The sequence below is a fragment of the Betta splendens genome, chromosome 9 (assembly GCF_900634795.4).
Source record: "Betta splendens chromosome 9, fBetSpl5.4, whole genome shotgun sequence".
In the NCBI taxonomy this organism is placed as follows: Eukaryota; Metazoa; Chordata; class Actinopteri; order Anabantiformes; family Osphronemidae; genus Betta; species Betta splendens.
The window spans coordinates 16,251,757-16,518,294 of NC_040889.2; the positions used below are offsets into that span (position 1 = coordinate 16,251,757).

At 46.2% G+C, this 266,538-nt stretch overlaps 9 protein-coding genes and 1 long non-coding RNA gene across 53 annotated transcripts; 4 read left to right on the plus strand and 6 right to left on the minus strand.

The window, feature by feature from the left end:
* The first annotated feature begins 25,594 nt into the window (after nt 1–25,594).
* On the plus strand, nt 25,595–30,710 carry rflna (refilin A). The gene is made up of 4 exons (XM_029160889.3): nt 25,595–25,820; nt 25,921–26,277; nt 28,560–28,669; nt 28,760–30,710. The coding sequence occupies exons 2-4, from the start codon at nt 26,059–26,061 to the stop codon at nt 29,091–29,093; spliced, it is 663 nt and encodes a 220-aa protein (XP_029016722.1). The 5' UTR covers nt 25,595–25,820; nt 25,921–26,058; the 3' UTR covers nt 29,094–30,710.
* Nucleotides 30,711–31,302: 592 nt separating this feature from the next.
* Nucleotides 31,303–93,128, minus strand: ncor2 (nuclear receptor corepressor 2). Of its 4 annotated transcripts, none has more exons than XM_055511326.1 (46): nt 92,870–93,128; nt 80,800–80,998; nt 80,014–80,126; nt 75,203–75,380; nt 71,550–71,732; nt 68,376–68,489; nt 65,443–65,499; nt 64,776–64,828; nt 63,073–63,139; nt 61,861–62,033; nt 61,628–61,721; nt 59,994–60,172; nt 59,508–59,562; nt 59,325–59,423; nt 57,231–57,361; nt 55,722–55,882; nt 54,619–54,681; nt 49,661–49,803; nt 49,408–49,546; nt 48,587–49,016; nt 47,476–47,596; nt 46,754–47,015; nt 45,427–45,591; nt 45,204–45,340; nt 45,002–45,101; nt 44,757–44,867; nt 44,233–44,333; nt 42,708–42,855; nt 42,220–42,369; nt 42,045–42,137; nt 41,271–41,488; nt 40,821–41,166; nt 40,551–40,736; nt 40,102–40,350; nt 39,573–39,668; nt 39,228–39,476; nt 38,962–39,139; nt 38,359–38,855; nt 36,611–36,741; nt 36,324–36,493; nt 36,043–36,177; nt 35,547–35,689; nt 35,405–35,458; nt 34,578–34,757; nt 34,226–34,405; nt 31,303–34,143 (listed from the first exon to the last, which is right to left on the minus strand). In XM_055511326.1, the coding sequence occupies exons 2-46, from the start codon at nt 80,905–80,907 to the stop codon at nt 33,947–33,949; spliced, it is 7,137 nt and encodes a 2,378-aa protein (XP_055367301.1). In that variant the 5' UTR covers nt 80,908–80,998; nt 92,870–93,128; the 3' UTR covers nt 31,303–33,946. The 4 variants fall into 4 exon arrangements, with proteins under 4 accessions (XP_055367301.1, XP_029016714.1, XP_055367300.1 ...); XM_029160881.3 differs by having other exon boundaries at nt 39,573–39,725; nt 40,102–40,353; nt 92,870–93,127; XM_055511325.1 differs by having other exon boundaries at nt 38,473–38,855; nt 39,573–39,725; nt 92,870–93,126.
* Nucleotides 92,133–94,958, plus strand: LOC114861539 (uncharacterized). The gene is made up of 3 exons (XR_003786817.3): nt 92,133–92,244; nt 93,768–93,846; nt 94,235–94,958. It is a non-coding gene; the product is annotated as an uncharacterized LOC114861539 (long non-coding RNA).
* Nucleotides 94,959–106,482: 11,524 nt separating this feature from the next.
* On the minus strand, nt 106,483–135,630 carry ep400 (E1A binding protein p400). 5 transcript variants are annotated; one of them, XM_029162114.3, is made up of 54 exons: nt 135,449–135,630; nt 133,249–134,603; nt 133,013–133,120; nt 132,825–132,909; nt 132,453–132,572; nt 130,470–130,855; nt 130,096–130,383; nt 129,557–129,742; nt 129,008–129,148; nt 128,834–128,912; nt 128,693–128,730; nt 128,550–128,604; nt 128,378–128,467; nt 128,128–128,241; nt 127,843–128,030; nt 127,574–127,751; nt 127,324–127,460; nt 127,068–127,237; nt 120,096–120,270; nt 119,871–120,007; nt 119,493–119,679; nt 119,222–119,391; nt 118,916–119,103; nt 118,160–118,447; nt 116,838–117,002; nt 116,403–116,552; nt 116,169–116,239; nt 115,770–116,059; nt 115,380–115,582; nt 114,792–114,961; nt 114,454–114,650; nt 114,227–114,338; nt 113,744–114,046; nt 113,554–113,628; nt 113,284–113,418; nt 113,147–113,191; nt 112,861–113,014; nt 112,472–112,704; nt 112,211–112,384; nt 112,074–112,121; nt 111,640–111,776; nt 111,450–111,506; nt 111,272–111,350; nt 110,876–111,055; nt 110,733–110,778; nt 110,560–110,657; nt 110,211–110,391; nt 109,950–110,122; nt 109,537–109,773; nt 109,292–109,451; nt 108,090–108,235; nt 107,765–107,926; nt 107,605–107,682; nt 106,483–107,475 (listed from the first exon to the last, which is right to left on the minus strand). In XM_029162114.3, the coding sequence occupies exons 2-54, from the start codon at nt 134,566–134,568 to the stop codon at nt 107,164–107,166; spliced, it is 9,399 nt and encodes a 3,132-aa protein (XP_029017947.1). In that variant the 5' UTR covers nt 134,569–134,603; nt 135,449–135,630; the 3' UTR covers nt 106,483–107,163. The 5 variants fall into 5 exon arrangements, with proteins under 5 accessions (XP_029017947.1, XP_029017946.1, XP_029017945.1 ...); XM_029162113.3 differs by having other exon boundaries at nt 116,169–116,233; nt 116,829–117,002; XM_029162112.3 differs by having other exon boundaries at nt 116,829–117,002.
* A 334-nt stretch (nt 135,631–135,964) lies between these two features.
* On the minus strand, nt 135,965–145,638 carry ulk1a (unc-51 like autophagy activating kinase 1a). 3 transcript variants are annotated; one of them, XM_029163719.3, is made up of 26 exons: nt 145,126–145,638; nt 144,948–145,040; nt 144,829–144,870; nt 144,416–144,448; nt 144,299–144,335; nt 142,878–143,125; nt 142,701–142,802; nt 141,882–141,940; nt 140,872–140,954; nt 140,734–140,784; nt 140,556–140,641; nt 140,374–140,470; nt 140,155–140,215; nt 139,963–140,028; nt 139,732–139,857; nt 139,506–139,645; nt 139,301–139,401; nt 138,948–139,072; nt 138,648–138,763; nt 138,295–138,411; nt 137,904–138,058; nt 137,630–137,805; nt 137,419–137,537; nt 137,172–137,329; nt 136,949–137,084; nt 135,965–136,837 (listed from the first exon to the last, which is right to left on the minus strand). In XM_029163719.3, the coding sequence occupies exons 1-26, from the start codon at nt 145,213–145,215 to the stop codon at nt 136,794–136,796; spliced, it is 2,661 nt and encodes an 886-aa protein (XP_029019552.1). In that variant the 5' UTR covers nt 145,216–145,638; the 3' UTR covers nt 135,965–136,793. The 3 variants fall into 3 exon arrangements, with proteins under 3 accessions (XP_029019552.1, XP_029019551.1, XP_029019550.1); XM_029163718.3 differs by having other exon boundaries at nt 138,948–139,069; nt 140,317–140,470; XM_029163717.3 differs by having other exon boundaries at nt 140,317–140,470; nt 145,126–145,637.
* Nucleotides 145,639–145,883: 245 nt separating this feature from the next.
* On the minus strand, nt 145,884–165,840 carry adgrd1 (adhesion G protein-coupled receptor D1). 2 transcript variants are annotated; one of them, XM_055511261.1, is made up of 26 exons: nt 165,483–165,840; nt 165,360–165,396; nt 164,882–164,998; nt 164,395–164,493; nt 163,945–164,067; nt 163,684–163,860; nt 162,151–162,408; nt 161,085–161,152; nt 160,506–160,655; nt 160,375–160,425; nt 159,225–159,348; nt 158,806–158,913; nt 157,627–157,702; nt 156,933–157,074; nt 151,375–151,448; nt 150,835–150,958; nt 149,867–149,970; nt 149,647–149,758; nt 149,340–149,493; nt 148,546–148,612; nt 148,256–148,322; nt 148,079–148,170; nt 147,871–147,997; nt 147,750–147,791; nt 147,549–147,641; nt 145,884–147,462 (listed from the first exon to the last, which is right to left on the minus strand). In XM_055511261.1, the coding sequence occupies exons 1-26, from the start codon at nt 165,534–165,536 to the stop codon at nt 147,367–147,369; spliced, it is 2,736 nt and encodes a 911-aa protein (XP_055367236.1). In that variant the 5' UTR covers nt 165,537–165,840; the 3' UTR covers nt 145,884–147,366. The 2 variants fall into 2 exon arrangements, with proteins under 2 accessions (XP_055367236.1, XP_029018515.1); XM_029162682.3 differs by lacking the exon at nt 164,395–164,493 and having other exon boundaries at nt 165,483–165,838.
* On the plus strand, nt 165,805–170,903 carry stx2b (syntaxin 2b). Of its 3 annotated transcripts, none has more exons than XM_029162686.2 (11): nt 165,805–165,944; nt 166,853–167,133; nt 167,218–167,292; nt 167,367–167,466; nt 167,712–167,786; nt 167,897–167,970; nt 168,114–168,222; nt 169,364–169,437; nt 169,551–169,688; nt 169,781–169,891; nt 170,009–170,903. In XM_029162686.2, exons 2-11 carry the CDS (start codon nt 167,101–167,103, stop codon nt 170,102–170,104), a joined length of 885 nt encoding a protein of 294 aa, XP_029018519.1. In that variant the 5' UTR covers nt 165,805–165,944; nt 166,853–167,100; the 3' UTR covers nt 170,105–170,903. The 3 variants fall into 3 exon arrangements, with proteins under 3 accessions (XP_029018519.1, XP_029018522.1, XP_029018524.1); XM_029162689.1 differs by lacking the exon at nt 165,805–165,944 and having other exon boundaries at nt 166,740–167,133; nt 170,009–170,125; nt 170,242–170,903; XM_029162691.1 differs by lacking the exon at nt 165,805–165,944 and having other exon boundaries at nt 166,740–167,133; nt 170,242–170,903.
* A 1,479-nt stretch (nt 170,904–172,382) lies between these two features.
* On the plus strand, nt 172,383–228,966 carry rimbp2b (RIMS binding protein 2b). 31 transcript variants are annotated; one of them, XM_029160683.3, is made up of 30 exons: nt 172,449–172,463; nt 172,563–172,679; nt 180,717–180,857; nt 199,345–199,428; nt 203,550–203,639; nt 204,935–205,057; nt 206,373–206,477; nt 207,914–207,964; nt 208,336–208,356; nt 210,023–210,227; nt 210,927–211,075; nt 211,370–211,449; nt 211,810–211,919; nt 211,998–212,906; nt 215,091–215,242; nt 215,600–216,253; nt 216,526–216,678; nt 216,811–216,972; nt 218,016–218,783; nt 219,862–219,970; nt 220,414–220,539; nt 221,738–221,919; nt 222,079–222,247; nt 222,393–222,455; nt 222,969–223,072; nt 223,520–223,546; nt 224,044–224,115; nt 224,218–224,352; nt 225,218–225,262; nt 226,887–227,027. In XM_029160683.3, exons 1-29 carry the CDS (start codon nt 172,461–172,463, stop codon nt 225,242–225,244), a joined length of 5,091 nt encoding a protein of 1,696 aa, XP_029016516.2. In that variant the 5' UTR covers nt 172,449–172,460; the 3' UTR covers nt 225,245–225,262; nt 226,887–227,027. The 31 variants fall into 31 exon arrangements, with proteins under 31 accessions (XP_055367444.1, XP_029016510.2, XP_040928008.2 ...); XM_029160673.3 differs by lacking the exon at nt 225,218–225,262 and having other exon boundaries at nt 226,887–228,966; XM_029160692.3 differs by lacking the exon at nt 225,218–225,262 and having other exon boundaries at nt 211,998–212,870; nt 226,887–228,966.
* Nucleotides 228,967–229,007: 41 nt separating this feature from the next.
* piwil1 (piwi-like RNA-mediated gene silencing 1) lies at nt 229,008–235,968 on the minus strand. Of its 2 annotated transcripts, none has more exons than XM_029160698.3 (21): nt 235,817–235,968; nt 235,238–235,329; nt 234,784–234,871; nt 234,535–234,663; nt 234,232–234,446; nt 233,953–234,074; nt 233,576–233,656; nt 233,189–233,386; nt 232,937–233,045; nt 232,710–232,836; nt 232,334–232,451; nt 231,520–231,634; nt 231,261–231,448; nt 231,108–231,180; nt 230,814–231,014; nt 230,403–230,506; nt 230,248–230,318; nt 229,999–230,152; nt 229,756–229,881; nt 229,524–229,671; nt 229,008–229,446 (listed from the first exon to the last, which is right to left on the minus strand). In XM_029160698.3, the coding sequence occupies exons 2-21, from the start codon at nt 235,304–235,306 to the stop codon at nt 229,330–229,332; spliced, it is 2,553 nt and encodes an 850-aa protein (XP_029016531.1). In that variant the 5' UTR covers nt 235,307–235,329; nt 235,817–235,968; the 3' UTR covers nt 229,008–229,329. The 2 variants fall into 2 exon arrangements, with proteins under 2 accessions (XP_029016531.1, XP_029016532.1); XM_029160699.2 differs by lacking the exon at nt 235,817–235,968 and adding an exon at nt 235,509–235,643.
* A 13,044-nt stretch (nt 235,969–249,012) lies between these two features.
* fzd10 (frizzled class receptor 10) lies at nt 249,013–252,314 on the minus strand. Its single transcript, XM_029163578.3, has one exon. It carries the CDS (start codon nt 251,513–251,515, stop codon nt 249,713–249,715), a length of 1,803 nt encoding a protein of 600 aa, XP_029019411.1. The 5' UTR covers nt 251,516–252,314; the 3' UTR covers nt 249,013–249,712.
* Between the last annotated feature and the right edge of the window lie 14,224 nt (nt 252,315–266,538).

Consider the following 266,538-nt stretch of genomic DNA (forward strand, 5'->3'; position numbering starts at 1 on the left):
TCAGCTCGACACTCCCCTGTCAAAGAGGAGTGAAGAGGACTCCAGCACACCCCGGCCCAGCTGCCTGGATGGAAACCCAACACCAGCTGGGTTCTCTGAGATCAGTAACAGGAAAGCCACAGATTACAGCCTGCCTCCTCACTAACACCTCTAGCCTGAGGCACCAAAGTCAGGACATTTCACCGTCATACATGTAAAAAACGCTGGATTGTTGTGGCTGAATATGCTGCAGCACTGGAATGCTGGGACAGAATTATCCAGGTTTTAACAAGCAACCCAAACCCCTGCGTCTGCCGATGGCTCCTCTACTGCATATTCTACTCCTTTGTGGCAAATGTGATCGGGTTTTATTGCAGGAAATTCTTTTCATGCTGTGTTTTCACTGAAGCGGGAGCAAAACTCTGGGTTGAAACTCTAGAGCGAGCTTTCTCTAGTGCCCACTAGCTCCAATGAAAAGCCTCTTTATCTGCCACTGACTTAAACGCCTTACCATGAACACACCGTGCCAGAAGGAAAATGTATCCACCTGCTGGACTGGAACAATGTGCATGTTTTCTTGTATAACACATAAATTAGCATTTGAAATAGAAAATGGAAAAAACAAATCATTTTAAACCTTTATTTCACTTAAAACAATACAACCTGTTCATTCCCACTAAGGAAGACACCTTGATATGAATCAGTCAGAACACGAGGTGACACAGTGTTCCAATTGCTCCTCTAAATACCCTAATAATGCAATAAAAGCAATTCGAGGATCCACCTGAGTGACACCGGTGCCGAGTCATGTAGAAAAAGGTCAACAGAGGCCGCGTCGGCGCACTACGACGGCTGGATGCACCTCCAGGGGCCACGCAGCAGTCAAGCTGTCGGCCCCACACTTCAAATCACTTCACCGAGGTCCCAAACCCTTTGACTCGCGGTCCGCTACTACGGGAGCGGCGCGTGATGACGAAAATTATGCTGACAAGGGTGACGCGCGTGAAATAAATTAAACAAACCTGATGGAGGGAATAACTGGAAGCGGGGGCCGCGTAAACGGAGGCGCTGTCGGGGCTGTCGGCCCGCAGCAGAGAGAGCGGCTGCAGAGCCATCAGGGTGAAGGGGCAGCACACTGCCGTCACCCGTAATTACCTAATAAGAGGGACTAGCGTGTGGCTACTCGGACACATGACTAGTAAAGGTTCATTTTTCCTCCAGGTGACTGAGGATTTATCATTTTCACCGTTAAACGGCAAGAAGGCCCATGTCGTTGTAGCTGTTTCTGCAGGTTTTCATCGTCGTCATTGAAGGATGCTCCGCTGAACGCCCCGCGTCCAGTGAGCAGGGCTTCGTTGTCTGTGAGGAGGATGCCTTCGGCCTGGCTGATAGATGACCCACAGACATTAACGTGACACAGACCCTCCGCGACACAAGTGTAACTTTGTACAGTAGCACGGAGGGCTGACAGGGTTTATTTCCATAACCCAGCCAGAAATATTTACTCCTGGATTATGTTGAATGACTTCCTTGTCGGGGCTAAAAGTAGAGCGGTGGCGTAACGGTCTCTGTGGCCCGGCTGGATTTTTTCTTGCCGGTGGGCTTCGAGTGGGTCTGCAGGCCCCCGCTCTCTAACTCAACCCATATATATTCCTGTGTTTCCATGCATATATACACAGAAACCACACAGCTTGGCCACATCGTGACAGGGAAGATGTAAACTACTCAATGCCACTCAAGTTAGATGAAGACGCAGCTACAGCCAATAATGTAACACAAACATTGAAGTAATAGTTGTTGGATTTGTGCCGTTCTCTAACATTTACAGTGGTTCTGCTCATTTACTTGATGTTATAGATATTTTAAAGACCTAAGTGGATTTAATTCATAGAAGTGACAGCCATTATTGGTTAAGGACATTTATTGCAGATGATAAATATTTCTCTGAATGTATGACAAATTTTGCATTGCAGTGAAGGGCACCAGTTCTGGACTCTTTCAGGTACAGCCGGCTGCAGTAGTCGTAGTACAGTAGTAGTAAAATATAGCTTTCATTCCGAAACTGAGGGGAGGGGAAAATAAAAACCCAACCATCTTTCCATCAACAAGTGGTGTGCTTATCTTGACCTTACTGTACGTCTGTGGTGATGAGACAATAACCTGTTTTTACAACTTTCAAGTTCATTAATCGACGAGCAGCTGTGAGTCGTGTCAGTGAAATGGAACACAAGCTTGTTTTTACGAATTTCCCCCAATTAGAAGAAACGTCGAGACGGCTTCGTAAATCACAGCACTTGAGAAAAAAAAAAAGAAATCTGAAGAGATGTTTTATGGGAAGGAGTAGATCTGTAACAGGCCAGCTGCCAGGAACATTTTCCACTCTAAACATTAGCCATGCAGAAAAGTGCAAACGAGCAACCAAACAGCTGTTAAAGTTTAAAGCCCTGCTAAATTATTCATACAGTAAATGAGCAGAAGTTTGGAGGGGTTGTTTACTTGAGGTCATGCATGAGCTCGTGCTTTTCATACTCAGAAACTCAGACAGTGGGCAAACTTGTAAAAACATTTACACACGAAGGTAAAGTTGTAAATTCACCAACAAACCGATGCCAATCAGGACACTGGCACACAGTCTGAGAGCGAAAATGTAACACAGACAGACGTTTGGCTCTAATATATTGATGCTTACACTATTTGCCAAAGTAAAATAATCACATTTATTAATCTGAGCTCAAACCCACTTGGATGGATGGAAGAAGCCGTGTTGCCTCCGGGCAGAGCCTCAGTGTGACTGTGGCCTCTCTATGGTTTGAGATTCACTAAACTTGCAGTGTTGATGGTGACTTCTTACCTGGTGTAGGTCTGTAATTCAACAAACATTATCCTTAAGTGTTCATTATATGTATATATTTGTTTTTTTCTTGTTACCTACTGTACCAAGCGTATGCTCTCCCCATCTTTTATTGGCTGCCATAGAAACCTGTTCTGCTTCCATGTATGCAGACATTTGACATAAAATAATAGCCTGCTTCTTCCAGACATGCCTTAACATACACTCACAAAACCACACAAGCCCTGGCACCAGGCCGCCTTCATTCATCCGCACGACTGCTGAGTCACAGAAAGCTATAGGCCATAGGAGCACATAAAGTGCTGGTCGTAAAACGCCGTGCTCCTGCGGTCTTGGCTTTGTTGCAGAAGAAAACATGTCAGCAGCAGCTGGAGTCTGCACCGAGTTGGGCATCAGATTACGAAGCGTGCATTTTCAGCGCTGCTTGATTGTGTAGTATGCAGCATGCAAGCGCGCAGTGGACGGCATCGGCCTCGTTTTCTGCTGCGGCACCGACGACACGTGGCCGTTTTTGCCCAGAAAAGGAGGTTTGACTGTAAGTTCGGCTCCCCTCGCGCTGCCTCTCTCCCTCCGTACGTTTGTACAGGTGCACGCGTGACGCATGTGCCACAGCCGCCGTGAGACTGACCCACTTCCGCCATTTTGCACAGTGGCACTCTGTCCACAGCAGGAGGACCGTGAGCGTGTTGAATCACTGCTTGAGGAGGTGCAGGTTTATACAGTCATTAAAGCAGGTTTGTCAAATGAAGTGCAATGTGCAGCCATCAGGGTGGCTCTGGTGCAGCGACCATTCAAATGCATGAGGCATCAACAGACAACAGGACGACAAGACACTGAATGAAACTGAAACTGAATTGAAAAAATGTATCATCTTCAAACTTTGTGCTTTTCCCGTTTTCACTTAAACTTTAATGTTTGCTCTAAAATGAGCTTCTCTGTATCACAGTCGGAACAGACCACTAGGTGTCTCCTGTCACTGCTGCTACACACACTCAGCTTCAGCCTCTACTCGCAGCTCTAAGTACAGTCGATAGGTTCCGTTGCAGAGAGGAGCTTGGTCACGCATGCACCACGCATTAATCCAGAACGAACACATCAGAAAAGCAATATTCGTAGTGCAATCTATTTATGACAAATAAAAGTCAGCTGTCATCACAATGGCTGAATTGGACTGAGGCAAAGTATATAAATAATAGAAGCGCTGCTGTGACCCAGTTCCACCTCCTCTGCTGCACTTGGCTGGCGAATGCAGGGAGGGGTGTGTGAACGCGTTCCCCTGCCAGCCTCCTCAGACCTCTGCACCGCATCCTAATGCTCTGAATCTGAGAGGGGGGGGGGAGTTCCCACACCTGAAACGCCGACAGAGCAGCGAGGTTCATTGCTTCTGACAGGGGTCAGACTGCTGCCGCTGCCGGACGGGGAGCGCTCGCTGGGCGTGCGCGGCTGCAAGGCAATATTCTGACATGCCTGTCCAGAAACAAGTGGCATTTGAGCGTCGGGAGGGGGTGGAGAGGGTAGTTCTGCACTTTGAGGCTCATGTTTGGCCCCAAAGTGCAGGCGCAGGCAGACGCCGGCCCACATCAGGGCCGACAGACAGCTCCGCTGCTGCGACACAGGGCGGTGGCAGACACTGAGGCTGCAGTATATCAAATTTAGCAGTAAAATCTAAATACACGTCAGCCTTAAAATAAGTCTCCTTGAAATAAGCCTTGAAACAACTGGCTCTTCTTTTTTTTTTTTTTTTAACTCACAGCAGACACGGAGTGAGTCAACAGTGTGAGTGACACATTTCCCATATTTAACAGCCGCTGCGGAGGTGCAGCAGTGTTTTCCTGCCCGGCAGCTGGGTCGGAGCAGCATCACCCAACGTTAGCGCGTTTCGACAGCCAGACTGCGACAGAGCCTGACTCTGCATTTGTATGAGTTGAATGCAGCCTCCAGAACGCTGTTAAAGCGAAGTTCCTGAGCCGCGTGCGGTTTTATCAGCGCAGCAACCAAAGCCGCTGCTGGCGCTGCCGTCAGATGGCGGTCTGGACTGTGTTCACATGAAGCACAGGCCAGCGCATCCAAGGCTCAAACAAATTGCTGTCAGCTGCTAAGCTCCTCAAATACAGCGGAGATGCACCGGAGACGGGCTCCGAGTGACTTTTTGCATGGACATCTCCAGAGAATTGTTTTCTTTTTCGATTTTCTGGAGAAAACACTCTTGCTTGTATTTACGCGGCGCTAATGTTTGTGCTGTTGGAGGTCTGTGGGCAGAGAGGAGGAGGCCGCTGGAGGCTGGAAACAGGGCTCCTTCCTGTGTTTGACAGGATGTGGGGTGTCCTGTCTGGCAGCAGCAGAGAGGGGTGCACGGCTTCAAAGGCAGGAGGAAGTGGTCCGGGGATGGAGAGAGGTAGGAGGCGGAGACGGAGGCGGAGACGGAGGCCTGCGGTGGCGAATGGCCGCATACGTTCTCTGTATTGAATTCAGCACACTTTCAAATGGAAAGCAATAAACCAAACATCAAGCTGCTGCAAATAAGAGAGTGATTTTTAATCTTTTGTTTATTGATTTATTTAGTTAGTTATTTCAAGGACCAATTGGACTCAATTCAGTAGTTAGGACAATTCTCCATCCAGTCTTATTAATAAGTGGAGGACGCTTTACTTCCTGTTCTATTTACAAGCGCGGGGGTTCTGTGAAGGACCCGTGCAAATTTTGACTTCAGAAATATGTCCAGTTGGCAACGAGAGACGCACCCTGTTCCAGTGGCATCTGAGTCATGCAACAGTCAGTGGCAAATGTGTCAAATGGCATTTATGCAGCGCACACACACACACACACACACACACACACACACACACAGGTAGGAAATACATAGAGACAAGAAAAATATCAGAAGACGGAGATGAGGGTGGGAGAAATGAAACAACGAAGGCCCAAAGAAGTAAAGTATGAGTCCTTTAAAGTCACTAAACTCTCCTGTAATTTTGTGCTGGTTTGTTCTTAGAGGCCGACTTGCAGGAGATCAAAGGCTGCTGCCAAGAGAAGCAGAGGAGGAATCAAGTAATTATCACGTAAAAGATGAAACATCTTTGCTTGCCTTCGCTGTAAATCCTTTTCCTCCGCACACGTGTTTGACATTAGCCGTCCTGTGGCCCACATCGGCAAAGACATTCTGAGACCTCTAAAAGATCCCGACTAACGGGAGGCACGTCGAGGCCTATTTTTAGACGTGGGTCACAACAGGCTGCCGCTAATTAGTCAGGTTCATCAGAGCGCAGACACGAGAAACTAGTGAAAATTAATAGAGTTGGAAAAATTGGCCTAACAAAACGTTACACACAAATAACAGTGGTTATTAAAAAGTAACCTGCTCATCTACCAATCGTTATTTTTTAAAAGGAAGTTAATCATTAGTATCTATATAGATTAACTGAATAGTTAATCATTTGTGATCTAATAGTTCCACTTATTAACTTAGTTTCTACATTTATTTCCCAGCAGCATATAAAGAAGAAAGCATTCATACCTATACACAGTATCATTTAAAATAGGCCTGGCTGCAAAAATGCCAAGACACTTGATGTGGTAAGTGCATTAAAGTGTGGCTGTGTTCGAATAGGAGAATAAATATGCCATAATGTGTGTTGGGGGAGCGTCAATGGTGTCTTACCTCCCGCCCCCACATGGGAATCTTCCATAGTCTGCCTGCTGCAGAGATTAGCACCGCAGTCAAAGCTTTAGGCGTAAATATATAAAAATACATCTGACGGTAAACTCAGCCGAGCCAGAAAAGAAATAATATACGTCCATTCATTTACAGTTCCAAAATCCACTAATGTTGCATGTGGTGCGGCTAAAATACTTGGCGGAATTCTTATTTGGTCTGTGGCTCGGAGATGAGGGAGTCAGTATTCACAAGAGCAGAACCGTTGGAATAACAAGATGCTCCTGATGCCATAACCTCCTCATAGATCCTGCCAGGGTGTCAACATGCCCCGCAGGAATGTGCTGAGCTCCGCTCCGGAGGAGGGTCGGACGGGTGTACGGCGCGAGTGGGCGTGTGCGGCGAGTGGGTTCGCATGAGTGTGCGTGGGAGCGTGTGAGGGGGTTTCAGCATTAGTCGGCCGGGGCATGTTTACAGAACTCAGTGAGAAATATCATTCCTAATGTTGGAACAGCATTTTGAGCCTCCCGGCTGCTGTTGTGCTTTGTTGGAGCATGCACGGTGGATTAGTTGTAGTTAAAGTATTCTACAAGTTTCCGCACACACACACACACACACACACACGTTTAACACAACCGCTTCTATAGTGTCCCGCGACGTTTGAATCGCACTTCGGTGCTTATGGAGTGGAGGTTGTGGGATCCGGCGTCTTCGGCGGCTGTGACCCGCAGCGACAGGCGCCCGGGCCTGCGTGTGGTGCCACTGTGGGCCCACACACTGTGGAGATAAGCAGGCTCGCTTGGCCGTCCTCTAATCCCCTCGGTCACTGGGATTAGTCTCAGTAGAGCTGGGAGGGAGCGAAGACCCTGTCTCTGCATGTATATTCATCATACAGTATATGCATGCGGGAATCCCCCCACAGTTTATTTAATAGGCCCCCATGCGTGTGCCCACCCCACACTTGGTCCAGTCTAATGAGGTGAAGGTGCTTCCACTCAGGTGGAAACGCAGACAGGGTCAGTGTTTGTAACGAGGGGAAATACAGTAACTGCTGTGTAGGATGCTGCTCTGCACAAAGGCTGATTCACAGGGCTGATGGCAACATGTGCGCAGCACATGGCGGAGCCTGAGCAGAGTCAGAGCCACGGGCTGGAGAGAGGCCCATAGAGACTTGGCTACACACAGCCTCCACACATACACACACATCACCTACACAACGCGCACACACGGTTCACTTTATTACCAGGGGTCGAACTTTCACACTGTTACTGTAGTTTCCAGGTAGTGTGTGTGTGTGTGTGTGTGTGTGTGTGTGTGTGTGTGTGTGTGTGTGTGTGTGTGTGTGTGTGTGTGTGTGTGTGTGTGTGTGTGATGAGGCATATCCGGTGTAGTGCCAGTGTGTGAAAGTGTCCTAGAACACCCAGAGAGCTGATTACAGCTAATTGCCCAGATGAGGAGCACAGCAGCTGCAACGCCCTCGCTGTCGTTCAAAGGCACCGAATCCCCCGCGCGCCGCACACTCACGGTCCCCACTGCACGACCCGCCGGCGCTTCTACTGGGACAGGAATCGGCTCCCTCATTCCTCTGGCTCCCCGGCCCTCGTCGGGGCCAGATCTATAGCTCGGAGAACTCTGCGAAACGGCTGTTGGCGTCGATAAGCGCCGGCCTGCGCTCAGACTGCTGAGGTTGCTCTTTTTTCCTGCCGTGGGGTCTCCCCCCCTCCTCCCCCCCTCCCCCTCCGTGCTGCGGTATTAATGGAATCTTAAAGATGCCTGCAGACAGATGTCTGAAACACAGACAGACAGAACGAGGGAGAGAGGTGACGCGGACCCTGCAACATGCATGAAGTCTCGTCAGGCTGGCGTAGCGGAGGGAAAACACGCTGTCCATCATCGTCTGCCGCAGAACACGGCAGGGCCTAAAAGTCAAGAGACGCAGCAGAGGCTTCCAGCGGGCTGCGAAATAATCCGCTAACAATTCCACCAGCAGCCAAAGGAATAAACGCAGCAAATGATTTGGACTCTGTTCATAGCAAAAGGATGAAGGCAGTTGTTTCTCGTGTTGACTAACCAATAAAACACAAGCGTTTAAGGGTCTGTGTGTCACCAGACTGTCAGCTGCTGCTGGGCTTCTCAGGCTCCCACCTCTCACCTCTGAGTCCAGCCCACAGGTCGGTCCACCCTCCTGCCACTGTCTCGTCCGCATCTTGTGCTTTTCCGCTCCCATCGCTCCATCACATCGCTGGTTCGCTCCATTCAGGCTTCCTCCCTGTCTCCGTGACCTCGTCTGCTGCCAGTCCTCTGGTCTTTCTCTCACAGAACAGCTCCCGCTGGCAGGAAGTTCAGCCTCCACCACGTCAGCGTGGTGTTTATTGTCCTAACCTGGGGGAATTACTATTGAAGACGCCAGGTACAGAGTCAAGGGCATCGGCTCTGGTGGTGGCGGTGGTGGTGGTGTGTGTGTGTGAGTGTGGGGGGAGCAAAACACAACTAGATTAGGATGTATATTTGTTCAGTGTGGGGTGTGTGGCTGCCAAAATTAGATGAGGAGAGGAGAGGGTGGGTCAGTGTGAGGTGAATGCTGCAGAGCTGCACCCATTCCTCCAATTGTGCCCTGTGCACCTCGTCACCCTTTTCCTAACAGCCACTTCCTAATCCACAAAGGTTCTGATGAGGCTGGACTTGAGCATGCATTCCTCCATCTCCCCGAGTTCAACTGTGAGAGCTCTGGGCCGTTTCCCCACACGGGTTTTATAATCAGTGGACGATGAAAGGGCCTTCAGGCGACTCTGAGACAATAAAGGGGGGACGTTAACAAATCAAAGTGTGTGTTCCTGTCGGTAAAATGCCACGCGGAGCTGCAAAGGTCCCTCTGCTCTGCAGCAGCGGGGAACAAGAGGCTGCAGGAATGTGCTCTGTCCACAGCGAGGGAAGCAAGACATACTTTCTCCTCACTGTTATGGAAAAGAGCAGTGCGACGGTGCCAGCTCCTACCGGGTAGGAGGGTAAAGTAAACACACTGGAGCTCAGCTCGCGGCTCTGGATGTGTACATAGCGTAACTGTAGCAGAGCGGAAATCACAAACAAGGTGTCCTGTTTATGGTTTGATGTGTTAAAATGTGATCCATGCAAAAAGTGGCTGCACAAAATATATTTTCATGCCTTTGTTATACAGTACTCTATATAAACAGCGCCAATGTCAACAGTAGCATTAAAATAATCTCACATTTAGTGATATGCATCAAACTTTACTGCAGTAGCACGAGTCATTTATCATGTAAAACAATATTTTACTACACATTAGAATAAACTGTATTACTAATCTACTATTATTATTTTTAGTAGTAATAGTAATAAGAGTATGTTATATATAATTATATATAATTATTATGAGCCTTGAATGACTGCTTTTGCTTTGAACACTGTCAATAAGCTGTGGAGGCTCCTTTGTCTGCAGTGATTGTGTCTGTTTATGCAGTGTGGTGAGTAAAGAAACAGACACTTCACCACTGCTTTGTAAACCAAGTCACATGTCAATATCTTGACAGTTGAAGCTAATTCCCATGGTTTGTGCCATGATTAAATGTCAGAAAGCACGAAGCCATAGTGGCCGCGCTCTATCGGTCTCGTTCAGAGAATCAAGGGGCTTCGGCCGGCGTCGTCGGTGAGCACGCGCTCAGAGGACAGAGCTGCTTCTCTGCTCCGGACTAAACGTCCGTGTCCCCGAAAGAAGCCCGGAAAGAGTGAAAGAGTGCAGGAGCAGAACAGCAGGCAGATTAGTTACGCTGAGCCAGAGACGGAGCTGAACATTAACACGGCGGGTCTACCTGCTGAACTGAGTGGATTACACATCCAATAAATAGGCTGATGACTCAGCTGCTGCAATGATAGATTTGTCATCAAGTCCAGGAGAAGGTGGGACGGGACGGCGAACGCACGGGCTGCGCTGAGAACACAGCGGTTTGGAGGCAATCTGTGTTTCTTGCCTTTGTTTGGTTTCGGACGGGAACCTGCGGACGAACGCGCATAAATCCTCCTGTAGTCACTGGGCCGCCGTCCAACTCAGATGTTGCACAGTGTTTCACGCTTGTGCTTCCGAAGTTGCCAAAAGAAAAAGGAAGAAAAAAAAAAAGCTCTGTGACACTAATCAGGAAAATCTCCCCGGAGAAAAGAACTTGAATGAAACCGCAAACTGCGTGGAAGGAGCGGACGGGTGAGGCGGGTCGGGGCGAGCGGGTCGGGTTTAATCTGGAACGGGCCCTGGATGGAGGCTCCAGTATTTGACGAATTGGCTCGTCTGGCTGTCAAAACAACACCGTGGGCCCGTGAGGAAGACAATGATGGCACGCTGCTGAAAGCCAGAGGATAACCCGGTCCCACCACAGCTGTCCTGCCACTCTCAGACCCCCACGGAGTTTGGACGTGGAGTCGAACTGGGGCCAGGAATGCTTTCATGTCGCTGCTCAGAGACTGGAATGGAAGTATTAAACCAATTCAAAACACGGCCCTAATTTATTAAAAAGTCATCTGTTTCCTATAAGCGGGTGCTAATTAATGGCTGTGGCCCGGGGGGAAATGAGAGGCAGCACAGATGAGAGGCGGAGGGAAGTTGGGAAAGAGTAAAAATGGTGCGGGTTGGGGAATTAGAGGACAGCGAGCAGCTATACATTACTTAGTGTCACATGCTTCAAATGGGATTACTGGGGAAAGTTGGACAGGGAGGCGGCGTTCAAAAACCATTTGCATGTTCACGATGATCTGATTAAAACCAATCCGCTGCATTTGTTTGGCGACGGGGAACGCCGAGTAAACAAATCGGAGGGCGAGTTCCCGCGGTGTTTACTTTAAACGTGGAGGGGAGCGGCGCATGTCTGCTCACCACTTATGACAGCAATTTTCTCAATCCATGCGAGACGCATGGAAATGATTAGGGGTGGGGGGGGGGTAGTGGCTGCGGTTATTCCAGCGATTCCCAGGAACAAAAGGATGTCAAGGCCGGAGAAAGACTCCAGTTTTCATTCCTGACATTTTTTCCTGCACCTTAACTCATCCCATATAACATAGAAACATTAAATATTATTTCATGAAGACCTTTTTTTCTTTTTTTTCTCCATACCTGTTCTACATATTTCAATAATTAAATCCAAATGGGATCTGATTATCCTACAGAGGAGGCTGTGGCAGATCGGGGAGATTTCCCACATACAGTAGAAATCCAGTTTTCAGACTGTGGCGCACGGTCTCACATATCCATATGTGGGTCTAGATTAAATCAGAATTCGCTGTCTGGAGAAGCGAGGGACCAGCAGACGGAGGAGCATCAGGTAGCAAAGCCAAAGCCCACAGGCCTTTAAACACTCGCTCTCATCCAGCGCAGGCCCGGTTCTGTACAATCCATGTTTGCACAGCTGCTGCCTTCTCGGGGTTTCTTCATATTGTGCACCATTTCTTACACGCCCACTACATGAGAGTAACATTGTAAAAGGCCCCCAGGAACCCACGGCTTCTTCTCGTTCGTAGCTGGGCGACCACAGTCTGACCGGACCGCCGAGCATCCGCTCTCACATTTGGATCAGACGAGTCGGTGTTGAGACAGAAACATGAGGACGTCTTTGCCGGACATGTTTTTTTTTTTCTAAATCTAATAAAGGGCTCGGATTCTGAGAAAAGCCCTGAGCCCGGGTTGACTCGTCCACCTGGGTCAGTCCAAGTGCAAGCGTGCTGACAGATGGTTTCCCAGTTCTAACAGAGTGGTGCGCCTGTATTTACTGTAGCGTGGGATACGGCGAATGACCTGACACGCGCCGCATTACAAGACACATAGCACTGCTGTAAAATATTGACCAGAGGAGGACAGCGGATGATAAACTAATGCTTGTTTAGGTTCTGCCCACGTCTCTGTGGCTACTATTTATGCAACACACACACACACACACACACACACACACACACACACACACACACACACACACACACACACATGTACAGTACATGTGTGTGTGTGCAGGGTGCGGTCGGAGGGGCCCCGTGCAGGTTCAAGGTCAGAGTCAGATTAGGTTTCCCTCTCTGTCGACACCGCTGATAAGAACTCTGGGATTTGTAAACACACTCTGGACCCAGTCGTTCCCACGCAGACGCAGCGCTTCCCAGTGTACCGTGGGCTTCCTTGTCCTCCACATTCTGGTAGCGGTGTAGGTCATTGATTAGAAGGGCCCTCCACACTTGCAGCCACCCAAACACAGCAGTCTGCCTCACCCCATAACAATAGCCTATGTATTTTTGGCTGGTGCCACAGCTCCAGGGTTATTTTTAGCTGGATTCCCTCTCGGCGTTATGTTTGCCCTTTATATCCACCGGCCACTTGCTCCGTGCACATGTTCCATTCCTACTTTCCGCGCTCACGTTCTCACGGCGAGTCTCGGCCTGGAGAGAAAGAGAGAGAGAGAGAGAGAGAAACGCGTGTCGGTCGCTGGCACTGAAAAGCAAGGGTGTGGTAATAAATGTCCAAAATTCATACTCGGGAGGGAGTTAATTTTAGCCCGCTTGCGCTGGCAACTACTGGGGCGGCAGCGCGCATATAGAGGGCGACGGAGGGAGGAGCGTGATTGGGCGAGCCAGAAAATAATATGTGTGTGACAGACAGAGACTTCAGTCATCGTCCATCCCAGCGGTGCTGGATCGTGCACTCACGTCTCCCTGCTGCACATAAACACACCGTGTGATTAATGCTCGCAGTCTAGACACATTAAAGGTTAAGCAGCACGAACGACGGACTGTGTGATTCACGCAGATGTGCACATCCAGGATTTATTAGAACGGGTTCTACGTGTTGACCGTCCCCAGAAGTTGGACTCGCCCGACTTTTCACTTCTAATTATTATGGGATACGGGCCGTGCGGGCGGTGCCACAGATCCAAAACTCGCAGGGGAACTCGTGTGCAGTCACTTTTAAATCTTGCAAATTGTTCCTTGAGGACAATGGAGGATGAGGGCGAGGGCTGCATTCCCGGCATTCCTCGGCGAGGGCTGGGAGTGCATTTACCTCCAGTGTTTGAATCGACCTGCTAGATCTGTTATCTTCCACGCAGATCTGGCAAGTTTGCACTGGAGCGCTCAATAAATCCCGCAGAACAGGAAGTCTGTCTTCCAATGGCTGTGACTCTCAAGCTTCTGTGAGTGTTTTATCTGAGGTTCCGAATATTTCTTCTGCTTTTCTACAGCTTCCACAGTGTTATAGCGTGGTGACGAAGGGGCCGGTCGTACCAACAAGTGCAGATCATTAGGAGCCGTATGTGGTTGAAACGTTTGCTCTGGGCCAATATTTAATAACTACTTATGCCCTGAATTGAAATAAATAAAATCCCAGATTTTAGAGCCAGAAACCATCGTGGTCCCAAAACTGAAGCTTCCCCTCACTTGGGTTTTGTGGGCTGTCAGTAGTGGTGAAGAGTCGAGCTCACTGGTCAAACCCACTGGTGCCCAGTATGCACAGCGGCGACCGGGGTGTTTACGGAGCTGCCGCGTCTCTCCCCCGCGTCTCTGTCACTGTCATTCAGTCTTCCCCCGTCTCGCTTTCTTCTTTTCTTTCTCCATAACCTACTAGTTGCCCCGACGGGGCGGGTTGAAACCCAACACTGGCACCAGGAGTCAGCTTCCAGGCATGACTGAAATGCCCACAACCATCTCCATGCCTTTCAGTCACAAGACATACAGTAGGTGTGAGTGGAGGCGGGCGGGCGACCGGCGGCGTGGATGCCCCCTCCTGTGAGGCTTACATAACTTCATAACTTGTTTTAGCGCACTAAGCGAGGCAGCACCTCGAGGCACATGATCAAAGCCCGTCTGCTTGTGTGTGATCAGTGTTGGCATCAGCGTGTTCATTAGGCTCCACCGACCTTCCATCAACCCGAGTTCATGGGCGAGTGACTCTGAGGAGCGGCGCGTCGGCGTAAACGGGCGGCGCCGCGGCCTGAGAAGACCAGGCTGACGTTTCGCCGGGCGTGCGTGTTTGGCCGCGGGGCATTTGCTGACTTTGTGAAAGGTCATGAGCGGAACAGAACCCGAGCCCGGTTCAGCCCACCCACACGGCCCTTAACTGAGTCACGCTGCAGTAAAGATCACAGGAAGAGCGACCTGCTCCTCTCTCCTTATCGCTCCTCAGCTGAACGCTTCACTGGTGCTCGGATTGTGCTGGCTGTTGTTAATAACGTTACATAATAAAACAAATATTTCAAAATAACACAGGATAAAATTCAAATGTTTATCACAAGCTTTCTGTACATTCACCCATTCCCTTGTTTTAGGCTGAAGTAAATAGGCTGAAAACGACTGCCATTGTAAATTAGATGGTAATAAATTCATCTAAATCTAAAATAAATGTTATCCATTTTGATAATAGAGAATACAAATACTGTAGCACACATTCACTGACTCCTGCAAAAGAGAGAGTCAGACGATTTTTTGTCTAATAACTCTTATTAGTTTGTTAAGACTTCTATAAATCTTCTATAACTGCAGGTCTGCATATTAGTCATCATTAATAATGTTCATCCAGAAGACTTCCATTAAGCGCTGCTGCCAGTAAAGGTGGCACACGCTGTTACCGCAGCGTGCGCCCGCTGATATATTTGCAGCCAGTGGCCCCTGATGTAAGCTCGCACACATAAAATCCCTCTCGGTAACCGAACACTGCGGGCAGCCGCGCTAGAAGCCAGCCTCTGTGAACCCAGGGGGAGTTATTAAAAGAGCGGAGTGCAAGCGAAAGGGCAGTGGCTCCCAGTCGCCTCCGGCGGTTCTGGCCTCACCGAGGGTCGGATCTGAGAACAGCCCCATGAACAGAACCATGAACGATGCAGACGCCCAAATCGTCAAATGACACATTTTCAGTATAAAAAGCTACTGTACATGATACCTGATTATACTGTGTATACTACTTTGTGCGTCTAGACAGAGAAAGAGGCGGTAGAGAGAGACGGCGTAGCAAAGATGGAGAGAGCTGCGCGGCTCCGTCTGTGCTCCGCTGTGGATAGAGTGTCGAGGTGCTGAAAAGGCCCATTGAGCCAGAATGTGCGGAGCACCCATCTGTCCGCAGCTCGCAGCCGCCTCCCGCCTCCCGCCCACCGGCTCCTCGGGGCCGGTGGAAACATTCCCACCACAGCACACGCAACGCTGCAAGAGGAGAGGAACAGCAAAGTCCACACGCAAAAACACGCAAACAATCAACACACACACACACACACACACACACACGCACACACACACACGCACGCACACACACACGCACACACACACACACACACACACACACACACAAGCGTGTTTTTCTTTGCAACTTCAATGCTGTAACAAAGGTCTGAGCCCACGCTCTGATAACAAGCAACAAGCCGCTGCCATTGTGAGGCGTTGGGAGGAATCTGTTTCTCTAAAATGCCACGTCCTTCACAGAACGCGCATGGAAAGGCTTCACAAGGCCAACATTGTTCCTCGGGCCTGTTAAAATGCACATGGAAACATTGTTGAAAGGGGGGGGGGGGGGGCGCTGTAGCACCGTGGGTGAGAATTCAAGCTGCTGGCAGATCTTTAGAAGTGGGTGAGCAGAAATGGCCCCTGTTATTTGTGAGGTACGACGGTGGAGTAAAAAAAAAAAAAAAGAAAACCCACCCGTGGTGCAGCAGCGTTTGGTGAACTAGTAGGTGGCCACTCAACAGGAAATAGAAGAACTGCTACCAAACACACCACACATCACGTCACCTTATCAGACAGCCATCAGAGACTGGTACGTCACGTTCCCATAGAACGTCCAGGCGATGCTCCACCGTCCGGTGCTGAGTCGCTCTAATGAGCAGAGAGGGAGCAGCGCGTCTGACACGCTCTGAGGATAATTAAAAGCCTGCGGCCGCCGCAGGGCCGGTGTGGCCCACAGATCCACTGCTTAGAAGTGGCAGACATGGCGGCTGCTCTCAGGTAATCACCAGTGTGAGGAAGGCACTATGAATGGGACACTGAGGGACTGTGGACGGCAGCTGAGTCTAAAAGAGGCTTCGCCGGCACATCGACCAATCAGTGGACGTTATGGATGTATCGCGAGGGACGCGCTGTTCGAATTAGTGCAGACACAATAATTGTGAAGGCCTGATCGGGTGCCAGCAGCAGTCGGGCCTTGTTTTCCAACCATCCCAACAGCTTCTGAACGGCCATTATACTTGATCTGTAGGTAACCAAGGGGTTAAACAGAAAGTGGCCACACTGATAGTAAGTCGTTAAGAGCGTAACAAACGTGGTTCATTTGAGGCCACGGGGGGTCTCACACACATACAAGGCCTGATGTGTGTGTGTATATATAAACGGAGCCGGTGTGTGGGAGAGGTGATAACAGTTCCTTCCATGCCGGTGGAGGTGTGACAGTCAGCGGACGCAGCAGCCGCATCAAGGCGGTGCGGCCGGGCCGGGCCGGGCCGGGCCGGGCCGGGCCGGGCCCAGCTTTGTTATTCCCCTCTGAAGGTTAATTACAGTGGGCGTTCAAAGGGCCGGCCATCTGCAACGCTGGAGTCTCCAACTCCCGTCAAGCCAGAAGAGAAAATAAACACACCGATCCATCAGCACACCGCTATGTTACACCCCCCCCCCTCCCCGTGTGGTTTGCAGGGGGTAATGGCAAGTTAATGTCTTTTAGACCATCGGGGGGGAGACTTGACACCTTTATAATCCAATCTGCGGCACAGTTCACATGCCAAAGGTTACTTGAGGGCACCACAGGCACAATGCAGCCAACCCGACATCCAGACTCTTAGACACAGGACAGGAGGACCCCATCCTGCAAGGTAAGGGGGATTTTGGGACAAGGGGAAGCTGTTGAGTGGAATACCTGACCGACCCCGAACCATGTCGCAACTCCGCGAGTGGCGACAGTGCGTTTCAGAGCCGGCCGTCGCCTCTGGCAGCGCTCATTAGTGCTATGAATAGTCAGCTATTTGTGTTTGTGCAACCGAATCCTGGCTTTTTATGACTGTTTACCATGGAGGGAGTCTCGCTAAGAGCTCCCTGCACTAATGAGGCTCACAAATGAAAGAAACCCGCTGCCAGAGCCGGGTCAGACAGAAGTGACCCCCCCCCACCACCACCACCACCACCACCACCTTCAGAGCTCCACGCAACAGCAACAGTGGAGATTTCACTCACAACGAATGTAACGCACATCAACTGTGAACCGCAGCTGTGTGGACCTACAGTCAGCGCGCATGAGCATCGCTCACAATTAGAGCTCGTTCTCCACTCGTCAACTCTCCCAAACCTGACAACCACGGCTACTTATTCTAACAGGGCACACGAGGCCGAAAGAGAAATATTAGGTGGGCGAAGTACTGCAGGAGCGCTCAGCCTCTATTTATTATTCCAACACCACGTACAGGCGTGTCTAATTGTGTGTGTGTGTGTGTGTGTGTGTGTGTGTGTGTGTGTGTGTGTGTGTGTGTGTGTGTGTGTGTGTGTGTGTGTGTGTGTGTGTGTGTGTGAGAACACAGGTTGAATTGAGGAGCAGGTCCGTTGCAGGGCAGCGTGGTGGTTTTGGTGGTTCCTGCTTGCGTCTACATTAAACGGAGTCACACGTCGTCGATGGACTGTGAGGGAAACATTCAGCTTCTAAACCCGGGGTCCATTTAACGCGACTCACACTGTAACTGGGAAATCAATGAACAAAATCGGTGGAAACGCAGGCATCACTGCTTCGCAGGAAGAGGCGGGTTCCGCTCAGCCTCGGTGACATGTGACAGTCCAGACGGCGCAGGTGCGGCGTTAGCGGCGTTAGCAGCGTTAGCGACATTAGCGACATTAGCGCCATGAGTCACTGTCTGAGGCCCTATTCAGTCACCAATTAGAGCTGCCGGGCCGCTGCCTGTGCGAGCACGTCTACGCACTTCATCACGCTGCATAGCAGGGTGACACAGACTGCAGCAACTGCTGGAAGGCGACGTGCCAGCGCGAAAGAGACGGCAATTGAATTCATTTATTTATTTGAGTTAATAAATCCATAGTTTATACTAACACCTTTTTTTGGAAAACAGGTATTAATTTTTTTTATATTTTTTTAGACTTTTTGGCAAAACAGCAGATCACACAACACTCCTCTCTCTCTCTCTCTCTCTCTCTCTCTCTCCTTGGACACACCGTTAGGTCCAGATGCTAATCTTGCATTCAGCTGAATCCCTGTACAACGCGTGGCTATCGGCTCACTCGGCCGCAGCCCGAGGAGGGGGTTTCGGTGACTTGCCAGAGGAAGAGTGATGGCTTTAAATAAATCCGTCAGCGGCATCAGCTGCAGATCATCGATGTGTGCACCGGCTGCCAGTGCTGAGGTAGTGGAGAGGCGAGGACGTGCCCTTCAACCAGACGCGGACCCGAACACGCAGTCAAGCCTGTGAATGCAAACACTGAATGAAGGAAAAACGAGCTCCCTGAGTTTCCACTTCACACCTTTCAGAGGTGAATGTTGTCCTAGTTACTTAGAGTCAGACAGGTCCCTCCATAAGCTGATGTACTTATCCGAGACCGATCAGAAGCGCGAGGCTCACAGATTCAAAACAACAAAGCTCCATAAGCCTCTCATCTCAAAGCCCAACTGTCATGGCCACTCTGGGCCTGTGAGTCAGCAGCCTGGAGCACCAGCTACGGGGAGATGCAGTGACTCACCAGCAGGACAAAACATTCATCACCCAGATGAGGGGAACTGGAACCAAACCAAGACACCCACATGACACCACGACCCAGACTCTCACTAAATCACTTCTACTTTTTAATCAGCTGGAAAAAAGAAAAAGAACCACCCGCAGCCAGTGCCAAAACCTGCACATCAGAACCATTAAGTCGCTTCTTACAGTAGGGCCCTGCGTCCAGAGTGGCATTTAAAAAGCCATTTCTAATTCCCCTCAACATAAAACTTGAGCTGTCGTCTGAACTCCGCCCCGTCCCATTTTCTTTGCGGTCGCCAGGCTTTGTGAGGGATAAAAGCGCCCTGTGAAAGTGGATCGAGGGAAAATGGACCGGTTGGCTCACACATCAGTCCAGAACGCAAACAGGGCCCCCATTTCTGACGGCAGAGCGCCACTTGCCTCATCTTCCAAGACTTCTTCATGGCACACGAGCCCGAAGGAAATCTGAGTACGAGGGTTTTTGGGACCTGCTGCATCCGCCTGCAGCTCGTGTCGGCGGCGGCTGCGCGTCCTCCAAGCCGCCCACAGGTCCATAAGAGTCTAGTTGGACGAATGGGACAGCGGTCGGGGCGTGAACCCAGTCCAGCGCCACACAGCTGAACACAGTCGCTGCCAAGAACCAGGCTGCAGCTCCAGTTTGAACCTTCATATCCTGTGTGAAAATGGGCCACGGTAGCATCTCCCGCTCTCTTAATCACCCCTGGACGGATTCGAGGAAACCGAATTACGGCGGTTCGTCTAGACGAGGCAGCCGAGGATCGAGTTCCAACCAGGTTAAATAATATTTCCAGAATATTTTGGGCTGTTTGAAGGACTTGCAGTTGTGCCAGTTAGGACGCACAACACGCGAGCACTTAAAAACCCCAGTTTAGCCGCTAAGCTATGCTATGCTACGCTATGCTATGCTACGCTAAGCTAAGCTAAGCTATCAACTCGCGGACCCTTCTGTAGCTGGAGCACGGGCCTCACACACTGACCTGCATTCAGACAAACACGGCCCAGGAATGTGAAACCTGCAGACTACAGCCCTTCCTCCTGACAGTTCAGAGCAGCAAACTATCACCACAAAGAAGCGAGTAGGGATTAGCTGCTGCTACCACGCGCCACACAACCTTTTCTTCTTCTTCTTGAATCTCTTTGTTGAGCTGTCACAAGACTGAAACACAAACACAGCCTCCGCTTCAAAAACGAAGAGTTGGATGAGCCACACAGAGCATTCTGAAGGGAGGGAGGAATAATCAGGCGTCTCTGTTAACCTCTGCACCCTTTGAGTCGCTCTGCACAAATGTTTACGTGTGCAGAGCGCTAATTTCTCATCGCTAACATAAATCACGCCTGTGCAGAGATATAAGGCAGATGAATATTTCAGTACTCGTTCCAAATACCAGCCACTGTTGCACAAGCTGAGTGGTGCGTGCATGTTATTACACTGCAAATGTGCAAAAGTGCGTTTTCATTCTTCCTAACAAGTTGTGACAGGAGCACTTGGTGTGGCACCTCAAATACGCCCACTGCTCGACTCCTGGTTTGTAGCTTTTGTATGTGTGTGTGTGTACACATGTTGAGACACGGGCATCTAAACACAGCCTATTTACTATTGAGCAACGCCTCAGAGACGTGCGCTGAGGGGCGTGTCGTCCTCGAACCCCCGGGGCCAGACGTCGGCGGCGGCGGCGAACGTGAACCCGCCGGCGCGTGATTCACCAGCGGCTCCATTCAGCGCGGGAGATTTTGGACCTTCTTGATCCAAGTGGTTTTGACTTTAGGTCCTGGGTTGGACAACGCGATAGGAGAGGTGCGAGGCTTTCGCCGTCTTTCCATGCTGCTGCTTGGCACAGCGCGTTCAGAGACCTCCAGCGTACGAGCCACCATCAGGCGGCGACTGAAACTTTCTGGACCGCGTCCTTCGTCTTTTCCGAACCGCAGATATGATGTTTGACGTGTAGAGGCCCAGAACCAGACACACGTACATTAACCCACAGGCCTGGCTCCTAATACGACCGCTCGCTTCACAGGATACGGAAAGAAGATCATCTCAGCATTTCAGTCAAAGGATGCTGGGACGTGTGCAAATAACCCAGTGAGTGTATTAGAAACCAAAGGAGTGGCTGTGACCAGAAACAAATCTTGGACGGACAGAACGGCAGACGCTGGCGACCTGATGAACAAGACCCACACAAAGAGGCCTTACTTAGACTGCAACCCCATCAGAGAGAGCAGAGGCACAGAGAGTGGCCCTATGACAGGTTGGAACCTTCTGACAAAGACAGAATTAACCGGCAGCTCAGCGCGAGCGTAAAGCCTGAAAGACAGGGAAGACAGCTAAAGTGGGCGACGACAGAGGCCGTCCCCCGGGAGGAAGAGCATTTCACAACACTGCTGTGGAGGTGGGGGCGCCGCGGTCCGAGCCGGCGCGAGCGACAGGCTAAAAAAAGCTGAGCAGTTCAAATAAGAGTCTGGAAATCAGAAGAAGAAAAAGTGTCGCCGTGTTCATTGATGCCCCGACTGTGACACTACACGGACTAATGACACTATCTGCCGCGTGACCTGAGCCGTCGTCGGTGGAGCTGAAGGTCTCACACGCTGGAGGCGGAAGGAACACGTGGACAACAGCTTGGCTCTGGAGAGCCGCCAAGACAGGATGTTGTTTGTGGCCGGGGTACAGCACAGTGTCCTCTACAGTGTGTGTGTGTGTGTGTGTGTGTGTGTGTGTGTGTGTGTGTGTGTGTGTGTGTGTGTGTGTGTGTGTGTGGTCACACCTGAGCCTGAGCCACTGCTCCCACGGCGGAGGAAGCTCTCATCTGATATTATATGGGGGACAGTAAACTCCTCAATCACTGAAGAGGAAGCGACAGATTGTTCGCAGGCTGGAGGAGCTGGAGGAGGCTCTGACCTGGGTGCATGTGAGTTCACTTAACAGTTGCCAGGGATTTAAAGCCTCTGAGCAAACAGGCGCGAGCTGAAGGCAGAGGGGCCAAAGGGCAGGGCTGAAGCTGAGCGGCTCTGGTGGCTCCTGCCCGCTCTCGTATCATCTCACATCTGTCACCTCCACCGGGGCCATACATCATCACACAAACACAATGCGCACATTGTCCTGATCCTCAGAGTCGATGCTGTTGACGCCGCTGGTATTTGTCTAACAGCTCGGTGACTCACGGGCGCCAGCTGACTATCGAGCGCCTGTCTGACGACCCTTCGTACCAGTGGTATAGATCCAGGTCCGGCCTCGGCCTCGACGCGGGCCTGTGTGTGTGTTTACCCAGCGGCAGCGGCGAGGAAGTGAAAATGTCAGAGGAAGCACTCGGTCAGGTGAATCACTGATTACAGCTGAGAGCGGATGAGCTGCTAGCATGCGAGGCCAACAGCTGTGGAGCCCCGGGGGTGTGTGTGTGTGGGGGGGGGCGAGAGGAGGTCACAGAATGTGCGGCTGCGTCCGACCAACGTGGAAGTGATTTCTACCTGTTGCAAAAACATGTGTGCAACACCTTGGTCACGACCGCGCTGCTCGTTTATGTGCAGCAATAAAACGGGGGGGTGGAAGGTTGCTAATAAGTCGAGCTGGAGGGGCTTTGAAGAAGAGCAGTGCTGATTTTAAGGAGGAATTTTGAAATTTATTTCAATTTTTTATAAAGTGGAAATGAATCTCTAGTGTAAGGGTCAAAGGAGGAGGCACGGCTCCTCTCTTCTCTGCTGTACAACATATAATAAACCTTCATGATTTGATTTAGTCTTTTTTTTCCATTTTTTTTTTAAACTGAAACAAATTCCGTATTTTAAAATGTTCATTTCCTGTTGCTTCCTTAAAACATGCTATTGTTTTTTTAGACAAGAAATATAGACAACATAAATAATTCAATAATAAATCCCAACACAATGAAAGCTGCCGAGGCCTGTGGTCCAGCTGTGCTGCTTTGGGCCCCGCGATGCTACCGTGTGTACAGTAAATACATCCATCCAGGGTCTTGATATACTTTACAAGTCACCGAGCCATTTTACAGGCAGCTGCTGGAACAGGGCTTTCAGCGCTGCCATGGTCTGTTGACGCCCTGACCCGTCTACCCTCATGGCAAGACATCAGAAAGAGGACGCGGCCGTGGTCGAGGGGGGGTCTTCTCCATCCAGGCTGGGGTCTCCCCACATTAAATCCAGATGCGGCCGGCTCCGTGGACTGAACCCTGAGGTCTGGATGGCGCTTCTGCCGAGCTCATCCATCAGAGTCAAACGCTCCCAGCTTCTTTTAGAGCAGGTCAGACGGAGGCTGAGCACGGAAGGCGGGTCACCTTTGGAGGGGGGGGGGGGGGGTGTCTGTGCACGCCAGCGTTCATGGGCGGGAGTCTGCAGGAGAGTGTGGAAACCGCAGTGACGTCCCCGTCGACCCAAAAGCGCCTCCTGCCAGAACCGGCCTCGGCCGCGCTCTGTTTACTTCGAGAGCTCCTCCAGACGGCACAAAACCCGAAGAATCCGTCCCCGGGGGGACGTTAGACGACTGCCGCTCCTCCGCGCGTCTCGCTTTACTGTCTTGCGTTCAAACAAATACGCACCTGTGTTTTTCCCACTCCTTTCCAGACCCACATCACACAGCTGGCTCGGCAACAGCGCGCGAACGCGGTGAGACGGAGCCAGAGGATTCTCGCAGGTCAGGAATGTGCGAGCGGAAGGAGGAGGGAGCCGCGAGGCCGAGGGAGCGACGCAGGGAAACGTGTTTGTCTCCTGTTTGTGCGTCTGCGTTTGTGTGTCCGCATGACAGGATGTGAGGGGGGGGGTTGATGGAGCACTAAAAAGATGAATCATCAGCAGACGGCTTGAATGTCTGCCCTTGTCCCCGTCTGCCTGGGAGCTCCGAGCGCTCAGGATCACAATCCAGGTCACAGAGGTTTTCAAGAAACTCCCACAGACGTGTGGTCGAATGCAACTACGACGTCCTCGTCCGGGACGGAAGAGACAGACAGACAGACGGTCAGACCCGTCACCTGCCTGAAGCTGTGATGGACGCCAGCACATGGAGAAGGCGTTTAGCGGTTGTTTGCTCCCTGTGAGTTTTTCCTAATTGAGTGAAACCCCAAAGCAACGGAATAGAACACAATGAACACGATCCAACAGACACATAATGAAGTCGAGGCAAAATAAAGTGATTTGAAGCGGAATTAAAAAGTCACTTCATTACTAGAGTTGTTCCGTCTAAACCATCACCAGAACCAGCTCACTTTCATCATCTGAGCATCGGCGCTGATCGGTTCCAGAGCTCCACGTTCATTCCCCAGATGCCTGAGGATCAACGTGACGGGCGCTTCGAGGTGGACACCATGACAGGACAGCGCACCTGACACGGGACGGCAGTAAAACGCCGTCCTCCTGCTGTGGCATCCAGACAATAACGGGGGCGGGGGGGTCAGCGAACGAGGCTCCAGCTGCACACGCTTAACAAGCATCTCGTGCCAAGACAACAAAGGCCGACGGCGAGTTATCTTAGCGTTTTATGAGAATTTAAAAAAACAAAACACATCACGCATGATTTCCTGGCAATCTACGGTAATCACCATGGAGAGCTGCTGGACCATCACAGATACAATCAACCGCTTGAGACGCGCACTCAGCGCTGTGCTGCTCCGCACCGGCTCCTATTTGTGCTCTGATTTCCCTTTTGGCAGCGCTGCTGGTCAGAGAGTGGAGAGCGTGGGCATGTGGGGGGAAACAAAAACAAGGATTTCATTCTGCTGCGCACGCACACACACACACACACACACAAAATAGCTCCAGTAACACCTTAATAATCCTTTTCTGAACCAAAATAAACTCCTCAATAAAACCACTGACTGATTTCGTAACTGATCAAGCGTTGATGTGTTGGACACATTTTGTAATTTGATGAGGTTCTGGTTTTAAAGTTCATCAAAGACACACCTTGTGCATCTTCTGTGCAAAAACGCCTTTTGTTTGTTCTGTGGGTGAGGCGAGAGTTAATAAGATTGACTTCATTTAAAGCTTGACTGAGCACGATTGTCCTCCTGATGTTTCACACTAGTTGCATTAGTTCACAGCAAGGCCTTGAAAACACTGACGGAGAAGCCTGGTACAGTAATTACAACATTAAATTAAAACAAATTCATACTGATTATACACTAAATGTCATCTGTGGCAAATACACCATTACTATATTATGGTCTTATAATCTCTAATTGCTGGTATCTAACGCTTTGATTTTTGTCCATCAGAACTTTCAAAATAAAGCGATGCTGCGTCGCGTTGTTTACTACTATCATTAGTTACATGTGGGCGTCCAGCCAGACCAGCAGCGGGGAAGACGTGCGTGCCCCTGTCGGTTGTGCGTGGAAGTGATCGAGATTGAGCGCTGGACTGGATCCAGGTGCAAAAAAAAAAAAAAAAAAAAAAAAAAAAAAAAAACAAGCCTGGCTGGATCATTAGGACCGAGCCTTCCACTGGAGAGCGCACACGCAGAGCGGCGCAGCGCGGCTCTCGCTCGGTTCGGTGCCAAGCGCGCGGTCGACTCGGTTATTCGGTCTCTGTCTTCCTGGTGAATAACACGAGCTCCGGCGCTTTGGTGTGAACTTTGGGTGAAGTTAGATTTGTTCTTCGCGTCTGTTTGGATTTTATTCCCCCGCTGGCGGACGCGCAGGTAAAGTTCGGAGACGAGTCGCAGCTGATTCATATCACGCCGTGGGACGTCAGCGACCACTGAGTGCGGTTTCCTGATCTGTCCCTCTTTTCTCCTCTAGAAACGCTTTGATCGGGACCCTCTCTCTCTCTCTCTCTCTCTCTCTCTCTCTCACTCACTCCGGAGCGCGCTTGACGGAAAAACAAACTTGTCAGTGTGACTTGGCCGGGGGAGCTCTTTGGAGTACGCCGTCCCAGAAATGGTGGGGCACCTACACCTACAAGCGATGGACGAAAGCCTGAAAGGAAAGAACCGAGAGGGGCTGCTCGACAGCCCGGATTCGGGGCTGCCCCCCAGCCCCAGTCCGCCCTTCTGCTCCCTCTCCCCGGCTCCGGTCGAGCCGCGCTCCGGCAGCTGCGCGACGCCCGTGGAGAGCCATCATGGATGTTCCAAGAAGGAGAGCAGGGAAGGCAAACTGGTAAGGAGCTGTTGTCTGTGTCCCGCGGCTTGGAACCTGAACGTCTGCTTGAGTGCATCCGGTCACTAACGGGGAATTTAAATAAAAACTTCCCACCGACGAAGCCAGAGCCAATCCAGCTGCGCTCACGCGACATCTGGAAGCGCTCTCTCTCTCTCTCTCTGTCTGTCCAGAATTCCTCAGTTGGAAACGTCTTATGAAGATGATATTGGCTTTCATTATTTAAGTACAGTAAACGTATCCTCTTTACCACTGTGGTGCATCCAGCTAGGAGGTGTCATTAGGGCCAGTGAGTTGATTGGGCCCAGCTGGGTTTGCCAGATGTGGTCCAGGGACTCCCAGGGGTCCTTGCCAGGACTCAGGCTTTCCAACACCAGTCGCTTCACTCAGCAACATGTACCGTACGTGGGTCAAGGTGTGCGAGTGCGACCGGCGCGATCGGGTTCCCGTCGACCAGCAGAATGCTGGTGGTCTGCGATACGTGGGCCCCGGGAACCGCCGCGAACGCTGAGGCTTCTCCACGCGCCGCGGCGACGTTCAGAAGAGTCGCCGGCCGGGAGCAAAGCCTGCTGGGACCCTTCAGAGGAGCTCCAGAGGCCTGAGCAGCATCAGGCCTGTGAAATCACAGCTCGTCTGCTCTGGGGTTGGTGGTTTCACAGTTTGGTAGCGTTTGTGTTTAAAAATCGTCTTGGCTCCTACTCCATCAAACAGTCGTCTCGTGTGGGATTTAAGATTCATGTCTGTTCATATTCATCAACGCGCTCACGTCCCTTGATTTAAGCATTAACAATGCGGAGCTGCAGAGACTTGGGTCATAAATCTGAGCTTCAGATGGTGTCTTTTGCTTTTGTTTGTGCATCGTGTTCTCCACCACGTCCGTGTTGTCGGTAGCGCTGTTTACCGTCGGCCTCAACCGGTTTCTGCTCAGACCAGCTCGCCCGGTCGACGCGCCGTCCTCCTGAAACCCGTGGTCTCGACAGATTCCTCGTCAGCGGGAAACGAAACGCGCGAGAAACGGCGCGTCATCCACGCGTCACGCGTCAGATGAGTCACCGTCGCTCAGCACAAGGTGGAGGTGACGGAGACCTGTCACTCACGGAGTCTGAGGAACGAGTGTGTGCAGGTCGGTCCCAGTGGACCGGATCAGCCCCGCTCCTCTGCCCTTTAGATGTCGGACCCGGTGCCGGCGGCGTTCACGGGCTGAAATGTTTTGTCTGGACCCAAATCTATTCCTGTGCTGTTTTGTCCTCCCCATCAGAACAATCCTCAGCTTCTATTTTGAGCAGCAGGGCCTTGTCAGAGCGGCGAGTGTTAGGTGACCTTTTCATCGGAATCACATGTGGACTCAGGCGACCCGGTCCGGTTTCAAACTGCAGATCAGCTTGAATGGATCGACGGCATTAGAGACGCGAACGAGGAGGCGGCTCGGACCCGGCAAAAGGCCCAGCGGGAGGCAGATCCCAGGACTCTGTCTGAATCTGCTTGGCTGCTGACGCCGAGGCTCTCGGTTCAGCGCCGGCGCCGGGTGCGACGGCCCGAAACCTCCGCCCGCGCCAAGCGCTTGGGAGCGCGTGTTTGAGTTGGCGTCTCCCTCGGCGGCTCTGCTTTCCGCATCGTGCTCTGTGTGGGCCGTTCAGCTGCACACTGCTTTTTCTGGGCAGTAAACATGCTTCCAGTGGTGGTGGTGTGGGGGGGGTGCTTTGTGTGAGTACGGCCTGCAGGTCACCTACGTGCCATTCACAAATGTTTGCTTTTGCGGAAAGTTGCCAGAAGTCGTTGCCGTGGAGACGAGCCCCTCGCGGCCGCGCCCTCGGCCTCCGGCGGCGGCGGCGCCTTTCGCCCGCGGCCGGACCTCGGCGTGTGACAGCGTCACGGCTTCCAAGCTGAACCTCACTTCGTTACCATTCTCAATTATCACCTCCTGTCTTGTAAAAGTCTCAGCGTCTGAAAGCGTGTCCTCGGCCGCCTCCGTTCCGAGCTGCAGCGAAGGCCTGAGAAAAGCCTGTACTACTAGCACTTCATCAGGCCGGAGCCACACTGTAATTATCTGAATTGAAATAGACGCTGCCGCTGTGACGAGGCGACGTCCCAGCGTGCTTTCCCTCCAGAGGGCGGGCGCCGCGCTGCTTTTCATTTGGGCTCCTGGCTCGGCTCAAACCCCCAACCACGCCGGGGCTTTTTAATTCTTCTTTTTACTGGAATTCCTCGAGCGGACGGTTACGAACAGTTCAGCAGCTCGCGGGCGTTTCGCCGATTGTGACGCGTGTGTTTCCTCTGCACAGCTGCCCTACCTGCTGCTCAGCGCCGGCGGAGCGGACCCCAAGGGCCGCATGCACCCCGTGTTCTTCGGCGAAAGCATCGAGGTGAACCCCAAACCGGAGCAGAACATCAAGTGAGTGACCTGAACACATGGAACCCCCTTAAACGCGTGCGCCACTGCCCCCTAGTGGCCACGCTAACGCCTCTCGCCTCTCCTCCCCAGGTGCAACTCCGAGGTCAGGTACGACTCCGACAAGCACTACCAGGACCGCGTCTACTGCGCCCCCGTTCCCACGGCGACCGCCTTCAGCGAGACGGTGGTGGCGGTGCGCGACTGCACCTGGCGCAGCTACAAGTCCCAGGTGTACCTGGAGCCGCGGCAGAGGCCCGTCAGCTACCGGAGCACCACCATCATCTACCCCAAACACGCCAAGAGCACCTACCGCACCACGCTCAGCTACAACGCCGCCGGCGCCCGCCGCTGGTTCGTCTCCACCGTGCAGCTGGAGTCCAGCGAGGACACGAGTCCCTGCATCATCTACACGGAGGACCTGTAGGGCCCAGACCCGGCGGGCCCACCCAGGCAGGGGCCGCCTGGCGGTTGAATAGAGGTCTCTGTGGACTAGGAGCGTGGGGACGACCTGCTCACCTCTGCTCACCTTTAACGCCACGGAGGCAACTCTGGGAAACCTTTAGCGATACTTCACCTATTCAGACTTTCTACTGATGCAGTCTTTAATAAGGGAAGCGGGTCCCTGGGCAGTTTAAAGCAGCACTTACCTGTAGGTTAACGTCTTATTTAGCAGAGGAGCCCACAGACTCTGGCCTCGGGGCGACGCAGACGCCCGGCTTCGTCCAGAAGACGTCGCACGGCGGTTACCACGGTTACCGCATCCTAGCACTCGTCACAGCCGTGGGAGCGGCGGCGCAGCGACGGGGGGAACAAATCGGACCAAAGACAGCCTGAACAAACAGAAGCTTCTCTAGTTTGACAAGGCTAAAACAGACGCACGCACATTCAGCTCTATTCACCAGAATCACAGCGATGTGTAAAAGTGAAACAAGCAAAAAAAAAAAAAAAGGAACTCCTTTCAGCAGAATCTCTGGAGAATATTTGAACATAGGACGTATATTTTTCCAAATATTTCTCCAACGTAATCGCCGCAGGTTTGTTCGAGTCATTTTGTATGTTTGGTTCCTGGTTCGTTTGTGGGAGGTGCAGGTCATAGATTTATTTATTGTATTAGGCGCTGATTAAAAAACTTGCGTGAATGCCATCGTGTTACACTCGCCAGTAAAGTCACTAAAGTCTAACGTGTATTAAAGTAGAATCACATGTGCCTTTATCTGGTTTATATGAGGCACAAAGTTTTAGATGTTTTAACTATGAAATAGTTTAACTCATCTACTTTAACAGGCCACATATTACTGGGCATAAAGCAACATATAGCATGCAGTTGATTGACCTTCAGGTATATTATAGAACAGTAAAAAAAAACTATTTTATCTCTGTCAAAAGGTGTAGGATGTGTGCATTTTCACAGCTTCCTGTAGAACTAAGACTATTGGTTATGGCAATTATTGAAACTTTACCTCACGTTTTCTTAGGTGTACGTTTTCTTTCACTGCAGGTATATATTCCTGATGATACAATTGACGTTGAAAGCTTATGATTTTGTTTCATTGTATAGTTTTGAAACACCCTCCAGATAAGTGTGGACACGAATGTTAGTAAGGGAGCATCAGTATGTAAACATAGAAAAAGGCAAAGCTTTACATTGAGAGGGCTCTCAAATAAACAAGACAAATAAGCATATATACAAAAGGCCACAACTAAATGCTGACATGGCTTTTTGTATATAATCACTGGGGCTGGTTGGGACGGAGGAGAGTTGCGTTGTGTGTTGACGGTCTGTGAGATGTCAGGGAACGACGGGAGGAAGTTGGAGGGGGTCAAGTTGAACACGCTGGTGGTTTTATGTGAGATACTTTTGTTATTATTACCCGTGTTCCTGTAAAATATTTGCTGTTGTATATGTGGCAACGAGGCACTTCATGATTCTCTTTATATTTTTGTACGTCAAACTTTGCTCCTGGTCCGATCAAAGAAGATAATTTAATAAGGTGCATACGATGCCTAAGAAGTGAATTAAAAGAGCAATTCCCCAAACAAGGCTTCTGTTGTTTCAGTATTTTAGTATCATGCGTTGTTTTGTGCCACTGGTTTAATAATGTCCCTCGAAACAAACCAGGCAAGACAGAGCAATGTCAAAAATGTATCGGCCTGAGTCAGACACAGAACTAGAGAAAGCATGCAGCTGACACGGAGCTGGAGAATTTAAAACATAGCTGAAGAGAAATGGAAATATTTAAAAGGAGCTAAACGTCACCTGTTGAATTTAAAAATAAATATTAAACAAATAACAATCAGTAACTTTTTATAATTAACTCCTAATAAAATATACATTACCTGATTCTAGTTAGTTTAAAATATAGAAAACCCTAAGATATGCTAAAGCTAAAGTGACGCTAGAACAAGTAGAAACATTCTAGCACTCAATCCACGAAAGAACTCCTTTATTTTGAAGGGAGGTTTAAAAGCCGCTTTTACTTTGAAAAGCATTGCCGGAAATGAAGTGGAAGGACGCTCGCGTAAATGCAGCGCCATACAAAAGTAAATTATTAACTGTAGCAACACTTCCCCCTGGAGGCGACTAACTTTTTTACCCGCACAGTTCACCACAGACAAACCAGTAAATAACACCATTCCAAATGGCAATAAGCTTTTTATTTAAACATTAAGGCAGTGTTTTCGTTTTTCATTTTTACACTGCTATCCACAAAGCTTGCTGGTGGGCATGTAGAATTTAACCATGTGAATATGTTTTTGTAAAACCAACCTTAAGCAAGCCACATAAATATTTACATCTTTTCAGTTTTATGTACAATCCTTGCTATTATACAGTGGGTTATAATAAAAAAAAATCATTATGCACAAAATGGTTGAACAATGTATTATGTCGATGACCCCCCCTCCATGGATAATACAGGGAACACAGCGATAAACTTTGTCTTTTTAGGCTTGAATAATTTTCTTTGATTTATAATGAAGATGTAAGATTCATGTCAGTATACTTTTAAAAACAATGAGTATGTCATCGGTTTAGAGAACAGCGGGATATGGCTTAGTCTGGTTGCTGCCACATTCTTACGATTCAACAGTGGACAAGTGACGTACACACACAGACACCACTGCCTGGATTTATTTTTTGCCTCGTCTGATGAAATCGAACCCTTCATCAGTCTTGGGAGGGAGGAAAAACCAACAGAATAGCAACTGGAGCTAAAATGGCTGAGATGAGCTTTCTGTGGGCGCGGCACGCCAGATGCTCCACCAATGACGCAGGAAGGATGAAGAAAGAGGAGGTAGTCCTGTAACAGTCATGTTTGTGTTTATGACAATCCTGTGATAAAATGTTCTACAGAGGTGAGTCTGGTTCTAAGCGTCTGGAGGAGTCGTTGCGGCTGCAGCCGGAGGACAGTGATCGTCCCCCGGCCGAGAACGCTTCACCGCGCGTACGCAGAGGGCGACCTTTAAAATACTGCGAGCAAAACAGTGAGAACATGTCAACTAAGGTTACATAAAACTACCAGACGCGTTCAGATGGCTTCTCCTCGACCGCTCCTAATTCATACACAAACATGAGATGCAATGAAGTACACTTGAAGTCTCGTAGTGGAGGAAAGGTTTGAAGCGGCACTGCTGCCCTGTGATACGGCGCCGCTTTGTTTACAGAAGAAACCCAATGAGTGACACAGTTAAAAGCTAAGGCTGTGATGAATTTGAAGAAAAAAAATGCACAAATTTTATTAAAAAAAAATTTAAAAGCGCATATTTCTTTTTTTTGTTTGTTTGTTTTCAGATTTCCCTGCACGGACAGTATAAACTCTGGCACTGGGGGCAAAGAAAAATTGTGCGTCACTTGGTAACTTCAGTATGTAAAATAAATGGCACTTAACACTAGCAATATTTCGTAACTATACAAAAACAGCCTAGATCAGGAGTAGCGTCTGGGCTCCTCCACTAGGCAGTAAAAGGTCAGAGGTCAGGCCGTCCAGAGCGCTGAGGCCGACGGCATCGAGGACCAAGGATCATAAACAAATGGCTTTTCCGTCACCTCTTTGTCGCAGGCAAATTCCAGGGGATGCTGGGGAATTGGCCTTTAAGCAGCTTTAAGGTTGGTGCGCACCTACTCCCAGTGGCTTAGCCGTCGCTTGCTCGAGTGTGATTGTCGCTTTGAGTGTGGGAGCGCTAAACGTCGTCGGTGACGAGAACAAAATAAACATATAGGTGTTAAAGGACACCTCCACATCTGGATGTCTATACTGCTCCATCTAATTCACCTGCCCCAGGAAACAAAGAGTCTTAAAAAAATGCCATGGTGAACAAACTGAGAACTAAGTGCTTAATATCCAAAAACACAGACGTGGTTAATAGAAACACAGTGAGAAAGTGTCACTCGTCCCAGCGATTCCCATCTGGCCAGTCACCTCAACCTACGTGGACGCCTGAAGTCAGCAGGCCTTCGCTGCTCTACCGGGAAGCTGCCCAATAGATGACGACATCAGCCATGAACAGCATGTTTACCCTGTAAACCAATTACATGACCCTCCCATATAACAATGTCTGCCCCCCCCCACGCCCCAAAAAGATACATCATCATTTAGTTAAGAGACAAGAAATGACACCATCAAAAGTTTACCATCAAAATGTACTAAAGGTCTCAGCTTACGTTCCAAACACAAGACTGGACTGACTGAAGTTAAAGGGGGAAAAAAAAAGGACAAAAACCATAAAAACAGGATGTTAATTCTCCTTCTGCCCCCCACCCCGCGTGTATTTGTGTAGACCATCTGCATTCGGAGTTCACCGTGAACAAACGTTAAGGGGTCCTCGCTGTGTGCTCGAGCTGCTCTCAGGTCAGACCTGTGGTCAAAACCTCTGAGCAGAGCAGCTGATGTGGGTCTCCAGACCAGATCTACTACTGGATGTCAGAGTCCCCTCCCACACGCGTCAGCACATTAGAGCGCTACACCTAAAAAGGCGAAAGGTCAACATGTCTGTACTGATAAGGCCAGTGAGGAAAAGTTGCTAAGTTAAAAAAAAAAGTGATTTGTCCTTTTAGAGTAGTCCTGGAGTGAATGCATTAACATGTAAGCGCAAACATACTGTACGCACGCGCACGCACACGGGGAGCAGCTGGTTGGTGCCTGCCGACAACGCGATCCTTGCTTGAGGACTAAATTGAGGAAATGTAGAGTGGAATGGTGCGGGTTGGTTCGCGGACGCGTGGGCGGCGGCAGCACGGAGGTGGTTGATGGGGTCCTGCGTAACGCGGGCGCTTCGGCCTCACTCGCTGTCCGACAGGGTCTCGTACTGGGACATGAGCAGAGGCTTGGGCTCGTCCTCCCAGGAGCGGCCCTGTCCCGGCACCGAGCCCGGGCCCTGGCCCCCCAGCTGGCCGGAGGAAGGGGAGGGAGCGGACACGGTCCCACTGGGTAAACGCATGGTCAGTGGGTTGCACAGGAAGGGGGTTGGTGTCGAACCTGCGAAGCGCAGAGTGACAAGCTGGTCGGAATTTGTTGAACACGTTTCATCCTCTTGCAGACAGAGAAACGCCTTCTTTACCTGTGGATGAAGGCCGGTCCTCCCACACGCGGTTCGTGAGGGGAGTCCGCCTGTTGCAGTCTCCCTCCGAATGCACTGAGGACACAGAGGAGGGTCTCTCCCCGCCCGATAAGCCTGGTCCTGGGGACTTGGTCTTGCGCCCATTGGAACGGCTGCTGCCCTTTAAGGACTTCCCCCCACCTGGGAAAACAGGAAGTGGCTTTCAAGCTACAGTCTGACGCACCCCTGTGGGAAACATCTCCGTCTCCGGCCCAGCTAAATGAATGCTACTTTAAAAACACAACTGTCAATGGCAGCACAAATAAGTAATGCACTATATTATTTCATTTAAAAAATAAACTAAATACTATACCTTGTGAAAAGTCATCAGCCAGAGGCAAAGCAGAACCCACTGTGTTAGCAGCATTGGAGAGGGAGCGCTCCTCAGACTGGTCATCATATTTGCCCATTAAGGCTTTCCTTATAATGGCCTCCAGGCCTATTGAGTTACCAGGGGTCTCTGGAGCCGGGTGGCTGCGGACGTTCACAGGTCCTGAGAGAAGAAAGAGCGTTACATTAGCGGGAGAAAGGAATGAAACCACAGGGAGCACCAACGCAGCCAGGGAGAAATGGAATGAAACACGAGGTGGAGTGGGTAATGATGATCACAGAGCCACGGGAACAAGTAATATCAGAATGAGAGTCAAACTATTATGGAGCTGGACTAAATGAGAGAAGTTGTTCCAGGCACAGAATGAGCAAGCGCTAGCATCTCGTTTGCCCGTGTGCAGTGTGTTTGGTGGTTTGGCTGTGATGAAGTGATCTCGAGGCTTTTCTCAACACTTGGCAGGCAATTCTGTTTGTTAGGCATCAGTGCAGGTGAGTGCGCTGCCTGTCAAAACACCACCTGTCACGCCAACCTAGGACCTTTTCAGCATACGGCACTTCTCAATGCAGCTTCGATCAGAACTCGGCTGCAAGTGGCGTTTTTGCTAGTGAACGGTCGACGCGTGAGCTCAAGCACACACACCTGCACATTGTCATATGCTGTGAACTAAATGAGTGTTGCCAAAGCCCGTAATCGTTTGAACAACAGGCTAATGTGACTGCCTGGTTCTGCTGCAGGTGTCATCACTATCAGGCTGTTAGGCTCCACATTTCAATATACTTAGTGAATAGATAGTGAATTAAAAAGCGTACCTGCAGTTGTAGATGCGGGCATATTGAAGATCTCTGTTCCTGGCTGTCCAGCACCTGCAAGTGAAAGTGGGACTTTCTTTAAAAAAAAAAAAACACCTAAGTTTTGTAACCACAAACCAGTTTTATTTGTGGTCAGACTTACTGAAATCCCCGTCGCTTCCCACCACAGTCATCTTCTTAATAATCTCCTGTTTCTTTGACTTCACTATAGCCGAGGTGCTCTCCGTCAGCTTGCTGAAGAACGCAGGGTGCTGGGAGGCATTGGGTGGGGAACGGGAGCCCATTCTGAAGGGGGGGAGGAGAGCCCGTTTAGCACACGCTAATCAAACCCCTGTCGTGTTTTGTAGTGTAGCTTAGTTGATTCAATGCTAAATGCTGATATGTATAATTACTGTAGGAGTTCATTCATGAGGAATTCTGTATCTGGAGGGTTTATAGATATATTCAGGCCTAGGTTCTGCCTTGTCACTCACTAAGCACGTTGTCACAACATTCAACAACCGCCATTGTGCCTGTCAATCAGTTTGACTTGGTGTGGCAAGCTTGATTTGGCCCCACCCACATGAGTTGCCATAGGAAATAATACATGTTTGTAGCAAGACATTTCTGTGACGCTGATTTGCAGTGTGAGTTGTTACCCTTGCTCTCCCTGCTCAATGGGGTAGGAGGACCCCCCCTGGATTTCAGGCTCAGAGCTGCCTCCAGCAGGAGACACAGGTTCAATGCCATCATTAGAGATACTGATGGGTGACGTCTTAAGCTGAGGAGGAGACCTGGAAGAAATATACAAAGGCCCATGCATTTAGAGACCATCAACATATCGGTCCACTAGAAGTAGTGTTTTTCCTGAGCGTAAATGGCCAATATATATACAGATTAAAGGGAACTAATGGTTTTCATAGCATATAGTGTTTTATACCGGTCTTTGTTGCGTTCTCCACTAAGACCCTCAAGATAGCGAGGCCCTTGGCCAGAGTCCTGTGAAGAGGGTGGGAGCTGGGAGGCACTGGGGGGACGGGTCAAGTCCAGGACTGGAGAGCCATGGTAGCCTTGTTGGCTCTGCCTGGTGTAGTCTTTAGTTATGACCTCCTGTTTGTGACAGAACCAGAGTTTAGATGTGGCATGCAGGAGGAGTCCACGTTCCTCTCTAGCACACAACAGTGTGGGGGGGGGTGTTTTTGTTTCCTCAGAGTTGAGCAGACTTACGCTGATGTGCTGTGCCAAGGTGACAACCCTCTGGCTGCCTTTAACACATGGGGATGGAGGCTGTTGTCCTGGAGACAGTCTCTCCTCAGATGGAGGATGGTACAGATCATGTGGCTCTGGCTTCTGTTGAGCTGAGAGTCAAACATATACAATAGTGTTGCTATTTAGTGCATATTAATACAATTCAAGATCTTTACACACACAAAACACATCCAGCATACTGAGCATTGGGTGTTATGGTAGATGTGCAATGTAACTTCACATTATAGCTCGTCATCACGCTGTTTAAGATGTACTACTTTAAATTCCCTAAAAATATAGAGAACTCTTTGCATAGTGACCTAGCGACCTCAGCTTTTACCAGAAATGGTACTAAAACTGACTTGTTTTGCATCAGTGACTTAAATGAAGAAGTTACAGAAAAGCCACATTAACACTGATAACACGTGTGAAATGTACAGAAGTGCCGTAGGCTATGAAGACCAATGCTTACAGCATGTAATCAAGAAATACCCATTAATTTCAAGATGCTTTTCCCACATGTCTCTTTATGGTTTTCTTACACAACAACAGATCTGTCTCAGTAGAGGATGATGCAAGTTCAAAGCAGGAGGCTGGATGGACTGTACGGATTCCCAGAGAGGACTACCCCCCACAGGAATAGGATGCTCTGGTGTTTGTTGTTAGCTAGCAATGGTAAGAATCAGACTGAATACATATAGTCCTATATACTAGTTTAATGATGAATGTCAATAGCAATGTGATAATGACCTACTGGTGTAACTCGTGTTTTGAGAAGCACCCTTCCTGTTGACTAATGCACATTTTGTAACTTGTATGCCGTCTAATATAGATGCAAAAACACTGCCCCACACAAATGAACACCAAAAAAAAATCCCAGAGACTTCATTAAAAGAGATGTCAAAATAATTACAAAAAGGAAATACTAAATAAATAAATCAACAACAATTATGAGGTGAGTTTATAAGAAACATGCAGAGATTTGAAGAGCCAGAAGCTGTAGTACCCCCCTCCCCCTTGGTGGCTGAAAGGTCTCCAGTTGCTTCCACATCCCCCTCCTATATAACACCAGTGGCCTCTGTGACCCCAGGGAGTCAGTCGGTGGTTGGTAAAGCTCTCAGTGACATTAATGAAAGGGGCTGTAACACTAATTCTGCTCCCGCCATTCAAGGTCCAAGGTAGGAACGAGCATGATGCGTTTATGGAGAGGAGCTACTACATGTTTAAGTCCATGAGTGTCTATAATTTGTCAGACCCACTTTCATATGGTGAAATACTGTGTTTACAGTAACAGCCATATGGGAGGGAGGAGGGGTGCTAGAATAATTACGCTAGAATAAAGAATTTTTAAAAAAGCAGCAGAGGATGTTTTCCTAAATGTTGCACCAGCTTTGGCTGTGTTGCCTTAAAGGACACCTAGGATCATGGTTAGAAATGTTTAGGTAGTCATTAATTTTTATCACTTCTTTGCCAAGAATATAAATTGCCGCTTTCGATTTAATCCAATTTAGATGGGCTAATGGTTTAGTGCACCCTTGGTGGTCTTTAAGTCTATAAAAACTAATGTCACTGGAAAAGCAAAAAATTATAGTGCAGAAAGAAAAAAAAAAAACGTCAATGAATTGCTCTGATTTGATAATGCCAACCACCACAGCGTGCAATAGGCCACAGACTGACGGGGAAAGGTCTGGGTGGTGAGGGGAACCCTGGTATCCAGAGCATCTTACCATCATTGGCGCCGCTGGCAACAAGCGAGCCCGTCTCTGGCATCCCCGTTTCACAAGAAATTTGACGCATAATAACTGCGTTTATGAAGTTGGCCGCAGTCATGGTGGTCTTACCGAGTACTCGAAGCTCTTGTTCCTGAATGGACATCTGTTTGTTTTGAGTCTTTTCCCTACTAGGTGTGCCGCTTTCTCCGCGGGCAGGAGGGTTATCCGACTGAGGAGGCAGCAGGTGTTGGGGCCGACTCGAGGATGAAGGATAAGGACCTGGGTATAATGCTCCTGGGCTGGGGCTGGACAGCTTAGAGTCAGATTTACCGGAGGGGACAAGCTGCTCCTGCACATGCTTGGAGAGACCTCCCCTGGATTTCCCACCATCTCGACCCTGCTCTTTGGCTACACTTGGGTCCATAGCAGGTGGGTATGCCTCGGGAGGAACAGCTATCCTTTGGAGGTGGCCAGAGTAACCTTGGTAGTGGGTTTGCCCTGAAGGCGTAGGCCTGACAGGAAAAACACATGCACTTAGAAAATAAGGCAATGCAATTTGCCATATTCTCTATAAAATCTGCATTGAAAAACGTTAGTTTTAAAATAGAACTTGTTTACCGTAACACTGAGGAACCCGTGTGCTCCCCAACAGAAAGGCTTTTCCCCCCCGTGTTGTGCAGGACACTAGGTCTCTGCTGCACGTTCTCCTGGTTACGTGGTGACACTGGGGAGTGCTGGTGGCTGTATGGCTGGGACACAGGCCTCATGCTGCTGCTCGTCAAGTTGTGATCTGTACCTGAGAAGCACAGATACATTTGACATTACAAATGCTACATTACTTTTTAAATGGCGACGAAACCCGAAGAGATTATCTTTTTCCTCACCTGGGCGCCAAATCGGGGCGTGCTCCACGTTTCCGACAGAACCACCCTTCTCTCTGTCGCGCTCTCGCTCTCTGTCCCTGTCTCGGTCTCTCTCTCTCTCCCTGTCTCTTTCTCGATCTCTCTCCCGTTCTCTTTCGCGGTCCCTCTCCCGGTCCCGCTCGCGCTCCCTTTCTCTCTCCCGATCCCGCTCACGTTCGCGCTCTGAAGAGGAGGATGTGCTTTGCATCTTGTTTATGTGCGAGGAGCCAACTTTGGAGACAAAAAAGCCAAGAAACACAATTTTAAAAACAAGAGTACAAAGCATTTAATCACAAAATGAGCTTGTCTGTATGGACTAAATTGTACCGGGTGAGATGGGGGAGGTAGTGTAAGGCCTGCCAGGGAAGGTGGAGCTTGGCCCAGGGATGTAGGTGATGCGATCCATTGGGGAACTTGCGGCCCCTGCAGAAGGAGGGACCAGGACAGGTAAGTGTGGCACCTGAGAAAGGTCGATGATTCCTAGAGGATAGAAAGAACAGATGGGTTTGTCCATATGTCTTTTATTTTGGAGGACAGACGGATACTGTAACTAACTGATCAACGTTGTAAGATGTCAGAAACTCAATGGGTCTTTACAGGTAACTTTAAAATGAACACAAATCAACATCACAAAGATAAAATAAAACAAATATATGTTGGTAAACGTCTTTTATGGAAAACAATGCTGTTGATTAGTATATATATATATATATATATATATATATATATATATCTATATATATATATATATATATATCTATATATATATATATATATATATATATATATATATATATATATAATATAAAAATATATATATATATATTCAAAGTCAAAGTGAAAATCAGGGTTTTACCACGTGGGGGCGCAGAGTAGGGCAGGGAAAGGGCCTGGTCTCGTGGAGCCAGGCCCCTCAGCAAGTCTGACCGCTGAGCAGCCATGGCAGCAGCTGCAGGCCACTGGGGCATCTGCTGGGAGGTGATGTAGTCGTTTAGCAGCGTTTGGCGATTCTCCAGGGCGGCAGTTTCAGGAAAGCCCCGGATGAAGTAGGGGTAGTGATGCGGGTACGCTGGGTTGGGGGCAAGGTGGCGAGGCAAGTAGTAGGCTGCTGCATATGAAAAGGAGGAAATTCCTGTCATGCATCTTTATTCAAACTGAATAAGAATGCAGAACATCCTGAGCCTTAATGGTTATTACACAATACACGTTTTGTTGATCCCACATTCATAAATGCCTCCGAAGGTCAAAGTCAATGTCTGATGAGCAGCTAACCAATCTTTCTCTTCGCCTAAATTTTAACTGTACCTGGATCAATAGGGATGCCACGGGGGAATGCAGCAGGATCAAAGGCTAAGGGCATCTGACGATACACCTCCAGTATACGCTCGTAAGTCTGCTGATCAGTAACGCTGGAGAGTGGCGATTTGGTGGCACTCATATCTCTGGGTGTTGGTGTAGCCTTACGCTCCTGAGGTGGATTCTTATTGGACCCTGGAATAAAAGCACCAAAAAATACAAATGAGAAGAAAATGAAAATTTCACACGGGGTCTTGTGGGTGTATGAGATATACTCACCATCATGCTGCCTTTGACTTCCCTCCCTGGAGAGAGGGGATCCACGATGGGAGGGTCCTGGGTAAGGGTTCCTTAAGGTGCCTTTGTCCTCGTAGCCCACTGGGCTGTGATGAGGCTTGCCCCCTTCCTGTGAGCCCAGTGTGAGTGGGGAGGAGCGGGCTATAGGGCTAGCTGTGCTCACCACTGCACTGGGGCGTCCTTTGGGAGCGTCTTCATAGCGGGACCTATCAGGGCGCATCTCCAGGTGGGAAGGCGCAGCGTGGTAAGAGCGTGGGGAACTGGCTATGATGGAGCGGACGTCGTGACGTTTTCCTTGACCACCTGCTTCCTGCTTCATAGGCGCTCCCTGTGGTGACAACCATAAGAAGGGAAGCTACGTAAAGTGGCAGTACACACTACGCTGGACTATGTTGGGTTTAAACATTCAGACGTGTGTTGACAGTGGCATACCTGTGCAACAATGCCTTCCTTGGCAGGCTGTCTGAGCTCCTCTCTGGGAATCAGGTGAATGGAGCGTCCAGGTTCTTTGACTGTGGTCACCATGGACTCTCTGCCCTTCATCGAGTCAGACAGCGAACTGGACCCCCGAGTTGGGGAGCCATCGCGCTTCATCTGCTTAGGCTCCCTCCTCAGGTATCCGTCCTGAGGGTCGAGATGACGAGGTATACCTGAAATCATAAAGATATGAATCGTACTTGACTTCAAAGGAATCTGACTTCAAAATATTTTTGAGGGAGGAGATGAGAAATACAGAAATACGCAGCAAACATATCAGGTTCTAATGATGATTAGATTAGATCATCTTAGCAGGGGTTCTGAGAGCAGCTTCATTCACCGTAACATCTAGGCTAGATGAGAGAAGATGGTTATCTGGCTTTTCTGCTATCGGATAAATGAAAGTATTGAAACACAAAAGTACTCCTGGCAGTACATCTGCTAAAGAGTTTTGGCAAACGAGAACAGTCTGGTTTTTAAATTAAAAAAGCACAAGAAAAATGAGTCTCTTTCTGCAGCTCTGCTGAGCTGAGCAAGTGCCAAGCACAGGCTAAAAAAGTGGGAGCACAACAAGTGCCTTCAGGAAAAACACAGAACACAAACTGAGACAGAAATGATTTTGCCACTGCAATTATTTTGCAAGAAGATAAATTTGCATTCACTTCGAAGATTGAATTTACAGACTGTCCTAGTTTGTGTAACTTCTGTGCACACACACTTTTGTCTTACCTTGTGAGATGGACCCCCGGATGTGATGAGCATCCTTGTAGGATGCATGATGCGGACTATCCCTATCATGAGGCATGGCTCGACCAATCAGACCTGAGGTAAAGAAAAAAGGACAATAAATGTGTGAATGTGATCAAACACGGGTCTTCATTCAGTACCTTGGATGAGCTCTTACCTTCACAATTGGCAGCAGACAGGGAATCCCGTGTGGGCAGTCCTCTAGAAATGCCTCCCTCCATGGCATCATAAGGACGCTTCAGGCCTAGAATCTCGCCAGGCTGGCCGGGGCCGCGGCCATCATCCTTAGGAGTCTGAGAAGCAGCACCTAGAAAATGACAAGGTTAATATAAACAGTAAAGCTTACTTCATGCTACACTGCCTAGCCATTAGGCACCGTTAGGCACACCCATGCAGTCCAGTTCAATCCATTACAGCAGCGCTGCCATTAGCTCTACTTTCATATTACAAGCTTCAAATGTTATAGGCACTGCCATGAAATGAATGAGGGGAACAAACCATCAGAACCAGTCTTAGTACACCCCAATTCAACTCCACCACTTCCTCGGACTTCAATATATAAAACAGTATAATTTCTAACATGACTTCTAAATTAACAGGATTATAACTATGCAAAGTAAAATGCTTATTACTAGGTTTACTCACGGTCATATGTGCGAATGTGAGCACTGATGCCCTCGTAGACCACGTGGCCTTTAGCTGCTTCATCCTGCTCCCTCTCAGCGCGAGTAGCACTGTCCTCTGTGATTAACCGGGTTATGGTTCCCTTATACAGCACATCAGCTGGTGTGCCCTGTTGTGAATAGAAGGCACAAAGACTTGCATTTTATCATTTTAATGCAGGGGAAAAAAAAGAGAACAGTCTGATTATGTCATCATTGACACAACAAATAGAAGTGAGATTGTCTTTTTTAAACAGAACCCAGAAGCAATGCTTTAATAATAATATATTATCTTAGAAGGACTATTTATGATCAACAGTGCAAGTTAATTGTCCCAATATTATGGAGATGACAAACAGGATGTAGTTGGCAGCTATTGGAAAAAAATGTGCAAAGACATGAAACAAAGAGCCTGAAGAGCTGGCGGTAAACCCGCTGGGCAACAGTAGATCACAACTCGCTGCTTTGACAAAACAGAGAGTCAGAACACGCTCACCCAGAATTACAGTCATGTTTCTACACTGCCTCGTAAAGAGAGGACAGTGAAGATGAGCAGCTTAGTGGGAGATGGTTTAATGCCTGAGATCATATTTCTTCTCTGTTGATTACGTTGTTTTCTCCAAAAAGACACTGCTGAACTTTTGGGACAAGACTGTTTTTCTTAGATAGGAAATGGGGGGTGGTAAACATACAGTACAGGCAAGGTGAGCTTTCCTTTATTAGTTTAACATATAAAGTATACCTATTATACTATTATTATATAGGTTTTCAGATTATTCTCAATGCTGGATAATTGAACATTTTATTACACAGGGCATAACAACAGGTTTAAAACGGATAAATAAGAGAGAGAACAGACAGCACAGTGTGTCCCTGTTGCCAGGGTGACGGTGGAGCAGTGGTTATGTCCCAACAGCAGGGAAATCCAGCAGCCACAGCGCTTGGCCTGCCTCATGACCTCCTAACAGCTCAGCTGCTCTCACTTTCACTGCACTGCATAAAAAAACTAGGTAACGCCGATGCATTCTACAGCAGTAGCTTCAAACGGAAGCAATAACTGCCGAACAAGAGCAGTGACATGAGCAAAACGTGTCGACGATCAAAGATAGTAGGGGTGAATCAAAGGCATAAGCATGGGGTTCCGGCTATTATATGAAAGACACTGACATTGCAATTAACCAATAATGTTTGTGATCAGACACTGAATATACATAAACTTGTACATACAGAAGAAGCTACCCTTAAACCTACTTAGTGGCTGATTTTCATCATTTTCAAAATGGCATACATAAATGAACCTGTGAAACATTTGAACTTCCCCAAATAATGAGGAAGAGAGCTGTTTGCCTGCTTGTCTGTTGTAATACTCTCATTACACTTTGGCACTGTCAGCAGAATATTCGTAAATCTCACCAGAATTCCAATGCGGTTAGAAACTGCACATAAAGTAGAAGTAAAAACGTATTTTTTTATACTAATGAGATATTATTTTACTGCTCTGACCATACCTGAGTAATGGAGCCTCGGTAGGACAAAGAGGCTTCTGGGTGCATTCTGGTCCCAGGAATTCCCTTGGTAATACTGCCTCCCTGAACTGCTGGAATAGAACCTGGGGAAAAAAGGAAAGCAGCATACTGTAAGCACTAGTTAGACACAGTAGTTAAACACTAAGCATTCATGTTGACACATTGGCCACATTGTTATATTTGTCTAAATATTTTGTTTTTTAATAAATAAATCTGACATGATAAACACAGATTTGAGCGGTTTCACCCATTTTTTACACTTTCTCCAGCTCTGTCAGATTAGATGAGCTTCAGAGAACTCAGCTCCCCACCACATCTCAGATGAGATTTAAATCTCGTCTAGTGACTTGTCCTAAATTCACTCGTGTGTTGTTCTTCCAATGCGACTCAGGTCACCAATACTGAAGGATTGTCAAATCCATATGTTGTGCAACACAACTTGCTTCATACAGTGCAAGAAAAAGAAGATGAGAAGAAAAAAAGATGAAGAGAAACAAGTGCCTCACCACGTCCTGCAGCGCTGTCATGAGGCGCCCCTTGGGTCGACAGATTATCAGGCTGGGAGGATGAACTGCGGGGAGACAACTGTTCCTGCTTTACCATGGGGAAAGGACCTCCTGGACAGTGCGTGACAGTTTGGGAGAATCAAAGAGTGAACTGTGTGTAATGATGAGATATCAGGTGTGCAGAAACGGGCAACAAAGAGTAAGCTAGATCTGGAAGTGCGTTAGCCTCTCCAGCTGCTACTTACCAACTTTTCTCTGATCTATCCAAGGCAACCCCATCTGTGTGGGAGGGACCTTCCCGTGATCCAACCCGAGAGCTGGGCTGTGCAACTGCACGGGGGTGCCCTGGGGACACAAAGAATTTCGCTTGTGTCTCCACTTGCACCTAACATACAGTATGATATGAATAGGTGAATAGACACAATCGATGTTTGTGTGGTGCTATACCTGGGTGATAGAGCCCCCCGGCTTTGTGGAGGAAATGAGAGGTGGTGGCTCAGGCATCGTGAGGGGCCTCACTGCTGCTAACCTACCACTGTCTTGTGGCAGACTGGTGAGTAAGGGGTGACCTGCTTGCTGCAATGCTGCAAAGTGAGAAAGACAGGCACAGTGAGACTTGATGGATTACTGGTTATTATTACTAAAAGGGAGAGGATAAAAAATAACTCACAGTTGAAGTGGAGCAAGTGCTGGTCATGACTGATCTTGGCCATGTCTCTGGGAGACATGGGGTAAGATGAGAGAACCGGGCGACCCAAGTTGGAGTTTCTCAAGTCATCGGACCCTAGCGCCTGCTTTTTGGCTTCACTATGTGGAGAGAAAGCCCGGGATTTCTCTGCAACAGCAGTAGGCAGAGTCAGGACCAGGACAGAGCACTCACATAAACAATAGTTATAACTCTTACATCAAAACAATTTTGCTTTCAGCAACAAGAAAGTATTGACATGTTGAATATATTTAAGCCTAACTTTTTGTAATGACAAATCATCTTTAAATCACCAAAACGTGTAAATATACACACACACACACACACACACACACACACGACACACACAAGATCCAGGACAGAATTCTGTCCTGGGAACAGTTGGCTGATGCCATCCCTGTGTTGGAGCTCTGCTCTATAATACGAGACATCACTAGTCTCTGGCATCGGGACCAGGCTCTGGCGGTCCCTGCTCCATCTGGGGAGAAACCTAAAGATGGCACTTCACAGATATTTCCCATCCACACTACAACTAATAGTGCAAACAGAACCATCGAGCTAAGCAGGTGATTTCACTGCTTAATGCTGAAGGTGTAGTGTGAAAGGAGTGGGGTTGAACCTTCTTAATCTCCTTATTGCCTTTAAGCTCTAGAGGGACACACACAATCATTCCTATAAGTATGCAATGAGGTTTGGTTGTTACTATTATTACCTAGTGGGGTGGATTTATTATAGTACATGGCCTGATGGCCGCACCTGCCCCAGAGGAAGAGCTAAAGGGCTTTTTAAGTCTTATGAAAAAGTATTGCGAGGTTTTAGAGTTCACAGCTGCTGCGCTCGCTTGGTTATAAAAATGACCTGTCTTTGTCTGAACTGTCGCTAAAAGTTTTACACTGTGCTCTCAGAGGTTCGTATTCCAGAAGTTCACAGTACAGTATGTGCACCGAGCTACACTATATTCCCTTCTGGGTCAGTAGCAATAGTAGATCATTTATCAGTTTCCTCTCCACAAGTGTCCCAGAAACACTTCAATACCCTAAACACTAGAGAACACAGAGTCAAGGTTAGAGCGCGTAGCAAGAACCAAGTAAGTAAAACTAGATCAAGAGCAGCTAAAACTGCTTAATATGCAGCTCTTTAATTTGTTTTATCATTCGGTGCAAATGTCTATAGCTGAAATATAGGATACAGCTAAAGGCATGCTACTTAAGGACCACAAATTGTAGGAATGAAAAAAAAAACCTAACTGCATTGTCATAATAATGACGTTGCAATGATAAAGGTGCCTCACCATCCTTGTCGCCGTTTGAGGGGCTGCGTGGGCGGACACGCGGGCTGCTGCTATGAAGAGCCTCCCTCTCCCTCTCCGCCTGCGGGGTGTAAGGTTGCTGCTTGCCTGACTGGCCTGAAAGCTGCTGCTGTTGTTTGACCTCCTGAGAGGACTCCCCATGAGCCATCGTGATCTGTTGCTGGTACAGTGCCAGGGCGTGGGGGGGCAGGACTGCTTTGCCACCCCCACTCCGCTGGCTGCCCTGCATGGAGGCCTCTGGCATCTACACGCAGGACGAAAGAGGGAAAAATGGGTTATATACACACGCACGCACACGGGTTTGGTGCTGCCTAGCGTTTGACATATGGCTGGCTACACACTGTATCTGATAAACATGATAGCTAATAAACGTCTCTTATTTATTTAAAAGCTAGGGTTTCTCTCACACCGGGCATCTCATTTCTGCTCCACAAAGCGATCTATCCCATCAACCTCCATCTGGCTGGCTTATCACACACAAATATGACTAAACAATTTCACCAGCTATACTGTTATCTGTGTAATAGAGCAACAGGGATAGCACCCATGCCACTGCAATGGAAAAGTGTGTGGGTGTGTGTTTGAGAGCTTTTCTGCTCCAAAAACACTACTACCGTGTTTTTATGATGCCGAGCTCACATAGCTGTTGTTGGATGTGATGTGGTGAAACAGACACAAGGAAAACGGTTTAACAAGTGACTCACAATAGGCGGTATGGCAGCAGCCCTTTGTTTGAGCTGCTTCAGGTCCATAGGCTTCTGGACTGGGGAGGATATGACCCCATCGTGAGTGTAGTTCAGTAGACTTGGCCGTGGAGAAGTTATTCTACACAGAGAGACAATAATAGGTTGATCGGACGGAGGAAGGGGCTCATTTTTCGTGAGTGTGCCAACTATCATTTGCGTTGCTTACTTAAAACCAAAAAGCAGAAGTGTGTCATAATTCATATACGTAACAACTACAGCAAACAATGAAGGCCAGATGCCTGCCTAATCACTCCCCATGTGACACGAGCACATTCACAAATATTTTCTCTTTAAAAAAAAAAAAAAAAAAAAAAAGCAAAGGTGAGTGCTGACATGACGTAGGAAATGTGCAGTGCTGCACTGAACGCTGTGCATGGCGTCCTGTGTGTAGGGAGCGCGCTGACAGACCCTGAGACTGCGGAGAAGAATTACAAATAAAAAAGAAAAAAATCTATATTTATGTATAGCACATCTGTTGAAAGCACACAGCACGCACTGAATCACAGATGGACACACACGCTGATGCACAACAACACAAAAGTGTGTACACACGCACACTCGCTCCCTTTGTTTGATTTGGCAGAGAGGGCAGCGTTTCCCTCGGCTCTGCCAGTACATGCAGTCTGCTGTCATGGAAAAAATTGAACAAGTACCGTGCAAACAAGACTAATCACTCCTCCCACACTCTGACACCCATTGCCTGTGCCCTCATTCACAGACGTATACATTCTGGTGGATATACAGTTTCATTCATACAGAGGGCAAATCTAAATCCCAGGTGGATTAAAAACAGAAGAGCAGCGTGTGGAGTAGACACAAGTGGCACACCAAATGTGGCTCCGGTGCTATACAGTGTAGCTAGGCAACTAATAACTCTTCAAAACCCATGCTGCTCTGTTTTCTGATGACTGTTGTGGCAGACCACAGAACCAGGGCAAGTGGTACACGACTGCTAAAAATCCACAAGCCTTTTGACATAGTTAAAATGAATTGATGATAAAACAAACCGCCAACAGATGGTTTTCGTTCCTTTTTCTATGCTATGCCTTATCTCTTGGTGAATTCGTACCTGTTCTTATCTGTACTGTCGGTCTCCTCCACTTCGTCAGCACTGCAAGTAGCACTAGAGTCGCTGTCCCCATTTGAGCCCGTTTTAGCCCCGTGGTCCTTCTTGGAGCTCTTTGCTGAGCTTTTCACTTCCTCGGCCTCTGCTGCAGGAGGCTTTTTATCTGTTGCTTCACTGGGCAGCGTTGACTGCAGCTGCTCCTTGTTAGGGTCCCCGGCCTCCGTCTTTACCTCCTGCTTGATGGTCAGGTCCGCATCTTCTCTGAAAGGAGGTTTCTCATCCCCTGGCTGGCCCATGTCAGACCCAGCCGCCTCCTTCTCCCCAGCGCTGGAGCTGGCCTTTGACCTGCTCGAGCCTTCTTCCTTAGCCTTGCTATCCTCGGATGAGTGTGGGGAGGGCAGGCTCTCGGTATCAGAGCTGTTGTTGGCTCCACCTGGCAGGAACCGAGGACAAAAGGAAACATGGATCAAGACTGAGCGAACACTGTAAATCATGTTATAGCTTCTTGTCCTCTTTTCTTCTTTTTCCTAAGCCATATTCCCCAGTACTAGTCTTCTGCCTAATCAGGTTTCACTGTACAAAAGGAAGTAACACAAAACCAATTGGGATAATGGACAAAATGCCCCAGGGCCTCAGCAGTCTATAAACAAACTATAAGGACACCTTCATATTTACACTCCAGGGAGCTACTGAACAGGTTCAGCTGGCATATTATATTTATTAAATGATTATTCTAAAATAATCCAGTACAGCTCAGTTACATAAACACACATAATATGTAATGTATTTTTTTATTGATTTATTTAGTACGTGTGAAAACTTACCTTCTCCATCTTCAGGGGCCTCCTCTTCATTAGCACTAGCTCCTGAACCCTCCATCTCCTCCTCCTCTGCTGCAAATGGGGCACTAGTTTCCTCATTCTGAAGAGTTTTGCCCCTACGGCGGGCCTTTCGCTCCTTCTCCTGGGTCAAAACATACAGAAACTGAATAAAGATAGCCTAGGGATGAAATGTCTGGGGAGGCTAGCTATAGTTTGAAGATGCACAAAGAGCAACTTGCCGTTTTTTGGTACTTACTGATTTCATTTTATGCTGCTGCAGAATCTCGTCCAGTTTCTGCCTTTTCTTGTAGTTGAAGTAAAAGTTCTTGCACTGTGACACGGTCTTTGACCCCACCATCTTGGCGATGGCGGACCAATTCCTACCATACTGCAGAAGGCCTGAAATGAAAAGACGCATCGGTAGCGGGATTAGCTTAGAGTCAAAGTAACATGGACGACGTGTGGCATTACACAACCCCAGTTCCACTTAGTATCAAATCATATACGCTGCCCAGTTGTAAAAAATGATGTGATCTGTGCAAAGTGCATGATACAATATAAAGACTGCAAAGGTAATGGTTATTTTCATTTATATACAATAAACAATATCTCAAACCACACGAGTGCTTAATATGAAGATCTGTATGATTTCTCAATTGCCATAAACATCTGTCTACAACGTAATGTAGCCTTGGTGTTTAGGTCACGATGCACCAACAGTCCTCCTCTGCCTGGAGCAGCACGTTCTGTTGCCACAGACTTCTGAAGTAGAAACAGTAAGAGGGACGGACGGGATTGGTGGCTTGGTAGCTGGACTGACAGTAATATCAATGACATCACCAACTCGCCCCACCAGGGTCACTTTGTGTCAACTGACTTTGATGTGACCCAGTTCTAAGAAAGCCTGGTCCTTTACCCAGTCAACCACATGATTGTGCCTTACACAAGAGTCTACAGGCACCCGCTGGGCCAGACCTGTGATGGATCAACCTGTCATGAAGCACACTGAAACCTACACGCATACACGCAGGCAATCACTCGGTGCGCGTGTTTTAGAAGAACGGATGCAGTGAGTGAGAGAGACAGAAGCACAGTATTTGCTCTGGTGCCCCCCCACCCCCACCCCCAGCGTCTGCTGTTAGCTAAAGGCAGCTCATTAACAGCATGTGTTGTAAGAGGCTTAGCTTACACCACCCACTTGTTTCCTATGCCAGCCTGACAGGTCCTGGCAACAGGACAGCCTGTCAAAGCGTTGCTGGGGGAGGTGGCGGGGGTATCCTGGGATAACCTTGGACATAGGTTCAGAGGTCTCTGCATCTCATCACTTAATGGAGGCAGTAGGACAACAATCAGAACACTTAGCCAAAGGACAGGAAAGGACAGCTGTTTACAGCCCTGTTATTTAAATTGTTGTACCGCTCTGAAAGACTGAATCTGATACCAGCACTTTAATAAATAGCCCCATTATTACATTATAAGTGCAATAAAGCTATTAGTCAGCATATTTAATCTCACAAGACTGTAGCCACTTGTTTAAATTCAAAGAGTCATTATTATTTGAAAATCAAAAGCCCAATCTATTCTTGCACATCTGTTCTACAGTATTTATGTCTGCAACTGTACTACTCAAATACAACCCATGACACAAAGTGATAAAAAACACTTTTGGCAAAACAGCTGAAAAGCTGTGTGACATTCAGTACAACTAGTAGAAACACTTAGGGTATTCGCCACCACGCTGAGAATTTATTAACGCCGGTTTAAAAAAAGAACAACCATGAAGCAATGCTAATCTTCAAGTCTGAGCTGCGGGTGCTTAAAAGCTGCTGCACACCTACAACCTGTCAAATCTCAAAGTGGTAGAGGTCTGCAGCTGAAATATTCAACGATGCCACTCAAGGTGTTGCTGCGAAAAAGCTCATCCAAGAAAAAAAAAAAAAAGAAAAAGGCCCAGGAGTCTGGACACTTGCTTAGACAGGACCAAGACATGCGAAGAGCACCTATTAACATTTTACAGCCATCTCAACCAAGGGGGGGAGGGGGGCTAAAGGTCAGACAACCTCTAACCGGCTGAAATACACACAAACAAACATGTGCTCACACAAACAAAGAACCAACGAGAGCACAAACAGCGAGTCGGACGCTTTCCTGCAGCCGGTAGAGCCGAACGCAAAAACAACGCAATTACTTGACTCGGACATTTTGTTATAACCTCCATCTACATCCATGTTAGAACATTTCAGGCATGTGCACACTTTCTAGCAGCTCCGCTTGACTTAGCTGCAGGAGCAGCACGCATGGAAAAAAAAAACATCCAATCAGCTGAAGCAATACTGCAGCAGGTGGTGACCTCACACCCAATCAGGACACTGTATTCCCATTAGTTCCTCCCAGAGAAAATCCAATCAACACCTGGTGGAGCCAGAAAGTGGTGGTTCCTGTCTGTCACATGACTGTCCCTGCAGCCGTCGTCTCGTGGCCCACACTATCAGATGGTCTGATCTCTGAAGGGCCGCCTGGGAAGCTCTTCGGGGCTGGGCCTTCCGATCCAGAGCGCAGGAGATGAAAACAACTCCGTCTCGACACTCTTCCTGCCAGCTGGCTTGATATTTGAGCTGGTGTCAGGTTGACATGCTCCGAAACAGCACATGCTCCTGGCCTCTCCCCTCGTTTTCCTCTCACTCTGTCCTCCCCGTGCTTTGTGCGCTGCTGGTCTGTTCTCCTCTGCCGTGTCTCTCCCCAATGGCGGTCGTCTGGGAAGACTTCCACAGGAAAGTGGGACTGTGGGGCGGTGCTATGTGCTCAGCCTCGCTCTCCCCTCATCTGATCTCTCCTCTATCTCTCTTTTTTCCTCCCTCCCTTTCTCTCCGTCGGTCCGTCCCTCCCCCTGCTCACTCTGCCAGCAGGCATAGAGGAACACACACACAAACGCATGAGTGAGTACACACTCGCTCAAACCTTCTCTCACATTCTCTCTCGCTCTTTCCCTCTCTCTCGCTCTCTCTTGTTAATACTCTAGCACACAGAAAACACACACTCAAGCAGTCCAAGAGTAAACAGAGAGGAGAGAGAGAGAGAGAGCAGAGCTACCGAGCTTAAGAGACAATGCAGAAAGAGAAAGGATACAGAAGTGGAAAGTAAGCAAAGGGGGAAGAGGGGGGAGATGTGAGGGGAGAGAGGGAGTTGATGTTGATACCATGAGAAAGCATAAAGGCTTCACATTTTTCCTGACTGACCTGCTTTTCATCTTGAATGTGACCTCGCTCCAGTCTAGAACAACACCGAGTGAGGGGAGCGAGAGAGAGAGCGAGTGGGGGAAAGATGCGCTTGCCAAATCTTCCACAACTCTTGCCAATCTGGGTTGCTGCCATCCGAGGGAGACGGACAGAACCAGAGTCGGAGATAGGGCAACAGCGCAGGAGAAAGAGAGAGGGGAAAATGGCATTCTCTACCTGCTGCTTCTTTAAATGGGTTCCTCCAACAAGCAGAGCAGGGGCCATTATCCAGCTGCCTGCCTGCACCCAAGCAAAGCCTGCCAGATTAGTGCACTTACATAAACGCCAGCCAAGAAGGGTGCACATGCAAACACACACGCACGCACACACACACACACAGAGGAGAAAGTACACATACAAGCACGAACTTTGCTACACATATCTTCCACACACACAGGCAGGCAGTGCCGACGGATTTAGGAGAGAGGCTTTGCAACGATTGGCCGCGCTTTGTTTGAGGTGCCCGTCTTTGTGGGCAATGAAGACAAGACTGACCCCTCTCCAAGTGTGGCTGGGTCATCCTCGAAGGCAGCACTAGGAGGAATGCCAGTGCTCTGCCAGGCACTATAAATGCCATTATTCGAATCTGTTCGGCTCAAGTAGATAAACGCATTAGCATAAGGACACATAAGCCACTTTAAAACATATACATGTCAAGCACCTGCAAGCCAAAGCGCTCTGACAGGCTTATTTCATGCAGAGTCTTTAAGTTAAGGGGGAATCCCTTTTTCCAGGTGTGGGGGTGAATATTAAAACTGATGAAAAACAGCTAAATGGAAGCTCCTCCCCTTTGGCCTTCAGTAGCGTAGCGGTGGCTCAGTGGTTATGGTTGCGTAAGCACTTCATAGAAGCCCTGCTCTGACTGAGATGCCAGGCTAATCCTTTGGGATGGAGCGCCCCACTAATCCCACTGCAGGAGAATGGAACTGAAGACATTAACCAGGATTACTACACAGGCCCGTGTTCAAGCCAAACCGGAGCCAGTTATCGCAAAGTAACCCCTTAACACACAAACTACGTCACGCACGAGCGTGAGTGTGTGCACACACACGCACGCACACACACTGAGGCCTATGCCATATCTACTCTAAATCAAATGTGGCTTCCATATCATACTGAAGCTGCAAGAGGCACTTTATGTGCTGGTAAATGCAAGGAAGAACAAGTTAAATTAGTCAGAAGCAGAACTGAGTAACATGCACGATGAGACATCATTCACAAACGACACTCTGTTGAGTCATGTACTGAAGACAGGACCAGGCATTACAAAGACGCCACTTAGCAAGACTGCAGTTTAAAAAAATTGAATCTAAAAGGTAATGAGGTAGTTATTTATAACTATTAGCATAACCTGCTGTCTGATAAGAATCTGCTGTAATACATTAGTAGGAAATCTCAATCATAAGAATAGTGCACATTAGAAACTACTGAGGCTTTGCAGCTCATTCAATCAATAACTGACACTAATGGACTGTACGTAGAAAAACGCACTCATACAGCGCAGCAGTGCAAGGAAAATGGGCAGAGTGTCAGCGACCTCTGTGAATCAGCCATAGACCTCTGGGTAATCTTCAGTCAGAGACAATAAACAGGCTGAGTTAATGACTGCTACATTTGCAGAGGCTGGCTGATAAGAGGCAGACTTTACAGCCCGTTTGATAAAAAGACATGCTGCCTTGACCCAGAGAGACAGAGAAACGGCTCCAAAGAGCAACAGAGCCAGTCCAGGCGGACTGACACATACATGCATAGACACAACCGAGCGGCACGTGGGGGTTGCTGCCTCACTAACAGGAAGTCACAGCCACATCACTTGTCTTAACTAAAAAACACAGGCGTCAGAGCCGCTAATGTTCTTTCACTTGGCTTCTCCACAATATGCGCAACATCAGCAATGACATTTCTATTTCAACGGAGTAAGAAATCGTTAGCGCGTTACCTTTCTTGGCAGTTTCCATTTCTTCTTCAGTCCAGCGAGAACTCTCATTCATCTCCAGATTGGCTGTTTAGAAAAAAAAAAAAAAATAGAGAACCACCAAGTTAGAGAGGGCGGGAGGAGGGGGGAGTGGGCAGCTATCACAAAGTCAGTTAGGGAGTGACTGACAAGAGGAAAGGAAGGAGAGAGAGAAATTAGAGAAGAAAAAAAGAATAAGGTGGTGGGGGCAGGGTAGCTTGTGCTGCCTACTAGTGAGGCATTGCAGCATGGGTCACCAGGGACTGTTTGTTTTAGATGGAGGAAGCAGGAAACCCAAGGAGAGAAGTCAGTTAATGATTATAGACATAACAACTGGCTTCTTTCCCTGCACAGGCCATAAGCTAGGTTGACCCTGGCCCCGTGCGGCAGACGGCAGAGCGGGGGCTTGTGCTCATGCGTCCTCTTAATGGACCTGTGAAGGACACAGCTGCCGCCAGGGGAGCAAACAGTGGTGGTGGTGGCGGCGGTGGTGTGTGTGTGTGTGTGTTGGGGTGGGGGGGGGGGGGGGGGGGGGGGGGGGGGGGGGGGGGGCCCCCGGGGGGGGCCCACACGCCCCGGGGGGGGGTTAGGGTCGCTGATGAGAGCCCCTGCAGCCTGAGTCACCTGGGGATTCCCTGCGACTAAAGGCGTGCTGCGGGAGCGACTGCACCGTGTGCGCACAACTGCTGAAACAACAAAAATAGTCACAGCCTAAAGCAGCGCGTGCCATCTGGAAGGAAGTGAGGTGATGCTGCTGACACCACCAATACTTTGTCCTTAAACAATACTTTAGTCTTTTGTCCAAAGGTGGAATTTACACATACAACATTAGCCTAAATCGAAAGGGCATGAGTGAAGGATGACAAGAGGAACAACAGTGCACTCTTGTGGTGTGGGAGAGGAGGCAACTGGATCAATAGGTGATGGACTCCTGATGGTAGTGAATGCTTCCAAAAACTCTTAAGCATCTGTAATTTGCACCACATAATATGTTATGTATTTAAAAATGTCTTTTTGGGTTGTAAGCACCTCCTTTACAATAAACAGGAAATGTGCTATATATAGTGTGATGTTGGAAAAACTCTCACCGAGCTCATTGTTGAGGGGCGGCGTTGTGGTCTCCTCCACTTCGCTGGTCATGGAGCGGGTGATGCGGCCCTTGCGGCGGCCCTGACTGTTGGCTGTACGTCGGCCCTTGACGGCAACAGCAGGCTCTTTGTCTTCCGCATCCTCTCCAGAGGTGTCGTCCCTGTGTCCAAGGAATGAAAGCACGGTCAATCACACACAGGGTGTTTGAATTCATACAGACGGACCAGTGAAACAGAAAAAGGAAACCCCTAAACCGAGTCTGTGCACGTTGTTTGTTTTAGAATGTTTTTTTAATCACAGCTTCAGAGTGCTCAGGTTATTGTGTGCATATGCACAATTGACTGATCATGTTATTGTGTGCATATGCACAATTGACTGATCATGTTATTGTGTGCATATGCATAATTGACAACAGCTGGAAAACCTGTAACAGCAGCTGCTTCGTTCTCTCATCAGCACCATCCCTTTGTGATGCTTTGATATTAGGACATGTTGTAAATACAGTCTCCTGGTGAAAATGTAAAATCTTCAGCCTTTACATAAAGCCAAATAATGCAGAATACATTTAAGTAAATGGTGCTACAGTTTACATGTATGATTGTCCCTTAATGGGTTATTGCCGGTGATCAGCTCTAAATAACATTCTATTAGGTGCCACAAATCTGGCCGTAGATGTTTGACAGACAGCCGTATTCTGCAAAAAGAAGCACGTCCTTCAAGACTGCATGTGAATGTGCATGCAGACTCTGGTCCCCCCCCCCAACATAATTAATCTTGGTCAGCACAATGGCACGCTAGGACCCAGCCACTGAGTTTAAACCCACTGATCCTCCATTCATCTTCCCCCAGTTCCATTAATCTTGCTGAGGGGAGTTGGTGGCACACTAAATATAGGCGAGCCAGCTGGGCCAGGGGTGGCAGACAGACAGCAGGATGTGCTGGGAGTCATACAGAGTCCTCGAGGCTTTTTACAGTCCAGGGAGGCAGTTTGCAATGCTTCATCATCACCTTCTAGTCTGACAGAACCACTAATAAATATGATCTGCCATTACCTGAAACTGCCGCTTGCTTGTCCATTGCTCCTTCACATATTTTACTGGCATTGTGTCTAAAAAACACCCCCACCATTTCAAAATGATAGCCAGGTTAATTATACTGCTTTCTTCTTAAACTAACTAAAAAGGCGCAGAATGTAATATACGAGACCTGGCATCCCATTAGGAGGAACAGAAGAATAAACAGGAAAACAGCTGTTTTAATAGGTGGAACAAATGGATGCCTAAGTTTGCTGCAGATGGAAAGCCTGGCTGAAGGTGAGGAAGTCAGTGCTCATGGGTTACAGAATGCCTGTTTTTCCATATCCACTCCCCCCCTGCCAGAACCTTCTCCCACTCCATCGGCTGTGCGTGGCCAAGTGCACTTCTAACACTTGATGTGTCTTGGACATATTGCTGCTGATGTACAGGTTTCTCTCCGTAAATGAGGTGAAAAGGTTTGTGGCAACTCACTTCATTCCGTCTTCCTTGTCTTCTGCTTCATTCTTCTCCTCATCCCTTTCTCCCTCCTTTTCTTTCTCCTCTTTCTCCTTGTCCTCCTGGCTGCTGCGGTTCACTTGTTGCTGTTGCTGCTGCTGACTATGCTGCAATGAGAGAAAGAACAAAAGCCCGTTTGAAAAAAGTATCCTCTATGTCTGATACATACATATTTGGATATAATACATACAACTTGTACAATTAACTATGGATATATGGTGTTTAAGAAAAATCTCAATAGCTAAGATTAAGATTGATTCCACTATAGAAAGTGTAATCTATTATCCATTTTCCAAGAGACGTACTGCTGTTTCACGTGCTTCAGTGTTTCTTTGACTGTTTGCAAATAAGGTGTGGGGCAAGTACAGTGATGTGACACTTCCTGTGTAAGTTCTGAGTTCCAAGACATCATCTAGATACAAATACACTTTTGGCACACATCTGCAGATGATATCTGTCTGAGTTTCTGACGAGATAACAACCACCCCACCATGGTGAGTGCGTAGAAACACTAAAGCACTCAATTAAGCTTATTTGTTTCTGTTATTTGTACTTTGGTTTCACTTACTTGCACTATAATTACAAACCCTGCAAATACCTAAAATCTTTATATATTAACCTGTAACGCCTTAGCATTGGCAAAACAAAACAGGATGTGAAAGTTCCAAAAATGACAGCAGCGTAACTGCTGTACAACGTTTGCTCTTTAAGCACACAGAACCACTTCCTCAGCAGCTTCCTGCCCGTCTGGGCTTTAAGGGTTAGAGTTCAGACTGGCAAAAACACGCACCCTCAAAAGCCACTAAATACTGCTCAGTACTGATCGACTATACATACTACTAAACGCATGAAAAAAACTTTGGCTCTGATTAATACAGTAACACGCACATTTCAGTTTCTGCCTTTAGGCTAACTTTCATAAAAACAATCTAAACATTGATCTCTCTACTCTACTGCTTTAAAAAAAAAGACATTTCGTGGCTTCTGGCAAGGTGAAATAAAAATGACTACAAGAGCAAGACGAAAACACACTTCTCATGATGATAAGCTACCGCTTTCTCCATCTGTACAATGTCGCTAATGTCCTCTCATTCCCTTTTAAATTAACCGAGAGTGAAAACAAATAAAAGACATAACTCCAAAAGATGCAATGGTCTCCCAGGCACTTTTTCTCTGCCCTAGACAGATCATCACCCCACTAATCTCTTGCCACCCTAACGTGTTCTGCTAACATTGTATCTAATGTTCTGTAGCGACATGTACAGGAGGTGCAGAGACAGTTACTCATCTGCTCGCGTGAGGCTGGAAACACATTAACATTTGCGTTAAGCAATTACTTATCCTCGCCATCTTACCACTACCCAAACACAAGCTCTATCAGCATTCGCAGCCATTCTGACATGTAGCACTTTGCTTTCTGTTCCTCTTCTGCAGCCACTGTACCTCCCCCCTGTGCCTGTGAGCTATTAGGACTGGCTGCTCCTCCAGAGATGTGAAGCACACCAGCAGGTAATGAGCTGGGGTTTCGTCAGGAAGCATGAGGAGAAACCACTTAACCGCGTATCCACAGGAAAAGGTCATCAGTAAATTAATGTGCAGTTTCATTAGCGCTCACCACCACAGCTTCCAACAGCTAGCACCTGATCTCATTAAGCCCAGAAATTAACCATGTTTAAACAAGCTGTCGGTGTGGACGTATTGCTGACAAGTAGGAGTTTAGCAAAGCGCAAACTACAAAAAAAAAAGAAAAAAAAGAAAGTGTGACCTTGTTTTTCTAAACTCTTCATTGTGGGAGTTCTATGATTTCCACTTGTTCGAAAACAACACAGTAGCTACAGGATTCTATTCTGAAGTGTCATGAGAAGAGAGGAGTCATGTTATTCCTTCACCTAAGTAACAGTATTAACTGCCAACAGCGCATTGTTAATTAACCCAGTGACAGCAGCAGACTTTTAGCCGAGGCCAAAGGACAGCGTTCCTGCCTGCGCTCGTCTTCGTGAATGGGAGGAAAGCAGACCTCCGCGCCTGCAAAGTGATTTGTGTGTCAGGAGCATCTTCTGGTGAGAATACCTGGCTTCTCCCGCGGCGTCTGTAGTTTCTGCGCACTATGTTCTTATAGTTCTCGTTCTTTTTGGTCAGGTAGTAAAAGAGCACACACTCCGCCACCGTCTGCAACGGGAGAGTAACGCACGTTAACAACATCCATTTGCTGGGACGACTAGATGAGGCTGAAAGAGGGAAATAAATCAATACCTTTCTCTCCAGAAAAGATGCAATGAGACCAAAGTTTTTAGGGTGCTGGATGAACCTGAGAGAGAAAATGACACAGCAGCTTTAGGAGTGATTTAAAAGGCTTTACATTTAGAGGCCGACGGGCACAAAAAGACGAAATGATCCTAGGTTTACAGTTTAGGTATCCAATAATTACTTAAACACTGACCTAGAATCAAATGTCTGTGTCTGTATGCATTAGCCTGGATTTGCAGTTTATAACATGGAACTGGAGCCCTTTGTGAAGACACTGAAAGTCACTGATTTTACTGCGTGGGTTTGATTCGATTTGGCAGCCTGAACTGCTTCCCCTCGTTTCTCGTGAAAGGGGAAGATTCACTTCCTTAGCAATAACTTACTGAACCTGGACGCGGCTGCCAAGCACTTCTCAGCGTAGAGCTGAGACCTAATGCAGTTTTTAATAAACATTGGGAACGAATGAAAAACAGATTATTCTGTTGTGCTTACTTCTCTCTGAAAGTGTCCTTCTCCTGCTCGCTCCACATGTTCATAACCTGCCGGTCCTTGTAAACCTTCAGCGGGTCATCCATCAGTCCATTCATGTTTATGAACTTGATGCGCTGCTGCTCGGCATCAAACAGCATAGGAGGGACGACGGCCAGCTGCCGCATTTGCTTCTCTGTGTTCTGTTGTACACAAATGACACATACAGAAACCAAAATCCTAGAGTCAGGTGGTTGGTCATGAGCGGCGAACAAACATTGTGCATGTGCTGAAATGTGTTGTATGAAATCTAGTGTATTGCAGAAGTGTTGAGAAGATGAGAGGGCGTTGTGTTATATTGTCACACGTAAATTCCACTTAAGTGATGTTAAGAAAGAAGATGGGCGAAAATAGTGTCATCAAGCAAGCACAAAGCAAACAACCCAACTGGACACAGTGGGAACTGCTCGGTTTCACTGGACCAGGCTGGCATGAAAGAAGCAGCAACACAATAAACAATGCAGTCAACTTGTCGCGGTCAAACACAGGTCTACTGTGAGAGAGCAGAGGATTACCCACACATCAAGCAGTGTGAAGCCCCCCCATACTGTGCGGTCATAGCTAACATCTATGATCACACACACTGCAGACGTTTCATACATGTTTTAGATGAAGAAGTACAATTGAGGAACCGTATTTGGTTTCATCTACATGTAAACTGTGAAAACTAAAAAGGTGTTGATGTGGTTCAAATGTTGCTAAAGCTAGAAGAATACATTTTACCTCGCATGGTTTAGATAAGTGTCCTCTTACACCGACACTTAAGACACTGAAACCTTTCTAAAAATCAGCTCGTGGGCCTTTATGCTCTTATGACTTCGCATCCTGTGCTGTTGGTGATGATTCTCTGCCTCAAAGCATAGATTCATAGTATGCAATCATTGTTATATAATGGCCAATAATTATAATTGATGCTTTGAGCCAACTGTCCAAGTTATAAATGGAAGAAAGAAGAGGGGGAAAAAAGGACAGGCAATAAAAAAACTGCCAGAATTGATCGATCAAAGTTGTGGGGAAAATTCAATTGAGAGCAGCTGCGTTGCTCTGCTTGTTGCTGGTCTGTGGTGGTCTGAAGGGACTAGCAAAAATATTCAGCAGCATACCAGTTCAAAACAGGCCTGAGAGCACTAGTTCTGACGCTGCTTTCATTTATGGAAAAAGCCTTTAAAGCTTTACAGAAATACTGATTTAATTTTCCAGCACGATGTACTAGAGTTACTAGTATTCTGCTATGATGATGATAATGATGATGATGATGATGATGATGATGATGATGATAGCAGCACTGCTTTGATCTAACTTAAACCTCACAGATAACTGTAAAAAATAAGACAATGAAAATGCGGATGAGCTGATGGCTCCCATCAAAGCAAACTGGGCTTCCATAGCAGCGGTGTCAAAAGCGGAACACTCATAGCACACTGCAGTGATGCAGTAATTCCTGCAAGAAGGGGCCCAGACCAGGTACCACATGTATGTACTGTACACTGACATCAATACTGAATTACCTGTAAACCTGCTAATATTATAATCTACTGAAGCATGTGTATGTGAACATAGCTCATGTAATCAGACGTCCAGGCAACACGGCACTTTACCTCATGTTCTGATATCCCATCAATGATCTCAGACACCTCATGTTCACTGCGAGCTGCAGATGAAGTCAGCCCACCTCCTCGCTGCCCAACACGGCTACGAATACAAAAATACACACAAACGCCTGCATTACATGATGAAACAGCCACTTCGCCCTTTAAAGTAACAAGAGCAAATTAACAAAAGGTGTGTGATTAGGCTAGTTTCAAACACTGCACATCACAACTGGCCTCACCTCTGCATGCGCTCCTGCAGCTCTCTCTGTTTGCGAATCTCCGGGAACTGTTTCTCGTAATACTCTCGCACCTTGCTCTCCTTGGCTCTGCGCCGTGGGTTGTTTTCTATGCGCTCCACTTTCTTTTCCCAGGCTTCCATCAGCTGGTCATAGCGCTGGCAAAATTTCTGTTCCTGAAGCGCCACAGAAATGGGAAAGTTCTCAATCTACTGCAGACCCGTTCCACTATACAAAATATTTCATTTTAAAAAAGTGTTCCACATGATGTTTGTAGTATAGTAAGGGAACATTTTGGGCTCCACCTTTGAGTAAAGTCAATATACCATGGATTTTGTTCAACCTCCACCGTATATGATTCGTCATGTGTTTTTTTTAAGAGCTATCCTACTGTAGAGCACCTTTATCCATGACCTGCAGTGACTGAGACCCTTCACCTAAGAGGCATTATCTATATACAGCAATCTTATTAGCTCACAATCCCTACGGTGTCTCTAAACATATACTTCTGTAAGTCCAAGGGCAATGTGATATGTTGGCATTCCACCGGGGGTCTGGCCTTAAGCCATGGCTCCAGCAGACAACATCCTAACAGTTTTCCCAGCTTCCTCACAGGCAGGCTGTTAAGCAGACCATTAAATGTGGTGGAGACACGACCCTCAGTAGACTCATAAACCACAAGGCGACATATCCTGACACACGGCCCACAAGGAGCCAACTCACTCTAGGACAAACAGCCGTGACCTACACGTTTCCGATACAGGTGCTGTGTATTTCTGGACACGTATAAACTTGCAATGCATAATAAACGCTTATACTATTTCTGAAGATGGATGCACACTGAATCATGGTTCCGTGTAAACTGTATAGGATTGAGATTGATTGATTCATTTGCAGGCATGATTTCCTGTCAAGCAAATTGATGTCAAGATGCCTCATCTCTGCTTTATTTATAGTTATGCTCTTGGGCTCAATCTCACTGTCACTAGCAAGCAGGACCTCAGACCATCCCTGTACAATGGCCATTAAAAAGGACAACAGCCCTTTTTAATACTATAACTACTACACTGACAAGAGATCATGCTCAGAGGCCTAGTCCTCCTTGGCCCGTTGCTGAAAATGGCCACTCGCTTCGAGGAGCAGCTGGCCCAGTTTCCCATTAGTCATCAGTCATAAAGCAGGGTCTCAACAAAAAATGTTGATATCTTTACTTACCCACTGCTTACGAGCATGATTTCGCCTCTTGAAGTACAAGATGAGCTTTTTCCTCATCGCCTGATTTCTGAGATGGATGAAGAGGGAGAGGAGGGAGCATGATTAAAAAAAATCATCATTTGTCACCACTTAATCTAAGGTTATGATGTTCTATGGATTCTTGTGTACATTTTTATCCTCTACATTTACAGTAAACAAAACCCACACATACAAACAATGTCTTTCCTTCTATGCCACTGTTCGATAAACTGAAGCTTGCTTCTGGGTTGAAGGGGCAGCGAGGGGAGCACAAGTTATAAAACATGTCTGGGCATGGAACAGCCAGTCAGTGTGCTTCAAATAAAGGTCAGGGCTAGTAATCTCTTTAGGCCGTCACTCAGTTTATCTCTTTCTTTGCTGCAAGACAAGAGTTTTATTCATGACACTTAATCTGTCAGCTGTAAGGTCACGCTCCCCACTGATTAATGTTAACTTATTCTACATTAGTCACTTCATCTGAGCCACAGGGTCCTTCAGGTCATGGGCAAGGACAGAAGATACGGAAGCAAGCTACTTGGGGTGTGCAGATTTGGTGTAAACTGGAGTACAGCATCATAACATAGGGTCCAGAGGGATAAACATGCAGGATGACCTATTCTCCGCTCCCCAGACACTTCATCTGCAATAACAAACCCAGGTTAAACCTAAACAGCCTTAACCCACAGCCTACGTAAACACACCCACAACCATACACAGACTGAGTCAAGCCGCTGAAACCATAAAATGACAGAGGACTACCTGGGGCTGGCAGAAATGATTGGCCTGAAAGCTTTGTTTTATGTTTATAGTGGATTTGACAAAAAATTACCAAAACCCTCTGTGTGATTTATTATTAGCTCATATGTGACTGTTGTTCTCCAGGGGCACAATCGCAGCTAAAGCTTTTTGGATATTAGTCTGCATATTCGAATAATAGAGATGACACCATGATAAGCTGGGTGCCAGAAGCACTGGGGGAAACTGGGATAAGGAGCGCTCCACACAATACGTGCCTGACCTAAAAGGGGTAAATGCCAAGGTTATTAAACTTGTGCTGGCTCAAAATGAGACAGTGGCATTTTGTATCTCACACATACAGGAACGCACGCAATAACGCTAATCAAACGCTACACATATCAAAGAGTGAAGACAGAGCAGTGTGGTTAAGAGGTCAGACACTGCGCCAAAAGGTGAAGACAACCCTCTGATGTACCTCGGTGAATAATGGTTCTTAAAAGAAACACACACACACACACACACACACACACACACACACCCACACACACCCACGGTTGTGCACACTATGCAACGCTTACTAAGGATATCCACATATATGTTGTTGACATGATTTATTAATCTCTCACTGAATTCAACATTGGATGATAAAAGAAGCACTTTGTACTTTTTGTAATTTTTTTGATCACTGCACGTTTAGATGGAGACAAACAACAACAAAAATCACTTTGCCAGAAATTATGACTTTGGGTACCTATTGAATGTCTTTTTGTTCCCACCATTATTTCAAATCAACAGGTGCTGAACGTAACAGGCAGCAGCTTGTAGTCATATTTTACATGCAAAATAACATTGGTGAGAAAGTATCAAATGACACGTGATCGCCTTGATTATCAAACCCTGAATGAAAACAGAACTACGTGTGCTTGTGTATACAGTCACTGACTCACATTTTGATGTTCTCATGGTACTGCTTGGTATCAGAAGGTTGATTGTACAGAGGCTAGAGTGAGAAAAAAAACAAGTGGATCAAATAACCTGTTAAATATCTCTGTTCCTGCTTATGAGCCAAATAAATACACAATTTGAAGGTAGTGGGGTTTTCTTTGTAGATTTTAATGTAGATAGAATGATAAGGCCTTCATGTGATTTGTGATACGCATGTCATCCACAAGCTCAGTATGTGGTTTACACAATACGATTCATTTGCTACAGTAAAATGAATGAGGAACTGAACAGATATATTTAGTAGATGTGAGATGAATGCAAAGGGGAAAAACGTGCTGCAATTTATAATAAAATGAAAAAAGTCCTAATTGCAAAAATGGAAAGTAGATTTCATTGTCAGTAAAAAGTCTGGTTATAGGCAACCATTTCATATTGTGATGAGTCATATTACTCAGTTCTCTAATATAACTATATCCAAAGGTCTAAACACTAAAATGAAATGTTTTTTATTCGACTGCTTTATATATGGTATCGTGACATTCAGACTCAGTCCTTATTTCTTCCTCTAACCTTATCAGTAAAATTTTCCAATGCACCAGTTAAATCAAAAATGTAACAATGAACAAAACCGGAAACACATACAGAAGCAGAAACACATCCTCCACTCACCAGTTCCACCCTGGGTCCAAGTCCCTCCAATATCCTATGAGCCTCTTCTGCTTTTTTCTGGTAAAAGAACACAAACAGAAGTAATACATTAGCCGGCCACCTGCATCTCTGCCATCACCACAGCAACGCTCATGCGATCGCTGAGACTACACTGCTCGCTGGATGGACGGGCTGCTGGATGTGTGGACGGACGGCTGGATGGTAAGATGGCTGCACCGACTATTATTAGAGCTTTTAACTCAAGCCAGGCCGCAGCTCCTTGCCTAAGCACTCTCTCGTCTCCCAATGGGAATAAAGATTACTCACCTCCCCTGAGCACAGAGAGGTGGAGAGAACGAGCAGGCAGGCAGGAAAACAAGTGGGAGTGGAATTGAAAGTGAGCAGAAGCAAAAGAAAAAAAAAATCTGAAAAAGAAAGGAGGGGGGGTGCTAAAGGGCTATGGAGTTTATCTTGTAAGAAAGATAAACAGAAAAATCTCACCTCCAACTCACTACCTACATCAATCGCCCTCCTAAAACAAAAACCTTGGCAGGAACCACAAAGCGAAAACGAAGAGGTGTTGGGGCAGCAAAACATCTGTGTCTCCGGGTGACCTCTGCCTCTCCATACATTTATATTTAGCACTAGCAGACAAATGTGTGAGCAGTGTCCCAGACTTTTCGCCTCCTTTCACTGCACACACTCTCTCCGCTTCATTGATCAGACCCTCCTTGGTGACACACCACATGCTCTATTGCTTTCCAACTCACATCATTTCCTCCAGTGACCTACGGAGAGAGACAGGACTCAGTGCCGACACATTCTCCGAGTACAGGGGGGAGAAAAAAGGTGGATTGAGGGGAAGACGTAGAAATCCTTGAGGTGATAGAGACAAAACCTGCCAGAGTGTGTGTGTGTTAATCTTTATTTCTCACAACATGTCATGGTGTGCTGCTTCCTTGTCCCTTTTATTCTCTCTTCACTGTAACGCAGCACATGAGGTGCTACTCCTAAGCTTATACAAGACTCACAGTAACAGAGTTAGATGTAAGACCCCAGAGGAGCTCTCACATGCAGCTTAACTTGTCTCAACACAGGCTTCCAAGTGGGTCAACCGTGAGTGAAGCCAAATGACATGGATCCAGTTTTTAAAATGTCCTTTTTAAAAAGAAAAAAAAAGGCAAAGGAAGCACAAATGATTTACATTCGCACCTGCAATAGTTATCGCTCACATGCAAACACAGAAACTCGATTCTATAATTATTCCTCTCTCGGCTGTTTTGCATTGATCCACATTTTCCTCATTCCGGTTCAATCTCCATCAGTGAGTAGGTGTAACAGGCTGCAGCATATTGCCTCAGAGAACTTGCTCGCTACAGGAGCAGTTAATGAGCAGCAATTATTAAAAGCGGTCTTTCATCCTGAGGGAGTATTGAGGCTCAAGGATTTCTCTTTATTTCCACGCTGTGAGTCTGACCTCGAAACTCTTGCAACATGGCTTCACATTAAATATTAGAAATGATAAATTTAGCTATGAAAGCAGGAGGACAAGATCAGATGCAAAAAGAAGCTGCACGGCATATTGCCGTTTCTGTATAATTAATCACATGGTAAAAAGAAAGAACTGCCCCCTGCATCCATCTTCAGTTATAATACACAACCTCATAACAAGACCCAACCCGACCTAATCCAAAGACACAAATTCAAAGAAAAGGACACCTCCAACAATGTGCTTGTAAAGATGGGATGACAAGCAATTCTAACAATCCAGTCACGCCTTTGATCACTAAACTCTTAGCTCACGCTGATTTATATAAAGCAAAAAAAAAAAACTGATGCAAACTAAACTGCAGTCTGGTAAAGTTGTGTTGCTGTCGAGAGACAATTCTATGACATAAATGGACCTGATGTAAGTGATTATTGCTATAAGGAATACAGTAAATTTATAGTATATGAGCAGATGAGTACATGCGCCGGTGCCGGTGTCACATGGTGTCTAACAAGAGTGAAACTAGAAAGCAGCTTACGAACTGGGTAGAGACAGATAGCAAGGTTAAGAGCCAGGCAGTAGGCCAGAGTACATCCTGCCAGCAAGAAGGAAGTGGAATGTGTTACAGAGGTCAAGCTGCATTGTAGAGGGAGCCATGAGTCATTCTTAAACTTCCAGCCTTTCAGATGAAGCTTGAGCAATTTGCGATTCACAAATGTGTGTCATTTAGCTGCATGGCAGCAGGGGAAGCCCTCATGAGGACCACTGTGTGACCTGTACTGCAGTCTACAAGAGCATAGAGGCATCTATGAAGGTTAGACGCAAGTGTTGTGACTACCTTGCTGGAACTGAGAGAGATTTAGTTTCCTAAACAATGACACGTGAGCAATAAATGCAACGGTTTTTGGGTCCTCACACGTATTTTGTGTATTTTCAGTGACATATTGCTTGTGTCCATTCAAAACACTCACAGGCTCTTTCTTTCTGAGAAGTTCATATTTAACACTACTCAAAAGATTCCCACAGAGAATTTGTTCAAAGAGGTTGCCTCAAATAGGGCTGTTCCCTGCTTTACATGGCACTTTTAAAAATAAAGGCCTTTTTTATAAAAGCACTTTGACCACTAGGGGGACTGAGAGCACTGAGAAACACTGTGAAAGCAAACTTCCTTTTCTTAAAATAATGGATGAGATACTATCTTTGATACAGTAAAAGCCAATGAGTTGTGTCAGCATGTGCATCGTGTGTGATACCATCATCATTATTGCTCCTGCTATGTTAAGCTTTAGTAGCCTACTCTGTTAGACAAGAGATGACACATAAGGCCATTAGGGTGTGCTTAAGGTAAAATGATCAACTCTCTGCATTTTGCATTCTGTATAAGCACAAGTGAAACCACATTCAACTGCAAGTGTGTCTGGGCTGGAGCTGCGGACAGTCTGAGGTTGTGTGTGTTGCCACTGACCCTGTTCTCATCATAGATGATCTGTACCAGGCTGCGGTGCTTGGCCTCACTGGGTGGGGGTGAGCTGGGCTGCTCTGGCTCGTGGGGCTTTGCAGCTTCTTCCTCCAGCTGTTGCTGTAACACACACATGCACAAAGATGATGGTTAACGCCTTACAAATCCAAATGGCCCCTGGTCTTTCAGAAAGACCTGTGGCCCACCAGTTCTTGTTGTGAGGTGAGACTGTGTGTGTCAGATCAACTCCCCCAGCTCTCCAGCAGGGACGAGACTAACTGTCCTATTAGCTGTAATAGCTATTAACTCCCCAGGGCTTATTTAATCAAAGAGTTATCACAGCATCCTGTAAACAAAGCCAATGCCTGCTGTGTGGAACATTCAATGAGAGAGAGAAAATTAAGTGAGAGAGAAAGAGAGACAAAAACGGAACGAACACACGGAAGGAAATCTGGGAAAGTAACACCAGCTAAATACAGCAAGTAAATACAACTATTATATGGAAACAACAGTCCAACTAATGTGAATTTCAAAGAGTATTGTGTGTGAACAAAAAGAAAAAGCAAGTAGGAATTTTAGAGGTAGAAATGAAAGCTCAAAACAGAGAGAAACTGGTAGAGTGGAGGCCCATAAACCTTTATGTGTTACCACTAATCATGTTACGCCCAGACAGTGCTTCTTTGCCCATCAATCTTTTTCTTGAAGTTGTAAAGTAGTAGAGTGGGAGCAGAATAGTATATGAGACTGCAAAAGTCCATTGATATTTATAAACGTCTTGGCCAACTTTGGCAGGCCTCAGACGCTGATGAACCACAAACCATTAGAGAGCGTGCAAGGTGCAGAGATGCTAGGAAGGTGTAAATGGACAAGTCATCATCAATCTTCCCACACTTGGTCTGATGGGGAAGTTCTAACTTCCTCTTACCAGCAACCATGGCAGGTGACAGTGAGACAAAGAATGTTTATGAGTTTGAATTATTTATACCGTACATACAAAAACAGACGTTTCAACGCATACATTTATAAATAAGGGGTCTGTGTGTTGTATGGATCTTAAATGCAAGATCATTTTATTGTTTATTATAGTTCGTTCGTTCTGGTACTGGAGTATGTGAATTAGAATTTTCAATTAATCTCTAATAACAAGGGAAAAAAAAGAGCTGAATCCTGTAAGGATTTAAACAATAAAATAAAGGTGTGATGATTAATTAATTAATTAATTAATTTATTAAGAAATTTCACTTGTTCGCTGCATTTACTAAATACATTTATAAGGAGCCAATTATTAATTTAAAAAAATAGACAAAATCAAAGTCCTTATTATCCCTATTCTTAAATGTTGATGAGTTCAGTGAATTGTTTGAGTTAATGATATCACATATCTAAATATTAGGCCAGATACAAGAAGAATTCAGTCCTGTCTCCTGTCATGGATTCAGAAGGGGAGCAGTTGGCCTCTAGAGCATCCACATAAGAGGAGGGCAAGACAGATCTTCATGTGCCATGATAGGCCCGAATAAGCATCTGGTGAGAGAAAACAGAAATTCCCACAGAGGCCTCCTTCCCCTTCCACACCCACCACAGAGTAAAATAAAATAAACCAGCCATCCAGCACTTGGCTGACATAACATAGGATGGCAGGAACCTGATCCGTAACCTCCACCCATTCACTAAGTCCAGAACGTTTTTGTTCTACCTTGTCACGTAATTAGTCCAGATGTTTTTATGCTTGAAGCAAAAAAATCCACTGATTTATGGTTGAAACCTGCCGAGATCTGGTCTCTGAATCATTTGTGGTTTTTCATGGTTAGGCTCTAATAGCTAATAAATAAATGAAGGTACATTTAATATTTTTGTTGATTAACCTTTAAAATGTAGGTAATTAGATTTCCACACACAAACAACAAAAACACGCGCAACCATTTGACAAAAGGTTTCTGTACATGTGTCAGGTCTCCAACAACGCCGATTTCTTAAAGCCGCTGGTGCGCCCCATTCTGGAAAGGGTTCCGCAAGGATTTCTAGCATGAGTCATCTGTTGTGCAGAATATGTACAAATGGAGAACAACCAATTTCGTTACCTTCACACCAAATTGGCAAAAGATGACATGTCTTTGTTGGTACATGTTGCTAGGGCATTGTTGCTTGGGTGTCCATTGTTGTGTCCAAGAATCCTGGTTTTTGTGCTACCAGTGAAACTATTCTATCAGTATCATTATTAGTTAATAATCGCCTCATTCTGTGTATGAAGAGGTTTGCATCTCTTTCGCATCTCTTTTAGTGTGAAACTTCTCATGAGTCCCCATAAATTGTTTTAGGTTTGTGGGAATTCACAAAATTAATCCATATTCTCATATTGTTCCTACCATTGAAAAGGAAACTAGTAAATAACTAGCTAATATATTACATTACAGAATATCAAACTGTTTTTGAGGTTTAATAATTTTAACTAAAGATGACAACGAGAAATGGCTAAAATCCCAAATATAGTTATAGTTTACTTAATGCTGCATTAATGTTAGCTATATAAGTCATGCAAACACACACTCCCAGTACTTTAACTTGACATTGTTTCAAACTGATAATTTCTGTGTATACTAAACAATATGTTTATCACACATATGGGGTGGGGGAGGGACTCTGGTGAAAAACAGCAAGCTCAGCAGTACAGCTTGTGTACTAAACATGGCAATCAGCCAAGACAGAGACACCGGGGTTTGAGGGGTTTAGCAGTCACAAAACCTCCACCATAATCCTCCTTCTCCCCGACGGTAGCTGTTATTTTTAGCATTGAATATTTTCAACCTACTTTCTTCAAAATGAAGAGAAGATGCAGTTGCCTGGAGTAGTGCTTGTAGAGAACAGTGGCACATCAAGCAAAACACTGATACAAGCTTGAATGCAGCGATTACAACACAGAGAAGTCTGTTCAAGACTTTGCTGCTGGTGCCAGTAATAGTCTGGCAGTGAGACTCACTATGTTACAGGGAAACTGGCAGAATGAATATATATAAATGTGCAGGTGAGCTGCTGCTTTATCAATCAACAGATCAACTCTTAAGTAGATGAGTAAATCAGTTTCAACACGAGAGACATCTGTAAATCCCATAAAACCCAACGTAGTTTCAGTTAGTTTAAATGAGGACTTCGGTTTAAAACCAAATAGACAGATGTGCGGACCTGTTTTTTGCGAAGCTTGCAGATCTGCTGCTCCACCATGGTGATCTCCCGATCCACGCGGTCCATATTCTGGATGAGCTCCTCCTTGGAGAAGCGAGCCGGCACCAGATCCAAGTCAGGATCCATGTGCTCTGGGCTCACAGGGGAAATAGGCTCCAGCTTCCCTATGGCACTTCCACGCTCCTACAGGAGAAGGAGAGTTTAGCTAGTGAATAAGAAGCAAGGATGCCATATGGTAAGCTTAGGGAAATTTGACCTCAAATACAGGCACTGTTGTTTACATAAAAGTTGGCTAATGCATTTGTGATACCTTCACTGGGGACATAGAACTACACTCTGTTACTGCTGTCGATTCTTTAGGGATGTTAATTATATTTGTACAAACATGTTTTTGACACAGTGCAATACACACTTAGATGTTTGGAGAGTTTAACTGTCAGTGGGTTGTCTTTTACAACACCTTAGTCTATATCATACAGTCTTATGATTGATCAGTGCAGCTTTGTGCAGTGAGAACATGGATGAAACGCATTCAAGGCTGTTTCGCTATAGTTTTTAGTGTCCTCTCCTCATACGGAGCTACCTAACAATCAATTTATTTATTCAAATCGCAAAAGGAATGGGAACAATGATGACAAAGGGAGGAACAAGAAAGCTATACATCGTTTCGATCAAATGTTGCCAACAGGCCAGTGAAAGCAGCCTGACACGCAACAGAGCATACACAGCGTCTCAAATCAACCAGCGTGCTTTTGTTTCTCCTCCTTTCTGCTGTATGCATGCGTCTTCCTCCGATTGCAAAATGATTCTACAAGAAATCATCCTAACAATATATCCTTTGGGGAGGTAACATATGCTAGTAATTAAGTCCTCTGGGTAACGAAAGTCTCCGTGTCAGTGGACCCCACTAATGAATATGAGGTCACAGCCTCTCTCAGCGTGATTATGCACCCAGAGCATTGGCAGCTGGCTCTGCTTGTTTGAAATGTAAAATACTCTTTGTATTTACGCTGTGGGTGGGAAAAACGAATGGTAGTATGACTCGTGTGTAGATCGATTTCAGGAGATGCTAGTAAGCCACGTCTTCTGGCAGACAGTGTGTCAGTCGACACAACAGGTCTGTTCTGTCATCCCAAAATGGTAAATAAAACTGTGTGCATTTATGTTTGTTTGGAGTTTTAACATTTCCATATTTACAGCAATAGCTTCCTATATAGCCACGTTCTAAAGCATGAGCATATCCAACCAGAAATCAGAGCTAGGCAAAATAACATCGATCTGCTCGGTTAAGGACATTCCTCAGCATCCTCCAAGGCCTTGTGGGATTGTCAGTTCACCACACATTATCTACGATAGGTGACCTGTGTTCTGATCCATATGATGCCTTCCACCAATCACAAATTCTTTGCAAAGTAAAAGAGAAGACAATAACTGTGTGCACACATTTATGTTACAAACGTAAATCAGCCCACCTGCTGTGCAGGGGCAGGATTGCTTTGTTCCTGATCACTAAGAGCATGTTCGTTCTTGTAATAGTCATGAAAAATCTACAGATCCTCCATAAGAGAGTAAATGTCTGATCCAGCTTTGGTTTGGTTCCCTGTTATTTTTAAATGGCTGAAACTAAGGTTATGTAAGTGGGCTAATCTGGACTCTGCAAGCTGCATTATAGCCCCATCGACATGGAGTGGGTAAAAATCTCAGTGCCAGAGGATGTTAAGGGCTATCCTAGATGATGAAGAAGCCTCGAGGCTGCCAAAGCCAGTTAATCACAAAATTCCACCACGCATTAAATACAAAAAAAGGAAACGGCTTGCAGCCTTGCTTTGTCTAAAACAACATCCTAGAGTAAAAGTAAATCCACTAGCCTCCTGACCTTTGGTACCACATGCCAGAAATTTCTCTCCAAGGAAAAACCCACAGTGACGTAAAACCACATATTATTACACAAGCGTTGTACTTATCACAACAGAGATTCAGAACATAATCTGGAAAATGTGTTTCCAATGAGGGCAGCACATGGTCAACATAACAAGAACTCTTTATATGAAATTTGCCTTTTTTGCTACAGTTGTCATATTATAAAATTTTATTTTTACCCGAATCTCTCGAGTAAAGCCCTCAACAACCCCAGTCACACTCAGAACATCCCTCTATCTTTCTGAGCTAGAGTGTGAACAATTTTCAATTAATTCATTGTATGCATTCCTGACAACTGCTAAATAAAACCACAATGTCCTTTGTTCCTCTTGGGTCTAAGTAGATGAAATGCCGCTGCTTTCTACATTACGCTGGTGAAGAAAAGGAACAACAACCTAAACATAAAAATAACGAAGTAAAAGTAATGTCACCAAGACTATACAGCTTAGACGAGTCAAAGAATTTGAATGCTATTCCTGAAAACGTGATGCATACCCATCAAATGTACGAGACAGATGCAAACATGATGGTAGAAGGTGATCCCACCTGTGATTCCACCTGTGAACACTCATGTGCCAAGAAATACTAGTGTCACATTCATATGACTGTAATTGACTGGATACAAGGCAAAGACATCGTATTTGTCTATTACATAGAATTATGTCCTCTATCAGTACATATGGCTGACGCATAACCTGGTGGGTGTATTTAAAAAACAAAATCAGGATGACTACACTATTGCGTGCAGTAATAAAATGCTGCTTTTGTTCTTCTGATTCACTGACCGTGTGAGTCATAACACAAATGTGAGCTTTGTCTGGCACTACTGGCCTACTCCCTCTTTTCCTGTTGGTCTTCATCTCTTACGCCTCCCTTTCCCTTTCCCCTCTATCTGTGCCTCTCCATGCTTGCCCTTTGCCTCCTTTTCAGTGGTTTCTCCCCTCTAGTCCACTGTCCTTTGATGCACTTGTTCTATGCAGTGATTGTATGCGACGGGACTTATATAATGGGTTTACAGCTCTGGTAGCTCTCTGGAGAATTACGTGCATTCCTGAATATTTCCCTGCAAGCACAGGAGCTAGTATTTTTTTCCCTCTTTACGCAGGGTTATTGGTTTGTATCTATTTAGCATTCCTTGGCTGTCTGCCTTTACAGGCAGTCACCAGGCCACACCTCCCCATCAGCAGTACTACACTGCAAGCAAGGAGGTTTGATGTGCGGTTTACACAGTTTCATCCTCACTCTTCTGAAATCTAGGTCAGCTCTATTATTTATTAATTGCTGTTTCACAACTCCTTCAATCCTCCCACTGCTGCGTACGGGGCCCCAGCTTCTACAACAGAAAATCTCTTTCTAATGTTGGTACAGCATACCTAAAAATATTCTTTGTGGTTACAAAAGAGACCTGGTAAAATAAAATAAAAATAAAATAATACAGTTGTAATATTTTGGAGAAGTAGCAGCCACACAAGAATTTAGAAATTCTCAAAAATCTTATTGGAGCTGTGTAACTTCAAAAAGCACCAACTGTGGTACTGTAGTATTTCAAACACTACCTATCAAAATACATCTGTTTTATTTTCAGTATATAATTATTATGTAACATTTTATGAACACTGAAGACTTTAGATTATGCACTACTGACTAGTTATGTAGAAGTGTTGCCTGCTTTTTGGTGAACTGAATTCTAACCTGTCAAACTTCCCACATTATGTTTCATAATGACGACTGACCTTTGCCATATCCTCAGCCCCTCCGAGAGCCAATGATGCCCGGTGAGATGAGGGCCTCATCAAAGACTCTGGTCCGATCTCCAAACGAGGTCGTTTGATCTCAGCATATTCCACCTCTGATTGGGTGCTTGGTTCAGGTAGGTAGATATGGTCATAGCGAATATGCTGTTCTTGCCCTCTGTAACAGAAAAAAAACAACATCAATTATAGAAAAGTGGAGAAAGCTACCTGAAAAAAAAATGCACACTAGGATACGGGTAGCAGTTAAAGATACAGGTTTGTGATGACAACCTTTGTTAATGTTCCAATTTAACATTCTGAAAAACAGCCTTTTCCCCATCAGCGATTAAAGTTTTTAGCAACAAAATTTTTCAAAAGTTTTTCAGAATTTTCACACTAATATCATACAATTTATGGATGTTAAGGATCAGGGCTGGTTTGATTCTTGTTCCAACCTCCTTGTACACCAACTTCTGGTTCAACAGATCCAGTAATTCGGTCTGAGCGTAAGCCAAAGCTCAAATATAATACTTCAGAGAAGGATGTATATTTTAGTAGCATGTTTGTTTTGAACCCAAAACTAAAAATGGTATTTTATGAACTAAATGACTTTAATTTTGATACATTGTCTGTGTTTAAGCTAAAACATATATAGATCTTTTATGGAAGATAATTAATTAGTCATTTGTCTTAACATAGTGTTATTCTTTATTGGACATTTACTGCTGCTCTTGGTCAAGTGCATGTATTCCTTCTGTTACTCAATCACTGGGCTTATTGTTAGAATACTACAATTACTAAAATAATCAATGACTGCATCGTTGGGCATTGACAATGTGCAAGCCGATATGATGTAACTGAGTCTGCAATTAATAAAAGAACACTTTGCGTACAACTGGAACATTAATCCATCACCCTCAGAGTGCATGCAGCTTGTCATCATACGGACAAAAAAACAACAGCATGGCAGCCAAGAATGCTTGAAAAACAAGACTAACCAATCAGTAGACATAATGCAGACTGTACTAGGATCCATGTCAATTAAAAATAATCGACTTCATCATCCACATAAAGCACATCTGGTTTTGAGAAGACGTTAATGATTTTTGTCTCTCTAAAAACTAACAAATATACAACATAACACAGTCCTTGAGCAGCCAAGGAACACTTTATTTTATTTATTTATTTATTTATACGCACACAATCGTGTTTCACATCTACGTGGGGGAGAGACAATAAAAGCTTTCCAGTAAAAAAGGTTGCACCAATTCGAGCAGTTGACATGGTTTCAAAACAAACAATACAGACCCAAGAAATAACGTTTCATGACTAAGACAGTTCAGCAGGTACACCTGTATATTGAGTATCATTGAGACAGCACTGATAATGTAAGTGAGAGAAATATAACAATGCTAATTTTGCCTAAACACAACGAACCTATCAAATCCCATTTATACAGGCCACATTTACCCACCACCACACAAACATTTGCACAAAAGCTCAGAACTGCAGTTCCAGCGAAAGATGAGGCTGACCTAAATCTTTACTGTTGTGTTCAAGGCATACACACACACACAAACACCAGCTGGCTAGCTTTGGTTCAAACATAATCGCCTTCATCAAGCACTGCATTCAATGAACACTATTTTTTTATACACCAGACATTCAGCCCCACACACATGCAAAGATGAAATATAATTAGTTTTAGTTTTCCCTAGATTGTACCTTAGCAGCAGAAGTGATCTGGAGAACGCCGACAATAACTCCTCCAGTCACTGGAGGAGCACGCTACTATCATTACGTGCTCTGGTAATTATTTACTGTGTGGTATTAAACACATTCTGCACATGCCCATCACGTTTAGCAACTCATTAGCGCACTAGGGGGAAATGGCAACAAGTTACCACCTCACTAATACAGATCCTTGATGTGCAAACAGCAGATTCTGAAAACTTAATTGCACTCACTGCTGCAATCTAGGGAGTTTTTAGCCCTGTTGTAAATGGATCTCAGTTGTTTCGTCTTTCTCCAAGGCTGCTGCAGAGGCTGACAATGGAAAGTCAGTGACTGTGCTGCCGGTGTCAAAATGGAAGTGGTTTCAGAAGGGAAGAGGGAAAACACAACCATAATTGCCAGTCCAGGTCCACATTGGCAGAGCAAAGAAGTAAATTGTAGATTCTGGATGATCAACTAAATAGTACCTAACAAAACTTCACACCCAGATTAAAGTCCCCACCACACATTTTTCTGCCATTCATTCATATGCACACTTCCTCATTTCCATAGAGGGTTGGCACTTACATAATCACATCATCAGGCTCAAGACCCCCCCTTTCTCTCTCTCTCTCCAACATGCACAATAGTCTGATCCCTGGGGAGGATTTGTCTGGAGGGTGTGTGTGTGTGTGTACATGTTTTTCCTTCAACGTGGGGACCATAAACCATGTTTTTGCTATCAAGGTGAGGACATTGCGCCAAGTGTGTGACACTTGGCAGTTCCCCACCAGTCCGAAGGCTTTTTTGAGGGTCAAGATGTGATTTTAGGGCCGAGGTTAGAATTGAGTTTTGGTTCAGATTGGAGAAAAGGTTAGACGTGTGCCTTTATTTGTGGTGGTTACGGTAAGGGGCTAAGAGAGAGAGAGACCCCTGCAGCTCCATCTTTTTCTTACTGACTGGGACCCCATTATGACAGGAACAGAGATCATGTGTGCTGATAGCAGCCAGTTGTTGTGAAAGCACTACAGCATTTGTGTAACTGCCAATCTCTTCCTTGCACCCCGGAGAAGCAGCTCTGCAGCTGTGCACGCCGCAGCGACAGCATACAGAGAGATGGAGAGAGACGCCAAGCTAGCTGCACCACAGCTGGGATAAATGAAACTGAGAAAGTGCATAGAAGGCAAGAGGGGAAGTGGTGGATTCAAACAACTACCACTTGCAATATGCGCCCCAGCCGTCAAACTTTTATATTACCGCACAGGAATAGAATTCACAATTACATTTCAACGGCACAAAGCAGAGGTAAGGAATATTTACAACCACCGGGTTATACCAGAACTAGATACTGGTATAACTGTAATTAAAGAAACGGAACAAAACCTTTTGGATTACGGGACCAGTTCTTAGCCCTAAAAAAATATAGCTATTACAGGTGCTCTTGCCTTTGTATTGGTGCTACACTATAAAAAGTTTTCTCTCCCCTCTTAAATAGCTTGGCTATAGAGAGATGCGACAGAGGAGGTGGATTGACTAGATCCTGACGAGGATTAAACTAACAACTAGCACACTGGCTTTCCAATAATTATACAGTTGTGGTTTCCTGACATATAATTTGGGTAAATCCGCAGCATTGACTAAACAGCCCAATTTCATCTTGCCTTTAATTGAACACAATTAAGGAGCAGATAAAGGACACATAGAGCCATCATACAAGGTAAGCGATAATGTCATTTTGAAGTAAGGCCACAGTTTCTAAGGCCAAATTAGCTGTTTTGATTCTCAGCCAGAGTGTGAACAGCCCTGAGCGTGCTGAATAGAGATGTGGAGTGCAGATTTAGCGAGACATATGAAAACACAAGTACACATCTGAGTAGAAAATTGATGGAAGGGATTTCCAAGGCCACAATTTGACTATTCAGACAAATAGTGAAAATGCGAATAACAATAAAGAATGAGGGCTTTGGACTATTCTAAAGCCTCTGAAAGAATGAAGGTGTGATACGTTCAACTAAACGGCTCCCCACCCACAGACTCCTACAAGTTTGTACAAATGCTGAATTCTGGTCTCTTTTTTGATACAATTACTTTTCATCAACACAAAAAGCCTTCACTGGTCTGCTGTCTATGAACCTTTCAAGCAGGTATAATGTACACAGGTAGACTAAAAGGTTGTCAGTAGATCAGGGTCTAGTGAGTAACAATGTCCCAACACTGTGAGCTAGGGTGTGCTAACGCCCAACACGCTGCTCTGTGCATTACATTAACCACCATAATCCTGCATGAGTGACACTTCAAATTGGCTGCACAGCACTCAACGGCCACACGTGGCTACAGTTGACTCTACCCTCTGCTGTCTGCTGCTGTAGCTCCAGTGGATTCCAAACACACCAGTTATTTGATGTGCCTTAAATAAAAAGCCACGGCTTCACCATGTAGGTAAACAACGCCCAGCAAGCTGATTCCTAATGAGTTCACTGTTTGAAAATTGAATAGTGCAAGAAAAAATCCCATAACAATCTACTGTGGGGAAAGAAAAGCTTGTGACTCTTGTCTCTTAAGTGTTTATGTAAAATGCATGTGCCAAATGACAAAGAACTCATCAAGAGTCCTCCTTCAAATGCATGGTTACATAAGCAAAGATATTTGGTAGGTCCAAGAAACTGGGTTAGAATAAGGCTGATCAGACAAAGTGTTACCCGACTTATAGATGTGCTACTGAAGATAGCGAAACTCTGAAAGCTCCATTTCCACTCCAGCCCATTTAGCACAAAGATGCAGGTTTGCGCATGCCAATTACATAAGGACTGCACTGTGGGAGGGCTTACACCTACAGGCATTAGCGGAACGGTACTGCAGAGGGACACGCGAGGGACAATATCACTTCCATTTAATTCTTATTGGTCTTACACTGATTGTATGGGCCTGGAACATTTTGTATATAGAAATCCACAACATGCAAGAGTAGCGAGTATTATAGAAGGTAAACCATAGAGTTTTTTTTTTTTTTTAAATATTACACTCAAACTGCAAAATCAACTCATCGTGTCATATAGAGCACTGTAAATATGGGCTTCATGTGAGAATGTTGGACCTACCTCTCATTCCCAGGCTGAAACTCTGAAAGCAAAGAAGGCCGACGGCGATGAGGCTGGGCCAGGTGAGAACTGTAATCCCTAGCATGTGGGTGATAGTCAACCAGTCCCACATCCTGGAAGACAGAAAGCAAATCATTCTTCATTTCTCTCCTTTAATGTAATACACCCCCCCCTCATTTCCTGCCTTGGGTCTACTGTCAAATCCAGTACTTTTCTCTCCAGCTTCTGCATTTTGGTCCCTTTCCGCGCAATTTCACACACCTACAGCTATTGTAAACTTGTGTGCCTTGTTTGACACTGTCCATGTGTTAATGTTAATAACAGTAAGTAAAAGGATTAACTACAGGTGCACGTGAGGATCGTAGTTAGTTTCCTGCACCACATAACTTGAAAACATGCTTTGCACTGGAGGCCAGGGAGGGAGCGTCTACAATTGCCAGGGACCTTTTTTTTGAAGCATGAGCTATTGTGTCCCTGATTTGTGGAAGAATATAATCTTGATAATTAGGACATGTGGGTGGAAATAATAGGGGAGGCCTTAGTGTGACGCTACAATGACAACATGAACTTTCAACTCCAACATTTAATGAGGAACAGCTCTGTGTGCAAAACATTTTAACCTGGGAATGTTTCTGTAAAATACCAAAGAGGGCCCCACGGGTCAGCCACTCTTCAGTGGTTAAGAATAATGACCTGTTTACTTAATATCTCCCAAGCAGCCGATCCCAGAGCTACCACTTTAACTAAAATGTCAAGCCACTACAAGCAGTTGGGCTAAATGCTCACCGCGTGTGCCCGCTGCAGCTGCAGCGGCAGAGTGGCGGGATTCGGAAGATGCCGTGTGTCCAGTGCAGTCCTCCGGCCCGGCGGCACCGACTGGGGATGAGAGGACATGCTGGCACAGCCGCTTCCTCTACAGGCAGGAGGTTGGTTTGGCAGCAGCGCAGGTGCTGTGCATTATCGGCTACTCCTTTTAGCCAGAAATCTGTGGAGGAGGAAAAAAGAGGCAGAGGTTTTTCAGCTGAACAGGTTCAGTGGAAACCCTTTGAATACCTCCATACCTGAAAAGAACAATGCATTAAATGTTGCACGGTATGCGTCGCTGTTGCTTGGAAACAAGTTGATGTTTTCTGGCTAGTACTTCCACGGTAGTTAGAGATCAAAGTACGCGTCTGTCTGCTCCGGATATCAGAATGTCATCACCTCCGTGCCACAGCCCCCCCCCCCCCCCATCGCTTCTGGTAGAAGAGTGAGACTCCCTGCACCTGCTAGACTGAAACCCTCCTTCACAGCTTACTGAATGACCCACTGTACTAAGACTGAGCTCTCACACACAGACACCAGCTCCGCCAAGCAGCGAGCTGCTACAAAGATACTCTGAAGGCAACATCAAAACTCATCCACAAGGAGTGTGTCATATAAAACCAAGTCCTAATTAAAAGCAGGCTCATTCTGCAGTGAATTAAAGAAAGAGGGTTACAATATATGGTCATAACACAACCCACAATGAAAACAACACATACTGTCTCTAATTGATGGGTTAGTTATACGTGGATCTGAGAAATGCGCCAAAACTAGCAATCTTCACACCCTCCAAAAAGCCTATGATAGTAGTAGGTGGACTAGTAGCTGTGAGGTGCCTCTGTGACTCCTGCCAACATCAAAATTAGGACTTCTGCCACTTCTGTGAGCCTCTGACTAATGACGCCTCTACCATTGTTCACGTTTCACACAACAAAAGGCACAGGGACAAAATCTGGCCTGTCAAAATGGCCCTTGTCGAAATCTTAACAAGGGAAAAAGCACTCTGGAAGAAATGCAATTATTGGAAATGTCTAAAAATGCAGACACAATTGAGCCACGCTAACAAAACCATTTTATTTCTAAATGACAATACATTTGTTGTGTAGGTCTGCTTTAGTCGTTACTTCTATGAATAAACTGTATAGTAGAATCAAGTTAACATAAAAGCTGGTGCGGTCACAAGGACAAACATCATACCTATCTATAATGATTGTGTCCTTCTTTGTTAAGAGCTGGCCACATAATAAACAACCTTTTAGGTAAAAACCATGTCATAGCCACAGCCGCTGGCACTCTAAAAACTGTGAGATATTACTGTAGCTTAGTACCTCAAATAGGTCAAGCGCATGCATTGTGGGTCTTAGTGGATTATGATTGTTATTTGAAAGTCTCCAAAACGGTATTTTGTGGCTCTACGAATCTGATCCCACATATCACAACAAGGTACTGCCATCGTTGGCACAGAATTATTTATAGCAGACTACCAGTTTGCCAGTCTCCATTGTGAGACTCTCGCTTTGATTTGGTTTGGGGATTTTTTTTGCAGCAGCACAAAGACGGGCACTATCTGCTCTTCCTTCCTGCTCGACTATCACAAACACAAAGTGTCACTTGATTTCAGTTACGTAAAGGGCTCTGCTGCAAGGGGCTGAACATGGCTCCGGCTTTAAGAGACAGAGGAGCTCTGTAAACGCACGCTCAGAAAAGTCACACGCCGACTAGAGACTTAGCCTTTGAGTCAAGTAGTCTAAACAGTGGCTTCACATATTTTCAAGAAATTGGGGAACACTCATCTTTTTGCCAGACCGACCCTGGATATGCACACTACAGAAAGGAAAGTGGTGACGGTCTTTAGCAGACCTCACACATACCAAGACAGGAAAAATAACTATGTAAATATGCCCAGCGACAGACAAAAAAGGAATACAAAGTGTGGGGGGGGGGGTAAGCCGCCCTCCTCCTTGATGACTGTCCAGGCCACAGAGATTCCCCCGAGAAGGTGCAAAACAAGTCTGAAGGCAGTCACAAGATCTGCGGAGGACAAAACCCCTGAATCAAGATGAGAGGGCTGACACAATGAGGGAGCTTTGACATAAACTCTGAGGCAAAGGGGTCTTCCAGACGAGAGGCTAAACACATGCACTGGCACTGCTACAGACACCCACAGGCAAGGCTTACAGATGGCTTACAGCCAACACGGCGAATGAACCCAGTCACCTCGCTCTCTCACTCTAGCGTGCTCCCCCCACCGCCTCGCCCCCCCCCCCACCCCTCCTTTCGTCTTCTGCACAGAGTAGCCTGGGCCTCAGCCTTCAGCAGCGCAAGCCAATATTTCATCCTCTTAGACCCCCTCCCCCCATTGCACACCCTCCCTCTCCATTTTAGGAATAGCTGTGGAAATACTAGCACAGAGCACACAGACGGATTCCAGAGAGTAGGAGTCTGACTTCAAACAACAGTTTAATTCTAGTGACATAAACAGTAAATCAAATCTCTGTCTGGTCTGACTTAGCAGCTATAAATGAATACAACGCATTGTAGCTCATTTTCAAGCATTGAACGCATGCTCGAACCTTGATACAGTTAACAATGTAATTAACCCACAACAGCTATTAAAGTGTTAATTGGGTGTCAATTACCACATGTTAGGAAAGGGAAATATTAGGGAATTGGGCTGTCAGCTATTATTTTGAAACTCATTTTTTAAAGTCAACATTTGACCAAAAGAAATGATGTCTCTATTTAAAAAGGCATGAAGCTGTTAGTAAAAAGGAAGATGAGTGCAGTGTTATTGTCAAAAGGTTTGGTCTGGGAACAACATCAGAAATCTATAAAGTACCGCCCCAGCAAGCTGGGCGAAGGGGAAGGGGGCTGCTAGGCCTCTCAGCCTAGGAATGTGGCACCCTGTCAGGTCTCATAAGGATTTATCTCCCCGGAGCCTCATTACTGAAGGCCCTTGCACAAGGAGGCTTTTACTCACGTACCCTTTCAATTGCTCACCGTGAGCATCAATACCGAAATGCTCCAAAACAGCATATGCAACGTTTTGCTAGTCACCTTATTTTCAAACCCCAGATTAGATCGTGTGCGGTCCACTCCATGTTTTACGACAGACGCAAAGGTCACTTGTTGTTAATACACTTTATATCAAAAATATGTGCTGTCCTATTTTGAAGTTGAACAGGTGGTCTTTTCCATTAACATATACTCAGCCTTTTTTGGCTTTAAACGCATCTGTTACTGATTGCTTTACTCTATGCATCTAAATTTAAGATGCAAAATAATCTTTGCAATTAATCCTAAAAGCTTTAGAGTTGGGGCCTCAGTAGATTCTCTTAACACTGAAGTGCAATAATTAGGTCTAACTATGAGGCAAGCGTAGCAAATACATTAGTCTATCTATTAAGTTCCCTATAATGTGCTCACTAACTAGGGTATGAGGAAGAAGTCAAGGGAAAAAATAGGAAGGTCATTTAAACTTAAAATTAAGCGTTGATTAACAACAGCAAAAAAAACAGTTAAGCATCTGCCAAAAGCTTATGATTTTTACACTGACAGAAGTATTCAAGACTCAAAAAATTCAAAAGATTTAAAAAAACATTGTAAAGCCTGATAGACACAACGGGGAAGAAAGCACCAAATCAACACTGTGCGAACCCCATGAGTGTATCATTAACTTCTGTGTGGTGTTTAGGAAAAATAAGAGGATCATGAGTTCAAAAGACTGAAAACGACAAATCACAAATGTGCTGTACAATCAGCTGTTGCTCTCTTCACCAGAGCCACACACCAGTCTCTCTGTACACGATATGGCTCAAACTTTGATCTAAACACAGACACATAAGATTAAGTTCCAATATTTGTGAAATGTACAGACTTAGCTTATTGTAAAGGCCGACGACACAGTTCACCACGTTTCACTTAACTCAACACGGCTAGTCTGAAGGAACGGTGTGGTTTATTTATTTAGTGTAAGCTACAACCGTTCATTCACTGCGTTGCAGCCGAGTTATCTGCTCCGACATGCACCGCTGACTCAGCCTTTTGTCTCTCTTGCTCAATCACCGAGTCAACAAGTGCGCACAAAATATATCGTCACTGCATAATGCATCATCGCCTATCGCAGAATTTCCTCATTCTGAAGAACAGTCAGCGAAGAAAAATTTAAAAGGAACAAAACGGTGTCTTGTTTCGATTTCAAACGAACCGATTTAAAGACGTTGGGCTTCCTCTTTTTCCCCCAGCCACTACAGGGCAAACAGTTATGCAAGAGAATGAGTATAAACAGGGAAGTAGAATCCAACAGTTACAGTTAGCAGCTGATGCAAATGTTGCCTGTGCCAATTCAATATGCAGCCCACCTCATGGCGTGCAGCTACAGCAGAGCTCATTCACCGTTCTGCACCAGCACCAGCACGGAAAACCCAAACAAATGTTACAGCATGCAGCCAACAATTTACGCTGACGCGGTAAGAAAAGTGTCAACACCCACACTCAACTGTGACACCACTGTAATTCGTCTGAAAGAAGTACAATCATCTCCCTTAACCACAGCATGTCACTGCTTTCATTCTGTGTAACTGAGCGACGCACTTCCTAATGTGCTAACAGCAGTACGATTAGCATAAGGTACACCTGCAGCCGCAAGCAAAGGGTGAAGAACAATAACCATGGCTGCGAAACTGAAAATGGAAGTAGTATGAACCCTATTAAAAAGGGTGGAACTAAAGATGAACTTAAACCTGAATAAACATGACTTACCACCACTACAAACGGTAGCTGTCATCAAGAATGTGTTCATAATTATTTCAAATCGATCCAATACTACTTCAATAGTATTGGGTTGTTCACACTTTTGCAGTGAAAAGAGCTCAGCATTGCATTCCCCACAGAGCAGCCCCTTAAATGTGCATATTATGAATGAACAAAATCACAATACATGGAGACCAACTCCTGGGATATTTCTGCAAGAATTACATCAAAACACAAGACAGAAAAAAAACTCTATTCACACTACATTTGTGCTGCACTGTGCTCTGTAGATCTTATTGTTTTGGGACACAAGTGTAATTGACTCAGCAACATGCATTTTATTAGCTTGCGAAAAGAGCAGTAAATGTGTTTAATACAAACAGCAGGCAGACCTGAAGCCAAAGGCAGGTGATTTATAACCAAGTCAGTACATTATTACTCTATGTCCATAACAATCAAAAAATCAGAAAAACTTAACTTGTACCTGTTGAACTAACCAACTCTCACATTAAGTTCAGAGTCTTCCACATTGTAGCTGTGGTTGGCCCACACCGTGATGCCTGCACAGTACACAGAACCACTCTGTATTAGGTATTTCCTTTCCTTCCTTTTATTGTAGTAAGTGCTCCTACTGTGCACAACAGAGTATGACTATTCGTTTTGGCAGCTGCGCTGTTGAGGCTACTGAAACACAATACAAAATGTAGGTCATCACGTTTCCCTGAAGCTTTGTTTAATTCAGATCATGCAACAATAATGATATTATCACTAATGTTACACTCCGACCAAACGACCACAACCAAATAGGAAATGTTTCAGACTAAAATCCCAGCAAATATATTTGTATTCGTGTTAGATTCAAAATAAATATCTCAGTCAGACAGGGCCTGATGACGCAGAGAAGTAGGAGGACAAAGACAAATAACGCCAGTAATTTGCTCCAGATGTGGTCATCCAGCTGTATCTATGCTGGACAGTGGGGCAGCGATTGGATTTCCGGCCTGTTCCTCTGCTGCTCCGCAGCCTCAATGACACTAAAATTACATAAGGCCCTCCCCTCCCCCTCCCTGTTGGCTAGTGTAGACTGGGGGACTTCACACACTGCCTCAGCCAACTATGACTCCCTGTAACCATGGAGGCGCAGGCACTCCACCAAAACACAGTGGAGCATCTGAAAGCTACTCCTGTTGTTTAGACGGGCGCATATTTGTAATTACGTTAACCAATTAACTGTAACTCAACAACAATAAGTGATTCACATTCACATAGTGCACCAATAACTACATTTTAACATGCTTGAGGTGTATAATATGGTTTACACCTAATAAACGTCTAATAAAACTAATTAAAAAAACAAATATTAACAGTAAGAATTGATTTCTTTGAGTAACACGTAGTAAAAATGAAGTCTGTAGGGACAATACAGATGTTGCGATTTGATATAGTGATGTTTTTTTTCATTCTAGGTACATATCGAAAATTCCGCAAATGTTAGAGATAGTGTTTCTGAGAAGGGTCTGGAGATAGTTACATGAAGCAAACCTTGTGTTTCTCAAGGGTGATTATTATTGCAGCACTGTAAAGCGAGACATGACTGTCAGTTACCAGCAATCTGACGTAACAAGACGCCTAAGAAGTATACGGCAACTGTGTAGGAGTAGAAGATGAAAAACGGATTATTTGCTGGCAGATAATGAACTAAATGAAGAGGAGTATGAAAACAAAAGAGCTGGTGGAATTAAACAGAAACCAGGGAAACTAAAAGACAGACAGACGCTGGGTCTTTGGATTTTCCTGCATCGTACTGTGTATCTCTCAGACATCTGGAGCTGAGCCGTGTAATGGGACAGCAACGTTATCCTCAGATCGGTCTGACAAACTGGACTCATGCACGACTCGGGTCAGTGTTGACTGCTCGTTTTTACATCTTGCAGAAACCACTAAGCTGCAACAGGACAGTAAAGATTATTCCTGCGCTAAAGTTAGGCTGACACCACATTACTTATATTTGTTGTAGTAGTACTAGTAGAAGTTTTAGTAATACTTCCACTCCAAACAGAAGTGTTATGTTGCAAAAACAATGTAGAATTAAACACAACATTTAGAGGCAACACATTAGCTGTGTATTTAAAAGAATTACTAATATTTACTGTTGCTCTGTGATAAACTGAATATTACTTCAAAAGGAAAACATAGTAATGCTATAACAAATACAATTTGGGCAATGAGGTGAAGAATTCCCTGCTCGTTCCATTCAGTTTAACAATGCACACAGGTGGATTTGAAATTAACTGAACAGACCACTAATCGCTACTTAAAACGTGTCTCTTGCAATGGTTATCCCTCAGCACACGCTCTTGAATGTTGCTGCACTAAGCACACCTCAACGCAGCAGGACACGACGTTACAGTATGAACCTGATGTATGAAGGCTCCGCTTACGAGTCTATCTTCTCAGCTGGATCCGTTTTCACAGCCCGCCTGACATTCTCCTCTCCATCCTGGGGAGCAGGAAATAAAACTAAGGAGCACACTTGTCTGCTGGGCTGACCTACTTCCTCCTCACTGCTGCTTAATTATTCAGCAGCTTTGAAATGTTCTTGTGTATGGCAGCATGCAATCCAAGTGTCTGTGTGCCCCTTTTGACAGCAGCTTTACAGCGCTTCCATTAATGCACATGATGATTCAAAAGTGTGTGTGTGTAGCGCACCGCACTAATGGTCATAGCATGTCTGTACTTGTCGGGGTGATTTAGACATCCCGCCTAGGGTCCATGTGCAATTTTAAATTATGGACATTGGGAGAATTAGCTGGAGGAGAAACCCAAACATCACTAAACGCAGGCCAGACATCACACCAGCGATTTGATGTTTTAATGTATTCATAAGACTAATTTGTTACAAACTGCGTTGTCATAAATCCAGAGCACGTCAAGACAAGAGTTCAAGCCTCCCACACCAGCAAGCCGTAACCTGTAATTACACTCCAGTCAGGACTTCATCCCGTTCACTGTAACACGCCACCAGTCTAATTTCTACTGCAAGACCAACAACTCTGAGGCTCGTGCCCTTGGCTGCCCTCACGCACGGGCTCTCCAGAATGTGAAACGCGAACTATGCTGAAACACATCCTCGTGGAAAACTCGGGCTAATCGGGGAGATAAATATAACGCTACGCACAGCGGTAGCCGGGACACACAAACAAGAGTAATGCGTTGCGTAACGGAGTCAAGTGAATCGCTTGCCACGCAGCCATTTCTAATCTCCGCTAATCCGCTGTTCGCCTCTCTTTTAGTAGGTTTACATATGGGTGACGGCTTCGGAGCCCGTACAAAGCCTAATGAATAATACACGACTTTGCTTAAATTAAATGGATTGCTGCGGTTTTTTGGGTCATTGTGCGTCACCTAAAACTCTTCAGAAGTTTGGTGAAGCACCAGCGCTGGCAGCACAGCCCAAATCATGATGCTGCCACAATCATCACTTACGATTGGGATGATGTTTTCATGACTGATGTGGTGCCCTTTTCTATGACTCACTTTGATTATGATCATAGAGCCTCTGAAAGCTCATTTCAGCAAAGCGTGGTTCACATTGAAAAATTGGAAAAAGGGCTGATGACAGAAAGGCCCTTTCCTCAGCTTAAAATGTCACAACCTTGGAGAAAATAGTAAAACTACTCAACTTTAGTTGCAATGCACCCACTGAAACTAAAGTGGCGCCGTCTCCGGCTCGAAGGCACGGCGAGTCATTTGAGGCACGGCGGACCAGCTGTGTGTGATCATAATATTCTATCACTGGGTCATGCATAGCGTTCTCCACACACGAAACCTACCAGGTGTATCCAACTAGAGAGCAAGAAATGCTAGACAGCTGCTGTTACTCATTCAGCGAACGCAGGACTGGGTGGGGGGAGGGAATATGTCTGCGAGGCACTTTCACGGTGTCTGCCTCATATTCCCTCTTAGGTTTCTGCATGTTAACTCAAGCATTCGTGAAATGCACCACAACATACCAACATTGTTCAAGTTCCTCATGATCACAGTTTCACTGCTGTAACTTCCTGTAAATACAAAATGTAGAACTGAGATAGTGATAAGACCTGTATGTTAAAATGACAAGGCTAAATGACGTGTTGATGTGTGTGTTCATGGGGAATGAATCTTTTTGAACAATTTATGTGGTACTTTCCACAAAGGCCGTATTATGGGGGCTGATATGGGTAGAATAAGGACAAATGCTGCTGGCTCGGCTCTGCTTTTATCATCTGTCATTCAGCCGTTTTGGTAGTGTTTAATCGTCACATATACAAAATCAATTTTAGCTTCAAATTAAACAAGTTAAAAAAGGGACAAAAAAGGTTATGTGGGTTTTTTGTTACTACCCGGGTATTTTCCTTAGTGGGATTTACACAGTTCACCATATGCATTGGTGTTCATTTACATGATCTGCACAGTAATGCAAACACTCCATGTTTTTCATGTATCCATCTTGAGATATTGTAGTAAATTATATACACATTTTAGCATGAAATTAGTAATGATGAGCTTTATTAATTCCTAAAATAACCACGCGTGATAACTGAAGAACTATTAAAAAGTGACAGCCAATAAGATTTGTGCCTTTGGGAGACAAATATTTAAAGTTTTAATGGAAATATTTTGTGATTTATGATTATGCCACACACTCCTCCCACAAGAACTGTGAAAATCCATCTTTCACAGACAATAAAACGAGCTGGAACTCTCCTCTTTTGTGTTTCATAACTGTGTTATGTTTCATAATACAGGCAGAGATTGAACTAGCGGTGAAACTGCCTCCCCGAGGCACCACATTGAGCACGGGATTATCTTTGCCCCCATTACCCTTTTGGATAAAGGGGAGCTAGCTCCTCGCTCCCATTTAACTCTTTACAGTATCAACTTCTAAGTTGGTGCTGTACTATAAAGGCATGGATTATTTGCGTACTCAGTTCCAGGCCCAGGGACTGATTTTAAAAGACACCTAAAACCTTGGCACTAAAATAATGACTGAATCATATCTAAACACAACACAAATTCAAACACTACAAAAAGTGGGAGACACATTTTTGTTCAGAATCCAATCCATGGAGAGTCCTCCTAATTCTGTCTTCATGTTAAGTCTGGAGCAACATAGCAGTAAACACTGATGTGTTTTTGATGTGTGGCTTATTTCATTAAACCAACTTCCGTTCCAACATTCACATAAGCATCTATCAAAGTGATGTTGTTACCAAGACACGAGCGAGCCCCAAGGATGCTTCTGCCGTGCCTGGGTAGCCTTCTCAAGCAGCAATGAAAATTTCATTTTTGCAGAGCCAACCCTGTGATTTTATGGAAGCCCCATTGTAAGTGAACATTAGCATGTAAATTCAAGTACATTGAATAGTTGTATTTACATAACATAAAGGACACTTAAGGGACACTATGGAGCCCATGGGTTTTCGAGAATGGCTTGGTCAATGGTTTCTGTGGTCACTTACAGAATAAAACTCAAAGATAGCTCTAGCTCATCATGAATCACAAAATGAGCTGAATCTAAATCAGGGATTACCACCTCAGCTAAACGGCTGTAATCTTACCTAATCAAAAAAATTCTACAAATTCACAAAACACTTAACTAGACATGGTGACAGCCACAAACAAAAATTTGCCTAAGGATGTGTTTAAAATGGGCTTTAGTTTTATGGGAACACACAATGAGAAATCTGTGCCAACATGATCAACATGAGAAAAATATGATCTAACCAATATTAAGTCACTTTACTGTTTATAACAAAACTACTTCCACAAAATACTGAATATATAAAAGGCCACAATTCAAGTATTCACAACTTTTCTACTGTATGTGAACAAACCATCCAGCATGTGGCTGTAGTATGAGAGGCTGCTCATGCTTATTTAATAAATACTACTTTGGCACTGTTCGTCTGCAGTCCACTGCCCAGTGTCTTTGGAGTAAATCCCTCAAATCTAAACAGGTGAGACGCTGCTGAGCCAAGTTCTAGGTTTTCAGTTTTCACATCCACTGAAAGTGGGCAGTAGTTGCACAACACACGTGTGTTCTTACTGAGGAGGCGTATTTGGTCGGCTCACACTTTAAATCTCGTCATCTTCACAACCAGAGGCAAATATGGTGGCGCATAAAAGATTTTCACAGTCTGTTGCCAGACTACGATTTCCATATTAAGGAAGTGGTTGTATAAGTTGGACAGCTGACAACAACAGATCCACTTCTTTGCCACAACAGCACATGTTTACGTTACCGATCATCTAAGATGGGGTAATGTTCTTTTCTAGGCATTACACAAGAGGGTTTTACTTGTCCCATTAAGACGTGAAGACGTCCCTGCTCTCCGAAGGTTTTATCCTCAGCCTCTAACAAAAACACTTGCTAACTCGGTCGTTAATACTCGACACCATCGGTGCAAATGTTTGAAATAAACTGACGATGACACTAGATCAAACCAAAAGCAGATTGTCAGCAACTTGTCTGGCCAAAACAAGCGACTGTTTGAATGTATACGTTTCACGCGAAAACGTCCCCGTTCACTTGTATTAGTTAGTTCACGATCGTGAGCGTTAAACGCATAGTATTGAATATAATCTTCAATTAAGTCTCATCAGCAATCTAACAGCGAAGCGGTCCGTTACAGGGTAAAGATAGATAAGCCGTGGATAGAGTGCACTAAGTCAACTTCGCGTAAAACCAATGTTTACAAACGCAAACCGGCCGCTTTTGTGTATAGTCAAGTTAGCACGCTAACTTACTTAGCCGCATACCATAATATGGGAGGACGTAGTAGAAGGCTAGGACAGACGATTACCAGCTGATGCGGGTGGTGTGATGGTGGGTGATAATACGTGTACACAAAGCACACCAGTGTACGATCGATCCAGTCGAGTATAACTGGCGTTAGTAACCTAATCCGTAGTTCTGACAGCTAGCTGGGGAGCTAGCACAGTTAGCCATTAGCTAGCTTAGCCTAGCCATGTAGCACGTGCTCCTGATTTATAAAATAACTAACTAGCTGGCAATAAGCAGACGACCGGGAGTGTTGTGTTCAGCCGAGCAATCGGCCGCTTACGCGTTTTGCTCGTGTTGCATTCCTCAAAGGTTCGAGGACCCGTGTAACTGTAACGTAACGTATAGCTTCCAAAAGGTCAATACTGCTATGTAGCCGTGTTTCACTTCCAAAGAATAGCCGGACCCCGTCGTCCAACAACAGAATAGACAGACCCCCTCAAAGCAACAGCCAGCCAGCAATGGAGGCTAACTAACCTTAACGACAGGGCAAGCGAGACCATCCGGCGGTGGCAACGTCCCACTCCTTGTCAGTCGGTCCAATATCTGTTAAACGGCTTCGGGCTTCGATTGAGCGTCTCGTCCCAGAATTACTCCACATGAAAGAGTCGTTTTCGTTTTCATTTGTTCCGCTGTGGGTTTTCAGCTCTGTGGCGTCTGTTCCTACACAACACCGTGGTCTGATACTACTCCCTGAGCCGCTGCTGCTGAGACCACAGCGGAGGCTGCACCGCCTCTCTCTCTCTCTCTCTCTCTCTCTCTCTCTCTCTCTCTCTCTCTCTCTCTCTCTCTCAATAGGTCCGTATGCGCGCTCGCCCCTCCTCTTTACTCAAAGACGCCACATTATCCATGCCCACAGTGATCAAGTGATTTGGAGTAAAAGCCAGTAGCCTTTGCAAATCACTGCAAATCACTGCAAACATATCTATCTATCTATCTATCTATCTATCTATCTATCTATCTATCTATCTATCTATCTATCTATCTATCTATCTATCTATCTATCTATCTATCTATCTATCTATCTATCTATCCATCCATCCATCCATCCATCCATCCATCCATCCATCCATCCATCCATCCATCCATCCATCCATCCATCCATCCATGACAAAACCATATTCTCCCTATCTGCCTCCCTGATCCCTACGCTGCATGAATCCAACAGGGGTCAGTTGAAGCGCCGGCACTCCAGGAAGCCCACATCTGTGCTGCTTGAAGCCCACGGAGAAGTACAAGCTGTGAATACAGTGACTTAACAGTGAAGGATAGTATTTGGGAGATCACAGCGTCCCACGCTGTGCAGAGAGTTGATGACTCTGTCGAAGCCAGTGCCCTCTAAATGGTCTGAAACCTCTCTGTCTGCTTCACGCAGCTGCGGGACCACCACCCATACTGCAGCAAGTTCCTATATGCTCGTCGGTCAGCTGGGATCAACTGCTGCTACAAACCAGGTCCATTTTTTCCCCAAAACTATAACTTGTATAGTTTCAGTTATGGATTATGTCATTGCACTGGCATATAATTATGTGGCACACTTCAGGCAAGCTGAATCTTTACCTAAATCTTAGTGACAGCCTTCCCTATGATGTCAGATTGGATTGTTTTCTTTGCCTTTGTTTTTCTTTCTGCTCTGTGGCTTGGGAGACCCCCTCTAACCATCAGTGAAACCAGCCTCATCACAGAGCAGGGGGAAAACCTCAGTTGGGATGATAGAATACTCCATCCCCGCTCTCTCTCTCTCTCTCTCTCTCTCTCTGCCACGGTTTGTCAGCGCACTGATAAAGCACAAATGTTTCTCACTTGTCAGGTTTAATGTTAACAGCTGTGTTTCATCTGCAGCCAGACCCCCCGCAGAGCTTCAGACGAGGCCCAAACGGACACGTGCACTTCCACCAAAAACCCAAGACCGGTTCGTGTTTTATTTATGAACGGGGGACGCTTTTGATGACGGCCAACACGACCAGCAAACGCGCCTCTTCTACGAGTTGTTAAAAAGAACCGGGGAGCACTGTTTGAATTCGTCCAGAGCCCACATGAAAGACGCCGCTGAGATCGACTGCATCAGTTAAGCAGGCATCAGAGCTTTCAAAGGAAGTCGGCTGATAGATGCGCTGCAGACGCTCATTACGGCGCTGAAACAAAAGATGAGCGGCAGAAAATCCTTCAGAGCGGAGACGAGGCTGGAGGGAGAATCCTCATCAAAACGGTGCCCGACGAGCTGCCATCCGGAGCCTAGCAGACTAATGGCGCTCCCCTTTGTGAGCGATCAGCTTTGATTAGAAATTCAAATAGTCGTTTGCTGGTGCCATCTTCCAAAACTGAAGCTGATTAAAAACACATTATTACCCTCTGCTATTATTAGTTTTCTGGTGTCTTGAGGGTAAAGTGCCTCAGATTCTGTTGGATTTAAAACAATTAGATTCGAGAACAGTTAAAGGTGAAACATACAATTCTCTGCATATTCTACTGAAAAAAGGAAACCTTTGTAATGGGAATAAATTCTCCCTGTGACTTGTAGGTGACGTGATGGATGCTCTGTGGCATGTGTTGCTATTTATAACGCTGGTATAATTACACGTCAGGTTTTTTTCCTTTGGCTCTGATGTACATTTTTAGCAGAGGCATAATTCATTCTGCCATCTCTGGAATTTATTATTGTCAGTACTGAGCTCAAGTCAAACAGCCTGGGAAAATTATTTTGCTCTGTATCTATCAGAGAAGAGAGAGAGAGAGAGAGAGAGAGAGAGAGAGAGTCTGTTTTTTATCTACCTAACCATCACTGCTGTCGGGAGATCAGTCGCGCGCCGGTCTGAAACAGACCCACAGCCACGGGACTTCACCTAAACTGCCTCCGCCTCGCCACAACAAAGAGAGCACCCGAGAGCAGCAACGTTCCCGGCGAGGAGCCTAACGACTGCCGGCATTGTTGGGATTCCAGCTTCACTTCCGGAGTCGGTCTGCACCTGGCCAACCGCCAGCGAACGCTCCGCTCTCGTTCTCTGTCTGTTCCCTTACTTTGATCAACGTCACGTGGAGACTCGAGCCTAACGTAGACGCCAAATATGAGCCTTCGCCCCCCACGTGATGTGGCCGTCACATCACACGTCCGTGCATTTACATGTATGAATTTAGCTCAGATTTGTGCAATCCTTCGGAATCGGCTTGACATGTTTTTCATTTCACCGTCAGATGGTTTGATAACAGCAGTATTAGCAGCGTGGATTCCTTAATAATTCGAGGAAAGATTCGTGCAAAATAATCACTTCTGATAATACACTCCTCTGTGTTTCAATAAGAAATATGAGAATATGATTAATGTGCTAATCGGTGCTCAGATTTCTTCCCGCCGCCACGAGCTGCCGTGGGCGTGACAGACATGTTCACACTTGTCTGACGTCCAAGCGAACCCCTGTAATGAACCTGGCACGGCTCAGTCGACCATCTGTTGGGTTGCATGGCTTCGTGTGGAGTAAACTAGAGTGGACCTTGTATGGACGGCTTCCAGCGCGGCTGTCATTACATCAGCGTCCGCCATGAAACCAACAGTCTCTTTAATATGGGGGAAGCCGCGCGCGAGCCGATTAGGCGTCGCCGCCTGAGCGCGTGTCAACAATAACACGCGGCACTGGCGCTGATAGCGCCGTGGCTTTTTACGGACGAAACCAGCTCGCGCTCATGTGGACTTGACCAGCGACGAACCGATGCTGCTGACGTGAATATGAACGTGAGGTCGAAACACCGCCCACCAATAATAGACGCCAGGTGCGACGGCGGAATTGACATTCTGAATTTGTCACGGAGATAACGTTTCAATTCAGTATTTTTCCAGCAAAGGCACGGAAGGAATTCTGGAACTTTTTTTTTCTTCCTCGAGGACAGAGCCGGCTCTGGCTGCTCTCGTCTCGCTAAGTGGCCGGGCCTTAGGCCCCGAGGTGAATAAGTGCTGTGCGGCCAAGTCAAATACAGCCCTGCGAGCAGCGGCTGCGTCCGCGTCCTGCGGCGCCTCGGAGCGCGCCGCCTTCCAGGCAGAGAACCGTTCCTCCCGCGATAACGGGCCGCGGAGTCAACAGCTGCTCACCTCTTCACTTCCGAGCGAGCGAACCAGACTTAGTGAGAGAGCAGCCTTCCAAGGAAGACGTGTGGGAGGCGAAATAGGGGGAGATGCGGCAGGGGGAGGGGGGGGGGTGCGGGAGGAAGGCCAGGGTTGCCATAGTGCTATATAAGGGAGGAAGAAGAAGACTAGTGGCATTTTCAGTGGGAGGATGGAAAGGGGAGGGATTTCAAAAGAGTGCAGAACCCCCATAAATAAACCTAATGAAATGGCAGTTGAGCCTTGTGAGAGGTGGAATGGTTGGTTGGGTCTTACCCACTGTCTGATTTATCCTCAGCGTCCCTGTGAGCACAGCAGGGAGATCCATTACCTCACCTCATCAATAACATCTCATGGACAGGGGGAAAAGGCCCGCTCTCCACACCCACACCCACCCCAGGGACCAGCTCAGAGGGCTCGCTCAGCGGGGGAGGGGAGCGGGTGTAACGTGTTCACGCGCACGCACGCACGCACGCACACAGCGGGGGGGGTGGGTCATTTTAGGGGAGCTGCGCAGGGGGGAGATCTATAGGTACAGCACGGAACGCACTCAGCACATTGCGGTAACTGCGGGCCCATGCATATTCATGCCGCAGCCTGTGGAAATTGATGCATTAGTCATTTTCCACGTGAACACCGAGTCTTTCTTCTTATTCCGTGGGTGGATAGAAGGCGACGTCCTCCGACTCGCAAGCGCTTGATAAGGTTCACCTGATTCAGAGGCGACGCGAGCAGGTGCGCGCGCGCGCCCCGACCGCGGCGCGATATAAAACAGAGCGGCGAGTTTAAACGATGCCGGAGAGGAGGCGAATTAAAACGGGACCGCGTGACGGAGATAATAAGGCCTTGGAAGTATTTCACGCCAGAATTGAGGGTGAAATGTCAGCTGAGCTTGTGGTCCACGGGGACTTGATAACAGTGCGGAGATAAGAATAGAGCAAATACTGTGTGTGTGTGTGTGTGTGTGTGTGTGTGTGTGTGTGTGTGTGTGTGTGTGCGTGTGTGTGTGTGTGTCTTAGGATGATCTTTCATGTGCTTTTTGCAGGGAGATCACAAGGCAGCGGCGGGGTCTGTGTCAAAGCTGCGTAAAGCGCCGGGAGGGAGGGCTCCTCAGCACCGAAAAGACGGAGCACACTCGAACGCACCGAATAAAAAGCCTGTCAGTCACTTTCCATTCCTCACTACCCGGCGACTGCTCCCGGTGTCAGCTGAGCAGATTGTAGACTTTGATCACGCCCAAGTGAGGATTTCAGCGTTTGTAGCAAGAATCCACGTTTACCCTTGGTGAAATGTCGCAATAGTGTAACCTTTCACTTTGCACAGTCACCTCAGCTTCACGGAGACTGAGTGAAGTCAACTGGTGTCTCTTCTTCATAGATAACTATCCCACAACGTACTGAGCCTTTATAGAGTTTACCTCCCACTCAAAAACTCAGCCGAGCTCTTTGACAAAAAAAGCGAGAGTCGTCAAGGACGAGACTCAGACCGGGCGATGGACGTCTGGGGAACTCTTAAATAGATTTCAGTTCCCTTGTTTAATAAATGGTGAATTCTGTCCAGTGTACGTATGCTCCAAACCGGTTCATCTGAGTCGTTAGAAAACACTTAAATGTTAGCACTTGGTTTCTGTTTGAGCTCCGATTTTGGTCTCCACCATCTACCTTTCTTCGAATTGCTAAATCATTGTTATTACTTGGTTATAACATATGTCTCAATAATAATAAGATGTTACTACATAGCAGAAAATTACCCTGCTTTCAGCATCACTTTCAGAAAAATAGCACCATTTAGCTCGTTGCTATATACGTCCTTGAGGAGGTGGGCGATATGCTACTCAGCAGCTTCTGTCTGCCTCTGCTGACACCAAGGTCAGAATGTACACAGCTCGGGAAGGAGGGAAAACAGTCCATCAAACGAGCCGCCAACCGAATGCTGCATCCTGGAAAGCGTCGATGCAGGAATTCAGGGCCCGCTGAGAATAGAGGTCGCTCCGTAAGCATTTACAAAGCTCCCCGAGCGCTGGCGGCCCCTGTTTGTTTTTCCCCCCTCAACCTGGCCTTCTGTTCTCCAACAACACTCGGGATGTGTTTTCAGAACCTGCTTGTGTCATGTTACTGGAAAAGTGAGCTATTAATAGATTATATAATTCACCGGCCTCCGCGTCGCTCAGATTGGCCTGATATAAACCATCTGTCGGGTGGCGTTCATGTGAATATAATCGGAATCAGACTTTAACAGTATGTGAATTCCTGTGAGTCCGCGTGTTTCTCAGTTGGCCGAGGGTAATCAGCTCAACGGTCACCGTCGGGGAGGAACAGCAGAAGAATTTAGCCCTCCGCTGCCAAAGCCGGTGAGTCACATCCGACGCGTAAGATTCATGTCAGATGTGGGAGAGTGGGCGGCGTGTGTGGGCTGCGAGATATGATATAGAAGTGTGTGTGTTTTCTCCTCAACACCTATGAATCCGTCCACCTCAGGGCCAACTATTAAATGTGTTGGTTTGTCCATCCATTAACAAAACCCAAGTGTCGTGTCTTTTTATTTATTGATGTCTTTTAGCTAAAACTGTATTATCTGGTCTGCTCCCCGTGTATCTGTCCTCAGTCTGATCCTGGTGCTGATTGGTGCCCAGCCGGGTGGCAATAATGTGCCCATTCTCCCGTGTTTCCTTCCAGGGGTCAGGGGTGCCGGGTGATTAACACACAGGATGTGACCTTTAATCCGCTAGGAGCTCCTCGCAGCATTAATCTCCCGTCGCCGGCATTCAGCTTCTGATAATGGCGCGTTAATGAATGACACTCTGTGGAGGCGGCGTCCGCTCCGGGCGCCGGTGAAAGGAACCGGCGGTGGGGGGAACGTCTTCCTCAAACGCTCGCGGCCCGTTCTGAGCAGGTTCCCGTGATCCGCGTTTGTACCGGCGTAGCCACGAACGCTCCTCCTCCAGCGAGCAGCTTGTGACTCACAGACGCATACGCGATCCACCCATGTATGCGCGGGGACGCCTATATTCCCCTCTCATACATATTTAACCAAATATTTACAAGCTCGCGTTCACTATTCCCCCTGTTGTTGCAGGAGGCGGCGGCGGCTGTGGAGGTCCGGGCTGAGCCCAGTCCTGTGCGTGTGCTGGATGAGTCAGGCCCGGCCCGTCATTGTCTGCGGACTGTGACAGGTTTATGGATCCCTGCCTCAGAGGGACGGCTGTGTGTGTGTGTGTGTGTGTGTGTGTGTGTGTGTGTGTGTGTGTGTGTGTGTGTGTGTGTGTGTGTGTGTGTGGGCGAACACTCCTACAAGTGTCTGCCCATCCTCCACTTTGCTCTTTCTGTGGACTCGCCCAAAGATATGCACAGTAGGATTACAGGAACAATAGTGAAGAGATAAATAGTGGAGTCAATGCTGTTAAAGGCCTGAGTTAAAGAATGGTGGTGACGTCTTACAGACACTGCTTGTAAGAATGTAATTTATGTTCATCTTAACCATTTAAGACACCGCAGAGTCTTATATCGACAGACAGAACAGGACTATACTCACTAACATTGATACATAATAAATTGCTGGAAAACAAGCTGAATTCTTCCTCTTTTGGAAACACTGAAGCGCAGGCGTCAGGAGGCGCTGCGGTTCTGGTCGCCTCTGAGGCCTTTCACAGCATTAGCTCATTGTTTTGGCTTCATGGCACATTGTGTGGGTCAGTCTCTCATCACCAGGGTTTGAGCCGGCCCGGCCCCGCTCCACGCACAACACACCAGTCGCAGCTAAAAACAAGCCGGCGAGCGCCTGTGAAAGTGCGACCTTCTTTCAGCTTCTTTCAGCCTTTCGTCGAGGCTCACGTCCTCTTTTACTTTCATTCCCCTACAAACAGTTACGGCAAAGGAAGAGGCCCCTGGCCCAGATACTGGAGCCCCTCGCCTCATGACATGACTGTACTGTGTGTGTGTGTGTGTGTGTGTGTGTGTGTGTGTGTGTGTGTGTGTGTGTGTGTGTGTGTGTCTTGTCCAGGAGACCCAGTTGGAGCTGACAGTACAGACCCCCCCCCCCCCCCCCTCCTCACTTGCCCAACAAAGCTCTCTAAAAATATGTGTGAGAGGTTGGAGGGAGGTTCCCCCCAAGAGGCAAATAGAATTAGGGAACCAACTGGAGTCACTGGAAATATGCTATAGCTCCTCAGCTGACAGCGGGAGCCGGAGGGCGCCCCCCCCCCCCCCCACGCTGACCCGCTCATACCCACGGCGAGACATGACCATTACTCTGCGCCGAACTCACGGATGACGCATCGTTTGAAAGGCGACTCACAGCTCGCCACGCTGGCGTTGTGTGAACGACTACAGCAAACACACGCACACGCGCGCACAAACACACACACACACGCATAAATACACTGACAGCAACAGCACCGGCGCTTCCTCCGGCATTAATCTCACACGTCTCCCCCGTTCGGCCCTGGAATCCACCAGGACGTCTCACGTTGCATATCAACGCTTCCATTCGTGCAGCGCGGGGCTTAAGTAGGTTAAAGGCAGGCGCGCACGCTCCACTTTCGTCTCCGAGCCCTGCAGCAGTAAACGATTCTGTCAGGGGGGGGGGCGGAGGGGGGCGGGGGGCTGCCGCTCGTTATCGACGCGCTCGCACGGCTGCAAGCGGTGGGCACTGCGACGCAACCCCTGCCGCACACCAGCCACGGGTGATCGAGCGCTTTATGGATCCGAGGCGCAGACGGGCCCACTCACTTCACAGCACCCCCCCCCCCCCCCCCCCCCCCCCCCCACACACACACACACACCCGCGCGCGTAAAGTGAGCGTGTATCGATTCAGAAATAGCGCACGCACAGACATTGACAGCGTCTGCGTGACTGTGAGCTGCCCACTTGTAGGTTGGACGGCCACGGATGCGTGGAACTGACGCCCACGCGTAAGTGATCGGGCAGCAAATCCACAGTTTTTTCCCCAGCTTCAGTCACTGTACTTCAGCTGTATTAAGTGGAAATCGTCCAAGGTTGCAGCCTTGTTAGTACAAAATTACATTTTCTTTCAACTCAGCATTGGAGAGAAAGAAAACAGTGTCTAATAAAATGCTTTTTTTTATAGCGAAACGACTTTTTCCCTGGAAGGAAATCATAGACTGAATGAACTCAAACGGGCTCGATTAGCTTCATACATTATATAATAGGTTTAACCACGAACGGACAACCAGAGGTGGCGCCATCAGCATCAGGCCGCAACATCTGGCTCCTCGTTCGTCCAGGAGCAGGTGAGCGCCGACTTCCAGCTGGTGCCGGCGTGCGTGTTGGTGTCGCCCGTGACATTTACAGGGGAGGAGACGGCGCAGATGTGCGTGTGACAGTGGATTTCATCACCTCCCAAATGTGCGTTTCCTGTCACGGACGGCACGAAGCAAGGACACGTCCACATATACACAGCTTGTATATGTGGATGTAATATAATAATAAATATAATAGTTAAATATGATAAATGTGTAATTTAAAGTAGACTAAATGCCAGTTTCACTTGTTCAACCCCAACAGATTCAATTATGAGACAACAAATCATTTTTCAGTTACAGCTGATTGATGCACAGATAGAGTTTTTCATGCAGGTTTGGGACCTTGGACTCACGGGTCAATGCATCTATCTTTTGCTACGGTGTTAGTTGTAACCCAACACTATCAGATACAGTGAAAAGCAGGACGAATCTGCACCACGACCTCAACATCCAGGTAGCTTGGGGTCACACGGGCTAATGGGATGCTAAAAGGAGTCAGGAGCAGAGGGCTTTTTACACAGCGTAAAGGTGGGGGGGGGGGGGGGGGGGGGAGGCCACCGAAGAGGGCGGTTCGGGACAAGATCAATGGGAGTGACAGGGAGTGCAGGAGGCGGCCGGAGACTCAAAGAGGCCAATAAATAACATCCTAGTGGGACAGCAACCGCCTCCCCCTCGCCCTCACCCGCCCGCCACGGCCCCGCACATCCCTGACCCCGCTGGCCCCACCGGCTGGGCCCCCCCTGATTACGGGCCTCCGTTGGGGTGGGGTGGTGGTGGTGGGGGTTGATGACTGCACAATACAGCCCTGGTACGGGCCACTCACTCACCTCTCGCCTCCATTTGTTGGACATTCATCTTTCAGCATGTGTGCGAGTTTGTTTAGGGGGTGGGGGCAAAGGCTGCGATGGAAGGGGGTGAGATGTATGTGCGTGCATTTGTGCTGGAGTCGGGGGGTCTTCCATGTTTTTCACCCCCCCTCCTCCCCCATGGCCCTACATGGCGTGTTGCCTCCCCTTGCAGAGCCCTGAGCCGCGGTTACGCTGAGGCAACTGGGTGGTTTAAACATTAGCCACCGCGGCTTTTGCTGCATAGCTGTCAGGAAGATGAAAAAACGGACTGACTTCTGTTTAGTCTGGCTGCTGCTGCAGCCTCGCCGTGTTTTCTTCTCCAAAAATCCACATATCATTGGGGTTATCTTGGGTTTGGCTGCAGCTTGAAAACACGCTGGCTCAGCGCGAACGGACGGAGAGCGAGTCTGTCCCCTTTGGACGATTTCAGAAGTATTTGGGGGTCCCTTCACATCACACTGAGTCTCATCAGGTCCGGGTTGCTATATGTTGTTGGATCCATACACACAGTGCGCAGATGGGCGTCATACTGTAGCAGGGGTTAGGAACAAAGGGAGCAGCTTGACCGTATCCAGCCCAGCGTGGGCAGCAGGAAGTGGGGCGAGAGCTCTCTCCACATATTCATGGCTGGGGGTTCTGTTGGGTTCTGTTTTTATTGGTTGGAAATGTCAGACGGGGACTCAGGACCGCGTGCGCCGCACCTCAGCCGAGGCCGCAGAGAACACACGGGCGCCCTTTGTGCTTCACGGCGTCACGCCACGAGCTGACAGGAGCTGAGAGAGAGAGCGAGCGAGCGAGCGAGCGAGAGAATCACAGAGGACGAGTGGGAGGTGGGAGCACGGAGTGGCAGACTGGAGATGTCAGCGGCGGGGCTTCAAAGTGTCCAATGACACTTCCCATCACCGCGCTGAGGGAAGTGGAGCGCGTCGGCTCTGCCCCATATTGCATGCATCATCATCACCACCATCATCATCATCCACCGCAGCTCAGTCGAATCACCCGGCAGACTCGTGACTCATCGTTCAGCCTAATAGGCCCGTCCTATTAGGAGCCTCGCTGCCTGCAGGGGGCGTTCGGAGCGTGAGGAGATGACTGAACCGGGCGAAGGTTCATTACAGCGATGCACGAGGCAGGAGAAGCCTCGAAACCTGCCCTCTTTTATGCTGGCTGCGCTGGGAAAAGTCTGCTTTCTCACCTGGAGGGGCTTGGTTGCAGCCGCGTCAGCGCTCACTGGGAAGGACTGCAGGGCGGCGGTCTTTGGGGAGCGACTCGCTGCTGATGCAAAACAAGCGTCGCTCGGCCGCGCTTCCAGTAATGTGGAGGCAAACACGACGGGAGCGTGCCTCAGACAGCCGCATTAACCGCGTGCGCCACATCAACCACTGTTCCTCCAGCCCTGTGATTTGCACCGAAGGGGTCTCGGTGTGTTGCCATAGCAACCTTTCAGTATAGATGGCCCGCTTCCTTTCCTAATAGCGGTGATCATCAGCATCACAGGAGGAGCGCCATTAGCGCGGAGCCGCGGGGGCAGTGGGAGCAGGACGTTAGAGCGCGTGGAGCGCGTGACGGACGGAGGCTGTGGCCGCTGACGCGTGCTGCAGGCCTCCGTGGGCTCCGGCGTACATGTGCGCTGTTACTTCCAACGCCGCTCGCGTCTTAGCGTTGATCTCCTCGCCGCTGTTGTGCCAACACGTAATCATGGTATCGTGTGGAATCCCCCACGCGATCTGTCATGGCTCATCTGCTCTCCAACGCGCTTCGGGGGCTCTCGGGGTCATGGTTTAGCGCAAATGAACGGGAACGTAAGCAACGGTGAACCAGCAGCAGCCCTCATCCACGGCTCACACACAGATTAGGCTTTAAAGTCGCCGTCCCCAGGTAGAGAATCGCACGGTAGGAAGGCGGGTGTTGGACCACCTCTGACTGCCTGCAGCCACGTGGATGCATGGCTTTCAAATTAAGAGCCCGGAAAATAAATGCGCTGCAATGTGATGTTTTCCTGAGATTAAACACACACACACACACACACACACACACACACACACACACACACACTCCTGCTCGTCCATTGATAGACGGCAGACATGTGGATGTTAAATGGCTGTTTGCCTTTTTCCTGTGTTGCTCTCCTCATCCAAAGCGACGCCTGGGAGTGATCAGTAGGTAGTGATGTACGAAGCGTTGCAATTCGTCCAGTCCCTGCAGCAGCAGAAGGAAAGGCCGAAGTCTCACAAGCGCTCTCCCCACTTTTAACGGGAATAAATGTAAAGCGCATTGAGGACGGGACCGGAGAGACGCTGGGGCCACAGGGACCAGCTTCGCCCATCTGTTCATCGCTCAGGCCTCGCTTCCACCTCACCTGCCTTGTCTCACTTGCTCAGCGGTGAATGTGGACCAGCCACCGAGTGCCAGCAGAGAGGACACGCAGGGAGGCCACTGAAGAGCACGAGAGGAAATGGAAACGGCCTGGAATCTCCTTATAGTGGTGGTGAGCCCTCCTCAGAGGAGGTGAGGTGCTGCTGATACCACAGTGCCCCCATGTGGGAGCTGGACTGAGACGAGCACTACGAGAAGCATTTCAATTCAATTCAGTTCAATTCCATTTCAATTTTTAACTCACTTTACCAATTCCATTCAAAAATTGAAACTTGCATAATATATTTATTCATTACACACAGATTGATATATTTCACATTCATTCTTTTAATTGTGATGATTTAACTGACAACTAATGAAAACATCATATTCAGTATTTCAGAAAATTAGAATAATGTGAAAAGGTTCAATATTGAAGACGCCTGGTGCCACACTCTAATCAGCTATTTAACTCAAAACACCCGCAAAGGCCTTTAAATGCCCTCTGTCCACTTCTATAGGCTACAGCATCATTGGGAAGACTGCTAACTGGACAGTTGTTCAAAAAACAACCATTGGCACCTTGCACGAGGAGGAGACAGGACGCAAAAGGTCATTGCAGAAGAGGCAGGCTGTTCAGAGCTCTGTGTCCAAGCACATTAACAGAGAGGCGGAGGGAAAGATGTAGAAGAAGGTAGTGGACAAAGAGTGGACTGCAGCTGGAGTCAGAGCTTCAAGAACCACTACGCACAGTTGTATGAAGACATCAGAAGCGTCTGGGCTGAAGACAAAAAGGGCTGGACTGCTGTCACAGAATCACAGATAGTTTGGGGTGCCGTGTCATCTGCTGGTGTTGGTTTAATGTTTTCTGAGGTCAAAGGTCAATGTAGCCGCATACCAGGAAGCTTTAGAGCACTTCATGCTTCCTGCTGCTGACCAACTTTATGGAGATGCAGATTTCATTTTCTCTTCACATCACCCCATAGAAAACCTATAGGGTGATGTGAAGAGGAAGATGCAAGACCTAACAATGCAGGAGAGCTGAAGGCCACTATCAGAGCAACCTGAGCAGTGCCACGGACTGATCCACTCCATGCCACGCCACAATGATGCAGTGATTCAGGCACAAGGAGCCCCGACCAAGTATTGAGTGCTTTTCAGTTGGCCAAGATTTCTTCTTTGTATTGGCATTAAGTAAAATTCGAATTTTCTGAGATACTGAATTTGGGGGTTTCATTATTTGTCAGTTATAACCATCACAATTAAAAGAATTAACATTTGAAATTCATTTGACATTTGAAAATCAGTCTGTGTAACGAATGAGTATGTTACACAAGTTTCGCTTTTTTGAATGTAATTAGTGAAATAAATCCACTTTTCGATTATATTCTAATTATGTAACCAGCACCCGCATTTGAAGATGTACAGCTTTCTGTTCAGCTCAGCTATTGGTCAAGATGGATAAAGTACAAACATGCAAATAATTCAATGAGGACCAAAGTACTAACAATGAATTACAAAGTAAGAAATAAATGAAATTGTGTATAAAAACACAACACTTTATTACAATTAGGCTGAAAAACCCAGATGAAAACACAACTACTTTACAAAGTACAAATGTTTTTTTGTTGTTATTTACATTTCTTTCCATTGACATCAATAAAAAAGACAATTTATGAGAAAACACAAAATCCTACATGTTTACAGTGTGTGTTGCAATAAAAAACAAAATGACTAAAGGAACGTGCATTATTCTCCATTCAGTATCTATAGACAACAAGGGAATTAGACATAAAAGGGACTATTTATGAACACACTTATTTTAATGGACAGCTCGTTAACCAATGCAGATTTACCCACAAGCCTCAGTTCACATATGCCTTTAATAATATTTGAATAATCACTTTGAAGGCATGAATGTTGTGGTTAATAACTGTGGGAACATTTTAAAGTGGTGGTAAATTTAATTTCACAAGTCAAATACAAAAGTTAGACATTGTTGCTGATTCAGTAATGTGAAATTATAAATATTACCTCAATTAATAGGCAGAGGTGCCATTGACAGACCAAACCGGCTTAGATACGAGTACAAAAATGGTGGCGTTGGACACAGTTAAACTCTCATTATGGTGGAGATAACTGGTGAGGTCAAGGTTTGGTGTGGGGCATGTCTTTCCTCTCAGCCTCTGTGTTCATGTGATTAGCGTCTGTACTCTAGCTACTCCCTCCAGTGGGCTTGGCAGGAGTCTTGGCTCTAATGCCCCCCTGGCGAGCCTGACCCTTGGCAGGCTGCTGGGGCTGCACGGCCTGCTGCCCTGGGGATTCGGCAGACGGTGCTGCAGGCTGCTGGGCAGGGCTGTGGGGGGGAGGAGCCTGGATCTGGGGTGTGGCAGCTGCAGTCACCACCTGCTGCTGGATGATCTTCTGCTGCACTACCTGGGCTGTGGTTGCACCAGCGGGAATCATCTGCACCTGAGGTGCCGATGTCGCCTGAGTCAGAGTCACCGTCTGAGGCAGGGACTGGCTCTGAAGAGAAACCACAAGCTTGTGTAAGAAAGGACACTTAAACAGAGTTAATTTGCCAAAATAATAAATAGTAATCAAATAATCAGCTGTTGCTGTTTTCAGTACTTGTACTAAGCCTGGAAACCCCACCTGCTGAGCAGAAGACACGATTTGCTGGATATTAGCCACAGCGGGTTGCTGCTGCACTATTTGTGGGATCTTAGCCACCTGATAAGAGAAGTACACAAAAACTCAGTTACAACAGCACTGTTAATCACTATGCCAATGTAAATATTTGCAGATAATGTACCTGGATTTGTTGAGCGCCCGTGGTTTTGGTGGCCTGGCTAATGGGTGCAAAGAACTGGGTCTTAAGCCCTGGTTGGAGCTGTGCGGTGGCAGTATAGGTCACCTTCTGCTGTGGCTGCTGGGCTGCCTGTCCTGCCTGCATTGTGACCTGCTGAGTGCCAATCTAGAGAAATAAAACCACAGGTAACTGTTTCCACTGAAACAAGATTCAAGAATTCCTATATGACACACTGAAATGATAATCATACCACATTAGACAGCAATACTCAATGCACAAATATAATAAGTGGTTAGACCAGACCATCCTCTGGACATGTGCTACCCACCTTCTGCTGTACAGTGGCCTGTCCCTGCTGAGGCTGCCCTGCTTTCTGGGCTGCAGCTGCTGCTGGAACTGCTGCCGTGTGCTGCTGCTGCTTCCTGACGTGAAGTAGCTGCATCTGGGGAAAGGGCGGCTGCAACACAGGCCCTCCTGGCAAAGAGGGGGAAACAAAGCAGGATGTTGATTGAAGAACTTAAAAAGAATTTTAATTTTAAAAAAGATGACAAAAACAAATGATACTATTTGCTGCTGACAATGACAATGCGTCTTTCAAATGATGCAGCTTTATGCAAACTAATCACTGTTTTTTTTTTCTACTATTCTCCTTTATGTGAACAACTATCAAAACAGTGGCACTTCAACAATTATTCAGATCATTTTGAATCATCAGGAGGAAGATTCTCCATCCTGACATTGTTAGTAACAGGACTTCATGTTGATGGAGTGCTAGCAGAGTGATACTTATTCATTCTAGTGCAGGGGTCACCAACCTTTTTAGACCTGAGAGCTATTTCTTGGGTACCGATTAATGCAAAGTACTACCAGTTTCATACACACTTCTAAAATCACAAATATGTCTTTAATTTACATGTAACTATATGTTATATTAATCATATGTATCTGTGTGAAAACACTGATCATGTTAATAATTTCTCAATAATTATAAACATGATTTAACAAGGTAGGAAACAAGAAACCGAAGCATTCAGCAGAAAAAATAAGACAATTTGATTCTAAAAACCTCTCTAATGTCATGATTTGACTAAATATTGAGTGTATGTCAGCGCTCAGATTTACACTTTTAAATAACTGCAGTGCAGCGGAGTTGTCCGTCACTTGACACACGCACAGATGTTGGTGAGTCACCAATTATGTCGCCTGTGTGAACAATCATTCTCAATACACCCACATGCTTGTGTTGAATTTGTTTTGTTAGCTGATGAGTCTGTGGCACAGATGCTGAATGTGCCCTATAAATGATTTATGATCTCTCTGCTTTGACACATCCACTTGTCACACTCCTTCAATCCTTCATGATCTAAAGAAACAAAAAATATATGTAGCTCACTGATAAGTGGTGCTATGCTAAACTATTTTTAGAACATTCCTTGCAGGTGACCTGGTACATGCCAACACCTGGTAGTGACCCCTGTTTTCAAGGATTTCAACAGGCTTGTAGTTGCTGGTCAGGATTTATTAACAAACCTGGTTTCTGGGGCTGGGTAATAGCCACACTGATGCTTGCTACATTGACAGGCAATGTTGTAACACCAGGTGACGAGACGCCCACAGGAGGTTTGGTGAGGGTCACCTGGGCTGTCTGTCCTGCCTGGGTCTGAATCTGTCCCTGAGTGGGCATGCGAGTCTGTACAGAAATAAAACAAGCCATGTTAACAGAGGCACAACACTAACCACTGAACAGAGGGAAAAGACGAGGACAAAAATCTTACCAGTCTGGCCACTTGCAAATTGGCCACAGTGGTGCCGGTCAGGACAGCTCCAGGTCTGGATGCCGTCACAGCTGCTAGCTGGGGATTGGCTTGGGTAGCCTGGGCAGGCTGCACCTGGGCAGCCTGCTGGGCCCCTGGAGCCTGCTGGCCCTGGGCGGCTACTGCCACTGCTGCAGCTACCTGTTGCTGCTGCTGTTGCTGCATTGGCACCTTTTGCTTGTGCGTCTTCAACAACTCCTGCGAAACCACAGATTACCAGTTAAAAGATGATAAATTACACAATACCTGGTGTTAGTGTTATTGTGTATTGTTTCCAACCCCATACAAATAAACACTGTATTTAATGGCTCAATTTGAAATCCAGTTCTGTTAGTCAAGTCAATTTTGACTTATTGGAAGCAGTAACTAAGTACCTGTGGTTTGCCCATTGCTTTGATCTGTGGAGAAGCAGCCTGCTGCTGCTGCTGCTGCTGTTGTTGTTGTTGTTGTTGTTGCTGCTGCTGCTGCTGCTGCTGCTGCAACTGCTGATGCTGTCGCAGGAGCTGCAGGTGGGCTGGGGTGATTTTTGGTGACAAAATACTTGTGGCTGGTTGAAAGACAGCAGATGAATCGGATGTGTTAAACAGTAACTGGTTGTTAGATGACTTTTCAGAGAGCAGTGTTTCATTAAATACCTGGTGGAACCTGAGGAACCAGTGGGCGAGTCTGTGACTGCACTGGGCTCAGAGTTGTTGAAACTACTGTAGACGCTGGGGTACCTGCTCGCACACCGGGACCTGTAGGCATGGTGACCACCTCAGCTGGAGCAGCGGCCGCCCTTTGTTGTGTGTGGACGACCTGGGCTCCAGGCGCAGGCTGGACCAACAACATTAAAATCAACAGCTGAAATTGGCTGTTCTGTTTACAACTTGTAGTGGGTGTGTATTCTGTGCCAGTCCAAACAATATTAGCACCCCAACTTCCTGCCAGTCATTAGAGGTTGAGTTAGGCCAAAACAGCAATTATAAAATGAACATGACTCACGGACAAAGTGACTTGAGATGGCAGGCGCTTGTTGGCCTGAAAGGGACTTGGAGTAACTCCAGCTGCTGTGTTTACAATCACATTTCCCCCTACAGCGGCTGGAACAGAAAGACAATTAATTTACAACTGGAACCACAACATGTCTATAATGGGAAACACATGTTTCAACATACCAGCCTGGATGGTTGTTCCCACAGTGGCATTTTTTATGGCTCCTGACTGAAAAACATGAAACACATGTGTAAGTACTGGTACCGTGAATGTCTTTTGATATCATTAGACCCAGAAGCAAAGTTGAGAACATCTTTATTCTCACCAGAACAGCAGCATTAGGCACAGTGGCAGCGCCGGTCACTGTTACAGTCTGAGGGGCCTGAGCCTGAGCCTGAACCTGGCCGGCAGCAGGAGGAGCTTGGGTCTGGCTGGGTGCAGCTTGTGTCTGGGGAGCTCCGGCCTGCTGCTGGGCCAACTGGGCCTTTTGCTGCTCTGCAAGCGCCTGCAACACACACATACAGTAAAACGTAAATACACACAGACACAAACTAAAAAATAATATCGTCTAAGGATCCATTTCATGCCACTAAAATATATGTGCTGGTGTTGTACATTGTAGTTTGATTTCTTTTTACTTAAATACATTACAAAAGAACAGCACACATCATGTTATGTTACTATACACATTGTAATATATAACATAACACATTAGAGTCACCTTCTTCTCCTTGGCAATCCTTTCAGCACGTTGGGACGCCACCTGAATAGGAAGTAGGGGCTTGTCGTAGCTGATCCCACTGAGGACACAAACATTTTTTTTATTTCCAGATTTAAATGTTAAGATGTCAGACATACAGAACAATATAATTTACAGAAATGACCACTTCAAAGCAAACCTTTCTGCGAGGACAGAAGCATGTTTGGGATTCTTCTGGAATGGATTCATGCCGAGCCTGTAAAATAAATTGAAGCTACTGTTAAGGACATATCCCATCAAAAACCGATTAAAGTACAGAAATATGTTTGCTATCATCTCCTTCGTACGGCTGGTCCACTCATTAGAAAAAGACAGTTATCTGAGCTTACAGTGGCTTTATTGGTGGGCTCCTCTTGCTGGCAATAATCTTCATGAGTTCAAAACGGCTGTTATATAGCTGGATGTGAGTGGCGTTGTCATCCTGTGTGTAGATCTGACAGGTTCTTAGAGGACGACTGTTTTTAGACTGAGCATCAACACACAGAAACAGAACAAAAATTAGGCCAGGAGCACACGACAAAAAAAAAAATAATAATAAAATAAAATAATATATATATATATATATATATAGATATATATATATATATATAGATATATATATATATATATATATATATATATATATATATATATATATCTATATAGATATATATCTATAATATATATATATATATATATATATATATATATATATATATATATATATATTAAAAGATTATCTTTATTAAAAGATTAATAAAAAAAGAAAAGCATAACAGAGTACCTTGTATATGCTCTTAGTTTTCTTCTTGGGATTTGCCTCATAAACCAACTGAAAGAGTTATACACATGGTTTGGACATATGAGGACAAGAAACCCACTTTACGGAAACGAGCAAACAAAAACATCACTGTTTCTAACCTTGCCCTCCTCTCTGGGAATGATGACATTTTCATAACGGCTGCGACACTGTTTGGGTGAGCGGTAAATGCGACTGCAGGAATTCACCACATCGCTTACCAGATCCCAGTTAGGAGTGTGGGCAGGAGACACAATTGTTAGGTTAAGAGGCAACTCCAACAGCTGCTTCACAGCCTGTCGTAAACATAAAAAAAATGAGGGTTATAAATTTCAGCAGGAAAATTTTTAAAGACATGGAACACACACGAAACACTAAAATACCTGAAGGAGAGCCCAGTCCTCAGTGATGAGCCACTCCGGGTTGTCTTGGCCAGCCTCCATTGCAGGTTTAACCAGTGAAGGTAGGGGCTTGGCAAAAGGTGCTTGCTGCTTCAGGGAGAAGCTCTTTTTCTGGTCTTTGCCTTCCCGGCGAACCTTGAACATGTTGGCCTTATCAAAAAGTGAGCGTGGGGGAATGACTGTCTCCCCATGACCCTTCTTCTTCTTTCTGGCTGCTGCTGGTCAAACAAATTCAGATAAGAACAGAACAAAACTGCAATGACATCAACACCCTATAATTAAGAATGTTTTAGAGGAGACTTAATAATCCAAATGTATTCCATGTCTAATTCCATGTATGCATGTAAGTGCCTGCACAGCTAATATCTGACCTGAGGGGTCCATCTTGAGTCTTTTGTGCTCCTTGCGGACATAAACCGGAGGCAATTTGGACTCTGGCATGGGTGTGGTGTCGTACATTAGCATCATTACAGAGTCGATGTAAATGTCATTATCATCCTGTGGGGGTGTTGGAGGAGTCCAAAGCTGTTTTAGAAAATCAGAGGTTAGAACACAGCAATGACAAAACAGGAAATTATAATATTCCTCAAAATAAATAAAGATTTGCAGTTTACACGATCTACTTTGCCTTCGAAAACTTGCAGTTTGAGTACTTACTGGCATGATTTCTGTGTGACCATCCTCTGCATCATATATATATTCCTGTAAAATTACACACACACAAAGAATTATGTCAATAATAGTTCAGCACAATCCAGACGGCACTACTGGCTTGATAAAAACAGATCATGCACCATGTTGTAGGCATCCTCTCTGGTATAGGTGAAAAGATCTTCATCGCCCTCTATCATTTGTTGCTCCTGATCCTCCTCCTTCAGCTTCTGGAGGTGTTGCAACTCCCAGCCCCGCTTAGAACACTCCAGCTGGTTCTGAGGAAAATACAAAATAAAAGCCCATATTGATCAGGAAGAAGAATACACTGAAATGCCAACACTGAATGTCAAAAACGAGCTACCATTTTACCATTTTTTTAAGAAATCTAGATATATGAAGAAAAAAAATACCTTCAGAGCACTTTCATCGTCACTGATGTGGAGGAACTCTAGGTAATGCAGGGCATACCTCTCAATAGGTGTGAGCTGTTTAGGAGACATACAAATGAGAATATAAACTCTGCAAGACAATACTAACAAACAAATAGTTTTATTCTATTTCACCTTTTTTTGCAAATCCCATAATAAACTATGGAGCTACCTGTTCCATTACTGCGTTCAGCTCCTCTATTTGAGCAGGTTCCTCTGCATCTTGGTTCTCTGACTCTTGGTTGTCCTCGGTTGCCCCCTTGTCTGCTAGCTCCTCCTGGTGCTGCTGCTCTTCCTCCTCCTCCTCCTCCTCAGGTAGACCATCCGGGTTTATGCTGTTTAGTGCCTGGATATAGGGTCGAGCTACCCTGGGAGATATTGTTTCAGATGCCGATGGTTCCTGGTGAAGCACGACAAACTCCTCCACCTTTTCACCTGAGCCTGCCTCTACTTCAAACAGATCTTGGATTGTTCTCTAAAAACACAAACAGTTTGTGTTATACCACTTTATTCCATACATGAGAAAACCACTATTCAAACAGTAAAAAAACAAAAACAACTATGTAGTTGATATAAATGTAGCTTTAAGCAAACCAAAATATGAGAGTTGGAGTGTTTTTAAAACTCCAAAACTAAACTCTAAAGTTCATCTTACTTGTGTAAGGAAAGCCAAAGTGTAGTCAGTCCCCTGGGCAGCCACCTCTCTGATCAGATCTTTGGTGCCATTTTTTAGCAGCTTCTCTTCAATTGAGTTTCCACTCTCCAGTCTGTGAAACACACAGCACAGAATATATAACAAAGCCCAATAGGTTTTGCAAATTTATAACATCCTCAAATTTTCTTAGTGATGTGCTATGAAATATAAATATGAGAGAGTAATACCTGTATATGTGTATATCCTTAGATCGTCCTATTTTGTCACACCACTCCTGGGTGCGAGCATCCATGCTGGGGTTGAGGTCTGTGTCATAGAAGATGATGGTGTCTGCATCAAACACGGCCCCAACTGCAGAGCAACAGCGGTTGGTCAGGATGCTGCAGAACACCTGCCTGTTCCTGTTAAACTTCTTCATACGCTCCTGCAGGGACAAAGATTTTTGTAGTAAATTTTAACACTAAATTTTTGGAAATACAAAACACTTAAGAACAATGGGTTACTTTGTACAGTAGGACTATTACTTATCTAAGCATCATATTAAATTATATAGCGGGACATTTACCTGTCGTTCATCAGGAGACAAGCTTTCATCAACACGGAGATAGGTGAGCTGCCTGTAATCTAAGAAGGCCTCCAGGATGTCTAGCATCTTCACCATCTGAGTAAAGATGAGAACACGGCGGTTCTCTGATCTGAGCTTCTGCAGGAGGATCGCAAGTGCTTCCAGTTTACCTTTAGGAATAAAAATTAGACACAAATTACTGACAGGTACAGAAGTTTCAGTTTAAATCATTTGAGTGACAGTACAGTATACACTTTGGTATAGGATGAGAACCATTTTTTTTATTTAGGAAATTATTTTAGGAAATCTAGTAACAAGAAAGATTAGATTATAGACAATGTAACTTTGTATTGATCATAAAATACAGATTCTACAATCACTGGTTTCATTTCTAGCTTGGCTTTTTTTTTTTTTTTTTTACAAAATCTTGTTTCAACTCTTTAGGGTGTATTTTCACAACATACCTACACTACTACTACTTGATGTCTGTTAACACAATTTTCTAAAATTTTGCCATGTTTTTAAATGGTCATTGTGCACTCCAAGTTCCTTACGTATAAAATGAACAAAAACGATGTTGGCGCTCACCTGAATCCATTTGCATTAGCTGCAGGTCAGGGAAATGGAAGAGATGCCTGTGTGCCAAATTGTGAATGTCGGCACTATGGGGACCAATGGCCTCCAGCAGCCGACGCTGAAGGGACTTCTGCTCAAGACGATAAGGAACTGGGGGATTGGCTGCATACAGATGAGTTGGTTGGGCTACAGCTGGAGGAACCACGCAAACTAACCTAAAAGATGGCAAGATAAGTCAAGGTTACGTAAAGTTTATATATTTACGCACATGATTTATTATTTGAATTAGGAAATAAAGAATTTTAATATTGCTTCAAAAGGATTCGTATATAACATGGCAAAGAATTGGCAACTTGTAGCAACATTGCACAAAATTAGGTGTTTGATCACATGCTCAAGTACCTCTTGATAAGGCTGGTAGCAGACTGAACACAGTTCTCCACTGAGACCAGAGTGGACTGCAGAGTAGAGGTGGTATTCACACAGGTTCTCTGTGCCCTAAGGCAACTCTCTCGTCCCACCCACCTCCAGCCTCCAGCAGTAAGGGCACACTGGCCAGTTTCTGAGCTTAAAGTGCAGGCCTGCAGTAGGTCTGAGCCGTACAGCACTCTGCGGCCACAGCGTCGCTCATTTGCTTCAAACAGGCGGCTCAAACGCTCTTTCATTTGCTGGGTTTTTTCTTCCGAAAACTCCTGCACATTAGAGTAGATACTACAGTCAAAGGTTTTACTTTAACAATGATGTTCATATGCTGGTTTCTAAATGACATTTAAGAGTAAGTCTTTGCAGCAAAGGACTTACCTGAGAACCAGCAGGAGTGGTAGTAGTGAGTTTAGTAGGGCCTGATGTAGCATTTGTAGTCACACCTAATGCTTAAAAGAATATGGTTTGGAGAATATAGCCTTATATGTCCCACAGAAAAATAATCCCTTAGGATACTTATAATAAATGTATACTGAAAATTGTGCCAAAATAAATAAATAACTGGTTTAGAACCAAACAAGATCATAATAAAGTTAAGCAAACATGTCACACCTGGTTGGGCTGTAGAGGTGGGAGGAAGTGTGCCTGGTGCAGCCAAGGCATTGGAAGCAGGAACAGCTTGTGGCATTGTTTGCATGACCATGGAACCTTGGGGTCTGATGATCTGTTGCCCTGGAGCTGACACAATCTGCAGGATGTTGCCTAAAACCAATAAACATATGGAAATATCATTAAGAGTCATTATTCACACCACCTAAATCCACCTCAGAGGCAATGGTAGATAAAAGGAAACTACCAAATGACTGGCATTAAACATAGGATACACCTTTATCAATATTACACCAAAGACAGGGGGTGAAGTAGTTCAGGCACAAGGAGAACACGCACGCACGCACGCACGCACGCACGAAAAAGAAAGAAAAGGACGGAATGGAAGGTTTTTATTATGAGTAAATGTGACAATGGGAAGTACATTACCGAGAGTACCTTGGAGCTGCAACGGCTGCCCGGTGGTGAGCTGGCGCAGCTGGCTGGGGGACAGGGTAAACTTGTTTCCCTGGAACTGCAGAGTGACGGGCGTCTCAGGCTGGGATAATCGACTCTGACTGCCCGCTGCATTGGCTGGCTGCGCGATCTTCACAGCATCTCCACCTTCAACAGAAAGGGGAAATGGACACATCAACAGCAGCACTAAACAGTCAGCTAATGTAATAAAAGTACATAAAACACATTCTGCATCAGTTAGTTAAAGGGTGAAAAAGGGGACGAGGCATGCAGAACCAGGGTGCATTAATTAGTGGAAAGGGCATAACTGCCCTCCACAACAGAACCACAAGGTCCTTCATTTGCAAACCCTAAAAGGAAAAGAAAAGCTCTAAACAGTCCTCAGGTGAGACAGAGAGCTTCAAGTATGCACTTGTGTAAATCACTGTACTTGTTTCTACTGGTCATTAAGTGTACCCACTAATAATGCGCTGTAAAGACCATTCACCAATAACCGTTACTGTAAGACAGGCATTTAAGATTCTCTAGTAGTTTCGCTCTTGTCAAAATCTGCAAAAACGAAGCCATCAGTACTGGGTCTTACATTTAGGAAATGCACTGAGCGAAAGTATGAATGCAATATGGAAATAATGATGATGATTGGAATTCACGAAAGGCCTAGCAGTTCAATCTGAGGTTCTCGACACAACCGTTAGTTAACTTAATTTTACTGAAAGTATTTCTCTTTTTTGTTCTGTCCAGCAGTCTGTTCACATTTGAGGTAGAAAGTGTCGGTAAATTTTGGAACCATTTATAGTGACTCTTCAAGCACAAGTAAAATAACAGTAGCAAAATAATATATAAAAAAAAGCTTTGGGATTACATCCTGCAGCTGATGTGAGAGACAAAAGAATATTAGTAAACTGGGAGAAAAAAAGAGGACAAGTTTAACAGTACGGTGATGTGTGGTGTAACACAAGTGTGTCGTTCACAGTGTTCATGCAGGTTTTAAGAAAGGAACTGGGGAATGCTTAGGCTGTGGAGATGCTGCTGATATGGCTACAGATCAAATTTTTAAGGGACCTTTTATACCATGAAGTGTACAGTATAAGCGTTGATATATTGCATCATTGCCATGACCAAAATGATTGCATCTTTGTAGCTGTTATTGCACATTTTAGTGATTACACGGCCATGTCTCAAAAAAGAATAAAGACACATATCAGCAGTGCCCCAAGTAAAGGCTCAGTATAGAGTAGCCTGTACTGTATCGCCAGAGCTGGATGGGAAACGCTAAAGGAGGGAGGGAAGGGGAGGCCACTTACTAGGCAACCGTGCCTGGGCCTGGGATGTAAGAACCAGCCTCTGGGACAGTAGACTTGGCTGAATGGCATGGCTGGGGGCTAGAGCTGGCCTGGGAACCTGCGCTAATCCAGGTTGGCCAATAGGAGCTATTGATCCCACAACAGTGCCAGCTAAAGCCACAGGGGCAGCCCCCAAAACATGCTGCCCAGTGCCACTGTTCCCAGAGGAGGCGACATTGGAGGTGGTAGTGATGCTGCTGCTGTTGATGGGTGGGGTAGTCTGGGCTCTCTGTGTGGTTGTTCCAACTGCTGTGAAGTACAAGGCAATGGGGCATGGGGCTAAATGTTAAGGGTAACCCAAAATATAATCAGTCATTAGTACAATAATACCATTTCCCAGACAGCAGGCAGGACTATAGAAGCCAATCACTGAAAATGTGATTGACCCTGAACGTGAATGACTGCTTTAAGATGACTTGTATCCTCTTGGCTAAAAGAACTATGGTTATATTTTACATTTACATGAATAGGCAGGATTTGGGACTAATAATAATAATTAAAAAAGAAACGTCTGGGCCACCGCTACAGCATGTAATATAATCATTTAAACCCAAAAAAGTGTTACAATCATGCAGTCTAACCTTGTATAAAGGGTACATGACAAATCAAACATGGCTATGAATGGATTGCCTTTTAAGTCTGATGTATGAAACCAGTTAAAATCCCTTAAGCACCGTGAGAACAAAATAGGACTGTAGGCACTGCAACCGCTCTTACCATGAGATGTGGGTGTAGCAGTTGTTGTGGTGACTGGGGACTTGCCCCTGGTCTGGGCTGACTGGCTGGTGATTGAAGCAGGGGTACTAATAGCAGGAGAACTTGCTGTAGTGCGTCCACCTGGTGCACTTGTGATGGCAACAAGACGACCTTCTGGCTTTGTCCCATACTGCACTGGCTGAAACAATCTAAATAAAAAAATTTTAAAAAGTGGTGCCATGTCAATGCCAGAATACATGTATTCTGATCAAATTTAAATTGCCTAACAATCTTCACAATAATAGTTATTTTTCTTGCATGTATGACCTCATGGGTTTTATAGGGCATGGTTTAGGACGTGGCGGTGCGTCTGGACCAGTGTAGATCTCCTCTATGAGCTGCTGATTGATCTTTAGTTTTGGTATTGCCTCCTCAGTCTGATACCGCGTCAGTATGTTCTCGTTGTTGATCAGATCAAATATGGACATGTTTTCAATCTAGAAGAGATGAACATAAGGGTAGAAGCCAATGAATAAAATTCAATTTAAAAATTATAAGAAATGTATCACAAATGTATGTATCATCACAAAGTGTATACCTTTCTAGAGTGCTCCTGAAGAGCTTCCAGAACCAGTGATGGTACACTGTACTGCAGTGAGGGACAGAAGTAGGAGCTGCTGGTTTCTCTGGACACCACCAGCTCAGGGTGGTTGCACACTCTTTGCAATTGCATCAAAACCTGAAGCACACTAACGAAATGACCGGTCTTCAACGCCTCCTGAGCTCTAAGGGACAAAAAGATGAATGAATCAGTTTTTTTTAAAGAAAATACTTATACAAAAAACTGATAGAAAACAAAATCCTGTGGCGAAAAGCATTTGTATATATAGCAGTAATTGCAATTGTGTCCTTTCTTGTTGTTCAGTAAGGTTCATAGTTTTAAAATGCAACAATGCATGCAAAGCAAATGTCTTACCCTGGTTGGGTCAAGATATCCTCATAAAGGCTCTTCTGGCGGCCAGAGAGACGGCACTTTAAAATGTGCTCATATTTCTTAGGCAGCTGTTTCTCCACATCCCTTTTGGAACGCCTCAGGATGAAAGGCTGGATCATCTGCAATCGAATTTCACATTTACCAGGCATTCCAGGGATGCAGTAGAGGGAAGTCAAACAAGTTTTAATGTGAAAACACAACAAATACCCTGTGCAAACGGATGACAAGCTTGTGGCAGTAGTCCTGGTTTTGGTCTGTGCCTGCCTTAACAGGGAAGTCGGGGTACGGCCTGGTGATTCCGGGCAAAAGGAAGTGGATCATGGTCCACAGCTCCTTTAATGTATTCTGTAGAGGAGTGTTGATGAGGAGAATCCTCTGCTCACTGTAAGTAAAGTAAGATCTCAGTTTCGTATTCAATTGAACTTGTTACACCCATCTTGTCACAAGTGTTGTCACAAGATTAAGTGTAGTCAACACACACTATTCAGATTAACTTTTAATAACTCCTTTTTTTGATAATAAAACAAGTCGTTTGTAGATAAACGTGTTAATTACTATTTGTGCAGCAGCTGTGAGATACAACCCATGCATGAAATGACTTACTAATAAACCACACACGTTAAAATGCATAATGCTATACAGCCCAAGAAATAAATCAATATGCCTGAATTAGCAATTTCTTACTCAATCACTTTTTACTTTCAACTATATATTTTAATATTGTTCAGCCTTTGAATTATTTTCACAGCTGCTTAAATTGATATAAACTAGAAAAAGTAATTTCTCGAGAAATTACGTGGGAGAGCTGATCTGCTGCCGCAACGATGACAAACGCTGATTAAGCTGCTGACGTCAAAAAAGTTGACTACGTCCAAAAGTTGACTACGGCAAAGCGATGAAAACGAGAAAACGTTGACAAAGAATAAAACGATGACAAAAGATGGCGATTAAAAAGATGACCAATGTCAATACTAGGACAAGATTAAAATATGACAATGATTCAAAAGTTGACCAAGGTAAAAAATATATCACAGATTAAAAAGTTGACCAGAGTGCATTGTTGACAATCATAAATAAGCTGACTAGCTTTTTAATTTGAAGAAAGTATTTGTAAATAATTAACCTGTGTAATAGTTTAATAACTAGTTAAAAAATTTACCAGTCAGAAACAAAAATCTTGCCATTTAAGGTAATAAATTACATTGGTGCTTTTATTTTGAAAGGATTTAGAGGTTGTGTGTGGGCGATTACTAAACTATCAAAATAGTCATTAGATAATCATAATTTATCATTCAATAGCAAGAATAGCCCTATTAAAGCAACAGATTTAGATTTAGCCCTTTCAGAATAAAAGCACCTTAATAAGTTTTGAGTGGCTATTTACTGAACTCTAAAGTAGTCTCTATAACGATTGGCAAGTATTCAGACCACAAATTTTCTAATCAATCTTGCCATTAAAGGTAATAAATTGTTATTGGCTGCTTTTATTTTGAAATGATTTATAGGAAATGTGTGGGGGGTAATAGCGTTAACTGTCAATTAGTCTTTAAATAATCATAATTACCCATTCAAAAGCCAAAACAGTGCAGTTAAAGCTAATAATTGGAATTGGTGCTTTTATTTTGAAAGGATTTAGAGGAAGCATGTGTGGGTAATTACTAAACTGTTAATCTATCTTATAAAAAGTCATAATTTACCCATCTAAAAAGCAAGAAATACTGCTATTAAAGCTAATTATTTGGCTTGGTGCTTTTATTTTGAAAGGATTTAGAGGAAAGTGCGTGCTTAATCACTACACAATCCAATAGTGTGGTTGACTAATCCAGTAACAAGCATGGAAATGCTCTGTAACACTGAGCATCAGCAGTTTGACCTGTCAGTCAAATCTGCAGCTTGCGCCGTCGCCATGGAGACAAAAGGCGGGAAAATCAGGCTCATTCTGCTGTAAAAAGCAGAGTTTCACCTGTGATAAACAGGCTTGTTCACAGCTAAACCAATAATAGTTATCACAAAGATTATTTCATTTTTCGAGTCCCAATGCGCTCACATGAGCAAATGGTGTGAATTTTATGTTTGAGGACAAACGTTTGTAGCCACAGTCGCAATTTCAAAATATGTCTCCTCCTTGTTTTTCTCCAGACGTTCTGCCAAAAATTATCATTAGAGTCTATGGGAGAATTTCAGGATCTCTCTCTGCTTTGAGGTCGATAGCGACTCTAAAGTATAAGTCTGAGGGGTAAAGCCAGACACATCATTAGAAAGAAGACAAGTATGACTACGATTTAGTGAAATAATTACGTTCATAGAGTAGAATTGTGGCTGTAGCGACGAGTTAAAGACCGAAGTTCTGTCTTTAAAAGCGCACCCTCGCACTCTGGCTGTGACATCACGCACTCTAAATGACCCAATACACACTAATGGAAAAGCTGAAAATTTAACAAAAACCACACCATATTTAAACGCTCCACTAGTCGAAAAGTATAGAAGATACGACAACGCTGATTTACGAGGAGAAAGTTGAGCGATGATGGACGCTTTTGAAGTTGAATGACGTTTCTACGCCAAAGTATTGACGATGATAGACGCTGATGAAAGAGGGAAGTTGACAAAAAGTTTAACGATGATTCCCATAGACGACCATTATAAAAAAAACGATGAAAAAAGTTGAATAACGTTAAAAGTTGAAAAGCTGAAAACATAAAAAGTAATAGCCCACATCTCCTAAAGATGACACACGTTTAGAAAGTTGAACGACGATTCTACGATGAAGCGTTAAAAGTAGATAGCAATCAAAAAAAGGGCGGAATAAGTAGAAGAAGAATAATAATAACTAGAAAAAGTAATTTCTCGAGAAATTACGTGGGAGAGCTGATCTGCTGCCGCAACGATGACAAACGCTGATTAAGCTGCTGACGTCCAAAAGTTGACTACGGCAAAACGATGAAACGATTGAAAACAAGAAAACGTTGACAAAGATTAAAACGATGACAAAAGATGGCGATCAAAAAGATGATGATTAAAAAGATGACCATAGTCACACTAAGACAAGATTAAAAATATGACAATGATTCAAAAGTTGACCAAGGTAAAAAGATGTCAAATATTAAAAAGTTGACAATCATGAATTAGCTAACTAGCTTTTAATTTGAAGAAAGTATTTGTAAATAATTAAATAATAAATAAAAATAAAATAATAGCAAATAAAAAAATAATAGTTTAATAACTATTAAAAATTTACCAGTCAGAAACAAAAATCTTGCCATTTAGGGTAATAAATTACATTGTTGCTTTTATTTTGAAAGGATTTAGAGGTTGTGTGTGAGTGATTACTAAACTATAAAATAGTCATTAGATAGTCATAATTTATCATTCACTAGCAAGAATAGCCCTATTAAAGCAAAAAAATTTAGATTAAGCCCTTTCAGAATAAAAGCACCCTAATAAGTGTGAGTGGTTATTTGCTGAACTCTTAAATAGTCTCATTAAAAATTGGTAAGTATTCAGAACCAGAAATGTTCTAATCAATCTTGCCATTAAAAGGTAATAAATTGTAATTGGTGCTTTTATTTTGAAAGGATTTAGAGGAAATGTGTGGGGGTAATAGCGTACCTGTTAGTCTTTAAATAATCATAATTAACCATTCAAAGGCAAAAACAGTGCAGCTAAAGCTAATAAATTGCATTGGTGCTTTTATTTTGAAAGGACGTATAGGAAGCATGTGTGGGTAATTACTAAACTGTTAATGTATCTTTAAATAGTCATAATTACCCATCTAAAAGCAGAAATATTGCTATTAAAGCTAATTATTTGGCTTGGTGCTTTTATTTTGAAAGGATTTAGAGGAAGTGTGTGCTTAATTACTACACAATCCAATAGTGTAGTTGAGTAATCAGTAATAAGCATGAAACTGCTGCCTACACTGAGCATCAGGAGTTTGACCTGTCAGTGAAATCTGCAGCTGCGCCGTCGCCATGGAGACGAAAGGCGGGAAAATCAGGCTCACTCTGCTCTGTAAAAGCAGAGTTTCACCCTGTATAAACAGGCTTGTTCCAGCTAAACCATGATAGTTATCACAAAAATTATTTCATTTTACGAGTCCCAAGGCTTCAATGAGCAAATGGTGTGAATTTTATGTTTGAGGACAAACGTTTGTAGCCACAGTCGCAATTTCAAAATATGTCTCCTCCTTTTTTTTCTCCAGACGTCTGCCAAAAATTATCATTAGAGTCTATGGGAGAATTTCAGGATCTCTCTGTGCTTTGAGGTCGATAGCGACTAAAGTATAAGTCTGAGGGTAAAGCCAGACACATCATTAGAAAGAAGACAAGTATGACTACGATTTAGTGAAATAATTACGTTGATAGAGTAAAAATTGTGGCTGTAGTGACAAGTTAGAGACAGAAGTTCTGTCTTAAAAAAGCGCACATTCTCACTGTAGCTGTGACATCACGCACTCTAACTGACCCAATACACACTAATGGAAAAGCTGAAAATTTAACAAAAACCACACCATATTTAAACGTTCACGAGTCAAAAAGTATAGAAGATACGACAACGCTGATTTACGAGGAGAAAGTTGAGCGATGATGGACGCTTTTGAAGTTGAAATGACGTTTCTACGCCAAAGTATGACGATGATAGACGCTGATGAAAAGAGGGAAGTTGACAAAAAGTTGAACGATGATTCCCATAGACGACCATTATAAAAAAACGATGAAAAAAGTTGAATAACATTAAAAGTTGAAAAGCTGAAAACATAAAAAGTAATAGCCCACATCTCCTAAAGATGACACACGTTTAGAAAGTTGAACGACGATTCTACGATGAAGCGTTAAAAAGTAGATAGCAATCAAAAAAAGGGCGGAATAAGTAGAAGAAGAATAATAATAATAACTAGAAAAAGTAATTTCTCGAGAAATTACGTGGGAGAGCTGATCTGCTGCCGCAACGATGACAAACGCTGATTAAGCTGCTGACGTCAAAAAGTTGACTACGGCAAAATGATGAAAACGTTGAAAACGAGAAAACGTTGACAAAGATTAAAGCGATGACAAAAGATGGCGATTAAAAAGATGATGATTAAAAAGATGACCAAGGTCATACTATGACAATATTAAAGAGATGACAATGATTCAAAAGTTGACCACGGTTTAAAAGATGTCAAAGATTAAAAAGTTGACCAAGGGGCATTGTTGACAATCATAAATAAGCTGACTATCTTTTTGATTTGAAGAGAGTATTGGTAAATAATTACCTAACTGTGTAATATTTTAATAACTAGTAGAAATTTACCAGTCAGAAACAAAAATCTTGCCATTTAAGGTAATAAATACATTGGTGCTTTTATTTTGAAAGGATTTAGAGGTTGTGTGTGGGCGATTACTAAACTATAAAATAGTCATTAGATAATCATAATTTATCATTCAATAGCAAGAATAGCCCTATTAAAGCAAAAGATTTAGATTCAGCCCTTTCAGAATAAAAGCACCCTAATAAGTTTGAGTGGCTATTTACTGAACTCTAAAGTAGTCCCATTAACGATTGGTAAGTATTCAGAACCACAAATTTTTTAATCAATCTTGCCATTAAAGGTAATAAATTGTAATTGGTGCTTTTATTTTGAAAGGATTTAGAGGAAATGTGTGGGGGGTAATAGCGTAACTGTCAATTAGTCTTTAATTACCCATTCAAAAAGCAAAAACAGTGCAGTTAAAGCTAATAATTGGCATTGGTGCTTTTATTTTGAAAGGATGTAGAGGAAGCACGTGTGGGTAATTACTAAACTGTTAATCTATCTTTAAATAGCCATAATTACCCATCTAAAAGTTGAAATATTGCTATTAAAGCTAATTATTTGGCTTGGTGCTTTTATTTTGAAAGGATTTAGAGGAAGTGTGTGCTTAATTACTACACAATCCAATAGTGTAGTTGAGTAATCAGTAATAAGCATGGAACTGCTGTCTACACTGAGCATCAGCAGTTTGACCTGTCAGTGAAATCTGCAGCTGCGCCGTCGCCATGGAGACGAAAGGCAGGAAAATCAGGCTCACTCTGCTCTGTAAAAACAGAGTTTCACCCTGTATAAACAGGCTTGTTCCAACTAAACCATGATAGTTATCACAAAAATATTTCATTTTACGAGTCCCAAGGCTTCAATGAGCAAATGGTGTGAATTTTATGTTTGAGGATAAAAGCTTGTAGCCACAGTGGCAATTTCAAAATATGTCTCCTCTGTTTTTCTCCCCAGACGTCTGCCGAAAATTATCATTAGAGTCTATGGGAGAATTTCGGGATCTCTCTGCGCTTTAAGGTTGATAGCGACTAAAGTATAGGTCTGAGGGTATATCCAGACACATCATTAGAAAGAAGACAAGTATGACTACGATTTAGTGAAGTAATTATGTTGATAGAGTAAAAATTGTGGCTGTAGTGACGAGTTAGAGACAGAAGTTCTGTCTTTAAAAAGCGCACCCTCGCACTCTGGCTGTGACATCACGCACTCTAAATGACCCAATACACACTAATGGAAAAGCTGAAAATTTAACAAAAACCACACCATATTTAAACGCTCACTAGTCGAAAAGTATAGAAGATACGACAACGCTGATTTACGAGGAGAAAGTTGAGCGATGATGGACGCTTTTGAAGTTGAAATGACGTTTCTACGCTAAAGTATGACGATGATAGACGCTGATGAAAAGAGGGAAGTTGACAAAAAGTTTAACGATGATTCCCATAGACGACCATTATAAAAAAACGATGAAAAAAGTTGAATAACGTTAAAAGTTGAAAAGCTGAAAACATAAAAAGTAATAGCCCACATCTCCTAAAGATGACACACGTTTAGAAAGTTGAACGACGATTCTACGATGAAGCGTTAAAAAGTAGATAGCAATCAAAAAAAGGGCGGAATAAGTAGAAGAAGAATAATAATAATAATAAAGACCGAAGATAACAATAGTGTGAGAGCTGTTCAGCTCTCCCACTAATAAAGACCGAAGATAACAATAGTGTGAGAGCTGTTCAGCTCTCCCACTAATAAAGACCGAAGATAACAATAGTGTGAGAGCTGTTCAGCTCTCCCACTAATAAAAAGGGAAGTGGCATATAGTGCATATTGTAAAGTAAACAGAATCTTGCTCTTTGAGACACTATAAAGCCTTTCATCACTCAACTTACCTTTTAATAGCAAAGACTATTTCCCAGTGTTTTTCAGTCATGTTTTTGATAAGCTGCACCTCATCCAAGACAAGGTGGCTCCATTTTCTCTTCATGAAATGGCTCTGGTCCTTCATCAGAAGTTTGTAGGATGTCACACAGATATGAAAGCTGTTCACTTCCCCCCACAGCTGTAACTCACCAGACAAAATCTTCATTTAGGAAAAAACCCTATGAGAATAATATTAACGTACTGTTCAAATACAGCATGAACTACCATTCTTTTAGATCTTCGCTCCCTTCTGTCACCAAGGTAAAGGAGGATCTTAAGGCCAGGACACCACCGCTTGAACTCCATCTCCCAACTCAGCAATTTGCATGTTCTAACTACAATAAGGTGTGGTCCCCAGATGCCTGTGGACAAAAACAACTCAAGTATTTAGGAAATTAACTTTCAAAAATTGTATAATAAACATTTTAAAAATATCCAAATTACAAAAAATATTTAATTTTGAACAGCAGCATACCGTCTTGGCCAGCTAAGTGAGCCATGTAGGCCACAGTCTGTATCGTCTTCCCAAGGCCTGTCTCATCAGCTAAGATCCCATTAAGCCGCTTCTTATAAAGATTCACCAACCAGTCCACACCAATTTGTTGATACTCTCGCAGTGACCCATGCAAAAGGAAAGGAGGTGCGCTACGAGTCTAAAAATAAATAAGGTAAAAAAAAAAAGTCAAAAAGCATGTCATCTTAATGGATTTTGGATGTGTTGACTTGCGTGTGCATGTGTCTTACTGAGGATGTGGTCTTAAAGCTGCCTTTAGGCAGGAGGAGCTCTGTGGCAGCAGCCACTTCAGCTACGTCTCTGGCAGGCTTTGAATTTGAGTCAGAGGAAGTAGCTTTTTCAGCACCATGGTACTGGTCTACACTAAGCAGAGAGTCTATCAACACTGCTTCAGGTGGACTACTGGTAGGACACTCCACTGGAAAGTGATAAAACAAATGTTTTTGGGACATTTCATTCAAGACAATGACATAAATGGTATCTAAAAATGAACATATTTAGTATTTTTAAGTTACCTTCAGATTCTTCCATATCATCCTCATCACTATGTGTAGTAGGTTGAGGCCACTGAAAGCTGTCAGCATAGGCACCAGAGTATTGCTTCATCAAAGCATCCAGAGGCATCTCAGCTAAACATTTATTACAAATGCATTAGACAAAAATAATGATGGTGCTATAGTGCATTTAGTTACACAGGTGCAAAAGAAAGTGATGAAACATATGCTTGCACACAGGAGTAGAAATGCAATTTAAGTAATTATGTACCATCTTTGGCAAGCTCAACCAACTCAGCACTGTGGTCTGCTTCCCCCTCTATAGCTTCCTGCTCCTCTATGGTGCTCTCTTCATCTTGAACTAAAAGATAAGTCAAGCATAAACGAGTAATTTAAAAGAGGAATAAAGTAAAAATAACAGTTTTACACAGTTAGACACGTACCATCTTCAACTAATGGGGAAGCGGATTTTCTTTTTCTACTTGAAGTGGTTAAATCCTATAAAAAAAAGAAAACTGTGTTACAAGAAATATATAAAAGCTGGTATATTATTTATCATTCATTACTTTGTTATTGCAGTATCTACCTCCTTATCCGCTTTCTCCCCTGTTGACTGAGCAGGTACTGTAACACAAGTGATTTGTTCAGTACATAATTAGGGTATAGTAGAAGCTGATGATACAGAGTAAGTCACCTTGTATTTTGACGGCTGGTAAGTGGGACATACCTTTTATCGAGGCTTTTTGCAGGTTAAGTGCTTTGAGTCTCTTCTCATAAATATCAAATTGAAGTTTAATTTCCACAACCTGAGAGAAAGTATCGCTCATTTATACCGTTCAACAATATTATTAATATGGTTACATATTGTAAAAATAGAAAACAAAAACTGAAATAAAAATACCTGCTCAATGTTGGACCAGAAAAATTCCACCTCTCGGGCAATGGTGCTGGCAATGTGACGAAGATGAATTTCCCTTTCTTTCTGTGATCTCTCTTCACTCTTCTTCTGCTCTTGATGGTAACGAGCACATGTGCGGACAAGCTGTTTTGGAGAAAAAGTCTCATACTTATTACATGTGGACATGTTATACACGCACACTTTATGCTGCCTTATTTGTGGTACCTCATAAAAAACTATGGTTTAGGTTTAAAGGTTCAAGTTTAAAGGGTTCTAGCATCGATATGAAAACAAAAATTATAAAAATCGATGGACATGGGATTCACTATAATCTAGATAAATCAATGCTCACAATCAGATGTTTTGGAAATAAAAACACTTAGTATACTTTTTGTTATACTACAGTGTTACAGAATAACTCATTTACTAGCTGCTCAGAGAGATTAGACAGAGAGTGATTAGGCCAGATATAAAGCCAGTATCGGACATGCTGCTAACTGAGGTAAGTGAATTTATGCATAACATGAAATATGCCAGTCTGTTAATTGTTACCTTTTTAGCAGCAGCTTCTTTCCATCTCCTCTCCTGAGCAAAGTCAGCTGCCATCCACTGCATTTCCTCCAGGAGGTAGTCCCAATGGGACTTTGGACGTGAAGCTTCCACAAGCTTGGGGAGCCTGCTGGCTGACCACTGACCATCCTTTCTCAACTCTGAAATTCGTTGATGAACTTGACTTTCCTGCGAAACAAAAACAGCATGTGAATATCAGCGCAAGCATTCTGATATGTTCTTTCACTTGCTCCAGAGTAATGCTTTGTAAATGTTAGTGAGACCAAACTATACTCAATTTGAGCATTCTGAAGACAAGATATAAAAAGGAAAACATCTGCAAACTACAATAACATCAGTAATGTTCCATTAATTCTTTAGATTTGTGTAACTAACTGAAAGGAATTAAAATAAAATAAATAAAAATTCCATTAATAAAACAAATGCTGTCAGTAATTACACTTCAAGATAGTGAACCGATTTAGGTAAGAGGAAGATTTAATCATTTGCCCACACAATCTAAGTGTACTACACAAACTCACCAGTTTGGCCTGCTCAACTAGCTTGTCTTGAGGACCCTCTTGTGAAGACTGCATGGTTGTGGTTTGATTAAAACCAGTAATTTTGACTGCTGACATGCCATTGGTTCCAGTTAGTTTTGACTGGGTACTTGGGTTGATATTAGAGGAAAGAGAATGAAGAGGACTTGCAGTATTGGGGGCTGTAACAGAACTTGGAGCAGGAGGCATGGGGGTCATAGATATTGAGTTTGTCATAATCCTCTGAATTGGCTGGGTTGATTCTGTCCCTGGTCGAGCAAGGGCCACCGTCTGTGAAGAAAAATATATATTTATTGTGCAGTTTGCAGTATTAATAAAAAAATACTTTTGTTTAATGTAGGCATGTAAAGACTGACCGCTTGTCCAGGCTGAAGTATGGCCTGGGGTGCTTGTTGCTGGGGCTGGAGCTGTAGATGAAGACCTTGGTGTTGCAGTTGGGCTTGGAGCTGGGCATGTGGGTTAACTGTAGTCAGAACTGGTCCACCTGCCTGTACCTTCACTGATGCTTGAAGCTGACCAACAGGCTGAGCTGTATTCTCCACTAGCTGAGGTTGTTGAGAGATTGTTATAGGCAGGCTTGCCATAGAGACTACACCCTGGGGCAACCTGCTGGGTAGTTGGGGAGGAGGGGTATGCAGGCTGGCTGCATTCTGCACTGGTGGCCCCTTAGATGGGTCGTACTGCTGCTGGTTTTGCTTCTGTCCTGCAATCTGGACCGCTTGAGGGGTAGGCGGCATCCCGCCTGTATACACAACAATTAAATTATAGGACATACAAAAGGGTGGTAGGAAACAAACAGAGTGTAAAAACAATTTAATTTTGTCAAGTTATTATTTTGCAAACATTGTTTTGTATTCTTTCTAAAAAAAGAAGGTTCTAAAAGCCATTAAGTGTTAAACTTAATTTTTAGACCCCTTTATGAACAAGTTACATTTTTTGAGGTCAAGTAGGATGTGACAAATTTTAAATAGCTGCTTGAGGTTCAACTTGTAGAGCTCCTCAGAACCTTGCCTCAATGAAATACATAAATTGTATGAATCAACAGTAGTATACTACTTCCTGATGATTACAGTGGAAATTAATGAAACTCATACAGCAAAAATGATTACAGAAGAAATGAAACCAATGTGAGAATCTACATGTCTATCAAAAAAAATACTAATTTGACTAATGCAAACTCAAAACATTGCATTTTTAATGTTGAGAGAATATGGTCAAAAGAAAACATCACAAATTATACATGCGATAAGATTTTTAGAGCTGAAAGACAACAGAAGGAAAATGGGAAAAAATATTGATAGAAGAGGGAGAAGGGGAAACAAAAATACAGAGCAGGCAATCACGACGTACCGTATGTTAGGCATGCATGAGACAATGTCATTCTAGCGGTAATCAGGCATCTGGATGCCTCACACAGCAACAAAGCACATAGATGAGCAAACAGACACACATGGGGTCTTGCAAACAGGAGGCCTGAGCGGAGCTGTGCACACTAAAGCAGCGCCTGCCTTACCTCCCTGTACGTCACACCACCTTGCCTAGAGGTCATCAACACCTGGCCCTGACACACCCACACAATCGCAAAAACCTGTGCCGTGAACACAACTTCTCCATATGATTCCCCTCCTACTTAGACTGAGGGAAAGAAGCCAAGTCAGAACAAAATGCCATGAAATAACATGGAAGACAACCAACTAAATGTGAATGAGATAGACACTTTTGAATGTGTAATATACAAAGATTCATGACTTTGAATCCCGGAAGATGATGCAAGGACAGACAATCGAAGAATAAAAGACTTGTAAAAGAATGACAATGATAAACCAAAAGGTTGCATGAGGCATGAATTCATAAAAATGGGAAAACAAGCGACGGTAAATCCATTGGAAAGTGAATTTGTTCACACCGGATTCCCATTTTCTGTGATCCATCTCCAAATTTAAATGAAAATCCATCAGTACGAGAAGGTCTGCCAAATTAAGACAAGTACAGGAACAAACTTCCGAAACGAAGAGATGGATAACAACAGGTGACCAATAGTTAAAGCAAAAAAAGAAAATCATAAGACATGGCATCTTCCCATTGAGTGGCTACTCTTCGTCAGACTTGGATTGTCTTCTTCCCCATTTATCCTGACAAGGAGTTGGTGCTGGTACAGCTAAGCCTGAACTTCTGTGGACTGCTGAGAAATCCAGCAGATGAAGATTTTTGATGCTGCTTAAAGCTTGTTTGTAGAAGATGAATGCTTGATTCGTTTGTTCAAAAATCTCCTTTGAAAAAAAGGATTCGTCCAGCAGCACCGAACAGAGTACAGAACCGCCTGGTAGTAGCACTCCTACCTTGCGCAGTTGGCATAAGCTGCTGGAGTGGAACGCCAGGTGATCCTAAAGGAGCTACACCAGGATGCTGGAAAATCAACCCATGGCGACCAACGTCAATCCGGGACCTCTTAGCCTTATCTGGGATTTAAAACACACAATACCCTCATAACGCAAAAAAGGACTCGGCACAGAGCAATGGCCTTCTGAAGACCTCACAGGTCACCTCTCCTTCCTCGGTTTAAGACTTCAACACAGAGCGCTAGTAGAGGATGCCAAATATCTAAAAGCAGAAGCAATTAGAGGGAGAAAAGAAAACAAACCGAAAACAAAGCAAACAGGGAGGAAACAAAGCAACATAAGAGAGACACAAGTCCATGTGCCTTGCCCTACCTGCTTGCACCATAGCCTGTTGCCTTTTGAAGGCATCCATGTCTCCAGGGTTGGCCATAGAGCCAGCAGAAGCCCCTTGATGTCCCTGGATAAACAACCCCTCAAAAATTACCTTTTGTTAAAGGTATTTAACAAATCTACCAGAGAATATATAAATATGTGCTTAAAACAAGTACTCTCTCTCTCACCGTAAACTGCTGCTGGGCAGAAAAAGCTGCAGAAACATTGGGAGGAAGTTGCGTTGCTATAGCAACTGGTGTCACTGCCTGACCATCCTTTCCAGTAACAACTTTTACCTATTAACAATTTTGAAACAGACACAAGAATAAATTTTAAATATTTAAATCAATTATTTAGAGTAAATGTACAGTCGTCTTCTTATAAATGCAAATGTCCTATTAGATCTCACATTAAGAGCCAGTACCTCATCATTAATGACCTCAGATTGTTCTTCTTCTTCCTCTTCCTCTTCCAGGTCCAGATCATTTTGTCTCAAGTAAGTATAGAGAGGAACACATGGCTTCTTCTTAAAAGCTAGGTAGTCCATCATATTACCTTGAAGATGCTGCAGAAAGAATAGCTCAATTAGGTATTCTTTGAATACTTCCTTTAGGTTTTCCATCTTCTTAGTGTGATGCTCCAAGCACTGTTTTCTCAGCTGAGCAATCTCTGGAGTAGAAGGAGCAATTTCATCCAACTTCTTGGGTGCTTGCTTTTTAATGCTGCCCACAGTCATGTTGTTGGCTGCAAGAGGATTGTTGGGGATCCCTTGAGGTGGACTAGTGAGAGATGGACTAGAGGGTGGAACAGAGGAGGGTATACTAAATGATGCCGTGGCAGTGGTCCCTACTGCAGCAACCACACCCTGTGCTGTTTTTTCAAAAATCATAGGACGTGCCAACTCTTGAATGATACTACTAATTTGTGGAGGTAGCTTGGAGGTGGTGATGTGACCAGGACTGCCCAAGGTAGGAAGGGTAGCGCCAGTCCCCACAGGGCTTTGCGGTCCAAGGTGGTGGATGGTGCCCCCAGTCTGTGAATGTGGTTGAGATAGCCGTCGTTCCCTAACAGAGCCTGGTGCTCCTGGGGAGGTCAGCTGTACTTGGCCAGGTGTGGCTGGAGCAATCTGGGCCAGTCCAGTACCATCCTGGTAAACAAAATGCCCACTTCCTGATGAACTGCCCAAACTGATTTGTCGCATTAACACTCCGGCTTCAACAAATCGCGATGGACTCTGTCCACACACACCCAGAGTTGTTGCAGGTGCTCCTGGCCTTGTAACACCTTGCATGGGAACTGGGCTGTGCTGTGTTGGACTTTGGGGCTGCATGGCCTGAGGAACAGAAGAAGTAACCTGGATGTAGGAGGATGGAGCATGTTCCAATCTCCACTGTGATGCAGTATGCTGGAAACCAGGGGATGCTGGGTTTGGCATGGGGAGTTGGGTAAGAGTAATTTGCTGGTTACCAGTCACCATCTGCCCTACATTTTGTAATGTGATGTTCATGTTCTGGCCAGTGACTGGGCTACGACTCATGATAATCTGTAAATTTGGTGACTGGGGGGCTGATGGGCTTGCAGCAGAGGAAAATGTTGTCACAGGAGATTGCGGGTGATTAACTGTAGCTTGCGGCTGTGTAGCTGCCATAGCAGGCAGCTGTTGCTCCTCTGCTTCAGAGCCAGTAACAGACTTGGATCTCTGAAGCTGTCGTTGCATGTTCTGCGATCCACTTCCATGGTGCATTGCGTGACACTTTTACTATGTCTAAACACAAAAGTCTGTAAAGAGAAGACACCACGGAACAAAATGAGTACTTTCAAAAACTTGTCTGGTAAGTCACCAGTGTTATATACATTATTAAAAAACTACACAGAGCAAAAACAAAATCCACCCTGGTCTTAAAAATGGAAACCCTCTGTTTAAGTAAAGGGTTTAAAGCTATTCTTATCATGACCTACCTACCTTTTTTGTCTAACCATCAGTATCAATGAATGAAAAATGAAAAATCAATGTCAAATTGTGACATTTAACCAAAATCATGCATTTCCATTAATATTTAGCAACCATTTATTTTTTCTGTTCATTGTCCAGCAAATATACCATAATCTAAAAATAAAGAGGGTTGTTACTGGTCAATATACTGGGATGTTTATTATCGCAGTTGGCCCACAGTAAATTAAAGCGTTGGGCAATTTTGTTGTGCAGTGCCGTTTGTAGGCAGCAACAACAATGTCCTACAAACCAGAAAACCCACGAAGACTAGGTTTCTAGTTAAACACTGTCATTACTTCTTAATACATTTACATTCGCTCCCACGTCCAGTAACGTTCGGGGCGTAATGTAAGCGGGTGCTTGCTAACGAGTAGCATTACAATAAGACAAAAACACTTGTAACTGAAAGAAAATCCAAGCTTGGGCTAAACGGTGAGTAATAATTATAGCGAAAGCAGATTTCAAATATAATCTTATATAATCTGCAATTTTGCTGTCTATGTAATTTCAACATATACAATGGCTATTAGGGTAAGCGTGCCATCCGATGCTAATGACGATAGCTTGTTATTGCTAGCAGGCCAGTTGCTAATAACTAAATACACTTTATCGCTTAAGCGGCGTTACTTACGGGAAATGGAAGATTCTGTAGTCATTTCATAAATCTTAAGTCATCTTTACATTAAACCAGACACTCTAACAAACGTTGTAAGTCGTAAAAAGAAAATACCGATAATGCTAGCGGCTATTCAATGTTTTGGAGCTAATTTCATTCAGCAACATGGCGACCGCGGCAACCTTTTGTGTAACCCGGATGTCGTCTTGTCCGCCAGGAACAGCCGAAACTGAAACGATGACGTCACACAGTAGTCACAGATTCGTTAATGAAATGGCTTATTTACGGAAATTTGCTGTAGCATATATTATTAATTTAATAATCTGCCGTTTACATGCCAAATCAGTTTCATTTAAATTATTAAATTCCACCCAATTTTTAGGTCCCATTTTATTCACTATTTCTAGTTGAATTACTCCACTTCTTGTTTAATTATATACACCGAGTAGTTATTACCAACTTAGTTTAGGGTTAAATCAGATAATGTGGCAAACTCCTAACTGACTTAAAAATCATTCATACGAAAAGGAATTCTAAGAATAAATACTCTTTATTTTCACCATATAATGTGTAAGTATTTATATAGGCAAATTTACTGGCATTCATAAAAGTAAAAAAGAGCAACTGGATGAATTCTATTCTAAACTCTAGTCTAGGCAATTATCATAAACAAGAAAAATGTGCAAAGTCATTCACAAATGAGCAAGTTCTTTACATTGATCCAAAAATCACTTCTACAACCTACATTAGCACAACTAAAAAACAATCAAACAAAAATGCACATAAACCTTTGAAATATTGTTGTAAGTGGTTAATATCACCTGAAGTACTGAACTCATTCTCAATTAGATATTCTACCTCAACAAAGACAAACAAGGCAGGCACAGTGTCAGAGAACAGCTTTTCATCAGCAATATTTGGTCATCTCATCCAAATTATTCAGGTACCGGTTCAACATTTACTGTACACATACATTTCAAATTTTCAAGTACATCACATTCAAAATCAATTATTTCGTCAGATGATAAGTGCAAAACATATAAAATCATATTGACATATACTTTCTGTAACAAAACAAAACTCAACTAAAACTATGTATATTTATTGTACCTGATCAAAATATTCAAACAGTCATGACTCAAGCTTTGTTAAAGAACATAAAAAAGAGAATAGTACTCATTTCTGTGCATTTCTGTTAGATAGCAGAATAAGAGCAGATGCTCAAATGGTCGTTTCCCTTAAGAAACATCAAAGTGCATGTGTCTTTTGACAATCTAAGAAGATCCATCTACACAGAGGGGAGATGACTGAGGCAAGATAATGCAGGTTCTGTGGCTGTAGCTGTAACACACTGTTGTTGTTAGGTCTGCAAAGCAGAAAGACGTCGCTCAATACACTGCTTACCTGAGAAACACAAGAGTTTTAGATTAGAATTAAATCCAGAAGAACATTCACATGGAATTTTCAGTCACATTATGTACGTGATGCGACGTGATTTTAAGTCGATGTACTTACATTTATCTATGCTTTCAATGTCTTTTTGCTCGGTGAGGAGTCGAGACAGGCCCTCCATCAGCAGAAGGGCTTTATGATAGCGCTGAACCGATGCTGTGCCATGCTGGAACATCTCATCCAAAGCAGCAGACTGCACCTAATGCAGTACAAAGGCACGCATTTAACTATTATCACAAAAAAACAATCTAAACTAAACATCAAAATTGCCTTTTTTGACACCGACCATGTGCACCGTGTGGCTGTAGATGAGCTTTTCAGCTGTAAGTCCATTGAATCGATCCATGAGCCTCTGTTTGTCAATCAAGAAGGTCTGCAGTCGATCACTGAGGCAACGACAGTAGGTCACGCAGTTCTTGTACATGTCATTCAGCTGTCTGATCACTGCACAAAAGAAACATGACACAAACATAAACATAAACACAAACATTACCAAATACCTCTCAAGTGTACAGATGAAAACGCAGAGTCACCTTGTTTGACTGTAGCCGATGGAAGGAGTCGCCCTTGTGTGATATTTTCTTTAGAGGTGTGCAGCGCTGATGCAAGGAACTCTTCAGCTTTCATGTACAACACTAATTGCTCTGCATAGCTGGAAGATATACAGAAAAAACCCACTAAATAACATACAGATTTAGGTTGAAGTAGGTGTTAAGACATAATAAATGTCACCATGCATGTCACCTCCATTCTTTACTCAGAAGGCTGATCTGATCTGTCACCAAGCTCTGCTCTAGAAAGGAAACATCTGCACTGCTCAGGGGATCTAGTCCCAGGTCCTTAGAGGAAGTCAGTTCCATGATACAGTGGACAAAAGCCAAGGTGAAGCGCAGGTCACTTAGAGCATCAGTATGTGCCTGCTGTGAAAAGTAAACACAGTAAACACAGTTTCTGCAAAAACATTCTTTATAATTAGCAACATTAGTAATTATATTATTATATATAATTCTTTCTGTACCTCCATCAGTGTATCCTCAGGGAGCTCTGGAGGGTTAAAGACTAGACTGCTGTGTGGAGTAGCATCCATGAATTCGGTCTCACTGTTTCTTCGGCTTCCTCCAGGCATTAAGCCACAGTTAAGTAACCAGGCGGCGTTAATGTAGCTGGGGGAGCCTGCATTTAGACAAACACACAAACTGCTTAGGCATTTTGAAACATGAGGGGAGAAATGAGCACCAGAGTCTCCCTTTAAAACAACTACATTGCTATCATTATTGTTGTTCAAATTAAATTGGTTAAGCAAAAGTACTTCACAATTGTACATTAATATCAACAAAGTGGTCTAAATGAACTTTTTCTTATTAACTTGGGTTAGTAGAGTTTGTATTTAAGCTAATCTGAAAACCTACCCGACACCATCCTTGATGCCATGTTATCAGGAGGACTGATTCCTTTAGATGGAGAACCCATTACGAAGACAGCAGGAGGTGGGCTGTCTGAGAAATGAAAGCCACCAGTAGGTGGCGCTGTGGGGAAGAAACTTTCAATGACTAAGATGCCTTCAGGAAAATGTAAACCATTTGACACGCAGCCCAGAACAGGGCTTGACCTAAAACATACCTCACTTATTATTACAAGCACACAGCAAGACCCGGTCACAATAATGTTTATTTCACAACATGCATTGACTACATATTACATAAAACATTTCTTTTGCATAATGTCATGGTGGTGTTTACTTGGACAAGCAGATTTAAGTCACCTGCTACATCCATGCTTTTCTCACAGTTAAGGCTACCATCTCCTCCTTCGCCCACAAGCTGAGCTCCAAACGTCGCCTTGAGCAGCATGTCAGATAGTCTGCCTGTGCTCAGTGACCTGCACATTCAATACAAACAGAGGTCACATTGTGACCATTTAAATATTTACTAGATGTCACTTTTATATAAATGAGAGTCTTCACATTAAATTTCATTTCCTACCTGTCCAAAATTTACTTCTAGCTATCTTATCTATATCTGTGACTTTAATAATAGTATTCCCCCTATTGTGCTACTCTGACCTTTTAAATGGGCCCCTTCTATTGGCGGATTTCCTGCTGGGGATAATCTGGGATACAGGAGGTCGGTCGAGGGACTGCAGGTTTGGCACCGTCCTGGTTCGGTTAGGCATTCTTGATTGAATCTGCTGTAGAAAGTTTTATAATCTTAATCAACCTCTAAATTGTCTAGTGTAGTTTTTTTAACTTGTAGTAATATTGTGCTTGTTCGGCGTATGTTTCTAATGCCATTCTTTGACTTTATAGCAAGTGGAAATAGTTCCCATTTCATTATTTATTTTCTTTGCTAATTTGAAGGAAAGGGGAAATCAAACTGTACCAGTCAATGTGAATTATAAGAGGCTTTAGGAGCTGACCTTGACGCTGGAGGCATCCTGCTTGTTAGCAGAGCCAGAGAACAGGCCCGTTTTTGTGCTGAGTGGTAGAGTCTGCTCCCCGGTCTTGGGTGTAGTTCCCACTAGAATACAAAGAATTATGAATATGAAACAGTCATGTCTGGTCATGAAGGGTCCTCAAAACAAGCATTTCTTACACGCTTTAAAAGCAGGTAGTGATAGCTACCTAACGGGGAGGACTGTTGTGGTAAGGCCCCTCCAGTTGCCCGGCCTCGAGAGCTCAGGACGTGTCCCGACCCTGAAGCCCTACAGCTTCCACACTGTGGCGAACCGTCACTGCTGCTGCCGGCACAGCACAGTGTGACCCTGAGCAACAGAAGACATAGTCACATGAGGGCAGAGGAACATAACAGGACAGCAAGGAGATGACAAGGCTGAGCAGCTGCACGTGCCTGGTTGAGCCGTGCAGGCCAACAGGTGGCAGGTTCTGTTCCATACGCTGGTAGTTCTGGACCTGAGTTGGGACGGGAATGGGCACCGTGTGGCTGCAGTTAGGCCCGATGAACTCTGCAGGCTTTCTGCATGCGTCCATGAGAAGATGAAGCAAAAAACATTAGACACAGAGGAGCTGAATGTAAGTAAGTAGGGAAACTGTTCAGGTTATGGGGATCTAGACGTCTTACCTCACAGGGGGCAGAAGATGTGTCTTTTCTGTAGGCCTGAGACCCCTCTGAGCAGCTGCTGGGCTCCTGGAAAGAGAAATGAGGGAAATGGTTAGCTCCCATATTGAAATATTTGGTTGATGTAATAATTGGTTTGAAATTGTTTTAAATTTACGCTGGAAATCAAAGTCACATTCTTCACGTGCAACTCACCCACTGTATATGAGGCAACTTTCAATAGGCGACTCAACATCCAGCTCACATGTGTACTCGCCTACAGCGATGTGAAACACAAATAGTCACAGTTCTAGTGAATCAATGTCTGAGTGAAGATAATATATTCAATAAAGAAATTCAGGCAGCCAGAGGTCTTACTGGGAAACTGGGCAGGCACCATGACATAGTCTTCCGCGTAAGATGAGGTGTTCCTACCGTCTTGATTGGTGGTTGCTTCGTCTAGCTGCACGCCCAGCGTGTCCTGTGCAGGAGAGAGCTGCACTTTGGTCCGGTGCATCTCTCCCTCGGAATGCTGAGGAGAGAAACACAAGGCTGTCTAATCGCCTACAACAAAGTGAAACGAAGAGATTGTCCTATAATTAGAGATGTGCACACACTTGAGGGAAGGCCAGATGGGATGTGGACGAGTTGGTAGAACTGGCCAGAGCCGAGCCAGGGTAGTGGAGCATGGGAGCCGGAGAGCCTGCAGAAAGAGGAAGCCCGCGTTAGAGCCGTGATTATTGCAGCTTTGGTCCATATGGAATTGGTTTGTTACAAACAAACAACAGCCCGTACATTTCTTTGTGGCTGAGCTTGTCTCCAAGAACGGATGGTGGAAAAACTCATCTGCAAATACAAATATTTGATGAAACCTTTTAAAAAAAAAATCTAAATATGAAACAGGATTGTGATGGTTAAAGGGAAGAGGCTCACCGAAGCTGATCCGTTGTTTGTGATTTCTCTGCAGCAGGCCCAACAGTAGGTGTCTGAGGTTGCTGGATGTCTCCTTTGGGATGCTGAGAAAATACAAAGGTTTTCTCTTTAGATTCATATTGATTAGTTACAAAACTGCTCATAAAACATTAAACGCTCAAGAACAGACTTGGGAGGAAATAGGACTTTGGTCAAAATACGGGTTGGCTCCTATGAATTGCAATCTGGACAGTTTATCAGACTGTAATATTTAGAGCATGGTTGCTTCACAACCGCTGTGTGAGCTGTAAAACGTGCTAAATATTTTATGGCTTTAGAGCGAAACCTCAAGGCCCTGCGATAACCGTGGCTCTGTGTGTGTGTGTGTGTGTGTGTGTGTGTGTGTGTGTGTGTGTGTGTGTGTGTGTGTGTGTGTGTGTGTGTGTGCGTCCGCATCGAGCTATGTGGGTCATGGGGAAAACGATAGCTGTGCAGGCTCAGAGCAGGTTAAATATAGCAAGAGAAGAAAACATCAAACCACGTCTACACACACACAAACAGGGCTTTATTACAGCAATAGATAAGCATGGGCACAGGCCACTCCAGAGCCCAGTCTAATCAAGACAGATCCACTAGACAAGTTGACTTCTAATACTCCACATACATAGAGTATTACATTTAGTTTATATTTATTCTGTCTTCAAATATTGTGAGAAGGTCTAGATGTTCTAGATGACCAGTCACACCAGGCGTGTATCAATTTCTTCCACACTTACTTCGCAATACATAGTGTCTGGATTTATTGAATGCTATTTGTATACTTGTGTGTCACGTGTCTGCGTGTGCCTGCGTGTGTTTTCCATAAAGTAAATCAAGCGTGCGACAGAAATCATCAAGTGCAGAAAGGACTCATCTCCCTGTGACATAAGTCACCATAAGTCAGTTTAATCAATACATGGCAGAAGGTGAGTGAGTGAGTGAGTGAGTGTGTGTGTGTGTGTGTGTGTGTGTGTGTGTGTTCTGGTACTGACCTGGGTAACAGGCTTCTGTTGCTTTCATAAAACAGACGCAGTTCTTGTGGAGTGCTGGCCTATTCACACAACAAATGTTAAAGATGACGTCATCATATGTTTCATCATGTTACCAGTACAACCTAAATATTAAACCGTTTGTGCTGCACACACGAACAACATGTGGTTGTGTGATGATCCCACACAGCAGCATAACGCTTGTTAAGCTGTTGTGGCCGAGCAAATAGCATCAGCGGACATCACTCTGACCCTTGGACTTAGCTTAACCCGTTGACCTGCCCGACACAAACTGAAGTCAGTCTGAAGCTTTCAAGGCCGTTCCAATGACTGCAGTGGGGACAAAAGGTCAAACAGTAGATTTCTCCCCCTCTTTAACAGGTATAAATAGTGATTTCAGGAAGAATCACGTGGCTCCACATAAATTACTCTAGTCAACAGCTCGGCCACGTGAACAGCAGAAAGCAATACCCACTGTTGTGACACAATATTTGAGCCAGAACTGGCTGGTGGCCACTTCCGCCCCCCCTCCCCCCAGTAAATAGGGTTTTCTTAGTAACTAGTGAAGTTGTTGCACCATTTTCCAACTAACAACAGGGGAGGTCGGGCAGAGTGTCACCCAGCAGGCAGCTGGTCTCTGAGGGCTCGCACGTGGATCATGTTTTTCACATGTTGGGAAAGGGATATGTAATGCAATGACCCTGCCTTTTCTGCATTCAAACAAAAACAATCAAATGTAAGGGCTTTAAAATGATGTAACAGAGCTCATCGCTATTTCCGTCCGCCTAAACACTTCCAAAGAGTGACATTTTGCATACTCACGTGAAATGGCGCCTTTCCTGTCAGACACTGGTACACTATGGTGCCTATGCTCCACAGGTCGGCCTTGGCGTCGTAGTTCTGCGACATGATGACCTCCGGAGCCTGGCGCGCCGGCACACACGGTCAGATTAGACTTTGCCGGCAGAGGGAAGCAGGGCGCGAACGACGGACACTCACCATGTACATGGGAGAGCCACACAGCGTGGCCGCCATCGCGTTCGTCTGCAGGTGGCGCGCGAAGCCGAAGTCGGCTATTTTAATGCAGGTCCCGGAGGAGGTGGACCTGCGGCCCTCCGGGTGGCACAGCAGGATGTTCTGCGGCTTGAGGTCTCTGTGGAGGATGCCTTTGCTCTGCAGCACCTTCATGGCCTGAGCCATCTGCTGCAGGAAAACGCGGATGGTGTCCTCGCTCAACGTGCCCTTAGCTGCGGGTCGGAGGGAGGAAGGAAGTACGGTGACACCGGGGTCAAAGAGGGGTCACACAGTAGCTACGAGGTCATGTATGTGGTAGAGATACCTGAATGTATCGGTGTTCAGCAACTAAGAGCAATTCAATTCAACCTAGTTGTGTGTGTATGTGTTCATTTGTTACGTATGGGCTGGAATCACCTTGCATGTCCTCTCATTCTCACCAGAAGGTACAATATGATGTAAGGTGGACATGCACGTCTTGCTTCGTGGAAGAGGAGGTTGTTTACAATGAGCTTCCATTTAGAAATGACTGTCGGCGGCACCTGCCGTGCTAGAAACCTCTCTCCTCTCAGTGCGTCCAGTATTTCTAGCGGCCGTGTTTTTCCACCGGAGGGCGGGTGTGTGTGTGTGTGTGTGTGTGTGTGTGTGTGTGTGTGTGTGGGGGGGGGGGGGGGGGGGGGGGGGGGGGGGGGGGGGGGAGTCAGTGACAGATGGGTGGGGTCATGTGGGTGCTCCGTGAAGGCTGCCAAGTGTGACTGAGTGTTGTGCTGCAAATAGCTCCATGTGTCTCCTTTAGAGGGACACGACATGAGCCAGCCTACAAAATAAGAGATGCTCGCGCCGTGTCCAAATTAGACCGCGGCCCCACATCAGCATCCGAATAGATGCTTCCGTGTAAGCTACAACTTACACTTTAAACCTAGAGCACAGGAAAACTCCACTGTTACAAACTAGAGTCTTTCTGAGAATTTGAACAAGATTAGAAAATAGGAGACATTTGAAACATGGAAAATAAAAGCTGGGACTCATTATTCCCTCATTATGTTTTTACATACTTAAATGTGGAAAATACTTATTTTAATTTCTATAGGATTAGTTTGATCAGGGTAAAGCATTACTGAGTATTAGTGATAATTACCCGTTGACAAGTGGAAAGTTTTTTTTACTGCTGCGCCAAAAATCCTATTATTCCATAAAACACAACAGAAGGCCAGATGATGTGCAGGCACAGCCGTAAGCTTCTCCAAGCGTGTTTACAAGAAACACGCTGCGAGGCTAAGCCACGCTTGTGACGGCGAACGCCGGCGTGCCCCGTTTCGCTTTGGGGCGAAGGTGAGATGGAAACTCTTACTGTACGGGGCCGCGCCGTACGCTATAATAAGCCGTGTGTGATGCCGCGAACTCACAGTGGAGGTACTCTGCCAGGTCACCGCCGTTGCAGTACTAGAGAGAGGAGGACAGCGGAATCAGCGCTGCTCTGTTGCAGTCACACACATTTGCATTTGCGCAAAGGTTCAACTCACCTCCATGACGAGATACACGCATCCGCCCATTTCCTGTTGATAAACCAGTGGAAATGCAGGTTAGGGGAGCAACTAACGCGCGGACACGTGGATTAGGATTAGCTGTGACCTCTAATGATATTTTCCGTCACCACATTAGGGATGACGCTCTGGCGACAAACTTGTTGAGCACTTGTACTATTTATAAGCACCTTATGCTCATTATGCTGTAATAAGCGTCACCATAACAGACAGCACGGCGCGTAACCTAGATTCAGACGCCATCCACTCTGCTCCATAAGCCATTGTTTAGGCGGCGACACCCGCTGCCATCTGTCACGCGTGCCGAGGGATCAGCTAATTGCCGCCTAACAGGTGTCGGTGAGGTGGGGAGGGCAAAGGGCCCGCGCCGTGAATGAGAAGGCCAACTTTACCTGATAGTCAAGCAGTCGGACGATATTCCCATGCCTGAGCTCCTAGAAAGAGGAACAAGAGCATGTGGGTTGAAGGGAACGCAGCCGCTGCTCATTTGGACTCATCGGTGGTCATATACCTTTAATATTTTGATTTCTTTACTAAGAAGAGACTGTGTTTTGGCCAAATTCTTCTTGCTGATGCACTTCACTGCAACTTCCCAGTCACGTCTCTGGAAAAGTAACAACAGAAGGATAAAAAGCAGGATTAAGGCATTTACTAAAATAATGAAGTTGTGCCAGTAATATAAATTATACCTCTTTATGTCTGCCTTTAAACACAACTGCAAAGGCACCGTGTCCAACCAGGTCCTTCCTGTTGAACTCAAACTTCCCAACGGACTCCATGGATCATTAAAACAAACTAAGCAGTGGGTTCAGGAGGCTGATTTTCCAGTTAAAAACACGTCCACGTCCACGACACTTCGCTCGCACCGGTAAATCCCATCTCACTGACGGAAAACACCGCCTTCGCTCATGACAGGCGTAAAAGTCGAGCAAAAGATCGACCACGAACCGTCTGCGAACACGAAAAGTTAAAAGCAACGCGCGCAGGAATAACGCGAGTGGATGTAAACAAACGTCAGACACGCGCTCGTCTCATTTGACCAGTTCCTGTCGCTTTTATAGAGGAGGCAAAAGTCCTAAAGTCGCGTTAGTGCCGGTGGACGCCGTTTATATCCGCACACTGAGCTCAGATATTGTTGTCTTCCTCACCTTTCTGGCTGTTCGCACGAGTAATTCATAGCTCAGGACGAGCATGTGCGAACAGATAAGGGCTAGACGGCGACGCCTTCAGGGACACTTGGTAAACTGGGAAATCCAAGCTCTTTCTGTATCTACAGCCCAATATCTACACGGCAGTTAATTAGTTTTAACGACACTGATAAGGATTAGGTTTTTCACTGTTTTTTTTTGTCCAACAAACAGAAACACACATAACAAACAATATAAATTCTATGTTAAATGATATGTTAATATAAATTAATATTGGTTAATTAAAAGTATAATAAAGATGACACTGATTTGTTTTAATGAAGATAATAGAAAGCACAGACCATAGTACCATAAGAAAACAATTATCAAATAATATATACAAGCTTAGAAAAATTGAAGTATGTAACTGACATGATAAATGGGCACAGAGTTACTTCAGGGAACTTCATTTTGGTACAGTGTAAGATGACATTTAAAAATGTCAACAGTCCAATTCTCACAGTATGATAAAAAAGCAACAACCTAATCAAGTCTTTCCATTGGAGAACTTCTTATTTTATTACCTCGAAACTGATGAAAGTCTGAAAGAGAGTATGAGCAGAAATGCCAACGATTCCATAAAACTTCACAGAATTGTGTGCGGATTACAACCATTGTTCACTTTTCCTTAAAAAAGCTTAACACACTTGCTAAGACGTGAGGTACTGCAAATACACAGTCGGGTCATAACACACAAAATAAACACAAACATATTGATTGCTGAACTGTGACAACTTACAGAAGATGCTATGACTTAGAATCACAGAATAAATAAATACATTAGATGAGAAATAGGTCTAATCCATTACGATGTTGTCTGTTGTCGTTGTGCAGCATTGTCCCCAAAACAGGATTAAAGCTAAATGAATCATGTTTTTCTTCTAGGTAAAATAATCAATCTCCCCCTTTTAATACTAAATACTGTTAACTGCTGTTGGAACCTTTAAGTTGCTGCTTCTAACTATGTTCAAGGAAAATACATAGCTTTCCCTGGTCCAATGATTCTATAGCCCCAAAACTACACAAGTCAAATTTTTTATTATACTTTTTCAGCAAGTAAATTGATGTTATACTCTTGTATTTTATAATCTTGTATTGAAAATGTCAAAACACAATCCTGTGTAAACTGAGATTGTTTGTTTTTTTGCCGTGCTTAGACACTAGGTTTATTGTGGTTTCCTTACACTTTTCAGTGACAGCTTTAATAGTGGACATATGACGTGTGAAATGAGCTTCAGAGGAGCTAACAGGCTGATTTGTTCTGTTTCAAGTCCCCACACTGAAGTGACATGTTGCTGACACCTGCTCATGTTTACTAAACCTGCATGACAACGTTATCAAGAACCCGTCATCTAACTTACAGCAAAAAACATTTAAACGTCTTCTCAATTCCGTGACTTTTCTTTTAAATAAATACTTGCCACTTAGTTATCCTCCCCGAACTACACTCCACTACACAGCTAGTGTCGTCCGACCGTGAACTACACCTATGCGTTTTGTCACAGGACCCCGTTCTTGTCTTCAGGAACACAATATATACTTGGGACACAAACCGTGAGGCACAGTCATCAGAGAGAGGCTGACATTAAAGGTGATGCTATTAGTCACTAACACACCTCCTTCGCGGGTTCACCTTTCATTTCAGCGGATTGGAGTGTCCGATTGGTTGCATAAGAGACTCAGGCAGTGTTTGTCATTCTACACGCCGAGCGTTGGGCACAGAAATAAATGCTGAACTGTGCTCTACACGGCGGACAGGTCGATGCGATTGGCTGAATTGGTGCTCTTGTCCCACGTGTTCATCTTGGTGGGGGTGACGCCCTCCTTGTTTCCGTTCATCTGCATTTGAAGGAAAGTAAGAATCAGAATAGGAGCAACGTTACAAGATTTTTTTTTTGTCGTTTTTAAATTGCGCCAACGCTCACAATGTCAGAGTTGAACGGCTTCACGTTGATGTTCCGGATGGAGCTGCTGGTGAGAGACCAAACCTTGGTTTTGTGTTTGAAAGCAGCTCTGACCTACAGGAATTAATGAAACAACAACAAAAACTTTTCAAGCAACTCTTTCAAATCACACAAAGCCCAACAAATCGAAAAGCAAATATGAGAACATATTTGGCATCATACCTCAGAGTTTAGAAGACAGTGAAACAAGAAGACAAAGAAACCCTGGAAAGAAAGTATATTTAAGGAGAACTGTAACTGAGGCCATTTTTGTAAATGATATTGTGCCAAGTGAAAGACCAACCTGTAAAGAGTTGAATACAGTGAAGATATACAGGAACGGCAGCGAGCTGGAGTTGACAGTGAGAATGCCAAAAACCCACGAAATGCCGAGTATAGGCAGAAGCACAGCCACAGCCTTCGCAGTCAACCTAGAAAAAGCTCAGGTGAGAAACGTGTGTGCAAAAGATCTGCATTGACACAAGTCAGTTAAGGTAAATCAATACACTCACTTGACTGCGTTGGCATCTCCGTGGACCTTGTAGTTCTCGCCACTGATTCGAGATATGATTCTGGTCACAGATATCAGAATCCCAACGTTCACCTGGAATTACGTTTAACACAGTAAACCAGAGTTTATGCAGAATGAAAAAAAAAGACATTTGCACATTTTTTTGTCGGTTCCTCACCACAATGACAAACAGAGCCGGCGCCACAAACGCCCAAATGGCCCCGTGTTGCAGTGACAGCCAGCAGCTGAGAAAGCAGAGGTATGAGACGGAGCCAGAAAATGAGTTCCAGGTGTAATATTATGACTGTGTAATGACGCAATGCAAATAAAAATCTTTAAAATGACACAGTCAGCGGTTCTAGTTCCTTCCACAGGTGATGTCATCTTCATGTAATGCCATCCAATTTAAAAAGAGCGGAAGAATTTTTAACCATATTTAGTTTCTTTTAATGCACAATTCAGACTTACTTGTCAATTTCGCCATAACTGTCCAGAGCTGATGTTATCGACACCACACAGATTAGCATTGGAGCACCTAACAACAGGTTGAAGAAACAAACACATCTTATAAAGAAGCCAGTGTCACTAAGCGAAACCCGTATGTCTGATGAGTGAAGCCCAGATGTTAAAGCATACATACTGAACTATGTACTGCAACTTCCCCTGACTCAGATCCGGTCATTTATTTGTAACAAACATGATCAACACTCTTTCAATACTGACTACTTTTACTTTAAACGCTGTGCTGCTCATTGTCTATTTTCCTGAAATGAGGGTTTCAGGCATTTCACACTAAGGAAACTCTCACCTTGAAGAGTGGAAATGAAACATAAAGTACTGAACAGGTTAGCGCACAGTTCTGTAGAAAATGAGTATTCACCTCCTATGTATGACAACTATACTATATTAACTGTCAGACGAGTCTCCAGCATATAATTCGCAGTTGGCCACGCAATCTGAAAAATGACTCAGGCCAGAAGAAAGGAAGCAATAAAAAGGGGATCGTTTTTCCACTAATAGGTTCAGCATGGGAAGGAGAGACGGTGCATTCCACAGCCCAAGACACTATACGAATGTCTGGAGGCTCTTCATCTGTCCATCAGCTCTGGGTCACTGAGATCAGTCGAGGCAATTGTTATTCAGGAATGTTGAACCAAAGCAGATCTATTTTCCAGGGTCATTGTTATTTTTGAACTGTCAGGTCACTTAAAATGTTCAGATCATAGATTCTGTGTTGTTTATTAACCGCTCATCACACCTACCCCAGCCGATGCCGTAGTAGTACACATGTTTGCTGCCCTCGGAGCCAAACACCTTCACCACCATGCTATACAGGTGGAGGCCCTCCACCAGCATCCACGCGAAGGCGCTCAGGAAGAAGAAGTGGAGCAGGATAGCCATGATCTTACAAGGCAGCTGGGACACAGAAAGGACATCATCTAGACCCCATTCTGCTTTGGCAAATATGTTGTACAAACACATCATCATTTGAATTTTGTACCGTTTTGCATTTAGGGTTAAAACATTTATACTTGATCAACAACTTAATAATGCCAGTTCTGCACCTACCGTGCCAGGGTCGAAGCGAGCACTGATCAAGAGCAACATCTCAGCCACCAAAAGGGCAAAGGACAAGTTGGCATGTATGTGGTAGCGTTGGTTCCGGATAGTACTGACTGACCTGCACGTCACATCACATTACATCACGTCACAGCACGTCACATCACATCACATCACGTCACGTCACATCACATCACATCGCACAAGCGTGTTGATTAACGACACTCACGACAGGACGGCGAAGGTGACCAGCGTGATGGCGAGACAGAAGATGGAAATCGAGCAGCCAACATAACCAATGGTTGACAGCGCCATCTGCTGGCTGGACGAGAGCTGTGCGAGATAAAGCCACAATAGTGTTGTATTGTGTGTTAATGAATCTGAAAGGCAGGTTACACACCCACGTAGTTATCAGACGTGAATGCTAGATGAGAACAACAGCCCTTGTTGTACAGAAAGTTCTCTGGCACAGGGCCCAGTCTATTGACGTTGTTTTAGAGTTTTGGTCTATTTCGAGGGTTCGGGTTTCATTCTCTATTAAATGCCTTCACATGCGCCTTGTCATTACGAGGCCAGAGTAGACTCAACTTTCCAGAAAAGGAATCCGTGGGACGGTCCCTCGCGGCTGAGGGACGAGGCAGCCCACTAATTAGAGGCTGGCTACGCATAAGTATAGCATGAGAGAGACTCGTGCTCCTTAAATGCACTGGACAAATCCTCTCCTCTATATAAAGAACCCATCGTGGATGCTGTCCATACTCCATCGTATAAGCCAGAGCTACACTGTAGAACACACACTTACAGGAAAAAAACAGACTCCTGACAGGTGTCTGGACCAGACAGAAGAATTGAGGAATTGACCACTGATCTGAGCAGTGACCCATAAACCTCATTTAATCAGTTTCCTAAAGTACTTCTGCATGAAACCATGACTGTGATGATGTGCCTGCACTGGGGGCTTCTGGTTGGTGGATTAGCAAACCTTTGAATATGAGCAGCTTTAAACAGCAGCTACACAGTAACATAATGCCATCACCACCTGACTGTCATAGCAAGAAAGGAGTTCAAACCCTTAAAGTGTGTTTATTGTCATGAGCGTCTGGTTTGCATTACATGTACAGAAATGATCACATCCATGATTGATATAAAAATCATTAATCAAGACCTGTTTATTCGAGGCACGCCAAAGCGTCTTACCTTTAGGGGCACCACTTGCATAAGGATGGCGAAGTTGGTGAGGTGGTTGCACAAACACTCCGAGTACGTCATGTTTCCATCGGAGCGCACACAACCTTCATTGGACCATACAGCTTCGCTCGAACTTCAAAGGGGGCGACAGTAAGTATTCATCACATGGGAAAAAAAACAACACAACAATTCTAGCATGAAGAATAATATACAAAAAGTAGTAGGAACATTGCTGGCAGGGATCACTCAACGCGATTACAGCAAAGAGGAGTCGGAGAGTGATCCCTTTAATCCAACTCGAACACACTCCTCTTTAAAATGATTTAGGAGTTCTAAACAGTGTTGCTCAAGAAATACCAAACTGGAACATGTGGATGTTTTTAAAGCAGAAGAGGGAAATACCTTTTATAAATAAAAGGCCTTTTTAAAAAATACTTTTAAACTTTAAAGGCTTGCATAGAGAAATGCAAAGAGTCAGCAATCAGCATAAACTGTCTCTGGCTCTGGATCTGAAAGAATAACTAAGGCAATGCAAGATCACAAACCCACCTGTAGTTCAAGAAAGCGCAGTAGAGGAAGACTTGGTTGCTCGCGTTTTGTATTCGGTCCTGCTGTTCTTTTGTCTGGCCAGAAAAATAAAAAAGTCAAATTAAACATCCGTCCTTTTTAATACAGGGAAAGAGACGTGAGGAACTATGTTTTTCAGCCTTGTTCGTTCCCCAAACCCCTATTTGCTCATCCATATTCTCATAGGGAACATCCAGTCCTGATGCATACTGATAAAAAAACATGCCAGAGGCGTGGACGAGGACGTTCAAATGCCCCAACAAACAGACAAAAGCAGAGTGACACTCAGTGACGGTGACTATTACGCTCAGTGAAAATCCCAACCGTGTTCGAGTAACACATTGTATTATAAATCACTTTTTCCATGTCGTTCCCTAATATCAGATTTGGAGCCACCAGAGACGCTGAGCTAATGGCTGCGGCTCAAGAATGCGGTAATTGAGGCCTGGCCCCGGTTTCAGGTCGGACCACTACCCTGTTTGACGTGTCGGCTGAAGAAAACAACACCTTCACGGGCTTGGGCTGAGCAACGGCTCCCCGCTCCCCAGGCCGGGACGCTCAGACCCAGAACCGTGTCTGCACTGTTTCCTTTGGAAAAAGTGAGATTGAGAGGAAAAGTGACAGTGAGGCTGTTTCCAAGTGATTCGCGTTACAAAGAACAGCACAATGCATTGACTTCACTATAACCAAATCAGTGCTCTCATTCTGTCCTTCTCGCACACGCGGCCCTTCAATCATCACGTACAGCGCCGTGAAAGCGATGGGCAGATATTCATGTGTCGTATTAGAGGAGGCGGGGCTAAAAGCGGACATTCATGATGAAATGCACTCCATGGTGACGAGGTGGCAGCCGGCTCTGATGAGCAGCAGGCAGCCCCGTGGGTGGATTGAACGCTCCTCCGAGGGCTTTAATAAATTACGTTTCTTCTCATGTGTAAACGAAAGCAGATGGGATTATGACAAAGTGTAACCGAAGCGCTGCGAGCCGCGTTTACTGTCATATCTGCTCTCCACACTCGCTTAACTTTTGATATATTATACGAAGAAAAGTCAATTAGGCACAGCGGTCACAAGACACTGATGTAAACCAACCCAACAGTGTCAGGCCATGAATTGAAATGTACCTGACGCTAACTGATCGCTGTCACAGACGCACGCGCTGCAGGAAGTGTCTGTTCGCTGATGGTTCCTCTCCAGCAACTGTCCGCTCGCGTCACGTCTACTTTCTGAGTTCCTCATCTGATGAGAGGAACCTCTGCTGCTGCTGCTGCTGAGCGTTAAACTGCGTTCCAAGATATGGACGATCCCCCCCGTGCCCCAGGGCCTGAGCGTCTACAAGCCAAGACTGCAGCTGGCGCTCCAACTCTTTATTAGCAACAGACGCTCAGCAGCAAACACCAGCCTGGAAGCGGCTCTGAGGAGACGGGACGCAGAGAACGAGGCGAGAGAGGGCGAGCGACGGGACGACGGGGAAGAGCATGAGAAAGACAAACCGGGCTTTGATATGAAGATATATCCTCATGACGGCTTTTAGAACCTCCTCTGTGGGAACGTTCAGACCTCCCATGACTGGCAGCAGACACCAACAGCACATGTCTCGCTTGAATCCCAAGGCTCCGCTTAATTCTGGTCCAATTTAAATCTTTGCATGTGACATCTGGTTCTCAAGTGCAACACAAAAAGAAAACATGTAGAAAGCCACACGCCCACCATTTTCCTCGCTCCATCAGCTGGTGCCCGTTGGAGCAAAGACCCAAAGACGCACATACTTCTGACAGAGGCAATTATGCTGTTGGCCGAGAAAACATTTTCAAAGTGAGTGAGTGAGTAAGTGAGTGATCAATCGTCTCATTTTTCCTCAAACATTTCAAATATCTGAGCCCACGTGGAGCCAGCGTTAAATGTTATTTCTGGTTTGATATGATCTTCTTTTTTACCAGTGAAGCTGCCAGCAAAGATCGTAACAGCACCAAACCTGCATCAGTCACTCAAATTTAAATCACACAAACTCAGCATCCCTCTTACTTAGCAGGTGAAAGGTTCTGATGAGTCCGTTAGAGACAAACCACTGTGGGGTAAATACTGTACAGGCTTCCACTGACACACCTGTGTCCATGATGGAGCACAGACTCCAGATATACATAGTGCATGTGGAGCGACACAACTGGCTTTGAGTGAGCTCATGCCGTCGGGGGAAATGTAATAAGACCTGCAGCTGTGCTCTGAGCTCAGGCTCTGAAGGAAACAGGGAGGCAGAGAACTGGGGACGATTAAACCCCCAAACCCTGAGGATACGGTGAGCGTTGGACGCTCGGATAGAAAGTGGGAACTCGCAGGGTTCTCCGGTTCTCCACGAATGAGCTCATGCGCTTGATTCCCACGGGCCTTCACATGGGCCTCACCCTGGTTCTGTAAGGTATACTGTACAGTATAAGGATGATGATTTTTACACAAAATCATAACTCGACATTTAGCTTCTTTTGATTGAGATTTCATTCACCAAATATTCTCACTTTTCTTCACCAGATTTCAGGTTGACACCGCAGCTCCGAATCTTCCCTGCACGTTCACAAGTTTGCGAATGTGGTCCGCGAGGCCGGAGTGGTAGAAAACTGTAAACGAGAGGCTCGAGATCTTTTTGGCAGCGGAGCGGAGCAGCAAAAGCCAGACCTCCATCTGCGATTGATCAGCGCGCTGGCTCACGCGGCGCATGTTTTGTGCGTGTGTGCTGGTGCGTGCGTGGGTGTGGGTGGCTGCGATGGGGCGAGCGAGAGGGGGAGAGAGAGAGAGGGAGAGAGAGAGAGAGAGAGAGAGAGAGAGAGAGAGAGAGAAGACGGAGACTCTCTGCCCACAAGGTCTAAGCTGGGCGTGTGCTGGGGAGTTATAAAAAGACCGGCAAAATAAAAGAGCAGTTATTGTGGCGCAAAGGAGCGATAGCGGCACCGGGGTACGCCGGGAACAATCAGCAGCGTGGATATCGCCGCGTTAAATAACCTTTGCGTGCTTATCTTTAAAGTCGCTGAACAATTCATCCGCTGGGTCCCACACGTAGAGGAAGCTCCGACGAGTCTAGACCCTTTGTCGACACAAATCACCCAGTTTCCCTTTCTGCCCCTGACCTCTCCGCCCGCTTCCCACCAAACTCTCCCTGGTGATATTTAACTCACGGGAGCCAAACACCCACTGTAAGCCACCAACACTTGCTAATCGGGCAGTTTGGGCTGAGAACTGAGAGTGACGTGACCTGCGTCAATTTGAAAACCATGTCTTTGTCATTTTTATTAAGTGCGTACAGAAAGGAACAATCATTTATTCTATTTGTAGCATCAGTTTAAAATTGAGGCTCCAGCACAAAACTGGAAATAGTCCATGGTTCAAGAGGATGAAATTAGCCGTGCTAAGCTAAGCTGGTGTTTGCTGAATAGCCTGAATATACATGAGTGGTATTTATTATTTAATGTGCCAGAAAGCACATAATACATGAGGGACAGTTAGAGGCCACCAGGGCTCTGCCACCCTGTCCCTTCTCCTGGAGCTGCTTTATAAGCCAATAAAGTCTGACTCTCTTGTCAAAATCTGCTTTTCAGAGTCCATAAATTGACTCATGAAATCAGTCTTTCCATTCGTTCACCTCATACCATCGGCGTGACGCCTCGATGGGAGCCGGCGACGCCGCGAACGTGTCGGCCTTCATACGCGTGCATTAATGTTTAACTACACAACTCGGTGCCTCCCTCCCTCCATTTTCTTTTCTTCTACTCTCCTTTGGTCCTCGCAAACCGAACCGAGTCAGACAGCAATAATAAATCACCGACGGAGCCAGGTTCCAGTCAGCGCCGCAGCGGAATGGCGTGAGAAAGCATGTGGGCCTCCAGCAGCTGTGATAACACCTTGTGGAGGTATCAAACTCGCTCTGTACCACACGAACGAGGCGGCATCGTGGCTGCGACTGGATCAGTGGGAATGGTATGACCTCAGTCGGCTGTATCAGAGAGCTCGGAGGGCATCAATCAAGACCGCGAGCTCACTCAGATGGCTTTGACCTTCAGTTAGTGCTACCTGCCATGATAAAGCGCTTTTTTACAGGTCTGCGAGTCCATCACTTGGTGTTACAAGAAGTTTTATCATGGCAGGTGTCAGATAGAGAAAATGGATGACATTTGAACCCGAGCCACGACGGTGGAGGGGTGTTTGTACACCGCACACAATTTGTAACCATGACAGCCTGAAAGCTGCCATGTTCCTGTTTTACACACTTTTAACCTGCCTGCAAGCTTTTAATGAAGTCACTGGGTGCTTTTCCATTGGCCGCAAACAGACAGGCCTGCTGAAAATCACAGCGGCTTCGATGAGAGGACGTCTTTGGAGTTTAACTCATTACAAAGTATAATTTTAATTTTATAATTAGGTCTGTCATACTGTGCATCATATCATACATTGTCCCTGGTTCAAGCTAGTGAAGTGATAAGTACCCACCGTCGGCCAAAGCATTTAAACTCCAAAAATAGTCACTTTATGATTAACTCCAACCACAGCCCTGTGCTACAGCCCAGTTATAGCGAAACGGTTCTATTCCTGGATGTGCTCACAGCCAAAAGCACCATGTGCCAAATTACAAAGCAACTCCTACATTCAAAGCGACGTCCAAGCCAAACTGACGCTGCGTTCCAGTACGTGTTGGTGATACTCGCAACAACTCGCTTTTAATGGTGTGGAAAGGAAAGAACGTGAAAAAACCCGTCTTATCCTTTCATCGGGGGTGAATTAAGGCCAACCTAAATAGAAACACCTGAAGGCACCGCACAGCAGAACTGGTGAGCATCTCCAGCGCCTCCACAACAAAGAGGAGTCGTAACTTCTCTCCCATGGTGTTGGCTAAAACAAACAGCCGTCACGGAACCGTCGGCGCAACTGTGGCCTAAACATTTACTTCACTAGGGGAAAGACAAACAAAGCCATATCGCCATGGTTTCATGAAGCTGCAAAGCATATACACTAAAAGGTACGTAATACTGGCGGGAAATCAATCAGGGCTTTACTGTTGAGGCTGTCACTGTAAAAATGAATTCAAACAACAACATACTGTACATACAGTGAAGTACAGCGTCCCGTTTCCTACTTTACAGGGAAGCAATGGCTAATTCAAAACACACTTTAATTAATCGTCATCATGAGTTTCAACTGCACATCCCATGGAAAGCTGGCACAGCCCCGGCCTTAAAAAGCAAAAAAAATTAAAATTAAATAAACGCTGCTCATAAAAGAAAGTTATTGTTCAAAGCCTCAAGCTCTAATGTCTATTATCACTTTGATTTTCTGGAAGCCTTGTGTGAGGAAAAACTTAGCGAGCCCTGTCAGATAATACATTTCATATGGAGGGATCCACTACTGTAGCCCTGGCAACCCATGAACCCCTTTCCACTGATAAGGCGGGTGTCCCGACTGGAAAAGCATTCAGTTCTCCCAGTAAGGCCGACTCATTCTGTAGGCGACACGCTCCCGATAAACTCCCAAATGAGACGAGACGGCCTCTTTCTTACCAGGACATGGGTGAGGACGATCTTAATGAGCGGCGTCCCGGAGAGGTTGCAGGACAGCGCCGGCGTAGGCTCCACCTTCAGGGATATTAGATAGCTTGCCACGTGGATGTTGTGATCCTTGAAATCGGCTGCTTCATTGATCCTGAGACACACAAAAAAAAGAAACAAAACAGGAAGTCTGAAATAATGGCATCCTGACAAGAGGTCACAGATGAAACAACAAAGGTAAAGAGAAAACAGGTTTCAAACAGCTTTTCCAGCTCTTCTACTCTGTAACATCGGGATTGATCCAGCTTTACCTCATCATCAGCTTCTAAAGCGACAAAGGTCCTGGACATTTACATTTTGACCTTTGCACTCATTAACCTCTAGAAAGCGGGGGAGGTGGCGGTTTAATCGCTGTTATGTGATGTTATGTTATGATGGGATGGGGGAGAGCTAATAGCTGGGTGTATCAGTCGGTGATGGTTGAGTGCTGAGATGGGAGATAGGCCAGAGGACAGATAAAAGCCTGGCCCCAGGCATCAGGAAGTAGGGCGCCTCGCCACATAACTACAGAGAAGCTGGCTTTATTTATTTATTGGAGTTGGTTGGAATCCATATTTATACAGATTAGTTCTGTTTGAGTTACGTTTTCCTGGATGAAGTTACATGCGATTCGACGGGAGCCACTTTGAAACCCTTCTGCTCTCACCTGGTCTTCACGGGGCTGATCTCCTTGTAGTAGCTGTGCATGTTGTGGTAAATGAGGCCGACGATGGTGGTTTGATCTGAGGGGGCAAAAAAGAGACACGCGCAAGCTGAATGAGGAGGGCATGTGCACGGGGCCCGGGAATGTGAAGCGTCGGCGCCAGAAAGCGCACGAAGAGGGGAAGTTAATTAGCGCCGGCATGCTGCCGCGCGTTGGCACCGCCGAGCTAATGGGACGGCGGCGGCCTCGCACGGGGGTGAAAGGGAGTAGGCGGCGAACCACACGGATGCTGGCAAGTCTGACGAAAGCTCTACGTGCCTCGCCAGTAGAGCGACACCCCTACCCCCCTCCTCCTAGACCCCTCTCCCTTCATCTGACCTATCATCCAGCCTGGTCCCACCTCACTGCTGCGAGATAAACAATGGAATTGGAGGAAATCCTCAATGATCCCGTTCCCCCTTCAAAGCTCGCTGTGATAACAAGCACTCGCTGCTCTCTGATGAAGGTGGGGGGTCGCGTTTTAACCTTCTAACCATGATTTCGACAGATGCCCCCCCCCGACGAGTCCTCCGAAGGGTGCTTCTTATACAACCACACCACCAAAACATCCATAAAATGGACATGGAGCCTTTACACAATCGGGTATCCAGAGCTATGAGCTCATTTTGTGCTGTCGGACTATAACATTTATCCAATTTGTTCTAATAATTGTCTTTGATGAATTATTAGGGGTTTATTCCAGTGTTTGTATCACACACAGCAGCCAGGTGGAGTCAAGGGAATCCGAACTGGACAAACACGAGCTAGTTATTGCTCTCCCTCCCCTTCCCCTATGTGAGTCCATTCTTTTTAACGACAGAGGAAAGTGCCCGCTCTCTAATTCTCTCTCTTTTGAATAAAAGGGTAACTGCCAACATTAAAGTCGTAGCTGGACTTCTACAGCACACCATAAAGCCACACAACAGCTCCCCTGGCAGCCCTGTCCCATCACTGTACGCTACAGTATGTTAATAGTGTTAAATCTCAGCGTAATAAATTACCGGGCAACAACAAGGGCCCCTTAGTTGGAAAGTCACTTCTTGGCAGCGTCAGCGCACGGCTAATGCGCAACCTAGCTACTGTTGGCTTTACACAGGGAAAACTCCAGGTTTGTAAGTTTTTGTTTTGCACAGCTGTACTCACACTGTACCGTGAAGGCCTCTCCAGGCACAGAGATGTAGTTCTTGCCCTGCATTGGGAAGCGGTAATGCGGCAGGCTGTAGCTGTGTGGGATCTTCATCATGGAGTAATCTGTGGCGGTCGGGGGATTAGAAAAAGGGAGAACCGTTGGGAAAAGCATGTGGGAAGCAAACAACAACAGCGGTCAGCTTAATCAGGGTGGATCAAAGGCAGGAAGGGTCCCATGGGAGACGAGGCGCAAAAGAAAAGCAAAGAAAATGTTATGGACGAAGAAGACCCACACCCCAGAGAGGGAGTGTGGATGAGGACGACCGCTGCTCGTGTCTTCACCATGACAAGACCAATGATGTCAACGCTCCATGACCTCCTGACCTTAGCTGCAAACAGTGAGTCACCGTTTGGAGGCCTTGCACCGCACTGACCTGCAACGCCGGACGATCCGCCCAGCGTGATGGGAGACAGCGGGCTGGGCTCCAGGTTCGTCACCATGTGTTCCATCACCGTGTCCACGGTCTTGATGAGGCCGCTGGCCACGTGGGTGGACTGCTGCTCAACAAGCACCCAAACGGAAAGGGTTCACAGTCAGCTCACATTCTCTGAGTCAGTGTCCCGCGGACGAGTGGGGCGGAAATTAACACAGATTCATACGGACGTGTCGCACGCGAAACAGCGCATAGACACAAGACAAACAGACAACAGAGGGGAAAACAAAATGGTGCCAGGGGTCGAATTAGAACAAACGAGCAACTAGATCTTGTTTTGGAGCTTGACCCAAATGAGGGAATAAAGGCCAGGATGCAGCTGCCACATTTTCCCCCTTCGTTATAAACCTGGAATCCTTTTTTAATCAAGACCAATAAACTATCAAGAACCCTTAGCAGAACAAATGACTACTGGAAACAGGAGCGCGTAACAGTGGCTTTGTGGTTAGAAACAATGACTGTGATGATGCAGAATAATAAATTCCTACTAACTAGATTGCCAAGATTTTTAAAAGCAACACAAATGTAGAATAGAAATAAAGTTAAATTGAATTAATTAACATTTTAAATGAATAGAAATTTACAAAAATATTTGCCAACATTAGCCCCACAAGCTACTAGTGTCAGGCGAAAGTACCATATTAGCATTAACTGCCATATACATATTGCAAGCTAATAAAGGAGGCTTGAGAAATTACTGTAGCATGAATATTTACAGAACACTCTCACGGGCGGCTCACATTCTGTACTTTGAGCATTCCCTGCAGCGAGAGAAGGTGTCGTTCTCATGTTTGTGTATGTGAGTGTGCACACTTCATCGGGAATACGTGCAAGGCCCGGGAAAGCGGAACGTTTGAATTGGACGCGTTCCCGCCTCGGCGGCACCGCCGTATTGTCTGGCATACGGCGATCCGAGGCGCCTCCGCTACCAAGGGTTCTGCTATTGCTCTTCGCGCCGCGCGCCCTCGCGCTCACAACACGCGGCGCTAAAAGCTCTCGCACTCGCGGTGCTCTCGAGCGTTCGCCCGGCCGCGTACGTCGCATGACGTCATGCGCGAGCGCCGCGAATCCGCAGTGTGAACTCATTTACCTCTGGCAGGCCCGGGGAGTAGAGCACATCTTCCAAACTCTTGAGAAAAGCCTGAGTGGGAGGGGGGAAAAAGTAGACATCAAGGAGCAGTTGTGTCGAATTTGTGCGCGTGCCGCGAGACGCCCTCAGACCTGCGTGAGGTTAACGGCCGTGTAGTGAGGTATGGTCTTATTGGGCAGGCCCGTCATGGCGCTGAACACCGGCGTGGACAGCTGCTCGTGGAAGAGTTGGAGCTGCTTCTCCAGACTGCTGAGGGTGGGAAGGCTCGCTCCGGTGGCTCTCTGGGGAGGCAACGCATCAAATGAAGGTTCCTGTGGCTCCAGCGTACGCAGGATGTTTTGAGCCTGACAGCCCGATTTCAGGGAATACTCTGTACAACCGAGTCAGTGTTGCCGCTTTCCTGCCTAGCGCCCTACGGGGAAGCTTCTTGTGTGAAGCTCTGAGCAGCTGCCTCCGCTTTCTTCCCCTTCTTTATGTGTTTTATACCTCCTAAGCCTGACGACGACTCCCATGTGCTCCCAAATTCCCGTTTCCCGGCTCCTCCCGTCGTCAAAGTGAACTTTTAGCTCAGTGACTCAGTGAGAACTTTGTCCTTCCGCTGGTTCTATTGAAGGAGCTTTGCCTCCACCATTCCTACTAACGTGTCCCATCATTTCTAGGTTGACGTGCACAGGTGTGAAGGGAACAGGTGCCGCTTCGCTAACACTTACGGCCGCTGGCGTCGTTGCAGTGATTTTCTCCGGGAATCTGGGTGTTGTAGCAGAAACAAAGGCCTGGCCTGGAACAGAAGGTACAAATGGCTGCTGAAACACGATAAGGTCTATATGTCGCCACCCTCCGATTCGACTGGATTTTCCTGTTCACCTGTTGTTATGTTGTTACGGGATCTCTCATCGAACGCGGAGCCTGCTTTTACCACCTCACAGCTGAGAGTGTGAGTTCGGACCGGGCCCGGTTAGACGGGAGCCAACCCCTACGAACTCTGTGAGCCGCCAGCGTACGAGCTTTAGCTGCATTTCTTGGGTTTGCTGTCGTTTAATAAAAGGCGCTAACAAACGAGCAGAAAATGGCCTTTTATGGATCCACGAGAGCGAACCGTTCCTGCTGGTCTTTGGTTCAATGCAACATTTTATATGTCTGCTCCGCAGAGGTAAAAATATTTCTCTGTAACCATAACAGTCGGAGTCTTTGCAACTAGTAATGGTCTGTGGAGTATTTAGCCTTTGGTAACGACTTCAGGGAACAAGTGCACTTATTATAATTCACTCACACTTTTTTTTTTTTGGGAAACACTGCTGTGACCGAAACAACAACAGGTGATTCCAGCTTCGAGATGGATCTCGTTTTTTTCCTTGAAAACTATTTCTCATAAACGTCAAAAGGCTTTTGGGCTTTTATGACGCAGCACTGAACCAAAAGAGCTGAACAGCGTGTGGGTTTTGTCTTAACGTGCTATAAGCTGTCACATTAAATCAAACCGATCTGCCCCCTGCAATCAAACATGCATCTGCTCCCTTGTAAATGCTTATAAGGCAGAACTATGCGAGTCTAAGTCGCACTCAGATGGCGGAAGGTCAGGAAAACGTTTGGTGCAAGAAAAGGCATCTGACGGGGAGTCGGCGATGCTGATGCCTTTGTTGTCAGGCATGGATCTCTGGCGTGGACGCGGTGGAGACGAGGACGGAAATAGCTTTTTAACCCCATTTCCTCCGTCGGCACTACAATGGACGTGGTAGAATGACAGGAAAGGCTTCTGGGTAAACTGGCGTGTCCTACCTATCGCTGCGCTGTAGTACAGCAATATGTCACTGGGCGAAAGAGCCTTTTTCCAGATGACAAACTCATCAAAGGCGCCCGTTACGTAATGACCGTAGGCCCTGTTGTTGCCCGTTCCGATGACGAGGTCGGGGTGGGGGTCCCCGTAGCTGTCGGAGACGCTGCCGGCCGCGTCGCCGGCAGAGAAGGTCCCGTTGATGTAGACCTTCAGGCCGTCCGTTTTTGTCCACGTGAAGAGGACGTGGGTCCAGTACGGCCCTGGAAGACAGGGAGGAGGCGGCCTGTGAGGATGCGAGGCGTCGCGAAAAGGCTTTCATGTTTATCATGGCTTTGATTATTTCTCTTTTTCTGTCTAAAGTTTAGATGAACTCTTGACTTTCACCTTCTAAAGTGGTGCCTCATTTCATTTCTCAATGCTTTTTAGGTATCTGGAATATTTGTTTTTCAGTTTTTTATTTAGGAATAAATAATTGATGAATACGTTTATAGGTATTTTCTTGTTTTTAAACCAAACAAGGAACAAAAAAAAAGCTTGATTGTATTTTGGAACAAAGTTGTATTTATAAAAATGAATAAAGCTTAATCAATTTTTAATCATAATAACATTTTTTGAACTAACCCTAACCCACAATGCAAATAACTGTGATCAACTTTGTCACCATAAGAACACGATGCCGGAGCTAGAAGTTCCACCTTTCACAAGCTGACTTCCCCGTCTTTCTCTGAAATCCCTTAACAATAGAGTCCCAGTGCGCTGCCTTCAGTGTCTGAAAGCGCCGCTGCCAGAGGAGCAAAACAAGCACAACACAGTCTCATTTGTAGCTCAAATACAAACCATATGTGTCAAAAGCCACCCCCTCTTAAACGTTTGGACTCTCCTGTTCACTTAGGCAGTGACGTCAACGTCATCGGCCCTCGCTAGCTGCTAAACTCCGGGGTTCAGGTTACCCTAAAAGCTTTTCCCCGACATTCCCGACATGCGTGAGTTGGATCAAAAGGCGACAGGGTTTGACGTTATCTCCCAACATTTCGTCACCGCATACGAGAACCAGATGACATTTGGGCTGTGTTTAGTGACGACGTCTCATCAATGTGCGCTTGAAGCAAAAACAAAGATGATACAAGTCATTTGGCAAGAAAAAAAATACTGAGGCGCTGAAAGCTTCACATAGTGGTGTTGTTTGTCCCACTTTGTCTAAACGGTTTATGGAATCAGTTTATCTCATTAGAAGACTAATTTGATTTTCAAATTAAACAACTGGTCACACTCAGGCCTTCGCTGGCTTTCAGGTTTCATCTAACTTGAACCTTCTGAACCACTAAACACTCATGTATTTAAGAAGGAAATTACTGCGGCTAGTTCCAATTCAAGCTAATTGCAAATATCTATTTGATGTCATTCTCACCAAGCCATGTATGTGATTAAACAGCTCCCAACTGCTTGTAAGTTACGGCGTGAGACACATGGTCTCCATCAGCGTATATGGGAAATGTAACTACGATCACTGTGTATTACAGAAGCAGATTCTGTACCTGGAACAGGAATATTGGCCTTCCATCTGTGGTTGTTTCCTCGAGTATAAAACTCCACGTATCCTCCCAGGGGATTGGTGTACACAGAAAAGCCATTGGAAATAACTTTCCCACCAGATGCTACAGCGAAACGGGATTCGACCTCATGGTTTTTCCAAAAAAATGAAAAAGTAATTCCTGAAAAAAAAACAACAGTGATCAAACTGTTAATACTGAGAGAGCAGCTTTTCTTTAACGGTTGCACTATCACAGTCGTCTCACCCTCGGGGCCGCACAGCGTGGGGTCGCTGATGCACGAGTTCTGGTAGTTGCCAAAGTGAAGGAAGGTGCCGCCGTTGTCCCCGTTTAGGAAGATGCCCTTGTTGACCATTCCTTCAACAATGTCTGGAACGCAGCACAGACCAAGGACGTGATTTTGCTGGGAAGTGGGACGTTTCTTCAAACATTCTTCTGCTCATTTAGCAAATTACTTACATTGGTTTATAGCTGATAATAACGAGGGTTTTACAACTGATTTGGTTTTAAGTAAAAACATACAAATGTCATTAATCCTGGTTTATTGTACTTTGTACTACTCTTACATTTGTATTACAGTTTAAATAATGGTAAACTATGCTTCTGCACAAGGGGAATTGTGTAAATACCGACAGGACAACATAGGGCAGTGGGTGGTGAACAAATGGAAGTCAGCGGAGAGTGACGGGTCCTCACCTACTGTCGCGGAAATGTTAGTGTAGGCAGAGTCATTGGTATACACATAAGAAGAGTTATGGGAGGAAGGGAGCACAGTGTGGTTGTGGACTCTCAGTGCTGGACAAAGACAATGGAGAAACACAGTGACTCACACGTGTACAGACAGATAACAGCAGACAGAACGGTGGCGGGGACGTGGTGCGCGGGTATGAGAGCGCCTGATGCTGGGTGACGGCGCTCCAAGACAAGAGTGACTCCACACATCATGCTCGCATCCATACCCGATCCCTCTTCAATGCATTTAACACCTTCACATTACACCATCCTGCATATGTTCAAGTCGCGGCTTATTTAGCATGCCCACAGTCATTCTAACAACGTCAGGGTTAAGCGGCACATTTTGTCAAGCGTGACTGTAAAAAACAACAGCTTGTGAACATGCAGAGAGAACATTGAGGTGGTGCATTCCAGCGGCCGCATTGACGCTGCTGATGTATGCACATACTTATGCTGCTGCCGTTAACATAACCTGGTCTGTTTCCAATCCGGTCCCACAGCTCGCGGATTCCGTCCACGGCGTCGAGGGGCCAGTAATGCGAGGCGGTGGCCAGCACCTGCAGGCCTGGATGGAGAGTTCACGGGTAAACACACTTCCAACAACACGTTTCCCTCAAATCAAGCGCCGGCCGTTTACTCAACATTCATTATCCTGGCGCTCCATTTTAGAATTTGGTGGAAAAAAAAAAAAACTAACGATGAAAGAGTTGATCATAATGAGCCCTACAGCTGTAAAGTTGTTTATGAGAGCAAACAGAGAGTAGCAAACAACAGTCCATCCTCTGGTTGGGAGGTTTTCAGATATTAAAACACTTCAGTGTCGACTTCTACATCTAACACATTTATATTGTATATTGTTATATAATGTCTCGCTCATGTTAGGCACCAATGGAGATTTAAGAAATAAGTACAAAAAGCATGAGTACCTGGATGCCTCACAGGTTGTACCGCTTGAGACAAAACCTGAAATGAAATCAGATGATTTCATAAAGTCTGCAACAGAGGATCAGTGCATAATATGAATGTGTGGTTTCTCCCGACGAACTTACCTCTACGCAGTAGACCAGAGCTGTGAAAAGATGAATTCGCAAAGAGAATTCCATGGCTTCCCGGACGAAATGAAACGCACAGTATCTTCAACAACAGTTAAATTCCCAAACGATGAAGCATCCGAAAGGAAGCGCTCATGATTCCAAAACTGAGCAACGGTATCAGTCCGTGTATCCAAAACGGGAGATAGAGATAAGAATGATGCGTTTAGTGCGGTGACGCGCGGCGGGGAGTCTCCAGAGGTTCCCCTCTCATCATAAAAGCCTCAGCACAGCGTCTCTGCGGAGCAGCGCGAGCCTTTTTCCTGCAGGGCGCCTCCGTAGCACCGCGTCCTTGCGTTTCTGCGCCTGTGACTGGAACTTGCCAGGAGAAGGAGAAGCACAATGTGTTGTTGGGCTGAACGTGGGAACTGCGAGGCGTGATGTCATTTTTGGACCTTCCGAGGAGGGGCGTTCCGAGCCGTGCGTAAAATGGCATTTTGCGCGTAATTGGAGCTCGCTCGAGTATGAATGAGATCAGGATTTGCACCGCGAGACCCGAATAGAGTTTAGATTAGAGGACAATAGGCATTAGGTGACTCGTGACTATTGTGAATATTGGGTTAAATTACGGGACAACACCCTGAACTCTCTGACAGCCACAAAAGCCGCGGGTCCAGTCAATCACTGGTACAAAGCAGAACTTTCCGTTACCTGTGTATTGACATTACTGTTTTAACTTTAAGTGGATGTGTTAAATACGCAAAAAGTACTAACTATCAGGCGTTTGTGACAATAGGACTTTTCAGAAATGTTTTTTTAGGGATTTGTGTTTTGAAACCAACAGGTGGAGGAGTCATCGTAGTTGAAGCCAGAACTTAAACTCATGGTTAGGTGAACAGCGCCACCATGTGGTCAGCCAATGCTGTCCATGTATTATTTAATAAAACTTCTCATATAACTCGTGCTGCGTCAAACGAACGTTCGATTTGATAATAAGCAGATACAAATGCCCTGCTATTATTTTTTATTATTATTATTTTTCAGTACAATAGCCCACAACAGAAGCTGTGGCGAGTAACTAAGTTACTTCTTTGTTGTTTTTGCTATTAATATATGATTATAATAACTTAATTTACTTCCATCCATTTGCTTCCTATTTGTTTTGAGGCAGTCTATTTTATCCTGCTTGAAGCTAGAGAGATAGAGAGAGAGAGAGAGAGAGAGAGAGAGAGAGAGGGGGGGGTGAGGTGGGGAAGAGGCGTCTCCCGGGTGAGAGAGGTTGTGGATGTGTTACGGACGTGTCGCGCCTTCGGTTGCGGTGGTAAACACCGCGTTGTCGACCTGCAGCCGGTGCTCGGATTTTCACTTTTACTCTTTGTACTTTTCAGGAGTCAGAGTGCCGTTTCGGGCCGTCTTCGTGTGACCACAGCTTCTGCGTGTGACGCCTCGCGGTCTCCGGTCACGCTGTTTGATGTCGAGGCCCGGCGCGTTTTCTGGGCTCCGCTGGTCCCGCTTTGGGCGCCTCGTCTCCGGCCTGTGAGGCGGCTCCGTGCTCCTCTGCCCATGGACACCCACGGGACGGCCCCGTGTCTGTTTCACTAGAAGCGTCCGTCCCGGAGACGAGCCGATCGCTGTGATGAAGGATCGACTCGCGGAGCTCTCTGCTGCTGTAAGTGTCTTGACTCGCTTCACGCGGACAGGCGCAGACACGTTGTGCGTCCTGGCAGTAAACAGTCTGGTTTGATCCACGCAGAGTGGGACGCGAGCAGAGGAGGAGGTTGCAGTCGTAGTGGACACAGATGGGTTCATGGAGGCCTTTTTCAGAAGGGTGGGTGACTCCCACGTACTGGTGTCCATAACATACTGGTTTCCAACATTCTGGTGTATTTGTTTATTGTTCAGGTGGAAGAGGTCCGAGGACTCATTGATAAACTCTCCTCCCAAGTGGAGGAGGTGAAGAAGATGCACAGCATGATCCTGGCTGCACCCAACACAGATGACAGTAAGCCGGATGCTGAGTCTGTTTTGCTCTAAAAGCTGAATCTGGGTTCAGACCTGCTGGACCGGAGTCTGACTTGTTAGGAGAAAAAAATACAACAAATTTCTCAGTTGCTGATTTCAACATTTCAGATGATTCCCAGCTATGGACTAACTAAATCTAATATTTACAGGAAGTCACAGTGATTAGTGTAATGAATGTACCTCCTCATTAACAAGCGCATTTATCCCACTTGTGTGTGTGTGAAGGAACAAAGGATCAGCTGGAGGCCCTGAACAGTGATATTAGGGGAAACGCCAACGTGGTGCGAACAAAGCTGAAATGTGAGTATAGTATATATAATGAGCTCGTCCTACATCAGGCATTTACCTACTTTGACCAAACCACGCAAAGTGATAAATAACATGGCACCAATGCTGCTTTTCAACGGCAGCCATGGAGCAAAGCATGCCCAAAGACGACGCAGCCAACAGGTCCTCCGTCGACCTCAGGGTGCAAAAGTCACAGGTCAGGAATCGTATAATTCTCACCCGCACACATCATGTTCACGCTCAGTGTTACAGTGTTATTGTGGAGTTATTCTGTTGCTGCCACATTCACTCATGCCCGCAGTCTGACCGCATATTGGCTCTTTGCGTCTTCGTCCTCAGCACGCGGTTCTGTCCAGGAAGTTTGTGGAGGCCATGACCCAGTACAACGAGACCCAAGTGTCCTTTCGGGAAAGAAGCAAGGGACGGATCCGGAGACAGCTGGAGATAAGTGAGTGACAAAGAACGGCTGCTCAGAGCCTGACAAGGCCAGTGAATATTAAAGTTACTATTCCTATAAGTGAATAATGAAGACACAAGGTGTGTGTAAATTTGATTGCATACTAGCAGATTTGCCTTGTGAATTTGGAGCATAAATGGTAAAGAAGTGTGTTTCTGAGGTGTTGTTAGGACAGGATCCAGGAAACAGTCAGCGCCGGTTTCCTCTCTGCTTCGCGGGACGTGACCCTGACTCTTGATAAACAGACAGCAGCGGGATATGGATGTTTTTAGGCTTCTTCAAAACGTCAGAGTTTCCCCTTTGCCACGCACCAAACTCACAAATGACCAATTCATGGGTTACAAAACAAAAAGCTGGAATTAATCAGAGAATAAGAGACTCTGTGCTTCAGACCTAGTGCTTCAGCCTCTGCGCTTCAGACAGACCAAGCAGCGCTGCCTCCCACAGTGCCTGCGGCCATCGTTAGAGACAGACCCGGCCTCCGCGCTGCCGACACCAGAGCCTGATACCGGAGACGCCGCGCTGTGTTTGCGTCGCCCGGGTAACGGGCAGCGGGCTCAGACGCTGGTGTAACAGTAGTTCACCTGGCGACGCGGCCACATGAGCCTTTGCGTTTATTCAGAGGAGGCTTGGCCTCTCGCCCCTCGTGCCCGGCGGGGGGTCTCTCCCTCTCTCTCTCCCCTCGGCTCCGTAACCGGTGGCAGGAGCTGGAGCGCCACCGCCCCTCGGCCGCTCCGGGGAGGATGCTGTGCATCAGGGACCAGGGCTTCAGGAAGCTCTGGGAACCCACACCCCCACCCACCCCACATCCCCCCAGACAAATGCTTCGCCCTGGGATTGAACACACAGCATGCGCTGCTAGGTTAATTATAGCGTGTGTTTGTGTTATAACCCAGGGTACACTCACTGCTGAGACAGTGACGGACATGTTGAGCATAACCTTGCACCATTAATTGGTCATTAATGGCAGACACTCAGATCTCAAGGTTCTAAAGGTCCAGTGGCTGTGAAAGCTTCACTGTAGCAAACTCTTTAATTAGTAATTTAACCCTAAGGCAGTTTCTCTTCGATTCTTTGGACAAGCGTGTGTATGGGATCCGTGCAATCTTTACTTCTTGTTTCTGTGTTTCAGCTGGAAGAGTGACCACCAACGAGGAGCTAGAGGAGATGCTGGAAAGCGGAAATCTCCACATCTTCACGTCTGATGTGAGTTGTCTGCACGCCATCTAGTGGTGGAGGAGGGGTAGCGCGTGCAGCTGGGGAACTTTAGTCTCTGTAGTCTTTTTTTAATGGATGACAACTTTTACTTTTTCTTCCAGATCATTTCAGATTCCCAGATCACGCGTCAGGCCGTGAATGAGATCGAGTCACGTCACCAGGACATCATGCGTCTGGAGTCGAGCATCAGGGAGCTTCATGCCCTGTTCATGGACATGGCCATGCTTGTGGAAAGCCAGGTACCGGGAGGTGTTGATCTGCCAATGCTGATCCCAGAACAGGCGTGTACGACCTAAACGGCGCCCTGTCCGATTCTCTTGCTCGTCGACAGGGTGAAATGGTGAACAACATTGAGAAGAACGTCTCCAATGCAGCTGAATATGTTTGTCGTGCGAAGGAGGAGACCAAAAAAGCCGTGAGATACCAGAAGAAGTCCCGGAGGGTATGTGTTCCCAGCTAGCATGAGCAAATACTGCACAGCCCTGGCTGCAGTTGCACAGTCTCCCACATTTTGAAAATAAATAATACTTTAAACACGCTCTCCTTTCACTTGATGCAGAAATACATCATCTTTGCCTTTGCCCTGTTGATCCTGCTTGCTGTCATTGCTCTAATCGCTGGCCTTTCTGTTGGACTAACCAAACCCCCTGTCTGAGGTCTCCGATGTCTGTGTGAGGTAACACCCTTCAAGCAATCATGCACCCATCCGTTCATGCACTCATCTGCATGTCGGCGTATCGACCCCGTTCGCTTCGTGTGGTTATTAGTGAGGTCTCGTCTTCTTTTGCACAGAAGCTTCTCTGCCTGGCCGTTTGCGGGGCTGCAGGTTTCCTCCTTCTGCTCGTAATAATAGTGGGAGTGTTTGGGTGAGGCGCGTCCTGCTGGCGGTCGCCCGCCCGCTCACGCAGTGAAGCCGAGAGCAGCCTTGGGACAAGTCACCCGCCGTCCGTCAGCATGACACACAGGAGCTCTGGACCATGTGGACAATCTTTGTGAACCTCATGATACTTAGAAGTAGTGGTATATTGCTGCGTTAAAGCTTCTCGTTGCATGTCTATTAGGAGTTATACGGTAATACACACTGAGTTAGACACTGTTGCTGCCATTATTTCACGTTGAGGACATTTCGCTGACGCTGCCGGGGAAGCAGCAGAGCGGCCGGAGTCCCCTGCACCTTTTTGTTTTGATAATATGATTGTAATTCTTGCTTGCTGTAAATACCGTATTTGCCATAAGCACTTTTTTCATTCTATAAGATGTAACTGAATTCATCAGTTTAGCTCATTCTACTCTACTAAAATACACTCCTTATACTGAATATGAATGTTATGATGTTTTACTGTTCACATCTTAGACTACATTATTCCATTGGCACATCATTTCATTTTGATAACTTTTTATGGTCATATTTTAAAGTACAATTATTAAAAATATGGAGTAAAAAGTGCAGAATCCTTCTTTGTCTATTTTCTTTCATTTAGTGAATGAAGGTAGATTTGAATGCAGGACAGACTCTGACACTGTCTTGTGTGTTTGAAGTCACAAACGCCCGCTGAATTTGTCTCATTAAATGATTATTTTCCACACACTTTTCGAGGTTCAGTTTGTTTCGAGGGAAACACAAGTTGCTGTTTACCTCGCGACTAATGAGCACTTTGTACAAAACACTTGACGCCTGTGTAATCAGCCAGACGAGCTGAACGGGGGAATCCAGAAGCGTGTCCCCCGGAGGGCACGTTTTGACTGACTTTGAACTAGATCAAAGGGAACTTCAGAGGTGCACCTGGAGAGAAATGCCGGTGGAAGGCCTTAAAACGTGCACGCGCACGTTTCAGGTCACTGAGCACGACGTTCCACATGTCAAGCATTGTGAACTGCAGTTTATTTAGATGGGTAAAATCAGTTTATGAATGGGTGCGCCAGCGTGATAATGTACTAATGTACAAAATGCCAATGCACCATTATGACTATAATGAAGGAGGGCGAAGGGGTTAATTGTCCTAGATCAGATCAGTCTGTTATATTTAAATAAACTGGTAGTGCGACAAAGCAAATGTTAAAAACTAGTGTCGCTGCACATTTTAAATAGGAGAAAACGTGTCAGTCTGTGAACTCCACCTGCTGTTAAACAAGAAAGCAGATAGGAAAACAGCGCATGGACCTCACAATTAAGTAGATTACCTGACTAGACGTGCTCGGCTCTGCTGCTCACCGCCACCACTGTCGTTCTTATTCATATAAGTGAGAGCAGCTCTACTTCATTTAGCAAAGTGAAACCACAAATTGTAAAAAAAAAAAAAAAAAAACTGACACAGTCTTGCCGAACCCCAATTCTCCTGCACAGAACAAAAACCCTTCAGGGGCTTCACATGGATTGGACTAAAAATTGCCTCGGACTCTTACATAATGAAATGCAGATGACTGTTTAGAGAGAATGATCAGACACCAAATGCTGCGTATGTGTGACTGACCAATGAGAAGAACCCTGTGGCACACGCAGGAGGCGCGGCGCCCCTCACCTCCGAGCGTTCGCAGGCTCGTGACAGAGAAGTTCACGCCACCTCAGAGATCTTGGTCCAACTGGACTTTTCATCTCATCCGCATCGGTTCGGGACGATCCAGTGGAAACTGTGCTGTAACAGGTGGCAACTGGAGCCATGTTGGAGCTGAGCTGTATGACAGGTACAGTAGGTTTCATAAGACAAACCCTTTGTTATTAGTATGTAGTCAAACCATAGTGTGCAGCTAATATAAGTCACCATTTATATAAAAAAGCTTTGCTTACATCAGCAGCTTTCTATTTTAATAACTTAGACCTAAACTAGCAACATCAGCTATTAAACCTACAAAATAGAGATGTTTTTGACTGTGCGCACTGACAATAATCCAACATTCATTATTATGTAACTACCGAATACAGATATTTATAATCTGAACATGCTGGAGTTATGACATCATCTGGCACTGCTGACCATGACAGGCGCGTGGGGAAGCATGAAAGCCGTTCTGTCATGGTAAGTCATCCCTCGTGACGAGCAGATAAGACTTTCGCGGAGACGTCAGGGGGAACTGAGGCTGAGGCTCAGCGGCACGCGCGTGTGTTTCTGCGCCAGGGGGCGATGGGCTGTCAGAAGACGTGCACGGTGGAGAAGTTCCTGCAGCGGCCTCCGAGGGAGGCGGCGTGGAGCCAGAGACACCAGAAGCACGGCTGCGCGAGGGGCGCGCGCAAGGTGAGCACAGCTGGGCGAGGGGCGCGCGCGCGAGGTGAGCGGGGCTGCGGCGAATGCGCTTTGATCTGACGCCGCCGAGATCGGCGCCGGGTTAAAGCCCGCAGCCATGATCTGACCTCACCGTGCACTCACTCACTGTCACTGCGGCTCATTGCTGCTAAACGCAGCCGTGGAGCGCTAAGGGACGGCATTAGCATGCATTAGCATTAGGCACGTTGCAAAGAAACGTTATCATATTAGCTCTAGGACATATGTGAGCCACGTAAAAAGTTGTGGCCTTAAACGTCTAGCAATGTGCATAATCATATCATTTATTTGCTATTCATCACTTTATTTTGTTCATTCAACTCCTGTCTGACCTCGTCACTGTTGCTGTTTCATTCCTCCGTCACGTGCTCCACGTCAGTATCCTACAGCATGGTCCGCCCGGAGCTCGTGCTCCGGTTGCATCTCACACTGTTTCTGCAGGAGCCTTCACAAAAGGGAACATCAAAACCGTTCTTCACACCTCTGAACGTGTCTCAGTGGGTTCGGTTTTGGGGGGGGGGTTCAGGCCCGCGGCTCCTCGCCTGACTTCTGACGTGCGCTGACAGCTGTCTGAACGGCTTTGGTTGGCTGTGACATGCTAAGGTGGGCAGGTGTCCTCTGAATCGTTATGTAAAAGCATAAAAGCCCAACACGGGAGCACCGGTCAGCTGATGTATGCTACAAGGCCCATTTAGTTTACATGGCAGTTCAAGATTTCATCATGTAGTAAGTCTGTAAAATCATACACATTTTCCTATTTATCAACATTGTGAAAATAACCAAGAATGTGTAATACTCATAATGCTAGCTAATATACACTGTAGTTGCCAATAGCAGCCCACTGCCCGTCCTCTTCCCCTGTAACGTGTACAGAGCAGGTAGAGGACCTGGGTGGGATGCTGTGATGCTCTCCGCTGTTAAACGGCCGCTGTGCCATATAAACTGTGAATTGGGATTACAGGGAGGGTCCCGCTGGAGGGGGAGGGAAGGCTCTGAGCAGAGGTAAGGAGCAGCTGTGGTTGCTAGGCATCCACACTGAAGACAGCGTATCTGTTTTGGGCCCTGCTCCTCCTCTCTCTCCCCTTTTGCCATAACAGCGTGCAGTACCCGTGTCCGCCACAGGGGGCGGTCACGCTGCACACGCTGCGCTGCTCTCCTCCACATCCCCCTATGGTGAAAAAAAACCCCAACCCAGGATAGCCCAAATAATCCTCTTTAATACCCTTCTGCACTTGATTTCCTGATCTGTGATTGGATGCTAATGGTGTTGCCGCTGTTTGTGATAGCTGATTGGTCTGGCCCGGCACTCGCACACCGAGCGACTGTCGGGCTGAGCCCCAGAGGAGCCTCTGTGGCATAATGGCCCGTGACGAGGTGAGGAGGCAGAGTCTCTGTATCAGCTTGCAACAATAGTAGAGATGTACTGCGACGACTGGAAGCGAAGACCACGAGAGACGCCACAGAACCCGGCGTGACCTTGCCAGCTTCAATCATGGCCGCCCATCAGGGGTGGTTAGGTGGGCAGGCGGGACCGCTGCCAGGAGGCTCTATTGACAGGATCGCCTGTGACTGCTGACAATATGAGAATGACCAATTCTGATTAAGGAGGACGAAAGGCATCCTGGAGAGGGATTTCTGCTTCGTGCTGCTGCGCACTGCACTGCCTCTGCACCCCTGCGTGCCCGCGTCCGTGTGACTAAGCGTGTGTATGAGAAAGTGAGAGCGAGAGCGATAGAGCGAGAGAGCGAGCGAGCGGGCGAGCGAGAGAGCGAGCAAGGGGGCGTGTTGGTGTGTGTGCTCTGCTGCACAGCCACGGCGGTGTGAGCTGAACGATGCTCGCTGGCCGTCTCTCTCCCGCTCTCCCTCCCTCTCTCTCTCTCTCTCTCTCCCTCTCTCTCTCTCTCTCTCCCTGCGCTGCCTGGCTGTGCCTCTTTCTGCCGAACACTGATGAACCATTTTATGCTACAGAGCTGCCATAGTCATCATTCCTGTCTGGCTCCGGTCTGTAATTTTGTCCTTCCGGCGCAGCAGGACACACGTCCCGCTCTGTTGGTCCTTCAGCCGCCGATGCACAGGTACTGTAGCGTTTACTGTCTTCTGTCGGGATGCGCGTGTTGTTCTGAGTCAGGGATTGTTGTACTGCCTCTGCTGCAGGATCCCTGTGCTGCTCCCGCCACCGCCGCCGCCGCTGCTGCTGCTGCTGCTGCTGCTGCTGCTGCTGCTGGAGTGATGAGAATGATCACAACACGTCTTAGTGTCTTCGACTCCTATAGCGGCTAAGATAATCCCAACTCGCAGCCTCTACCCGTCTGTGCCTCTCTCCAGCCGGTTTGGGTGCGCTGTGCCCAGGACTGTAGGTTTCTGACGCTGAGACGAGCCAGAGGACGTTGTACATCATTTGCATGCAGTCCAGATCCACTGTCGTGTGTCTCCTGAATTGTTGTAGTTTCTCGTCCCCTCTTGAAGCAGCTGCAGGGTCTTAATGCAACACGCCTCTCAGTGTGTTCATCATGTGGAGGTGAAATGACGTGCTGCTGCTGCTGCCGGGCCGTGTCGGATAGGACTGTGTGTGGCGTGTACAGATGTTAGTTAAGTTAGGAGAATCATTAGTGCGACTGAAGTTGTGTTGATGAACCGGCGATATGAGACCAGTGATGTGGGATTCATCAGTTTGTTTACATGGACGTCTATTAATAGCAAGTGCAAGTGTTTATTGCAGTCTTATCGCGGAATCAGATGTGGTGTTAGAACCGGTGTGTGTGTGTGTGTGACTGTGCACACGTTGTGAATCGAGGGCTGCGTGTTGTGTTGTCACCAGGCCCTGTAGGTGGCAGCCGTGAGAGCAGAGGGCAGCTGTGAGCGGGGCTGCCTCCGCGTCCGCGTTCACGCGTGCACACGTGCACACGTGCACAGGTACGGCCGCCTCCGCCGACTCCCAAGGTCACCCGTCGGAGGAGCCTCCGTAATTAGAGGCGTCAGTCTGGACCCGCAGCTCGGGTGTGAGCGAGCCCGCTCCCATTCACACCACGGCGCCTTGACAAGCAGGCGCAGCCCATTCATCTTTTCAGCGGTTGTCCCTGAGCTGCCGGGAAGCGACGTCTATCTTCACTATGCACAGGAGACGGGCGTTCATATTTGGAACCCAAATTTGTCCCGTCTGCAATAAGTTGATTGCAGGAAAGGGAGGCGGGAGGGAGGGCGGCGATGGCAGAGGGAGACTTCAAGCAAGGAGGGGAGGGTGCCGTTGAGCCATTTCTAATTCCAGCCATGGGTCAAATAATATTTGCATAGAATTCTATTCTGTTTCGTCCCTCCGTGCGGTGCCAGCTGACGGGGGGCCGTGCACTGCACTTATAGTCACAGAAAACTACGGATTTGAGACTTAAAGGCATCTGCTGGCTGATATTATACTACACTGAAGCCATCTGCGATTTTCCCCATATGGTATATGAAAAAACTACAACTCAAGGACGTTAGGTTTTGAAGTACAACTTTTAAGAACGCTTTAAATATCTGCTACTGATCTAGTGTCTGGTGTTCGTATCGTAACCTTGAACAGCTTTGAAACAAATTTACTACCGATTCAGCTTTTGCGGCAGAAGCAAGACAGTAACTGCACACCGCTGTTATTCTGGGCTCTAAAGCCTTCTGGCTGAACCACTGGGCGCATAACTATTCAGTGCATCGCTGCTAGTGGCTGTCTGAGGCAGACGAGGAGCCGAAGGCGGCCGCCGCCAGGCCGTAGTAACAGCTGGTTCGCTGCCGCCGCCGCCTGGATGTGGCCTGGATGAGCACGTGACCCTGCCGCTGTGTGAGGCATTAGTGATATGAACAGCAGGGTCCGCGGCCGCCGTTACATAACCCCATCTTCACCGGGAGGCCTCCGCGGCAGCGACTCAGCGGCAGCGCGGCCAAAGCACGTTAGCGCTTTCCTTCCGCGGATGCCGGGACTCTTTGCGTGTCCTGTGAGAATTTTAACGTGCGGGCAGAGCTGTTTTGTGCTGTAAGAGCCTCTGGAGCGGTAGAGTCCGGACGGCACACGTTCTGTCTTCCTGTTTCCTGTTTGACTTGCATTTAAAGAGATCAACATCCAGGAGGTCAGCAGAGAACAGGCAGCAATCGTGACGCGGATTAGGCTGCATCCATAATTGATTGCTTCTGGAGTTGATCAGTTCAGTTCACACAATGAGATGAACACTGATCTGGTGAGATAAGATAAGGTGGTTTGTATCGCTGCACTGTCAGGGCGTCAGGCTTTGGTCCAGTTTTTGAGACGTGACTTAATACTAGATGCTGCTGTTACATTTTCATATGTAGACGGCTCGATGTCGGCTCCACGAAGCTTCCTTCTACAAAGGTGCAGAAGTTTTGGGGACGATTATGTGGATCTTGTCCAAATCCAGGCAGTGATGATTACTGTCAGGATTTGCTTTGTAATAAAAAAGCTTATCTCCACAGGTTCAATCTCGGTCTCAAGCGCTGTGTTTGTGTTTCTGCTTACAGGTCTCTGACCATCATATTTCCAATACAAAGCTAAATCATCCAGTTTTGTGGACATTATACAGCATTCTTGCCAAAGCAGCAGAAAGGACCGTCCTGATCATTGTTTGGATTTATTGGTCTACAGCTGCAGGCAATAAGAGCATGATCCTCTGATGTCTGAGGTGACTGGTGATCATCATGTCAGCATTCACACAATTTCTAAGGACGTGCTCTCCTCTGTGCATCATGGCGGAGGTTGAGTACATGTTATCGGCAGGTGGCATGTGTCACTTACGTTAAAGACACACTACATTTAATGCTGGATATAATTAGGTAAATGATGCTGTTCTCCAGAGGTGATGTTTGTTGTTCATGTCAGGGCTGTAATAGATTCCGAAAGAGGAATTTCTCTGCGGGTTTTCCTGGAATAAAAGGCTGAGCTGACTAGTGGGTGTTGCAGCAGGGTGATTTATCCGAACTGTAGGACACGCTGCACGATGCACTCTTCTATGTTGTGGCTCCCTGTGGTGTCAGCAGGCCCGCTGTCCAATCCGCTGCTTCGGAGCTGGCCCATCGGCGCGGAGGGCAACAGGTTAATTGCATGAAGAAGATGTAATGAGGTGGATTGAATTAGCTTTGCCCTGAGTAAAATGAAATAAAGAGTCCGTCATGACATTCAGACTCCCAGACTGAATCACTACACATGCCCACCCAAATATAGAGTATCATAATATGCTGTATTATCTTGATGCTGACTCCAGTCCAACAGGAGTTGTATACTGGGAAGATTGTGTCTAATTTAGCCTTAATAGAAATGCCTTCATCAGTGTGAACTCTAATGCAGATGAGCACCAAGTGCAACAATCAAGGCTTAAAGTGAGCTCATTGCGTTGTTCAACTCAATTTCAGCTGATGTTCTGCAAAGGACTCGAAGATAATTCTTACAACGAATTCTTGGTGTCAGACAATCGAGGCTGTTGCCTTTGAAGCTCTGTAGCGAAGGATGATGTGGATGCAGGGACTTTATGGCCTTAGGAGGTGTGCCTTGCAGCAGAGCTCTGGGGCAGGATGGAGACCGCCTGTGTCCAGATGTCTGTTTGCGTTAGGGAGGTTACGGCACTGCCTCCTGCCATGAGAAACAAACACTAATTGCCCATTGGCCCCGAGTTAGAGATGTGCAGCTGGGTATATGAGGCTAAAAATAGCACTGCTTGTTCCCATGAGTGGCGGGCACACAGCACCATAGCATTAGGATTCAGCACTAAAGTATGCCATGCACAAAAAAAGGTCATCTCCTGGACATGGCCACAAATGTCAGTGGTACAAAGCTGCAGCAGCCCAGCGCGGCTGAACTGTAAGCTGGGCCTCGGGTCGATCACTTGGAGGAAAATGTCACGTGGCCACAGCCAAGCGAGCCTCATGGCATCCTGTGTTTTGTTTGCATCCCAGCAGCATCAGTGGCTGTTCCATAAAGCATCTAAGCATCTACTGCCACGCCGAGATGGCCCCTACGTGTTGGACTCAAGTTACAGCTCACCCTCTTTGACACAAAAGCAGCATCTGGTTCCACCTGACTGGAGCCATGAATAATTGAATAGAGGCCATTATTATTTTCAGCCAGCTCCACTAGCTTGGCAATAACATGGAGTTTAGGTGGTGCTATCAGCGTTGCTGGCTAAGTGGTTGAACATGGAGGAAGGATGTTATTTTACCTCCTTGGCGTCTCATACTTGTGTGGGTTTGTAAGTATCTGGTTGAATGAGTATTTAAGTGTTGCTGATCATCGATACATTAAGGGAACATGTTGCGAGGCTGTTTGAACCGGAGCAAACCGAGCATCTGGCTGACGACACCATTACATGACCAGTACATCAGCTGATGTCTCGTGGCTCGCACAAAGCAGCAGGCGCTTGGCAAAGCAAATCAAATTTTTTCTCCGTGTGACGTGAGTTTTCTGCAAACCACTGCCTGTTTCATTTTCTACGCAGACAGTGTTTTCACCATGTTCGGAGCCTCCAGGGAGCAGGTCCCCACTTCTACAGTTGAACTGAATCTGTGACAATGAATGAGAGGAACATATTCTCTATGCACTGTAGGAGTGTAGCTGTTTGCTATTTTTTCCACTCACCTACACGTACTGCACTAGTGTGAGCAGATTTCATCACCAGTGTGGTTTAGCAAAGAAAGACTAATCTGCTTTCTCCATGTAGTTTATTTAAGAAAAGACAGAAAAAAAGGATTAAATCCATGTTGTACATTTTCAATATACATAAGGGAACATGGTAGAATGAAGACAATGCCAGTTCAGTGCTACTACAATAAAAAAAAATATTTCAAACATAATTATGCTGTATTGAAGAAAATGACTGGAGCTTGTTGCAGTTCAGCCTCTGGTTTGTCTTGTCTGTTTGCGTGACGTCATTTCCGTTCCTCCGTTTCCGGTCTGCTTTAATCATCAATCTGCACTTGCTTCCATATCCAGTGTAGCCAGACGGTAAATTAGGAAATATTGTACTGTTGCTTTAAAATTTTGGGGCAATAGCTTGGACCCTCTTAAATCAGGGTCACCCACTATTGTATGAACTAAGAAAAGTAAAAAATCACAATGCATTTAAAAACAAACCTATTCTATGTGCACATAACCTTAGAAAATAACACAGAGACTTATTTGAATTATGTTATTTGAATTAAACAATTCCTTTATATTTGGTTAGGGCTAGAGACGTCACGTTTTGTGTGCATTTTCCTTTACATGTTTGTTAACACTGTAATGTCCGACACTACATAAACACCGCAGCAGCGGCAAAAGGCTTCGGCCCCATTATAAAACTGGTTGAATCCATCTCTGAAGCATAGTCCCTGACTCACAGACAGGCGAAGCTGCTTGGTATACGTAACCAATCAGCAGCGCTGCTGATGTGATTGACAGAGAGGAGGAGCCAACCAGGTATCAGTGAGTGAAACAAGTTTTTTGGTGACGTGCGCGACCAGAACGACTCCAAAACAACCAGAACAACACCAAAACATGAACGGTAATGTCAAAACTATTTTAAATTCGCCCTACGATATCGTAGACCGCACAGACCCCAAAACTGACCTATAAATACGATAATTATCGTAAATGTGGCAACACTAATAATCACTCGTTCTTCACATGCTTTATTTTGGTAGGTTCATTGTGTCGTGTCTGTTTCCAGTTCATATTCCCATATTGAATGTGTTATTTCTTATGAAGCTGGTTTAAATTGTGCAGTTTGGTCCAGCCCCTATGAACGTAGCCATTTTGATAATGTGTGGGTTTAGTGACAGAACTCAACAGGACGTTGGTTCCAGGGCTGCTGGTTTCTCACGGCTGAACATCTGACAGCATAAGCGAGTTCATATTTTTTCAAGACGCTCAGAAATGTGCAGTGGTGCCGTATCACAGCTTTAGAAAGTATCTGCAGTCACTTGTGGCTTTAATATTATCATCCCTATGTTTAAATAATTGACCGCGGTTTAAAACGTTTTTTTTCTGTCCCCCCACAGCTGAGAAACGAAGTTTTGCCCCTCAACTTCCCCAGTGTGCAGTATTTGGACAGCTTTCGTATCCTAGAGGACGACGGCAGCGGCTCTCGCAGACTCGGCCCGGCAACCCTGACCCGCCACTGGGCCAAGCAGAAGTTACTGGTAAGTTCTGGTGCGTGGAAGGCAGATAAAGGCTTGTTGATATTGGACTGGGCACGGGTCATTAGAGGCACTTGGAGGCTGCTTCAGGGGCCCTCGCCTCCAGCCGTGTCTGGCCTTCATCGTCTTCTCGCGGCTTTCGATTGCGAGCGTGTGAAGCACGACTTATTTCTCCTCCGGGCGATGTAATGAAATGAGCTGTGCCTCTGCATCGTGTTTATGATGAACCGTGGAATCCAAGTGGCCATTTCCTCAGTATTCAGATCTGCTGAGCACGTCAGGAGCCTTGTGGACGCTGTGAGGATGCGATCAGGCTGTTGGCAGACTGATCTGACAACTAAATTGTCCCAATTGTATTAGAACAAAGTAAAGAGCATTTAAAATATTGTATTTATTATATTTTCTTTTAGGTTTTCCACGTAAATTTTAACCACCAAAAAGATGCCACGCTGCTGTTAACATCTGTTTTAAGGCGTGCTGAACCTGTACAGCGACCTTTCCTGGGGAGTAAGGAGACCCAGTAGCCACGTTGCTGAAAACACTCTTAAATGGTAAACAGTGCGCTTCCAGAGCGAAGCTACTGAAGCTTCGCTTTCCTCAGGCTTCCTCCGGGCTGCGATCTCACAGCGGCGGCTGCTTGTAATTCCCCCGGCTTCCCCTGATGTCTGTGGTTCAATATGAATGAGCTGCATCGATTAAACCTCAGTGTGGTGCTTGTGCATTGGAGTTGGGTGCTTCTGTGTGTGTGTGTGTGTGTGTGTGTGTGTGTGTGTGTGTGTGTGTGTGTGTGTGTGTGTGTGTGTGTGTGTGTGTGTGTGTGTGTATGTGGAAGGGGGGCTGCCGGCTTTCTCTCCTCTGCCTCCGTAGCAGACTGTTGCTTTTTGTGGCGGGCGATGTTATGGGTGGCATCACCAAAAACTGACGCTTGTTATCAGCAGTGTCCTCCTGTGTGTTAAGAGTGTGTGTGTGAAGAGTTAACCTCGTGACATGAAGGGGGGCAGATTCTTCCCAAGCCTCCTCGCTTTGGCTTGGATACATATTGAAATGTGGTGCGGCATTTCGCCACCTACTTTTCACCTACTGAGCAGTGATGAAGTCCATCAGCTGTAATGCAGGATAAACTCTGGAGCTTGTGACAGTGATGCTAGTAATTAGCTTTTCAACACTTAAGCGCCCTCCTTTCCTTTCAGTCATGCGCCGCAGCATTTTCTAAACAGCCAAATATATGCCGTCGCACATTGCCAGCTTTTGTAATTGACTGTGTCGTTGCCTAATTCTAGCAAATCTGACAGTTTGAGTCACAGGAAGGTCCCAAATCGTAGCGTCTTTGAAGGAAACCTGGTGAAAGGCGCTGAGGGCCGTGGTGTTAGTTACTTCAAGTGGAGATTATAGATTGTGAAGTATTGATGCAGCATCAGTAATTACCAGTGGAGCACGGTCCTACAGCATCTGAGTAAAAACTGTCGGAGCGTGAGGCCGATCTTCGGCAGTGCCGTTGGCCGTCAGCGCTGGCGTCTCCTCACAGAAATACAATCCACGCAGTTGCAGGCTCACCGTGGTGCAGGTACCTTCCTTCTCTATGCACACGTCAGTTCATCTTTGTACGGCATGTTCTCCCTTTTATTCCTCTGACACTCGTCCTCTTTTAGGCAAGTTTATATTCTATCCGGTACAAACGACAATTACTTAACATTTCCCTCTGTAATAAGACGTCTGCTGGAGCTTTTGAGATCAAGGAAAGTGGCGGAATAGACAAGCAGCTATTTGTTTTTCACTCACTTTCATGGTTATGAATTATGCATTTGCAGTTTTGGAACGTGCACCAATAGGAATAGAAGTCTCCTCTTATCCTCACATTAGACATTAGAATGCACTTCAGTACGCGATTACTTCGGCTCAAAGAAAAACTGAGAAGTGATAAGTTCGCATACATGGCAGAGGTGCTCTATTGTGTTAGAATGTACAGACCTTAAAGCGTCACACCTTCATATTAACCTTTTCACACTGACTCTTGGCCTGCTGTCAGCTGTGTAATTCTCCACATCTGTTTTCCTTCACCCACTCTCTCCAGCCTGTAGGCAGAACATGATGCGGTAACTTGGGGTCAAAGGTGACCGTCATAAAACGGTCTTGTCATAGCAAGGTGACGAGGATGATATTTATCCTTTCTGAAGCCAGATTACATGTGATTTACACTGATTGAAAGCCTGACGGGAGCAGAGCGAGATGCTTGTCCTCATCCTTGGCTTCTTCTCTGCTGCAGGGGCAAACTTCAGTAAGAACTGCCCAGATATGCTGTTTAGAGCTAAGATGGTAAGCTAAGAAGCTCTAACATATTAAATTTCTCTGGACTGATTTGTGTCTGTACCCACTGGTTTCCTTCTCAGGGTTCTCCGTGGTTAACGCCTGGCTTCGTGACAATTCAGGACGGACGCGTCTACGGGTTTATGGGCGGATCGTCAGCCTGTGACGCTGTACATTTGTGTTTGTTTGTGTTGTTCTACGCATGTATTGAGGTGGGAGGCCCCTGTGCTGGGGCCCAACCTAATGTTTACATGAGCTGTAATGAAATTAGAGCTGCATGGCGCCCACACTACAGGCCTCCACTGATCCTCTAATTCAATTACCCCCCTTATTAATGCTCAGATGCTGCTGGCTGACCCAAGACTACACACTGCTTTTGCCACACACTAGTCATTCAGTGGCTATTTCTGCTGCCTCACAGGACTGACTAGTTATCAGTGGCTGTTCTTACACTACAAGCCAAAACAAAAATAATCATACACATGTAGGTGGAGAGGAGGAAGTAATAATTATTGAGTCACTAATATTGTTAATCTAGTATCATCAGTATTCATATACAGGTAAAAAATAACTATTATCTCTCTAGTTAAAAGCAGTTCATCATATGTTTACTGTCATTGAGTTCCCTCTTTTCTGACTGAGATGCAAACCTAGAGATACCCCCCCCCCCCAGCTGAATGAAGTCAGTGGTCAGACCTTGTGCTTCACCAGATAATGGTGGTCTTATTATGGTGAAATAATGTTTATCACCATCTCATCAGCGATAGAGAGCGGGAATAAGTTCTTTCCAGCCTCCTCCGGACTCAGGTGTTTGGGAGTCCCCTGCCACCTGCCACCGTCTTCTCCACTCTGGCTTGTCATGACAGCCAGGGGCCTTATCACACCTCTGTATTTGTTCAGCAGGGCTATGGTACAGTGTAGGAAAATCAAAACACAGGAGTGAATACAGGAAGTGGTGCAGTAACGGTCCCGTAAGGCTGTCTGATGATATCATTTGGTGCCAGATTAAAAGTTAGTGGAAACACATCTGATGTGGCAGGGTGTGGTGAAGTTAAGCTGGGTAATGGGTTTATCATAGTTTGGCAGGATGTCGCTGGGAGCCTACATAATGCACTAAGGCCAAATCATCTCATGCCCATATACAGGATTTCTAAATTAAATCCCTGCCAAGTTTCTCAATCTCCAGCTCTACTGCATTGAGCTTATTAAAGTTTCACTCCGTTACAGGCTCTCCTTCGCCTGCACATTCATCCTGCCTCGCAGGATGAATGTGCCCCCTTTTAATAATGTAACTAGTTTTAACAAGACTGTAAAATGGTCATCTAACTTTCATAAGCCCTGTTAGCAAAGTGACAAATTCGTAGGACGGCGGGAGTCATTTCGACAGCCCCTCGATTTTTCTATTGGTGCAGCTCGGTGGAGGTCGGGACTGTCGCTCCAACGTTTAAGGCGGCCTGTGGGGAAGCTTGAGCATCACCCCCGTGGCTCAGAAATACAACTCAGTCATGATGTAGGTGACTTAGATTGGCCTTCTGGTAACTGATAGCGCGCCACTGAACACTCCCCTTCTCCTCTGCCTCATCTATAATGCACATGAGCTACGCAGGGCTAAACCCTGAAAACAAGGCCCTTCCAGACAAAGCTAGATCATCTGCCTTGCCACGGCTTTTATAATCCAATTATGAAAAGCCAAAAAAAGGACCGTTCCACTCTAATGCATGCGGTGCAGCAACATCAGCTGAAGTCGTGTGGGGCTCAGGGTGTCGTCGATGTATAAGCTGCTAGCGTTGTTGTGCCTCAGGCGTTGCTGGGGTAATGTGACCTTCATAAGGAGATTAAAATATGTCTGTACAGTAGCAGGCGTGCATTGATTTTCAACCGGCCACTGGTATTTATGGACCGAGCCAGTGCATAAATATCGATACTTGTGCACCGGTGTATTTTTGTGCCTCCGTGTGCAAAAAAAACTCCCAGATTTAAATAAACTAATTGATATCGCATGTGTTTGATGACCTACATCTGCTTGTGACCCAGCAGATCCCTAATAAGGTCAATTTACATTATGTGTCAGCTAATTACAGCGTGCATTGCTGAATTCCCCAAGCTGTCAGGTAAAACAGCAGTCAAAGGCGGCGACATGATGGAACGCGCTGTGTGAGTTTCCCCGTCATGTCTGTGCGGCGTTCAGATCATCAGACCACGACAGTCAGGCTTGTGTGACGGGCATCACAGCACACTTACTAATTGTTAGTCACTGGGAGGTGAGGCATTGTGTTTAGTCTAGTGACCCTTAATTAGCTTGGTGCCCGGGTGGAAGGAAAAGACCAACAATGGCTGCCAGCGTTTCTCTGACTGATCAGCCGGTCACTCGCAATGTCAGAGTCACACTGAGTGTGTCTGTCTGGAGTCTCGTTGTTGTGTTTCTCCATAAACGTCCCTTGCTTCCTCCAAACGCTTCTTTGACTCAATCAGCAAATCCCGTTTAAAACTGTGGAGCGTTTTGTTCTATGTGATCTAGGAATTTTTTTTTCCTTGTTTTTCTCTGAGGCATCTGAGATGCGCCACTCTGAGGATTTATTGGTCGTAGGTACTGTGGGATGACTGTGACAGGCCGACTTGGGATGAGTCACACTGCTGACATGACTCTTTTGCCAATGATCTTCCCACAAAAGTTAAAGTTCTGTTTCTTGGCTTCTGTTAGGTATCACCACACCTTCTACTGTAGTGAAAGGGGAGGTTTTCACACAGGCATGTGATGTGTGATGAATAGAGCAAAGAGAAGGAACATCACACTATACTGTACGTTCATGTCCCACTTCTAGAGTTGCACTTTTCCTCTTATTCCAGACTATCATATGGCACTTGGCCACTGACGGTGACAAACCGTTTAAGTTGCACTTCCAGACAGATCAAGAGAGAGACCCGTAAATGGCCAGGAGTCGACGATCCTAATGCATGGTCCCTCGACGTGTAGTGTAGTGCTGGCATTCAGTTCATATTAATTCACTGCTTATCTGTTGGAGTCTGCGATGGTTTATTATCAGGTGACCAGAGCTCTGGCAGCCTGCAGTAATTTAATCAGCGAGCTTGAATAGCAGCACGGACTTCGGCTGAACTTCGGGATCAGGTTGCAGACCGCTGCAGTTCCTGCGCGGAGAGAGCCGGCCGCCTCTGCATCGCTGTGCCGAGGGTGGACCCGTGGAGACCCAAACCCGCCGTTTGTGGACCGCTACCTCTCTGGATATGAGGGAGCTGGTCTTTAAGGCTTGCACCGTCTCTGTGTGGGAGAAGGTAAGACAGGTCAGCAGGTCAGGAGAAGGTTCAGGGCGCTCTGACTGACGGTTTCACTGTTACTAGATGCTTCGTTGGCGTGACAGCCTGGGGAAACCTGCTTTCCCCCAACACTTACTTTGCTGGAAAGTCAAAACAAATGTATCTCAATGCAATCCCTTCAAATGTAGTTTAACTTACAACAACTGTAATTATTTTTTGGTCTGGGAATTGATGGGAAAACGTTACAGTTCTATTCAGTCTTAAATCTTTCATAAGTTGTTGTTGTAAGCTGTCTGGACGGAGGAAGCTCCAGGAATACTCTAGAAGCAAGTGTGACATCTTGCTCTGGGTTCAGCTGGTGACTTACAGTAGTGACTGGTAGACTGGTGATGTATTATATAAATTGGCTGTGTCTTTATTAATGAAGTTCCCTTTTAAGATGTACAGTCTTTTTTTAAACAAATTGTGAAGAATGTACAATTTAATACGTTCACTCTTCTATTTCATGAGTACAGTCGGGTGTAGGACCCTCTCGCTAAGCGGCTATTATTCCAGCCTTTGACTTAGGCTCTGGCCCAACCTACCGGCACCTCGGGGTCTTAGCGTTCAGTAGGCTCAGCTTGGAGCTGCTGTGCTGCTCTGTTGTTGTTGCGTAATACAGAAGCAGCTCAGCTTTTGAGTCATCTACCTGCACTTGTTGGATATTTCTGCCTGGATCTGAATCCCGTTCAAGCGGCAGGTCGCTCGCTCGTTCATTGGTGCACTGTCTTCGACTTAAAGAATGCCTCTCCACTCTTCTTTCCTTTTTTTTTTTTCTTCCTCTGCGCCGATGATGACTCACACTCCAACACACCCTGCAGAAATCTCCTATCATGCAACTGAGAGAGAGACGGGGGGAGAGAGAGAGAAACAGAGTGAGAGAGATGCACGCTTTGTGTCTCTAACACAAACAATACCTGTTCCTGTAACCTGCTCTACCTGCGTTGTCTATTTACAGAAATACTTGTGCTGTGCTCCCTGTGGCTCCCCGTAGGCTCAGAATGCAGCTGGTGTTGTTGCGCTGCTAAACCCTTGAGTGCCTTTTGCATTTATTCAGGCAACCGATTCTCTTACGCGCGACCGTGGGGATCCAGCAGAGCTTCATCAGATGCACTTAATATCTCCTGCGTATGACATCCCACACAACGGAGGCGTCGCTAAAGCTGAAGGAAGTAAATGTCAAATTGAAGCAAATGTTGCAGCCGTTAAAAAAAAGTCGGGTGCAAAGCTGCCGTTTCCAGGTTGTCCTTGCGATTCTCCCACATTTGTAGTGGTCGGCGTCCAACCCGGCACGTGCTGCGGCGCCGTAGGTCCACTGGCCTCGGGCGTCCGCTTCTCTGGAAATGGGGAACAGAGGAAGGAGACGGAGCGTGGTTAATAATGAGCATGTATGTGCAGTGGAAAGCACAACGGCTTGTGTGTGGCCCCACAGGCTAAAGCGTTACATAACCCATGTGCTGCGTTGCTGGGCCGATTGTTCATTGCTGTAGTGGGTGAACGGCACCGTGTTCTGCTCGTGTGGCTGCGACGGGGATCACGGTGGCGCCGAGGTTTGACTGGTTGCAGATTTGGAGCGCTTCACCCTGCGAGGGCTCTCTCTCTCGCCCTCTCTCTCGCCCTCTCTCCCTCTCTTATTCACCATGCCCCCTAGTTCAGCTCTCGGAGCCGTCTTTGGTAGAAATGTTTTATCTCTCCGGATTCAACTGGCACTCTGTTAAGAACGTGTTATTTTTAGCACGCTGTGTCAAAACACGCCTGTCTCATCCTGTGTATGTACGTCCTCACTGAAATAACTTCCCTTCCCCAGAAGGCTTGAGTGGTCTCTTCAGCTACATGTGCCGGAGCACTGTTTGCCGTGCCCATTATGCAACGCTGTGCCTCAGCCGCAGGGCCACCGGGCAGGAAAGGTAGCCAGCGACCACTCACTCGCCCTCGCGTCGTCCCGCCGCCTCCGCCCTCCGTGCTCTCTCCAGCTCCACCGTGAGCCGTGGTTGGTTCGCGGAGGGGAGGGAGGCGAACACCAAATGAATGCAGCCTGTGCTTTGAAAAGGCGGTGGACTGCTGCCGGCGTGGAGCGCTGGGTGTGCTGGAGTGTGACGGCAGGTCAGCGGAGGCCAGCGGAAGAAGAGGGGATGATCTGTCCTCTGCTGACAGCGGGCTTCCTGTGTGCTCTGCCTCCGTCTAATGCAAAGCAAAAGAAGGCGTTTTGAAATTAATCAGTCCTTTTGAGTGGACGTCGTCTGCAGCATTTAATTAAATGCTTGATCCGCTACCTTGGATCATGTCGGTGCACCAGAATCCTTAATGTGCCACTGAGTCATAGCCTCATCTAGTCTGAATATTGCATTTTAAAATAAAGCGGCGTAAACAGGTTTTCAACAGTTCCAGCATCTGGTAAACTAACAGACTGCTGCTTTCATACAGTATTAATTTGTATCTGTGGCCTTTTGACCCTACAACAGTGTAAAATCATTACTGCTAATCCTGTAATAAATACTGTACAGTACATCACATTGCATCTTGTTCAACTTAAAGCATAAAGGGTAAAAAAAACACGAGTAGTGCTTTTACAAGTACTAGTCAAAGCTGTAGCCTCAAATGGAAATGAAGTAAATGAGTACATTGTCCACAAACGGTTCAATTAGACTAAATCACATTCTGTAATTGAAGCAACACTCACCACAATGATAGAATCTGAGGACTGACGGGCATCAAATAAAAGCTTGTTATGCTCCATTCGGGTCCTGTGTTTACCTGTAGATGTAATACCTTCCATTTGCTGCAGCGTCGGCTGAGAGCAGAGCGGTGTTTGCTGAAGTCTCCCCGGTGGACACAGTGCTGTGCCTAACAGCATCTCTTGTACATAGGTAGTATGCGGCGCTGTGCTGTACACAGGCTCTGAGAACCCGCCAGCGCGACGTGTCCAGTGAGCCTAAGCTGCTTGGACGTCGGCCTCCGTTTGGTCCAGACCCTGCTGGGTGCAGCGGCAGAAATGGATGTCAGCGACGCAGTGACCCCTCCGCGAACCGTGCACACATTGAGCGCAGCTCGAGCTCAAATCTGCTCCTTCCTCCCGTCCACCACTATAGAATTTCACCTTGAAAGTAGAAGCGTAAGGCGATGGTTCCACAGGTCCAAAGCGAATCGAGGTGTGTTGTTTCCTCCTCTCTGTGAATACAGGAGCAGCGACAACTTGTGTAATTAACCTCACTGCTGCTCAAAGTTCAGCACAGTGGAGTCACTTGACAGCGCGGAGGAGCCTATTATGGTTTGTTATGGCAGTCAGATAATAGTCTAGCCTCTCTGTCTCACACCCACTTGTCGGGTTTTACCCTGTGTCTGTTTTTACCAAAGCAAATTTGGAGTTTTTATTTTCATTATGCTGAGAGCTCAAACCGGAGTTTGTAGGGATAGAAATTGAGAGTCCAATGATTGACAGGTCGGAGTGTTGTTTTTCTCCTGTTTATCCTCTCCAGTGTGCTGGATTCAAAGTCCTGACAGCCCCTCTCTGATCCCTGGATGAGGACAGGAGCGTATTGACAATCAAGCCTTGTGCAGCAGCAGCAGCAGCAGCAGCAGCAATCTACTCCAGGCTGTTGTTTATATGTTAATGCTGGACTCGCTCACAGACGAACTCATTCTCTGTCATGCCATTATTGTGCACAGTTGGCTTCATATTTCCAAAAACCCCTCTATTTAGTTTGACAGGAATGTCATGTGTGATGTGATATGTGGTACAATTATATTAGCAGACTTTGCGTCAGAGTAACTTCTGGAAAGCCGTGGGGCAAAAAAAAGAAACTCAGATTTGCAGACCTTATTTAACCTGGACAGGACTCTACTCTCCACCGTATTAATTAGTGATAGACTCTCGGTTCAGTCTCAACGGGGGATGTTGTTTTAATCCACCAGTCTGCGCCCACAGTATTTTCTTAATTACAGTGTGTTCCTTAACCTAGGACCTTAACATTCAATTCAATAATATGCGTTGAGTATCCAATTATTTTCCTGTTGACCTTTTGGACACTATGGAAGTCAGTCGTAGTATTATGCTCGCTGTGATCTCTGGTCTTTTCACCTTTCCTCTCAACGCTATAAAATTTATATTTGTAGTTTGACTAAAACAGGCCTTGTAGGAATTGTCTTATTATGGTTGGATATTTATGTTCCCTCAGGATGGGTTTCAGCACCTTTGATCCACCATCCTGTTTATTGGCTGTTTTTTTAATCACTTCTGTCCAATATGAGCTCCTACTGGACCAGTGAAATGCCTTGTGTTGGTGCGTTTCCCAGCCTTGTTTGAGCTCATGAGCAAATGTTATTAAGTTAAATATTAGTGTGTTGGCATCATCAAAGTCACTTCAGCTTCTAATCTAGAATTGGAAAGCAAATGGATTAAGCTTGTGCACTGTTGGAGCTACTTATTGTGTCTCATTCCTTTGTTTGCCTTCCTGCTTGCTCAGTTTTCCTTGGCTTCGCCGTCAGATCACACCTCACAAAGAAAGTAAAGCCTCAGTGAGGTCGTGTGCATTCATCGCTGCCATCCTTTGTCGTCTGATCGCTTCCGTCATTTGGACCGCGGCTGCTGTCGGCAGCAGATCCTCTGTTCGCTGCTCAGGTTGTGACCAGTAGCGGAGGTTCCTGTAAGTTGGCAGCGGTGGTTAGAGAGTTTCCCCCTCAGATGGGAGGAAAAGGCGTCTGTCTCTGCGCTGATTGTGCCAGACTCCTGCGGGGTGAGAACCTCGCTCTTTATCTCCTCCTGGGCACCACCTGTCTCCCATTACCGGACACAGGATCTCCTCGTCCACACCTCTATGTGAAAACTCCCCACAGCAGAGTCCGTGTAGCTCTGCCAAGGCCAAATGCCAGGTCTCCTCGTGATAATCACCTCACAGACACGCACGTTTAAAAGCAGATGATCCTTGTCACCCGGCATCCTGTGACCTTTCTCCCCCTTTTGTCTTTCTCTGGCATTAAAGACCTATTAATGGACACCTCTGTGGGCCCAGGCTGACAGTAGCTCTTGGCAGGCATTGAAGATTTGTCCAAGGGAGATACTCTGCTTAGAAACCCAAGGGTTTGCCCCCTTTCCATTTCAAATGTAACAACTCTTGGCTGTTTGAGGATCGTATTGTACGAACTGTATTTTGCCAACATCAACTTTGTTCCCCTATAGGATATAAAAGGTATCCTCATTATATTGGTTTTGCAACGGAGAGAGCAGACTAATTGCTCACCAGCTGCTGAAATGTGGTTAATGAATGGAGAGGCCACGAAGAGCTGTTCCCTGCACCCAGCGCAGCTCCTCCCTGCAGGATGGAGCAGCATATGTCTGAGGCTCTGGCGCAGGATCAAAGCGGAAGACGCGACGCCTCAGCTGGCGACAGACCCTTAGCTTATAGCACCTTGGCTCGCGTTGTCTGGAACACGTAGAAGTCACTGTATCTGCAACGTTTGTGCAGACTGTAGTTCAGATTCTGCTGCACTAATGCTGCGGAACACACGAGCCTGACACCAAATAAGTGTTATTTCTGTCAGAGCACTGCTGATAATCCTTTGGGTGGAAGGGGGGGGACTAAATTATAGGTGTTGGCAAATAGCAAATTGCAAGACATAATTGTCACAGCTACTGATGGTTGTGTTTGTGCCAAAGGCTGAAGCCATTTGGATCGGAAGAGTTTCTTTTTTTATGCCTGGTAATTGTCCATCTTAGTCTACCTTGACGTTTCATAGGTCGATGATTTGGCATAACAAGGACACCAGGATAACACTGGATCAGAACAAATAGGACAGCATGTAATATTTGGTGTTGTAATCAGCTTATCTGGTTGGAGCCCAAGTGTGCAGACAAACAGGCAGCCCGGGTCAATGTGCATTAATTTGTTCATAGCGGGTCTGCTGCGCCTCCGCCTCCGCCTCTGTTGGCTCCCGACTTGGCGGGGCTCAGGTGTGGGAGCACAGCTCCCCCCACAAAGGTAGCGAGCCATTCTGGCAATGTCACGGCTGCACATGGGCCAAGATGGCTGCTCCTTTGACCGCTGACGACACGCGTCTGGGTGAGCTGTGGCACAGCCGAGGTTGCGAATGCGGGCGATGTGCGAAATGAGGACATGACATCGCAGGCAGTAACCAGGAACAATACAGCAGCATTGTTAACTTTATTGCAGGAGAGCGTTGATGCCTCAGATCTATTAGATTTAATTTGCAAATTGAACGCTTTGATTATATGAGCTTTTAACATCTGTATGTGAGGCTAACAGGCTGCTACTCTGTTAGCTGTGCCTCACAAACCCCTACGTAGATACTCAGGATGGGTCCGAGTAGGCCTTGTTCATTTGTTCCCGGGATTGCTCTGTTTTCATTGTTGCCACCCAGGAGCGTCCTGAGTCTCATTTAAAAGGGCCGTTCCACTTGTAGGTACCAGCCAAGTGTCCAGGACTGAGCCAGCTGTGATCCTCTGGTGGCCAGGCCTCACTGTGGTGCATTCACACACAGGCCATCTGGGTTTTCAGTACCGTCGCGCCAGCGTACACGTCTCTTTTATGATTTAGTGATTTTCAAGGTGAAGGTTGGTAAGAGTAGCTGTGCAGAAGGCTGGTGGATGTGGACGTAAGCGCAGTTTAGTTTTTTGGCCCTCATACGCAGCGGCATTAATTTCTGTAAAGGTCTTGCTGGCTGTTTGTATTTTGAGGCATTGGTCCTGAAGTGATGTCATGGCACTTTTTGTAAATCTGTCTCAAGGTTATGGATTGTTCCGCAGTTCAGGCGACCGGAATGAATTTTTTGACAGAACAGAATTGCAGGGAAAATTGATGCTTCGGTAGCACTTGTTTGGGAATGAAATCCAGTCTGCTCCCACATAGGAGCAACATCTGTAATACAGGTCAGGTGTTGTGTTTCAGGGAGTTGAAGAAAAGCCGTGCTTTTATTACCTTACGATAATTATTCCCAGGGGCAAAACCTTTTAGAGACTAAACTAAATCTGGATGAAATGGGAGTAAAGGGGATAAATGTATGGCCTGCTGTCTTGTTTGTTTTGGGTTTTAGAGCGCGGGTCCATGTGACTCGGCCAGCTGGGAGCCTCCTGCGTGCAGTTCGGTGGATCTCCACTGTTCTCAGACCTCTAATAAAACTCCATTTCGAAACTATATAACGCCACTTCATGTCTGTGGCACCCTTTAAACTTTATAGACCACTTAAAGGCACGCATCGTGTCAGGCGGTCAGCGCGGAATCAACCGAGGGCTGATGCGCATGTACGAGAACCGTCTTTCGCTACAAGGTGGTTACGGTCGTGAAAGATGAAGGTTGCCATGTGAACTGAGTGACAGTCTATCAAACCCAGCCGGGCATGAGTAAGCTTCTGTGTCTGAGTGGGCAAGAGCAGGAGACGCTCAGCGTTTACACGGTTGCAGCAAAAAACATTAAATGCTCCAAGTAAGAATTAAAAGAATTATTTTCAGATGATATTAAATATTATTGCGGATATTGCAGCGATGCACTGCTCCCTCCCCTACCTCAGGAGGAGACCAGTGTTATTGTTTGGATTCTCACTGGTGTAAGTCTCATCTGACATCTTGGTGGTATAATGCTGTAGGATTATCAGATTTACAGTCCTCCTATTTGAGTCGCACACAAAGTCTGGTCTTTCAACCAACAGGCTTACATGTAGTTCAAAGCCTTGTTTCCTAATTGGGTCCCTTCCTTTGCATGGAGCCTTTCATCATATGTTATATAGTAGTTTCTCTAATAATAAATTGAGCTTCTGTTTTTTCTTTTTCATTCACTCTCGTTGCTCTCCCTGGCTACTCGACCCCTTTCTCTCCTCCTTCCTCCTTTGCGCCCTTCAGCAGTAGTGTGTTTGACATCAGCATGCAGGCAGGGAAGCGTTTGGATGCTCGGAGAGGTCACTCCCTGATAGTGGCAGCTTCATTTCTAATTCTGCAGCATGCAGAGGCTTGTGGCTCCATGTGGCAAGATAAAGGCAAAGAAAAGCGGAGAAAGAAGCAGTGGAAGCGGAATTCATACCAGGCTACTTGTGTTCCCACTGCGGCATGATGGGTAATGTGCCTCATACGGAAGGATGCCTCAATGAGGTCTTGTACTCAGGACAAACCCTCGAGGAGCTTAGACACTAAACCCTGCCTCCACGTCATTTTCTATTTTGACCCTACTCCTCATGTTGTACATGTTTTCCAGTCTGTGTCTCAATATTAATTAATAATATTTTTTTTTCACTCACCTCATGCTGGACTATTTCCTCTTTGAGGTCGACAGGTACATCCCAACATACATGACATGCACTCACTGTGTGTGTGTGTGTGTGTGTGTGTGTGTGTGTGTGTGTGTGTGTGTGTGTGTGTCAGTGTTCATGCACAGACACACACATAGGTAACGTTCAGTATTAGTGGACTGCCAGCATCTGCGCTTGCACACAGACTTAAGCTGTAGGACTTATGTAACTTACTCTGCCATTTCAAATGATAGGAAATCACAGGAGCTCGCCGTGCATGTGTAGTATAGCATGATATATATATATATGATGCTTACCAAGTGGAGGGAAATCCTCTTAAATCCCCCACAGGACAGTGACTTGCCCCTCTTTGCTCCAGCCTCTTTAATGGTCTTTGCTTTGGCTGCAAGAAACAAACACGTAAGACAAATATGTCTCGGGACAGTAGAAATATCTTTATGTACATATATATCTCTGGGAGCACCAGTGACATTTTGAGAGGAAACAAATTTGCTGTAAAACAAGCGTCTCTGTCAGCGTTAGGGGTGATGTGTGGCTTGTTTCTCAGAGCAGCAACTGCTAGTAAAAAGTCAAGTGCTTTGTCACTTGTGTTGCCATCAGTTCAAATATGTTCTAGCACAGATATGTTTCTACTGCTCCTAAATAAAAGGTCAGTTTCTAGTATAGAAAAATTATGATTTTCTTTTTTAATTTTCTTAAAAAAGAGTCTTACTCCTGCAAAAACCTTTTATTTAAATTAATTAAATTTAAATTACACTCAGTGATTTTACAAATTTCTAGAGTAAGTTATATTTGGTGTTATGCATTTCTCTCTTTATTTGGCATCTTCCTCAGACGTTGGCTGATTTTTTTTATCTCTCTCTCGCGGCCATATGCAGGAGTATTACCCACTATTATGCCTCATGCATACTCAACACAGCACGGGATCAAAGAGAGAGCGTAATGAGGTTACCCCTGTTCACCACATATTCTACACGGATCAGACCACCAGAGGAAAGCCTCCTGTGTTAGTAGTTGAGGAAACAATACTGGTATGTGTGACCTTTGTTTGTCTGAGATGTTGCTGTGCATTCTGACAGAGTCAGCAGGAACTAAACTAGTTCATGTATACAGTACATTCGTGACGCAGTACAGCACATGCTAACGTCGTCGTTTCTCATGGGAACTGTCCGTGGTGCTGAACACCAAGGAGGCTGTGTTCAGGGCATACAGCTGAGCCTGGACTGCTTTTAGTTCTTGTCTTGGGCGTGTTTTACTTCTAGCATAGTAACCATTGTGTAGCATAGTATATACTGTACAATAGTGTTGCAAAAACTGAAGATATTTGCGTTGTTTTTTTGTGTTTTTTTGTCGAGATGAGCACAAATTCACCCTCAGCAGATTCTCCTGATGCCTCCTGACTTTCTTCTTGTTTGACTCAGCGCAGTGTGAGACAGACCGGCAAACAAACGGAGCAGAGCTGTTTTTCACAGCATGAATCGACTGAACAATTACCGTAAACACTTATTCATACAACATCGCTCTGTGTATATTCAACAGATGAATTTAGGTTTAATAAACACGTTGCAGTCAAAATTCTCCCAGAGAAATCTATTGGAGGACATCAGGTTTCTCTAATGACTCAGCTCGGTTATATAAAACGAAGTTACTTGTTTATTTGACAGCTGAACAATTGTTTGCTAAAGGAAGTGGCTGACTGAGAATTAGTTATAAAAGTGGATGCGCTGACTGGTTGTGCACCATGCAATCTGCAGGAGAGACATGAAAATCACGTAGAACGCCTTAAACTCACCCATCTTGTGCATGAATTTGCATTAGTGCCACTGAAGCACGAATGTAGATCTTTCCTTAGGGGACAGTGTTTCTCATCCGTCTTCATCTGCTGTGCAGTAAACGCCTCTTCACTTATACAGGAGCTCATTACTCACAATGGCAGCCATTTAAATCTTTTATCAGAGGGGTTTTTAATTGAACATTGGCAAATGTGCCTCCAAACAAATGGACCTTCGGCTGCCCAAGAGCTGCGTCGCGGAGCGAAAGCGCGCGTCCACAGGTGTGCGAGTGAAATATTCAGCGTGCACGTTCACACAATGCCGCAGCCGTCTGGTTCGGAGAACAGAGCACATTAGATCCCAGCCCACATGGGAGATGGCAAGCAGTCTGTGGAGGCTCTGATTCACTCGGACGATGTCGGTTTGTGTTCGCTCCGTAACTCGGCTCTTTTACTCTTTTTGTTATTTTTAACACACCGTTCATTTTTATGAAGCGCTCTGGAGCTTTAGCTTTTAAACTACAATAACCGACACTTTCAGCAACCATCATGCTGTAGATCAGGAAAGTCAGGAATCAGCAGTGCATTATCTAAACATATTAGGGGTTCCAAGATTTAATCATTCCAGCTGTCACCTGCCTGGGGTTGAAAGCCACAAGGTTACGGATTATGAAGAGGTCAGAGCTTTTCTCTTTGTGTATTTGCTGGACCTGTTCTTTGACCTTATTGCTCGCTGTTCTATTCACCTCTTAACTCCGAGGAATAATAAGCTACTGTAGTAACGTAAAGAATCTTCACCTTGAATGCATTTCAATAGGATCTGATGTCAGAGTGAGCTGTGAGTGCTGCTATGAAGTGCACATTCATGGATTCTCATGTGCGGTGTGTGCCGTGAGCTTCTGGTTGCTCCACTGGTGCTTTTTTTAGTCTTGCCCAGGGACGTGCGTGCGTCTGTGTGTGTGTGTGGCTGACACACACTGACACAGATAAAATCCTGTTTAATTCTATATGCTAATCTTGGAACCTCCAGCTGCAATTTTGCTCTCATCCTTAGCGAGGATGTTCCTCGTTCATTGACAGAAGCTTAGTCTGCTTTGAACCCATCATCCACTTTGTGATGTAACGCTTCCATGTATTTTGTGACATACAGCAATAATGATATGCTAAAAAAATGTCTGCCATAAACCAGGTCTATAAATGGACATTAGATATTGGAGTCAGAGGTGTAACGCCATAGCAGGACTGACCACATAGCCAGCTTTGATGGGGCAGATCCTATTTATTGGGCGGAGAGCAACACTGGGCTAAACACATCAGCCTCTGTGGAGCTGGTGTCAGACCTGAGTCTTGTTTTGTTTCTTGTCTCAAATTGTAAGGAAAGGAAAGTTCTTTTTAATGCAAGTGCAGCAAATGCATTTGACTGGACTTTCTGCTCCATCGAAAGGCTGCCTGATGGAGGAGGAACTGACATTCAGAAACCCCAGGGAGCAATATTAGTCCTTTTGGCAGAACAAGCACAGGTCAGTCGACAATATCCTTACTCTTTATAAACAAATAAAATAATAATCTACGCTGCAGATGCAAATGCAATCAGAACTAAACTCAGAACTTACAAAAGAATATATAATGCACTTTCTGTCCTCAACTGCGGGAACGTTTATAAATCAGTCCTTATTTATCCAGAAATATTATCCTCCTATTTTTGACCAAATAAATCTGCTGTGCCAGCAGTGTGTACAATGAGCTGGAGAAGTGTGACTAAAGCTACGTGGGAGGGTCTGAACAGGAGGATGAAGTGAATATAATTTGAGGTCGCAATCAGTGCGTTTTTCATACTGTATATGATTTATTACCTCCTCTTTTGTGGCCTGGCTTTCTTTTGTCTCAAGCTTCACTGCGCATCAGTAGATCACAGCCTGTGGTTAATTATGGGTAAACTCATGGTGTGTCTTGTTATTTGAGCTGTGTGGAGACATTTAAAGCTGAAAGACAGTAGGTTAGATCATGCTCAGCTATGTCCAGGTTTGCAAATGTGATGGGTAGAATTCTGTTGCTATTTTTTAAGTTTTTTTTTTTTCATTTTAAATGTTTAATTCATGACATGAAGGATGAATCATCTGGTCCAGCTGGTCATGTTGATATACATTTGTAAACCTTGAAAGTTATTTAACTGTTAAAATCTCTAATGCTATATGTGCTATACGCATCCTGTATTTGAAATTGCTTTTATTCATGCAGTAAATTGACTGTTTGCTTCATTAACAACCTGGATAATTTTATTTTTTTCTTGAATAGATGTCTGTGCTTCCTGTATGTGGGTACCAGTTGAACCCTCCGACCCGTGGAGATGCCTTTGTTTTGTTCCTCCTCCTGTCACTCACCTGTTGGCCTCATCTCCTAGTTTCATTACATCACTTGCCTCTGGACTCACAGTAGCTAAGGACTTATGGCTCATGGTTTCGCATTTGGCTGGGTCTTCACCTTATTAGCTCTGTTTTGTTTGGCCGCCATTTAACACGACTGTTGTCCTTTTTACCTAATTCTTGAAGGTTTTTGTCAAGTTAGTGGTTTGGTTCAGAACAAACTCATTCCCTGCAGCTTCATCTGTCCTTTGTGTTTATACCCAATTACTATCTGCATGTTGCTGTAGCTTGGCAATTGTACTGTAAGAGATCACGTTAGTATTTTCAACATTTGACCTTCTCATTCACTTTGACCTGTGTTTTACCCAACAATGGGTTTTAAAATCTCTCAGATAATGTTGCTGAGTAATGAAATGTTCAGGCCCCATCTATCTGTACCTAATCTAGTGTAAATCCCAGCATCCTTCTGCTTTTCTTCTCTTCCCAGGAGACTGAGATCGGTACCAAAAGGAAGGAGTGTGAAGCACTTGAAGCAGAGGTGAAGAAGAAGAATCAAACATGTCAGACTTTGGTAAGTGCTCCAGAAATATGCCTCGAGTGAAAGGACGAAATTGATTTGCACCTGAAAGCCTCGCCTGCTATCATCGCGTGCAAACATCCCCTGAGAAAATGAGTGGTCTGGTGTAATCACAGCCTCCTTCTCTTGATTGAAATGTAAATGCAAGCAGCTAAAGTGACAGAAGGAAGAAAAGCCTTATTTTCTGTGCGTCTTGTTTTGGCATTTTTACCTACATTCCTTTGAATGTTTTTTTTTTTATACCTTTTTTGTGTTTTTTTTAATAATTTTTTTTGTGAGCACCCATTAACACACACACAAGACACACAAGGGTTGTGAGAGGCAGGCTGCACCCCAGCTGACACGTACTGTACAGACGGACAGCCATACACAACCACCGGCAATTACCAGACACCGACAAACCCCGTAATCAAGCACAGAAGCCGGGAGCTGATGTTATGTGAGCGACGGCTTAAACAATAGGTGCTCTAATGGCGTTTCTACTGCGTAGCGTTAAGAGGAGAGATGCTACGATATGATAATCCCCGGGGGATTCCAGGGCCATATGAGGCAGGTCGCGTCTATTCAGTTTTTATTCAACGTGCATGTTTTGGTTTCCTCCAAGCGCGGTGACTAATCACTCCTCCCCGTGTTCCAGAACAGCACTCCGAGACTCCGTTCAGCATCTGTTTGAATGCAAAGAGGGAGAGAGACGTCTTACTTCTGTTAAGTTTCAGCCGTTCCCATGGGCTGCGCAGCCAAATGTTGAGTCTAATCCAAGTTGAATCCTCCAGACTTTTTCTTTTTGTGTGTTGTTGACATTTGTAGACCTCCGCTCGGTGGTTGGGGAGTTGGAAGAACAATACGGGCTGATGTCGTGACATGAAGGCTGAACTTCAGCGCTGCTTAAAAATGGCTAAATGATACATGTTTGGAACCTGTGGGGACTGAGTGATGCAGCCGTCCCAGGGAGGGACCCTCCTCTAAAAGGCAGGAGCTGGAGGGATTCTGCCGTCATTTAAATGGAGGGTTTGGTCCCAGACACTTAAGTTCACTTCTTCGTGTGCTCGAGCCTTTGAACCGTCTTCGTGTGTGGCTCTCTGCCCCAAATAAGCACTCCATTAGCGGCGTTTCTTCTGCTGCGCTCGACTAGCGTCCCCTGCCCAGAGCAGCACTTCCCTCCTCACCCATTGTCTGCTGAGTCCGAGGGAAGCTACTCAAAGCACAAATTGTCCCCTAATGGGGAGCAGCGACGCCGGGAGACGGCGACGGTGAACGCGGCTGTGAGGAGACGGCGACTTGACAGTTGTGTCGCTCCCTGTTTGGTCTGAACTGGCTCACCTCTCTGTCTCATCTTTTCCACTCTCTCAGGTGAAAGTAGTTCGCATGCGGAACGAGGCTGGCTTTCACGACAGGAGCGCACATTTTGCAGAGCAAGTGTTGGAGCGTCATCCGCTTCTCGCGCGGCTCCGCGTCACGGCTGTTTCGTGTGCCAACGCGTCGCCTGTCTGGTTACGTGAGGGCCGGCGAACGCCATCTGGCACCTCCACCTTCCTGAGATTTAAATGCCCCGCCGGCGTTTGGGACCCGTCGCCATGGCGACGGCCACGGCGTCACTCGCCGTGGAGGCAGACGGCAGTCCAGGTCCAGATCCAGATCCAACAGGCTGAAGCGCTGGCCCGCGAGCGGCGCCGGGCCGGCGTTCGCCCCCGGAGCCCGTGTGAAATCGCTGCCCCTGCGCTTGGCTTTCGTCATGAGCTGTTTGTAAACACAAACACCTTCTGTCAGAGGCGTGATTGGCAGCTCTCGCTGCTGGGACACATGGCGTGCGTTGTACGCGCAAAGGCTCTGGCCTATCTCAAGTCAGAAGCTTGTTTCTTGTTGAGTTTAAATTCTATATGTTTTTCTTCCCCTTCATTGTAAACAGATTGCGCTTTGTTTCTCCTCCACGTTCATCACTGTGTGTGTCGTAAAGAGCAATCCTCCGTATCGTACAGTAATAAAAAGACTTTGAGCCGTTGGATCCTTGCGTTTCCTTAATACCCCGCTGCCATCTGTTGACGTTACTCATTAGAAATGTTGTCGAAGGGACCAGCAGCAAGGACGAAGCGAGTCTCCTGCGTGTGCCACCTGCAGAGCAAGTAGGTGAAATGTTTGCTCTGCTCGCGTGTTAAATGCCACAGTTGATTCATCTGTCAGACTCGTCAGGATGAAACCCACAGCTTGGCACATCAGGCTCTCGGCAGTGTGAGTCAGCGCTCGTCTGGACCGCACACGCAGCAGCAGCCCTGACACCTGAGACCTAACGACGGCGTCCCATGTTTGCTTCAAACCGTCCTGGCCCATTAAGAGCGAATGGGGCCCATTCAAACGCTGTTCACGGCGCAGCCCAGTTCTTTGTAATTGATGAAATAATATGGGGGCATTTGTTCACACCGTCGTTACGGCCTGTGTGCAGTTGCATGCAAAGCCAATCCTGCCGAGCAGACGGTCTTTGGTTTTCAGCTGAATAACGTTGGAGGCAGTTGAATGGATTCTCCGCATTGCTGGGCGTACGAACGGCGTCCTGCCAGGGGATTATGACGTACGCTGATCTGTTTAAAGCGTTAACGCGTCGCCGTCGCGCCACAAAGGAACAGCTGATTCCGCGCTCGCCGCCATTCGCCGCGCACCGCTTCGCGTGCGCCGCCACGTCCGGGGATTGGAAAGCAGGATCCGGTGTGGGGACGGCAGGACCTGCCGGAGCTCCTGAATCAGCAGCAGTCGGGGTGTTTGAGCGTTTCGAACCATTGTCCTCGACGGCGTGCGCGCAGTGAGACGGGAGCTTGTCTGTTTCACGCTGAGCACCTGGAGGCTTCACCAATGCATTCTAGTACATGGAACCCAATAAATCCACTCCTCACAATGGAATAGAACTGGCTTTTTCTTTATATTATTATATAAATAGAAAAGCGTTTAAGTTTGGATGCTACTATTCTATAGCATTTCTCCTCTATTGTGTGCATATCTGCAGTTTACTTCCACTATATATATTGAAATTTTCAATTTACCATATTACATTTTTTGGAGCAGTAAAAGTGGTTGTAGTTGCAAATGCAAAACTACATAGGCCTGATATAATAATGGTATATGTTTGTTTTAGGTGCAAAGTTAATCTCGGACAACAGGCTGTTTTCGCTGCAGACATTTTACATTGCAGGGAAAAGCACAGATGGCTCTGTTCTATTCAAGATTTCCTGACGGTGTGACAGTGAGCCAGCAGCGCCAAGGTCTTCAAACTGAAGCAGCTAAATAAATGCAGTCACCAATGACTTTACTGTGTCAACATTTTTGCCTTCTGCCGTCACAGCATCCATCTTTTCGATGCTTTTTCCTCTGTTGACTTTGGTGCTTTTGCAACAAATTGCTTAATGCATTCTAGCCTTGTGTGTGTCTCAGTTTTGAGTCCAGACCTCCGGACCTCAACCCAACAGATCTACTGTGAAATGACCCCACAGATCTACTGTGAAATGACCTTGAAGTTCCCACAGCAGGTCAAAAAAGATGCATGAGCTGACTCGCTTCTGTAGGGACGTACACTGTGCGTGTGTTTGCTGTATATAAATACTTTGGTGTTTGTGCTCCCTTGGAAGCATCCTTCATAAGTAAAGCATAAGCGAGCCGGAGCAGGTGCACCATCGCTGGCCATTAGGAAGCGGTGTGTTTACTGTAAATGCATCATGCATGAGCCTGTAGGTTTCTCAGCTCTGTGGCCTACATGCAGTAAAACGCACGCCTCTGCTTTACAACTGCATCGATTGAAGGCCTTAGAGCTGCTGATTGGATTTCATTAAGTTTCCCTCCGTTGTAATAATAATAATAATACATTTTACTTTCAGCCTTACACACAAAAAATGGAGAATTGTGCTGATAATGCCCGTCTTATTATTTGTGTTAAAGACAGTTTTCATATTGAAAGTGTACTGTTCCTTCATGGTGGTTATGGATTCACTGTTGTGGGTAAAATGGCATTTTTCAACATACCAGAGAGGCTCAAGCGGCCTGCTCAGATAAATAATGCATGGCATATCCCTAACGCCGCGCTGCGTTCAAGTGCTGCGCTGCCTAAACGCTGTTTCTGTGTCTTCTGCCTGTAGGAGAATGAACTTCAGGATTTCCTCCAGGACAACAACCACTTGAACCTCCAGTTGTTCAACGGTAGTCACAAGGCGTTGGAGTATGAGAAGGTACAGTAAGACTGCGCAGCATATCTATATTTACACATGCAGTGATTTTACACCCATGTCATGTACTCTGGCTTCACACTGACCCAAACAAAGCCCTGAATGAAAGGGTTCGCTCATATCGATGCGGGCGCCTCCCTCCAGCCTTCAGGTCTGATTAGACAGTAATCCTAGTCGTGGCGGATCAACAAGCACTCAGCACTCGGCCCTCCTCTGTAGAAGGGAGGGTTTCCTGAGGTAGCTGACTGACAGGTAGTAGCTGTTGGGGCTGAAGGAGCGCAGGGCGCTGCTGTCGATGTCTTATCTCGGAGCTGCTTTCCTGCACCGCTCTCACACTGACGAATGTGAGACGAACCCTCTCATGCTGCACCACAGGTTTCTGATCACTAGGAGGAGCCACTAATGAGGCCTCCCCGTACCCACGGCACACTATTGACCTGCTTACGCTGCATCTGACGCAGTTTGCTTCGATCTGCCATACTGGCGGCGGCTGCACGTGGCCGTTACTGCGTGCAGGTGGGCCGCCCAGACGCGGGCTCAGGCTTCTGTTTGTGTTTTTTGCTTTGCTGGTGTTTGTCGAAACACCCTCCTCGAGGAATCATTAGTCATTCATGGCTGCTCTGAGGATTTGGGTTAAAGGAGAAAAAAAAACAAGCTGATGCTTCCTGTTTCAGATGTGGTTCGTGAGAGTTGGGAGAAACTGGTGCACACTAGGAAAATATTGTACAATGGAACTGTAAAGCCTTTTATTTTTAATGGCAATCATAAAGGTTTTTGCAATCAGGACTGTCTGACCTGTAATAAAAAAGCAACCCCTCTCTGCTACTGTACATCTTTAGCCTTTTGTGTCATTTGGATAAAAGTAGTAGTGCTATTTTTGACACTGCACAAGATTTGCATTGTGTACGAGATAGCTACTGAAGATGATGATGATGGCGATTGTATTACTGTACCCGCCCTTCTGGAAACCTGCATACTGCTGCTCTTTGGCGGTTCATTTTTGTGAGGTCTTCTTCGGTAACCTTATGATTATGATTATTATGATTGTCTGGTGTGCACCACCTGTGTTCTGCTGGTTGCTCTGTCCGTGCTGCGAACCCAAACTAACTGTTACAGTAAGTCACTGGCCGAACGCATTCTATCAATCATGTCCATCAAGGAAACGTAATCATCCAATTATTTATTGTTCATTTATTATCTTCACAGGGTCCCCGCGATTACTTTATTAAGCACAAATCTAAGCGGAACAAACCAAATTACCTCCGAAATAATCTCTCCGCTTTGTCCTGTTTGCACAGGTGAAGTCTGAGTATGCCCAGCTCAAAGACGCCCTTGGCGCTGTGACACGGGAGAGAGATTCAGCCGTGTGGGAGAGGAACCAGCTCCGAGGCAAACTGGAGAACCTAGAGCAGGTGCTCAAGGTGAGGAATGCGGCAGCAGGGGTAAACGCTGCCTTCGTGTCTAGCTCTAGTCGCCCGTCTCTCCTGGGAGCCTCCTGTAAGTCAGTGTTTAGGAGCCCTGACCCTTTTTGCCACTACGTCTTTTCCTACATGTGCTACACTGCCTCCATCTATACTGTCTAATGTCCCTGACGTGTCTGTTGCCTTCCAGCGTCGCGTTGAGAGGTCTGACCAGGAGCTGTGACAGAGTAGAAGCTCGGAGCAGCCCCCCCCCCCCCATTTCCTTTCCTACTCCACCCCCTCATGTTGCCCCACCCTCCCCCTTTCCCCCTCTCCCCTGCTAGATTTCTAAGGTATCACTGTTACTGTACGTCCATCAGTTAGGGAGCTATTCAGTCTCATTCTGAATGCTTTCCGTCCACCTCAGTGTCTGTGCTTTTCTCTCCCTTTATCCGTGGGCTGCTTCCCAGATATTCGAATGTTCACCTGGCTTTGAGGCCGGAGCACTGTGGAATGTGACTTTTTGCATGAGGCAGGATAAAGAGTTTGGCTTGACGGCAATGGGAGGGAAAGAAGACATAGAGATAGAGTGCGGGTCACCCCTCATGACGATAATGTCAGCCACAAGTTTGATGACATTACCTACTTGAGATTTTTTATTTATTTATTTATTTATTTATTTTACAGGCATGAAAATGTCATTTGCTTCGTTCACGTTGCAGCGTTACAGATATTCACATAGAGTAGGAGCAGGGATATGACTGGATGACAGGGGCCGCACTGCGTGATGGGGAGCCCATCATTCAGTCTCTAGTATTGAATGGCTTCTTGTTGTTATGGATGACCACAGACAAGTGAGCACGCTATTGGGTTTGCTCACCCTTTTCACGTAACTGAACTCTGTATTGAACAAGCAAAGACAACATCGCTGAGGACAGCGTTTCAAAGCGTCCAAGTAAGCAGATTTTCAACAGGTATTTTGTTACCTAAAGGGGACAGCAAACCGAACTATGGATTGATATTCACGGCAAAGTATCTCTAGTCCTCATCCATAAGCCCCTGTGTGCAAAACGTGACCTGATCACTCCTTTGGATCATTTGACATAAACATCCCCACGCGGCGTTCGCAGTGGAATAGTTTATGTCCCACTCGTTTGAAACGGTTGAAGCGCCGGCGTGCCGTTGAGCAGCCTCCGTACCGTACTGTATGTGCACATTGAACACCTGTGTTGTCTCTGCATCTTGTGTCGAGTAGCACTAACGGCAGCCCTCTCTGTGCTCCCCCTCCCCGCCCCACCGTCCACGCCTCGGCCCCCCTCCCTCCACCCGCGGGCAGCATATGCGAGAGGCTGCGGAGCGGCGGCAGCAGCTAGAGCTGGAGCATGAGCAGGCCCTGGCTGTACTCAATGCAAAGCAGCAGGAGATTGACCTTCTTCAGAAGGTAAGGCAACCCGGGTTACGCAAACGGCCCCCGGCACCTGAGGGCCATCCGGCCTCCGCCTGTGTCGCGGGTCAAGGAGCTTTTTGTTGAGCACTGGTGCGACACAAACAGCCCGACAAAGGTGAACGTCGACTTAAAAGACTGTATCGTAGAGAGGAGAGCAGAGGAATGTAGAGCGCCACATTTTCATCACTGCCGCTGCCGGAGCGTCTTTCAGCTGTCTGTCATGCTCCCAAATCCGACTGCTCGTCATTTCAGCAGCACTCATCCCGTTTGTTACAAGTGAACAAATCAAACACTCCAAGCCTAAAGTAGGTATGACACTTTTTAGAGGCCGACTTAAACAGAGATGCCGGCCCAGGCCATTTGATGGCCGGGCCTCCTCCTCTGCGCGCCGCAGCTGACTGGATGTCAAAGCAGAGCCCGCGATGGCTGGGATTGCTGATAGTGTGAGCTTGATAGGAATAGTCACCGGCTCCTCTGGTGTGTGTGTGTGTGTGTGTGTGTGTGTGTGTGTGTGTGTGTGTGTGTGTGTGTGTGTGTGTGTGTGTGTGTGTGTGTGTGTGTGTGTGTGTGTGTGCGCACCCTAGTCTTGCTGCTGCTGCAGAGCCGCTCTGACTTCACTCAGCCTTTCACAGGCAGAAACCTCGGCTTTTTCCCTCTCATTAACGGAAGCTCATTACTGCCTTATCTTCCTTCAAACACTGGCTGCTCTCCGTTGCTCTAAATTAATTGCCTGCAAAACAGATCTGTGAGATCACGAGGTCCACAAATGCTCGTATGCCCACGTTCATGTGGAACGCTTGTTTCTCTCAACGGATGCATTAATCCACCCTCCTGTACAGTTTAGTATTGTTAATGCAAACCCCTGTTTTGTCATTCTTAAATTCTTCATAATGATGTCTGTTTATTGTTCCGCCCAGTTAATTACAGCTGGGGTCGGAGCTGAAGGTGCCACATTTTGTTGCAAGCACATCTAGTAGTAGTGCATGCGTCAGGATAATTATTGAAGCTCAGGGCCCCTCGATTCAGTCAGGCTCCTTGACTTGGTTTGCTAGAAAATGAACTAAACAGTGGTACGTTCACCTGCGGCTCCATGTGGTTGTTGGTAAGTACAGTGGACACACTTAGAAATGCTTCATGGTCCTGTTGACTTTATTACATGCATGCAAGCGTTAAAAGCGCATAAAATATAAAAGGTGAAAATGGTCTTTACAAAAGCCACTATTCTGTATCTTGACAGACACTTAAGCTTTTACATGAGCATGACTATCTGTATTCATCTGGACAGAGATGGTGGCTTTTTAACCATTTTCGCTCTAATCACCACTGGATGGCAGTTGCTTCCGTTTTGATTGGGAGACAACATTCAGTGGTGGGTTAAAGTGAATCTAAATGGAAGTGACCTGAAACCCTCTGCACCCTGTGTTTCCCAGGCTCAGGTTGAGGCTAAAAAGGAGCATGAGGGCGCTGTCCATCTGTTAGAGGTGAGCGTCTGTTCCCGCCGTGTGTCTGTGTGCTCGCCGCCGGGCTCGGCCCCGGGGCAGACGGCGCGCACCATGAGCCGCTGCCTGCTCCTTCTGACTCCATGGCCTGAACCTTTTTGCACCAGTCTTTAAAAGTGAAACGTAGACTTGGCTATGTGGATTTTCGTTCACAGTATTGTTAAATGTACGTTTCTGGACAAAGAGTAGACCGTAAAGAACAAACTTGTCTGCTATTTAATCTTTCTGCTGGGCTTTTAAGGCCATGAATCTATATGACTACTAAAGAGTTTTCAGTGAGTGATGTGTAATGGTGCTTTATTAATTCCCTACATCTCTTTTCACTGTATGGGTGTGTGTTTATTCTTATACAGAACCACTTGGACAGCATGCAGGTATTTCAGAACTGTTTTTATTTATTTACTTGACTTGGTCAACTGAGTCCACTGTCCAGACATTTAGCCATTTAATTTAATGTAAAACATATTGAATACACAATATAGCAAACAAAAGGTAGAATTTAGCACACAGCATTCGACCCCTGCAGTTACTTTAAAGTAAGGCCCTTGCTTTGGGGTTTCCAGAGCATCCAGGGCTGCTTCAGAGCATTGTTCTTGGGGGGGGGTTTAACCATCAATATTTCACATTTCCCTTCAAAGCCAGTGGAGGACTTCTTGACAGGCTTGAACATAACTGACAGCATAAGATGGAGCCGTTTCTGAATTGATCATAAAGAAATATTCAGCTTTGCTGGCTCGGCAACTGATGAGGATATTCTACTCATAAATAAATTAAACGTAAATGCCCATCAACACATGAAGTTCAAATAAGTTTTAAAAGTTTATTTTTTTGGTGTGAAAAAATTAAAACTACAGTAAATATTTTAATTTTCTTTTGTAGTGTACATATTTCACTTAATTGACATAAAAGTATTACATCGATAAAGAGTGATGAATATGATGCCATTCCATTGTAGCGTTTGCATGTACAGTGCGTGTTTGCCATACAGCTACATACAACTGTCTGCCGCCACAAGAACTAATGTCTCAACCTTTCAGTCTTTCATTGTTTGTCAGCTAACCGCATGTTCTGTCCAGCGACGGCCTGTCTGCATGAAACAGCCCAGGTGTTTTAACCCAACGGCACCGAAACGGCTAAAGCAGCATCGTCGTGGTGCGTCGGGCAGCTTTAGAATCTGTGCTACTGTAGCTTCGCGTCCTCTTGAGTCTCTGTGTGGCTCAGACTGAGGAGGATTGCTCCCGCATTGCGTCATTTATCGAGAGAAAAACCAATGCTAGGACCTGGAATTTTTCAGTATTGCTGCCCATAATGATCAGTTTGTCGGTGACGGCGTGTGATGTCTTGCCCTTAAAGCGTCCTGCTGGTGTTATTCTATGTTTTTTATTGTTGGGTAATCCTATGAAAAGACCAACACAAACAACGCAGCCTGTGGACCTTAGAGCAGGGGGTCAAGTTTGCACCTACTCTTCCGAGTGCATGAAGCATGATTTCATTTGCTGTTGCTGTTTAATTTACAGCAGAGTGTTAGTGTGAAGTTTGTGACAATGATTTTAATTTTGTTTTTTTTTTGGAGAGCATCGAAGCTCCATGGCACAGAACAGTGAGCTACATCAGTGTCTGGCTCCACAGACGAGACAGTAGTTAATAGGATTAAACCATTGTTGGTTTTAGTCTTTTCAAGGGATTACTTGCAAATAAGTAAAACCTAGCGACCCATCAGCCCCATGCTTTAAGACGTTGTGGTCCGGATCTGCAACACTGCATGTGATTTGTCTGATTTTCTCTCCGTAGTAGTTAAATGTCACTTTTCTGTAGCGACCTACAGTAAAGTAAAGCTCATGTCATGTTTGTGTAGACACTAGTGTGTGTGTGTGTGTGATCATATATATTAACAGTACCTGTGCAGAATGTGGCCGTGTGGTTCCCTGATCTTCTTCCTCTGCTTCTCTTTTCCCCTCCCCTCTTCCTCCTCCGCCTTTTCTTTTTTTCTGCCTGTCTCTCACGTCTCCCTCGATGACTCTTGTCCCTCACCCTCGTCAGGCCAAAGTGCGCGAGCTGGAGGAGAAATGTCGGAGTCAGAGTGAGCAGTTCAACCTCCTGTCAAAAGAGCTGGAGAAGTTCCGGCTGCAGGCCGGGAAGTTCGACATTCTCAGCACGGAGCCAATAACATTGTGCGACTCTCCAGGATCGCCCAACAAGTCCCTGTCCCAGCTGCTCAATGGACTGGCTGCCCCCATAGGAAAAGGTAAATGGAGGAAGTTGCCTTTGTAATGGCCTATACTCTTATTTAAGCCAGGCACAACTCCACAGGCCTCAGATTCCACTGCCATAACTGGCACCTCGCGTGAGAGTCCACCAAATCGATTACGCTTGAAAATGCAGAGCAGCTGAATAAATGCTCCACCCTGTGGTCTTCCAGCTACAAAGAGACACGAGAGGCAAAAGCTGCAGTAAACACTAATAATGAAATAATCAATCATTGTGAGAAACTGCCTCCAACTGGCAAAACATGCTTTTTGTTTGTCTTGCACCTTTTTTTTTTAATCCACAAATGCTTTCCTAATTAGAGCAGCGCATACTTCATTGTCTGTTGTGACACTTTATTATACGACTGGAGACTGAAAGACGTAATAAAAGTAAGCCTGAACTGAAAAGATATATTTATTAAAGCAGTGTTTTTATAGCTTCATTACTTTTATCTAACAGTTCAGGGTCCTGGAATCTTTTGTCAATTCTTGATCTGTGTCTCTTCCTGAAACACACACACACACACACACACACACACACACACACACACACACACACACACACACACACACACACACACACACACACAATTGAACAAATAGGCTTTTGTTACATGGTCTTGTGGGACACATTTGATATTAGTTCTCAAACATTGTGATATGAGGACCTGATGAGAGGAATCCTGGCTGTTCCACAGGAAATGAGGCCCCGACAAGCAGATCTTTGATATCCGAGTTCATCCGGCCGCTGCAGATCAGTGGAGACAAGTCTGAGCTCCTCTCAGTCAAGCCAACATTCCTCACTCGCGGTCGCGCCAGCAGCCCGGCACGAGCTTTCCTCTCTGAGGTACCTGCTAGCGCCCGCTTGTAACACAAACCGTGGTTTCACTGACAACTGGCAATTTACCTTCAAATGCATATGCTTAAAAACGGGTACACATTCCCAGTAATTTAGAGATTTTCTTTTGCAAGGTTCTAGTTCAAACTGATTAAATCTTGCTGTGTGGTACAGCGTGTGACGTGGCAAAGTCAAATCTAAGATCTGTCTGGGAAAAACTTCTACAGTGTATATGGTGTAAGATTATGTGGAAAGCTGGTCATTTTCTAAATATTGAGTTACATTTTTTTGTGTGTGTTTTAGATGGACAAAGAGCTGAGCTCAACGACAAGGTCAAAACTGAGGTTCACAGGGAAGATTCGTCTGTGCATTGCTCGCTACAGGTATGGGTCCGTACAGTAGCTGCTGGATGTTGACAGGTCCTGCTGAGATTTCCTGCTTTCCCTCACACGGTTTCAGGCTGTGGTGTTAAAGATGATTCAGCGTTTCCGTCTTTTAAAAAAATTGCCTGTCAGGGTAAAAATAATTGGAATCCCCAGAACAAAAATATGTGAAACCAATCCAAAGATTTATTTTCAAACGTTCCTCCTCCAGTCAATGACTACATGATAAACTAAAGTGCTTTTGAATCTTTTTTTTTTGTACAAGCATTGTACAAGCAATAGTTTTTTTGTGTGTAATGCAATGGCTGACATCTTCTGACACCAGATGAGTGGAACTGATTTGTCTGTTTGTCCTTGTAGTTACAATCCTTATGATGGGCCTAATGAGCATCCTGAAGCTGAGCTTCCTCTGGTGGCAGGGAAGTACCTCTACATCTACGGGACAATGGATGAGGACGGCTTTTATGAAGGTCTGGCAACCCTTTACTGCTATTGTTGTATTTCATGTCCCCAATGCCCACTGTCTCCCTTTGGTTTGGTTTTCCCAGGAGAGCTGCTGGACGGACAGCGGGGGCTTGTCCCATCAAACTTTGTGGATTTTGTTCAAGATGAGGACACATCCACTGTCCAACACAGGGACACAGTGACTAAAGAACCTGGCTACCTCAACCACAGTAGCCTGGGGTCTCAGAGACTGGGAGTGGGCATAGGATCGGGAACAGGCATAAGCAGCCTGCTGTCGGACAGTAAGCTGGACAGTTTTACCACCAGCAGCCTGGGCATGGACCTCCTCGGATCCTCCAGCAACGGGACGGGAACCCTGGATGTCAGCATTGACGAGATCGGTGAAGACGTCGTGCCTTATCCTCGCCGCATCAACCTGATTAAACAACTGGCCAAGAGCGTGATCATCGGCTGGGATCCTCCCGTGGTACCGCCGGGTTGGGGCTCCATCAGTGGCTACAACGTCTTGGTGGACAAGGAGGTGCGCATGCGTGTCCCCTACGGGGGCCGGACGAAGGCTCTCATCGAAAAGCTCAACCTGGCCACCAGCACCTACCGCATCGCGGTGCAGACCATGACGGAGCGGGGCCCGTCGGACGAGCTCCGGTGCACGCTGCTGGTGGGGAAGGACGTGGTGGTGGCGCCGTACTACCTGCGGGTGGACAGCATCACGCAGGTCTCCGCCGAGCTCTCCTGGATGCCCAGCAACAGCAACTACAGCCACGTGATCTTCCTCAACGGCGCCGAGTACGACATGGTCAAGGCAGGGGCCTACAAGTACAAGTTCTTCAACCTGAAACCCATGGCGGTTTACAAGGTGAAGGTGGTGGCGCAGCCGCATCAGGTGCCTTGGCAGCTCCCGATGGATCAGAGAGAGAAGAGGGAGATTTCTGTGGAGTTCTGCACTCAGCCCGCAGGTCAGCCTCCAAAACCTTACTCACACGAACTGCTCGGTAAGCAACCGCTCCTACTCCGTAGTGCATGCTTGTTAGTGACAGGGGGACTCGCAGCAATGCTAGCGTGACTCAAGTGATGCCAGTGTCATTCTCCTGCTTGTCTGTTTCTGCAAACCGAAGCATAACCATGTAATTTGATCCACACATCGTCTTGCCCAGTGGGTGATCACTAATGATTCTGGGGATCCTCAGTGGATGGATTACCCTGACACATTATGCATGCAGACATTAAGTTAATTACACTGTCCCTGGAACATTTCATCTCTCGCATGTATAAATGAACTTGATGTCTTTCCATGAACTGTGACTGTGTTTCTCTGTTGTGTAACTCAGTGAAGTCAAGAGTTTAGTATCCAGGTTGATTCATCTCCGTCTTCGGTGACTCTAGAGATGCCTACAGAACTGTGTCAAGACTTATGAGCTTTTCCATCAATTAACTTCATCACAGCCTTCCCCACTTCCCAGACAACTCAGAATGACTTAAAGTGCTGATCAGTCTCGCAGGAAAAGCCACATGATAATACACACTTCCTGATTTACTTAGTCATCTGAGTATTTAACTTCACTAACCTAAATCTGACAATTATCTCAAAAGTTTTACATTAAGAACAATCAGAAGACGAAGAAGTGTAAATAGGGAGTGTGGGTGCAGTCTTTCTGCTTCCATGAGCTTCACTGCGCTGGTGTTGCTGGCGCTGACCCGGGTCCCACAGCTGCCAACGCTGCAGCTGGAGCGATTCTCTCCAGATTCAGAGGGTGAAGCGTGGCTGAGGCATGTGCAAAGTGACCACACTGTGTCTGTTTAACCTTCAGCCGATGTGTTGTTGGTGCATATCCACTTATTGAGGTATGAGGCAGAAAACAAAGGCCGGGCAGTGAGAGGCCGATAAGCGAACACGCTGAGAGTTCATTAAATGATCTATCTATTGAACATGTTAATTAGAGCTGTCCGTAGCAGAGGGCTGTTGTCAATAGGGAGGACAGGACAGAGACACCACAGTACATCAGGCTGTCACACTGCATGTGTTCTTCAGACACGTCGCTTAATTAGTTCTTAGTGATTCAACATTTTTATTCATATTAGTCACACAGAGCAGCCTCCGAATTCATGCCTGGAAATCTCTGTCTGCATTAATGAGACTTGATCCGGTGAAAAATAAATAAAACGCTGGTTGTTTACACCTCACACAGCCAGAGAATGACAATAGGAAATGAAACGTCCAAGCATCCGCCGCCGCCGCTCCAAGACTGCGTCGTCGCCCGCCGACAGCGGGTGCAGAGACGCGATTAAGGCTGCGTCGTGCGGCTGCTCGGTCACGTACGCAGCCGCACGTTCCAGCTCAGAGGAGGCGCTCGATGCATCTGCTCAGCACGCGTGTGTGTGTGTGTGTGTGTGTGTGTGTGTGTGTGTGTGTGTGTGTATACATGTTTTTCCTTCAGCATAGGGACCATAAACCATGTTTTTGCTATCAAGATGAGGACATTGTGACAACGTGGGGACACTTGGCAGGTCCCCATCAGTCTGAAGGCTTTTTTGAGGGTCAAGATGTGATTTTAGGGCTGAGGTTAGAATTGAGTTTTGGTTCAGATTAGAGCAAAGGTTAGACGCCTACCTTTATTTGTGGTGGTTATGGTAAGGGGCTAAGGACGGCATTATGTTAATGGTGGAGCCCCATATAGATGTGAAACACGACTCTGTGTGTGTGTGTGTGTGTGTGTGTGTGTGTGTGTGTGTGTGTGTGTGTGTGTGTGTGTGTGTGTGTGTGTTTGTGTGTGTGTGTAGGTGAGTGCAGGGCAGCAGTGGTGGGTTGTGGGAAAACTTTGCTTTTTGATGCTACGTGGAGAGTGGCCACGTGATGTGGATTTGCAAACTGGACTTTTTCACTTAGTGAGACTCCTGCACCTGATGCGCGTATGGAACTCACACATGAGATGAGACTCCATGAGGAAATACTGTTAAATGAGAGCTGCCATCGTTTCATTGACCCTTGGCACAAAGCAGCTGGTTATTTCAATGAAAATACTGTAGATTCAATATTTTCAATTTCAGTGTACCACCATTTGCCATGAATGATAGCAAATAAATAACTAATAAAATCTTTATCACTGTTAATGAAGAAGGCAAGAATGAATAATTCAGTTTAAAGCTGTCCTCATCGCTGTCTGTGCTCTTCTCCCCAGGGCCTCCTCTTCCCCCCCAGGAGGTGCAGGTCCAGTGTGGGCAGACACCCGGAGTCCTGCAGGTCAGGTGGAAGCCGCCGCCTCTGACCCCTTCAGGAACCTCCAACGGCGCCAGTGTGATCGGCTACGCCGTGTGCACAAAGGGACAAAAGGTACCAAATGTCAGGCTTCCTTCTTTCTGCATCTAAATCAAGGTAGCAGTTGCTGTACACGCTGAGCTGGTGCTTTCTGACTGGAGCTCTATTGCCACCTTCTGGAGCGTTTCTATAGTGCTGATAGTTAGCCCTCGGGGGGGAGTAATGCTTAGGACATGAAGTTTAAACATGGTGATTGTGCTGGAGTTTCGACATAATGAGAAAACTCCTGAATTTGTATTGTAGGGATGTACGGTAACAGTTTGGTTTTCACCTTCAGCCGGTAGATGGACCGGCCACAGATGAGCATGTGGTAACGTTACAGAGTCAGTGCTCCTGGATTGATTGAACTCTCTGATTGCTTTGTGAACACAGATAGCGGAGGTGTTGTACCCCACTGCAGACTATGTGACCGTGGACCTGAGCAGGATTCAGTGTCTGGAGGCCAGGGAGGTCATTGTAAGGACGTTATCCACACAAGGAGAGTCCCAGGACTCCCCCGTGGCCGTCATCCCCCACAACCTCCTGGGCTCCCCGCGCCTCCCCCGGAGGTCCACCGCGGCGCCCCACCCGCTGCCCCACCCCGGGCACTCGCAAACACACCCTCCCTACCCGTCCACGTACCCTCCCAATCACCCGCAGCCGCAGGTGCAGCCTCTGCCCCGGGCCCAGCCCCACACGCTGCCCCACGCGCAGCCGCACTCGCAGCCCCTGTGTCACCCCCCTCCTCCCCCCCAGCCTCACTTCCAGCGTCACCCCATGCCCAAGTCCAAACCATTAGTAAGTGCCAGAGAGTCAGAAACCAAAGAGCACGAGGTGGGCCTGAGGCCGGCCCAGCCCTGGGAGCGCTCCCCCTCTCCGCTGCCCCCGATGCGTGGACCCAATCTGGAGCCGCCGTACTTCCAGCCGCGGCGATCGCCCTCTCCTCAGAGGATCCTGCCACAGCCTCAGGGAGTCCCCATCCCCAACACCATCGCCAAGGCCATGGCCAGGGAAGCTGCCCAGAGAGTGTTCGCCGAAGGCAACAGGGTGTGTGGACGTTTAATTATCAAACAATGTGTTGGTACAATTACAATCAGACTTTCAGGCTCAGCGTTAAAAAAGAAAAAGAACAGTCGCTTGCAACAGGATTTTCCTACGATAAACGCTTTAAAGAGTTGTTTATTTAAAGAGCAGCAGCATTTGCAGAGCTTTTAAACGCATCGAGTCGTTTGATTTTAGTTTCAGGACATTCATTATTTACATAGCAGTAACCTCTGGGGACCTCTTTAAGTCTACAAGTCTTGCATTCCCCTCATCAGGTTGATAAAAGGAATTTCTTTAGCGAGCGGGGTAGCGCCCTGCATCCACTCAACTCCGATGAGGAGGAGGACGGCTACGGCTCTCCGCACGCGAGGAGGAGAGGAGCGTCGGTAGATGAATTCCTCAGAGGCTCAGAGCTGGGCAGACAGTCGGTGAGCCTCCAATGCAGTCAATACTCTGTGATCGTCAGAAGCCACAGGTGGAATGAGACACACCCCTCTACGTTGGCGTGCAGGTCTTTCTGGTGATTCTGTCTTGTACTTGTGACGTGGGTTTTCCTTTAGCACCACCACCACCACTACAGCCACAGCGAGGAGTACCACACGGAGAGCAGCAGGGGCTCCGACCTGTCGGACATAATGGAGGAGGATGAGGAGGATCTCTACTCTGAGATGCAACTGGAGGAGGGCCGCAGGCGCAGCATCAACTCCCACAACACTCTCAAGGTACCAAATGCACACCTTCCGTCTGCAGTGTCCAGAGAGATGACACAGGAAGTGGGGGGGGGGGGGGGGGGCAGCAGTGCTACCTCAACCAGGCTGTGGCTTCGCCTGGCCCATCTCCCTTCACTATGTCTTAGCAGAATCAGGCCCCTGCCCCCCCGGCACTGCCTCACACACACCAGGCTGAGGCCACAGCATGAGAGAGCGCACCGAGAGCATAATGTTTGTACGGTTGCATTGCATTGGGAAGCTTCTCAGTCGACACCGACGGAGAACGTTGCAAAAGTTAACCACCAAGTGTGAGAATGTGATGTGTTAATACCCTCTGCTGTACCACGGGTCATGGCATATCCAGTGCACACGGGAATCTCATTTAAGTGAGTACTTAAATGGAAGTCTACACGTTTGTTTCTGTATGTGTCGTCCTAATGTGGATGTTAACATGATCCGTCTCCATTCGGTCTGTCGCTGCGGAGCTGCTTGCGTAAATAAATTAAGGTGTTTTAGAGGCGGAGCTCCTGTGTGTAGCCTGATCCACGTTTGCTACTCTTTGTGGCCTTCATGAGGGGGTTCACTGGTGCAGTACTGCTTGTCAATGTCATCTGTTGCTAAATCACTGTGCACATTATCCATCTTGTATTCTTGTTAAATGTAATGAAATGTTTATTGAGTCAAGGCTTTCACTACATGTGTTCTTTTTCTCACTGTGCTACACGTAGATACAGTTTACATCCAGCTGCAGGGGTTTGCACATACACAGTACACTCTTCATGCAGCTCACCCCCCCTCACAGATTCCTGTTCAGAGCATGCCATGTCCACTGCATGTCTTACTACATTGCCACAAATAACTAATTCTGCCTTTATTTTGTCTTTTCCCCCCATTTGTTCTATTCACACACTGTCGTGTTTCCCGCCCGTTCTATCACCTTCGAAAAAAAAACTTTCAACCCCCCTCCCCTCGCAAAAAAAACTAAACTCAACCATCTGAATTGAACTAACTGAACTGTGAAATTGTGGAACTTTGCCTCCTTGTCATGACCGAAGGCATATTACAAGCGTCAGGACTTAGCTGAGGAGAGGGACTGCTGGGACCTCCAGAGGGAGGTGGTCAAGCAGAAGTCGCTGCGCAGCAAGCGTCTCCACAGCATCCCGGAGGTGGCGGAGGAGGAGTCGGACAGCGTGGACAGCACGGGCCAGCGCCTGAGCTTCGAGGGGGGCGGGCGGCCGGGGACCCCCCAGCCCCAGAGGCGGCCGTACCCGCAGGACAACCACCTGGCGCCCGGCAAGACCCTGCGGCACCTGCAGCGCCAGCGCTCCTCCCCGCGCTTCACCGACAGCCGCTACTGCTACGGCGCCGAGGACCGCGGCCTCGCGCGGCCCAACCGCCAGAACACCAAGAGTCCCGACAGCGGCTTGGACTGCGGCAGCGAAGAGGAAGGCTCGCTGGGCTGGAGCCACCGGGGCTACTATGCCCACGGGGGCCCCATGCGGGGGCCCGTGCGCGTCATCCACTGCGAAGGCCCCGTAGAGAGGCGGGCGCTGGCCATGGGCCGCAAAAGGACTCTAACCCGGCAGTGTAGTGTGGAGGAGGAGTTCTGTGACGTCCCGGTGCCGGCGGCCAAGTCGGTGCACACAGGTGACTTTAGGAACAGGGAGCACTTTGGGCCCGGTCGAGAGACGGGGCCGCGAAACTACTCCAGGGAGGGGGCCCTGAGCGAGGGCAGGCTGAACGAGTTGGACAGGGTCTATTACAGCCCCCACAGGGAGGCTAGGGCCCAGTCTTTGTCCAGGCTCAACCGGGACCAGCCGCTGGTGTGTGATTCCGACTTTCTGCCGTACTTTTCATCTGCAAGCCGCAGCCATTCTGTTTTCTTACCGTTGTCTGTTTTTCTTTATAACCCCCCCCCCCCCCCCCCCCTTTTCATTTGTACTTCTGTTTTTCATTTTCTGACGAGTTATCACATGGTCATGGTTGGTCTGAGTTGGTCCTTTATTTTGTCTGAATTACTTTGCTTGTACTACTGTCAGGTGGTTCCAGTAAAAGCTTCAATTACCTAAAGGCCATTTAAGCCCGTTTTGATTTCTCATGTCTCTGAGGGGAAAGGATCCATTAAAGGAAAAGGTCTGTGTGCGGTGCATGGGGACGCGACGCTCCTCTGCCGGCTTCATAAGTTGCCCTCCATGCCTGACTCTGCAGACGCTGCTGCATCGCTCCAGCTCCCGCTTTAAGCTTTCTTTCATCATCTTTAGCTTCTCATCGCTGCACATACGGCAGAAGGCGACGCCCAGACTTCTGCAGCCTGCTGTGATTAATTTACACGTCATCGTCGTCCGTTCCACTCTTTTCAGCGAAAAAAAAAACACCTCTCTCTCATCATCACGTTTCATAAAATAAATGTTTGATTGTTTTAACACGAAGCCCCAGGGAACTATAATGGCTTTGCTCATCTAACCATGTCCTGATCCATTCTTGAGCACACTCGGCTTCCACTTTTCATCCACTCGATTTATTAATCATCTTAACACCCCCCCCCATTTCTCTTTGCTTCCCTTTCTCATCATGGAGCTGACATGCACAGAACAAAACAAATCAAACAAATGGTCTTTAGCGAAACATCTGACCCTTCCTGACCCCAGTCCATGTTGTCGCATTGGGGGTTGATTTGATTTACTTTTGATGGTTTGTTGGTTTCTTTATCGTTTTATGGATTTATTTCTCTATTAATTTGCCTCCCTAAGGACAAATGGATCCATCATTTGCTCTTATGGTTTTTTTTCAGTTGTTTTGACAGGATTGTCGGATTCTGTTAAACCATTTACAATGTTATTCCTCCAACCGCAGCCGTCTGCTGCACTAACCTCGTGTCTGTTGTTTCTTTATACTCTAAAGATCATTGGGAACTCCCCGTCACACGGAAGCGCTGATCGTCTGGACCATTCGGGGAGGAGGCCGGTTCACATCGGCACCCCCCCCCAGCGAAGACCCATCCCATCCATTGGTTAGTGAGGTCACGACACGAGGAGACGCCTCATCCCCACCTGCTATTTATGCCACGTGTTTCCCTGAATCGTGTGAGCCGAGCTGTACATCTTTCACATAGAGCCAGCAGCCACGTAGCTCTCATTTCCTCTGGGGGTGTTTGCTCCATGTAGCCGTCCATTCTCATGAGTTGGATTTGCCAAATGTTCACATGCTGTTTAGCAGGACAGTTATCCCAGATACTCTTCCTGTGCCTCTGTTCTCTCTGACCCCCCCTGCAACAGTGCAAGCATTGCTGTTTTGCATCCAGTGACTCCAGAGTGAAACCTGTTGCCTTGTATGACCCCCCCCCCCCTCCCCAAAACGCCACCGCAGGGCAATCGCATCATCCTACTGTCTCAGCATGAGTGAATGGGTGCGGGGGATCTCTGATCATAACGCTGTGATTGGTGTCTTCTGTAGAGATCACCATGGACAGTAACAGTGAGGGCAGTGAGGGGAACCTCTCACCCGTCAAGGACGATGTTTACTATGGCAGTGTAGCTCGGCGCAGGATATGGCGATCAGTGTCCTCAGAGGATCAATATGGTATGTGGTGCAGCTTCTCTCCAAGATGATGATTGACCTTGACTAATCCAGTAAGGGCCACGCGTGGTCCAGCGACAGCGGTGGTCTTTGCTCTGTGCTGGACTCTCAGCTGCTTTGTTTAGCGTAGCTTAGCTTAGCTAAAGCTGATGGGGGAGGACACGTCTGGCCACCCGCTGGAGAATGAACCTCCCTCCCTTGTATGTACTCCTACACCTTCAATCCCAATAACCCCCGACTTACCCACTCGTCCCATTCACCCTCCATGTCCAGGCCATTCCTCCACCCCACTGCAAATTAGCCTGCTTCTCTGCTCCTCTTTTCCTTCTCCTCTCGCCTTCTGGGCCCAAAAAACGGTACCCTCCCCAAATTCCTACTCATTTTGCATGACGTGGTAAGAGAGACGAGAAGGAAAGACCCATTTCTGGATGAGCTCAGTGCATTCTTGTCGTGTTGGGATAACTCAGCTGCCATTAACCCCGCTGCCATCAAAATCAAATGCTTCACACAGTCAGAGGACCTCCCCAACAACTCACATTTGGGTTGCCTTGTTGGTATTGGTTGTGGATCTCTGAGCTATTACTGCAAATCTGCCATTGAAATATTTAACGGTGGTCCATGAGACGCATGGGGAACTGATATCAGGTCCATCCCCACCCCCCCTCCTCCATACCTGATATCTGCACTACCAGGAGCTGCTGCTGGTGCATTTGATGTGTTATCTCCCTCAGAAGCCCCTTTTCTTCTACATTGTGAGCCCAAAGCATGACGGTTCACCTGCATTTGATGTGTGAATGCGCTCCTGACCTGACGGGAAAGCATGCATGCTGCTCAGCCTCTGTGAGATAAGGCAGTGAAACAGCAATGAACTACGGTGTGGTACTGTAGTTGTCCTTCAGTTTCCCTTGCGGCCCCCAAAACTGCTTGAGCGTTGTGTTGTCCTGTGTCTGTGACCGTCACGGCAGCAAGCGGACATGTGTGAACGGAGACCCCGCCACTGTACCGCCATCGCAAGGGCGTCCGTGACAGACATTCAACCTAAAAGCTGAGCGCGGGTCCCGGGTCTTCTTCCACACATGCCCCTCATCTCCCGCTCCCCTGTCAGCTCTAACAAAGAGACATCTTCTGCTCTCATCGCCTCTACAGCCAGCGTGGCTGTATACGGCTGGTAGTAGCAGCAGAGGCCTCCTCTATGTTTCAGACGGCTACGGCGGGCGCAGGCACGGCCGGGGTCGGAGGTCACCGGATTACTATGAGGAGTCGGAGCCGGAGGAGATGACCCGCGTGTTTGTGGCTCTGTTTGACTATGACCCCATGTCCATGTCTCCCAACCCGGATGCTGCTGATGAGGAGCTGCCGTTCAAGGAAGGACAGATTATCAAGGTGACAAACCATGTTTCATAAGAACTACTCTCATTCAGGTTTTACTGAATATTGTTTTATTATCTGAAAGAGGGACATTTTGTGGCAGCTGAACGTTTTACAATAACCGCTGTTTGAAGTTTCATGCAAATAAACCTTATTTATGAATCTAACCTCCAGGTCTTTGGGAACAAAGACACAGACGGCTTCTACAGGGCCGAGATCCGAGACAGAGTGGGGCTGATCCCCTGTAACATGGTGTCTGAAATCCAGACGGAAGACGATGAAATGATGGAGCAGCTCCTCAAACAGGGCTTCCTGCCTCTTAACACTCCTGTGGAGAAGTTAGGTGAGACGTCGCTTCCTCGCACTATGGCGTCAACGTTTGAACCCACGCTCTTTACGTGGAGAGGGGAGCCCTATGCTTTACTGACACACTTCTCCTCTCCTCTACTCCTCCCTGCTTAATTATATTCTTCTGCTTTCCCGTGAAGTGAACTGCGACCGTTTCAAAGATGGCCGCTCAATAAATCGCAGGTCCAGAAAGTCCAAGAGAGGTCTGTGTCCAGTGCGATGCTCTTCTGCTCTGTGCACATGTTTGCTGCCGTCTTTCACCCCCTCATCACCCCGAGCCATTTGTGAACATTTAGCTACTGTAACTATGGTTGCGGGCAAAGAAAACGATCACCACCCTTTAAACTAATGACATGTTGAGAACTTAAATCCAGCTGAATTTAGAATAAGTGACATTTGGATTTGTGCCGTTTCTTCTGGGGCCTTTTCCTTACACCCCCCCCCCATATGAGACACAGTTTATAGGGAATAATATTGTCACATTCACAATGAATCAAGCCAAAGCAACAGAACCTGATTCCCACAGGATGGTGGTTCTTTCCTGTGCCCGCGTCATGCAGCATTGTCCTTCACTAAACGTTCCCTAGCCACTAACAGAGGCATCGTGTTGGATTAGCAGTCACCTCTCGCCACTGGTCATCGCATCCTCCAGTGCGTCTCCGTCGCTGTTGTCTGATCGCTCTCGTGCTGTGTCTCCGTCTTCTTCCCGTGCGCAGAGAGGAACAGGCGGAGCGGGCGCCAGCACCCGATGTCCACGTGCAGAATGGTGGCTCTGTACGACTACGACCCCAGGGAGAGCTCCCCCAACGTTGATGTAGAGGTATTCTGCCCCCGCAGCTCCTGCTCTTCACTTCACTGTGTCTAAACCCGTCTCTGTTACCACTGTTAAGTTAACAAGGCCGCTCAACTTATTTAACCACTATGATATATTTGTCACAACCTTGTCATAACAGAGACTGTTCCTTTGAGACAGTGTCTATTTGTGCTTTTAGAGCATCGTCAGCTGGTCTCGGTTTGTATGCTGTCGCTAATTAGCTGCCATCGATCAAGCCTCAGGCTAAATAACTAACCTTTGATACAATATTGTACAAACATTTTGCTGTACCTTGTGCTGAGGACAATATGTCCGCAGGCGATTGTGAGTGAGGACTAAGAGTGAACACTGTTAGCTGGAGGAACTGAAAGTACTTTCCCTTGCTTTTGTCCTGGCCCTTCCCACTCGGTTACACTCATTCTTACCTTTTCATTGGCACTGCCACCGACACAGTACGAGGGCAGCAGACTGAATGAGGAGGTGAGTGAGGGGGAGGAGGGCTCGCTGCTGTCTGCTGTGTGTGTGTGTTTTCTTCCCCGTCTGTTGGGTTTACAAAGGAGGAGTTGGGCTCTGGATGATGGGCCACGGCCCCTCTGTCCCCCTCATGCATTGCCTGAGCCAGCATTTCCCTCCTCGGTTTGGTCTTTTGTGTCGCCCCCGTCTCCTACGTACTGTCGTGTACCGACGCCATGTTTGGTTTGTGTGTTCTTGAGAGATCCTGTAGGACCGATGTGCCCAGTGTGTTGCAGTCCTGTCTTCAAAAGTTCCAACATTTGATGCATTCACAGTTGCAACAGTCTCGACTGCTGACACTGAGTTGACACTTGTGGTTAAGATGCATCACATTGATTTGGAGAAGGAGCATTTCAGACTCACACCCTAGTAGATTGGATGTTGTGTAAAAGCTTAGCTGCACTGAAACAAGAAAAATATCACAACAAAGTGTTTGTTTCTCAAGGCTCTTCCCTTTCTGGCAGGCTGAACTGACTTTCTGTGCTGGTGACGTCATCACAGTGTTTGGTGAAATAGATGAAGACGGCTTTTACTACGTGAGTACTCTGTACTACTACTTACTGCATAGATCCAGATGAAGACGTGTGTGTTGTTTCTGTTTATTCACGGGAACATTTAAAGTGCTTTGTTCTCCACAGGGTGAACTCAATGGACACAAAGGACTTGTTCCTTCCAACTTTTTAGAAGAAGTGCCTGACGATGTAGAGGTTTTTCTCACTGACTCACCATCTCGATACCCCCAGGACACTCCAGCACGGATAAAGACCAAAAGGGTACATGCTCCTTTGCAGTACTAGCCCTCTGTCATCCATTTGCTCTTTTCAGTTCCCTCTATCTCCCTTTAGTTCCGTGTCTGTGCGTGTGTGCGTGTGCGTGTCTCATTGAGCGAAACACAATGGGATTTCTGACTTTGGAGTATTATCATGTAAATATATAGATGTCTAAGATCTATGGAAAAAGAATAAAACTTTAAAACTAATACTTGACAGAGTTACTTTTATTTTTCATGTTTACTGCTGTGAAGTGGGGGTGAGGGGTTGGGGTATTGTGCATTGTGTGACACATGCATATACGGTATTCATAAAGCATTCTCAATGAGAGTAAAGTACGGAGGAAGAAGCTCCTGTGGCTTTTGACTTGTTCTGTCACGTTTCAACAGCGGTTAACGCTTTTTGCACATGCATAATTAGCATTCGAACAGATGCTTTATGAATATTCTGTTGGAGCTCAGTCCATTTCTAATAGACCAATAGTTTTGTTGAACCTACAGATGAACTATGTAGTCTCTAGCTCAGCATGTTCTATAGTCCAAGCGCATGAGTTTCTCGACCTTTTCTATAACGATCAGTCTAGTGTAGTCCTACTTTTGTATCTGCTCCTGAACCACTTGTTTTTGTATACTGCATTTCTGTGAAGTAGCACGCAGAGGTCCCATTCGAGAATATTTGACAAGTAATTATTTACTAAATGTAAATATGTGATGTTATTTTTGTGCTTAACTAATAATTCAATTGTTGAAATATATTTTAGGTGTCATTTCCTTGTTATCTAATTTGCCATGGTCACAGTGCAAACTATTGAAATGCCATCATCATATTTTTTGTTTCATTTCTTTTCCTCACCCGCTTGGCAAAACAGAAGAAGAGTGTTCATTTCACACCTTAAAGGCTCTGTTTCCGTCACGTAAGTGAGCAACTGAGGATACCAAGGTTACGCTCCCCTCGTCTAATGCAGATGACATGGGTGCCCTTAGTTTCTGGTATGCAACATGTACACTCTGATGACATTCCGTGAGTGTGGCAGATTTTAGGAATCGCCCCAAAACGCTGAGTGCTGTCTGTTGATAGGCGCTAGTAACCCTGGCCAATGCATTAGACAAGAAGTGTGGTATCTTCAGTTGTTTCTCTGAGTGTTGTACATGACAATGTCCGTCTACTGCAATGAGTCTCCTTCTGTAATTCATGAGAAGCTAAAAGGCCGTTGTTGCACAGCCGTGCTCTATTATACGCCACCGTCGCATTAATCTGTTCAGGCTGTAGTGTAGACATTTAGGCCTCCATCCGTGTGGCGTTACTGCATCCAAGAGATGACGTACACACAACCTGCCAAGTCTATGCAAGCAACCCCCCAAAGGAACTGAGGGCAGTGTGACTCAAATTGTTGTGAATTATTGATTACACATTGCAACAGAGGTGGTACAGTAAGTGCACAATATCTACTCAAGTACTTTAGAGTTAATTGTTGTTTTACTATTATCTATATATTAAAAATCGCCTTTTTATTCCATTTGACAACAATATTTAATAGTTGTTCTTTAAAGATGTAAATTGTTAATACCAACCACCCATGTTTCTTTCACCTTTTGATTAATAGTTCTGGACTGGACTCAGACGTTTATCCATGAATCACGTTTCATTTTAGAGCAAATATTGGGCACTTTTCCTTGAGTATTGAGTCTGTGCGCTGCCCTCACCTCTGATTTGCAAGGTAATAGCTGCTGATCATGGGCCAACCTACCATCATCACACTGCTGTTTGGAACTTGGCTAAAATGATTTATTGTGTCAGTAGCACAGCTGGAGAACCAAGGCATTATTATACAGCAATACCTACCTACAGTAAAACCTGGACACACATAGCCAGTTGAGCAAAAGTAGAGACTGGTTATAAGTGCAACACGTGTTTGTAAGTGCTACAAACAGCTGAAGGATTTTGTTACATGCCCTGTGGTATATTTTGAATTAATTCTTTATACAGAAATTTAGCCTAGTACAAATGGAATATTTAACCATCTGTTTCCCCAAAGTGCAATTTAAAGGAGCCTTTTAGCTCATGATTACAGAAAAAGGAGTAGTGACTAGTAGTTTCTTTGTAACCCAGTTGCATTAGTAAATATCTATCTTTATATATACTTAAGAGGAAGGAAAGTGAATGTGATATGACCCAAAATGCAAATGTATTTGTTTGTGTGTGAGGAACTGCCCTGCATACGATAGCCATTTTGGAGAAATGATTGAACTGATAATGATGTGGAGCTTAGTCATTGTCATGTTTAAAGTCTGTATTGTTGTAGTTTATTCATAGCAGCTTCATACTAAAAGGAGACTGGGCTGCTTCTGCCTGTCAGAGGGGGAGGAGGGTGGGGGAGCGTGTACGTAAACCTGGGTGCACAGGTTCGTAGGCTTCAGAGCTATGGTGGCCCTGCTGAGGCAGAAAGGACTTAAGAGAAGAAGGGGAGTAGTGACTGGGGTGTGAGAGACTGCTGGCTTTTTAACACCCTCAACTGTCCCTTACGGGTCTCCCATTAGGTTCCACTGGGAAAATCGGGTCTGCCCAGAAGAGCAGCCTCTCCCACAGTGCGTCCACACACCCGCAGCCCTGGCCCTGCCGCCGCGGGGCCCGGCAGTCCCATCGGGGCTCCACTGGACATGCACGCCTCCAAAGGGAAAACGGGACTGTTCTCCACAGGGAAGCATCTATTGCAGAGACTTGGCGCTGTGAAATAAGCGGCATCCTTGGAGACGCTTCCTCTGCAGTGTAAATGATTCAGTTGAGCCAAGCAAATCCTTTATTCTTGTACATCTATTGTATACTAGAACACTTATTTTGTTTACGGCATCAACTACATATTTTCAACAACGCATTTATTAGGGTGCAGAGACCTCGCGTTTTGACACGAAGTATCGCATCATACCTCCATGTCTCTGGCTGGTTGTGTTTTGCTGTCGACAGACTCGGGGCATTCTCCTCTTTGCACATACGCTGGCACTTGAGACACACACACGTGACCAGCGTGTCTGTAGAGGAAACCGGAATGTCACTCAAACACTGAGGGCTGCACTCAACCTTGGCCTCCATTTTGAATCCAGGCAAAGCTGGACGAGGAGGGCTTCAAACAGAGCTTGTTGACAACAGCCAGTCAAATGGAGCGTATGACAGGTTTGCATGCTTTACTTCAGCACCCCCCCCCCAACCCCTTTAGAATCCATGCAGCGTGACCGGATCAGTACGGAAACGTGAAACATGCAGTAGTTCAACAGTCTGTCAGACTGGCGGTGCAGTATACTGTGACAAATCAAGAGATTAGATTCCTCCTCTGCCCTCTGTACAACTGTGATGGAGGCCAGAGGTCCCGTTATACACCGACAAAACAAGCACACTGACGTACCTACTGTACTACAGGGTCTCTGCAGTGAAACAGCCCGAATGAACATGCCTAGTAGCTCCAACCTTCATGTGTTTGCCTTATACTTGCACAATTGTCAGTGGCGTGTCCTGTTCATTTATGTTGATACATTATGCAACATGATCCTTTCGATGACATTAATCCTGACCTGTAATGTGCAGGGTACTGTGTGACTGTTGCGACTTCCAAAAGGACCACACCTTAGGCAAATATCCACACACGAGTCTATTAAGCAGGTCGAGAATAAAGCTTAGATAATGGGGAAAAGGTCCAGGGGGGCTGCTGGCTAAATTAAGTCTCCATTAGATGGATGCACTGACAAAACAAAAGGGAGGAGCATGGCAAAGCTGTGCAGTTATTGTACAGCATGTGTTTCAAAACATGTCACATTTATGGGGTTCACTAGTGTACTGAGCATTCATACTAGTTGACCGAGACACAAGGCTACCTCTATACTTCCTCTCCATCTATGTAACCCAAAATCTATTAGACCTAAATGTGTGTCATTGATGCCTGTTCAGTGTCCTGAGTCATGTTGGTGCAGGATTTAAGTACTGTATATCAATATTATACTGTATATAAGTTATATATATCTACACCTAAATGTAGAGTAGTGAATGTATGAATTGAAAGCCAATGTATTTTTAAAGCTGCCCAAAAGGATTGTGCAATGTCAGTTTGTGCGTGAAACGAACCAGTCCACTCTAATCCTCTCACCCCATTGTTTTCCATTTTATCCTCTCATCTACATTAAACCCAATGTGTTCCAAAAAAGAACAAGAACTGCCAAAAAAAGAGAATGTCTGCAAAACGTTCTAATTTTTTCTGAACAATTCTCGGCCAAACAGCCACGTACCACCCATATGTACATCTTTCCTATTTGTAGACGCACTCTTCACTTTGCTTTGATTCCTTTCGAGTGACTGTTGCTCTTTTTGTACTTTGTCCATTTGTAAAATTGTTTTTAAATGTTTATACTTGATTTTCAAACTGCCTTTTTTGTACATTTAACTTTATAATCAAAACAGTGCAAGCGCTCCCCATGGTGTCTTGAAGACCACATTGTTTAAGAAGTCTGCAATAGTGTGCTAGCTTTGACAAGAATATCAGCCTATATTGATGGTTATAAATTGTGTGGGTGTGCATGTGCAATTTTTCTATAGAAAGAAAAAAACTTTAAATAAATTTGATATTTTGTAACACTTGCATGTCTGATTCAAAATAGAAAAATGTTCCACGAACATGTTTATTGGAATCAGTAGGCAAAACATGAGCCTTAGACTTTAACTTTAGTCTGATGCTCAAACAGCAGTAACTTGTCATACTTGACTTGAACTTCTACACACAAAACTTCAATGACATTCTTCACCCAAAAAACAAAACAAAAAAACAACAACACAAAACCTTACAAATAAAAGAGCAAGTCATCCAGCTGCACGTTGGGCTCCTAGCGGATGCTCGAACTCAACTTCAGTCTGATGCAGTAACTTGTCACGTTTGAATTAAATTTCTATACATAAAATAAAACCTTTCACATGACATTCTTCACAAAAAAAACAGAACCCTTACAAATAAAAGAGTAAGTCATCCAGCTGCACATTAGGCTCCCTGTGGATGCTCTGACCCACAAGGAAAGCCAACTTGTGGGCGTACTGGCAGGGAGCAGGCACTCTGATGATCCCCTGAAGCACAAAACAAAAGCGTTGGTTAAAACTTCCTGAATGTAGAATTAAAACAATACCAAAGCTGAAGTCTTTACCTGCCAGTTGTAGTACATGTGGCAGAGTTTGTAGGTAAGGCGCTGCATATGATCAGGCTTCAGTCCACTGGTGTCGTACACAACGTTGTAGTGTGTTGGGGAAACACTGCCAGAGCGCACAGCCTGGCTCACAATGTAGAAGTCATACCTAGCAACGGTTCAACTGTTTGTTACAACTTCAGTAGTGTTACACGAAGACGACATGAGAGGAATAATAAAAAAGAAAACATACCACTCTGGACGGGTCACCTCACTGTCAACAACGGTGCCTGGGGGAGGGTTGGACACTTTGTCATTGAAGTGGGAGAAGAACCTGCTGCTTATGCGCTTCTTCACCACGATCACACTCAGCTTGGGCCTGGATGACAAGCAAATAAAACAATTCCATCAAATACGCTTGAGATGAACGTTTTACCTTTTACTGTCATTTCTTAACAGATTTTTTTTTTAAATAACGTGGAGATGAGACACTTACATGTAGTTTTCTCCCATTGACTTTATGGCATCTATGATCTGTGAAACCTCATAGTTGACCACGCTGTGCAGCTGTCCGTCTCCCACACCATCTCGGTAAACAATGATGCGGGAAGGCAAGCAGTTGTTGAATTTATAGTAGTCCTTTAGTGCAGCTAAAAAACAAACAAAAAAAGGGTTAGGTTTCCTTAAATTACTGGATTAATTTGCAATGAAAAGTTTCAGAAAGAAAAAAAACAAAAAAACTTGCCACTTAAGATCTTTTTTAGTTCATCCACAATTTCTTGTCCTTTTTCCTGCAGAATACACTTCGAGAACCATCTTAAAGAAACAAATTAATTATCAATACAGCAGCTGTTGGGGAATGTTAAACCCAAAGACAAGCCTCTGCCTTCTGAAACTAACCTGCTCATGGTCTGGTTAAGGCTGGCTACTAGCGCGCCAATGGACCTTTTCCCAGAAGCAATGTCGTGATAGCAGTCAATGCCTACAATCATGAGTTGTTTGAGCTGCGCACACGAAAAAAAAAAAGTACTAGTTATGTTACAATTCTCACACAGAAGTCTGCCAATGTTGTTTAAGTAGCTTAGCCTCATTTCTTTACAATCCAAATGTCCTTTTCTATTCAAGCTCAGGTAAGTGAAAAATGTTCTTACAGCAAGTCCTTGTAACCAACCCATTTCACACCACTGATTTAGACCAAAAACAGACAACTCCACTTATGACATGCCATACATACATCACAATACCTCATGTCAATCTTTCAACTTATCTCAATTATTCAGCTTTGTACAAAACAGGAAAGAAGTGACTTACAGGGATTTCTACACTCCAGAGTTCTCCTCCCATTTTACAAGCTAGCTGTAATGCAATTTTGGTTGCCACAGTCATGAGTGCCTGGGGTCGGCTGAGAGTACGTGACAACACACACTGGCTGGGAGTAGGACAGTCCACACAAAGATACTTCTTGACGGCATCATACTTGTCCTTCCTGTTGTTGGGGAGAACCACCACCACCTAAGAAAGTTTAAATCACAAAATTTACTAACTGAGCAGCAAAAGGTTGAAAACACGCAATACCTCCTTCATTTTATCAGTTGTGTAACCAACCATCTGCGTTTGGTGTCCAACATTATGCTGCAGAGCTCTGAGGAGGGACTCCTGATTATCCTCATACTCAATTCTGAATAAAATAATGACTTAAATTAAATCAAACATCCAGTTCAAAATAAAATCAAGATATGCCCATCCTGTCCAACTTACATGATGGGTCTCTGCATCTGGATACCAACTGGACCAGAGACTCTCTGGAGAGTCTGCAGGAGAGACTGCGCCTCGTTGCCGGTTCGGCGGGTGTGAAAAACGAGCCAATTTTGCAGAGGAGGAGAACTGATCAGCGGTACCCCTCGCATCTCTTTGGACCAATCAGCTACCCATGGGTTGTACTCATACTAGGTGAATATACATTGACGATATTAATGATCAAATTTATATGACAAATAACTTGCGCGCATATTTATACCGATCTTGATCCCTGGAAAATCCTCTCTGCTGGAAGGACTCTGCCAACCAGATTTAGAAGTTCCTCATCAAAGCGGAGTCCCCACTTCTCCAGTTCTTCTTGTGCAGTAGCATTCCTTTAAAAGTGAACACATTTTAAGTTAAAGTATGAGATAATATCTGAAGGGGCAGGTAAGGGAAAACTGATATTTGGAAATTTACAGTACTTTGATCATTGATCTTAAACCAACTTTAGACCATTTAGATACAAGATGTTTATCAAGTTTTTCTACCTCCACAATGTTGACAAAGTTGAGCAACAAAATGGTGCCTTATGCTGTAGCCCAAGTTCTGCAGATTGATTTATTTTGTCAACTGAAATGGGATCTTGCTTTATTAAAGAGCAGGAGTAAAGACGATGAGTCTCATTCCAAATTATCGTATTTTCTGGAGAAAGTGCCTATTAAGGGTGTGGCATATCCTCTTGCCCATGATAGTATCAGTAGTTAGATGGTGACGTAACTATGACAACAAAAAGGAGGCAGCAATTGTTGCTAATTTCTGTTTGACCTGCTCTAATTTTAAACTACAAAAGAAAGAAAAAAAACACACATATACACACACTTATATGAAGTGCCTATGTTGAGATGTAATTTCTATAGCGCAATAAAGCAAGGAGTGAGTGTAGGAGAGAGTGAATGCCTGAATGAGTGCCAGCCTGGCAAATCAGTGCAATTCAGATTAAAAAATGCTCAACTGTGAAACAGTTGAGTGAAACTGCAAATACTCATATCGTTAAAGACAAAAGCATTCAATGTTCAGTTTGCAATACCTACCTCCGAATACTGGAGACAAATCGGTTAAGGCGGCTCTCCCTCTGCTCTGGGGACAGCCTAGTGTGGGTGCTCAAGTCTTTCATAATATTAAAGTCAGCCCTCATCTTGTCAGTCAACCCTACCAAAGACATTTGGTAAAACTTGTCACAGACATTAGATGACAACAGCTCAACAGTTGTCACTTGCAGTAGCATGTTAAATCCACCTAGTGACAAATTTTAGTAAGGAACTACACCAGGCTTTAGATTTAATAAATATATTTGACCACTTACAGTGAGTACTGCAGATTAAGCAATAATGTTGCATTGTCGATAGGTTTTGTGATTGATGCTATATACTTCTAATAAAGTCATATATTGCTCAAGGTGACAAAGACCTGTAAGGTAACACAGCTCTGGAACAAGCATTGCTGGGCCCTGGGGAGCGGCTCTAGCTGGACCAATCTTCTTCACGTGGCTGACTAGCAGCACCTGGTTGTCATCAGAGATGTCCAGTCCATATTGCTGGAGGGTTTAACGATTAAAGAGTGAACTGTATTTTCAAGTCAGAAATGTGTAAAATGTTTTCCCAAGCAGACATTTGCATTGAATGAAAGACACTTACATTCTTGAAGTAGCTCTTGAAGCTGATATCTACATCTCCCCTCTTGAAGGTGTTTCTAGGAGTGTGATCCCATGCAATGTCGTCAACTCTGTAAGTCTTGTTGTTGTACCTTCAAATTGACGACCGACATAAAATAGTAAACAGGTATTTATGACTACACAGTAGAGCTTTTAAACCACAGTAGTGCTTACGCAAATAAATCACTTTTCAGAATAAACATTTTTCTGGAAACTGTGTGAAACATCATCTTACTTGGTGAGCACAATGAGTCCAACAAGCTCCTTAGTACAAATATCATTGAAGCGTTGATTTCCAACCTGTTGTCTCAGGTTAACCATGAAGTCAAGGACCGTCTCACTACGCAGCACCTTGTGGCTCACATCAGTGCACAGCATGATGGATGACTCGTACCGCAAAATGGTGGTGGCGTAGCCTGGCCAAATAGTCAGTCTAAGAAAATTATTTAATTAAGATTAAAAAAACACCACAAAAAACAATGACTTTTTATCAAATGGAAAAAGTGAAAAATACTCCAAATAAAACAATACTACAAATTTTAATACACAAAGCTGCCATTTATAATTCAAAACGCAAAACTAATTTAAAAACCTTTGTGGCAGTAGCTTTACAGTACAATACCTGTGCTGTGGAATGCTGAGTGGATCATTGGGGTTGTAGTAGTTGCGTCCAATCTGCTGCATGTTGAGAAGTCTCAAGATCCTGCAGACAATAAACAGGAACATTAAAAAGTGACATTTAATCTCCCCTACCTTCATATGTGTACCTCTAACTGTGACAGCGATTAATGTGTGCAAAATAATTTCCCTCTGGGAAAGATTTTTAAATCTTAAACCATTTCAAAGTTTGCAAAGGTGCACGACGTACTGAAAAAAGGTATGTGGCTTTAAATTATCCATGTAATAACCTTAAGACATTTAACGTGATGCTCTTAATTATTTTGTCCTTTACTTTTTGTCATAGTTATACACTACTTAGAATTGTCAACTTGAACTTGCCTTCTGAATATGATATTGTAAAACTGAATGCACACTGGTGATGTTGGTGGCAGTTCATTTGTCAGTGTGACTGTTATCTGGACCTTCTCGCCATTCCTTGTCTCGCTGCAAAGCACAGTCTCCTGAACACAAGGTTAGACATGTCAATACAAAAAAGGCACAAAATCCAGCAGAAAGACCCCCTGAGCTCTACTACCACTATATAGTTCAACGGCAATAACCCTGAAATACAGCTTACACAAAGGAACCAGGAAACCAATGCCTGGATTATGCAAGTACCTTCTTTTCCAGTCTGTGGGGCAGAAAAAGCAGAGATCCATCAAAGGTCCGTGCTGGGCCAAATATTGTCCCATGATGGAAGAGGAGTGCAGATTTAAGGCGAGAAGACTCAATTGGGGGGTTGTAGTCCACATGGTACTGATACAAGACCCATTGAGGGCGGGAGAAAATGCGGAAGTAGTTCGCAGACAACTGAATGGCATGACCACTTGTGCCTGAGAAATAAAATAAAAAATAAATTAAACATTGCATTAACAAGCAAAAGCTTAATAAAATCTAAGTTATTTAGGAACGAACACAGACCAGACTTTGACTCCTTGACATGCTCCATAGTCTGTCTGGTGTTAACCCCAGCATCATGGAAATCACGGCGGCGACGACCTCTGTCGCCGAGCTTCACCTGCTGGAATCCTGCTGAAATTTGTTGAACAGCTAACACACAAACGAAAGAGATTTTTACAATTGCCACTTCTTTACCACAAATCACAAACAAAAAAAAAATAAAACCTAGGGCTAAAGAATAGACAGAATGCGCGTTGCACTTGACTGCACCTTCTGGATGGGAGGCTCCTGGTGCTTCTTTCTGCCTTCCTCTACCTACCAGCTCAGCTTCAACAGGAGCGGGAGCTGGCGCTGCAGCCTGGGATGAACGAGCAGAAAAGAGCTGCTACCACCGCTGGCGGCTGATTCACAGGCTCAGAGACGCGACGGCAACACGTCAGCCCCGCGCTGAGTTGAGGCTAGGTCAGGTTTTATTTGCAGCTAGATCACCCCTTTCTAAGCCAAACCTTTCACTAAACCTCAGGTTTTACACGCTGTTAGCTTGCAGCGCTACCCCTGCAGGCTACTAGCGTCTGAACAAACGTGGCGTTGCTTCCCGGAAGCAACAGACTATTTCCATTTCGAATTAGCTTTCAATTTGAAACGGATTTTCTGTTAGTTGTGTCCAAGCTAAAAACACAAGTTCAATTAAGAGTTAATCGTCGTGAGTAAGAAAGAGGCTTACAGCTCCAAGTGGCCCAGTCTCCTGACCGCGTGCTCTGCCTCTTGATCTCGCACGCGCTCGACCAGTCATTTTCAGATATTGTCGAGATATATCTGAAAAAGAAATCGATTTTTACAGTACGTACAGCTAACAGGGGAACATAGACATTTTACAAGATTTAAATCGATTTCAACACGTTTAGACTAAAAGCGGTGTAGATTGAAAAAGCCACCACAAAACTAATGTGTATTATTCTCTCTAGTTCATGCAGCCTATATGACGACGTCTCTACCTGAAGGTCACCGGCAATGGCCCACGCCATGTGCTCAACAAGCTAATGTCAGGATGCTAACTTGATATCCCCACAATGTGCAGACAATGCAAATCACATTTCTAAATGTCGAATTGTTTACTTTCAACAGTCGCCATAAAATACTCAAATTTTAAGATGATTATTTTCAATTTGCATTTAACATAACGACCCTTTGTATGAAAATGTATTTGTAAATTGTACAATTCTGATTAAACCAAACTTCAGTGGACAAATTTAATTAACTGTAACAAAGAGTTCTACGTATAAAATGTAAAACTTATGCTCACTTTCATGGAAATGTCCTCGAAACCAACTTGTGGTTAAACTATGAACCGTTCTCCGCAAGTGCTTTGATAAGCAGAATCCAAAAGGCGGTTATTTGTGAAAAAAGCCTCATCACAACGAAAATTAGTACGCATATATTTCTAAAAATATATGAATAAACTTGAACCAAGTTTAGGTTTTATATAGTATATGAATCTATTGAAACCACAACGTAAAATATACTAATGAAGGCCTGTTTGGTAAATAAAGTATTTATAAAAGTCCAAGATCTACTTTTTCTAGGCGCAGTGATCCGTACAGCCCGGTGACGCTGTGTGCCGTTTTTTTAAATAGTCCATTTCAAGTGCAACCACGTGATGGCAGCAAAGCTCGCACATTAAATGAGCTGATCCGCAATCAGCAGAAAAGTGGCTTCACTGACGTCCTCTTCATTAACGCTACAGGATAATACGTATAACATCTTATATAACCTTCATTCATAGGTGCCTATTTTTGTACAAAAACGTCATTTAGAAAATTGGCAGCAGCTATGTAAAGTTTATGTTACGCTTTTAGTGTGTAAATTCAGACTGTTGCACTGTAAATTAATTGAGGCTGGGATATAATTAAAAGTTTTTTTTATAATTGAAAGTGCAGACCGACATTTATTGACTGATTAAGGTGATGTGACCAATGGCCTTTTTGTCTGATGACGTTTACAATAAATAAAGCCATGTGCTTGCATCAGCGCCTAGAAGGCCTCATTTTTGCACTTGATCATTCTCTTTCTTTTCATGTTAAACTAATGACTTTACCTTCATCTTGTGCACTTCTATTAGGGGCCCAGTGATCAAGAGCTTTTATTTCTTCCAAAACTTTCGCTCTTTTCTCCACTTCCTACCATCTGAAACACAACTTGGCACCTCAGAGGGCATTTTTAGGAAGATGTACGCAAGACTTTCATGTCTGAGATCTAAGAGTGATTACAGATTCAGACCTGAGGGACCAGTCTGGGAGGACGTTCTTCAGTCACTGTTTACCTGCTGGAAGAAGACTGACTGGAGATGAAGAAAAGCCAGGGACATGGGTTTGATCAAGCCTGATTGTGGGTTAAAAGCAGGGAAAGGGCCATTCAACACAGTGCATCCCAGAAGTCCACTATTACAGTCATATTAGTCATAGAAAATGCTGAACAGTATGCATCTGACCCCCGTGGTGCAGTACTGTAAAGGCTTTGATTAGAAGCAAGAAAAGTTTTCTTCAAAAGCCGTGCTATCTCTTAAAAACAACAAAGGACACGGGAAAGGGGTGAAAATGAAAGAAGAAGAAGAAAACGTGGCGAGGGAGAGGGCTGCAAGCTGAGCAGCGCGAGGCTGTGAAAGGTACACCCTGCCAAGGACGCTGATGAATGCGCTTCAGGCTTCGAGCTCACCCGGCAGCCCCCAAAGGTGTGGATTCCACGCTCGCGCTAATCACGCTCCGCGAGGTTCTACGGGCCGAGGCCGATGAAAGGGAGCGCGCGGCGCCGTCAGTCCATCAAGCCGCGGAATACACGTCATTCATGATCGTCATCCACACCGCCGTTAGGATTCATATGTGCGACATTCAAGTGTTTAACACCGCCTCAGTCGGCCTGAAACGTTAAAAACAGACCGCGTGGAGTCTAAGTCTCATCCTACATAGATCACTGCGGGTCCATTAAGTTTGAACTCCTGACTGCAAACCCAGAACGAGACGGCATTCTGAATAAAAGGGATCCACCCTGTCATGATATCAGTACGCGGGTTAGGAAAATTAGATCATTCTCTCGCCTGGCGTGGACTCTAATCTGCTGTGGATCAGTATCGTCCCCCCGCTACACAGACGCAGGCGCAGCAAAACACACGCAGTGTGTGCACGAGCACACACACCGTTACACCACAGCAGGGTTTGGCTGTGGCTGACAGTTCCTGTTGACAAATCATTGAAAACCACAGTGTCAGTCTTCCACTGGGATAAACTCAATTTCAAGCAGATGCCGAATTTGAACAAAAAGACAAAAATGAATCTGCATCACTTTGATTCCAGTGGATCTTTTAATACACAACCTGCACCCACCCTGGGTCTGGTGACTAACCACAAACTATCATTAGCTAGAGTAACTGGAACAAATGTAATTTTCATAGGTGGTTTGCACAGTTGTTTTCTGTTTGAAATGTTTCAAACTTATTACTGTACTTTGGAATATAATAGAGTAAATATAACTAATAAAATGCATGATCTTGTGATTGGTGTTATTAATTCTGACTCCAGAGATCAAATAAAAGAAGGGAAATTCTTCAGAATTTAAGAGCAAGCATGTTTTCAGTCAAAGAACTCTTAGGGCGGCAATGTGGCCTCACAGCAAGAAGGAACTGGTTTCCTCCCACTGCAAAGACCAGCAGTCATCCTCTACTTTATGTCCGTCGTTGTGAGTGCATTGCCTCCTCAATCACTGCTCCCACATTAAAAGAAGAATGTAAACACAGACACAGATAACAATAAATCTGGCAATTCATGTGGGTCACAATGACCCAAAGCAGGAGCTAAACCAGGAACTGAATTCTGCCTCCCGAACACTGTCACTGTCTCTATGGTTTCTATTCAATGAATGAAAAATGAAAAGGTTATTAAAAGATGTCTGGATCAGTGTAAACAAAACTAATATGCTACAAGAAGAGTGTTCAGGCAAATCTCTGTCACAACTTCCAAAATAGCAGACCTATTCTCATAATGATCCAACCTCTTGTCCACGTTTCCTCTGAACATGAAAGCCAAGGACACATCCTGTTGAAGCATCTGGCAAATACCATTTCCTGTTCGTTTGATAAGAAAACCTGTGGCTGGTGGCCTTGACTGGTTAGAGATGATTTAAAACCAACCGTCTGACGTATTTGTCCACTGGATACTGTAAATGTGAAGAGCAAGGATGATCTTTAAATTTGCGAAAGTAGATGATTTGCAAGTCTGAATTGCGTTCATTTAAAAAAAAAATGTGGTCGGTGTGTTCAAACAAGGGCCCAGCCCTTTTGAGAAAGGCAGGGGGTTAGAGGCAGCGGGGAAGGAGGAGGGGGAGGGGGCTGCTGACCATAGCAGAGTCCTGCAGAGCCCCCTTGGAGCCGGCCTCAGCGAGGCTGCCATGTGATCTCTGTAAAGTCAACAGAGGTTGGTCCACAGCTGGGCTGCAGGAGAACACAGAGCAGACGCGTAGCAACACCCCCCCCGCTGGCAGCGGCCGAGGAGGCGCAGCCTGCCTGCGAACCCGCCGCGGCGCCGTCCCAGCGCGGAGCGCGAGCGGCCGGCCGGGCCCGGCCTCTCCCACTGCACTGTATTCACTCAGGAGGCCGCAGCCGGTTTCAGTGAAAACGTGGTTGGACGCCGAACCCGGCAAATATCGCACCATCTGCTCGACGCGTCGCCTCGGAGCCGGCGGAGCGCGGCGTGAACGGGGAGTGCTGCGGCTTTAATTTCCCAGATTAAGTTGCCTTCTGCACCACTGAAACTTTCTGGGGGTTGGAAGTTGAAATCACAGCGCTTATTCATCTTTTTGTCCGCGGAATCGGTTTGAACAAAGGTGCAGTGAAGCATCAGCAGCAAAGAATCTAATAAGCGCGATGTGGGAATAAAGCAGAGGGGAGTGAGCATCAAAGGCAGCCAGGCACAGCAGGACTGGCACTGGTCTGAACTCCCAACCTAGGACACTCAGCATGCTCTTCAGCAATCGCCCCCTTTGGACTAGTCCTGGGCAGTAATTAAAACCATCGCTCCCACTGCCTCGGTATCTCATTAGCCACAGGACTCGAGGCTTTCATCCCAGCTTGTCCAAAAATATCACAACTCCGCACCAGCAAAAGATGAGTCCCACACAAGCAACAACACGCGCCCGCGTCACCTCCGAGCCGAGCGGAGCTTCACGAGACCGTCGACGGCTCCCGAAGATCTGGGAGATCACACAGGTCTATGCATGTCCGCTGCAATTAATGTTGCCGCTATCAGACGTGAACTGGAGGTAAACTGTCACCTGTGCAGCCCAAAATGAATAAACATGGATATGAAGGTGCCAGAATCGAACCTACGTCCGGCAGAAAAACAGGGAGCTTTTGTGCACTTTGGTTTTCAGCTGCAGAAATCAACCCCCCCCCCCCCCCCCCCCCCCCCCCCCAAAAAAAAAAAAACGAGAGCGATTGAAACACCCACGTTTTCACTATCAAAGGCGGGATTTGAAACGGGCCGGTGTCGGTTGCAGCGGTCAGATTTAGCGCGTTGGCTGCGGATGAAAAGAGCCCGTTCTGCCCATGTTTAATTCTGCGAACGCGCGCATCGTCCTGGGCCTCGGAGGCTGCTTTACGCGCTTTGTGTTTTGTAGACGGAAACGAGCGCGTCTCACGAGATGCCGTATTCACCACGTTGGTGCCATTGTCCTTTATTCCCACAGTGAGTCAGTCCTTCATTATAACAGCACTGCAGAGATATACCAAAACCCTAATCTGCTGCATGTTATTAACCTACTTGGCGTCACTGCAGCTAAATGGCGGCACAAAGCTATTGAAAAAGACGGGACGTCAGCAAAAGCACCATTGCGTTTATTTCCGGTACAGAGGAGCCTGAGTTGCCTTTCAGCGCCACAATACACGCAGTATATGTAAATATACTGTGTCACCGCTAGTTCTGCATCAACAGTGAGATCATGTATGCAATTAAATAATAAAAATATTGTGTTGCAACATGTTGTATATGAATTTTCTATGCTCCTCTACAAAGAATTACAAAAATCCTTGCGGAGCCAGAACGCCCCACCCAAACATATAAACAGGATCAGTGTGTTTCTGCAGACTTCAGCTTCAGCCACTCCTCCCGCTCCCGCTGCACAAGTGTGTGTGTGTGTGCGCGCGTGTGCGTGCGGCAGCTGCACGCATTTGAATGGGAGCCTCGGCATTCTTCGGTCACGAGAAGCCTCAGATGCGACGCGAAGACTTGTGCAAGACGAGGATGAGCTCGCGAACCTTCGTCAACATCCCGTCTGCCGCCGCAGCCCCTTCGATGACAGCGGGGCATTGTTTGTGCGAGCGATGGCTCCGAAGGGCCTCGGTGCCACAGGCGCCATCATGGGCCGGGTCCCCGCTTCCTCCCCGGTGCCATTATGAGCCGGTCGAAATTAAAACCCAACCACAAGCTGGTTCTCAGCCAAAATCAGCCGACTGACTCTCCCCCGCTCTGTTTCTTTGAGAAGCCTTTGATGTTAGCGGGGGGCTTTTGCACTCGCAGTGATGGTAACCAATGATACTTTAAGCGATTCTTTTTTATCCGGCAAGCTTAATGAAAGATTAATGGGTTTGATATTTTCCCTTGTTTATATTTTATTTAAAAAGTAAGCCACGGTCCTTGGAACCTGTTAAAAGCTCCTCTGTAATGATTTTATGGATCAGTGGAAGTCATTTTATTGTCGCTGGCTCAATCAGAAGTGCTGATTTTATTATGAGCAGCATTATCTCTACACGAGGCCCGCTGACCTTGAGTCCGTGCTAGATGCAGCGTGCTGCAGCTGCGACGCGTTCGGGTGCAGTTGGCCGCACACTTGCCGTTTCACTCCGCCCCACAGCTTGAAATGATGATCCACAGATATGTCTGCAGTGTAACTTATGGCTTGTCCGACAAAGGGCTGTTGTATGGTTTTATGATGTACAGCTGACTCTCATTGTTCCTCCTATTTCATGCATGTCAGAGCAGCGAGTGGCACATTGGGCGTTCTCCACTGTAATAATGTTGTAATTAAAAAACTCAGTCATTCGTGTTTATGACAGAAAACACGCTGTACATAGGGCGGCTTCGCAGTCGCTGCTGCATTAAATGGCCCCTTGCTCGAAGTAATTGTTTGTGACTTACAGTGCGGCTTGATCACAGTTTCACATTTAGAGCTTGTGGGAGTCGTTGTTTTGGACTCGTTTCTGAAAGATGTTGAACTATCTTTATTCCCTATGGACAACATGAAGAGATCAGGATCAAAGACTTCCTCTAAACGTTATTTTTAATGCACCATATTTGACTGATCAAGCATTTATGCTCCTTTTATGGGAAATACTCAGAGATTTTTTTGTGAAGATGAACACACCAGCTATTTGACTACATAAATATGAGTCCAAGTGATCCTTTACTGATTACTGGGATACTGTGACTACTTTGACATTTGAAGCTTATTTCTTCTTCTTCAACTGATTCTTTCTTGGTGGTTCATGCCCCAAAATGATATTGTTATTAGTGATGAAAGATTCTAGATACAGTAGAGTATTCAGTAACAATTGTGGCAATTGTCTTTCAATCACATGGTGGTATTCTGTGGCTCTTTTACTTTTATTTCCTGTGGCCTGATGCTTCGGTGTCTCAGTGTGCACAGGCTGAAGGACTGTGGTGTAATCAGGAACCCGCATGGCCGGTACTGGACCCAGTCAGGTCCAACTGCAGCAGAAGAAGAAAGACCGGGCCCCGTAGAGGCAGGTCACAAGTGCGTGCTCGACTGTGGAGCAACTGGGAAAAAGAAAAAACACAGAACCGAGGGCGAGAGTACGAGGAGGTCTGAGTGTCAGGGCCTCCTCCCCCTCTTTACTTTCTCTGCCCCCCCCCTCTCGCCCCCCCACCTCTTGCTCGGTGATTTATGCCTAACCTCTGTAATTACGGTGCCAACCGCAGCAGCCGTCAGGTTCACGCGGGGTGAGGCACAGACATGTTCCCTCACCTGAGAGCAGCAACTCAGCGGCTCTCGACCTAAATGCAGCTGCAATTTTCCCTTCAGCCCTAATCTTGACGCAGGCCCTAGGAACATATTTGTGTGACAACGCCGCAGAGGCCTAATGCCAAACATCAGTCAATTGTTTTCCATTAGAAGACACAGCGACTTTATGAAAAATGGATGCTCTGCAAGTGAGTTCAATGAATTTCTGTTGACTGATTTTTGCTCTTATCACAGCTTTATTTCTGGTTCTTCCTTTCTAAACAGCAATAGGACGACGGCACCGCCAGTATTTGCACACGACACCCACAGTCTCCAAATGTGATTGGTGGTTATTGACCTATTGCCCATATTCACCATCTGACCGGACATGTCCATGGAAACCAAACACCCACTCAGAGCCCATGACAGGGAGCAAATACACGCACAGCACATTAGCTGGCGTGCGAACCGGAAAAGAGAAAGTCTTTTCATTTCTTTTCAGAGGCCGCTTCTCTTTGCACTGTATACGTACGGGGACGTCCAGGCACTGTGAGCCGACGCGGAGCTTCTTCGACAGCCCCCTTTTGGCGAAGCAGCGTGATAGAAAGTCGGGGAAAGACAAGAAGAAGAGGACGAAAGAAAGAATGTGCCCACATGCGTGTGACATAGTGCTAGTGTGTTTGGATCACCATGACGACCGAGCGCCGAGCGGGGGCCGAGGCGCTGGAGACCCCCCCCCCGCTCCGCCCGGCTTTTCAGCCCTTGGACAATGCGGAGAGGTACTGCTGTCTTAACCTCGGTGACATCCCCGTTGTCCGCGGGTCAAATCCTTGAATATCAATGAACTGACTCATTGCCCCTTGCAGCGGTCCTCAGAAGTGTCCGGCTCACGCAGGGAGCTCACCATGTCCTCCCTGACCTCGCTTGACCCGCTTCCAACCTCTTGCCGCCTTCAGAGCCGAGACAATGGTTGCACAGGGTTAAACAGCGCCTAAGCGGGGAACTTGCATCCCGACTTCCAGCTTCAAGTCCCGTTAGATCAGGAGTTCCCATCCGGAATGCTCAGATTGAAGACCATTCCAGCAATAACTGCAAAGGGAAAAAAAAAGATCTAAACATTTCTGCTGAACGGAACCAGTTGTTTAAGACGACATAACCAAAAGTGAATAAGCGATTACATGAAATTCCTACAAACACTCAATGAATCAACATGAACAACAGATATACACCAGTTTTTGTGGATCTTAACCTAAATATATTTAAACAGGTGATGAATGGATAATGAAGCTGGAAAGACTCCATGTGATGTGTTCATAAAAAAGCCGGCTTTACTTTACTTCAGAATGAGTCTGTGAGTGGGAGAACATCTGCATTTCCTTTCGACCGCTGACCGTAAAGTCAACTATTCAACAGCACACAAAGGAGGTGAAGCCGCGTCCAAACCTGCACTAGATGTGCGCATGTGCCCCATCAGCGGTGCTGCTATTCTGATAGATTCCCCTCACTTCCGTCCAGTCTGTCTCATTGGTGTGTCCTGGGGCCGGCTCCGCCCACGGCGGCGCCGCCCGTCTCTCGCTTCCCATGAAGTCATGTGTTTCCTGCTCGACAGATCGTTCTGTTGTCGGCTGTGCGGCTCCTTTCTCCTTTTTCCGCCTTTGAAGAGCGCAACAACAGAGGCTGGTTCTGTGGATGGAGCCGCGTTGGTTCAAAGCGACGCCCGTGACCAGAGGCAGAGATCAAACGGCGGCTAAATTTAGTCGGCTTGTGATACACTAGATTACGAACATTCACATGCGTACAGTACGTTTGCATGCTTTCACCCACAGCCTGGTGCCTTTGCTTTTAGCCTCCGCCGCCAAATTCAGTTTCTTGTCTACACCACAACACAGTCTCAGGATTCAAAGGTCAGAACGGTCCCAAAGGCATGAATCACTGCAGACGAGGGTTTCAGCAGGATTGTCGTGCTGCAGTCGCAGACTGGACGCCGAGGCCAAAAAGACTCATTCACCTCAAGCACAACAATGCATCACGGTCTCACAATGACCAACACACACGTGATCTGTTGCTCGTCCGTTCTGTCTCACCCCGCGGGTCCTGACCCTGATTCTCTGCTGCCCTCACTTCCTTTGCTGATGTGAGGTCCAGACAGTCCGGGCTGGTCCAGGTGGGCCACACTCCATTGCCATGCCGCACACAAACCGGTATCAAGATCCAAACAATAAAGTCTCTTATCACTCCCTCAGCTGTTCCTCGGTGCTTGTCCCAGATTGTTTCCAGTCCAAGCTGGACGCAAAGTGGGACATTGTCTTGGATGGCCGTGGACCAACACATGTTACGTGTTGAGCGTGCCCATTCGCGTTAGCTTGACGAAATGCTCTGCTGGGACTTTGGCCAGACTGAGAAGTGTGCAGCCAAAATTGGAGCGGTAACAACACAAGCAAGCTGATAAATGACAAATAATGGAGAACAACTGTGGGTCGAGAGGTGGAGTGAGTTGACCCTCATCTGTGGAGCCAGTGGTTCGAGTCCCAGCTCCCAGCAGTTAACGTGTGTGTACTGGTCTGGATAAAACTGTATTACAACTAAATAAAACATCATTCAGTTACTGAATGTGCCAAGTGCATTATTTGCTTTAGTTTGCTTCCTGTGCCTCCTAACCAAAAAATGCATTGACTTGTAGGTAACTGAGGAAGTTTAATAAAAGGTCGGTGCCACTGTAAATGTATGCACCAAAAGTAGGTCATTAGGTAAATATCATCTCTTTGGATTGGACTAAAGTCAAGATCTTAAAGTATATTCTCAGTTTGAAAGCAGGCGACCTGTCTCTGATTTGATTTTCTAAAGAACCTCTGGCTCCAGGCTTTGTGCCAAGCTTCAAATCCACTGTCAATAAACCACACAGCTGTTTTTCAAAAAGCTAAATCACACCCATCCGGCAGCAACTCTAAAATACAAGAGGCACATTCGTACTGCCTGTCTGTAATAATAGGCCGATATTGTTGTAGGTTGTTTCTTTTCAGGGGCCTGTGGTCCAGAACTGTATGCAATGCAGGGTGTTTTTAAAAAGCAATGAGCTGTTAAAGGACACAGATGTCTTGTGAGCCTTTAGATCAATGGATGTTGCATTTATTAGGTGGTGGGGCGTCTGCAGGAACATCACTGTGTATATATTTTATCTCGGCTTCTCAGTGGCCGCTGAGTTTATGTAAAAATAGTCAAACGTCTGCTTACTGTATATTATGCTGGCAGGGCGAGGATGTTTTCTCCAACTTTATGTGACAGTTGATTGTGTAGGTTCCTTTCATGTTCTCCCCCTCTGTGCCATCTTTCCTTGTTAAGTTTGCTGAGAGCGTCTTTGAACCACAGGCATTTTCTCTCAGCGGTGTTCGCGAGCCCTGCCAGATCCGTCAGCCTCCCTCTCCCTCCGTCTATCCCTCTATAGAGCCCATACTGCAAAGTCGCAGCCGCGCAAACATATACACATGTAGACAGTCTCCTGTCGCGCGCGCTCCCTCCACTCCGCCATCAATCCTGTCAGCGCCTTCATAGCGTTTTCGAACCGGAAAAAATAAAAAATAAAAAAGCGCCCGTCTTAAATGTGACAAAGCAGGAATACATAAACGCAGGGCGATGCGACGAACCTGGCTGCCGGATAAAGGGGCAGTTCGCGGCACCAACCGGCGCTGGTCTGTGCCGATGGTCTGTTTGCACAGGTCCCTGTCAGCTCCCACTAATCTGCCTGATCTCCACCTCAAAGTCGCTCACTTCTCCGCGCGCAAACAAACATATTCGGCCCTCTTTCAAACCAAAGCCGCTATCAAACACTTGTTTGATCAGCGGAGGGCCTGCAAGGCGGTTCATTATGCTTTTGAAAGAGTGCCCTGCCCCTCCCTTACAGAGGCAGAACTCATTGTTGCCAGGTTTTGATGTAATTACTCTCACCTTCAGCGGAGGCTGGGAACAAGTGCCTCCGCAGCAGATGGAGGCGTGCGTTTCTCTGAGCTGTTAGTGTAGCTTAATATAGCAGACACACACATATACTGTATTCCTACACTGTCCTAGATTCTTTGCTATGCAATGAATCCCACCCACGCTTTCTACTCTCATTCTCAACGTCTGGATCCACGTTAGCAGAACTTTCGGGCTCAGGAGCTGCTTCTACTGCGACGTGTGGCGACGCGTTGGTTTGTCCCGACGCGAGTCAGATTTACATTTTAGAGCAGCTGTGGAATAAGAGGCCTGGCTCCATCCAGCCCCTGAGCACCAGCCAAATTCTTTTGTGTGCGTGTTTTTGGTACGTGTGCGACACACGCCGAGAGGCTAAGCGCCGCTTCCCAAGCAGACAGGTCTCAACTGGTAAACAGGTGCTGCTGGAGCAGCTGAGGATGAGGACACGGGGCGTTTTCACAAAGCCTGATCAAAGAGGAGCTGCCTCAGCTGCCAGTCATCCCGGCAGCTCCAGTCATGTCACTGTCTCAGCCTCACGACTGCTCGCACAAGTAAAGAAACGCCGGCATGCGTTGGCTCAGGTTCCGCGCCGTCGACTAGCGACGACGGCGTTCTGTCGCTGAGCCCGAATCTGTCATTCCAGCGTTACGCTCGGCTCCGCGGTGGTGCTTAGCATCCGCTCAATTACCGAGTGTGGAGAACCTGAAATCCTAAACGAGTCAGGTGAAATTAAATCAAGTGATTATCAAAGGTTTGACGCTGTGTGTTTTTTTTTTTGTTTTTTTTTCCGGCAACATTGATCAGAAAGCGGGAGCTCCTTTCTGTCAACACGCCCGGAGCCGGAGCGTCCCGCACGGCAACCGGTGGAAAGAATGAGGAGCAGGGAGAGGATGAGTGGGTGGAAAATGACATTTGTCCAGGTGGAGTTCAGGACGCGGAGCCAGACTCGATCAGCCTTAGTCACAGACGCCACGCTGGGCCAAACACGGAGCGTCATCACAGCAGCAGTTAATCAGAGGGACTCCATAACCTCTGATGTGGCCAAATGAGATCAGTGCATTTAAAAATGAAAACGCAAACACACCTATAGCAGAACGTGGTTGCTCCAATAAAAAAACCCTTCCTCGCCAGTAATACTTTGCCCTTGCTCTGAGCAGGATTTCTTTCCTTTGAAGAAAGAGAAGAAGAGAAGAGAAGCCTGCTTGGCTGAAGAAGCCCTGGAGGGGGGCGGTAACTGTCATTTATATTTACAGCCTTCCCAGACACCTCGGGGGCTGTTATCCAGGTGGCCTCTGCTGAAGCTCTCAGAAGCACTCGCACCTTTTCGCAACTCCCAGTATCAATAGACACTGGCTGACTTTGATTCAGCCACATAGAGGTTGTGAGTCATGTGCTTTTGACTGTTAAAACGGGCCGGGTTGACGCTGGAACTTGAATGCCCTCGGGGATAAAGCATTACTACACTTCTGAAACTTTATTAGAGCAGAGAGGACTCCTCTAGCACAGGGCTTAAACTCTCCCAAAAGATGAGAAAGTGAGGCAGATAAATGTGGGAAAGGTCTTGCACTCCAGAGAAATGCTTTTTTTCCTACATGATTTTCAATAGAGCTTAATACTTTCTAATTACATTTACATTGACTTCTAAGAGTCTGCAAATATTTGAAGTGTGACCTGATCACATGCATGTAGTCGCCACAGTCAGTGAGGTGTCAGTGTTGTCCTGTGGGTGACGACGCTTCAGTTTCCACTTCAAGACCGGACATGTGGCTGAGTCGTTGACAGCGTGAGGACCGTTTAACGCCAAATGTCGCGACACCACACAATGTCTTCAGTTCGCCTGCGAAAGCAGCTTCAGTCAATATGTAACTTCTTCAAATCCCAGCCAGATGTGTCTTTAGAAGCGCCACCGCGCGCTGCTGATAAGAAGTGGGGAGATGACAGATATTTTGTATTTGTGTTTGCAGCAAACCTCCTTTCAAAGTCAAACCCTTCAAACAGTCTAATCCTGTCCTGAATGAGAGCTGGATTATTGTATAACCCCATTGATTCAAGAGAAAGAGAGGGGGGGGCGAGAGAGAGAGAGAGAGAGAGAGAGAGAGCGGAAAGGGGCTAAAATAAAGTTCACTTCAGCTGAGGTGAAAAACCTGCACGTTCCTCAAAAGCAGTGAGAAAATCTGAACAGAAATCATTAACAGGTTGTCAAAACATTTATGAAGCTAAAATATTAAACACTTTTCATTTTTTGTTTGACACTCATGTATTGACTTATATATAGTGCGTTTCACTGTATTGACTAAGGAACCTGTAGAACCAGCGATCGAGCCTTGTAGTGGAAGCCCTTAAGTGCAATTTAATATTAAAAGCCACCGAAAACATTTCAAACCACGAACAATAGGGAGATTTTTTCTTGCTGTATTGTATAACGACTAACAGAAGATTATAGTCGTTCAGTCAGTCGCCTTTGATGCAGCCACAGGGGGACAGACACACAACAACAACGCTGCGATGGAGACTCCCTCCAACAGAGACGCCAGGCGCACAACACAATTAAAACTAGAACGTTTTATTATTTTTCTATAAAATCTCCACTTTCGTTTTTATTTTTTTTTAGAAATATATACAAATGTCCCCTGGTGTTATAGAACCCACAAACAACTGCATGTACAAACAACTTTTCAACATCGAGTGCTTATTTCATTCATGGCATGGATTTGCCTCACAATGGCAGCTTGGGAAGGTCCGGAGCTCCTCAACAGCTGCTCTCACTCCAGTTCAAACATATGTGACACCGACCCCATTTCCATTAAAAAGCCCCCGGACGCGACACTCGTCTCTGACCATTTGCCTCCATTATCTGTGGGGCCCTCTCATCGTCTGTAAGCTGTCCTTAACAGTACAGTAAGTGTCCATAAGGAAAACATCTATTGCACATGATTCAAGTAACCCCAATGGCACATCCGAAATGGTTTATTCCACTCTGTTTTTTTGTCTTGGGAACAAAACATTTTTTCCTACCGAGTCCCTCGATAGAATAAGTGAAACCAGAAGTAGCAGAGTTTTTTTTTACTCAAACAAAGGCAGCTCTTGTTGCACGACGGCTCCAGATAGAACGACAACAAAAACATGTGTCATTATCTTCAATGCAGTTTGCATAAATAAAATAGAAAATTGACTCTTTTACGTTTTTTCGATGGCACTCTGTTTGAAAAGTCTCGCTCAGATAAGGGCTTCACAAGTACGTTTGGGTTCATACGCATGTCGGGGGGGCCCGCGTGGGCTCGTACTTGGCGCCGGGCCCCTTAAGGGACGGGTGAGGCTTGATGTAGGGCCTGCTGCTGGTGAACACGCTGGCCGCCTTCCTCCTCGTCCTCTTCTTCAGCTTCCTGCTGAACACGTTCTGCCAGGACTGCAGCGTCTTGGAGGTCCAGATCCACATGCCGCTGGTGATGCCCACCACCAGCAGCATGAAGATCTTCACCATGAAGATCTCCACGGCGGGCACGGACGTCTTCATGGCGCACTCGTCCGACTCCGGCCCGCCGCCGCCGCCGCCCACGCACTTCTGCTCCGCGGCCAGGACGCGCCAGTAGTCCATGTTGAGGCGCTCGTAGAAGTAGCAGGCGATGACGCAGGTGGCGGGCACGGTGTACAGCACCGAGAACACGCCGATGCGCACCATCAGCTTCTCCAGCTTGTCCGTGTTCTCGCCCTCCGTTTTCATGATCTTGCGGATGTGGAAGAGCGCCACGAAGCCGGACAGCAGGAAGGAGGTGCCGATGATCAGGTAGCACGAGAGGGGGATGAGCACGAAGCCCGTGAGCGCCTTGACGTCCATGCTGCCCACGTAGCAGACGCCCGTCAGCTCGTCCCCCGCCACCTTCCTCATCACCAGGATCATGATGGTCTTCACGGCCGGTATGGCCCAGGCCGCCAAGTGGAAGTAGCTGCTGTTGGCCTCGATGGCCTCGTGGCCCCACTTCTTCCCCGCGGCCAGGAACCACGTGAGCGTCAGGATGACCCACCAGAGGGAGCTGGCCATGCCAAAGTAATAGAGGATGAGGAACACTATGGTGCAGCCAGTGCTCTCCAGACCCTCCTGAATCACATACTGGACCCCGCTGTCCCTGTCGCAGGCTATTCGGTCCGCCCCCACGAAAAGCCTGATGAGGTAGCCCACCGAGTACACGCAGTAGGACATGGAGAGGAAAATGATGGGCCTCTCGGGATACTTGAACCGCTGCGGGTCTATGAGGAAGGTGAGCACCGTGAAGGCGCTGGAGGCGAAGCAGAGGATGGACCAGATCGCGATCCACACCAGGGAGAACTGCTTGTCCCCCTGGCTCCAGTACACGTCCACTTTGGGGTAGCACTTCGGCGCGCAGGACTCGCTCTTCTCCACAAAGTGGAACTTGCCGGGGTTGCTGCACATCTGCTTGGCGCCGCTGTCCTTGGCCGGCGGGTCCGGCCCGCCCAGCGGCCGCTGCGGCCGGAAGTCCGGGGGCTGGGTGTGCGACACCTTGGGGGGCTCGTCCGAGCCGTTGTTGGGAGCCTCCATGCAGAGGTTGTTGGGGTCGTTTTTGGTGGGCAGCCGGGAGCAGTCCAGGGATTCTGGCCACGGGAAGTTAAACTGCTCCAGGATGGGCGAGCACTTCAGCTTGACCTGCTCACACATGACCCTGCACGCGGGAATGGGGTTGGACACCTGCTCCGTGCACATGGGCGCGTACAGCGAGCACAGGAAGAACTTGAGGTGACTGTGGCACCCGAACTGGATCAGCGTCGCGAACTCCTGCAGCTTGATCGCGGCCTCTTTTTGGTCATCGTGGCCCATGAGGTTTGGCATCCGGGTCATGTTGTAGCCGATGTCTTTACACTGGGGGATGCTGATGTGTTGGCATCTTCCCTCTCCTGACCAGTCAGGGTCTATTGAGCTAATGGCCGAACCCCCACGGCTCCACAGGACCAGTAGCATGGAAACGAGGCTCATTTTGGCAGATGAACACATTCTCACCTCTTGCTTTAAAGAAATATCAGGGCGAACTTTCATCATTGCTTCCACCCACAAGTTTCTTTCATTAAAAAGTCAGTGATGAAATCAGGCCGGCGTCTGTGTGCTGAATTAATGTGGACAACGCTTCCGTCCTCATTTTAGGTCGGGAGAGTTTAATGCGAAGATAAATCCCGCGATGGTCCGACGGGGATTTCGGGCTGGAGGCAGCGCGCGTCCAGGTCCATGCTTCGCAGCCGTTTGCGGGTGAAGTCTGCGGCTACTTGTTCAGCCGCTCGCGCTCCGGACGCGTAAAACCGCTTTCAGTTTCGCCCCGACGTGGTCCTCCCTTGTTTCTAAAGGACTCACCGGTCCGTCGTCACGGTTCATGACACTTTTCCGGAGTCTGCGTCCGCGCGACCGAGCGATTTGAGTCCCTGTGCGGCAACTTGCGACAAAAGGATTAAAAAAAAAAGATGTTCCCTGAGTCGTTTACGCAGCGACGATCGGTCCTCACAACGCAACAAACCAGCAAAGCAATAGTCCTCAGCAAAAAATCAGCAACGTGTCCCAGAAATGAAGGATTGCGCTCCTCTGATCGGGCAGTTACTGCGTTTGGTGGCAGCGCTCGTCTGAGCCGGTCGTCGACTCGGTCCCAGTCTAACCTGCCAAAAGATCCGCCTTCAAAGACAGCTACTTTGCATAAGAAAGATGACACTGACACGCGGATTATTTTTAAATCGTGCGGAACAGCTTGTTCATTGCAGCGGCTTGAAAGGCTCACAGCAAACTTCCCTCTCGCCGCTTGTTTGTGCTCGTCCACAAACTTCAATTGCAACAGGACAGGCGCGCATTTTATAAGAATTCCAAAATGTTGCGCAACTCGGCGCACCAGGCGCACCCGACCAGATCTGCGCTCTTCATTCTCTTCATTCTCGCATCGCTTTACGTTTGCTTTGGTATCTCACAGATGAATGAATAGACATAAACTATTTAGTCCATTATCACTGACGTCATGCAGCATTCGTCTAAAAATGTATCTGGACTAGTATAATACGGGCTTTATATATAAAATACATTAATACTACACTATAACTATGTTTTTATTTAGTGAAATCATATTTTAGAAAATCCTAACGCAAAAAGTATTAATTAAGCAGCATTTTAAAATATATTCAGAAACTATTTGAATTTAAATAAACAACTACAATATAAATGTCATTGTACTCACACACACACAATCTTAGTAACATATCTGTCACTTCCCACCCTTGAAAACCTGCTAGTTTGTATTTTAGATTTTTATGGCTATAGTCATAATATAATTATTGTAAACCAGGCCCCTTTAGTACAATCAATGCTATAAATGATGCCTGATTTTATTTTTAGGCTGCATTTCCTTTGTATGTGGTGATATAATCACTGAAAACTCATGTGTACATGTATAAACATATGTTTTAATACATAGTGTAGTGTTGAGCCAGATGGGCTTGTCACATTTTATAAATTCAATGTATGAAAACATTGGCTACATAATTAAACACGGTCTACTGATGAAGTGATGTCAGAGCATTAATGTATCGTCTGTGACATATTTATCTGAAACGACGAACACATAGGAGTTGTCAATAAAATCAGAAGCATATCTTGTATTGTGTATTCATTAATTTTAAACTTATAAATTTGCAGTGAATAAAGTGCAGCAGTAATGTCAATGCCTGTCTCAGCGTGACACATGTTGTCTCACCAGATCAGTCCAGTACTAATATTCTACCACCAGCATTGCACATGTCTATTTATTTCGCTCCACGACCCTTCAGACCAATAGCAGGTGTCACAGGAAGCTACAAATATTCTTACCCTTGTAACACCTTATATTATGGAATAATTCATGACCACTGACCATTTTTACCTTTCCTGCCAACAATAGGCACAATTTAATTTTATTAACCAGAGACTTTAATAACTTGCACACATTATATACAATATTTATTTAATTCCAGGTTAAACGTCCTTCTGTAGAAACAATTATTGTATGTAATGATGATAAACGTACAGTTAATGTTATAATGAGCCACCTGCCAACACCAAGACCAATCCCTGCTACTGTACACTGCTTTCAGTACCTGGCAATAAAGCTGATTCTGAGTTGCAACTAGATGATGAAACCGTCTCATAAATCTGGCGAAGATATTTTTAATTAAATTTTAATCCACGCACCCTATTACTCAACATTCATACATCACCGTGTCCATTACAGTAGCTGCTGTTCATGGGGTGGGATTTACTCAGCGTCCTCTGGAGTAAACTTTATTCTCTCATTAAATCATTTGTCAGGCGTCCGTGGGCTCAGCAACTGCTGTCTGTCTGCGTGTGTCGCCTTCTCTCCAAAGATGTTCATCGTCTCCATGAACGCGGCCGCTGTGCTCACCGTGCCTCCGCTTTGCAGGGCAGAGGCTCCAGCCCCTCTGTGACCCTGAACTGAGTAAGTGGTTGAGACAGCGAATGGGTGGATGGCCTTTTATTGGCCCCTTAAAGTGAAACAGTCACTGTGGCGAGCTGCTCTGAGCGAGCGTCGCGCATCAACATACACACTGACGAAAACCTGAGAATGAGTAAAAAGTCTGAACTGAGGGGCTGTTTGTAATAAAGCAGGACCAGGTTATGAGGTCTTCTGCCTGTTTTATGCCTGTGAGATTCTCCAGACCTCACTCACGTTACCCTGTAAAACTTTTGCGGGGGAGGATTTATGCCCAGCGCCAGCCGTGGGCTTCATCAAGGCCCGACCACTGATCGCGAGTAAACAGCAGCGCTTTCAGTCCACTTTTACAAGCACTTCTGAAATGTGTCCGGGCCGAGATGAGAAACATGGCACCGGCGCGCCTAAACGGTTTAGCCGCCGCCGACGTCGCCGCGTTTCAGCTGTTTGCTGCTCAGTGTGTGGCGCGGGAGCGTAAATATAGACCATGCGTGCGCTCGTGAGCACAATGGCTGCTCCTATGCGGCGCGCGTGCTCCTCAGGTTTCACTTTAACCAGCTGTTAAGGTCCAAACGGGCCCAGGAGCCACAAAAACAACACCACGGGCCCCGTTTCTTAGCCTTTAGCCGCCGAGCCACTCATCACCACGGCCCGACCTCCTGTCTCCAAAAAAGCTCAGATGCTGCACATTGCGACGCGTCACAAAGTCAAGGACAACAGCTGACATGCCTGCTCCGACCCCCCCACTCCACCCGACTCTTATCACGGGCCGCGAGTGTAGAAGCAGAACAAAAAGAGATGACAGCTTTAATGCGAAGGAGAATAATGTGATATCAATGAATCCCCAGAGCTGCGGCCGCCACTCCCCTCCATTTACTGGTCATCCGGCAGTCGGGGAAGCCTGTCTGGCATATTTTAAAGCAAATATCTCGCCGTGTTATCACTGCCTTTGGTGTAATGAAACTGACAGGATAATATTGTCACCCGGTTTAATAAGAAGACACAGTTGACTGGTTTGTTGTAATTCGGCGCCTTTGTTCTTCTCTCCCTTCTGCCTGTCCTCCTGCCTCCCTCTCTTTGCCGGTCGTGATGACATGTCTTTGAAAAGGAGGAGGAAAAAGGCCGGTCGGTGGCGGCGGCGGCATCCAGCCTCAGCAGCCATGAGATGTTTTTCATACGCGCCACCCTGTTTTCCCATCGACGTCCTCCTCCCCCCCCCCCCCCCCCCCCCCACATGCAGCGATTCGGTCTCATCTGTGCAACCGCATCTCTGCAATGCAAAAAAAATAAAGAAAAAAAGAAGAAGAAGAAGAAGAAAGAAAAGCATCACAGCTCCATCTCTGAACATCAGCAACTGTGAGATAATTCTGTAACTAATAAAGTGAAAGGGGGGGAGGGGGGGCTTTGATGGCTGAAGCTGAAAAGATATTTTATTTTTTTGTGTGTGGGATTTGAGATGTGTGATTCTATGGAGCGAGCCGGCTCCCCTGCTGCTCGGCTCTGGCTGGAAGCTGGCCCCCCTCTGGCTAATGTTATGGGGAATCGGAGGAATTTTATGGCTGTCTTTTCCCTCAGCCCTCTTTTTTCTTTTGTTCCCCCTTTGAAGAATGACTTTAGACATTTTATTTACATATTTAACCACGGATGAAAGAGGCGATGGGGCGAGCGAGCAGAATTCGATTTGCTCTTATGGGAATTCTGATTAGTAAAAATGAATTGACGCTAATACATTTTTGTTTGCGGAGCCTGAAATTAGACGGGCACTAAACGCGCCACCGCGGTGACACTTCAGTTCCTGCGATGGGATTCGTACCTGCGAGAGTCCTCGTAACGTCTCTCCTAATTGCCCCCGAACGCTGTTCCAACATGTGAGGTATGTTACGGGAGAGACGGGGAACGCTTTGGACGTGTTGAGCATTGTTGGCCGCGCTGAAAGGGCATGTTGATTAAACGTGCGGGTGGGGTAGGGCTATAATCTTCTTAGCTAAGACCCTCCTCTTCCCTTTCAGGGGACACAATGAGAAGAAACAACACACTCAGCTGGAGGTGAGACTATTTGTCCATGTGCCCCTGCACATTGTCCACGGAGCCTGTTCCCCCTCCCGATCGCACACATTCAACGTTTTGCTCAGGATGATCCTATTTATCAACGTAATCTCTTATTCCTCTCTGTCTTGTTGCCTCTCAAGAGTTTCCCAATGAGGCCGGCGCAAGAAAAACAAAACTCGAGGATGAAATAAGATCGGAACGTGGACCGTCGGAAAAGAGTGGAAAAGTTTTTGGTGCTGGATATCGTACACAGTGTTTTTTTTCTGTCCCCTTTGAAATGCTGTAGCTTTAATAAGAGCACCAGTTTTAGTAAAGGGTCAGACATTTTGAGGAAACGCATATGAATCAAGGCATTAATTATTGAAGAACCCTGTCAACATCAAAGCCTGCAGTATTTTTCGCGCATATGGTTTAAATAGTTCAATAAAAATAAAAATTACTGGGCACTAATTTGTTTCACTCTTCTTTTCACGTTGCCCCATTAAAGTTTGCTTTGTTTTACTGCTGCGAGTCCCGTCAGTTAGAGGTTAACCCCGTGACCCCGCACATTGTGTATTGTGGTTGATAAGAGGAAGTCACAGCATTACTATGACCTTTCAAGTGTTTATAGAGTAGATTAGTATAATTATATAGTATGGGGACCTTTATATGACTGAGGACGCCGTCAGCCAATCTGCAATAAGCAGTGTTGCAATGAATTTTGTTTGTTGTGAAGCCCAGTAACGTTGGAGTCGAGGCGTCTTTGAAACAGCAACGCTAGTTCAGCGGCGCGTTCTTACATCATGCGCTTTCATGTGGTGGTTTGTTTAATAGCGAAGTGGAGGAGAGGAAGAGGAATCCGGCGACTCGAGACCAGAACCGCTCCCGTCGGCCGCTCGCAGGACGTTCCTCGAGAGTTGCATGACTTTTCCGCACAGTTCTCCAGAACACGACGGCCGTGAGGCGCCGCTAAAGCCGGAGGACGGGAACAAGGCGAGGAGGGGATCAACACTTTATTGCCTGCGTGGGTAAAGGACACTGATGGCAATATTATTACCCAGGGTCCTTGTGGGGGCACTTGAGTGTGAATTGCTAATCAGGAAGGCCGTCTCTGGTCTAATCCCCCTTTGAGTGGCCGACCTGGAATCAGCGCGTCTGCGGAGACTCCCCACTGCTTCTGGCTCTGGAGGCTCCATTCAGCAGCGCCGCCCTCCCGTCCCATTCCCACAGTCCCCTCGCGGCGCATGCGCGCACGGGCGCACGCGCGCGCGCACGCCGCCCACACAACCCGCACGGGCCCGCGTCCCCCTCGAACCAAATTAGATTAGACCCGTCCCTTTCTCCGCTGCAAGGCGCTGGTCTTTTCTCTGCCCGGTCATTTATCCCGGCCCTTTGTCTCTGCGCTGGAAAAGAGAAACAGATTCCCAAACAGCGGCGCTCCTCAGAGTGCACGGGCGTTGGGAACGAAGGGACGGGGAACGGCCAGACTTTTAGGGGATGCTATAATGTCACCCTCCCTTTGGTGCGTCAGCTCTAATGACGCGTGTGTGTGTGTGTGTGTGTGTGTGTGTGTGTGTGTGTGTGTGTGTGTGTGTGTGTGTGTGTGTGTGTGTGTGTGTGGGGTGATCAACAGCAGCTGGGCATCATATCAACCTGTTACCCCACACTACAGCTCCCTTTAACGTCACCAGCACTGCTGAACATGAGGTCTGCACCAGTGAGTCCTGCAGCATTTCTCTGTTTTTGTTCCTCCTCCAGCGGCAACTGGTGCATATAGGCAAAAATAAGGGCCGCGGTTGAAAGGGGCTTTTGTGAGAAAGCCCCGGTGGAAGCGCGCGCCTCCCGGTGCAGCGTGCAGCCCGGCCATCCCAAAAGCAGCAAATTGAGATCAAAGCAAAATTAAAGCTGACTCGTTCAAAGCAAGATAAAAATGTGTGAGCCTGCAGCGATATTTTCTCTATTGATTTCCTCCGTTGCCTGCGCTCCGTGGGACCGCGCCGGTTGCGCTGCGCTGCGCACGGCGCCGGAGACTCCGAGGCTGCTGCGGGGAGGGAGGAAATGACTATCGATACAGACGGAGAGACACCGTCGTAATGATCGGCGCTAAGCGGATTTCACAGGGCGATCGGCCAACTTCTCGTTGTCGTCCACGTCTGTTTTCGCCCCGTATTAAGACAAGGGGGGACTGAGAGTGGCGTGAAGAGAGAGAGAGAGAGAGAGAGAGAGCATTGTCTCGCACTTTATTTATTAGCTTTGATTCTGTGGATGGGAGAAAAGCGCGCAACAGCCAAGTTTCGCCGTCGTCCTCTCATCCAGCGCGTCGGTCCCCCTCTTTTTTTTAAGGAGCCACACGTGGTGTCGAAGCCTGTGAAGTTTTATTTAGATTTAGCGAGACGAAGAGCAAGTTTCACAGGCGCTTCTGTGTGTGTTGTTTATTGGCTTTCATGTCCGGCGCGCGCGCGCGCACAAAAGGAGCGCGGCTCAGACGAAGCTCCCTCTGTGGCGCGCGGCAGATAACCGCGCGCTGGAAACGCGTCGGCTCTAATTGGAGAGAGGCGGCGTTTGGACGCCGCGTGCTCCGGCAACAACGCGGCAAACGGCGAACAGAGCGTCTTTGTGACGCTGGCCTTAAATCCGGGTAATTACGGGTAATTTACCCTCGTTCCACTTGCGCTGCAGGTTGTCGGCAAGGTGTGAAGGGACGAGCGAGGGCGCAGGTGAGCGACTCGGCGCCGCCTTTGAAGTCCGGGGAGGGACCGACAAGCCTCGCGGTGAAACCTGAACAGGTATGAGGACAAGCTGGAACAATCAGCGCACACCTCCGACCGAAGCCCTCTCCCGCCTCCTGACGTCACTCTTCTCGTGTCGGAGCTTCACAGAGTCTCGCGCATTGTTCTTGATCTTAATGTTGCAAAGACGTTGGGAAAACAAACGCGAAATTGAACCCCCCCCCCCCCCCCAGAACTCGTCTTTGTTTTCCGCATCTCCAGAACACATGCAAGAGTGTGTTTGCACATCATCCGCACCGCCGCTCTCGCTGCTGTGCGCTGTGAGGTGTAACACCTGGGCGAGCTGAGCGCGACATGAATCAAGCTGAGGAAAATGTCTTTTAATCTGTTTCAGATATTGTTTCATGGCTGCGAGCGGTCTTACCTCATCTGTGAAGCTTCCTCCTCAGACAGAGAGATCACTGTATCTGCAGGCATTCCTCGGGCTCAAGTATCAAAACAGCACTAAATAACCTGTCAGTGCCCCAGAGACGACGCTGCCGCGGCGTGACGCGGCTTGCGCTGCGTTCATGTGGGGGGGTTCAATGACCCCACCTCACGCACGTGTAGGGCTTTTTTTACAAAAGAATGTAACGGATTCTAAAACATCAACGCGTCCGTTCATCTTGAAGTGATCGAGGCTGCGTTTCCACCGATTCCAGCCGTTTTCACCACTAAAACATACTGGAATGCGCCCACGGGCTCTTCCTCGCTCCCACTCTCTGGGCGCAGTGGCCGTTTGACTCCTGCGTCCTCATTCCGGACCCTGTGCTTTTTTTAAACTTAAAACCCAGCGCTTTCCCCCCCTCTGCGTGTCCGTGGCACGTCGCGCGCCGTCAGGACGACAACGTCCAAAGCCGTCGCGTCTGGAGCCGCTTGACGCGCGCGCTTCACGTTTCCTGTGTGATGATGCGCTTCAGTTTCTATCCCCGAAGCCCGCAGGAAGCAGTCTACGGGGAAGGGCCACTTTGCCTTTGATTAAACAACACATGAAACGGTCCGCATTCATTTCCATCCATCATATGCAGACACGTTTTCTCCTTCTCTTTACCTTCATCGTCGGTGCAGACGAGACCACTGCTGCTTCTTGTCACGGGAAAGGATGCTGATGCGGAGGCTTTAGCGCTGGGATTTTGAAAGCGCTCTTTTTTATGGTGGCTCTGATGAGAAGCCGGTGACTTAGACGGAGAAAACAAAAGCCCAGTGAATGCTCAAAGTTGGCTGTTGTTATGCTGTACAATAAGACGGGGCCACGTTGGGTGTGACAGACTGAGACCAGGTCTGAGCTCTTAAGCTCGTTATTCAAAGCTGTCATGGCCCCGACACCTAATTGCTATTTCATTAAAACGGTGAAGAATTTAGGTTTCACATAATCAACCACTCCCTAATTAACCGTGCATCTTATGGCTCTGCTGTGGCTGTTCTTAACCACATTCCAAAATCCACAATCCTTTTCTGAGTGTGTGACCCATCACATTCGAGCACGTCGGTGCCATATGTTTGGCCAATCGGACATGGAACTGGAAGCTATTGCTGAACATTTCATTGATGTGTTAAGTATCAACATATTAGCGGCCTTTCATTTACTGTGTATTCATTGTGAGCATTCACTCGTTTTGATAGAAAACATATTCCATTCTGAGCACGTGGGTTAGTTTAGTTGCAGGAGCCGAACCGCACCATGCGCTGGGTTGCACGTCTCCCTTGGGCCCCGTGATGCAGGTATTTCTCCGGACCAGGGGAGCCTCACCTCTCCGCTCGTACTCCAGTGTGTTGAAGTCACCCGCTTAAGATGTTATCAGCTATAACGAATGGGCTGATCAGAACTTATCAGCGCATTCGTACGGGTCAGTAGGTGCCTGCTCTGCCTCCTCGCGAACAGCTAACAGCTAGCTAAGTTGCTATGTTAAGCAGCTTTAGAGGTTATTGTGTTTAGGGTCAGGGTTAGATAGCGGGTGGGGGGTTCAGGTTACAGTTAGCTAACACAATACCGCTAGCTATTTGCTAAGTTATGCTCGCTAATAAATCAAAATCAAAAACCTCCCGTCGGAACAACAACCGCTCAACAGCGCCCCTACTGACTCTGCTGGTTAAATCATCCGATCCGTGATCAACCTTACGGATCGATGACAGCGACCTACTGCACCTATTCACCGCTGCCAGCAGGTAGATGGGCACCTACCGGCTCATACGTATGGGCTGATAACCACTGATAATGACCATGGAATGGCGCGATAACGTCAGAGTACCGACCCACGCAGGCCTCTGTTTACCAGCAGCTGATCTTCCATCTTTTTAGGGTCAAGCATCGCTTTGCCTCATCCTCGTCTCACAGGTGTTGAGTGGGTCTCTGCCTCCGTTTGTTCCAGACGATGACTGAGAGGAAGAGGCTAAGTGCTGCTGACAGGCGCGGGTCCAAGCGGGGGGGCGCTCCTTTGGCTGAACACAGTGACAGGCGCAAGGCCCACTGCGGTTCAAACAGGTCAGCGGCTGTGAAAGACAACAGCCCGTCCTCCGCCTGCAGACGGCGCGTCGGCTGCAGGATGTTTCCATTAGCACCTTTTGGTGACGCCCTTTCATGTGGCTCTCGCCGGCCTGTGATCTGAGCACGCTCGCGCCGCTCACCCGCCGCCGTGACGGCTCCACCGGGCAGAGCTCTCCCTGTTCGGCCTCTCCCTAATGACTGTTTGCTCTGCCGTCTGGAGGTGTTGCTTTCTGTCTGTTGACATTTGGCGGACGCGCGTCATCTGATCTCTGCAGCGAATGTACGAGTGTCGAGGACCTCTCTCATTCAGCACGACATCATCGTGTTGGATTCCAGCCTTCACACAGGGTCTGAACGTGTGACGGTCCAGTCAGACCCGATTATGGCCCTACACTAAATGTTTTGGAACTAAGATTCTTCTGCTTAATTTTTTTTTCAATTTTTGTCCTGCAGGTTATTTCACCCTCTCTATCGTTTTTCCTGAAGCTTGTCTAATGAGACCAACTGAAGAAATTAATAGTACTAAGTAATGCTTTTTAAAGTTCATTTAAAAATACTCGGTTATGCCTTTATTTTATATTGGGGGTGTTTATTCTGAATATCAATCTCACTAAGGTTCATCCACTCACGCTGTTTGTTCGCTGTGTCTCAACCTGACTGGACTTGAGACATTGTCTTCTTATGTCCAAACACTAGAAGGGAACACGTCAGAGCCTTGTTCTGGTCCGAGGCTGGTTTTAGTCGTGTATTAGCGCGAGAAACATCAATATGACCTCAAATAAGAGTTTTCTTGAACAGAACCGGAATGTTTGGGTTTAACGTGAGGCCTCTCTACTGTATATACATAGATTATGGTTGTGAAAATCCTTGGCTCCTGCGGAGCAACGTGGGCTTCAACCAGCGACTCGTTCTTTGCCAGACAATTCATCTCCTCTCACTGGCACCCAATGAGTCGGAACCATTAAAACGATTAAAGTTCTCATTGAATACTGAGGCGCGGACATCAATGGATGGGGCAAACAATTAGTGGCATCCTGTTTATTTGAAGCGATTATGCTGGGTGAGTTCCCATCTGCCTCGTGGGAGGAAGTGCTGTCCCTGGTGCAGATGCTGTTTGTCAGAAGTCAGGACGGTGACGCGGACGCGGGCAGAACAATGGCGCTTCCAAGCCTGTATCCGATTTCATAGAGAACAATGCTGAGTGTGTGGCTGCGTTCCACGCAGCGGAGCCAAGCCGTGCTTCTAGAACTGCACACTCCATACATTTTTGTGATGTTTTAGATCCTTTGGCTCTGAAGAGTTACAGGAAAGACAGGCCTCTGCAGAAGCTGAAGGAAACGTGGCGCTTAGACGTTTTATGATGGAGTAGATAGATGCTTTTCAGATTAATTGATTTAATAGGAGGATATTTATGTTTAGTTTGTTTATTTGCATCCACTGTTTCCGAGACATTAAATGAGATCAGGTGGAGAACCCGAAGGAGAAGCGGCGCTGGTCTGTGACCCGCCTCTCCTCCGGTTCCTCTGCACTGTCGCCCGTTTGTTGCCGCTGCCGCATTGTTTTCGCTGTCTTGTGCGTTTTGATCCGGGCTTATGGTCCCAGATGTTGACAGAGGGGCGCAGTCCCGCAGAAGAGGCATTTCAGGGCCGCGTCTGATCTTCTCTGCGGCGGCGTTCTGCTAAAGCAGCGCACGCAGACGCTTCCTCTGCAAAGCCCCCGGCAGCGACGGGGCCGGCGAAGACGCGGGACGTGGGCCGGGCCCGTCGCTGCCTGTTTTCTCACCGCGGTAACAGATTCCAGTGTGTCGCAGTCGCACATGTCCTCGCTGATTTTCAGATTAAGCAGATTTCTAGCCCACAGAAAACACACGTGCACTACGATCGGGCTGCACCCGCAGCGTTACCTGTAATACCTGTTTGCTGCAGCGGGTTTCACGGGGACGGTTGAGTCTCATGTTCCCCTCTCTTGCTGCCTGGCTTTCGATGGTTGTGAGAAGGCCGCTCTGGTCTGCTTTTCCATTGGGAGGTGCACCCCCCCCCCCACTCCCCAAATGCCCAGAGAAGAACCAGCACAAAAGCATGTTGCAGAGGGTGCGATGGCCCCAATATAGCTTCTTACCACCAATCAGCAGTAATAAAAAAAGAGGGAGCCAGAGGCGGCGAGGGAAGTAGAGCTTCTCTGTAATTACAACATGGTCTTAAAGAGCAAATACCAACCCCTAGCAACCTCAGCTGGGAGACGGCGGGGAGAAAGGACGGAGGGGGGGATTGGGAAAAAAAAACAGGCAACAGGAGCTAAGAAGAGCCACAGAGAGCGACCCCGCGGTGACCTCGGCGCTGCAACAATCGTCTCCTGCCAGCTGGAGCCAGGGTTAGGGGCGAGAGCGAGGGGCCGGGCGGGATCCCCTCCGATTTATGACTGACTATAAGGCCCCTGAAAGAAACCCAATCACCCAGGATTCCTGCGCAGCATGACTCTGGCTGGAGAGAATAGATAGCCGCGGAGAGTGTGGGACTGGGGCCTCGGCGGCCGAGCCAGCGGCTCGCACACAGAGGGCCACTTCACCGAGGGGAGGGCCGGCGGGCACCGGCTCCATTATCCGCCGCTCCGCGCATTCACCATGATATCATTGCACTGCGCCGACTGGAACCTCAGCTGCGTGCGACGACTGCCCAAACGCATCCTCTGAACTCTCTTTGTCCGACATATTTCACGAGCAGAATTAACATGCACCGGGCTAATTGCTCTGTCTGTCTAATTAGTCCGAATGCAATGGTTATTAAATTTCAACCTGCTATCAATGTAGAATGGGAACGAGAGGCAGGCTTAGAGTGGGGCATGAAAAGAAAGGGAGAAGGCAGCTGTCTTTTAAAGCGGGGTAAGCCGCGCTCGGAGCTACCCCGCTGATCCATTAGCATATCTGAATGATCCTGCTCCTGCTCAGCCACCACCACGCTGCAAGGTGGCACATCTGAGGAACGCGCCCTTTGAATGCGCTTGCAAGCCAGGGAAACTCTTATTTTTCAACCTGTTTGAAAAATCCGGAGACAACTTGATGTTTGAGGAGCCAACAAAAATAAGAGATGGAGGGGAAAAAAAAGGGGGGGGGGAGAAAAAAAGTTTGGGATTTGGAGAAGGACAGAGTTTTACACGGCGTTTGAAGCCGGATAGTTAATAATTCACTTGATGCTACGAGCAGCAGCGAGGCAGTGTGAAAACCCGCTCGTGCATGACAACAGTCTGCGGCGGCTGCGCGTCCTCAAAGGAAAGTGTGTCACAACCCCAGGTTCAGGCAGCAGAACCGCGGCGTTCTGCGCAAAGCGGGCTTTGGAACGCCGAGCCGGAATAATAACGGGCCTAATGACAGCGGGGAACGCTGGCAGTCCGAAGGTCAAACCTAAATATTTAATTTGATCGTTTGCACGGGCACGCGCTCCCTTCCACTTGATTCCCACGCAGACTTTGAGTCGAGGACCGAAATGACGCTCAAGTGGCTGCAGCTTCATGTTCAAAGAACAATTACAGGGAACTGACACCATGCGCCGCTTCACACTTCAGAGAAATGCATGAAAGTAAGTAATTATTGTAGTGTTCACTGTACGAGCTCTCTAGTTGAAAGCATGAAGGAGACACACCCATTCATTTTAATGTACAATATATTTGTACATTCTAGTCCTGATCTTATTTGGTAAATGTGTCAAAGCTTGTTTTTTTTCTTTTTTTTTTTTTGATCAGCCTTGAAGTTAGTCTCCCCTCGGCCACAAAGCGAGCTTCTATTGACTGGTTCCAGGGAGCGTATTGATGGTTCCATAATTTGGGCACAGGAACACAAAAAGGCCGACCCCCGCTGGGCTCAGCACGACAGCCCAGTCAGCAGGGAGGCTTGCATTTATTAGCCTGGGAGAGGAGCTCCTGCAGAATTAAAGCACATTCACCCACCCATTGATCTCTGTCATGAAAACAATACTCGCCTCCCTCTCTGGCAGCGAGCGAGGCGCTGCGTGCTCTGAGGTAATTCAGCGGCCATAGAGAACAGGACGGCTCACACCCTCGGGCTCCGGGCAAACTATTTGAAAAGTGAGAGGAAGAGGATGGAAAAAAGAAAAAAAAAAAAGCTAAGCCATATTAGATTATCAATCCACCTGTCCGATTGTATTATGCCACGATTGGGGATAAGTGGTGGGGAAATATGAATGCAGCTGTTGTGTGTGTAGGGAGCAGGAGCCGGCCTTTGTTTTTGGCTGTGTTGTGACATGTTGAATGCTACTTTCTGTGCGTCTGGAGGATCCAGGTTTCCACTGTAAGCTGGAGCACCGGGTCGGAACCCTAGAACTTCTGCCCCGGCCGCATGGCTCCTATCTCTCCCAGGGGTATTATCTACTGTGCCGATACACAGACTGCAGACGAGGGGGGGGGTCGGGGCAGCGTGCTCCAACGCTGCACACCCCACCATCTCAGTTTGCCTTAATCCACCGATAATGGCCCTCCTCACCTCCGAAAATACCAGAGAGTCAGTCACATGGTGGGAGTCTGCCGTCCAGCGCGTCTGACGGATGGACACGAGCGCGAAACATGCAGTTTACAGTTAACCTGCACCACTTCCTCACAGGAATTTCTGAAAACGTTGTTGCTTTAGTCTGAAAGACTTCCTCTGGACATGAATGAAAGGCCTGAACGTCTTGAGGAAGCTGCAAGAGAGAGAAGTTCCTCTGCGTGTGTGTGTGTGTGTGTGTGTGTGTGTGTGTGTGTGTGTGTGTGTGTGTGTGTGTGTGTGTGTGTGTGTGTGTGTGTGTGTTTGTGTGTGCGTGTGTACACATGCCTTACTGTTGACCTGAGGAACTTCAAGGCCTTTGATTTTGCCCTCGGCAGCCAGTGACCGACCAGGGGAGGGCAGGGCGTCTGGATCGCGGGCCGCAGTGTCAACACATGACACGAGGAGAGGGAGAATGTCACACTTCACACGCAGTTGAAAGGAGCAGCGAGTCTCATTATACCACCTAGAGCTGCTTTTGTCAGCTGGGGCTTGATGTGCGCAGGGGAAGGGCTGGAGGAGACGCCGCGGCCTGGTATGGGGCCTGCCGCCGCCACGTTTGAAGTCACGGTCGGGACAAGGCCTTTCATATTTACAAAAAAAATAAATAAAAAAGAGAGGAAAAACTCAGGGGATGGCCGTGATTGGCACGCTGTTTTGTTAGCGCAGTAAAATGGCGTGAGCTAATCACCGTTTGCACCCGCCCCGCTCATCAACCCCGCTCGCAGCCCCAGGAGTTTTAAAACAGTGCTTTGCAGGCACTTTTTGGTCTCCTCAAACACGAAACTTCCTTTA

Coding starts and splice junctions, on each gene's coding strand:
- ulk1a (XM_029163717.3), bottom strand. CDS start 145,215: ATGGAGTCCGTTGGGAAGTTTGAGTTCAACAGGAAGGACCTGGTTGGA. Junction 143,126..144,298: donor CCTGGCAGAGTACCTCCACT/GTGAGTTCGCGG, acceptor TCCGACCCGCAG/CTAAGGGCACGTTGAGCGAG. Junction 140,029..140,154: donor AGTTGCCTCATATACAGTGG/GTGAGTTGCACG, acceptor TTCTCTTTCCAG/GAGCCCAGCAGCTGCTCAGA.
- stx2b (XM_029162686.2), top strand. CDS start 167,101: ATGAAGGATCGACTCGCGGAGCTCTCTGCTGCT. Junction 167,467..167,711: donor TGCACCCAACACAGATGACA/GTAAGCCGGATG, acceptor GTGTGTGTGAAG/GAACAAAGGATCAGCTGGAG. Junction 167,787..167,896: donor GGTGCGAACAAAGCTGAAAT/GTGAGTATAGTA, acceptor TTTCAACGGCAG/CCATGGAGCAAAGCATGCCC.
- rflna (XM_029160889.3), top strand. CDS start 26,059: ATGGTGGGGCACCTACACCTACAAGCGATGGACGAAAGCCTGAAAGGA. Junction 26,278..28,559: donor AGAGCAGGGAAGGCAAACTG/GTAAGGAGCTGT, acceptor TCCTCTGCACAG/CTGCCCTACCTGCTGCTCAG. Junction 28,670..28,759: donor AAACCGGAGCAGAACATCAA/GTGAGTGACCTG, acceptor TCTCCTCCCCAG/GTGCAACTCCGAGGTCAGGT.
- rimbp2b (XM_029160673.3), top strand. Junction 172,680..180,716: donor GCGCGAGGGGCGCGCGCAAG/GTGAGCACAGCT, acceptor GTCCCCCCACAG/CTGAGAAACGAAGTTTTGCC. Junction 203,640..204,934: donor AGGCGTTGGAGTATGAGAAG/GTACAGTAAGAC, acceptor CTGTTTGCACAG/GTGAAGTCTGAGTATGCCCA.
- ep400 (XM_029162112.3), bottom strand. CDS start 134,568: ATGCACCATGGAAGTGGATCGCAGAACATGCAACGACAGCTTCAGAGA. Junction 114,339..114,453: donor AAGGATATACACATATACAG/GTATTACTCTCT, acceptor TGTGTTTCACAG/ACTGGAGAGTGGAAACTCAA. Junction 107,927..108,089: donor AGGCCACTGTACAGCAGAAG/GTGGGTAGCACA, acceptor TTATTTCTCTAG/ATTGGCACTCAGCAGGTCAC.
- piwil1 (XM_029160698.3), bottom strand. CDS start 235,306: ATGACTGGTCGAGCGCGTGCGAGATCAAGAGGCAGAGCACGCGGTCAG. Junction 232,837..232,936: donor TCAAGAGCTACTTCAAGAAT/GTAAGTGTCTTT, acceptor TAAACCCTCCAG/CAATATGGACTGGACATCTC. Junction 229,447..229,523: donor ACATGTACTACAACTGGCAG/GTAAAGACTTCA, acceptor TTTGTGCTTCAG/GGGATCATCAGAGTGCCTGC.
- fzd10 (XM_029163578.3), bottom strand. CDS start 251,515: ATGATGAAAGTTCGCCCTGATATTTCTTTAAAGCAAGAGGTGAGAATG.
- ncor2 (XM_029160881.3), bottom strand. CDS start 80,907: ATGTCCTCTCATCCCCAGTCGGTGCCGCCGGGCCGGAGGACTGCACTG. Junction 49,547..49,660: donor AGCAGCATAAAATGAAATCA/GTAAGTACCAAA, acceptor GTTTTGACCCAG/GAGAAGGAGCGAAAGGCCCG. Junction 36,494..36,610: donor CCTTGGCACAGCACATCAGC/GTAAGTCTGCTC, acceptor TGTCACAAACAG/GAGGTCATAACTAAAGACTA.
- adgrd1 (XM_055511261.1), bottom strand. CDS start 165,536: ATGGAATTCTCTTTGCGAATTCATCTTTTCACAGCTCTGGTCTACTGC. Junction 149,971..150,834: donor TGCAAGTGGTGCCCCTAAAG/GTAAGACGCTTT, acceptor TATCTCGCACAG/CTCTCGTCCAGCCAGCAGAT. Junction 147,792..147,870: donor CTGTATTCAACTCTTTACAG/GTTGGTCTTTCA, acceptor CTTTCTTTCCAG/GGTTTCTTTGTCTTCTTGTT.